The sequence below is a fragment of the Hyperolius riggenbachi genome, chromosome 1, assembly GCF_040937935.1.
Source record: "Hyperolius riggenbachi isolate aHypRig1 chromosome 1, aHypRig1.pri, whole genome shotgun sequence".
NCBI classification, from domain to species: Eukaryota; Metazoa; Chordata; class Amphibia; order Anura; family Hyperoliidae; genus Hyperolius; species Hyperolius riggenbachi.
Genome location: NC_090646.1, coordinates 258,259,433 through 258,547,790, shown reverse-complemented (window position 1 = coordinate 258,547,790; position 288,358 = coordinate 258,259,433). Strand labels below are relative to the sequence as shown.

The window sequence follows — 288,358 nt, the reverse complement described above, 5'->3', positions numbered from 1 at the left end:
TCAGCATGTGCGCTGCCATTGGGAAGAGGCGGGCCACGTCTGCTGGCACATCGACGTCAGTGCTGTCCTCATCCTCCTCCTCTGCCGCCTCATCCTCTCTCCACCCCCGCACCAACTCAGCTGCGCTGTGCTGATCCCCCTCATCAGCAGCCAGGTCAGGGACCTCCACCAAGTCCTCCTCCTCCTCCCCCTCAGAGGTGGACTGCGCAGCTGGTTGCCGCTCCTGCTGGTCCAAGGCTGCCGCTCCCTGTTCCAGCAAAGCATCGAGGGCCCTGTTCAGCAGAGAAACCAGGGGCACCCACTCGCAGACCATAGCATGGTCCCTGCTCACCATGTTTGTGGCCTGCAGGAAGGGAGCCAGCACTAAGCACACCTGCTGCATGTGCCTCCAGTCATCATCGGGGACGATGGACGGGAAGTTGCTGGTCTTGTCCCTTCTCAGAGCTGCGGAAACAGTGGCCAGGGCAAGGTACTGTTTGACAGCGCGCCTCTGTTCAACCAGACGCTCCAACATCGCCAGGGTGGAGTTCCAGCGAGTCGGAACGTCAAGGATCAGCCGATGGCGTGGCAGATCCAGCTCCTTTTGCACGTCTTCCAGGCTCGCACAGGCTGCAGCCGAGCGCCGGAAGTGACGCACAACATTCCTTGCCGTTTCCAGCAGTTCGCCCATCCCCTGGTAGGTGCGCAGGAACTTCTGCACCACCAGGTTCAGCACGTGGGCAAGACAGGGGATGTGGGTCAGGTTTCCCCTGTCTATTGCGGCAACCAGATTGGCCCCATTGTCGGCCACCACCTCTCCGACTCTGAGGCCTCTGGGGGTCAGCCAAATCCTCTCCTGCTCCTGGAGTTTGGCCAACACATGGGTTGCCGTCAGCTTGGTCTTCCCAAGGCTGACCAAGTGCAGCAGCGCTTGGCAGTGGCGGGCCTTCACGCTGCTGCTGAGGCGGGGGGTTTGGCCAGGTGTGCCGGAGGATGGCAGAGGATCGGAGGAACCTGCTGCAGTTCCCCTGAGCCTGCGGGGTGGCACCACCCACTGTGTTGCTGCTGCTGCTGTGCCCGCTGCTGCTCTCCCATCCTCACCCCCTTCCACCAAGCTGACCCAGTGGACAGTGAAGGACAGGTAGCGGCCTGTCCCGAAGCGGCTGCTCCAGGAGTCCATGGTGACGTGGACCCTTTCACCAACCGCGTGCTCCAGCCCTCGCTCCACATTGGCCATCACAAAGCGGTGCAGTGCAGGAATGGCCTTGCGGGAGAAAAAGTGTCTGCTGGGGAGCTGCCAGTCTGGGGCTGCGCAAGCAAGCAGCGCACGAATGTCGCTCCCCTCCTGCACGAGCGTGTACGGCAGGAGTTGGGAGCACATGGCCCGTGCCAGCAAGCCGTTCAGCTGCCGCACGCGACGGCTGCTGGGAGGCAGAGCCCTAACCACCCCCTGGAAGGACTCGCTCAAAAGGCTCTGGCGTGGCCTTTTGCTGACACGGGAATCAGCAGACACAGCAGAGGAGGCCACTGAGGACTGGCTGCCAGAACAGGCCTCAGTGTCGGCGGCAGGAGTTGCAGAGGGGGGAGGAGCAGTGCGTTTCCGCACTCCTGCTGGTGCTGCTGGAGGAGCAGGAGGGCGGGTGGCTGCTGTTGCTGCTGCTGCTGCTGAAGGCTGTGCAGTGATGGGTGTGGTGCCACTGCCAGCACCAGATGCCTTCAGCCTCTGGAACTCCTCATGCTGGTGGAAATGTTTAGCCGCAAGGTGGTTGATGAGCGAGCTGGTGCTGAACTTTAAGGGGTCTGCACCTCTGCTCAACTTCCGCTGACAGTGGTTGCAAGTGGCGTACTTGCTGTACACAGTGGGCATGGTGAAAAAGCGCCAGATTGGTGACAGAAACATCCCCCTACGGCATGGAAGCGCTGCTGCCTGTCTCCCTGTGGTGGTTGGGGGGGGGGGCTTGGGTGCGGCTGGTGGTGGTACTGGCTGATGCTGCTGCTGCTGCTGCTGAGCCTGAGACACCAGCAGGGTGTGGGACGCTGCCAATGCTTGCAATGATGCGCCTCCTTGCAAGGCCCACAAGCGCATCCTCCTCCTCCTCCTCAGAGCTGCTGAGGACGACATCCCCTGGAGGTGGTGGCACCCAGTCTCTGTCTGTCACCGGGTCATCATCATCATGCCCCTCCTGAAACATGTCCTGCTGGGATGATGACCCCCCAAACTCCTCTCCTGATGCATGGATGGGACGCTTGACTGTCGCCACAGTCTTGCTGTCCAATCCCTCCTCCCCCAAAGTGCCCATCAGCATCTCCTCCTCAAAATCGCCAACAACAGCAGACAATACCCTGATGGTGCCTGGGGTAAAAAGACTGCTGAGTGACAGGTCGGCGACTGATGGTGAACTGGCCTCCTCCCCAGGCCCTGCTGGGCGGCTGCTGCGAACAGGGGTGGTGGTGGTGGTGGTGGTGGTGGTGAGGGTGGAGGCCTCGGATGCAGAGCTGATGGCGGGCTGCTCATCCTCCGTCATGAGTTGCACCACAGTGTCTGCATCCTTTTCCTCAATGGGACGTTTCCGACCCGGCTGGAGGAAAATGGGAGCAGGTGCTACACGCTGCTGCTGCTGTGTCTCTGCAGCGTGAGTTGCAGATGCTCCTGCTGGGCGGCGCCCAAGGCGTCCACGGCCAGTGGCTATGGGAGGAATGTTAGCCACTGACGCTGCTGCTGCGGAACTGTGCATGGTGGCGCGCCCGCGGCCGCGGCTTGCCACAATGCTGCTCCCTCTCCTCCTGATTCCCTTGCTGCCCTTCCCCTTGCCCAAACCGCGCTGGCTGCCACTTCCAGACATCTTCAATGTTTTGGGCGTATAGACAAAAGTTTTTTAAAAGGGCGGGTGAAAAGTGGGGTACTTTAATGGAGTGGGTTGGTTGGTGAGGTGACTGAGTGAGTGTCCCCTAGTACAGTAAGTAAGTAGTAACAGTCAGGAAGTACAACTAGCAGTTACAATAATCAGTAGTAATCACAAGTAAATTTAGTGTGTGTACACTCAGACAGTGAGTGCACGCACGCAGGAGCTAGTAGCCTATGAACACAGTGACTGAGTGTCCTAGACTCCTAGTACAGTAAGAGTAAGTAGTAACAGTAAGTAGAACTAACTAATTACAATAATCAATCAGCGATCAGAAGGAAATGGAGTGTGGGTGTGTGTACACTCAGACAGTGAGTGCACGCACGCAGGAGCTAGTAGCCTATGAACACAGTGACTGAGTGTCCTAGACTCCTAGTACAGTAAGAGTAAGTAGTAACAGTAAGTAGAACTAACTAATTACAATAATCAATCAGCGATCAGAAGGAAATGGAGTGTGGGTGTGTGTACACTCAGACAGTGAGTGCACGCACGCAGGAGCTAGTAGCCTATGAACACAGTGACTGAGTGTCCTAGACTCCTAGTACAGTAAGAGTAAGTAGTAACAGTAAGTAGAACTAACTAATTACAATAATCAATCAGCGATCAGAAGGAAATGGAGTGTGGGTGTGTGTACACTCAGACAGTGAGTGCACGCACGCAGGAGCTAGTAGCCTATGAACACAGTGACTGAGTGTCCTAGACTCCTAGTACAGTAAGAGTAAGTAGTAACAGTAAGTACAACTAACTAATTACGATAATCAATCAGCGATCAGAAGGAAATAGAGTGTGGGTGGTGTGTGTACACTCAGACAGTGAGTGACCGCACGCAGGAGCTAGTAGCCTATGGACAGTGACTGAGTGTCCTAGACTCCTAGTACAGTAAGAGTAAGTAGTAACAGTAAGTAGAACTAACTAATTACAATAATCAATCAGCGATCAGAAGGAAATGGAGTGTGGGTGGTGTGTGTACACTCAGACAGTGAGTGACCGCACGCAGGAGCTAGTAGCCTATGGACAGTGACTGAGTGTCCTAGACTCCTAGTACAGTAAGAGTAAGTAGTAACAGTAAGTAGAACTAACTAATTACAATAATCAATCAGCGATCAGAAGGAAATGGAGTGTGGGTGGTGTGTGTACACTCAGACAGTGAGTGACCGCACGCAGGAGCTAGTAGCCTATGGACAGTGACTGAGTGTCCTAGACTCCTAGTACAGTAAGAGTAAGTAGTAACAGTAAGTAGAACTAACTAATTACAATAATCAATCAGCGATCAGAAGGAAATGGGGTGTGGGTGTGTGTACACTCAGACAGTGAGTGCACGCACGCAGGAGCTAGTAGCCTATGGACAGTGACTGAGTGTCCTAGACTCCTAGTACAGTAAGAGTAAGTAGTAACAGTAAGTAGAACTAACTAATTACGATAATCAATCAGCGATCAGAAGGAAATAGAGTGTGTGTTGTGTGTGTACACTCAGACAGTGAGTGCAGTGCGCACACGCAGGAGCTAGTAGCCTATATGAACAGTGACAGTGAGTGTCCCTACGGGTACAGTAAGAGTAAGTAGTAAGTAAGTACAACTAACTAACAATAATCTATCAGTAATCAGAAGGAAATAGAGTGTGTGTACACACAGACAGTGAGTGAGTGCACACACGCAGGAGCTAGCTAGTAGCCTATAAACAGTGACAGTCAGTGAGTGTCCTACTCCTAGTACAGTATAACTACAATACTATTAGTAAAGGACAGCAGAAATACTGGTATAGATGAGAGAAATAAACAGAGGACAGCTGCCCACAGAGGCAAGGCCCCCCTGAGGCCTAAACCTGTAAGCTTGCAGCAGCTGCCTGTCTCTAATGTAACACACAAGCTACTAACTAAAATACAATGTCTATCTAACTAACAACAATATAGGTGTATATGGCAGGTGTAGGTGAGCAAAAACGCTAGGTAAATGATCACAATAGAGCACTTGCTAAGCCAAAGCACAAAGGAGCAACTCTCTCTCTGTACAAGTCTCAGGCAAGCATGGAGAAACGGAACATGGCGGCCGCTATTTATAGGGTAGGGGCTGGCCAGGGTCCCCCTCTGTGATTGGCTGCCGTCAGAGGGCCTGGGAGCCCTCTGATTGGCTCTAAGGACATCAATCTGGGCTATGACGCTATTCGAGCTCGGTACCGAGCTCGAATAGCGCCGGGTTGCTCGAATAGCTCGAATAGTGAATGGGCTATTCGAGTGTACTCGGATAGCCCATTCGAATAGCTACAGCTATTCGGAGCTCGAATACCGAGCTCGAATAGCTGAAAAAGAGCTCGAATATTCGAGCTACTCGAATATTCGAGCTCTGCTGAGCACCACTGCTGAACAGCACACTTCAGCACCATTCAGTGCTGAACTAACGGACAGGGTCAGTTCACTTATGCTTCACTGCGCTCTTCATGTGACTCTGATACTTCCCCCTTCCAAAGCTAGAAGAAGGAAGTATTACAGTCACATGAAGTGCGCCATGAAGTGCAAGCAAGTGAGCTCCCCCTGACCCTGGCAGTACAGAATTAACCACTTAAGCCTATCTGGACGAACATTCTCGTCCAGATGGGCTGCGCGCGCTCCCGCCATCGGCCGTTGGCCCAGCGATCAATGAATGGGATTATAGATCCCATTCATTGATTAAGGCCCCCGCTGAAAAACTGACAGCTTCTTATCAAAGGCTGCAGTTTTTCTGAGTAACAAAAAGTTTCCCGTCCTCCTAATGCTTCCTGGAAGCGTACGATTACGCTTCCAGGAATTTTTGACTGTGGCCATCTTGTGGCCAAATAGTAAAACTACACCAACATCTATTTTTTATTAAATAAACACTTTTTTAAATTTAAAATTAGCTGTTTACCTCCCACACCAAAAATTACCCAAATAAAATTTTTAACAACATTTTTTAAAAAAAAATTACAATAAAAAAACATAAATAGCTACCTAAGGGTCTGGACTTTTTAAATATGCATGTCAAAGGAGTATATTATATTTTTTTACATTATGGGCTTGTAAATAGTGATGGACACAAAATTAAAAAATGCACCTTTATTTCCAAATAAAATATTGGCACCATGCATTGTGATAGGGACATAATTTAAATGGTTAAATAAGTGGGATAAATGGACAAATAGAATACATGGGTTTTAATTACAGTAGCATGTATTCATTTCAAACTATAATGGCCAAAAACTGAGAAAGAATGATTTTTTTTCAATTTCTTTTTTTAATATTCCTGTTGAAATGGATTTAGAATAAATTAATTCTTAGCAAAATGTATCACCCAAAGAAAGTCTAATTGGTGGCGGGAAAAACAAGATATAGATCAATTCATTGTGATGAGTAGTGATAAAGTTATTGGCAAATGAATGGAAGGTGAAAGTTGCTCAGATGCAAAAAAACAGTGCTGGGCCGAAATTACGCATGAGCGTAATTACGCATCGTAATTCAATGTAAATTTACGCATAAGCGCTACGGGTAAATTACGGTCTTACTCGTAATTATTTACGTGTAAGCAGTAATGTGGTATCGTAATTACGCTGTCTACCGTAATTGCTAGGTATGCGTAATTTTACGCGTAATTACTAACGTAAAAACTCCCCTTTTCTAAGAGTAGCCAATCAGTCAACATCCTAAGCAACCAATAGTATCTTCTCCCGCCCTTCAGTATATAAGCGTACGTTTTGACGCATACGAATGATGTGTACGCAATAGCTGTCACATTGACGGCTATTGCGTATACATCATCCGTATGCGTCAAAAAGTACGCATTAATGGGTATTACGGCACTACGCGTAACATCGTAGCGTAAGCGCCTACATTACAGTATCCTTACGCGTAACTGCGTAAGTTAACGCGTAATTACAGTGATGAACCGTAGATAATTTCCTACGCCGTAACCGTAATTGCGTAATGCCCAATACCGTAAAATTACGCGTAATGATCCGTAAGCGTAGATTTTTCCATTACGACCAGCACTGCAAAAAACAACCCTGTGGGCTGAAATGGTTAAAGGAAATATCAGGGAAAAAAAAAAAGAGTTTCACTTACCTGGGGCTTCTACCAGCCCCATGCAGCCATCCTGTGGCCTCGTAGTCACTCACTGTTGCTCTGGTCCCCCGCCTCCAGCTAGTTTTGTTTTTGCCGACCTCGGGGGTCGGCGGGCCGCATTGCGTACATTTGGTGTGGGAACATTAACACATACGTTTTTACGCGTTACTGGTTCAACGCATACGTTTATGTGTTTATGTTCCTGCAACGGCGGGAATGCGTAAAAATGTACGCAATGCGGCGCGCCGACCCAAAAACAAAACAATGATGCAGCGCGCCGACGGCAAAAACCAAATTAGCTGGCAGAGGGGGACTGGAGCAGCAGTGAGTTACTACGAGGGCACAGGATGGCTGCATGGGGCTGGTAGAAACTCCAGGTAAGTGAAACTCACCTTTTTTTTGCCTGACAATTCCTTTAACCTCTTGAGGACTGCAGGGCTAAACCCCCCTAGTGACCAGGCAATTTTTAGTTTAAAAGGCCACTGCAGCTTTAAGGCCAAGCTGCAGGGCCGCACAACATAGCACACGAGTGATTCCCCCCCCCCCTTTTCTCCCCACCAACAGAGCTCTCTGTTGGTGGGGTCTGATCGCTCCCCCCATGTTTATTTATTTTTTTAATAAATATTTGTGTTGCTGTTTTTTTTTAAAAAAAACCTCTTCCTTTAAATCCCTTCCCTCCCTCGCTCCCTCCCTCCCCACAGCCGGCCAATTACGGCGATCGGCTGTCATAGGCTTCTGCCTATGAGAGCCGATCGCTCTCTTGTCCCCCAGGGGGACAGCCGTGTCACACGGCTGTCCCCAGTGCAGCGCTGCTGCTGATCGCAGCGCTGCTGCTGATCGCAGCGCTGCACAGAGTAAATAGACGGCGATCACGCCGTCTAACAGTCTCCCGAGCGGCAATAGCCGCTCGGAGACTGAAGGCGGGGCGGTGCTCCGCCCCCAAGCAGGAGATGCGCGCGCAGCCTGCGCGCGATCTCCTGCAAAACAGAGCCCCAGGACTTTACGCCAATTGGCGTTAGGCGGTCCTGGGGCTGCCGCCGCGGCCACGCCTACTGGCGTGACGCGGTCGGCAAGAGGTTAAAGAGGCTCTGAAGCCAGTATAAATTCTTCTTTTTAACTTGTACTGCTGTCGATATCTCACAGCAAATCGAGGGGTCTATACCCCCCAAATCCCCCTGCAAAATCCATGACTTTCTTGGTCATGGATTTTGCTGCTCATGGAGACAGAGGTATGAGCTGATGCTCTGCCTCTCAGCGCGTCAATTTTCCGGCGGATCTCTGCCTCCCCCCCGCCCCTGTCTGTGAAGGCAGATTGAGAGGGGCGGGGAGAGGCAGTGATCAGCCGGGATTGATGCGCTGAGAGGCAGAGCTACAGCCATTAGCTCTGTCTCATTCAGGAAGCGCTCCCCGGACAAAGGAGATCGGATTTGGGGGGTATAGACCCCTTGTTTTGCCGCGGTATAGCGGCGGTTTAGTAGGGCTGAGGGTCATTGACAGCAATACAAGTTAGGAAGAATTTATACTGGCTTCAGAGTCTCTTTAAGTGTGGTGAAGGTGAGAACTTGAGTGTTCAGAATTCGATATCCTGAATTCTAACACTAATCAGTGGGCTCAAGTCAGAACATGTTAAAGTTTGGGGTAAAGATAGTAAATGATTGGTTGTGCAGTCACACACTCACTAATTTGCTAACATTTCATAAACTCTTAGGGCTCGTCTCCACTTGTGCGGCGCGCGTCTTGCAGACGCACGCCGCACTGAGCGGGTGGCGGGATCGCAGGCGAATCCCATGAGTCGTGCCATGCATGGCTATGGGATTCGCAGCCTCCGCGGCAAATTCTGCGGGGGGTTCTGGCCGAATCGCTCCCGCAAGTGATTCCGCCGCGGCCCCGTCATCCCCTATGGCAGAGTTTCCCTGTGCGACTCATGTGCAGGGAAACTCTGCAGAATCGCCGGCGGAATCGCCGTAGTGGAAACAGGCCCTTACTATGCTTTGATAGAATCCAGGTGGAACTAGCAAAAGTGAGCTACTTATTAGCAAAAGTCCAGGCCAGGTTTGCAAAATCACTTGAAGAGACACCTTAGTAAATTGTGTCCAAAATCACTTTTTTTCTTTTTAGCAATTTTGCTAACACTTTAAAGGGCATTTCCATTGATTGGAAGGTGAGTACTAGAGGTTACCTGCCAATTCTTTTATCTTTGAGAGACTTTCTAAAAAAAACTTTTTATCTCTGCTCCTTCATAGAAGGCCATAACAAAATTAAGGATAGATTTCCCCATAAGTGGTTTGTTTATTCTGCATTATGGAGAACTTGTTAAAGTGTACCTGAGACGAGGGGAAAAAAAATATTATACATACCTAGTACTTCCTCTAGCTCCCTCCACGCAGATCGCCCCCACGCTGCAGTCTAAAGCTGCAGTCTTACATCCTTCCATAGCAGTCCCGTTCTCTGCGGCCAGTCTGGGCTAGTTGGCACAGGCCCAATGCGGCCCAGAACTCTCCCTCGTCTTACTCCCATGGCTGGGAGAGTACTGCACAGATGCAGAATGCTCCTGGGGCGGGAGCGCGGCAGGGCGGCTTAGGGTGGCCATCCGTCCGGATTTAGGCCGGACAGTCCGGTTTTTGGACTGCTTGTCCTCAGTCCGGCGCAAGGTAAAGAAGGACAGACAGATGTCCTCCTTTTTGGGCTGTGTGGAGGGAGAGAGCGCAGAGAAGAGGGAGCGGTGGGCACAGTGGGAAAGGGGGGACATCTCCCCCCCTTTCCTCACCTTTGGGCTCCCCCTTCCTCGCTCTCCCCTCTATAACTAAAGTTTTGGGGTGACTGGCAGCGGGCGGGACTTACCTCTGCCTCGCTCCAAGCGCTGCGTAGTGACATCCGGTTCATGAGTTATTTGAACCTGTTCTTTCCTGTGAGTGTAATGATCCGACTCATCCACTGAGCCGAATCAGTTCAGTGGATGAGACAGGAACTGCAGCTGAACACAGTGTGCAGCTGCAGTTTCTGTCTCATCCACTGAACTGATTCGGTTCAGTGGATGAGTCGAATCACAGTAAAGAACAGGCTCAAATGACTCATGAACCGGACATCACTACTGCTTCGGCGTGGAAGGAGGCAGGTAAGTCCCACCCGCTGCCAGCCACCCCAAAACTTTAGTTCTAGAGGGGAGAGCGAGGAAGGGGGAGCCCAAAGGTGAGGAAAGGGGGGGGAGATGTCCCCCCTTTCACACTGCTGTACCTACCGCTCTCCCTTCACTGAGTTCGCCCCTCTTGCCAGGGGACACCTGGCTAACTATTCTGGGGACACCTACAGACCTGACTACATATACTTGGGACACCCATAGCCCTGGCTAAATATACTGGGGACACCTATAGACCTAGCTATATATACTGAGGACACTATACACCTGGCTATCTGTACTGGAGACGCCTATACACTTGGCTAACTATTCTGGGGGAACCTAAAGACCTGGCTACATACACTGGGGACACCTATAGACCTGCCTAACTATTCTGAGGACACCTAAAAACCTGGCCATCTGTACCGGAGACATCTATAGACCTGGCTAACTACTCTGGGGACACCCAAAGACCTGGACATTATACACCTGGCTACCTATTCTGGGGACAACTATACTGATGACTACTTATACTGGGGACACCTATAGACCTGGCTACCTATGTTGGGGGCACCTATTTTGGGGTAACTGCTGTCAGATTATCTGTATTTATGGGGAACTGCTGCCATATTATGTATGTTAGGGGCACGGCTGCTGCCAGATTTTGCGTATTTTGGGGAACTGCTGCCAGATTGTGTATGTTTGGGGGACCACTGCTGCCAGATTACATGGGTGTTATGTGTATTTTGGGTGATCCGCTGCCAGGTTTCGCGTATTTTGGGGAACTGGTTCTAGATTATGTGTATGTTGGGGGGAACTGCTGCTGCCACATTGTCTATTTTGGGGGAACCACTGCCATATTATTTGTATTTTGGAGGAACTTCTACCAGATTACGCATATTTTTGGTGAAATGCTGTCAGATTACATCTGTTTTTGGGGGCTACACTACGGCAGAGCTCAAACTTCCCCGGCAGACAATTTACACCACTGCTAAGGTCATGTATATTTGGCCCCACCCATGACCACGCCCATGTTATGCTTGACCACACCCACTTTTGGCACGCTCAGTACAATGTCCTCCTTTTCAGGGTGTGATGTCCTCCTTTTTGGGGTTCTGCAAGTGGCCACCCTAGCGGCGCTGCCTGGCAGGCGCAGTGCGCTTGACTGGCTGCTGAAAATGGGGCTGCTACCGGAAGATCTAGGAGGCTTTAGACCGCGGCAGATGTTGTTCAGAAAAACTAGTCATCTTACCCATTAATGAGTGATAAGAAGTAGCAATCAATCAGTGAATTTCCACCTGTCATAGCGATGTTCTGTTTCAAAGTTAGGGAGAGACCCCAGGCATCCATAGAGATAAGTGTGATAAAAGTTAAAAAAGAAAAAGCGTTCCAGTTAGTAGTAAACTGATATTGGAAAAAGCAAACAACAACAAAAATTACAATATTATTATTGTTATTTTTTATTTATATAGCGCCAACATCTTCCGTAGCGCTGTACATAGTACAAACAAATAATGGGGAACAAATATACATAAGAAATACAAGACACTGTACAGTCATGACATTGAATAGAATAATTACAAATACATACATAGTTGATGTGTAGTTGGTACATGTACATATGTTAAAATTACAGCTGTATGAGAAACACTAGGAGGAGGTCCCTGCCCTTGCGAGCTTACAATCTAGATTCTAGACAATACGGAGAACCCCCTTAGGTCTTTAGATCTAAGGGCCCATATGCAATAGCCTTTATCTCCTGAGTTTTCTCTTAGGTGATATTTTCACAACTTGCCAATAAAATTCTATATAATGCAACAGCAAGCAAAAAAATGCTCAGAACAATTTTGACAGTACTTGTTCACCTAATTTTTGGTACTTTTTCTATTGCAAAGTGCTGAAAATTTATTTTAAATGGAAGATGAAAAATTATCTCTTAGTCGAAAACTCAGGAGAAAAAGTTAATTGCATAAGGGCCAGGACCTCAAACAGATTATCTGTGGTAGATGTAGCGCCAGGCAAATCATGTGGACATAGAAACCAGGTTTGAACAACCTCTGATTCCAGTTCCTAAGCTGACCCCTCTTCCTAATTTATGGCTTTATAATTAGCCCTTCATTTGTAGAAAGGACTATAGTATAAACATAAAGCACAAATGTCTTGTAGATCTTGTGGTACAAAAATATCCAAAATCTTTGACACAATTACAAAATTCTTAAAAAAGGAGGTCTCTGCAGGATGCTCCTTATTTGCAGGGGCGCCTCTAGGCACTGGCATTCCAGGCAACTGCCTGGAGCACCCACAATGCACAGGGCGCGCTCTGTCATTAAAATTACCCGCGGCATGGCCCCTTTAAAGCCGCGGGCAAGTTTATCTTTCTGCCGCCACTATGTCAACATAGTGAAACAGCGGCTACACTGGACCTGCTAGGAAGAGAGGGGTGTGTGTCTTGCAGCGGAAGGTGGAGAGGCATGGTGGGAAGCATGCGTAGCTAAAGGTGCCCCGCCCCCCTTGCAGCGTGACGAAGAATGGAAGAAACTGCTGAATCCTCCACCATAGGCTTCCCCCGGGTCATGCTGCGACTCAGAGAGGGAAGGGGAGGAGATATTGGCCTGGTTCCAGGTTCTTCAGTTGCACGCAGATGAAGCCACGGCCGTGGGAAGCTCCGCCCCCACCGAATCGAAGCTCCGCCCCCACCGGATCGAAGCTCCGCACCCACCGGATCGAAGCTCCGCCCCACCCGACTATGACCGTGACAGGAATGCTAGTGGTGGCAGGAATGAAGACTGGGATGCTGTCAGCAGCCGGTAAGATGGTGCCTCCACTCCACCACCAGAACCACCCCAGGCCAGCATCACCCAGTGACCTCTCCTGACTAACACCCCCCAGGCAGCACGTAACTTCTTCCCAACCCCCAGTAGCACCCAGTGACCTCTCCTGACCCCCAAGCAGCACCCACCCAGTTACCTCTCCTGATTCCTGCCCCCCCCAGCAGCACCCAATGATGGCCTCTCCTGATCCCCCCCAGCAGCACCCATTGACCTCTCCTGATCACCCCCCCTTCCCCAGGAGCACCCAGTGACCTCATTTGACCCCCTCAGCAGCATCCAATGACCCCCAGCAGCACTCAGTGACCTCTCCTGACCCCCAATCAACACTCAGTGCCCTCTCCTGACCCCAAATCAACACCCAATGTCCTCTCCTGACCCTAAATCAACACCCAATGTCCTCTCCTGACCCTAAATCAACACCTAGTGTCCTCTCCTGACCCCCCAGCAGCACCCAGTTACTTCTCCTGACCCCCATCCCCAGCAGCACCCACTGTTCTCTTCCCAACCTCCAGCAGCACCCAGTGACCTCTCTTGAGCCCCCCAGCAGCACCCAATAATCTTTCCTGCCCCTTCTCCCCCAAACAGCACCAAGTGACCTCTCCCCAATGTCCTACCATATTATTATTATGTATTTATATAGCACTGACATTTTCTGCAGCACATTACAGAGTACATAGTCATGTCAGTGACTGTGCTCAGAGGAGCTCACAATCTAATCCTATCATAGTCATAGTCTTATGTCCTACCATATTATTATTATGTATTTATATAGCACTGACATTTTCTGCAGCACATTACAGAGTACATAGTCATGTCACTGACTGTCCTCAGAGGAGCTCACAATCTAATCCTACCATAGTCATAGTCTAATGTCCTACCATATTATTATTATGTATTTATATAGCACTGACATTTTCTAAAGCACATTACAGAGTACATAGTCATGTCAGTGACTGTCCTCAGAGGAGCTCACAATCTAATCCTACCATAGTCATAGTGTAATGTCCTACCATATTATTATTATGTATTTATATAGCACTGACATTTTCTGCAGCACATTACAGAGTACATAGTCATGTCAGTGACTGTCCTTAGAGGAGCTCACAATCTAATCCTATCATAGTCATAGTCTTATGTCCTACCATATTATTATGTAATTATAGAGCACTGACATCTTCTGGAGCACTTTACAGAGTACATAGTCATGTCACTGACTGCTGTTAGTGGAGCTCACAATCTAATTTCTACCATAGTCATAGTGTAATGTCCTACCATATTATTATTGTTATTATTACTAGTAGACCTAAGCCCGTTTAAAAACGGGCTCTAGGTCTGTGTCTGAACTCCCTCCCCTCCCCTGTTACCACCGCCGCACAGTCAGCACGCATGCAAGTGGCTGCCCACTGCGCGACCACGCACCATACGCGCACACGCCCGCTGCACGCACACACGCCCCCGCCCAGCCCCCTGGTCCGTCTTGCTATGGAGGACATATCTGGATTTGATCTGTGGGGGACGTGTTATGTGCATTTAATCTATGGGGGACATATCTGGATTTGATCTGTGGGGGATGTGTTATGTGCATTTAATCTATTGGGGACATATCTGGATTTGATCTGTGGGGGACGACGTGTTATGTGCATTTGATCTATGGGGGACATATCTGCATTTGATCTGTGGAGGACGACGTGTTATGTGCATTTGATCCAAGGGGGACATATCTGCATTTGATCTGTGGGGAATGACGTGTTATGTGCATTTGATCTGTGGGGGACGACATGTTATGTGCATTTGATCTATGGGGGACATATCTGCATTTGATCTGTGGGGAATGACGTGTTATGTGCATTTGATCTGTGGGGGACGACATGTTATGTGCATTTGATCTATGGGGGACATATCTGCATTTGATCTGTGGGGAACGACGTGTTATGTGCATTTGATCTGTGGTGGACGACGTGTTATGTGCATTTGATCTATGGGGGACATATCTGCATTTGATCTGTGGTGGACGACGTGTTATGTGCATTTGATCTATGGGGGACATATCTGCATTTGATCTGTGGGGGACGACGTGTTATGTGCATTTAATCTATGGGGGACATATCTGGATTTGATCTGTGGGGGACGACGTGTTATGTGCATTTAATCTATGGGGGACATATCTGGATTTGATCTGTGGGGGGACGACGTGTTATGTGCATTTGATCTATGGGGGACATATCTGCATTTGATCTGTGGGGGACGATTCCCTGCCATTGTCCGCCGGCGGGAATCGAGCGGGCGAGGGTCGAGCGGCATGATCGGGCCAGCTGAATATTATCAGCTGGCCGGATCAGCTGGTCGATACACGGTACAGAAACGTACCGTGTATCCCCAGCATTAAACCAGGGAGGGAGGGGGGTGGGGCGCCACAAGCTTTCTCGCCTGGAGTGACAAAATGGCCAGAGGCGCCCCTGCTTATTTGCATGGATAATCACAGGAATTTCAATAATTTGCAATGAAAAAAGGCTTTCAGTAAGAAATCAATTGGCAACGACATGCTCGTTTCGGGCATATAATGCCCTTCATCAGGCCACTGTATAAGCACTTTCGATATATCCTGTAGGCAATACATGGCAGGAGCGAGAAATACGACAGAAACTAGGTCTGACAAAGCAGACGCATATCACACAATCCTGATGGCAGGTGTCAAGATCACTAAGCAGCTATAAGCAGGAGTGCACGAAGGTCTTGTATCCTATCAGGGCCGGGCCGAGGCAGAGGCGAGAGAGGATCCAGCCTCAGGGTGCAGTGCAGGAGGGGGCGCACAGCTCACTCAGCTATCATTCCCCTATTGTGTTTAAAGCAAAGAGAAATAAGAAAAGGGGATGCATGGCAGTGACTGCATGCCAGATAACTAGAGATTAAGGGGTTAAGGGGGGTTGGGGACCCTGGGGCGCCTCTTAGTCTAATAGCAATCAGTGTGTGGCTGCTGGGGTGGGAGGGATGGAGGGGCGCATTTTGGTGTCTCAGCCTTGGGTGCTGGAGGACCTTGTCCCAGCTCTGTGTCCTATGAACTTACTGTGCTTTACTCCATTTACAAAGATTTATTGCGATCACATATTCTGCAGATATTCACTAAAACGTGGTACAGAGCTCTCGCCCATGGTATGAACCTGTGCTGGTAGCATAATGCAGGCTTCTCAATACAGTCTGTTCTGCAATAATACCGGCTGTATCGGCAAATAAGGTTACTGTAACATTCTGTGTGTGTGGGGGGGGGGGGCACAGTTGTATACGCTGTGCTGTGTACAGCCGGATACAGGAGACTATTATTATTACTGTTTACCATCAATGCATGATAATACATTTGTTTCAAAGATAAAAAATATAAACAGGTTAACACAAACAAATACCATCAATAACAGCCTTCACGGGTTACAATTAGGGAGATTATAGCAGAAAAGGGATATGCTTCAAGTGGACCTAAACTCAGAACTCCTCTCTGATCTAAAAGATACACAACCTTTAAACAAAAAACATTTCTTTGTTACAGCTCATACAAATCCTAAAATAAATCTGCAGTTTCTACTTCCTGATCCATGGAAGCAGACATATTGTTGTTTACAGCCTGTACTTTCAAATGGGCTTATCTGCCATAGGCAGTCATGTGACACAGGGGGGGATCAAATTACAACTAGTGATTAGACACAAATGAGGGGTAATTACACAGGCTAAACTCTCTAAATACATTCAGGGTGCATTTCTGTTATGATTTCTTTGTGTCCTCTGCAAGAGTTCAGGTCCACTTTCACACCAAAATCATAGAAAACTTGAATGTAAAAAACCTAAATGTCATTAAAACAGCGTGGAGAATAAGGCCTATATATATTGTAGTTGACATGTATTTTTTAAACGGGGATTCAAGTAGCAACAGCCAAAGCCACCATTTGCTTCTGCATGACACTGCTGTGACCAGGGCTAACCTTCAGTCTGGGGTGGTATTAGTAATCCTTTAACTGGTCTCTCATGGTCAATTGATAAAAGCAAACAACAGCTGACTAAATGAAATATTACATGTTGTGGCAATGACTGGATGTTATCATTAATCACAGCTTTAGAACTCAGGTGAGAACTGGGTTTCTGGACACACAATTGTGCACTGTTACAGGTCTTGAGTGAGCACTGTGTGTGTACGTATAAATGTTTTAATGGCTCTTATTCAAGTCAGGTACAGAACATGTTTTCTCTATTGTTTCACAAAATGCATATTTGAAATTCATACCAATAGTCATACCTATTGAGAAGTTGTATTGTGACCTGGTTTATCCTTTAGGCCCTGTTTCCACCGCCCAGGGCTAGATTTCTGGAAAGGCCACAAAGGCCTGGGCCTTGGGTGGCTGCAGCCTAAGGGGGCCACTGGAGGATTTTTTCCTCCTGCATATGAAAGGAAGCAGCCTCAATAGTCTGTAGCTTTTGTGTATGTGCAACGGGGCTGAATTCACACTGGGTTTGGAACCAATGGAAACGGCCATATACACTATGTCTTGCAGGGAATATTGCTCTTTTGAATTCAATTTTATTTATTTATGTATTGTACTTATAAAGCGCCAACATATTACGCAGCTCTGGACATTAGTTTAGGTTACAGACTATATTTAGGGGTGACATACAGCAAAATGACAATACATGAATACAAAAAAGACCAGATCATGCAGCACAGTATGAGTACAAGGTAATGCTTAGTCACTGGAGGGGAGCATGGAGATTAGGCAAGTTAGGGTCACTCAGATGCATAGCATGGGTTCACAGTAATGGAGGTGCATGATCAGGTAGAACACAAAAGGAGGAGGACCCTGCCCAAAGGCTTACAATCTAGATGGAGAGGTAAGGACACGAAATGTAGGGGACCAGAGTTCAGCTGCGGGTTTAGAGCACTTGTGAGGGGTAGTAGGCCAGAGTGAAAAGGTGAGTTTTGAGGGCTTTCTTGAAGATGTTGAAGGAGGGGGCTGCCCTAATAGGTGGAGGTAGGGAGTTCCATAGTGTTGGAGCAGCTCTTGAGAAGTCCTGGAGGCGTGCATGGGACTGGGTGATGCGGGGGGGGGGGGGGGGGGGGGGGGGGTTAGGCGAAGTTCATTGGAAGAGCGCAGTGAGCGGCTAGGTGTGTACCTGTGAGCAAGATCGTAATGTAAGTTGGACATGTTTTGTGGACAGATTTGTAGGTCAGACACAGTATCTTGAATCTGATTCTGGACTGGATAGGAAGCCAGTGGAGGGATTCAAGGAGGGGATCTGCCGTGGTGGAGCAATGGGAGCAGTGGATAATTCTGGCTGCCGCATTCATGATGGACTGCAGTGGGGCTGTTCGGGTCATAGGGAGACCAGACAGCAGGGCATTGCAGTAGTCAAAGTGGGAAATTATGAGGGCATGGATGAGGAGTTTGGTGGTGGCAGAGGTCAGGAAAGGGCGAATCTTACAGATGTTACGAAGTGGAAGTTGCAGGACTTTGTGAGGTTTTGGATGTGGGGAGTGAAGGAGAGTGCGGAGTCCAGGGTGACACCCAGACAGTGGGCTTGAGAGGTAGGGCGAATGGTAGTGTGGTTAACAGTGACATGCACATCTGGGAGGTTCATGGATGGCCGGGGTGGGAAGATCATAATTTCCGTTTTGGCTAGATTTAGTTTCAGGAATCTAGAGGACATCCAAGAGGAGATGGCTGATAAGCAGGAGGAGACCTTGTCCATGGTAGTGGTGGATATTTTAGGGGTGTAGAGGTAGATCTGGGTATCATCTGCATACAGATGATAGTTAAAACCCATGGAGGAGATAGCCTTGCCAATGGAGGATGTGTATAGGGTGAACAGTAGGGGGCCAAGGACTGAACCTTGGGGGACTCCCACCGAGAGGTGGTAGGGGGTGGACGAGGACTCATTGAAGGCGGTCGTGAAGGAGCGGTTGGAGAGGTAGGATGAAAGCCAGGACAGGAGAGACCATGAATGCCCATGGACTGGAGGGACTGGAGGAGTAGGGGATGATCTACCGTGTCAAAAGCTGCTGAAAGGTCGAGGAGGAGAAGAATGGAGTATTTACCTTCAGCTTTAGCTAAGGCAAGGTCATTGACCATTTTGGTGAGAGCAGTTTCGGTTGAGTGGGCAGGCCGAAATCCAGATTGCAGCGGGTCTAGCAGTGAGTTGGCATTGAGGTACTGGGTCAGGCGTTTGTGAACCAGATGCTCAAGGAGTTTTGAGGCAAAGGAGAGGAGGGAGATAGGACGGTAGTTGGAGGGTAGCGAGGGGTCGAGGGAGGGTTTCTTGAGCAGGGGTAGTACAGTGGCCTGCTTGAAGTTTGAGAGGAAGGTGCCTGTGGCTAGGGAGAGGTTGAACAGGGTAGTGAGTACTGGGGCCAATTCCGTGAAGTGAGGCTGGAGTAAACCAGAAGGGATGGGGTCGAAGGGGGAAGTAGTGGTATGGGAAGTCTGCAGTAGGTGGTTGTCTTCCTTGGTGGTAGTTGGAGTGAAGGATGTGAGGGGAGGATAGGGTGGAGGAGGAGCTGGTTGGGAGAGGGTGGGAGGGGAAGATTGGAGATTGGATATTTCCTGGCGGATGGAGACAATTTTGTTGGTAAAGTGGGTGGCTAAATCTGCTAAATAAATACAATGGAGACCAATGTTTTGAATACCAATTATGGCATAAGCCGTTTGCATGCATCCACATTTCTGTAGCAAAGATGGCCCAAACCTCCGATTTTTGGTTCGCGAACCGGGTTCACGAACTTCTGCAAACGTTTGGTTCGCGCAAACTTTCGTGAACCGCAATAGACTTCAATAGGGAGGCGAACTTTGAAAACTAGAAACACTTATACTGGCCAGAAAAGTGATGGAAAAGATGTTTCAAGGGGTCTAACACCTGAGTTTTTGCAAGGATGAGTGGGACAGACACCAAAAGTCCCGGGGAAAAATCTGGATTTGACGCAAAGCAGCGTTTTAAGGGCAGAAATCAGATTGCATGCTAAATTGGAGGCCTAAAGTGCTTTAAAACATCTTGCATGTGTATACATAAATCAGGAAGTGTAATTAGAGTACTGCTTCACACTGACAAAACAAACTCACTGTGTAACGCACCGCAAACAGCTGTTTGTGTAGTGTCGGCCGTGCTGGACTGGTGGTGCGCAACATGACGAAAGTGCAGGTGATGGCGGCTTTCCAGCCCATATGGTCGCCGGGCTGAGGTAGCTGAATGACAGAACAGTGACTGTCCAGCTGATCAAATTTAGTCTGTCCACAATGAAGCAACATTCTTATTATCATGGGTGTGGAGGAACTTTAGCTTCCAGTATGGTTTGCATGCAAAGTATAAAGTACTAGACACTTGCGCCACGGTGAGGCAAACCTCCGGGCAAGTGACCTAACCTAAATTTAAAACCTTGGGAGCAGCTAAGCAAAAAAAAATGTGTAACTTACATTTTGTGGGACAGCGAAGAGAACGCCAGTGCATACTACTAAGGCTGCATCTGAAATGACAACCAGCTCATGTGCACAGCACCTAAATAGGCTTTCTGCACACTTCGCATTCAATTCAGATGCAAATCATATGCAAATCTGCTACTACTTATCATGCAAACAGGAAACTCAGGAGGAGGGGCTAGGAGCAGCTAACCTGATAGTTATATGCTTGCAGAGTTAAGAAAAAAGTGGGGGGAAGGCTGCGCATCCCTAAACACATGCTGCAATTGAATGGTTAATCGCATAGGCATACACCGCCTCTATTAGACTGAAAAATGCATGCCCTGCATCCAAAACAATACTAACATTTATTACACTAGGAGGAACTTTAGCTTCCAATATGGTTTGCATGCAAAGTACAAAGTACTAGACTCTTGCGCCACGGTGAGGCAAACCTTCGGGCAAGTGACCTAACCTAAATTTAAAACCTTGGGAGCAGCTAAGCAAAAAAAATGTAACTTACATTTTGTGGGACAGCAAAGAGAACGCCAGCGCATACCACTAAGGCTGCATCTGAAATGACAACCAACTCATGTGCGCAGCACCTAAATAGGCTTTCTGCACACTTCACATTCAATTCAGATGCACATCATATGCAAATCTGCTACTACTTATCATGCAAACAGGAAACTCAGGATGAGGGGCTGGGAGCAGCTAACCTGATAGTTATATACTTGCAGAGTTAAGAAAAAAGTGGGGGGAAGGCTGCGCATCCCTAAACACATGCTGCAATTGAATGGTTAATCGCATAGGCATACACCGCCTCTATTAGACTGAAAAATGCATGCCCTGCATCCAAAACAAGGCTAACATTTATTACACTAGGAGGAACTTTAGCTTCCAATATGGTTTGCATGCAAAGTATAAAGTACTAGACACTTGCGCCACGGTGAGGCAAACCTCCAGGCAAGTGACCTAACCCAAATTTAAAACCTTGGGAGCAGCTAAGCAAAAAAAAAATGTAACTTACATTTTGTGGGACAGCGAAGAGAACGCTGCAAGTATATAACTACCAGGTTAGCTGCTCCTAGTCCCTCCTCCTGAGTTTCCTGTTTGCATGATAAGTAATAGCAGATTTGCATATGATTTGCATCTGAATTGAATGCGAAGTGTGCAGAAAGCCTATTTAGGTGCTGCGCACATGAGCTGGTTGTCATTTCAGATGCAGCCTTAGTGGTATGCGTTGGCATTCTCTTCGCTGTCCCACAAAATGTAAGTTACATATTTTTTTTGCTTAGCTGCTCCCAAGGTTTTAAATTTAGGTTAGGTCACTTGCCCGGAGGTTTGCTTCACCATGGTGCAAGTGTCTAGTACTTTATACTTTGCATGCAAACCATATTGGAAGCTAAAGTTCCTCCTAGTGTAATAAATGTTAGCATTGTTTTGGATGCAGTTCAGATGTGCATCATTCCCATACTTGCCTGGTGCTAGTATGGGAATGAGAAGGCCTGGCTCAACAGACCTACATGTTTTAGAGTGATTTAGAAACTTCCACAGCCAGCGGATCAGTATTACAGCCAGAAAGTTGGTATTTTTTTAGAAAAAGGTCAGGTTTGGCAACCACTGTATTTCTACCATGAAGGTTCACTTCAGTATGTCGGTATTAACATATAGTAGAATGCAGTCAAGTTTTCCGGATGCCCAATTTTACAGAAAATGACCTAATTACAGCATCAGAAAAACGTCCTATATCTATATATTACCCTATATTGAATGTAGCCCCACCTTCTCAGTGATGTTTAGCCTAAGCTGATTAACTATTAGGAATTGTCGTTGTCCCCTCCCCAGCATTCTGGGAGACCAAGTATATTTCATACTGGCTTAAGAACTCTCAGGAAACAAACATTCCGCAGTGATCACCTAACAGCACTAAAGATCTTGCCACCTGTGATAAATTTCATAATATACAGCAGGGAGAGGAAAAGCTTTACAATGGGCAAAAAGTGAGTAAATAATTTATAAATACAGTGGCTTGCAAAAGTATTCGCCCCCTTGAAGTTTTCTACATTTTGTCATATTACTGCCACAAACATGAATCAATTTTATTGGAATTCCACGTGATAGACCAATACAAAGTGGTGTACACGTGAGAAGTGGAACGAAAATCATACATGATTCCAAACATTTTTTACAAATCAATAACTGCAAAGTGGGGTGTGCATTCAGCCCCCTTTGGTCTGAGCGCAGTCAGTTGACCATAGACATTGCCTGATGAGTACTAATGACTAAATAGAGTGCACCTGTGTGTAATCTAATGTCAGTACAAATACAGCTGCTCTGTGACGGCCTCAGAGGTTGTCTAAGAGAATATTGGGAGCAACAACACCATGAAGTCCAAAGAACACACCAGACAGGTCAGGGATAAAGTTATTGAGAAATTTAAAGCAGGCTTAGGCTACAAAAAGATTTCCAAAGCAACATCCCACAGAGCACTGTTCAAGCGATCATTCAGAAATGGGAGTATGGCACAACTGTAAACCTACCAAAACAAGGCCGTCCACCTAAACTCACAGGCTGAACAAGGAGAGCGCTGATCAGAAATGCAGTCAAGAGGCCCATGGTGACTCTGGACAAGCTGCAGAGATCTACAGCTCAGGTGGGGGAATCTGTCCATAGGACAACTATTAGTCGAGCACTGCACAAAGTTGGCCCTTATGGAAGAGAGGCAAGAAGAAAGCCATTGTTAACAGAAAAGCATAAGTCCCATTTGCAGTTTGCCACAAGCCATGTGGGGGACACAGCAAACATGTGGAAGAAGGGGCTTTGGTCAGATGAGACCAAAATGGTCAGATGAGACCAAAATGGAAATTTTTGGCTAAGATGCAAAATGCTATGTGTGGCGGAAAACTAACACTGCACATCACTCTGAACACACCATCCCCACTGTCAAATATGGTGGTGGCAGCGTCATGCTCTGGGGGTGCTTCTCTTCAGCAGGGACAGGGAAGCTGGTCAGAGTTTATGGGAAGCTGGATGGAGCCAAATACAGGGCAAGCTTGGAAGAAAACCTCTTGGAGTCTGCAAAAGACTTGAGACTGGGTTGGAGGTTCACCTTCCAGCAGGACAACGACCCTAAACATAAAGCCAGGGCAACAATGGAATGGTTTAAGACAAAATATATCCAAGTGTTAGAATGGCCCAGCCAAAGTCCAGATCTAAATCCAATCGAGAATCTGTGGCAAAATCTGAAAACTGCTGTTGACAAACACTGTCCATCTAATCTGACTGAGCTGGAGCTGTTTTGCACAGAAGAATGGGCAAGGATTTCAGTCTCTAGATGTGCAAAGCTGGGAGAGACATACCATAAAAGACTGGCAGCTGTAATTGCAGCAAAAGGTGGTTCTACAAAGGATTGACTCAGGGGGCCGAATAATTACGCACACTCCACTTTGCAGTTATTTATTTGTAAAAAAAATGTTTGGAATCATGTATGAGTTTCGTTCCACTTCTCACGTGTACACCACTTTGTATTGGTCTGTCATGTGGAATTCCAATAAAATTGATTCATATTTGTGGCAGTAATGTGACAAAATGTGGAAAACTTCAAGGGGGCCGAATACTTTTGAAAGCCACTGTAAATATTGTCAAAAAATTATCAGATTTATTCATGATGCTATTTTCCCTACAGCTCCTCTTTAGTGGCTGGATAGTGCACTGGTTAAGGACACCGCCTCTGACATGGGAGACCAGGGTTTGAATCCTGGTTAGGGAGTACCTACTCAGTAAGTAGTCCTTGGGCGAGACTCCCTAACACTGCAGGGTGGCCTCCTGAGCGCGTCCCAGTCGCTGCAGCTCTTGCTTGACAATTTGAGTCCAACAGCAGAAAAGCACTATACAAATGTTAGGATTCTTATTAGGATTATTAAAAGTTCCTATACAAGAAATAAAGTTCCTGCATGATCCTGTGATGTGCCAAGCAAAGAGAATAGTCACCTGTTGAGCACCAAGCTAATCAGAGCAGTTACAGTAAAGACTGATTAGAGGAACAACAGCCAAAACGTTCTATTTAGTTTTGATAGAAAGGAGAAGGGTTTAGACCCACAGCCAGCCTTTTACTGTTAGTAGATTTTACCTCACTTCCTGCCCTCGTTACAGCCATTATATGAAGGAGAAGCAGAATGTCATCTTTCCGGATATTGGTAATGACAGTAATAAAAAAGGGTTCTGTTCAGTAGAGAAGGCTAATGCCTCATATACACACACATACTGTATGAGGCATGTCACCCGGGACCTAATCTCTGAGTGACATTGCAGGGCAGAGGCTGCACAGATGCTCTCTTGCTAGGTGGAGGGCCAAGAAGCTGCATGCAACTGACATCACGGGGTCGGTGGGTTGAGTTGGGAGAGCACTGCTCTCAGCCAATTCACTGGCCTATGGGTTTGAAGAGCATTTGGGCCGCTGTACACACACTAGATTCTTGGCAGAGGCGGTCATTATTGACCACCTTCACCAAGTTTTATCTAGTATGTGTATAATTTTGACTTGTATGGTTTTTTTTCTGCTTTCTGTCTCGTTTGAGCTAAGGGTGTTCTCTTCTGATGAAACCATAATTGTACTGACACACTGTTTGGCTCCTGGCTGAGCAGTATGTCCTGTTCTAGAGAGTGGAGAGGGAAAGATGCACAAGCTGCTTCATGCTGCAGGCTTCCTTTCAGGTCCTCGCAGCATTCAGTTAGCATCAGGGGACAGTGGTTAAAACAGACGGATCACCTTGGAGGTTAGTAACACTGGGAGATACCTGTACATTCGATTTTTAGGTGTGTGTTTGGGGGGGGGGGGGTGTGCGTGGGTGTGTGTGGGGGGGTGTGTGTGTGTGTGGGGGGGTGTTTGGGGGTGTGTGTGGGTGGGTGTGGGGTGTGTGTGGGTGTGTGTGTGTGTGTGTGTGTGTGTGTGTGTGTGTGTGTGTGTGTGTGTGTGTGTGTGTGTGTGTGTGTGTGTGTGTGTGTGTGAGTATGTGTGGGTTCGTGTGTGTGTGCGTGCGTGTGTGTGTGTGTGTGTGTGTGTGTGTGTGTGTGTGTGTGTGTGTGTGTGTGTGTGTGTGTGTGTGTGTGAGTATGTGTGGGTTCGTGTGTGTGTGCGTGCGTGTGTGTGTGTGTATAGCTTTAGATTGCTGAATAAATGCATGTGTTGCTGAGGGTGAGAAAACAGGGATCTCTTCCATGTCATTGCATAGATGTGCAGTATTAATGTCTGATGCTATAACATTGATTTTTATTATTATTATTTTTCTTTACTGAAGCACTCTTTCCGCTTGCATTGAAGTTTTGCAAGTTTTCCAACACCACAAAATGGATAACTACACTTTTCCATTGTGCTTAGTGACATGACTTATTAGCCATCACTTACTCCTGTTGTTGAGGCAGTCCAGCAGTTCCTCTGTGTGCCGTCACTGGGGTACAGTGTCCTATCAAATAAGAATGTAGGACTATTCAAAACTGGAGGACATCCATTCTCCCCATCTCAGCTCCAGGCTGTCAGAAGTGGCATTCACAGGAAACGCTACAAGTTGCTGAGCAACCTTTCTGTCAGGACAGCGGTGTAGGAAATGTAATCACATGTGCTACAGAGTGTTCCTTATCCTTACTATACTATTCTGTCAAATGTGTTTTCTGCTTGTGAGCCTGCTAGCAGCACAATTGTATTTGTTGTGCAGTCTCAACTGGGGAAAAAATAAAGTATTTCTCAAAAAAATGTCTACAGGTGATCCCCTACTTACAAACGGTTTCATTCCAGGAGGTTGTAAGTTGAATTAGTTTGCAAGCTGTGTCATGTGATAAACATGGTGAAACATTGATACATGATTTACTTTTGGACAACTGTAGATTTGGACATACTATAGTATAAACTATGTTTTTTGATTGTTTAACTACAATGAGATTGGCTCACTGTGATCACGGGATCAGGAGCCAATGAAATCGACTCCTGACCAGCTCAAAGAACTCTGCTGTCATACCAACGGCAGAGCGAAGGGTCTGCGGCGATGGGTGATCGCCAGTAGTGTTGGGTCTGTGCGAGCACAGTAATTCAAATCTACGCCCTGGCAGGAATAAGCAGCCACAAACAGGGCGTAGATTTCACTTACTGCAGTCCAGAAGCGGTTAAAGTGTGCTTTTAATTTGTTTTTAACTACTTACTGTACAATAGTTCATACAATACTGTAGTCACAACAAAACTACCGTATGTAATAACAAAAACAGTACAGTACATTTTGTACATGAACACAACTTTGTATGCCTAAAGTGTTGTAACTCGGTGATGCTGCTAATGCAACAAAATCTGACAGCAGCAGCTGCGGCTTCAGTTTATGACATCATGCGGCCAGGCGGCCGCGATCTACTCAGGAGGTGGTCGCGATCTACCGGTAGATCGCGATCGACCTATTGGGCACCCCAGTTTTAGAGTAAAGATTGTGGAAACTTGGTTCATCGGCAGTTTCCAGTGATTCAGTCTTGCAGTGGGTACTTAGCTCAAGTCCCCAGGTCCCCTGGTGGGAGGTTTCCACACTACTCTACTGCATCTTACAAGAAACCTGTAAGAAAAAGTGCCCCTGGGGGGTACTTACCTCGGAAGCGGAAAGCCTCCGGATCCTTAAGAGGCCTTCCCCTTCCTCCTCAGTAAAGGGGATCCAGCGCTTGGACCCCGTGGATATCCTTGTCGGCTGCTTGTAGGTGTGCATGTATGTGCAGTAACAGCTCTCCACTCGGGATCTAGCGGAAAAAGCCAAGCCCGAGCGGTTCCACTGTACTGTATAGGTGCCAGCCGCCCGCGCAGTAGAGTGGCCCCAATTGGGCTCAGCTATTTCTGGCGGAGCCCAAGTGGAGAGCAGCTACTGTGCATGCGTGCAGTGGCTCCTGTTATGGTGCGAGGCTACTCAGGGCAACCAGCGCTAGATCCAGATGCCTGAGGACTAAGAAGCCTCATTAGGATCCAGAAGCTTCCCCCTCCTGAGGTAAGTACCCCCCTGGGGCACTTTTTTTTCTTACAGGTTTACATTAAAATAGTGTTTATGCCAACATGTGAGACAGTTGGAAAGCTTTCATAAACCACTTGTTAAAGTTGAGATAATTTATACATGTTTTTCTGCATACACAAAAGTGTAAGCACATAATTAGGTGCTAAATTAACAACAAAAAAATATTATGCCCCCTTGTTCTAAGTGAATGATGAGGTAAAATGAAGTCAGCAAAATCCTTAAAGAGACTCCGTAACAAAAATTACATCCTGTTTTTTATCATCCTACAAGTTCCAAAAGCTATTCTAATGTGTTCTGGCTTACTGCAGCACGTTCTACTATCACCATCTCTGTAATAAATCAACTTATCTCTCTCTTGTCAGACTTGTCAGCCTGTGTCTGGAAGGCTGCCAAGTTCTTCAGTGTTGTGGTTCTGTGATGCATCTCCCCCCTCCTGGCCCCTCTATGCACACTGCCTGTGTATAATGATCTCTTGAGATACAAAAGGAAGGATGTATACAGCCTGCTTGTGTATGGATGTATTTTTTATGTGTGAACATACTGTACATCAACCTACTTCCTGTTTTGGTGGCCATTTTGTTTGTTTATAAACAAACTTTTTAAAACTGTTTTTAACCACTTTTAATGCGGCGAGGAGCGGCGAAATTGTGACAGAGGGTAATAGGAGATGTCCCCTAACGCACTGGTATGTTTACTTTTGTGCGATTTTAACAATACAGATTCTCTTTAACAATTAGCTAAAACAGGCAACATATGCACTAAAGACGTTTTCAGAGCCTAGGAAAGATAACCCATGAAAGAAATGTAGTACTTCGGGGCTGTATTAGCCTTATTATACATTTTGCAGTACATGTCCCTATATAGCATCCTTTGTGGGTGAAGCATCAGGCTAGATCAGTGTGTACAACTCTGTAACCCTTTCGATTTTAGGCCTTTGGCAGGGCCCTCTCTCCTTATGTATCATACGTGATTGTGCACTTTACCCATAGAATAACCTGAAATGTATTATTGAGACTACTACTCCAGGATTCGATCTGGCATTGAGACTGTAAGTTACTGGATAGGTGCTCAGAGCTCCAGATATGCCGCTAAGCACTTATCTTGACCTGAGGAAGTGGCTTTCAGGTCATGAAACACATTGTCTTATATGTGCTATATTTTTTTTAATAAAAATCTGAAATCTATATCAGTTGGGGAGGTAAGTTCACGCTTATCCTCTATTTTCACTATACAAAATCATATAGAATACACATTACTGATTGGGCACCTCCGGTATCTTACAATCTCAGAGTCTTAGCCCATTGGGGTTTTTTGGAATCCTATGCAGCACACATAGGTTCCTCCTTTTTTGGAGCTGCAACCAACAAACTCGGAGACTATAAAGGCTGAATGAGAACGGCACTTCCTCATATGCTGAAAAAAGTGGTTGTCTGATAAGTAGCCCACACTTGTGATTATATTACTATACACACCTACACTTGACCCAGAATGCACTACACCAGCTCAGGCTCTAGGTTTCCTGTGTTTTTGTATCCACTTGACCATGATCTGCCATTGTGTATCTTATTGCCTATTACCTGGATTGTGTTGTCTGTCACCCCTATTATCATTGTCTGTAACCTTATTTACTACATACAGTAGCACTGTACGTAGTGCTACTGTATGTAGTAAATAAAGTTACAGACAATGATAATAGGGGTGTCAGACAACACAATACAGGTAATAAGCAATAAGATACACATATGTAATATGTTGGCGCTATATAAATCCAATAAATACTAATAATAACTCTAATGCTGAGAAGGTTGTAAGGAAAATGTAAACAAACACTGAAGCACAAGCTACAGTGAAAACATATCGTGCTGAAAATAATCTAGACCACTGTATGTCACCTTTACTGGAAGTAAAATATCAGTGTTTAAAAATTAATTTAGCCAGATCTCCACTGAGCAAATATTGCTAACAGGAAAAAGATAAGTTAATGAAAGTAATGTTGCATTAGCAAACATGTAATGTTTCCATTACAAAGGAAATTGGTGAGCTGCCACCTCACACAGCTTTATGGACCTGACTGAACAGGTGTCGTAACAAAAACAAAATGGTGCTTTTAAAGCACAATTCTAGCACCAGAATTTTTCACTTTTAGCAGACGGGAAGGTTTTTCTTTTTTATTGCTGTCTGGGTTCTCGTTGCACAGATCACTGTAACAAGAAATGAGGCATAGCAACAAAAATCTTATATACACTCAGGGCCCGTTTCCACACAAAAAATGAATTTGCATGCAGATGCGAATTTTACAGCGAATTTGCGGGCATTTTTGCATATGTTAGTAAGCATGCGAATTTAGCCATGTCAGTGCCTGTGTGCTTTTACATTGATTTTATGCAAAAATGCCCGCGAATTTGCGGTAAAAATTGCGGTAAAATTTGCAACACGAAAACACATGCAAATTTCCCATTAAATACATTGTATGCGTGCGAATTTTGACGGCTCTGCCATGCAGATTTTACCTGCACACAAAACCGCACAGGATTTCTGACAAGTGGAAAAAGGCCCATCCTCTTGTATTGGTTTTGCGAATCTGCATGCAGAAAACACATGCAGATTTGCACAAGTAGAAACGGGCCCTGATTGTACCACCTGAGACTGCTATTATGGGGCAGAGCTATTTTATCTCGCTCCCTTAAAACTGTTCTATAAACCCCCATACACATGCAAGACTAAACTTGGCCGAGAAGGCCAGACAAGGCTCTCTATGATGAGAATTTAGCAAGTGTAGAGCCTCCCTCAGGGCAGCCATCAGAGGGACAACTGACACTGCAGTGAGGGGCCCAGGGCTTCTGTGGGCCCCGGGCCCCCCAAGTGCTGGGAGGGCCGCCTGTGCTGGCTACGGTCCTGTGGCTCACTAACCAGCACACTGCGTTCCAGCACTGACAAAAGAGGCACAGGAAGAAAAGAGGGGGACAAAAGAGAATGGATAAAGAATAAGAACGGACCTATAAGTCCCTATCTCATTTGTTAACCGGGGACTACCTGTATTTTGCTAGTATTTGACTCCACCCACAACATGCCATGGCCACGCCCACTTTATGCTGCATCTTGCCATGCACATTTGTTTGCCACAGCGCACTTCGTGCACAGGGGTGGGGTGGCTAGTGGGCGGGCACAACAACCAGTGGGTGGGCCCAGGGAGGGTGGCCCCAGGCCTGATGATGTGTGAGGGGTCCCAACATTTCTGATGGTGGCCCTGGCCTCCCTGATGCATTGCTACACAACTGCTGAATCAATGTAAATGTTAAAGGAACTCCGAGCACCTCTCATGGGCATGCCTTTGAGCCAGACGACTTCGAACAAAGTCATGCTATGACCCCTCTGGAGGAGCCTCTTGCAATGGTCATGCGTGTCACTTCCTCTTCCTGCTTCATTCAGTGATGCACTTCTCTAACAGAGAAGACAGGGGTGACCCAGAAGTAATAACATAGCCAAGATGGCAGCCGCGATTTTAAAATTGAAATCAAACGAAAACTATTTGGTGTAGAACGGCGATTCAGGCATCAAATGAAAAAGGAGCGCACAAGCGACAGAAAGCTATACATCTTTAAGTATTTTGCAGTACTTGTCTGAGTTTTAAAGGCATGCCCATGAGAGGTGCTTGGAGTCCCTTTAAGGTGGCCACACACGATACAATAAAATTCAATAAATATGATCGGATCGCCTGAAAAAAATCGAAAGCTTTTATTTTCATTCGACTGAAAAATCCGATTGGATTTCCCATTTTTTTTCGATCTTTATCGATCCAGAATGCTGGAAATTTTTCTTCAGTTTTTCTAAAGATTGTATGGTGTGTGTAAGATTGTCAATGTATTGATATGCACACCCTAGCAATTTTCTCAGAGTTTCCAATCATTTTTATCATAATTGGAGAAAAATTTAACGTATGTGTGTGGTACATTGGTCATATTTTTGAAATGTTACAATCAGTCAGAAAAATTGATTGCAATTCTTGAATTGAACAGATATTTAAAAAAGTGTATGGTGTGTGGCCACCTTGAAGAGAAACTCCGACCAAGAATTTAACTTTATCCCAATCAGTAGCTGATGCCACCTTTTACATGAGAAATCTATTCCTTTTCACAAACAGACCATCAGGGGGCGCTGTATGACTGATATTGTGGTGAAACACCCCCACAAGAAACTCTGAGGACCGTGGTACTCCTGGCAGTTTCCTGCCTGTGAACCTTGTTGCATTGTGGAAAATAGCTGTTTACAGCTGTTTCCAACTGCCAAAAAAGCATTCAGCAGCTACATCACCTGCCAACAGTAAAAATGTCACCATGTAATAAATGTCAGAAAATAAATCAGGGATTTAAAAGATTTTACAATGGGCAAACACTGACTAAATCATTTATACATAATTATTGCAAAAATGAAGCACTTTTTATTACATTATTTTCACTGGAGTTCCTCTTTTAGGCTTGGTTCACATTGAGCAGCACGCATCCGCTCCTGCGCTGCGTTCCACTCCATGAAGCGGAGCGGAAGGATCGTGCAGGTCGGGAATGTCTGCATCCGACGAGCAGAACGCAGCGAGCGGAACGAAGCGGAACGTAGCAATGTGAACTTTCCCATCGGGAAAGCATTGTTTCCGCTGCTTCGTTCCGCTCTTCGGAGTAAGCTATCTTAGGCTCAATGTGAACCGATCCTAAGAGTGTATTATTCCCCAATTCACCCCACACCTAAAAGGTAAGCTATTATGTGCCACATCATAATCCCTGGGCCATACCAACCAAATTGCTTGAACGCCATAAACAGTAAATGCTGAACTAAAGCTAGGTTTCCACTGTAGCAATGCATTTTCACGTCAGGAAAATCATATGTGTTTTTTTTTAAATAAAATTATATTTTACATGCATTTTTATGCAAATGTTCGTATGTGAATTTTTGCAATGGCCCTAATTTGCATGTTCTGCCTAGTAACAGTATGACCAGTTCCTCTTTCTGGTAATAATACGGACACGAAAATGCACATTTTAATGCAATTTTTTGCATTATATACAAAAAATCCAATACGGTATGCCAAAATATACAACAGGCTGTCGTTTTTTTTTCACTCATAGAATTTCATGCGAAAATTTGCATGAAATGAAAACTAGCCTATTCACAATCATTGGTTTTCATACACATGATAGCGTAGTGGTTAGTGCTCTTGCCTTGCAGCACTAGGTTTCCGGTTAAAATCTCAGCCAGGGCAGCATCTGTAAGGAGTTTGTATGTTCTCCCCTTGTCTGTGTGGGTATATAATACAGGATACCTATATGCAGTACTGGGTATTACAATGTGCACCTGTCACACACAGACAGGTAACGGACAGGCACAGTGACACTGCATGTGCTCAACTCACGTAGGTAGGTGGATGCACTGTGAACAACAGGTAGGTAGATAGATAAGTATATGCAGTAATGGATGTTACAATGTGCACCTGTCACACGAAGACAGGTAGTGGACAGGCACAGTGACACTGCGTGCGCTCAGCTCACGTAGGTAAGTGGGTGCACTGTGAACAGGTAGGTAGGTATATGCAGTAATGGGTATTACAATGTGCACCTGTCACACACACACAGGTAGTCACTGAATGTGCTGGGCCTGGCAGTGACACACACAGTATGAATTATCAAGGCTGTCTATGCAACACAAGTGCCAGTGGGACACACAGAAGTGCCTGCCTTTTATAAGGGGGGAGTGGCTCCAGGAGGGAGTGTAGCCTGATTGGATACAATGTGCCTGCTGACTGTGATGTAGAGGGTCAAAGTTGACCCTAATTGTGCACTATGGGGGCGAACCGAACTAACGGTAATGTTCGCGGATCGCCTGGAACCGTTCGCCGGTGAACCATTCGGGCCATCTCTAGTGAAAATGAAACTTACTTACTTGGGTTTGCATACACAAACTAATCCATAGGCAGCCTTCTGGCCAATTGATCCCTCCAATAGATTTCTCAGTCGGAGATCAATTAGTCACATGCAGCTAAACCATGTACAATCATGTATCATGGATATTCCAGCCATTCTTCTGCTCCAAGCATGTTCCAGAAAGGTTCCGTTAACATCATTCAGTCATTTATTTTGACCAACAAAACTCAGTTTATTGAGGTCTCAAAAAGTCAAATACATTAATAGAAGATTAGGGTTTCCATGCAAAAAGTATAAACCGTATATACTCGCAAGCAAGCCGAATTTTTGACCCCCCAAAAGTGGGCCAAATGTTGGGGGATCGGCTTGCTTGCGAGTCACGTTGGTCGTTGGTCGTAGGGCATGTAAATAATTCGCAGCAGCTCGCTCCACGGCGGCTGCTGCGTGATGACAGAGGACGCTGTAGGCAGAGCGGTTTCCATAGTAACGGCGATACACATCGCCGTTACAAGCAGCCGCTCTGCCTACAGCGTCCTCTGTCATCACGCAGCAGCCGTCGTGGAGTGAGCTGCTGTGAATTATTTACATGCCCCGGGAGACGGAGAGGGGACTATTGGAAGCCGCAGGGTAAGCTAATAGCAGCGGCGGCCGCGGGGGGGTTGGGTGAGGCGGGGGGGCACTGTCTAGCTATACTGGGCACTATACTAGCTATACTGGGCACTATACTAGCTATACTTGGGCACTATACTAGCTATACTGGGCACTATACTAGCTATACCGAGCACTATACTAGCTCTACTGGGGCACTATACTAGCTGTACTGGGGCACTATACTAGCTATACTGGGCACTATACTAGCTATACTGGGCACTATACTAGCTATACCGAGCACTATACTAGCTATACTGGGGCACTATACTAGCTATACTGGGGCACTATACTAGCTATACTTGGGCACTATACTTGCTATACTGGGCACTATACTAGCTATACTGGGCACTATACTAGCTATACTTGGGCACTATACTAGCTATACTGGGCACTATACTAGCTATACTGGGCACTATATTAGCTATACTGAGCACTATACTATCTATACTGGGCACTCTACTAGCTGTACTGGGCACTATACTGGGCACTATACTAGCTATACTGGGCACTATACTAGCTATACTGGGCACTTCACTAGCTATACTGGGCACTACCTACCCATACTGGGCACTATACTAACTATACTGGGACAAACTGGGGGGATCACACGGCCAGCATTTCCTACCCCCGGCTTATATGAGGGTCAATCATTTTTTCCTGGTTTTTCAGGAAAAAGTTGGGGGGTCGGCTTATATGGTTGGCTTGCTTGCGAGTATATACGGTAATACAGAATTGTCAGGCAAATACAAACAGTAATCATCTAACATTATCATTAGGATTTCTAGGTAAACCAATATTTGCCAAAATCTGATCCCCGATAAGATCAGGGTCCATTCAGTCATTTTTAAAACCCACACAGCGTGTTTTGTGCAGGACCAATCTAGATATAACAGAACATTTAATCACACAAGAGATGGCAATACTTAGAACTCATGGAGAAGCATGTGATCAGTTTGATCAGCTGATAGATTTGTTAGGTTCTGATTTGCTGTAATGACTTCCTGGTTTAGAACATGATCATGACCAGTAAATTAGAGCCTTACAAATCTATCAGCTGATTAAACTTATCACATGCTTCTCCATGAGTTCTCCTAAGCATTGCCATCCCTACACAATTGTTTATTGGTCATTTCTGATAGGAAATTACACTCCCATTAATTGACTAACCTTTCAAGAACCATTCCTGTGGTCTGAATGATATTATATTAGTGGCTGGATGGTGTACTTGTTAAGGGCACCACCTATGACCTAGGCAGACCAAGGTTCGAACCTTGGCTGTTCTTATTCAGTAATCCAGTACCTATTCAGTAAGGAGTCCCTAACAGTACAAGGCCTATTGGCCTATTGAGTGCATCCTTAGTGGCTGTAGCTCTCAAACACTCTCCAACAGGAGAGTTATGATATCAATCCCCCAGCATCCTTTACATCTATGGTTTTCAAAGGGAAAAAAATTGCCGGGTCCGATTTCAGACAGGTGGAGGGACTTTAAAGACCATATGGGGAATAAAGACCCTGGGGGTGAGAAAATCATTCTTTATTATGTGTGATTTAATTTATCTTGGCAACTTATTAGGTTTAGCAAACTGTAATTCGTAATTTAGGCACCCTTAACCATCTTAGCGGTATGGACGAGCTCAGCTTGTCCATCACCGCCGATGGCTGCCGCTCAGGCCCTGCTGGGCCGATTTTGTTGAAATAAAAAGCAGCACACGCAGCCGGCACTTTGCCAGCCGGGTGTGCTGCCTGATCGCCGCCGCTCTGCGGCGATCCGCCGCTAGCAGCGGCGAAAGAGGGTCCCCCCAGCCGCCTGAGCCCTGCGCAGCCGGAACAAATAGTTCCGGCCAGCGCTAAGGGCTGGATCGGAGGCGGCTGACGTCAGGACGTCGGCTGACGTCCATGACGTCACTCCGCTCGTCGCCATGGCGACGAAGTAAGCAAAACACGGAAGGCCGCTCATTGCGGCCTTCCGTGTTACTTCTGGCCGCCGGAGGCGATCAGAAGAACGCCTCCGGAGCGCCCTCTAGTGGGCTTTCATGCAGCCAACTTTCAGTTGGCTGCATGAAATAGTTTTTTTTTATTTAAAAAAAACCCTCCCGCAGCCGCCCTGGCGATCTTAATAGAACGCCAGGGTGGTTAAATCAAGAGCAAGTCCAAAGTCTTTAGACACTATGGGCTTGATTCACTGACAACCAGTACACTTCACTAGCACGGCCGGTACTACGTTAATTAACATAGTATTGGGCGCCCTAGTGAAGTATCGTGGTTGCAATACTTGCCAGCACCCAGCATTTATAGGAGCGAGCATTACTATGTAAGGCACACTACGTAGCACCACCATGCGTAGTGTGCATACCACTCCTATGTTGTTTTTAACTTGCGTTTAGTGAATCGAGCCCTATAATTTTTCCAGCAAGTTGACTAACTGACAGGAATTAGCACCAATGTACACGGGTCATCAGCCACCTTTAGTGTACAAAGATAAATACTTTATTCATTACAAATGGGATACAATAATCCAATATACCAAATGGTGATGGGACAATACAACAAAATTCATGTATTAAAAATCGCATATGCGAAGCGGATTTATAGCTATAAAGTGCAGCTGCTATATGATATCAAGGCATAGGCTATATTGTGAGGTTACAAGCACTTTCAGAACAACACACGCTCTGCGCAGTCACACAGGTGCCAAAAAATGATAGTAATGCTGTGGGGTCCCCCTTTAAGGAAAATTTCTCTGCATTGCTGTGCATGTTATCAACAAAGTTCTAGAATTCAGTTATTAATCCAAGGATGGATGGCTAAAAATTCTGGAAAAATTTCCCAACATAGGGTATGCACAATGATCCAAGCAAACAGTAGTAAAGGATGGGTCTCACCACACTCAGTAGTCAGCGTCTTGTCCTGGCATTTCCCAGTAAAGATATCTCCGTAGATCAAATGGATAAGGCATCACATCATTCGTGATAGCAGTCCAAGCATATCCTCATCTACAAGTTCCAGCATCTTTCGCTGTGCAACATGCTACACTGCGGTGCTGTAATCAAGAATCCAGCAGAGGTGGCCGGCCGACCATAAGCAGCAGGGGTTAGCGGAGATGACATGGATGGCTGGGAGCAGTGGGATGCCAGACTTGCCGCGCGGACTTGCAGCCCTTCAAACACGCTGCTTAGCTCCGCCCACCTGCGTTTCGCGTCACACTATGACGCTTCCTCAGGGTTTGGCTTCCATACGCACAGGGAATGGATAAAAACTGTTTGACTGCCCACCTCTATACTCTAACAATTAGCGATTCAGCATCTGGTAACTATGGGCGGGCAAAGTAACACAGCTTCAGTGTATTGGAACAGGGCTAACAACATGGTTCACGTGGAGCTGATTGGGAGATATTATCTCTTCGTAGCGTAATTGTTTACATTGCCAGTCATCATCTTTTAAAGTTGTCAACCACATATACCTTATAGTTAGTGGAAACGTGTCTTTCAAATGCTGAAGATACAGGAACAGTTCTTAAAGTTGTAGTGCACCAATTAAGAAGCTGAGGCTAGGGGTATTAAAATAGATTCCCATAGATCGTCATTCACAACCAATGATTTCAACTTTACCACCATCCTCAAGTGTCTATCTTTAAATATGGCACTTAAAGGGAACATGGCACCTACCAATTACTGCGGGTCCACTCACACCCCACTTGATGTTAATTAATTACGAACTTATGTGCTACTTTTGGATATCAAATCAATATTTTTATATACCAGCGCTGTTTTTTATGATCTGTGCTGGGTGGGCTCTGCAGCCCCCAGCACAGATCAGGTTGCAGGCAGAGCGATCAGATGGCCCCCCTTTTTTCCCCCCTATGGGGATGATGTGCAGGGGGGGTCTGATCGCTCCTGCTGGCTGGCATGTTGCGGGGGGGCACCTCAAAGCCCCCCTCCGCGGCGAAATTCCCCCCCCCCCTCTCCTTCCTCTCACCCCTGGTGATCTGGGCTGCACAGGACGCTATCCGTCCTGTGCAGCCTGTGACAGGCTGTCCTCTGTCACATGGCGGTGATCCCCGGCCGCTGATTGGCCGGGGATCGCCGATCTGCCTTACGGCGCTGCTGTAGCAGCAGCGCCGTTCAATGTAAACAAAGGAGACAAACGTCTCCTGCGTTTACATTTAGTCTGCGAGACGCGATCAGCGGCTCGCAGGCTATTCACGGAGACCCGCTCCGTGATCTAACAGCAAAACGGCCGCTCGCGCGAGCGGGCTTTCCTGATTAATTAGGGAGGCACCTGGCGACGCAGATGTGCGTCGCTGGTCCTCCAGCTACCACTTTGCCTCCGCACGGTATGAGTGTGCGGTCGGCAAGTGGTTAAGAATGGGGTCAGATCTAATTCAGTATTTAGACCTGAAGGTGAAACCGTATTTAGCTTGAAAATCCAGGATGCTTCCTTGCAATACAATAATTTGTCAAAGTCACCTCTTTTTACAGAGACCTTTAACTTGTAAATCCCTTTAACTGAAGTACCTGTTGTATCATTATTATGACATTCTCGATAGTGGTCATAGATAACACCTGATGCTTTTCCTCCCTGAATTTTATTTAGGTGCTCAAGCACCCGGTCCTTCATGGCTCTTTTAGTTTTACCAATGTATTTCAATCTACACGGACATTGTATCATGTATATGACTCGAGTAGTTTAACAATTTATGAAGGATCTTATTTCATACTCGGTATCACCTGAACTGTTTTCAAATCTGTTGGTACGTTCAATAAAAGGGCACAGCTTACATGTACTACATTTGAATGTGCCATTAGGTACTCTTCTTTGGAGCCAAGTGCTCTTATCGATAACGTGTTCACTATGAACCAACTTATCCTTAAGATTGGGTGCTCTTTTAGCCGTAAGTAATAGTCGTGGACCCACGACCTCTGCAATTTCATTGGAGGCCATGAGAATTGACCAAAAAGTTGTCAATAATTGACTTAGGTTTTCCCAATGGGCTCCATAGCCGGTCACGAGCCCACTGTCTAAACTCCATGCCCGCTTCAATGTCCGACACAAAACAGAATGAGAGTATCCCCGTTAGCGGAAACGCTGATACATATGTCTGGACTCTCTTCTAAAGTCGCTGTCCTCCGAGCAATTCCGCCGTAAACGGAGGAACCGCCCATAGGGAATGCCTTTCTTCAGTGCAGATGGATGATGGCTGGTGGCATGGAGGAGTGTATTTCTAGCTGTTGGCTTTCAAAAGGAAGTAGAAATCACCCTATTCCCCTCAATTTTGAGCAATAAATCTAGAAATGAAATTTCAGTACCTGAAGTTGACTAACTGAACTAGTTTCTACATAACGACAGAGCAGTCACCCTTCTATATGCTACCCATTACTATGTAGCCCAGTGAAATATCTATAGCTAATATACAATACCTTTTTATAGAATAAAAATAAAAATGTAAGACCTGTTGGACCTATGATATTTCAATTTGCATACACATACAAACATTGCACACATGTTTTATGGAGTAGCTTTGATTATGAAATCTGGGTAATCTCTTTGTGATGCATCGATCGTACATTTTACACAGTAGATTTATTGCCTGTTATAAATAACAAGTTGTTGAGTTAGGTAATAGGAGAGGTACGGTAGGCCATTTAATAACTAACAACTATGATAATAACCTTGATTGCAAACCAAAAGTCCTACGTAAAAGGTGTAACAAATGACTTTAGCCTTCCAACCAATAACCTACACTCAACAAGGGTAAAAGACTGAATGCTTTTTTACAGAGCTGTTAAAGGGATCTTAGAAGCCTGTGGTTTCAAATAGCTGAAAGGGCTGCCATGTTTGAGAAGTTAACCCCCTGCTTCCTTTTCACTTCCCTTGTACAGGGCTGATGTGAAGTCAAGTGTAACCTATCTGTTTGAGGCACAGTATACCCCTCCTCCCCCCTACCTAATGCTCAATGGGGTTTTTTGATCTCAATTTCTGGGCAATTAAGTCTAATTTGAAGAGTCTCTATCTGCCTTCCATTTACTGTGGCTTGCAGACGGCTTGTATTAGCAGAAGGAGAAGAATAGTGCCTGTAATTAACCCTAAAATGTAAAAAGATGAGTAAACATGATGAGCCACATAATTAGCCACATTTTTAGCATGCATTTTTAATGTGCTATGAGCTGCCCTGGAAGTTAAAAATGATGCTCAGTTCCCTTTAATACTGCATGCCTCAGCTGCAGGATATACTATAATTGTTTTTATGACTCCATCCATTGTCCTGAGCATTAGGCTAGCTTCACACATACCTCTAAATCAGTCTATTTCCCACAACAGACTAATCGATATACCGATGGAAGCTATGTTAACTATAGGATCTGTTTGCGCATGTCTGTTGAGTTAACTGCAGTGACGAAACTCAATGTACCAGTGATCCACAGCTTTTTCAGACACCAGATAGAATTGGGATATGTCATAGATAGCAATGCTATCCATATGCCCTCTGCAATAGACACCAATGGATGTGGATGAGCACAATAGACCATCCATGTTGTGAACTCAACCGAGTGTGAACCCAACCTTTCAGACTTGTTTTTATCAGTCATGATAAAAAAAAGGAAAAGGAGGAGTAATCGGTGTAATGTATCACAGTTTTCTTACACGAGTGGTGTATCTACATATTAAAAACTATAGGTGCCCATACATGGTACGATTTTACATTTTTTTTTTCGATTAGATAATTTAGTTTGATTATTCCGTTAGATCAAATATAAAGATTTTTCCAACATGTCCGATCGGATTTTTATAGAAAAAACTGGATAATCGTTCATTTTTCTTGATCGAAAAAAAATGCTTTTCAACTTTCATTCGATTTGATCGTTTTTGTTGTAAAATGGAAAAATCGAACCTTTTTATTGTATCGTGTATGGGTACCATTCCACTTCTGGATAAAGTGGACGAAAAGCTGTGTCACTGCCATCAACCCCGGTATGCTGTAAGTAGAGCTGTGTTAGATCACAGTCTGACGACAGAATAAGATGCACATGTTGGATAACTTGTGTGCTTGAGCTGACCTCACTGTCAAGATTCAGCAATGAAGCACTTCCCTTTTCATCACCCTAGGCTAGATTAAACATCAAGCACTTCCTGTCCAACGTATCTTCAACAGACACTATGAAAATGAAAGCCTTTAACTTACTAAACTTTATCTGTGCAGCAACGGGGCATAGTCTTTCAATTTTGACATTAGATCAACTTGGAAAACCAGACAAATGTTTTATGTTTTAAATGAAGTACCGGTAGGTAAAGAGTAAAAGCTCTCAGAAACTGTTGATAGATGTCCCCCGCTGTTCTTTATTTTTCAGTATAATGTCCTTCACAGTGAAAGTGATGAACATCATATACTTGTATATGGTGGTCAGTGAAGTGGCAATCATTCTAATCTCCATTTCATGAATGATAATTGTTTCCAAAACGGTTAAACAGCAAAGTGGCAATCAAAGAAGAGCAGTGATCTCACATGAAAATCGATGTGACAATCAAAAAGCGCCATTGTTTTCAAGAGATTCAATATGTTTTTCTTGCAAACAGGCAGATTGTCACTTTATAAATAGGCACCCTAGACTACTAAGATGATTGGTACTAACAAAAAAAGGGAAAATTTCCCATGAAATGAAAATGCTAAAAATAGAACAGAACACAGGAAACCACTTCAATCCTCAATTAGCCAGGCAATAGGATATGTTCACTGCTTCATAATACAATAAAAGAAACACCAGTGATGTCCTTATAAAGAGAGCTAAATAAAGACAAGTGTTTTGTCCTTTAGATGTTGAAATTGTACAAGATAAAAAGGAAGGTAAAAACATACAAAGCACTAATTTCAAAAATAGTAACTGATCCTTCTGATCCTTCACAGGTGTTGTCCCACAATCTCACTTTCACAAACATTTTCCAATGGTTTAAGTTTACAATTACATAAATGTTTGCTGGTATTTGTGTGTGTATCTCTCTTAAAATAATTAAAACCCTCAGTGGAAGGCCTAAGGAATAAGGTTTATGCTAGTTCATTGCAGCATAAACCTTAGACCTCCTTCACACGGGGAATCACTAGCTAAGTCACTAGCGTTTTGCAAAGCACATTTCCAGTGATTTTTCTCTGTATATGAAAGCAATTTTGGAGCGATTGCGTACTGCGATTATATAACATCGAAATGCAATCGCTCCAAAATCACAAAAAAATGCTGCATGCTGGGGCTGCTTTAGTGCAACATAATAGTAAGGCTCAGTCATGGTAACGAAAGGATGAAGCAAGCGGTATAGTGGGAGTCATTTGTTAACTGAAGCCTATGCGTTATTATTACAGAGAAATGACACCAAAAGTGATTTATTTTTGGTGTTTTCAGGATTTCCCTGTCATTACCATCCTTGGACATGCTGGAAAAATCTTTATATTCGATCGAACGGAATAATCGAACTAAATTATCTAATCGAAAAAAAGAAAAATTGTACCATGTATGGCCACTTTACCACTAACCCTAAAGCCAACAAGTATACAGATGCTAATTCTCAACTAATTTTCACACAGACAGTAAAATGATCCCCTTTCGAGTAGCTTAGTCCCATGCTGATCCAAAATAGCACAGGCAACATGTGGGGTGCTGGCACCTATTATTATTTGTGGGAATTGCATTGCTTTGTTTATTTATAGGTTTGATATAAGTGATTTGTATTTTTGTAGAGCTGCACTTGTGTACTGTTGTAGATGTCTGTATATGCATGGTTTCTTTTTTGGCAGATGATGGTAATTTTTTTGCCTAATTTTTATGATTAATGGTGTTATTTGTCATCCTAGATCCTTGATCCTTGTTGTGAGGCACAGTTTGTTAAATTGGCGGTGACCCTATCTTTATTGTGATTGTCTGCATTCATCTGCAAAGATTAAGCCTGGCACTTGTGGATGGATGATGGCTGGGATTAGTATTATCCATGCATTTAATATTTTGACAGAGAAAGCAGCTGGTAGTGGTGCCTGGTGCAGACGAAACCATGCCATCCAGCACTGTATTTAATCATATAGGTCTGTGTTTGGAACCTTCCCAAATTCAGCTCATTTTAGAAAGCATTCATTAATCTCTTGATGTATTTACACTGGCAGGAGAAAGCTATAGTAGTGACTGCTTATGTATGTTTTGCATTCCTTGCTTTAGAACATAACATTGCTGTGAGATACTTTTGTGGCTTTCTTTATGACATAAAGACCAACAGTGCCAAGGAGACAAGAATAATGTCTGAATGAAAAACGACTTCACTTGTAAGCAGCAGAGCTGCCAATGCAGATAAGCAAGTAACAAAGCACGGGAAGTACGGTGGTGTAGTGGTTAGCGCTCTTGCCTTGCATCGCTGGGTCCCTGGTTCAAATCCTAGCCGGGTCAACATCTGCAAGGAGTTTGTATGATCTCCCCCTGTCTGCATGTGTTTTCTCTGAGCACTCCAGTTTCCTCCCACATCCAAAAACATACAGATAAGTTCATTGGCTTCCCCCTAAATTGGCCCTAGACTATGATACATACACTACACAATACATACATAGACATATGACTATGGTAGGGATTAGATTGTCAGCTCCTCTGAGGGACAGTTAGTGACAAGACAATATACTCTCTGTACAGGGCTGCGTAATATGTCGTCGCTATATAAATACTTAAAATTAATAATAAAGCTATTGCATTTGAGTACTGTTACCACAGATCACATGGACAAAAGATGTGGACTTCAGCACTCTCCAAGCAAACCTTCTTTATTGAACACGTGGCAAACAGGTACAAACAATTGCCCATGGACTACAGCTGTTTCATGTGTACAACACACCTCTTCAGGACACACAGGGCCTGTGCTGTTACCACTGATGATTGAGTATACTGTTGGTGCTTTTGTTTAGTTAAAAAACAGTTTAATGAAAACTAACTTTCCTATGTTAATAGTCATGACTAGTGGCTATTACAGGTCATTTGGGCATGGCATCTGATATACAATCTGTGGCTACAAATGGCGGGTGATAAGATTAAATGCCAGTCTAAAGGTGGCCATACATTAGGCGTCTTGGCGGCCGATCGACCATCCGATTCGATTATGATTGAATCGGATGAAAATTGGGTGTCGCCAACTGCATGCCCATTCAAGGATTAATCGGTCAGACATGCTGCAAGATATTGGGCCGTCGTGGTTAGTGGAGTATGCGGCGATAAGGGCGAGCAATATCGGGAAGAGTGACGAACGCACTGAAACCCCCAACGCTGTCCCCCCAATGGCCAATGTGCTTCCTCCGGTGCCCAGTGCACCTGGCTCCGAGTGCTGTCCTTCATCCATACCCACGTCACACACGTGCCCCGCGTTACTCCGGCAACCACATGGGGCGTGTGTATGGATGGAGGAGCCCAGGGTGAGCACATTGACCACTAAGGGGAACATCATGGGGCCGGCGAAGTTGCAGATTTGGTATCACACGCCCGATTCCGGATCGATTTCAGCATGAAATTGATCAGGAATCGGCATTGTGGTGTATGGACAGGCAACAGATCTCTTTCCGAATCTATAAATGTGAAGGAGCTCACCTAAAACTTAAGTGCACCACAAATAGATTTTTTTATTGACAATGTTTGTATGTCATCTTAAGTACTAATCAATACATGAACATTGCATTTGCTAAAAATCATTTTTCCTATTTATGCACCTTTTATATCAGTTAGTTCACTTTCTGACAATAAGAGCTGGTGAACACCAGAGCGGTTCTGGAGTGTTTTTAAAAAACGTTAGCTGTTTGAAAACTGCTTGGGTAATGTATTTCAATGGGCTGGTGCACAACAGAGCGGTTCGTTTTTTCCACAAACGCAAACTCGGGGGCTGAAGCATTTTTTAATGCTAAAGTATAGGAAAGTGGAAAACCACTCTGAAAAACTCCAGATCAGAGAAGTTTTCCAGGCTTTTTTGTTACAGAAGCTGTTCAGTAACATATTTACTGTAACAATATATGAAATCTGCTACACAAAAACTCTCCAAAAAACGCTAGGCATGTTTAGAAAACGTCTCTAAACATGCCTAGAATCGCTCTGAAAATCTGCTTCAAAAACCTTTAGTGTTTTGCGGATCTGCCTGGAGGTTTTTGGTGTGCACAGGTCCTTAGACTGTCTATAAATAGATTGTGTGTTATATTTTCACTGCATGTACACATATATGAATATAACAAACACATACTGTACATGCTCATTTACCCAAATGCACACATAAATACATACATTCTTGCTCAGTCATACATACATCTGTCCACATGCAAGTACACACTGAAGCATCGACCTCCTTACAATGCCTATACATAATACAATAATACCTATACATACATAATAACTATACATACAATACCTATGCATAAAAATAAGTGAAATATTGCAGGCAGGGCCTAATTCGCCAGGACAAGTCTGTTTTCACTCCAACACCCTTCCTGGCCCTGCAGTGTCCTAAGCTTACTCCTCACAGCGCAGTCAAAATTGTCATTCCTTATCAGTAGCTTCTATCTCCAGCAGTGAGGGTAGAAAATTGCTGCTCCTTTAGTGTCAAGTAGAAGGAAAAAGAGCTGTCTGATAACTTATTTGTATTGCTGGGCTCCTGCACAGTATGTCAAAAGCAGCAATGCTACAAAAAAACTGCAGCCATATCACAAAAGTCTTTGCAACCACAATTTTGTTACAGAAATCAGACTGATAACAGCTGTGTAATAGGACCTTAGACCAGGGGTCCCCAAACATTTTGGGTCGAGGGCCGGGTCAACATACTTTAAACTGCTGGTGGGCCGTAGTATACATAAAATTATGTAGAAGTCTTTGCGGGCCAGACAGTGAACCATATCCAGGTGACAACCTGCAGTTCAATTGGACAGCAGTGTCACCTGATGTGGAATTGGATTGGAAACCAGCAAATAACTACTTTCTGGCTACCATGTGGATGGGTGGTGCCAGCACTGCTATTCTATATGTGGACCCCCAATATTTGAACATGTAGCTGATCGCATCTATAAGTAATACATTTTGTGCGTGTGGGGCCGGTAAAAAAGCCTCCGGGGGCCGCATTCGGCCCGCAGGCCTTAGTTTGAGGACCACTGCCTTAGACTGACATGGCCACAGTGGAATCTAAGCTATGACACAGAATGCTGTGAGATATTTGCCAAAAAGGATAAGGAGCCTCTGCTGGGATGCAAGCGAATATTAAACTGGTTCATTAGTACTTTGAATATATTAAAAAACACCTTAAAGAGGAACTTTCGCGAAAATCTTAAAATTTAAAACACATACAAATAAGTAAGTTTCTTCCAGAGTAAAATGAGCCACAAATGACTGTTCTCTTATGTTGCTGTCACTTACAGTAGGTAGTAAAAATCTGACATTTCCGACAGATTTTCGGTTAGTCCATCTCTTCATGGGAGATTCTCAGCCTTTATTGTTTATAAAGTTCCCTAAAAAGGATTTATACAATGATGCTGCCTCCCTGCTCACTGTACACTTTTTTGGCAGTTGGACGGAGTGACTGCCATTCACTAAGTGCTTTTCAAAATAAAGAAAACCCTAAGAACCCCCTATGAGAAGATGGGCTAGTCCAAAATCTGTCGGTAATGTCAGATTTCTACTACTTACTGCAACATAGGAGAAAAGTAATTCATGGCTCATTTAACTCCGGAAGGGACATACTTCTTATTTGTATGTGTTAACATGTATTTTAAATTTTAAGATATTCACGACAGAGGTCCTTTGTCTGGCATCCTGCTGATCTGTCATGTGTCATGAAATTGCTGAAGCGGGCAAGCTGGTAAATATACAGAGGCTTGCCTCCTGCAGGGTCTGTGGGAAAAACTCAGCTCTCCCACCATTGTAAAGACTAATGTGGCCAGCTACAAAAGGTATTTTACAGGTTGAAAAGTTTTTGACAGTCCCTAAACTCCAGGAGGGCTGGTGTGAGAGGCTGACCATCCCTTACATCCTCCACACCCCTATGGATGGTATACCTATATCCTTCCCTTATTCCCATATTCCCACAACCCCCCCCCCCCCCCATGTTGTTGATGTTTTGTTTTTGCTTTGGTAATGCTAAATGTATTTGGTCCTGCCAATAAAGCTTTTTTGGATTTGGCTGGCAGGGACAGGAGACACATTACAGGCAAGTAGCCTGTGTGATGTGGGACTGCAATACAGAGAAGCGCTCTGCTCCATCTCAGTCTCTCCACTCCTCTTCTCTCCTTCATTCACCCTTGTTTTCCCCCTTCCCCTAGTGCTGGCTGGAAGGGGGGCAATCTCCCTCCAGGCCGCCTTTCATTCAGTGATTTAGGGCAGGTGTGCATTATGTATTCAGGTTTGTTGTTGTAAGGCAATGTGAAACACTTGGCTAGCTGATAAAAGTGCAATTAGAGGACAGGCAAGCTGGTAAATATACACAGCATGATTCAGAGCTTGTCTGGAGAGTCTGTGGGAAAACATCTTCTGGTCTCTCCCCATTGTTATAAGTCATTATAGCAGTCATGCATGTGTGGATAAGGTGTTAAACAAGTTGAAAAGTTTTTGACAGTCCATAGACTCCAGGAGGGCTGCTTTCTGACTTGTGTGAAAGACTGGCAGGGACAGGAGTCCTATTACAGGCAAGTAGCCTCTGTGTGATGTGGGACTGCAATACAGCTCTGCTCCATCTCAGGCTATTCTCAGTCTCTCTCCACTCCTCCTCTCTCTGGGCTAGTGCACGCCAAAATCGCAATAGCAATCGCTAGCAATTTGTGAGTGCCATTTTGTGAAGTGATTTTCAGAGCGATTTTTGAATGAATCGCTCAAAAACATGCTACATGCAGTATACGTGCGATTTTGAAAAAAATCACAATGCTGCTGTGAGAACACCCACATAGGGTAACATTAGCCAAGCGCTTTTCAAATCACTGTTGATTTGAAAAACGCTCAGAAGCCCTCTTGGTGTGCACCAGCCCTCCCTCATTCACCTTTGTTTCCCTCTTCCCCTAGTGCTGGCTGTGTCTTCTTGTCATACAGGAAAGCTAAATAAAAGTGCAATCCTGGTGAGGCAAATTATTATTATTTAGTATTTATATAGCGCCTCCATTTTCCGCAGATGCATATATCCCTGCATCATATGGGTATCGCTTGCGCTATGTGACATGTGACATATTCCACTGAATTGTCCAAACTAAGTCTATCTCCTGTTCCTCTCTCGGGGAGTTGTTCCAGCGCTGTCCCCCATTCAAATTTGCTGCTACCAGAAGCCCTCAGAAACACTCGTGTCCTTGAGTACTTCCAAAGATAGGCTGCTCCGTAATACGCCAGCGCACTTTTGTGCATGGGCAGTATGGAGCCACCTGTATTCGGAAGCAATCGGGGACATAAGTGCTCCTGGACCTTTCAGGACCCCCCCCCCTTCCTTAAAAATCCTGCGCTTGCCCCTAAAGGATGTAACAACGGTTTGGTAGGACATCGGCAAACAACGATCCAACCAGGATCCACCAATTCAGCAATGATTCATCTCACAAATGGATATCAGTTGCTTGTTTCACATGTGTGATTGCAAACCGTGCACGGCAGATCACGTGATAACTGCTGTGATAGCAGTTATCATGCTTTACTGAATCGAGCCCATGCTCAGTAACCAGTCACATGAGAAGGTAAGTGACTTGCTTTAAAACATAACTGTAATCCAAATAACATCATGAATAAAATTGCTTACTTTTTACAATATTTATTTATAAATTATTTAGTCAGTGTTTGCCCATTGTAAAATATTTCTTCTCCCTGATTTAGTTTCTGAAACATATTTATGTATCACAGGCGGCAACATTTTTTGTACTAACAGGTGATCTCTTCAGAATGTTCGTTTACTGAGAGTTCTAAAGCCAGTAGAGAAGATCTTTGATCTCCCAGAATGCTCGAGGGGGGTGGGGGGAATTGCTGCATAATAAACAGCATAGTCTAAAGGTACGTACACACGTCCAACTTTTTCAAACAACTTGTCGTCTGACTTGTTTGAACGACAAGTTGGACGCGTGTACATGCTGTCGAGCGACTGATAACAGCTAGTTAGCCCGATCCGCTCAGCGAATCCATTGGACCAACCTTCGTTCAAACAACTGTTAGGTCTGTACATGTGTACAAATAACTTTTAGTTGTTTGTCCAACTAATAGACGTTCAAACAACAAGTCATTTGATAAGTCATTTAATCTAGTCCATTCTACATTATCAAGTTGGTTAAACGACAAGTAAATTAGGTAAATTAGCATATCAGCCGTTTTGTTGATCAACGACTTTGCACTTCAAGTCGTTCAGATGACTAGTTTAAACGACAATTGGGCGTAAAGTTGGACATGTGTACGCACCTTAAGCCTCAGTGGTACATACCAATATACAGAAATATATAGCCATAGGAAGTGTTACCGATGCTGAATCGGGATATTTATCGCTAAAGTTGGTATCCTGAATAATTCACTCCATTTTACAATATGCCATTATGGTTTCTCTTTAAAGGTAATAAATATAGTAATAAAAATCATTTTCTACTACCCTTTATATATACTGTTTTTTATTGTTGCTTGTGCTGCTCTTCCAGAAATTCACTAACTTGCTGTTCAACAGTTCATGAGACAGAAAGTAAGATGAGAAACCTTTCCAATTAGAAGCCAATCACAAATAAAACTCTGCTGCACTAGGTCTCTAGGCCTCTTTCACATTAGTCTGAAATGTCAGTTTGTCTAGGACCGCCCCAGGTTGGGAGGTATGGTCCCATGCCCCCCCCCCTCCCCATCCTGTGCTTTCCCCAGCTTTAGTATATGCAGCAGAGTATGGTTGCAAGGGTAGCCATTGTTATCTCACCTCCTTTTGGCTCCAGTGATGTCCATCCATCCTCTATAGCTCACCGCTAGCTCTAGTGCCTGTTTCTCCTCCTATGTGTGATGGATGCCGGGCATATCTTAACATGCTTTGCAGATACCCGGCAACAGGAAACCACAGTGTGGAGTTGAGGAGGATCTATGCAGGAGACAGAAGCCTCCCAACTACCAGCTTCACAGAGGTCAGTGGGTACATGGGTGCTGCTCAGAGGCAGCGAATTCCCCACCTTCAGCCTCCTATGTGAAAGAGGCCTAAATCACACAGTATCCTTGGAAAGACATTTTTTTTGTTATGCAATTAGTGCAATAGAGGCAGCCCAGTGTAACATTTGCACTGGGGTTTATGGTTCTGTAGCTATTCCATTGGGTCCGTGGCATTACCTGCGTTAATATTTATGGCCATAAGCCATTTGTAATGGAAAAGAGACAAACGTGTCAGAGAAATGGCATATTTACCTTTACAGAGGTCACAGTGCTTAGAAAAATCAGATGTCACTGGCTGATACCAGGAGGAGCTAAAGGGAAAAAAGGTACAATGTATGTTGAAATTAATATCTCAGAACTGACTTGGTAATATGTCAGGAAAAGTATGATTCCTTGGCTGGAAAGGATTGGATGAGCAGGTTGGCCTTGCTTTCTCTGCATCCTTCAACATGATCAGCCAATGAAAACAGATATGGTGATTATTTTCATCATCATCACCCTTCTCCTGCACGCGTTATATGGCCTGTGGTGTGTTGTCGGAATGTTGCGGTGCAACGCAATCAGTGGTGGTAGCTAGTAATGAACCCGACAGGAAAACGCCGGCTCCTGACGATTAAAAGCTCCTGTGTGTGTCGAACCGCAATGCACTGAAACGCAGTGTCGGGTGTGAAAGGTGAAATTAAAGTCTATGGACTTTCATTTTACCTTGGTTAGCGTAAAAACGCTGGAAATGAGCTCTAATGTGAAAGAGCCCTAAGTTCTACTCTAACTCTGACGTCTCACCAGAGAGGTTGATATACATATATATGTTTTTCGATCAGAGAGTTTTAATATTGTATTTTAGCTAATAGAGAATTAATGCATCACCTATATAAAGTCCACCTCTTTAGTTATAACCAAACTGAAGTGTAAAATTGGCTTGATCTCTTGGATTTGCAAAAGACCTCAATAAAAACCACAGGGAATATTACTCTGGCTGACCACAAAGGAAATGGGTTAAAGAGGAGGACTTCAGCTTGGGAGATAAAAGAAGAAGCCCAATTTTGGAACAGTTGAGGAATGTTGGTGATTAGGGGCGTAACAATAGACCCTGCAAGGGATGCAGCCACAAGGGGCCCAGAAGCCACAGGGGGCACTGTCCTGACAGACTGAGAACTAAGGGCAAGGAGAGAAAAAAAACTTTCTGCTCTTTGCTCAGTTGTTCTAATGACTGCACCTGCTCAGCCACTGATAATGAATCATACAAAGTTTTGCAGACAAAGATTTGTAGACAGTCCCCATTCAGTGTGCAGCAGGGTCTTCTGTACAGCCTGTTCTACCTCCAGCCTTTCTACCCCTCCTCAAGTGCTGTGTACTGTATTAATGTTTGAAGAGTCTAGGCTCGGAGAGAGAAGGTGGGAGGGGGCCCCATTCAAAGTTTCGCAGGGGGGCCCCGTGATTTCTAGTTACGCCCCTGTTGGTGATGCAGGGCAGCAGAGTTCTTGTAGGACTATAATGCCATAGTAGAACCAGCAGAAGTAGTGATAGTAGACATAGCGGCTAAAAGAGAATTCAGTTAAAGCACAAAGATTAACTAAGGTAGGTTTATTCCTAGTCACCTCAAAGAAAAATCTTCAAGTTTGACTGTAACAATAGTTCAGCTCATACAGAGTTCCTTGTAAACTTAGTTACAAATGCTAGGTTGTTCTTGCTCAAAACAGTAATCATTTTGGGTTACATCTCTGCATAGATACACTACTTAGCTATCTGCTGACCATGCTGTTCTGTTCTATGGAGAAAAGATTGGGGATAAGAAGTGGGATGCTCCCCATTGTAAGGACTACAAAAAAAGAACAATAGTGATCCAATGCACACAGCTGCTGAAGGATGGCAAACAATGTTATGGGACTCCTGTACTCATACTACATTTTCACAAAGAATAATTTGGGTCAAGGAAAATTTAGTGTGTGTTCACAGCTTAAAGCGGACCCAAACCAAACACTTTTTTTTAATTCAAAATATTTAGTTGCACCACTCTGACACATACAAAGATAAATAAACACTCCTTCAAGCCTATGAGCATTTCAGTGCATGCTTTTCACCCTCCTCTTTGCATAACTAGGTTTATACTGGGGGCAGCCATTAGCAATTCTTCCTATGCTGGACACCATCTACTCCACCAGTTTGCCAGATTATTTGCCGGCAATATGAAAGTAAGGGAGGGCTTTCTCCAATACATGTAAAATATTTTATATTTGTCATCATGCAGCTGAAAAAAAGGCTGATATTTATTATTATAATTTAGAAAATAGATTTTATTTCTGAAATCTTGTATTTTTAGTTTGGGTCCACTTTAACAGTACCATGTGTCTCTGGAGACACATTCTAAATACAAGACAAATTAGTTGCCGCACAGTTTAGCGGGCAATATCATAGTAGACCAAACCAAGGACTTGGTGAAACTGTACAAGGAAACTCAAGAAACAGTGCATAGAAAGTCCTTGCAACTGTTACAGGGAGTGCCATGGCACTGATCCGCATTAATTCTATCACTATAAAATCATTTATCACACAGATTACAAAGCTCTCTGTTGACACTTCAGCTAATAGTTTTTAAAGCATTCTTGAATACATCTTATGTCAAAGATCAATATAAACATAATGGTTGCCCGCTATGTTAATAGGAGAGATGTCGCTGCATTTGCGCTCAGTCATAGGTTTAGCTTGTAGCCATTTATTTCAAATTAGTTTAGGTTAAACAAATTGCTTTTGCAGGCAATCTGTTTAGCTTATCAGTATTACTTTGACAAGACAAGCACACTGTTTTAATCCCACAAATTGATAGCTCTCTTGTACTTATTTGGTCTATTGAGAATGAAAAGGTCTTTGAGTGAAAGGTTGGAACATGCTGTTTGCTTCATGTTAGATAGTCGATTTGTTAAACGCGTAATTAAGTTTCAGTTTGAGAAATTTTCCAAATCTCGAAGAGAAAATTAAATTACAGCAGTGGAAAGTAACTTAGTCATGTTGACATGTTTACTTTTTGCAGTAGATGTAAGGAAATTAAGCTGAACACTTCATGATTGCTAAGCAGATTCGGGCAGAAGCATCTTAAAATGGCCATAAACTAGCAAAGCTTGTCCATAATTTACACAAAGCAGCTTTGCTCCATTGCATCCTGTCATACAGTTGCCTCGCAGATATAATTTTACCTCAAGTGATGCTTGCTAAATATATGTACAAGGAGGAAACTGCTTCCTTTCCTAATAGCGGATGTCCCGCAAAAAAAGTACTTCTTATCCATTTCATACAATTGTTAAAACCCTAATGTCTGAGTTTTACTAAGGGTGGAGAACAGAGAACAGCAGTGCAGAACCTGTTTGTTACAGAAAACCGAAACTGGATTTTTACCTCTGTCTGTTATTAGATGCCCAAAAGCTTACAATTCTCAACTAAGTTATATCAGATAACAGTGAAGATTGCCAACTTGTGAGGCCCCTTTTACACTAGTGCGCTGTGCCGCCCATGTTACACTATGCTTCCCCGCTGCACCCCCACCACATGGGCCAAGTAAGTCTATGGAGACTTGCACACTTCACGTGATGCGACGCTGTGCATCGAAAGTATCCAAACCGCTGCAATGCCAACACAAAGTCTGCAACGCGTTGGCGCATGATCTGTGCCTACTGCATGGATTATGCAGCAATGCAAGTCAATGGGCAACGCAGTAAGCATAAACAACAGGAGCATGGAGCGACGTGGCACACATGTGCCGACCGACAGAAATCCAAGTGATGTATTTCCTGCCCAGCAGGGAGTACGTCACTGAGTTGGGGGTGGGCCTATGCATATAGGCCCTGTTGCCGCACCATGGCGCAGGGTCATATAAATACTGAGTTTTTTGGTGCGGTGATGTGGTAGTAGACTCCCCCTGCCACACAACCACAGCACAGCTTAGGTATAAAACCGGCCTGAATGAAATGTGCTGTATATCAGATCACAGGGAGGATTGACAGCTTGTTAATAAAATAGTAGTCACGTGATTGCCATTGCATGCATGCACTTGCAGTGGAATCTTTTTGCAATAAAAACCACAATGTCAAACCAAATCAACGATAGCTTTATTGGCATGACCAAGATTCATACAGGTATTTCCAAAGCAAGGGGAAAAGGGGGACATGGGAGGGGGTGAGGTAGGATGACAATGGCTAAGCAGTCTGTGGACATTTTTACAGTTCCGTTATGCTCCTCTCAGTCTGTGGCATGCTGTGACATAGTGTGCAGCGATTCTCACTGTGGATTCCTCTTCTCCCAGTAAGATATATGTTTTTCTCTCATCTTCTAATGAGAGAAAGTCTGGGAATAGTTCCAACAATTCATTAAAGTAAGTGTCCATGGTTGCAGTATATTTGGGACAGTGCAGCAGGAAGTGGCTTTCATCCTCAATGGTCTTCTGCTCAGTGTCTAGTGTGTCTGCACGAGGCTGCAATTGTGCCACCATTGTTTCATCCACATTTGAGCAATCCTCACCCTCACCTGATTTGTTATGACTCTGGTGGAGGTTGCAAACTTTTGTTCCTCAAGACAAGGGCATAACAATTGCCCTATCGCTAGGGATGGTCCAGAAGTGGGAGCTCTTGTACAATGCAGATTGACAGTGGAGTGGAAAGTTATACGCACCCAGCAGCAATGCAGGTCCCCTTAAAGAGAACCCGAGGCGGGATTCTATGACTGCAATCCACATACAGAGGCTGGGTCTGCCTATACAGCCTATACAGCCCAGCCTCTGTTGCTATTGCAAACCCCCCTAAATTCCCCCTGCGCTCTGTAATCAGACATCAATCACAGCCGCGCTGTGCGGGCTGTGTTTACATCAGTAATGTCACTCTGCTGCTCCCCCCACCTCCTGCATAGCTCCGGTATCCGCCCGCATCCCTTCCCTCCAATCAGCGGCGAAGGAAGGGACACGGGCGGGGACCGGAGCTCTGCAGGAGGCGGGGGGAGCGGCAGAGTGACATTACTGATGTAAACACAGCCCGCTGTGACACGCTGTGTGTCAGCAGCGCGGCTGTAATTTATGTCTGATTACAGAGCGCAAGGAGGGGGCTTAAAGGGGTTTGAAATAGCAACAGAATCTGGGCTGTATAGGCAGACCCAGCCTCTGTATGTGGATTGCAGTCATAGAACCCTACCTCGGGTTCTCTTTAACTTCTTCAGTTTTCAAGCTCCATGCAGCCAGCCAAACATCATGTGGCTTTCATCCCTGTCACATGTCATGGGACTAAACCCGCATGGTGATTGTCTAGCTGCACAACACTTGCAAACTGAAGAGGAAGTGGAGACCTGTATCGCCACCAGGAGCAGGTAATATATAACTTTCCACTTTGCTGCCACTGTGTATTATGTACAGGGTGGGCCATTTATATGGCTACACCTTAATAAAATGGGAATGGTTTATGATATTAACTTCCTGTTTGTGGCACATTAGTATATGTGAGGGGGGAAACTTTTCAAGATGGGTGGTGACCATGGCGGTCATTTTGAAGTTGGCCATTTTGAATCCAAATTGTTTTTTCAATCGAAAGAGGGTCATGTGACATATCAAACCAATTGGGAATTTCACAAGAAAAACAATAGTGTGCTTGGTTTTAACGTAACTATATTTTTTCATGAGTTTTTTTTACAAGTTTCTGACCACTTATAAAACGTGTTCAATGTGCTGCCCATTGTGTTGGATTGTCAATGCAACCCTCTTCTCCCACTCTTCACACACTGATAGCAACACCACAGGAGAAATGCTAGAACAGGCTTCCAGTATCCGTAGTTTCAGGTGCTGCACATCTCGTATCTTCACAGCATATACAATTGCCTTCAGCTGACACCAAAGATAAAAGTCTAAGGGGGTCAGATCGGGAGACCTTGTGGGCCATTCAACTGGGTCATAGTCGTTGAGATGCAGCAGTAGCTGGTGTTTGTAAGGGTGCCATTTGTGAGTAGCTAAAATCAGCCAAAGGGATGTTCGCCTAATGCCACTCTCCAGTGACATGCGGTGAGTGCTACGATGCGGGCTCTTGCTGAATGAAGCTAGGACAGCCACTTATGTTTCTTCATTAGTGACAGATTTCATGGGTTTTGGCAAATCCAACACTGAACCAGTTTTACGAAACTTAGCAAGCAGTTTGCTAACTGTAGCATGGGAGATGGGTGGTCTTGTAGGGTGTCTTGCATTGCAATCTGCAGCAATGACCCGGTTACTGCGTTCACCAGACATTAAGACAATTTCTATCCGCTCCTCACGTGTTAACCTCGGCGACTGTCAATGGATGTAAACAGAGAGAAACTTGTAAATAACTCATGAAAGAATAAAGTTAGGTTAAAACCAAGCACACCATTGTTTTTCTTGGGAAATTCCCAATAAGTTTGATGTGTCACATGACCCTCTTCCCTCCCTCAGAGGGTCACATGACCCTCTTGAAAAAATTTGGATTCAAAATGGCCAACTTCAAAATGGCCACCATGGTCACCACCCATCTTGAAAAGTTTTCCCCCTCACATATACTAATGTGCCACAAACAGGAAGTTAATATCACCAACCATTCCCATTTTATTAAGATGTATTTATATAAATGGCCCACCCTGTATTCCCGCCCCTGCCCCAAGAGCAGGGAATTTTTTTAATAAATTCAGTTCAGGCTTTCTGCATGACACATGTTCTCCAGCATTAGCAAATCAGGGCCTGTGTATTAGAGGCCTGCAGCGGGTCGGGTACCCGCGGGTATCCGCGGGTAACCCGAAATGCGGGTCGGGTTCGGGTACCCGAATTGCTTTAAGCTGTGGGTGCGGGTCAGCTGCGGGTGCGGGTAGCGGGTGCGGGTAGGGTTGCGGGTTGCAGGTAGTGAAAGCAAGCATGTAAACCTTCTTTAGCTCTGGTTTGTGTATAAAAATAGGTTTTATTAACTTTACAGCTCAATGTTACTTTAAATGTGCACTTTAGAAGAAAATGTAAAAAAAAGCGGGTCGCGGGTAGCGGGCCTGCGGGTCGGGTGCGGGTAGCGGTTCTGCAGGTGCGGGTCGGGTTGCGGGTATCAAATTCACCAGAAAGCGGGTCGCGGGTCGGGTAGCGGGTGCGGGTCGGGTGCGGGTATGAAAAAGTGGACCCACGCAGGCCTCTACTGTGTATCATGATTTCAGTTTCAAATAACTTTCATTAAACTCTTTTGGAGGGTAAATTCTGTTCATTGCAAAGAAGTACTTAGGTTTAATATTATTTTATTGTCTGCTTGGGTTATGCTGGGTCACCCAAATACAGTAGCAATATCCATTGAGAATAATGTAATAAACAACATGTTATTTGTGGCTAGAGTACTTATCCCAAGAAACTAGAAAATTAAGACAATACCAACACTTAACTTAACTAAAATATTAGAGAAGTTGGCTCAGATGACAAGAACTTATTTGCACCTCTGCCAGTAGAGAGCTTAAGAAATTTGAGTCTGCATGTCAGGAATGGATTTCCAGTGAAACTCAGGCTGAAGTAATAAATTGTGCCCTTCCCTTCATCCCTCACTAAGCTGCTCCCATTTGCCTGCTGTGTACAATAGATGGAGGCCAAAACAGCCCGAAACAGCTGTCCACAAGTTGGATAATATATCTCTGAAAACTAATACTGGAGTTACTGTCCATGTGTGGTCTGCAAAATTAAAGGGGCACTACAGCAAAAAACTGTAAAATTTAAAATATGTGCTAACAAGAAGTACATTTTTTTCCGGAGTAAAATGAGCCATAAATTACTTTTCTCCTATGTTGCTGTCACTTACAGTAGGTTGTAGAAATCTGACAGAAGTGACAGGTTTTGGACTAGTCCATCTCTTTATAGGGGATTTTCAGGGATTTATTTATTTTCAAAAGCACTTAGTGAATGGCAGTTGCTCTGTCCAACTGCCAAAAAACTGTGTAGGGAGCAGGTGTTAAGCTTGGAGGTGTAATCTCCAAGTCAGCATGCAACACATAAGCTGACGTGAAGGAGGTACACACACCCGCACAAGGGATCAGGATATCCCCAGTTTAGTGGAGGAGAGGACTGACTCCAATAGGAGATTGTGGTGCACAGAGCCGGTGCAGATCCGAACAGCCACAAACAACACTTTCGCAATAACGTCTCAGCGCAAAGTAGCGCTGAGCGCATAAACCAGGACTGAGGAGATCAGGACAGGTAGACAGAATGAACGCTTGCTTAACTAGCCACTACTTAGTGACAACAAGCGTCCACAATAAAACAGACTGGAATGAGGTAGCCAATGCATTCGCAGCAATGGCGTGCCTCACCAAGACAGGACAGGATAGTCAGGAAATAGCAGGATCAAGATAGATGAACGTAACACAGATAAATATACAATAAGTATGATTTCCTAGCGTATTACAATTACAGCTATCAATGAAACTATTTGTAACGTCTGACTAACATATGTATATATCGGCAATGAACCGATATATGACATAAGCAGGAACTCTGACTAAGACTGGAGTAATACAGGGAACAGGACTCAGAAGGATTCGCTATCTCTTCGCAGAGATGAACGCAATCCACAAACAGGACCAGGAACAGGATAACTAGCTCAGCGTGCTGGAACGCTGACTAACGGAACACAGGATATAAACAGTTCGTGTACGTATATATCAGCGACACTGATGTATCAACGTAACACGAATACAAGGAAAAATAATAAACGTGCAAGTATGCGTATATATTGGCGATGAACCAATATATGACACAAGACAAGCAAAGTAACAACTTCTAGAAACAAGAACAGAACTAGGAGGACTCGCTGACCCCTTCGCAGGAGTCAGCGCAGTCCACACGGACTAGGAACGAGGTGGGGCACAAGCAGAGTAACAGACAGAATCTGAGACTATGGTAGCCCATGAGGCATTGCAGTAAGCAGTTCTTTATACTGAGGTCATCCAATGGGAGCAGACCTGCAGATTCCCACACAAGTGAATGGTAATTAATCACAGGCTGATAGCAGGAAAAGGCAGACAATGATATGCAGCCTGCAGGAAAGGGATTGCCCCTCCATTGCAGCAGACAATGTTTGTTTACACAAAAGCATATTAAACTGTCATTAACTTCAGAGCGACTGCAGATGGAATCAGCAACTAGTTTAAGTGCAAACCAAACTATGCAAGTAAATGCGTGTAATGACATTAGAACTGCTTGGTTTGCAATACCACTGCAGTCAGCAGTAAACGCTGCAGAGGCGATCATAACAGTACCCCCCCCCCCTTAAACGCGGCCTCTGGACGCCTATAAAAACTGACATATTTCTCCTGAACCACCCAAACCAAAAAATCAGAAGTGGGAAATCCAGCAAACTGATCTGACTGAAAATTCATGAAGGTCGGATCAGCCCGACAAAACCAAATTCCCGAATCAGTCTCACCAAAACTAGACCAATTGGAACCAGAACCTACCGAACCATGCCCGTCAGCACTACAAGCCTCAGTGTGATACCCATCAGAACCACGACTTCCAGAAAAAAAAACCAAGAAACTCTCTGAGCGATACCCACCGCCTTCCAGGGACCGTCCAAAAACGCCAAAGCCTTTGCAATGCCCACCGGAACTGTCCTTACCAACACAAAACCCACTGTTGAACCAGTCCAAGGTACCAGGACAAGTTTCCTCAGAGATCTCCCAGAACACTTGGAAGCTCCAAAGAGATCCCCACAGGTCAGAACGCCCGTTAGGCTCACATGGAGAACTATCAAGAACCCCTATGGAACCCAGGGCAACTCCAGAGTCAGGGTCACAAGGACAAACATCAAGATCAGGGCTTTTAGGGACCAGAACCATCTCCGGGCATGCAGGCCAACCGGCAACATCAGAACATGTCTCCACTAGGGAAGCACGTGAGCACGCTAACACAGACACACTTGGGCACTCTGGCATGCGAAGCACATCTGGGCACACCGGCACAAGAGAAACCTCTGTGCATGTCAAGGAACTGCGAACCTCAAAGTCAGTCAAGACAGGACCGAAACCAGAACTGGGCAAAAAAAATTCATCATGACTAGACTTCACAGTTACTGGATTCTCACTAAAAACTGCAGGATCAGACTTAGATGTCGCTGATTCCAGCAAGGTTATTAACAAATCATGTTCAGGGGCATTTACAAATCTTCTGATGTATGCACTGAACTAGACAGGGTTCCCATAGCTTCTTCTGGACTAGACAGAGACTCATCAAATACACTGGATTGGAGCTCATGAAGGGCTGCAAAACAAGTCAGCATTGCAGCAATCCCCACTGAACTAGGCAAAACTGAGAAACTCACTGGACAGGAAGGGGACTCTGGAACTACTGCCACACCGGCCTGAAAACCAGAATTTTCCAGGATACAGGGCTGGGTTTCAGAAACACTCATTAACCCGGACTGAAATTCTGAGATTTCTATTATTTTTTCCAGCGAGTCAGAATTATCCATGTTACAGGGCAATAACAGAGGCAGAGGCGATCATAACAGCAGGGAAGCTGGCCAGCATCATTGTTTAAATCCTTTTTCAGGAATATCTTTATAAAGAATAAAAACCTTGCTGAGAATCCCCTATGAAGAGATGGACTAGTCCAAAACCTGTCACTTCTGTCAGATGTCTTCTGCCTACTGTAAGTGACAGCATTATAGGAGAAAAGTAATTTATGGCTCATTTTACTCTGGAAAAAATTTACTTCTTATTTGTATATGTTTGCACATATTTTAAATGTTACAGTTTTTTGCTGTAGTGCCCCTTTAATAATCTAAAGCAGAGTTCCCCAACCCAGTCCTCAAGGCCCACGAACAGTACATGTTTTGCAGGAAACCACACACAATCACAGGTGGGGTAATTAGTGTTGAAGCAGAGATGATTACCTAGCTCTGTGGCTTTATACAAAACATACACACAGTGTTGGTGGGCCTTGAGGACAGGGTTGGGGAACACTGAAAAAGGGGTGCTATAAACCTGAAGATCTAAATGTACACTTGACTTAAAGGGACATGAAAGAATGACTTGTATATTCCAGCTACTATCCTTAAAGGGGCACTACAGTAAAAAAACTGTAAAATTTAAAATATGTGCAAACATCTACAAATAAGAAGTACATTTTTTCCAGAGTAAAATGAGCCATAAATTACTTTTCTCCTATGTCCCTGTCACTTACAGTAGGTAGTAGAAATCTGACAGAAGTGACAGGTTTTGGACCAGTCCATCTCTTTATAGGGGATTCTCAGGGATATATTTATTTTCAAAAGCACTTAGTGAATGGCAGTTGCTCTGTCCAACTGCCAAAAAACTGTTTAGGGAGCAGGGACGCTGGCCGGCATCATTGTTTAAATTTTTTTCGGGAATATCTTTATAAAGAATTAAAGCCTTGCTGAGAATCCCCTATGAAGAGATGGACTAGTCCAAAACCTGTCACTTCTGTCAGATTTCTACTACCTACTGTAAGTGACAGCAACATAGGAGAAAAGTAATTTATGGCTCATTTTACATTTTAAAAATGTACTTCTTATTTGTATATGTTTGTACATATTTTAAATTTTACATTTTTTCACTGTAGTGCCCCTTTAAATGGAGCGTTGTGAGTGTTGCTTATCACTTATGTGAGTGTAAAATTTGTAAATGCTTTCTGTTTGAAGAAGGCAAAATTGTATATGGCATAGCTGTTTCATTTTTCCTTTTTGGATTGCTTTATGCCAACCTGTTTGTTAAAGAGGGCCACAAGTGCTGCCGCTAACATATTCAAAAGGCCACACATTATATTCCACAACTGTAATTACCTTTAAAGTAACCAACAAGTAACCAAGCAGACCTGTTGGAATGGACACATTTTTGAACAATAAATTATTTTTTTTTTCATCTAAGGTGTGCCTAGATCCTGCCAGTCAACGAAAGTATTTTTTTAGTACTAAAAAATACATATTGATAGATATCAAATCTTGTTCATGTTTAATTCTTAATTCGGTTAAGTTTCACCAAATTCACCTTAAGAAGGTTACAATTCCATTATTCCATTTAGTAGATTTACCAGCAAAAAGACACAGCAGAGTCTGTTGTTTATGAGCAAGAAAGATAGTCGTTGTCACTTATCACTGCCTGGACTAAAAACTTGTCAAAGCTATAAAGCTCTGTGATTTGCAGAAAAACACATCTAAATCCCTATCCCCAATAACAAGAAAAAAAGAAAGCTTAATACTTAAATACACAGACATGTAGGGGATTAGATGTACTCTGACTCTGAAAGCACACTCTGCTATGGTGCCTTCACATTTAAATTTTCCTTTGTGCGCATAGTTGACCATAGCAGATTTACTAAGTCTGATGTAGGTGGCAAGAAAGATGCTTGTTTTGACATCTGTTTACATTAAGCAGTTGTTCTAGTCTACAGATAATGCAAGTCTGTGAGTGCCTCTCTTCAGAGCCAGATAAAGGCCAAACCGGGTCCAAGTCAAAGGAGCAGCTTTGGGCCCTCCAGTTTTTATAGCCAATTAGTTTACAGATGTTTTACGGATTCCAGGGCATTAAGGCTCTGATCCCAACTTGGTGCCGGACCTCGTGTGGTCTGTGGGAACGGACAGTGTAGTGCCTGCTCCGATGGTCTGCTGGAGCCCAGGGCGGATGCCTGGCCCGTGGATTATTGCGGACTGCACAGAAGTGTGGTCCGCTTACTGCAATGGATCTCACGGATCCGTTACAGAGTAACAAGTGTGAAAGATACCTGTTTATAAAAAAGGAGCAGTTCGCTGTCCGTTTAGCAGTGAGTGGAGAACAGACAAAGTGTCCATTCTACACTCTAGTGGGAACAGAGCCTTAAAGTGGGCTTTTTAAGACCTCCTAAAAATACTGACATGTTATCACCAAGTATCTGTGACAATTGCTACTTCAATAAGAAAAATACAATGGTGCCTTCTTACACATGGCACTTGAGGACAGTTTAGGAATCACGAGTAAAAGGTACCCTAGTGACAGACAGCAACATGGTAGGCAGATATGTCCCTAGGTTAATATGTCACAGGCAGTAACTGGTGGGCAGGTAAAAGATAGACACAATGTACACATGCTAGTTTAAACTTGGCCAAGGTGGTCACTAAGGCCGTCTCACCTGAGAACCCAGTGTACCCTCCAATGCCAACAAAAACTCCGGCACACCTGATCTTTAGGAGCAGCTGACCGACTCTCAAGCGCTGAAAGCTGCTCCATAGTGCATTGTTCTTTTTTCCCTACCATAGCAACACTTATCAATATTAACCCTTGCACTCACAAACTAAATGTAATCTGACAACCAGGGAAAAAGACAGATATTAAAAAAACCTCTACAGGTGTTAGGGATAGAGGACATTAATTAACAAAGCACCGTAGTATTTTGCATCAACAACGTCAATGTTTCCTCCTTGGAACCCGTTCCTAAACTTGACCAACACCATCCAGCATACAAGCAGATTATACCTCTGTTAGGAGCATACTTGTAGTTGTAGGGAACAAACATCTCACAAAATTGAATATAACTCTCATATTTTTGGTGCTCTTATGACTCCTCTATAATGACCATGGGCATCCGCACTTTGGGCAAAATGGGGCATGCGCCCCCTTCCCCCCCTGCCCAGCTGCTGACACCCCCCCCCTTCCCCAGCCACCTGAACCCGCAGGAGGAGGAAGCAACACAAAAGGAAGGGCAGCGGGGGACAGCGGCTGGGAGACCTCCCACTTCCCTCACCTAGGTCTCCTCCTTCTGGTGCTTCCCCCCTCCAAATTAGCAGTGGCAAACAGAAGCGGGCATCAGCGGGCGGAGAGGAATTACTCACCTTTTTCCTGCGTTCCAGGCGATGATACTGGTCACCGCCTTCTCCACCGCTCTGTGCTTCCTGATTAGCGGAAGCACAGTGAGCGGCGGAGAAGTCGGAGACCAGTGGCACGTGACAATGACGCTGCGCGCCATCGCCTGGAATGCAGGAAGAAGGTGGGCAGTTCCTCTCCACCGCTGATGCTCGATTCTGTTTGCCGCTGCTAATTTGGAGGGAGGAAGTGGCACTGGGGGCAACTATGCTATACTGGGGGGGAGAGTTTACTAATACGGGGCAACAATACTAGCTATACTGGGGGTGACTATACTCCCTACACTGGGGGCAACTAAACTAGTTATACTGGGGGCAACTATACTAATACTGGGGCAACTACACTACCTACACCGGGGGCAACTATACTAGCTATACTGGGGGCAACTATACTAACTATACCTGGGGGCAACTCTCTGCCTTTCTGATGTCCCTTTCTGATGTCACTCTCTCTCTCTGCCTTTCTGCTGTCTCTTTCTTTCTGCTGTCTCTTTCTCTCTGCCTTTCTGCTGTCTCTCTTTCTCTGCCTCAACTCTCTCTCTCTGCTGCCTCTCTCTCTGCCTTTCTGCTCTCTCTCTCTCTCTTTCTGCTCTCTCTCTCTGCCTTTCTGCTGTCTCTCTATCTCTGCCTTTCTGCTGTCTCTCTCTCCACTCTCTCTCTCTGCATCTATGCCGTCTCTCTCTGCCTTTCTGCTCTCTCTCTCTCTCTCTCTGCCTTTCTGCTGTCTTTCTCTCTTCCTTTCTGTGCTCTCTCTCTCTCTCTCTCTCTGCTGCTATGCTGTCTCTCTCTCTGTGCCTTTCTGTTGTCTCTCCATCTACCTTTCTGCTTTCTCTCTCTCCCTTTCTGTGCCATCTCTCCTCTCTCTTTCCCTGCTGTCTTTCTGCATTTCTGCTGTCTCTCTCTCTCTGCCTTTCTGCTCTCTCTCTCTGCCTTTCTGCTCTCTCTCTCTCTCTCTCTCTCTCTGCCTTTCTGCTCTCCAAATAAAAAAAAAATAAAAAAAAAGCTTTATTGGCAGGACCAAATACATTTAGCATTGTCAAAGCAAAACAAAAATTAACATGGGGGTGGGGGGATTGTGGGAATAAGGGAAGGATATAGGTATACAGTCCATAGGAGAGTGGAGGATGTAATGGATGGTATGGGGGGGATGAGATACTGTATATAGTCTATAGGGGAGGGGGGTATAGGTATACAGTCCATAGGGGAGGGGAGTATGGGGTTATACAGTCCATGTGGTATTATGTTCCTCTCAGTTGGTGGCAGGCAGTGATATATCGGGCTGCTATTTGTCATCTGCTATCGTGCTGTCTCTCTCTCTCTGCTGTTCTGCTCTCTCTGCCTTTCTGCTCGCTCTCTCTCTCTGCCTTTCTGCTGTCTCTCTGCCTGTCTTTCTGCTATCTCTCTTTTTCTGCTCTCTCTCTCTCTCTGCCTTTCTGCTCTCTCTCTGCGGCTATGCTGTCTCTCTCTCTCTCTGCCTTTCTGCTCTCTCTCTCTGCATTTCTGCTGTCTCTTTCTCTGCAGTCTCTATCTGCATTTCTGCTGTCTCTCTCTCTCTGCCTTTCTGCGCTCTTTCTCTCTCTGCCTTTCTGCTGTCTCTCTCTCTCTGCCTTTCTTGTCTCTCTCTCTCTCTCTCTCTCTGCCTTTCTGCTCTCTCTTTCTCTGCCTTTCTGCTCACACTCTCTCTCTCTCTCTATCTATCTACCTTTCTGCTGTCTCTCTCTCTATCTTTCTGCTGTCTCTCTCTTTCTGCCTTTCTGCTCTCTCTCTCTCTGCCTTTCTGCTGTCTCTCTCTCTGTCTTTCTGCTGTCTCTCTCTCTTTCTGCGGTCTCTTTCTCTCTCTTGCGCTCTCTCTCTGCCTCCCTGCTGTCCCTCTCTGCTCTCTCTCTCTCTGCCTTTCTGCTGTCTCTCTCTCTCTGTCTTTCTGCTGTCTCTCTCTCTTTCTGCTGTCTCTTTCTCTCTCTTGCGCTCTCTCTGTCTCCCTGCTGTCCCTCTCTGCCTTTCTGCTCTCTCTCTCTTTGCTGTCTCTCTCTCTCTTTGCCTCTCAGCTGTCACTCTCTTTGCCTCTCAGCTGTCACTCTCCCTCTCAGCTGTGTCTCTCTGCAGTCTCTCTCTCTGCCTTTCTACTGCCTTCCCCACACACGGCCACCCTCCCCCCACCCACTGGCACCCATCTGCAAAATCTGGGGTGTGGCTTAATGCCACACAGGGGTCATGGCTTAAGTTTCCCTGTCACTACCTAAACTGGGGGGCACCTGTGTCGGAGGCACTCGCAATCTAATTCCTACCATAGCCCTAGTCTAATGTCCCACCATTGCTAAGTTCATGTAAATTTGGCTCCACCTGTGACCACACCAACATCGTGGTTCATGGCCATGCCCATTTTTCAGCACGGCGCACTGGTTCGAGCCACCCCATTTTTGCCACCCACCACCAGAAATTTTTCTGCGGACGCACCATGATGATGACCACTGCCATGCTAAAGAAACTGGGGATAAAGGTGCTGGACTGGCCAAGCGTGTCTCCAGACCTATTGTGGGTCATCCTCAAACGGAAGATGGAGAAGCGAAAAGTCTATAACATCCACTAGCTTTATCATGGAGGTGTGGAAGAGATTTCCAGGGGCAACCTGTGAAGCTCTAGTGAACTTCATAACGATGTAAGTTAAGGCAATGCTGGAAAATGATGGAGGGCACACAAAATATTGACACTTTGTGCACAATTTTGACATTCTTCACTCATTTAGGGGTGTACTGCCTTTTGTTGTCAGTGGTTTACACATTAATGGTGTTGGGTGTTGAGTTATTTTGATGGGACAGCAAATTTACCCTGCTATACAATCTATACATTGATTACTTTAAATTGTATCAAAGTGTCTTATCTTCAGTGTTGTCCTGTGAAAATATATAAGAAAATATTTATAAAAATGTGAGAGGTGTACCCATTTTTGTGAGATACTGTACATAACATTCATTTTCCAATTCAACAAGGGAGCAACAAACGGACACTCACACCATTTATTACAAATGGGCTGTAATGGCATAGATACAGGAAGGCTATAACGCACAGCCAGACCACATTGGCTAACATACAGATACTTACAAGCAAACAGAGGTGTGGTAGGCAGATAGGTTACTACTAACATATTGAACAAGCATCATGTATCAGCTGTAACAAATACATGTTTTTTTAAAGTGAATGTTTACCATTTAAAAAATAAAAAAGTCAGATACTCACCTAAGGAGAGGGAAGGCTCGGTCCTAATGAGCCTTCCCTCTCCTCTCCCGGTGCCCGGTCCGTGCAGGATCCCCCATGACAGTATTCGACCAGTTCGGTCAAATACTGCCACTTCCGCAGCCGAAGGGAGCTTTCGGAAGCCTTCGGGAGCACTCGGGCTCCCGATGACGCGGCCGCTCCATACTACGCATGCGCAAGCGCCCTCTATGACGCACTCGCGCGTAGTATGTAGTATGGAGCGGCCCGTCTTCGAAAGCCCGAGTGCTCCCAGAAGACCTCCGAAGTCCCTGCGGCGGCGGACGCGAACGGGGGAACCAGCGCAGCACCGAGGGCACCGGGAGAGGAGCCTTCCCTCTTCTTAGGTGAGTATCTGACTTTTTTATTTTTTAAATGGTATCCACTGGCTTTAAAGGTAATAATGCTGTCGTGTATCTTTAATGCTGGGAATACACGGCTCGATTCTAAGGTGATTAGATAGATCATTTCCGACATGTCCGATCACCGTTTCATCGTTTTGCCACTCGATTTGTCATTGAAGTGAATTGAAAAAAGATAAGAAAAACAAGCGGAAGATAAGAGAATCGAGCAGGCAAAACGATCAGGCGCAGAATCGAGCTGTGTATTCCCAGCATTAGAGTAGAGAGGAGTTCTGAGTTCAGGTCCACTTTAACAGAGAGGCCACAACTGCTGCATGGTGAGGCCAGACACCCAACAGGTAGGCAAGAGTAATAGAAGTGCTTACTCTAACAGGATGGGGCCACCTGCTGGTGGACAGCTGAAGTCCAAGGCAGCCAGAGTCAAAACTGCTGGAAAGGAAATGAAAGGGGAAAAAAAAAAAAGAAAAACCTAATGACAGCACCAGACCAGCCAATGATTGGAATGCAAAAAATGTAATAACTTTATTAAACTATACTACATATAATAAAAACATCTAAAATCAATGGGGTAAGGGGCGGAGACGTGAACCATCAATGCAAGTAAGTAATAACAAAGTGTGTATCTATAGTAGTATAGATCTAAATCATCGCTAATGACAACTAGTATTTATCATGAAACAATGTTCCATAAATAAGACCACTGTGCAGATAAATATAACGATTCATAAATCCACAATCCAAAAACATTTATAGAAAAATATTTAATACGAATTACTGTACTGTACTGTATAAAGTAAAAATGTAAAAAAAAAACTTTCACTATAACAGAATAATTGCTATCTGTTGGCTCACACCTACCTTTTTTGTGTGTGTGGCTTTAACAAGGAACTTATCGATTGACAGTTGCTTTTGCCTCCTTTTGAGGATTTCACAAAAAGGTGACATTGTACATCCCCTGTGCTCAGATTACGTACAATCCTGCAGCGCCAAAGGGAAGAGCCATCGGCTCAGTTGTGATGGCGCAACACGTGTATATGTACTTTGCTTGTATATCAAGACGTTGCTTGCTTATCAAGCCAAAATTTCATAAACAGTTTTGCTTGTCTTGCAAAGCGCTCTTAAACCAATTTACTCTCAATCCAAGGTTTTACTGTACAGTATATACAAATTCAACTCATATAATTGCACATACAATCTTGCAAAAAATATTGATAAGGTATGAGTACACCTGTGTACAAAGGGCTATATGCAATCCCGTCGCCGTCACGCTTATGCGCAGTACGAGAAGATTTGATACTGCACATGCGCAGGACGCTCCCAGGCGATGATCGAGGGCACGGCGAGGGCCCTGCAGGCACAGTGGCCACAGACTGGCCAGTTACCAGAAAGAAAACTGGCCCGCTGCAGGGGACCAGAGGATCAGTTTGTCCCGGTGCAGGCACAGGGTGGCTGCAGGGGGCTAGTAAATGCCCCAGGTAAGTGAAACTCTTTTATTTCTGCATCAGTTAAGGTAGGCTGATAGGTGTCTAGGTAAACAAGTCACAGGCAGTAAGTAATAGGCAGGTAAATGATAGGCACATCAAGCTATGTACGCATGCTGGGTTACACTCGGCTGAGACGGCCATTAAGGATCATCTCCTGAGGAAGGACTGAAAGGATTGCAATATGTTGTCTGCTCGCTGTCTTAAATACAGTGTGATACTGCAAGTAGCCCTCGGTCTGCCGCCTCGTTTTTTTGTATTGTAGCTACATTCCCAGCCTTGAAGCTGACCTGGTAAAGGCTAGGCACCACCTGGCCCTGACTTCTGTAGCAGGAGTGGATCTGCAATTTGTTTGCATCACTGTCATCATGTGACCGCAGTGAGCCTAGAGCTCTAGTGGCCAATGCAGAAGTTACCGGGTAGACATGTTGATGTAAGCCAGAGCAAGGACAGATAAATATACATGCTGCAGCATGTTCCAACGCCAGCTCTGCATATGGGAGCCCCCGCACATATCACCAGCTGTATATCACCCACTCATAAGCCAACCACCCATTTTTGAGTACATTTTGGTCCCCAAATGCCAGCTTATCCGTGGTGACACTGTATATGGTATATACTCCTTATATCACTACTTAATAATAATAGCATTATTTGTATAGCGCCTTTCTCCTGTCGGACTCAAACGCTTGCGAGGCAGCCACTAGAGCGCACTCAGTAGGCAGTAGCAGTGTTAGGAAGACTTGCCCAAGAAACTCCTTACTGAAATAGGTGCTGGCTTACTGAACAGGCAGAGCCGAGATTTGAACCCAGGTCTCCTGTGTCAGAGGCAGAGCCCTTAACCAGTACACTATCCAGCCACTTACTATGCTATATTGTGACCAAGGCTTATTTTCTTACTGTATATGGTACAAAAAGAAAGTGTTAAAGCTTGTATCACTTCCTTAGGCTAATTTCACACCAGGACGTTGTGTTAGAGGGGGCGTTAAGGTCGCATAACGTCCCCCTAACTCAACGCCTGGTGGTGCTGAATCTGGACGTCAGAGTGAGCCGCGTTGTGCAGCTCACTCTGGCGTCAGTGATGCCGTGATGCGCACTCTTGTGCGCATGCGGCATCACGTGGTCCCGCCGGCCAATCGCTGCACAGAGCGGCTGCTCCAGGAAGTAAACACTGCACGTCATAACGTGCAGTACATATTAATTAGCCATGTGCCTGGCCGCTCTCCGCTCCTCCCAAACATTACTGAGCATGTGCAAGCAGTCTAACGCGGCTCAGCTGCGTCCAAAGTACTGCATGCAGTACGTTGTCTTGTGACGCAGCGTTACAATGTAACGCAACGTCCGCACTGTGAACAGCCCCATTGATTTTTCATTACTGTGCGGTGGGCTGCGTTACAGGCTGCTCTAACGTGCGCCTGTAACGTCCCACTGTGAAACCAGCCTTAGGCTTTATGGTGCAAGTAAACTGACAGCAACGTACATAGGGCCTGATGCAATTCACTTTTTCGCCAAAGTTTCCTCCTAGGAGAACTTTTTTCAACTTTGTTTAAAATAACTTTTCAAAATTCTGCAATTGAAAAGTTATGAAAAAGTACTGCTAAAATTAGTATTCTCTTGCTTGCTGGTGGTTTAAAAGGTCACTTTATTTTATGACTAAAGTGCGAACATATCACCTTGAAGATAAAAAATGAATTGAATAAGGGAGAGTTGATATGGTTGAGTCTCCTTTTAAATATTACATTGGACTGATAACCTGGCTATAGGAGCCTGGGGACCGGGTTCAGTTGTACACCAAATCCATACAGTGTCATTGCTTAGTTTGAAAGCCAAATTATAATGCTTTTTTATGTACAATCATGAAATAATTCTATCCATATGTATAAATGTCAGAGATTTAAAGGTTGCTGATATAATATTCCAGGGGGAATAGTGACATTCAGTTATTCTTATTTGTACTTATGATGAAGCCCACATGTTCCTAGTCATAACCAAACTATTTCAATGACCAAAACATCAATGTACTTCAGAGCACTCTGCAATTGCACTTAGGTCCATAGTGTGAACCAGACCTTATGAGTCAGACAGAAGGCGAATGGAGAGCTTCCCAGCTGCAACAAAAAAGCCAAAACATTTTTTTTACTATAGTGGAGAAAATGTAGGAACATCTGTCATCCTTTTATTTTTCTCTGTCAGAGAGTGATGTTTGGATGAGCTCCACCCACTTGTTAACCTCACATGAGCAGCTCAGTATGTATTTCTGTGTCTGTTTTAGAAGTACATCTATCTCCAATACTTAAGCAGTTGTTACACTGAAACCCCAATTGTTCATGAAAACAATAGTGCACAATAGTCTGTAAGGTATTTTCTGTTAACATATATCTATCTATGTTACAAAGCATGAACACAAGTTTCTAACTAGAACACCAGGGAATTAAAAATAGTGTTGTAGCGCCATCTTGTGGAAATAAGCAATCTGAGAAGGGAGTTGGAACTCCTACAATGAAGATGTATGTTAACTTCTTTATAACATCAGAAAACATTTCCTATGTTACTGATGGTCTTTGATATAGAACAATTCATAAACTGTACATACTTGGGAATCCCATTTCCAGCAGTTCTTCAGGCTCTGGCTACTGTGTCCCTAAACAAAAGGAGAGCCTCTATAAAAGCTGCTCTGTGGGTACTCTGGGAGCTGGGACAAAGGAGAGTAGGGGGTGAATAGGGATGTACCAGTATGATATCCCTCAAGTCTAAAGCTGGTCATATATTTCCCTGAAAAAGACATTTTCCCTATAAAAAAAATATTTGCTTTTAAGCATAAGATTGGTGGAAGCAAAGGCACCTGTCAAGCCCTGTTATTTGAATTTGATGAAAAAGGGCTTCAAAATATTTTCAGTTGCCCTCCTTACAAATACAGTATGTAGTATTGAGACACTGCAGAGTCCAGGGGAGTAGCAATAGGGGTTGCAGAGGTTGCGACCGCATCGGGGCCCTTGGGCCAGAGGGGCCCTCTCTCAACTACAGTATTAGCTCTCTCCTGTGCTCTTAATAATCACTTCTATAGATACTTTGAATTGTGGTAATCATTAACAAACTGTTCCCCATCCTTCTTGCACCTCTGACACTGTAGTGGCCATTGGCAGGTTTTGGTACGCCGTATCAATTGTTGGGGGGCCCCATTGTACACCTTGCATCGGGGCCCACAGCTCCTTAGCTACGCCACTGGCAGAGTCCCAAAGAAAACAGAAGTCTATGGCCTCAATTCACTAAGCTTTATCAAACACTTTATCAAACGTTTGATAATTTACCTCATGGGTAAAATCTAATTTTGAATTCACTAAGGTGTTATATAATTATTGAATGTTTTATCAATAAAACGTTCAATAAATCTATAACACCTTAGTGAATTCAAAATTAGAATTTACTCATGAGGTAAATTATCAAACGTTTGATAAAGTGTTTGATAAAGCTTAGTGAATTGAGACCTATGTCTGCTCCTAAATTCTAATTGTAATGGAATAGAAGAGAATATGTTTCTACTCAGCTTTCTTGGTGAAGAAACCAAGTGGAAAATATTGTTTAAATCAGATTTTAATGAGCCTGAATCTGTTTATTCTTTACCAAAGTTTCTGCATGAAATCTATTTTTCACTAAAAATGTACTTTTTTCTTTGCTTGCTGTTCTTTCCATAGTCACCTTCGGCCCAGGGCCAAAGATAATATCCCCAGTAAGCAGATCTGAGCAAGAGTTTTTGGAAAGATAAGACTTCCATTTCAAGTTTTGAAAGGCAATCCTGGCTAATAGTTTCTGCCAAGGCAGCCACAACATAAGTGTCATCCTTGAAAATAATAGGGGTTTATTACTACTGGGTCAATTACCACTTGAAGTGACCGTGTAGTGAGAAGGATATGGAGGCAGCCTTATTTCCGTGGTGCCTGACGATCTTTCTGGGTTGAGTAGCATCTGAAACAAGCTTGTGGTTGGTGACGTCAAAGTCAAAGCACCTGATCTGCATGCCGATTCTGTGTCTATGGCTTAAAGTATTAGAGAAAGTTTGGAAATTTTGTTAATTTTTTTTGCAAATTTGTGCATCTAGTTATTGTAACAAACAGTTACAGTAGCTGAATATTTTGATTTATCCAATTTTCCTAAATTTATGTAAAATTAGCACATTCATCTGATATCAATTAAAAATTATTAGCGTCTCAGTAACTATTCCTAGTCAATGAGCAGGATGTCCATGCAACAATAATCAGCAGGATGCCCATGCAGCTGGCATGGTAAAAAAAAAATATATATATACTGTATATGACAGGCTCTATATCCCTCTCACTACAGGGTCACTCAAAGTTGATGTAACGCCCAAAAGTGTGCAGGTCTCACAAGTGGAAATGGCAGATCTATAATTAGTAGCAACAGCTCAATAAAACGTTATTTAAAAGCTTCAAACTTTTTATCTAAAGGGTCACTAAGGGTCTCCAAATCCTTGAAAGACAGCCCATTGTCCTTAGAAACCTGAGAAAAGGTAGCATCAAGGTTGGACACTTATCCCATCAGATCCTCTGAAAAGAGAAACCCCTCTTAAGCCACATAGGATGATTCCATCGCAGATGACCAAAAAACAAACAGGAAGTCTGACCCCACAACAGTCTTCCATAAGTGTGAGACTATAATGCCCATTAAACCCCAGAATTTAAAAGTTAGTCACTTTTATACATTGGTGCTCAATGGTAGAAGCCATGTCTCATACGGCCTTCTGGGAAATATTTTTTTTTCTTCACTTATAACGGCTTACATGCTGCATATCTGTCAACTTTAATCAGAGCAATCTACACAAGTATAAATGAAAATAGAAGGGATACAATTGTGCCTACCCTTTCCTACACTACTAAGCTGCTTCACCTGGTCAACTTTCCCCAGCTCTAGGTATGCAATATTTGTGACAGGATTGGCAGGCACTAGTCTTGAAATAACCTATAACATATTTTCCTGTGAGACAGTCAAGTGGAACGCATTGTAGCTTCTTGCCCATTAGGAATTGTTTCATCTGCAAATCAGAAATTCAATGCTGGGATAGTATACTACATGCCCATACAATTGTATAGGCATTAAATTCACATGTCATGCCAACACAGAGCGGAGCACACTGTGTGAACTCAAGTCCGCATTCTGATCTCAGGTCTGAAAAGTGACATTTATGGAGAACTTTTTGCATTTTAGGTTGTTTCAGATGTAATTATTGAGTAAGACAAGGCTATAGAATTTTCATCTGTCATGGACGACCTGGAAAAACATCAATTAGAAATTCTACTGGCTGCAAATAGAAAAAAAACAGAACAAAACACAGACAGCGGGCAAGTCCTTATTACCATCCATTATATCTGCGTGTATTTAACTATTATGTACATTTTACAGGTTTACTTTAAAGTGTACCCAAGGAGACGTGACGTGATGAGTTAAACATGTGTATGTACAGTGCAAAACATTAATATCCAGGCTGTTTTAGGTTTATTTGTTTTTTATTTTCCTGGCTGAGTTAATTTTAAGGCATGCAAGTGACAGCTTCTGTCTTGTTGGTACCTTGTCAGGAACATAGTAAACTTCACTGATTATTATAGCCATAAAAGTTTTCCTAGCAGAATGCAACTTCTGAGGGCAGGGGAAAGAGAAATATAATACAAAAACACAATCGCACTGACACCTGTGGAAAAATAAAATACTCCCTCAGTATAATATACAATCTTGGTTCACCTCCTCCTCTCTACCACAAAAAATTGCACACTAATGCTACGTACACACATACGACAACGATCGTTCGTATCACACGACAAACGATGGTTTAATAAGACATAATTAAATGGTCGTTGAAAGAAGGTTTACACGGGAACAACGATACAATCGTTTGAAAACGAACGATACGGAAATGACGCACGAATTTACATATTGTGAACAATCTCATCATTATTCAGAACGGAACACACGTTTAAATGAATGGCCTGTAGATTGAAGGAAGTAACGTAATTAAAACGAGCGTTCCATACTGTACACTACAAATTTGCATATTGTACCAACTGGTATGTTTAATGTCATTTTTATTCAGCACTAACTAAACAATTATTGAACAAACGTTCCATCACGGCAAGTACAGTCATACAGATTTGCAGCGATGTGCGCATGTCCAGCCTAGTACGAACGACCGTTTGCTAACGATGTACTATTTTTCAAACGATCGTCGTTTAGAAAAATCCGCCACGGCCGAACTTTCGTTTATAGCGATCTCGCTCGGGCGTCGTTGGAGTTAATTGTCGTTGGCTTCTTTTTTGTAACGATCGTCGTTTGAAATGATCGGGGAACGATCGTTTCAAACGACTATAGTCGCACGTGTGTACGCACCATTAGAGGTAGCGCCACTCAAGACAGTACAAATAGTCCACACAAGTCTCTACGATGTAACTCAAGCAGTTCTCATAGATCTAATATCAGCTATATCCTATGGCAGCTTCTGGAATCTTCATCAACACTTCATAGACTGATCTTCACAATACAGAGAGACACCGCCACCTCACCCTTTGTGCCAGACTCACCATCTGCTTAGACACTCTGGTGGGTCAGATGCAGCCTTGGGACCGTTAACTGGTCGTCCCCCCACCTCTCTGGCAACTCTTGGGCAGCACCTGTTTCACTGTCCAATAGACTATCTTCTTTATATATTGCACTGTTCTTCAATAACCTCAATAAAACAGGCCTCTCATAGTGTAAAACTGTATAACATGTATTCAATATAAAATCCTATTGCACTCACGTTTTCCAATTATATAAAAACAGCAACGGGCTCTCCCCTGCAATGTTGGCCGCAGGCAGGCTTGTTTCTGTAGTCCCTTCGCGTGGTTAGGCTCCGCCCGACATGTTTCGTCACCATGTGACTCATCAGGGACTCCCTGATAGCTGTTATGGCTATCTCTTTGTCTTTTTAAATAATAAAAGAGCTATATATTACTGACGTGGTGCTGTGGACTCTTCGTGTTGAGAGGGGAAAGTGAAATGTTGCAGTGGCGGGAAAGCGCGCGTGCACTGACTGGCGGCGGTGCGTTAATATCACTACCTAGAGCCTGTTTTTAAATGGTCTTAGGTAGAATAGTATGACTATAATGTCTCCACGTATCACTGAAAATAAATGTTCTGTTCCTATTGGAAAGAATCAATTCCTGTCAAAACTAGTCAGAAAACAGGCAACTGTCAACAATTACCACCTAACAAAATTCATCTTTCCTGCAATGTCTCCACCATACAAAATTAAAGCGGATCCAAGATGAAAAACTAACTATAACAAGTAACTTGTCTATATATCTTATCTAAAGTTTAGATGTAAAGATTGGTGTCAGCACGCAGAGAGAATCTGATTATTGGTGATCTGCAGTATCACCAAGAATGCATATATACCTGATTATTGATGATCTGCAGAATCACCGATAATACAGATATATTGCTAACCTCTGGACACCTATAGGTATGTGAGTGTTTTGTGTAACAGTAGTACTTTGAGTAATGCACCTGCTGAGCAGATGATCATAGGCAGTAAAGGAATTCTGCTCTGAGAGCACAGGAACCTTCCAGCAGCCTGAGACTCTCCAAGGGGTGGAGTCAGGCTGGAGAGAGGAAGGACCAGAGAGTGAGTGACACCTGAAGGTGGATGTCACTATCTGATCTGGAGACTATCTCTTAAGAGGAGAGATAGCTCTCGAGGTCGGGCACGCCTGGTCGGTAACACACGGACAGATAAAGTACAAAGACAGAAGACTGATTCGGTATCCAGGACAAGCAGGGTTTGGCAACGGAGAATCAGAAATGCGAGGTACCGAATCAGAGGACAGAGGAGTAGTCAGGAAAGCAATAAGTCATAACAGATATCAAACAATGCCTAGTCTGGGTGTGAGGTCCGTGGTCTCAGCACCCTGGAACTAGTCTGGAGTATAACACAGAAGATAATACAGTTCCCTAGTCTGGGTGTGAGGTCCGTGGTCTCTACACTCTGGAACTAGCCTAAGCATAAACAGAATAAGTAATCTGGCTCAGTGTGAATTCCCAGGTCCACCTGGTTCAAACACACTGTTGGATCTGACTAAGGTCTGAATGCTTCCACGTAGTGTTCACACAGCAAATCTAGCTGCAAACAGCTTCAATGGTTTATGATTATTTATTCCTGTGATACAATGAGGGCAGCCATGTACTGTTTGTCACATTACACACAGGCAAGCTGATAGCATCTCCAGCTTTTAGCCTGTGACAAATTCACACCCCTCTGCCTCTGAAATCTCTGGCTAGCAACCTCCTCCTTCTCCTGCCCAGACTGAGCTCCCATAAGCCCTTGTTAAAGTGCCAAGGCACTCTTGAGAAGCTGTGGGTGCGGCTTGTTTAGTTTATAGCGAATTAGAGTATTAAAACAAAAAAAATATTTGGCTTGAGGAATGCCCTATCAACTGTATGAAAGGAACACAATTATGCAATGAGTAAAAGTTTATCTCGGATCCACTTAAGACAAATTCACAAAGGAGAATATTTTTATTACAAAATTTTATTTCCACAGCACAAAAAAAACCCCACATACAGAAACAGTTTCAAGTCTTTAAGATGATTTGGCTCCAAGTCTTCTGATTCACAGAGCTAGGTTCCACTGATTTTTATTGAAAAAAGGTACTGTATGTGATATTTTTTTTACAGACTAACCAATTGTTTTGGCATTAACTTCTGAGTCACCAAGATCATCAGAATTAGCAATGGAGAATGACACAGGAACAGATCACCGAAAGGTGTGACTCTCAAATACTAACCCAATGACAGTAATTTCTAGCGCAAATAAAGGGCATCACATACAGTACCCCAGTCCCTTTTGATACTGAAACATATATTTTAAAACCATTTACATATTTCTGTGCAGGGTAAAACATCAATATGAATGTTTTAATAAGTAGCTGCCCTAGGAATGCATTTGACTTCAATTTATATTTGCTAATGGCCTGAATGCAGCAGCAGGAAAAAGACTAATCAGGTTCACAGAACAAGAAATGGCAACCATTGCACTGGCTTTCTCTATGCTTCTTGTTTTTCTGTAACTGATATATCTGACATTTCACAGTAAAAATAGTTATATGAAGTTAAGTTTGGTTTTCTTTGCCCAGACTACTAGTTGCTATGGACTACTGCACTCTGACTTACTGATGAAGATCTAAACTCAACAATGAAAAAAAAAATACAGTTAGTATATCTTGCAATGCACCCTGCTTACAAACGAACTACATGCATACAACCTGCATACATTGTATGACAAACATAAGGCTTTTTTTAACCAAACCCTTCACAAACCTTTGGGTGCCCAACTGCTTTTAATCAGGAAGTAAAAACATTCAGAGCCAGATAATTTGGTTGCACTATGGTATAGATTATATGTTGCAAAGTCTGAAATAGTTACAATTTGGAGCATCACCACTGAGCTTGTTAATACTGGACACCTGGGCCCTTTTCCACTAGCAATCGTTAGCGTTTGTGCTAAACGCTAGCGATTGAGATTAGTATTTTTTCCCCAGCGATTGGGATTTTGGTATGCACTGCTCCGTGGCGCGATCGCGCTTTTGTAAAAATCGAATCGCAGTAGTGGAAATTACCTACTGCGATGCCTATGTTATTTAGCAAACCTTAGCGATTTTAAAATCACTAGCGATTTGCGATTCAGCAATCGCCTCTAGTGGAAAAGGGCCCTTTTCCACTAGAGGCGATTGCTGAATCGCAAATCGCTAAGGTTTGCTAAATAACATAGGAATCGCGGTAGGTAATTTCCACTACCGCAATTTGATTTTTAAAAATGCGTGATCGCGCCACAGAGCGATTATTGCCGCGATTTTGCTATGCCATGCAGTGCATAGCAAAATCGCAATCTCCGGGGGAAAAAAAGGACTTTGCTGAATCACAATCGCTAGCTTTTAGCGCAAACGCTAGCGATTGTTAGTGGAAAAGGGCCTTTACATGGACTTTTTGGGTGGCAAACGTATGAAGTTCCACACACAGAACATAGTCTAGTGTTTCCATGCACTGTGTTCCATGTTTTTCAAAAGCATTGCTGGACACCTTGCGGCTGCAATTTACAACATTTCACACTATGGGCCCCGATCCAATTAAAGTTTTCTGCTAGGTGATATTTTTCATCTTCTGTTTAAAACAACTTTTCAGCACTCTACAATTGAAAAAGCACCAAAAAGTACTGTCCACATTATTCAGAGTATTTGGGTGACTTAAAAGTTATTACATTTTGCAATGCAGTGACATCAGCTTCCTCATAGACAGTCCATGTTACTATTTCCATGGTGCAAATACGAAGGTACTATGCTGCATTTGTGTTTTGTTTATGCTTCCCATACAGTGTATGGGATCCCAGAGAATGCAGAGTACTGGGTATAGTGTAAACTGGAGCTGTGCGGCAGTATAATACACAGCCATGCCTGTGAATGTGCCCCAAATGAAAAAAAGATAAAAAAAACATTTTATACTCCAGGCTTTTTTCCCCTACATGACAATTAATAAAGATGAATTAAAAACATATTTTGCCTGTCTTGCATCCTATGTATGACAGATAATAATATGAGGGAGAGCTCATTATATTATTGTTACAGAGACATGAAATACAGAAAACAAAAGCAATGAACATAAAACAAAAATGAGTCAGTTTGATGACATTTTAGTCACATACTTTTCATAAAATCATGATGGTTTGACAGAAATTATAATACATTTGTAGGTTAAGGGCACAAATAAGTTTTAATTGTTCTGATCAAATATCCACATCGCTTTCTCAAGATTGCATTGTGGATGGACACTAAAGGAAGCACTCTGGATAGCATAGAGCCTTCTCGGTCCTCCGTTTAGCCTGCTGTTCCAATACCATTTCCCCAGTGTGGCTATTTGACCCGTTCTTGGGTAACCTCTAGCATAAAGGCTCATACACACATCAAACCATAGTCTTTTGAAAATGAAAGATCACAGACCAAGTTTACCCCCTTCCATGTAGTATGAGAGCCATACCTACACAGTCTATTCTATGGAGCTGAACTCCCCATCAGACAGAAATCTTTGCAAGATGCTGCACACAAAGATGCTGTAGACATTCAAAAGATCAGTATCTGCAAAAGATCCGTTCCTGCAAAATGCATTCATAGTCTATGAGATCTGCAGATCATCATACACACCTTCTTTAACAGACATTCATCTGCAGATCAGATCCACCAGGATGGATTTTCAGATCTGCAGATGAATGTCAGTTAAACAAGGTGTGTATGATGATCTGCAGATCTCATAGACTATGAATGCAATTTGCAGGAACGGATCTTTGGCAGGAACAGATCTTTTGCAGATACTGATCTTTTGTGTCTGTACAGCATCTGTGTGTGCAGCATCTTGCAAAGATTTTTTTCTGATGGGGAGTTCAGCTCCATAGAAAAGACTGTGTAGGTATGGCTCTCATACTACATGGAAGGGGGTAAAATTGGTCAAAATACTATGGTCTGATGTGTGTATGTGGCCTTACTCTCGGAACCTGCGCATGTGCAGTACAGATGCACTCGTACTTGGAACTACTCAGGGATGCAAGTATTTCCTAAGATGACCTGAGTACTTATGAAGAGCTGTTTGGTGGAATAGCTACACCTGGGCCCAGCGCTGGAATGACAGGCCAGACTTCCCTCTACTTAGATAAGTAGCAAAGTAAGTTTCCTTCACTTCAGGTTTACTTTATCCCAAACACAGGAAAAATGTTACATGCACTAAGTTTATGTAAAAATCAAATTGCATCAGTGGAAACACTGATAATCACTGTGTCCTTGCGACTTGCAAAGCACAGGCACATTTTTGTGAGATCTGATTTTTGTACCAAAAGAAAATGTCCCTAAGGGTGTGTTCAGGCTATGCATGTTATAACACAGCCCATTACTGCATATGACCCATACAGCTGTATAGGCGTATTATGGGCATGTTCACAACTTCTTTGCCACAGATAACATTATTCTAACAAACTTCCTACAGTTGGTGTCAGGATAATGTATATGAAGGCATGCACGTTACATAGCATCCATGCTATTAAAGTAACGTGTGCTTTTTAACATGCACAGTTTGCACTGTGTTGTGCACACATTATAATGTGTATTCCGCGACTTCTAAAGTGTGAACTTGGCCTATATACAAACAATAACTAGCAAACATGCACGTACATTGGCTTAAATTAAAATTAGAAAAAACTTGTTAAGCATGTTTTAAATTAAAATAAGTGCATAATCCTTGTTCATTTACCAACATATACTGAACTTTAGGCCCTTACAAAAAACTAATAAAGGGATGAGGCACAACAAGACATTTTCCTAAAGCAAGGTATAAAAACGCAGTGGAACACTTCAGTCTTGTACAGAGGGTAACAGCTTCTTCAAGTTCAGAGAGGATCTTCAAAATGTTATAAAGTGCTTAAAAATTCTTTAACCTGTCAATAAATGGGACATTTTGTTATTTGAGAAGTAGAATTACTTTTACTTTAGCAATTTTTGCCATTACCATCAAGCCTTATGATATTTATACACCAGCTAAAAGGTTACATATTGTACATTAACCTCTCGAGGACCACAGGCACCCCCCAGTGACCAGGCCATTTTTCACAATTCAGCACTCTGCAGCTTTAACAGTTAATTGCTCGGTCAGCCAAATTAATCTTACTTTCTTTTCTTCCCACCAACAGAGCTTTCTGTTGATGGTGGGATCTGATTGCTGCAGCAACGTTTGTTTGTTTTTTAGAAGAAAAAAAGGTTTTCTTTAACTCCCTCCCATTCCCCTAAATTGTCCCTGACTGTGATCCGTATACTACATGCTGCATATAGAGGCATCAGCCTATGTATTGGCAGCCATCGTCAGCCACTCCAGGGGACAGCTAAGTGCCAGAACTTTTCTCTGTACAGCGGATGCGCTAGACCGCAGCGCTGTACACATTTAAATAGCTTTCTTTTGTTTAGCCTGCCAGCCGCGATCAGCCAGATGGCTGTTTACCGATCCCCGCTCTGCGTAATAGCAGGGAACGCCTACGCACGCATTTCTGCTAATCCATGCCTCCAGGACTTGACGCCAATCAGCGTTAGGCGGTCCTGGAGGCGCCACCTTCCCACCGCCCATCGGCGTCAGGCGGTCAGGGAGGGGTTAACTCCTTTGCAATGACCCTTTTAGAATACTGAGCTCTCAGGTAGAGATGGTCATTGAGATGCAAATAATTTTGAATTTATGTATAATTATGCACATTTTGTATGCAAATATATGCAGCTTAAACATGAACCAATCAAATCCTGCAGAGGCAAAATGTGATTTATGCAGCTTGAAAATAGGCAGATTTGCATACAAAATTTGCATAATCCTACATCAACTTGAAATTATTTGCATTTCATTGACCATCCCAACTTCCAGGCATATTAGTCTCAGCATGTTAGAACTTTCTTTTATGAAGCAGGAAAGTGCTAGCTTTGATGTGGATGAAAGCAAAATTATCCACATGCCAATATACATATGCATATATATTCAAACCAATCATTTATAAACAGCGAGCCAAACACACTTAGGATTGGTTTATACGGGCAGTCTACAGGTGTTCCAAATGCTTTACTTTTGCATGAAGCATGAAGATAAGCATTTGGCATCTTTCGGCAGCCTTTACCCACGCAAGAGGACATGGAGACGTAGCGGTAAACAACTATGGAAGTAGCATATTGCTTCCAGGATCGGCTCAAATGACGTGGAAATTCGGGATTGGAATGCGGAATTCGCGCAAATGATGGTAAACTATGGTACCAACCTGCCCATTTACAGAGGGAAACGACCCGCAATCGTACATGTGAACCAGCCCTAAGACTAAGTTCAACAAAGTCTGAATAAGTGACTACAGAAATGAATTCAAAATAGACAAAAACAGCCTTTGGCCTGGAACCCACTACAAAACGCTATCGCTAATCGCTAGCGTTTTGTAAGCGATTTCATGAGCGTTTTTGGCAGCAATTTTAAAAAGTGCAAGGTTTTTGCCAGCGATTGTGTAGCGATTTTAATTCTGATTGGTCCTTTCAATTAACTTTTTTACAGTGTGCAGTAACTTCAAAACGCTAGCAAAATCGCTCTGTGTAGGTTTTGATGAGTGATTTCGCCAGCGTTTATATACTTTACATTGCAGAAATGCTAACGTTAAAAATGCTGCATGTCCTGCGTTTTGGTAATCGCAATCGCTCCAGTGGAATTTGGCCCATCCATTAACATTAGCTGAGCGTTTAGGGAAATCGCTAGCGGTTTGAATCGTTTACAAAAACGCTCTAGTGGGTTCCAGGCCTTTCTCAACCTTTTTAACCTGGAGGGACCCTGCAAATAATAACTTTTGGATTTCAAGGAACCCCTGCGAATATTTTTTGGATCTCAAGGAACCCCTGCATTTATTTTGCAGGAGGCATGGACTTTATTGGTGTGGCTATTTCACTACCACTTATTACAGTGTCCCTCATTATGCTGTCTCCTTATTTTGGTGCTTTTTATTGATGTGCTCATTATTATTTTGACCCCCAATCTAGTGCTTTTTCTTTACAGTATCTTCTATTTAATGTGCTCTATCATACTTTCCCCAAATTGTTTGAAAATCATTTATACACAAATATTGAATTCTAACAAATGTGTTAAGGGGTACTGGAGAAGATGTGATTCACAACATGGCTACTCAGACAGACAACACCATCTTACATAAAGGAGTACATGCTGTAATAATGATGAGAAACACTGATCTAAAGTATAGTTCATGAGCGCCGCGCACGAGAGGACCTGAGCTCCGGGCATGCTCAGTTGGTCCTATCCTGCACTTTTTCTTTTGGGGAGGGTGCTTGCAGCAGGCGGGGAAGAAGCATCTCAGATGCTGGAATGGGCATCCCAGCAAAGGATGCCCCTCCCTGATTAATTTATCTGACAAGCTACTTGTCAGACATTATTGGGGGAACATTGCAGCCAACCAGGGAGACAGAGAGCAGCGCCCAGGGAACACAGAGGTAAGGGAATATTATGGGTACATGCCTCTGTGTTCTGTTTGTACACTTTATTCTGCCTTGGGTACACTTTAAGTAAGGTCATTGTAAATGTCACCCAAGACTATTGCAGTGTAAAGTGGTTCCCCATGTTTAAGCCACAGTTTTACCATAAAGTACTATGAAAGGAGTTCTCAAAAGAGTGGAAAGACTACAAATGATAAAATGCAGTTAATGTACTTTAAAAATGAAGGACTGAATAGAGACATACTGTATATATGCAACAGTATTTTTCTAACTTTGCCACATCGGTAAATACTAGCAGGGACGTGTAAAAATAACACGGGAGGCTCTCCGATAAACTAGAGTTGCAGATTTGAGAAGGAACATTAGTGTACACTAGAGAAGGTCAATGAGATGCTTGGTTAAATTCACCAGGAAGTGCATTCATTGGCCCAATGACGAGCTGTATACATGTTTTCATTCAATTTGCATTCAAGCCAGAATTATTAGCCCATCATTGACCATCTCCACTACAGAATATAACACCAGTAAATTCCATGGATTTTAAATCTGACACAGCACCTGTTAGTGGTGGGAACAAAAAAAGATACATGAAACATTGCAATGATGGCAAAATGAACTGTAATGTTGCACCACACCTTTTCTATCAAACAGTCTTGTTTCTGTTTGTCATGCTTGAAATCATCATCCACATCTAAGGTCAAGATGGGTACATCTTGCAGGTATGCAAAATCCATCCTGAAAGAAAAAGATGCAGATTGATAAAACAACCAACTAATATCTGAAACAACATCAGCTTCACTGTTAAAAGTAGTAAATATGGTATGGCAGGGACTTATAAAACTGTACAAGATGAGGGGGGAAAAGGGGACCTGTTTAAAGGAAATAAACAATTACACTTTCTATATTCCTTTTCATTAAAGGGCACCTGAACCGAGAGGGATAAGGTGGCTGGCATATTTATTTCATTTAAAACCAGTTGTCTGACAGTCCTGCTGATCTCTTTGGCTGCAGTAGTGACTGAATCCAGTCAGACTTCAGCCAGAAACATCTGGTCTGCATGCTTGTTCAGTGTCTATGGCTAGAAGTATTAGAGACAGCGGATCAGCAGGACAGCCACACAACCTGCATAAAAGGAAATAAATATGTCAGCCGCTATATCTCTCTTAGTTCAGGTGTCCTTTCATGTCTCCCTTTAAAACAAAATTAAAATAGAACCAGAAGTTCAATTTCATATACACGATCATGCAATAAACTTTTTCCTCAGGGCTCCTGGGAAAGGGACAGTTCCCACAAATCGAAAGAGGGGTCCGCATACAGCCTTTTCAGGAACAACGTGACTTTTATTGTCCCAATGCACACATACACGACATCTAATCGTCCAAGCCGATGATCCCTTTTGATTGAAGGGACAGGTCCCAGACGATTTTTACAATCAGACAACTGTGATCTGGTCTCTACATGACACGGATGTGGCCACATGACTTTCCATACAAAGTAATATTGATCTTGAGAGACACAACTTGACTCATAGAAGCCACATTGTATTTGGGGTGGGGCTTACATGCAAGTCTGCAGTGTCACATACAACAACTTTTTGGTGTGATGACCACTATAATAGTTTACGAAGCCACCAATAAAACAAGAGGAAGGGAACAAATAGTGTGCGACATGGCTTAAAAAGGAACTGTACCCAAGGATTGAATTTCATCCCAATAAGTAGCTCAGTGTTCTCCCCAGGCTCTTTTAGCCGGGTGCTCCACCCGGCTACATTTGGTGACCACCCGGCTGTCATCGGCTCACCTCCTCACCTTCTCCTATGCTGTAAGCAGAGTTGCCCTGCATTTTCATCTCAACCCACCCGGCTACTTTTTCATGCCACCCGGCTACTATTTCATGCCACCCGGCTGGAAAAAAAATTCTGGGGAGAACACTGTTGATATCGCCTTCCCCACAATAAATCTTTACCTATTATTAAATGGATCATTAAGGGGCTCAGTACGGCTAATATTGTGGTGAGACCCCTCCCACAGTGTGTCAGCACTTAGGTAATGACATCACACTGTGGGAGCCTTGTTTCATTGTGGGGAAATAACAGCTGTTTCCAACTGCCAAAAGAGCAGCATCCCCTTCCACAGACATCACCTGCCAGCAGTAAATATGTCACCATGTGATACATTTCAGAATGTAAATCAGGAAATACTTTACAATGGGCGAACACTGATTAGATAATTTATAAATAATTATTGTAAAAATGAAGCAATTTTTTCTTTACATTATTTTCACTGCAGTTCATCTTTAAGGCTGTCCATTGATAACCGTAAGGTGTAAAGTACTGACTAACAGCTGAAATGTTTGTATAAAGTTTAACCACTTCAGGATTCGGCGTACGCTTAACTACGCCCCTGAATCCTGAAGTGGATTCCATGGAAACGGCCGCTGGAGAGCCCACGCAGAACCGATGAGGCAACCCCCCCCCCCCCTGGTACAGAAGTGGTTAAAGTCACAAAGATAACAGGTATACATAATTTGCATACACCCACATATTATTTACACGATTAGTACAAACGTTCTTAGGCCTTCAGTCAGGGTACTTTGCATGTAAGTGATGACATCACACTTCCACTGTGCTCTTATGAGCCAGACCATGAGATTTTCATCAAGAAAAAGGGTGCACATAGATATCCCCAGGCAAAAAAATGCAGGTGGTGCTGCGGCCCTGACTGGACGTAGACTCTATATCACAGTTAATCGCTCGGCTCCGCTGATCTGCACCTGCCACAATTCGCTTGCTCTGCCCTCTAGCTCTGTGAGCTTCTGGCTTCTGGCCCTGCCATCACTGTAAACCAATCCCATTGGCTTACATTGATTGACAGGGTCAGGAGCCAATGAAATTGGCTCCTGACTGGTGCACAGCGCTCTGCCGTCATAGGGGCCTGCGGCGGGGACAGGACGGCGTGACTGACTGATTATTTCGGCGATTCGTCGGTGAGCGCCGTTGTACAGTACCAGCAGTCTCTGGTCCTTAAAGTGGATCTGAGGTGAAGATTATCTTATAGATACTTTTTAGGGCAATCTTCTCCTCAAAAAGTTTTATTTTTTGTTTTCTTACTTTATTTCCTCATAAATTAATAATGCCACTCCCCCAGCCCTTCCAACGCCTCGGCGTTCAGTCCCATGACCCACATGCTTATGGGAGCTCAGTCTCGGCAGGAGGAGGTTTTCGCTGAAGCAGGAGAAGGGGACATTCCTAGCCAGGAGCAGCTGAACTCACGCGATGCTTGTGTGAGTTCAGCACTTGTCAGCGAGTCAGCCTGGTTTGTTGTTTATTTATATGTTTAATTCAAGTCTGTGAGCCGTGTGTAACAGCTCAATACAAGATCCCCTCCTTCCCTAAACTCCACTGACAGTCAGCACTGTCTTAAGTAACTGGATACCTCCCCCCTGCACTCACATCCACACTTCCTCTGCATTACGTCCCTTATTACATCTCTTCACCTGCTGGGCCCCAGAAACAAAACAGCGAGTAATGAGCTGGAACGTGATGTGCAGTTTCACTTTCTTGTGGTCGCTTTCTCTCTGCACAATGATTTAAGTTTTGTTTATCTGTGCCTGCATTCCATCAGACCAGCTTATGTCTACACGCAGTGCAACACTGTAAGTTACGATGTGTAACTGAGCACAAGATGTACTCCTGTTGTGTAATCTTCCTTATATATGATGAATGAGGATTTGTCAGCTGACTGCAGTGGAGATGGCTGTAGCTGGCTATAAAACTCCTGTGGCACTACAAATGACAGCATGCCCCATCAGTAATTAATAGCAACAAAGGCTTAGTAATGTCTGGTTTCCACAGCTCAGTTCAGCATTCCCTGAATTACAGTTCAGCATTCACTCAAATTACACCCCAGCACACTGAGCATGCACGAGATTTCATGGGCAAGGGGGCGGAGAGGGGTGGAGGAGATGGGACAGGCTGAGGGCTGGAGATGCAAAGCAGATTTGCTTGTGTGTAATGTGAACATGGCCGCTCTCATTGTATCACAGGATGGAATTATAATGTACTTTTAAAGCTGTTTGCTGCTAGATTTGCTGTGTAAACTAACTATCTGAACTTAAGATAAGATATATAGACAAGTTACTTTCTATAGTTAGTTTTTCATCTCGGATCCGCTTTAAGGGGGCAGAGACTGCTGGTAGTGGTTGAGGTCTCACTATAAAAACAATATGGCTCCCATCTTGGAAGTAACAACAAAGACAAACAAACCCCTATTAATACAGTAGAATCCCTTCATAATAAACTCCAAGGAACCAGGAAAAGTAGTTTACCATATCAGATTTGGTCATACATGTGTATTTATACAGACGCATTTGCTGGTACCTGAGGACTGAGTTTACTATATCCAAAGGCTTACTATATCAGAGTTTACTATAATGAGACTATACTGTACTACATAAATTGCATATTTTAGTGTTTAAAGGCTCCATCACAGATTATGGACAGTTAGGTTTCCATTTCCTGTGTTTTTAACAAGTGTGTGTGTGTGTTTTTTTTTTTACACGCAATTTACTTATTCATGAGCAGAAACATTACATTTGTATTTAGTACAATGCGCTAGAATCAGAGTCTTGGATAGTATAAGGGACTAACTTCATGGTCTTATGATGAAGCCAGCTCTCGTGCTTGTGATGGAGCTTCTCCAGGTATTCCATAGGAATTCCTTGTTCTTCATCCCTTCCACGGGTATGAATCCTGCTCAAACATTTCTGAAAAACATAGGCAACAAATCAGTTTGATTTACTTGACATTGTGCAGCTCTTCATAGTAAATGCACAGATTTAAGTTGGCAAGTGAACCCAAAGTGGCCTGAATAAAGAAAAAGTTACATACATTACCTAGGATAGTCCAGAGGCTTCCCATGTCCTTCTCACCCCCACCATTGCCACACATGAACATTTGGAACTTATCCGACAAGAGCTTGCCAGAAATGTTATCGTGCTTGCGCCCCTCTTCATGCACTAGCATGGCCATACTGGGCGAGTACGGCCGCGCCTGCGCAGCAAGTCGAAGCTGCACACCCACAAGCAGCTCCATGCTACTTCACAGCTGCACTTGCACAGCGGCAGTAAGGCCGTACTTCTAAAAGGTCCCTGGTAGCGCCGGTGGTCTGGAGGACTTTGGAATCCTTTGGAGGACCGAGGCTTCCCGTCATCTATTTTTTTTATTTATTCCTAAGCCTGGGGTTCTCTTTAAGAAGCAAGATTAAAAAACAAACAAACACCCCACCACAACCTTAGTGCCGTGAGCAACTGCTTATGTATAATCACTGATATCTGAGCTTCACTGACTACATGTAATCTTTCAAATGGAAAAGGATTTTGGCTACCTCCAACTATGAATGTTTAGGGGAACTCCTTGCTGTATTTCACGCTCTCCAAGCAGGAATAGTATGAACTCCAGTGGAAGCCATTCTGTTGAGTGGCTTTATTCTTTTTTTTTTTTTTTAATCATGTTTGTAATGCATATTGTGGGAACTATATCAAAATCTGCAATGCACATAACATTTGTGTTGTAAGCTGACTGGCTGGGTATTGCTGTGTACCTGTGCCAACGTGAGATGCTGCTTGTCTGAAAAAAAAACAGTATATAAATAAGGCCTCCAAACTTCTTTCCTATCCACTCATTACCCACATAAAAAGTTAGTTGAGGTGGAGCTGGGAGCAAACACTGTTATTCCAGTGCAGGAGACTTGGGCGCAGGTGGCGCCACCATAGACCGTAATAGGAATTACAGCTACAGCAAAGCACAGTAAGTATCTTCGGCGCCGCCAGAAGACAGAGCTGAAGTTACTTTTTAAACACTGTAATTCAGCCTCCAGCAATTGCTGGAACCCAAATTATTTAATGCCCCACTATCCACGTGGACCTGGAAGGGGAATAGTATTTAATGTCCCCGGGAACTTGTGCAGAAGCCTGATAAGCCATATACCGGCTGTATCCCGCGCCCAAGTCTCCCGGCAGCGATTTCTCTCGTATGCGCTGGGAGGGGGCTTCCAGCAGAGGAAGATGGTGATGTCTCTGCACTGAGGAAGCTACTCCAACTCTTTTGGTAGCTCCATACTTTGTATACAGAGTCATATGCCAGTTCAAGAGAATCTTACACCTTAAAACAGGGATATAATTGGTGCTGGACCCAGTAGCAACCAAGTACAATGTTCCAAGGAAGGGTTCACACTCAGACAATTTGTTTATTATATTATAGGTATAGAGTCTGTCCTGTGCCTTGAAAAAGGGGACCCATGGGGCCCTGAAACCATTGTAAGTTAGTATGGTCAGATAGCATGTTGTATGTGTAATAGAATAAATTCTTAGTTCCTGCAAACTGTCTGAGTGCAGACCCTTCCTCGGAACATTGAGTCATATACCAGACTTTTCCAACAGGAATTTATTTGTAACTGCTAAATATTGTGTGAGTAATGTCATAGTCCCCTATTTCCCTTCCAATACAAAATGCATGTAAAGACAACATGCAGGATCGGAGGTGCTCATACCTGGTCTGGATCTTTACAAGCTCCACATATTGCCTGATGAAGCGGGATGTAACCCGTGAAACGCGTTGCTATCATTCTGCAGTCTACTTTAATAAAGATATTTTTCAGTGAATAACTTATTGTGTGTCTACTTGTGGGAGCTAAGTCAACCACTTCCTCTCCCTTTTTAAACGGTTTTTAACTATTTTATCCTTATCTGGCTCCTCCGTTTTGAACAATTGTTTAATCTGAGTGTCCACCCTTAGTGGAGGGGTGTTACCCCCTTTCTTCTACAGAGAGCGACATTTTTAACCAGAGCGGGGTCGAGTTTAATCTCCCCACTGGCCTACTGAGTGGTTACCAGAGGTAACCCACCTTTGTGAGTATATTCCCATATATTTACTCTTATGACCAATTGGTTTGACATACTGCACTATTGGGGCTCTCGATATGCTTTGTTTTTCAAGAACATGCAGCAGCAGTTTAAGAAAAAATAAATATTCCCTTACCAATTCCATAGGAATTGAGATGGTAAGTAGCTGTCAGGCCATGCTAATCAAATGCATTTCTTTAACTACCTCAAGACCGCGTCACGCCAATGGGCGTGATCGCGACAGCAGCCCGCCTAACGCCAATTGGTGTCAAGTCCTGGGGCCGGCTACTGCAGGAGATCGCGCAGGCTGCAAATCTCCTGCTTGGGAGGCGGAGCTCCGCCTTCAGACTCTCAGCGGCGATTGCCGCTCGGAGACTGTTAGATGGTGAAACCACCGTCTTTTTACTAAGTACATCGCTGCGATCTGCAGCAGCGCTGTACTCCTGGGGCACAAGACAGCGATCCGCTCTCATAAGCTGAAGCCTATGACAGCCGATCACCATGATTGGCTGACTGCGGGGAGGGAGGGAAAAAAATAATAATACAGAAATAGTTATATTTATTAAGAAATAAATAAGATAAATATTGAGAAAACAATAAAATAGCTGTGTTGTGCAGCCCTGCAGCTTGGCCTTAAAGCTGCAGTGGCCTATTTTGTAAGAAATAGCTTGGTCTTTAGGGGGGTTTAGCACTGTGGTCCTGAAGTGGTTAATTGATTTTAAAGAGAACCTGTATTGAAAATATAATTAATAATATTGCTTATTTCTTTATAATATTTATTTGTAAATGATTTAGTCAGTGTTTGCCCATTGTAAAATCTTTCCTCACTCTCATTTACATTTTTAAATCTATCCCAGGTGGTGGCAGCTTTATTCGTGGCAGGTGATCTCTGCAGAATGTTCATTTACTGATAGTTCTAAAGCCAGTAGAAAATATACCTGATCTCTCAGAATGCTCTGGGAGAATTTCCTAACAGCCTAGGCTAAGCATCATTGGGAGGGTGACGTTACAGACAAATATACAGCTATACATGGATATAGGAAGTATTTCTGATGCTGAAACAAGGAAAAATACTGTAAAAGTGGATATCCTGAATAATTTCAGTTCTGTGTCAATACAGTGCTTCATTAAGCAAGCATGACCACCTCTAAGGCTAGTAACACACCAGGACGTTGCGTTTAGGGGACGTTATAGGGCACATAACGTGCCCCTAAGGCAACGCCTGGTGCTCTCTGGTGTGGACATCGGAGTGAGCCGCGTTGTGCAGCTCACTCTGGCGTCCGTGATGCGTACTCTTGGACGCATGCGGCATCACGTGGTCCCGCCCGGCCAATCGGTGCACAGAGCGTCCGCTCCAGGAAGTAAACACTGCACATCACTAAGTGCACTGAATATTAATTAGCCATGTGCCTGGCCGCTCTCCCCTCCTCCTCAACATGACTGAGCATGTGCAAACAGTTTAACGCGGCTTAGCCGCGTAGAACGCACGGCATGCAGCACTTTGCTGCGTTACAATGTAACGCAACGTGGACAGTGTGAACAGCCCACTTGTGTTACATTGCTGTGCATTGGGGGAGCGTTACAGGCTGCACTAACCTGCGCCTGTAACGTCCCTATGTGTAAGAAGCCTAAAAGCAGACATTTTTGCAGTTTGCTGGCCTAGAGCATTCAGTTGTGCATTAACTGGAGAACATTTTTTTTTATTATTATTAGTCTGCTCCAATTAACCATTTACATTTGGAATAACTTAGTTGCACTTAAAGCTGATATCCTTACCTCAGGAGTAGCTCGAAGGTAAACAATGCCATCTAGTTCTAGATCAGCACAGAACTGAGAATTCATCCAGTCGTGCCAGTCCTGATACACTGTCCACTCAGTTTCATTCATGCATTCTGCCTCGTACAAATTGGATGCAAAAATGTATCTGAAAGAAACCAGAAATAACCAGATATTATTTCTGAAATATCTACTAGGTACTGCGAGGTAGAAAACACCACTGTGGCAAAATGCACTTATATTTTCAAACCGGTGATCATAAGATTGTAGACATTGTAATACAAAAAAAAGTTATGTACTAAAAGGGAAAACTTAAAGAAAACCAGAGACGAAGCATCCTCATGTATTTTATTACATTTATCAGTGGGAGCATGACAGTAAACACCTACCCTGCTTTTAGTTTCATTCTTATCTGCTTAATTAGTCTATTAGCAGCTGTGATAAGAATCCCAGACTGGCTAAGTCTAGGTTTGACCTGGGATCATTATAGCTGAGTCACTCTTCTATGGAGTCTTTTCAAGCCCAAGCCTGCCACCTCCTGGCTCAAATTTCCTGCTTTGCATACTGAGAGCTGTGATGACATGACATGTGATGAAGCTCTGAACAGACAAGTGTGGCTGCAAGCCTGCAATATGATCTGTGTGCTCTCAGCATAGATACTAATGATGACTGCAGTTTCATTCCTATGAGAGACACTTCCTACAGGCAGCTGCACATCATACCAAAATGAAAGCACATAGCCTAAATAGCAGCCTAGTCTCATATAGCCTAGACAGCACATCCAGAACAACTTATAACCCGGAAGCAGAAGGAATATGAGCCGGCGGCCATATTTGATTTTTCCTGGAGCAATAATGGATAAAAAACACTAAAAAAAGGCACACCAGAGCGGCGAAATTATCAGGTAGAGCATTTATTCTTTACAAGCTATTGACTGATGTTTATTTTGTGTGAAACGTTCATCTCTGGTCCCCTTTAAAGGACAACTGTAGCGAGAAAAACATGGAGGCTGCCATATTTATTTCCTTTCAAACAAAACTAGTAGCCTGGCAGCTCTGTTGATCTATTTGGCTGCAGTAGTGTCTGAATGACACTAGAAACAAGCATGCAACTAATCTTGTCAGATCTGACAATAATGTCAGAAACATTATGAGCATTATTCAGAAACATCTACTAATGGTGCAACAAGCTACACCATGTAGTTACCTGTCACTGTAGACGGAACGCTCAAAGAACAGCACAGGGTTTTCTGCTTCTCTGAGCTTCCCGTTGAAAGCTTTCAGTTGAGCGCGTATGCGGCTGAGGCAAGCATAGGACTGGAAGGTGAAGGACCAGCGTTCTGGCTTTTCATACATCATCTGAAGCAGATTTCCTCCACTTTTCTGAGATGTAGTTAATTCCTGTTTATAAAGATTTAGAAAAAAAAAGTTATCCATGAGAGCCCTCTACTGGTCATTCAGTTAAATTACCAGACTTCAAAAGTCTTCATAATGCAAAAATGTGACTAAAGTTTTGTAAGAGTACTTGCTCAATTTCTGTCATCCTTAATCAATATAAATCAGTTGTTACGCGAACACGTTGTATCCAGCGCAGGAGATTTGGGTGCCACCATAGACTAATAGGAATTACTGCTATAGCGGCACACAGTGAGTAACTTCGGCGCTGTCAGAAGACGGAGCTAAAGTTACTGTTAAAACACTGTAATTCGGCTGCCAGCAATAGCTGGAAGCCGAATTACATAATTCCCTACCATTCACGTGGACCTGGAAGGGGAATAGTAATTAACGCTGCCAGGAATTGTGCAGGAGCAGAGTAAGCCATATATCGTCTGTATCCTGCGCCCAAGTCTTCCGGTGGCGATTTCATACGTACTTGTTTTAGAAACAAGCATTACACAGACATACTATAGGTGAGCAGCATGAGCTCTTCCCTGGAGAGGGGAGGAGACACAACTGGAAGGGAATGAGCTAGCGGGTGACCAATGAAGACAATGCAGTAATTCATCTTACAGTGAACCTGAAGTGGCATTTGAAATAAAAGTTAGTTATACTTCTCCCAGTAGAGGAAAGCCTCTGAATAGTACAGACGCTTCCCCAATCCTCCTCGCCCCCACCAATCCAGCACTAGGTTCCTCTAAGTACGTCCAAAAAGGGCTTGTCTGATATGCTCTCATGGCTGCGCCCTTAGCCATGTACAAGTGACCGAACTGTGCATGCCTGAGTACAGTCTGCGCATGCCCAGTACCAGGAAGTTTGCTTTTTCTCCATGCACAGGTGGTTTCATGCCACTGGGCATGCACAGACCGTATGGGAGTGGGGCCATAAAGAGGAAGAGGGTCTGGGTCAGCAGTTGCGGCTTCGATGAGGATCTGTGAAGCCTCTGGAGTATCCTGAAGCTTTCCGCTATTTAGGTAAGTATCTAGCTTTCATTTTCCCCTCACAGGTTTCCTTGCTTTGGTTTATTGATTTAACACGGTGGATCGCTGGATAAGGTCATGGGGCAGCAACACATACCAGATTCTCGATCATCTCAGCCAAGGTTTTTCCAGCGTGTGTACAGTGCCTTGAGTCTATTTTAGCCAAAAGGCACTTATAAATGAGGTTACACTGACATGAAGAGAACCACAGATTGTTCTGGATCCCTTTCATGATCCCTAAAGTTACTGTTTCAACACCAATGCAATCCTTTGGGTTAATATGATACAGAATTAAAGTCCATCTCCACTCCAGGCATGATTATGAGATACAATACCTATTTCTTTTATATTTATCTGGCATATACCAATCCCTGTAAGTGCCGTACTTTCCATGCTTCATGGTGAAAGAGTACATACAGCCTCATAAACACAAATTATGCATAAAGTAACATATATTTATCAGAGTCAAGTAATGAACTATTTTGCCTTGGAGACATTTCACAACATGGAATGCATATGGAAATTCTTTCATACTAACAGGCCTCAGGAGCTGAGTATTCTATGATTTGTATAATAATGTCATTTGAACATCAGTCTTTTGCTTTGTACATACTTTCAGAACTTTCCCCTTCCCTATTGATTACACGCACAAGCATTATATAAGAATACTAGGTGTATATTTTATACCTCAAATTCATCATGAGAGCTCTGTACATTGCACCATCTTGCTATTGGCTCAGGAACAACCTCCCAGTCCTCGCTGCACTTCTGCAGGATGCTGACAAAAGTAGATTTACCTGCCGCTTTTGCAATAAAAAAAATGAAATGAAAAGGATATACAAATTCTGTACACAAAGACAAAACATTTAACATTTCAGGCCTAAATGTATCAATGTCTCTGAGGGAAGCTCTTTATTAGTCTATGTCGCTCAACAGCAACTGAAATTTCTTTCCTTGTGCGTATTATAAATAAGTTCTGTTATGTACTGTCTTGTGCATCATGTGTACTTCCTGCACACCTGCTAAAGACGTGCAAAGTGCAAATTGGATTTCAATAGGTTGCGTTACTCCATTCAAATTTGCATGCAGGGAACTGCATTGAATTACCACTAGTGGAAACGAGCCTTTAGGCCTTGTTCACATTGCATCGAGCTATCGCCCACGCTGAGCGATTTTTTTTTTTTCCCCTAATCACTCTGTGTGTTATAAGCGCTTTTTTAAGCACTTTAGCAGAGCAATTATTTAAAACACTTCCTGACGTCAGTCAGGAAGTGATTACTTTGACCCTGGAAATGAATAAATACTATGTATTTATTTATTAAAGTGCTAGGGAAATCGCTATACAAAGCGCTTTGCAATTTCCCTATACCTTCCATTTAGGGCAAATCGCCCTGAAAATGGTTCATGTAGCGCTTTTGTCAGCGGCAAGCAAACAGAAAGCACCAATGAGAACTATCTCATTGGAAAGCATAGTGTAAGCTCTTTTAGGTCTGGAACCCACTACAAAACGCTATCGCAATCGCTTGCATTTTGTATGAGCGGTTTGCAAGCGATTTCATGAGCGTTTTTAAAAAGTGTATTCATTTTTTTTTTTTCAACATTGATTTTATTTTATTATTTGTGAAAGTTTTCAGCTGTATACATGGAGCCATAGGTATCGGTTTCAGTTGCAAAAGAGAAAATCTACATAAATAATAAATTATTAAATATTAATAATTAACCCAAAAAAAAAAAAAAAAAAAGGAAAAAAGAGAGACAAAAAAAAAAAAAAATTTCTGCTGCTGCACAGTACCTAATTCGAAGGTGTCATAACAATAGTGCACCTAAGGCTGTTGTATGACTTATCCCTGATATGAATCCAACCACATAACCCATGGGTCCCAAATTTCTAAGAAATTATCTGGTTTCTCCCTTAGGGATGATAGAGTCTTCTAGTACATATATACAATGTGCAACCTGTTGATAATGGCCATTCTAGGTGGTGGCAAGGATTTCCAAGACCCCGCGATCAAAGCTTTACTAATCAGGTTGATATGCCCTAATAATTTATTTTGATACTTGGTCAGTGAGGTTACTGACCTGTGAAAGAGTGCTACCTAAAGAGTACTACTAAAAAGTGTATTCAATTTGCCAGCGGTTGTGTAGCGATTAGCATTTTAATTCTGATCGGTCCTTTCAATGAATTTTAATTTTTTTACAGTGTGCAGTAACTTAAAAATGCTAGCAAAATCGCTCTGTGCAGGTTTTGATGAGTGATTTCCCCAGTGTTTATATACTTTACATTGCAAAAACGCTAATCGCTTATGCTAAAAATGCTGCATGTCCTGCGTTTTGGTAATCGCAATCGCTCCAGTGGAATTTGGCCCATCCATTAAGATTAGCTGAGCGTTTAGGAAAATCACTAGCGGTTTGAATCGCTCCCTAAACGCTCATAAAATCGCTCTATTGGGTTCCAGCCCTCGGGGTGATTTGTACAAATCGCCTGCACTTAAAAATTCCAAAAAACGCCTCCAGTGTGAACGAACCCTTAGTGAGGGTTCACACTTATCATTCCAGAAAACGGAATGTTTTTTTCACATTGAAATTTTAAGGGCGGCTAATGAAAGTCAAGGGGAATTTGCATGCAACAGTCAAATATTTGTTGCAACAAGTTTTCTTTGAAGTGTAAAGGGGGGGGTTGCCCCTAGGAGGTACTTACCTTGGGAGGGGAAGCCCCTGTATCCTGAAGAGGCTTCCCTTGTCCTACTCTGCAGCCCTGTTCCAGATGCCTAAAAGTCTACCAACAAGAGCTTGTCAGTATCTCATGCAGGCGCAGTAGTAATCATACTCAAGAACAATAATAATCCAGTGGCGCGCCGCACAGTAGCGACTTACCACTCGGGCTCCGGCGGATAACCAAGCCTGATCTACAGTGGATCAGGCAAGCCGCCAGTGCACCTGTGTGAGGCGCGTCACTAGATTATTATTGTTGTAGTAGAATGTTCGGGGGCCCCACTGCTGGATCGTGGTGGCTAAGGTGGACGGTGGAAGCCTCAGTAGGATCCAGAGGCTTCCCCCTCCTCAGGTAAGTATTTTTTTTATATTTTTTAAATGTTCCATATATTCTTTAATACATGAGAAAACAAAAATGTTATCAGAAGTGCATTTTCCATTGGCTTTCATTAGATGTGCGGTGAATGTGTTTTTGCACATTTGCAAAACGCATATGAATTTTAAGATGTGCGAACCCTGCCTAAGGTAGAATAGAAAGGGGGTTAGTGTTAGGACCCTTTTTCACTAAGAAACTAGTCTCCACTACTGCGATTTGTCTGGTTTACAGTGAAATTCTGGTGCGTTTTTTGTCGGGAGGAAAAAAAACCTGCAAGTAAAATTATTTCAGTTGCTGAATCCCAAGGGAAAAACATAGCGGCACAATTGCTATGCGATTTTCCTCTGCTACTATATAAAGAATAGGAGCGCAAACGCACAAAAAATGCAACAGGTCGACAATTGTGATGTGGAAAAAAATTGAACCGCACTAGTGGAAAAACAGCACTGGGATTGGCAAAACGGACAAGATCCGATTTTTGGATCGAAACATGCATGGTGGAAGGGGGCCCTTAGATGGAAGAAAGGTAGCAAATGGAAATTCTGATGATGTTCCAATAATTTTCACCACAGCGGTCTGGCCATATTCTGCCTGTATACTCGCACTCACCCTGTATAAGTGGATTTTACTGTACAGTAGAATCCCTTTACAGAAAACTCCAAGGGACCAGGAAACGTAGATTACTATATCAGAATTGGTCATGCATTGTATACTGTATACAGACGCATTAGCTGGGACCTGAATTTACTATCCACTGTCCAGAGGTTTACTAAAACGAGATTCTACTGTATTTGCAACAATAATACACAACTTATTTTGTCAAAACCTGCAACAGCACAACAATCATTCTGCCTATATCATCTCGTACACAGTGGCTGTGTGACACAAGGCCAGGCAGTGTTCTACCATTGGGGACAAAGTCGCCACCTGCCACCCACTCACCGCGGGAAAGGCGATACACGGCGGGAGTAATGACATTCTAGACAATGAAAGCCTCCCAGATACATCATTGCTAACATATTGCAGGCAGTTTGGAGCGGACTATGCGTATAGCTAGGTGCTGAAGAAGAGGGACAATATGGGATGTCACCCCGGCGGCCATCAGAGCGGCTTCTGCCTATTCTTCCCTCCCGTGCAGGCGGCAGGTGTTCTCTTACCGATGTTGCCCTCTATGGAGATCCTCCTGACCTTGCTCTTGCGGCAGGGCGATGAGGTGTCAGAGCTGGGGGAAGGAGGCAGGTCAGGGCATGTCCTCTTTGGTGGGGTGGCCATGGCTGCAGAGCAGATTGCAGGACTAGTAGTCACACAGCGCGCCGCTTCTCTTTCCCGCTCCTTCTAGATTTGACTTTTGGCGCTCACAGAACAGCTGGGTGGCACATAATAGAGAATAACGTCATCGCTCATAATTGCTTTCAAATCCCCCAGTGGCTCTCGATAGATTTGCCGAGCTGACGTCACTTGTGGAAATCGCCAAAAGCCGACAAAAACTAACCAATCAAGAAGGAGTTGGGCGGCTTCTTTGCTTGACGTCTTGAAGAGCTGAGAATCTGAGTGTCGAGTCAGTGACGTGTCACACGGTGGCGGTGCAGAGCCAGAGATGCTACGCCAAGCGTGCTGCGTGCCCATATGTGAAGAATTATACCCAGCTAAGCGGCGGCTGTCCTTATTTGACCACGGCTTATGCACAATTGTGCAGCACACAAAAAAGTGATTCTCGTGAGTACTAGGCATTATGCTGTACAGCTTTGATTGTGACCACTGACCAGGGTGAAATCCAATATCTCATTCCACTAGCCCTCTAGTCTAGGGTAGCCCGTTAACTGTAGAGAAAATAACAATGAATACCATTGCAATATTCATGTACAGATTATTTAGTCATCGTTTGCCCATTGTAAAATCTGTCCCTGATTCACATTCTGAAAAGTATCACTGGTGGCAACATCTTTATTACTGGAAGATGATCTGTACAAATGTTTGTTTACTGAGAATTCTGTGCTCAGAGCAAGAAAACTATTTCCCACAATGCAACAAGGTTTATAGACCGCAAACTGTCAGGATCATGTCAAGACATTACCCAGTGGGAGAGGTTTCACCACCACAATATCAGCCATACAGACCCCGTTGATGATCTATTAGAGGTAAAAGATAAAAAGAAAAGTTTTTAAAAATCCTCTTTAAATACTCTTTTAAAAATTCATCTTTAAAGAGACTGTAACATCAAAAAGATCCACTGGGGGGTACTCACCTCGGGTGGGGGAAGCCTCCGGATCCTAATGAGGCTTCCCACGCCGTCCTCTGTCCCACGGGGTCTCGCTGCAGCCCTCTGAACAGCCGGCGACAGACCCGACTGTAATTTCAATATTTACCTTTGCTGGCTCCAGCGGCGGCGCTGTGGCTGCTTTCGGCTCGGAACTAGACGGAAATACCCGATCTCCGTCGGGTCCGCTCTACTGCGCAGGCGCCGGAGACTTGCGCCTGCACAGTAGAGCAGACCCGACGACGATCGGGTATTTCCGCCTACTTCGGAGCCGACAGCCACCAGAGCGCCTGCGCAGGAGCCGGGAAGGTAAATATTTACGTCGCCGCTGTACGGAGGGCTGCGGCGAGACCCCCGAGGGACGGAGGACGGCGTGGGAAGCCTCATTAGGATCCTGAGGCTTCCCCCACCCGAGGTGAGTACCCCCCAGGGGACAGTTTGATGTTACAGTTCCTCTTTAACCACTTAGCATTCCTGGGTTTTTACCCCCTTCAGATTCCTGACAATTTTGATACTCAGCTGTGTTGCTTTTAATACAGTAATAACTTTTTAATTACTTATGATATCTAATTGAAACGTGTTGTTTTTTTCAGGACAATCTAGGCTTTCTCTCAGTAATATTGTTTCCCAGCAATTATTTTATTTCATATGCATATGACAAGGAAAAACAGATGTAAAAGCAGAAAATATACATTTTTGTCACTTTTCACCCTGCCTAATTTTCACATGACAAGTGATTTTGATATAAAACACTTCAAAAAATGTTCTTTGGCAGTTCCTGGTTAAAATGATGTGTCATAGGCCTTATTTTGTTACTAGCTGACCACGTAGTGGGCCTTTATACCCACGTAGTAGGCCTGCGTACTTGGATTTTTGAAGGGCATTTTTTTCCTTTCCTTTTTATAGCGTCACGCTTCCTTCACAGAGTCCTATGTGCGTCAGAACAGAAAATAAGTACTACAAGTGCCACCATTTTGAAAAGTAGAGATACAGGGCTATACAGAGTGTCCGTTAAATTTTTGTGGTTTTGCTGAAAATTGCACAAGTGTGACCACTTATTTGAAAATAAATATTTTTTTGACTGTTGGCGACAGTTTGTCGCTAAGCATTTTGAAAGTGACAGGTGCCACTGGTTTTAGCCTGATGAAAGAGAGTTGAGCTCTCGGAAACGCGTTGCTGTTTATTAGAATAAATACTTTTAACTACACTACATGGCAGCCGCCTTTTATCCTTTCTACCACGCACTTGCCTGTCAGCTCACAAACTTACCTCCAGGTGCCTGCTGCTTGCTTGTGCAAGACACGCAGAGTGGAGTTTCTCTCAGCCATTACTCCTCACACAAACAGCCAGTTCCTGGCTCCAAGAGCTCCTGCAGCCTGTGGCTTACAAGTGTAAAGCATACAGAGCTGCGTGGAGTATTATAGGCACAAGCCTGATCCCTCCTGCACATCCAAGACACCTCTGTGCAGACACTCCTATGCATAAATGCGGCCGCCTATAGCGGTAGGTAGCATCTGCGAGGAGTGGAAATACATCTGATCCAGGACTGAAGTTCAGTGGACGGAAAAGCATATATGCCAGTACATCTTGTGGAGGAAGATCGCTGGAAAGACCTGGTCCCCGGTTCTAAGTGGGACAAAAGCTCTTCAGCCGACCAACCCATATGGGCTAATCGGCAAGAATCTCAGGTGAGATTATGCCACGGTTAGCTAACCAGTTTTCTCAAATTGTCTATTGAGTGCGCTCTCCCCCTCCTTTTCCCCCCTTGTCCTTTACAGATATCTTCACCACCCAGAGTGGCTTTTAAAGTAGCAGCACCAACTAACTAACATACTTTGTCTAAACTTTACATCGGTATTGCCAAGATCGCTCCCTCTGTCGAGTACAGAGGTTAAACAACCCTTTCTTCCTCAAAAGTAGAGATCCAGTAGAGAAAAGTAGAGATCCAGGGCTATATAAAGATGGGTATATTGTGTCCGTTACATTTTTGTGGTTTTGCTGAAAATTGCACAAGTGTGACCACTTGTTAGTAAATAAATATTTTCTTGACTGTTGGTGACAGTTTCATCAACAAAGAAAAGCCATCCGTATGGCAAAAAGCAAATAATGAATAAAGCAAAAAACTCAAGATAAATATAAATGCTTTTAATAATGAAGAACAACCATAAAAACAATTAAAAACAAAGTACAGCGCATATGGACGTTGTAAGTAGACTATAATAAGTCTAAGGGTTAGCAACAATCTCACAGTAACCAATAAAAAATAATGGTAGTGAATCTGGGGTCTATTGGTAAGACAAGTATAGTTATAACCATCTGCACCACAAAGGCCAAATCTCATACATGACTGGTGTCCATAGGGACCTATTAAAGTATTATCATATAGATATGTATAAAAAGGTACAATTTACCACGTGTGAGCAAGAGGAGTGGATGCGGAGACCTCCATAGAAGGTTAGTGAAGTATAAGCAAATGTCTTACCAAGAGATACCCCAAATACCAAAAGTCTGCCGCGCTGTCCCTCACATGTATCGCAGCCGAACTGCTGCTTCTTCAGAGGATCCTCTGAAGAAGCAGCAGTTCGGCTGCGATACATGTGAGGGACAGCGCGGCAGACGTTTGGTATTTGGGGTATCTCTTGGTAAGACATTTGCTTATACTTCACTAACCTTCTATGGAGGTCTCCGCATCCACTCCTCTTGCTCACACGTGGTAAATTGTACCTTTTTATACATATCTATATGATAATACTTTAATAGGTCCCTATGGACACCAGTCATGTATGAGATTTGGCCTTTGTGGTGCAGATGGTTATAACTATACTTGTCTTACCAATAGACCCCAGATTCACTACTATTATTTTTTATTGGTTACTGTGAGATTGTTGCTAACCCTTAGACTTATTATAGTCTACTTACAACGTCCTTATGCGCTGTACTTTGTTTTTAATTGTTTTTATGGTTGTTCTTCATTATTAAAAGCATTTATATTTATCTTGAGTTTTTTGCTTTATTCATTATTTGCTTTTTGCCATACGGATGGCTTTTCTTTGTTGATGTATCAGTTTATATGCATCCCAGGCAAATGTTATTCAGGTGGCTCGTGTGTTGCGTTATTCTGTTGGTGACAGTTTGTCGCTAAGCATTTTTAAAGTGACAGGTGCCTCTGAAATAAAACACTGGAAAATGTATTCTTCAGCTTTTGACGATGAAAATGATGTGCCATAGGCTTTATTTTGTTACTAGCTGACCACGTAGTGGGCCTTTATAAGAGACCTGCGTACTTGGATTTTTGAAGGGCATTTTTTTTCCTTTCCTTTTTATAGCGTCATACTTCCTTCACAGAGTCCTATGTGTGTCAGAACAGAAAATAAGTACTACAAGTGCCACCATTTTGAAAAGTAGAGATCCAGGGCTAAACAAAGATGGGTATATTGTGTCCGTTACATTTTTGTGGTTTTGCTCAAAATTGCACAAGTGTGACCACTTGTTAGAAAATAAATATTTTCTTGACTGTTGGTGACAGTTTGTCACTAAGCATTTTTAAAGTGACAGGTGCCTCTGAAATAAAACACTGGAAAATGTATTCTTCAGCTTCTCACGATGAAAATGATGTGCCATAAGCCTTATTTTGTTACTAGATGATCATGTAGTTGACCATTATAATCAGCCTGTGCAGGAGCAGCAGAAAGAATTTGTGGCCCCTTCATCTGCCATTGTCAATATAGTATCCTATGCAGGGCAAATGGCAACATCCACCGCAGAGACTGCATAGCCACTATGTGCTGATAAATCAAATATAAAATGAAATGAAATATCCACTGCATTTTGCCAGCTTTCGCTGTTTCCACCAGGCACCACGTGGAGGTAGCAGCAATGCCTAGCCCTTTTTTTTTTTTTTTTCTTTTCACTTTTTTTTTTTTTTACTTTTCTTTTTACACATTTTTATTGTTAGATATTCATTTATGTGTATAACTGCAACATAAAAAAAAAAACATGAACAAAATACAGTCATAAACAATGACCAACTGTAACAATAAGAATATAATGTGGTGGCCCGCTGGGAAGGGTGGCCCTTAAAGTGAACCTAAAGCCAGTTAAAAAAAATGAGATTAACTTACCTGGGGCTTCCCTCAGCCCCCTGCAGCCGATCGGTGCCCTCGCAGCTCCGGTCCGATGCCTCTGGACCCGCCGGCGAACACTTCCGGTTTGGCCGTCACCGGCCGACAGGCATGGGAACGCGAGTGATTGTTCGCGTTCCCAGCCTGTATATCGCCCCCTATGCTGCTATTGCGACCTCCTGGCCGCAATAGCAGCATAGGGGGCGATATACAGGCTGGGAACGCGAACAATCACTCGCGTTCCCATGCCTGTCGGCCGGTGACGGCGAAACCGGAAGTCGTCGCCGGCGGGTCCAAAGGCATCGGAGCGGAGCTGCGAGGGCACCGATCGGCTGCAGGGGGCTGAGGGAAGCCCCAGGTGAGTTAATCTCTTTTTTTTTAACTGGCTTTAGGTTCACTTTAATTAATGGCACATGCCTAAGGCTGCCCCTGGTCTATTTTCTTTATTTTTGGAAAAGGTTTTTTTTTTTTTTTCAAATAGAGCTGGTGGCTACAGAAAGTTTTTGGGAGATAGGCATGGTTCTAATAATTGGTGACCGTATGGTATATTTTATAACATGGAGTAAAGCAGAGGCCTGGGTTGGAGGGACAATCTGGACAGTAATATCTTGTGTCCTTTCTTATTTGATGTTTGACACACACTTTGCACCTCTTCTGAGGATATTTTTCAGGGGATTAGGAGGGAGTGATTCCATAAAGTGCCTGTCGCAGAGTCTGATTATGTCTTCGCACTGGGATTGGTCACTGCGTACTGGTGTTGTGCCAGATCCAAAAAGGAAAGATGCAATGATCTGTTCCTGGAACTGCAGGTATGACCCGGTATTTGCTGCTTTTCTGTATGTCACATGGGCGTTGAACATTGCCATTTGTAGCAAATAAATTCCCTACCTTCTTGTACCAGGATTTAGTTTTTCTAGCTACCAAATATGGGGCCAACATCTGGTCGGACAGATCCACTGCTCCCATATGCTTTTTGTAGTCATCAATCGCAATAGGCTTGACAGTTTTTGATCGGCGAGACGTCACTAACACTGTGCCCTCTGTGTGCATGGTGGACAGCATAAGCACATCTTTTTTGTCTTTGTATTTTAGTGCCAGGACTTCATTGCTGCACAGACTACAAGTCTCCCCCTTTTTCAATTTTTTTTTTCAGGACTCCTTGCTGAAGGCCTTTTCGGTTTGCCCTGATGGTATCACAGGCAATGGTGTCAGCCGGAAAAAAGACATTTAAAAAGTGGCAAGCTGGTGTAGAAGTTATCTACAAATACCGTATATTCCGGCGTATAAGACGACTGGGCGTACAAGATGACCCCCAACTTTTCCAGTTTAAATATGGAGTTTGGGATATACTCACCATATAAGACTACCCCTCTTCCAACGCACACCAAATAACAATTTAAAAAAACTTTATATACTGGTGCTGTATTGTATGTGGTACCCAGTATATAACAGTATATAGGCGATTGACTGCTTGAATTGGTCAACTCTCCCTTTCCCTAAGTGGATTAGTCAGCTCTCCCTGTTTATCAGAGCGGTATGGAAGAATAGATTGCGCTGTGCCCATAAAGCACGCCTCTTTCACCCGTCTGGCCCGCCCTTGTATCCTATTTACCTCCTTCTCTGCCTCTCAGATCTCGCACATGTGCGCCTGCGCCGCTTCACTACAGTCCTCAGCAGCAAGATCTGAGAGGCGGTAACAGGATAGGGCATATTACCCGGCATCAATGACACCCAGCGTATAAGACGACTCCTGACTTTTCAGAAGATTTTTAAGTGTTAAAACTTAGTCTTATACACCAGAATATACAGTAGATGATACCCCTTATTTAGTAAGGGGGTCATGAGGTCCACCACAATTTTTCCATTGGCTCCCATATCTGCTGGGCACCCCTCTGGCTGTAGCATGCTATCTCGCCCCTCATAGCTGCAAAATGCAAAGGTGTACCCTGATCGGCTTTCGCAAAGCTTATAGAGCTTTACCCTATACCTGGCTCGCTTACTGAGGATGAATTGTTTGAATCCAAGCCGGCCATGAAATGGCATTAGAGATTCGTCTATTGCGATTTCTCTTCCAGGCACACAAATTTCACAGAATTTTAAATTCAGGTGATTTATAAGCGGCCTTAATTTAAAAAGCCGGTCTGCATTGTCTGGACTCTTGTTTTGACTATTGTCATTGAAATGCAGAAATCTCATGATCTGATAACGCAACTTTGGCATAGTTGAGGAGTACAGAGGGGTGTGGTGTATGGGATTTGTACTCCAGTACATTGCGAGCTGCAATTTTTTTTTGTTAGCTCCATGTTGAAAGTTAGGCCTAGAAACACTTTCAACTTAGACAAGTTTGTTGGTGTCCATTTCCGGGTATAAGTGGACCTGGAGTGGGACGCAATGAATTGAGAGGCATACAAATTTGTCTGCTCGACAATAAATTGCAAAAAATCGTCATCGACGAATTGCTGGAAAAATTCGATTGGTGACATATTCCCTGTCATGTCAACCATTAAGCCACTGTTTGCAATGAAAGGAGGGATTTGGGGTGCTTGCATGTTTGGCGGTACCCACAGTAGGTGTGAAATGTCCAGGGGTACCTGCTGACTTTGCTGCTGGCTGCTAGCCCCTGGAGCACTAGTGCCATCTGAAATGTCCTTGGGTTCCTGAGGACTTTGCTGCTGGCTGCCTGCCCCTGGAGCACTAGTGCCTGCTGTGCTCTCTCCTCTGCGATCTGATGACGCCTGTGTCTCAGAGTCGCTGCCACTGGGAACTGATGCAGTGACAACAGGATGCACAGTAGCAACACTTGCCTGCTCTGATGGCCCTTCACCTTCATCAGAGCTGGAGTCGCTGTCTGACAGCGGGTCGGAATGTTCAACCGGCAGCCATTCTTCGCCGTCAGATTCTTCGGCGCTGCCGCTGATTTCCATCAAGGCAATGATCTCCTGTTCTGTGTATCGCCTCTTTGCCATTTTTTAAAAATAGGGTACAGAACAAGATAAAGAGATAATAGATAGATTTTTTTTTTTTTTTTTTAATGAATGAAGATGAGGAAAAGAAGTGCTGGGAATGGAAGTAGAAGAGAGGACGGTGATGTGAGGGGGAGAGAGATGAGATCAGATGATGATCAACTGATCAATAAGGGGTCAGCAAACACTAATAGGGGGGGAGGGGGGCAGTATAAAAGGGCCTAGGACAGCTAGATTAGTACAGTGTACTGAATACACAAGGGATAGTTAGGGTGGGAAGGGGTTAAAAACAGCAATCAAATACAATTTATTTTCACAGTGGATCACACAGCTCTGCACACAGGCTGCTCCACCTCAGGTCTCACACTGAGAAAGATCTGAGGCTTCAGCAGCTTTAGGTGGCAACAATGTAATGTTTACATTGTCACAGTGTGAATGAGAGCTGCCATTGGCTATGGCAGCTGTCATTCACAGTCAAAACGATCTCATTGGTTCTGTGAACTTCTGTTCACATGCACCAATGAGAGGATCGCGCGGACTCACGGGCGCGCACAGAGCTGCTGAGACTGCAGGACGTGAGTTTCACGTCTGGGAATGCAGGCAGGGACAGAGCATGACGTGAAACTCATGTACAGGAATGTTAATTGGTTAAATACACTTTTGGTTGAATTTTTTTTTGTGTGATTTCTCACGTTTTTGACCACTTAAAGAGAGTCTGAAGCAAGAATAAATCTCGCTTCAGACCTCATAGATAGCAGGGGCATGTGTGCCCCTGCCAAAACGCCGCTATCCCGCGGCTTAACGGGGGTCCCTTCACCCCCAAATCCCCTCCGTACAGCCGGGGAGCGCTTCCGCATTGGGGCAGGGCTAACCGCCGCAGCCCTGCCTCCCGCGCGTCTATCAGACGTGTACCTCCGCCTCTCCCCCGCCCCTCTCAGTCTTTCTTCACTGGGAGGGGCGGGGGAGAGGCGGACGATGATGCGCGTCTGATAGACGCGACTAGAGGCAGGGCTGCAGCCGTTAGCCCTGCCTCCAGGAAGAGAAAGTCTACGACCAAGTTGACGACCAAGTTTTGCGGGGGTGGGTTTGGGGGTGAAAGGACCCCCGTTTAGCCGCGGGATAGCGGTGTTTTAGCAGGGGCACACATGCCCCTGCTAACTATGAGCTCTGAAGCGAGATTTATTCTCGCTTCAGAGTCTCTTTAACCTAATTTGGTTCCTGGACGTAGAAACTACGTCCAGGAACCATGCGCGCTCCCGCGGCCGATCACGCGCGTGGACGCGTACTCCCGGCCGCGGATTCGGTAGCCACGGAATCAATGTATCGGGCTATGGTGCCCGATCACTGATTCCTCTCCTCCGCTGAAAAAGCGACAGCTTCTCTCGGAAGCTGTGCTTTTTCTGGCCGTTGCCTCCCCTCTGCCTCACTCTAAGCGTGTGTTACGCTTAGAGTGACATCATGTAAACAAACTCATGGCCATCTTGTGGCCAAAAAGTAAAACTACAACTAAAAGTAAAAAAAAAATTTAAAACAACACACAATTACATTATAAAACTATAGTTTACATCCCACCCTTCCAAAAATACCCAAATAAAATGTTTAATATAAAAATACAACATTACAATAAAAAAAAAAACATGCAAATATTTACCTAAGGGTCTAAACTTTTTAACCACTCTACCCCCGCCCGTACGGATTTCTCTGTCCCTTTTTCCATCCTTTAACCCCCAGGGACGGAGAAATCCGTACTTTGCGCACTCCCGCCGCTGCCCGCGCTCCCGCTCGTAAACACGCCGTCGCCCGCTCGCCCAGAGATCAACGAACGGGAAAATCCATTCCCGTTCGTTGATCTAAGCCCCGCAATGATCCGCTGCCACTCGGCTGAGCAGCGCGATCATTGTGAGCAATAACAAACTCCCAGCCTCTTTCTACTTCCTGCAAGCGTCCGGAAGGACGCTTGCAGGTCGCATGAAACAAAAAGTTACTGTTGCCATCTTGTGGCCAAATAGTAAGCCTACACCCTAAGCATTTTTTACACACAAATAAACTAGTTTTACACAAAAAAAATTAACTCCTTACCTCCCACACTCCCCAATTTTTATTTTTTTTTTGTAATTAAAAAAAAATAAAAAATTTACAAATTAAAAAAAATACATAAATAGTTACCTTAGGGACTGAACCTTTTAAATATTTATGTCAAGAGGGTATAACACTGTTACTTTATAAACTATGGGCTTGTAATTAGGGATGGACGCAAAACTGAAAAAAATGCACCTTTATTTCCAATTAAAATATTGGCGGCAAACATTGTGATAGGGACATAATTTAAATGGTTTTTATAACCGGGATAAATAGGCATATACATTTAATGGGTTTTAATTACAGTAGCATGCATTATTTAAAAACTATAAAGGCCGAAAACTGAAAAATAATAAATTTTTTCCCACATTTTTTCCTATTTTCCCATTAAAACACATTTAGAATAAAATTATTCTTGGCATAATGTCCCACCTAAAGAAAGCCTAATTCTATATTTTTTTATTTTAAACTTGTAAATAGTGATAGATGCAAAACGGAAAAAATGCACCTTTATTTCCAAATAAAATATTGTCGCCGTACATTGTGATAGGGACATAATTTTAACGGTGTAATAACCGGGACATATGGGCAAATACTATTATTTTAAAACTATAATGGCTGAAAACTGAGAAATAATGATTTTTTTTCCGTTTTTTTCTTATTCTTCCTGTTAAAATGCATTTACAGTAAAGTGGCTCTTAGCAAAATGTACCCCCCAAAGAAAGCCTAATTGGTTGCGGAAAAAACAAGATATAGATCAGTTCATTGTGATAAGTAGTGATAAAGTTATAGGCTAATGAATGGGAGGTGAACATTTCTCAAGTGAAAACGACGGAATGCGAATGGGTTAAGGACTGCAGTCATAAAACCTGGACCAGACACTTTTTTTCCATTCAGACCACTGCAGCTTTAACGGTTTATTGCTCAGTCATACAACCTACCACCTAAATGAATTTTACCTCCTTTTCTTGTCCCTAATACAGCTTTCTTTTGGTGCTATTTGATTGCTGCTGCGATTTTTTGTTTTTATTATATTCATCAAAAAAGACATGAATTTTGTAAAAAAAAAAAATGTTTTTTTTTACCTTTCTGTGATAAAATTTGTCAGTGCCCGTTTCCACTCTCGCGGAATTGGCCGCGAATCCGCAGAGTTTCCCCGCAGGCAAATCACGCGGGGAAACTCTGCCATAGGGGATAACGGCGTCGCCGGCGAATCGCTTGCAGTAGCGATTCGGCTGGAACCCCCTACAGAATTTGCGGCGGAGGCTGTGATTCCCATAGCTGTGCATGGCACGGCTCATGGAATGCGCATGCGATCCTGCCCACCCGCTCAGTGCTGGCGTGCGTGTACTAGTGGAAACGAGCCCTTAAATAAAGTAAAATTTCTGTATACATTTTTGTCCAAATTTATTGTGCTACATGTCTTTGATAAAAACAAAAAACACATTCAGTGTATATTTATTGGTTTGGGTAAAAGTTATAGCGTTTACAAACTATGGTGCCAAAAGTGAATTTTCCCATTTTGAAGCATCTCTGACTGTTCTGAGCACCTGCCATGTTTCATGAGGTGCTAGAATTCCAGGATAGTATAAATACCCCACAAATGACCCCATTTTGGAAAGAAGACATCCCAAAGTATTCATGGTGAGTTCATAGATTTAATTTTTTGTCACAAGTTAGCGGAAAATGACACTTTGTTTTTTATTTTTTTTGTCAGTTTCCATTTCTGCTAACTTGTGACAAACAAAAAAGAAATCTGCCACGGACTCACCATGCCCCTCTCTGAATACTTTGGGATGTCTACTTTCCAAAATGGGGTCATTGGTGGGGTGTGTTTACTGTCCTGGCATTTTGGGGGGTGCTAAATTGTTAGCACCCCTGTAAAGCCTAAAGGTGCTCATAGGACTTTGGGCCCCATAGCGCACCTAGGCTGCAAAAAAGTGTCACATGTGGTATCGCCGTACTCAGGAGAAATAGTATAATGTGTTTCGGGGTGTATTTTTACACATACCCATGCTAAGTGGGAGAAATATCTCTGTAACTGGACAATTGTGTGTAAAAAAAATTGTCATTTACAGAGATATTTCTCCCACCCAGCATGGGTATGTGTAAAAATACACCCCAAAACACATTATACTACTTCTCCTGAGTACGGTAATGCCACGTGTGTCACTTTTTTTGCAGCCTAGGTCCGCTAAGGGGCCAACGTCCTATTCACAGGTCATTTTGAGGCATTTTGTTTCAAGATTACTCCTCACGGTTTAGGGCCCCTAAAATGCCAGGGCAGTATAGGAACCCCACAAGTGACCCCATTTTAGAAAAGACACCCCAAGGTATTCTGTTAGGAATATGGTGAGTTCATAGAAGATTTTATTTTTTTGTCACAAGTTAGTGGAAAATGACACTTTGTGAATAAAAAAATCAATTTCTGCTAACTTTTGACAAAAAATAAAATCTTCTATGAACTCCTCATACACCTAACGGAATACCTTGGGGAGTCTTCTTTCTAAAATATGGTCATTTGTGGGGTTCCTATACGGCTCTGGCATTTTAGGGGCCCAAAACCGTGAGGAGTAGTCTAGAAACCAAATGCCTCAAAATGACTGTTGAGGTGTATAAGCATCTGCAAATTTTGATGACAGGTGGCCTATGTGGGGCCGAATTTTGTGGAACCAGTCATAAGCAGGGTGGCCTCTTAGATGACAGGTTGTATTGGCACTGAAGTTCAGGAAGCGCAGGATGTTCTCAAATCGTGACCTGGACATGGCAGCAGAGAACATGGGCATGTGATGTATTGGGTGCGTAGACCAATAAGACCGCAATACATTCTTTTTGACTAGACCCATGTTAAGGAGAAGGCCCCCAAAAATGTTACGTTCAAAAACTTAGAGTGGCTTCCACCAAAAAGGCTGGGCATAGTAGCTTCTTGGATTGGCAGTTGCGTATTGTGTGGCATAACGGTTGGTCTCAGCCACAATTAAGTCGTACCAGCAGTGATCAGAAAAAAAAAAAATTCTGTCACTGCGGTGGGGCGGGTGAGGGTTTGGCCGGGTGATCAGAAGCCCACAGAGGGGCACATTAGGGCCTGATCTGATGGATAGGAGAGCTAGGGGGTGACAGGAGGTGATTGATGGGTGTCTCGGTGGGTGATTAGAGGGGAAAATAGATGCAATCAATGCACTAGTAAGGTGATCGGAAGGGGGTCTGAGGGGGATCTGAGTGTTTGGCCGAGTGATCAGGAGCCCACACGGGGCAAATTAGGGCCTGATTTGATGGGTATGTGTGCTAGGGGGTGACAGGAGGTGATTGATGGGTGTGAATAGAGGGGGGAATAGATGCAAGCAATGCACTGGGGAGGTGATCAGGGGTATCTGAGGGCAATCTGAGGTTGTGGGCCGGTCATTGGTTGCCCGCAAGGGGCAGATGAGGGTCTGATCTGATGGGTATGATGGGTAGCAGTGACAGGTGATGACGGGGTGATTGATGGGTGATCAGAGGGGAGAACAGATGTAAATAATGCACTGGGGAGGTGATCAGAGAGGGTCTGGGGGGGCTATCTGAGGGTGTGGACGGGTGATTGGGTGCCCGCAAGGACCAGATTAGGGTCTGATCTGATGGGTAGCAGTGACAGGGGGTGACGGGGTGATTGATAGGTGATCAGTAGGTGATTACAAGGGAGAATCTATACAAGCAATGCACTGGCGAGTTGATCAGAGCGGGTCTGGGGGGCTATCTGTGAGTGTGGGTGGGTGATTGGTTACCCGCAAGGGGCAGATTAGGGTCTGATCTGATGGGTAGCTGTGGGCGATCAGGGGGCAGATCAGTGTGCTTGGGTGCAGACAGGGAGGGCTGCAGCCTGCCCTGGTGGTCCCTCGATTACTGGGACCACCAGGGTAGGAGGCAGCCTGTATAATACACTTTGTATACATTACAAAGTGTATTATACACTTTGTAGCTGCGATTGCAGGGTTACCAACCTGCCGGCCGATCGGATGACGTCGCAGGTGGGCGGAGCCTATTGCCGGCGGATGCGCTCGCATCACAGCGCGCGATCCCCGGCCAGAACAGTCCCAGGACCCGACGCCCATCGGCGTTATGTGGTCCTGGGTATGCCACTTTGCCGACACCCATAGGTAGTGGGCGGTCGACAAGTGGTTAAGCAATTTTGAATTTAAAGCGGAATATAACCCTGCATTTCAACTTTGCTCTAAAACATTATTTACAGCATATTATATGCAACCAGCATATTTTTTTTTTACTAGACCAGCATTGTAAGGGTTACACACAGAGCTCGTTCACATCATTTAGCGCAGATGGCTGTGCGATCGAAACGCAACGCGTCCGATCGCACACCATCTGCGCTACTATGCGCTGCGCTGCAGATCCCATTCATTACAGTGAATGGGATCTGCGCTGCGATTCCCCAAAATGCATGCAGCACGCAATAGCGCTGCCACGCAGCGCATATGATAGGAATGGTAGAAGGGCTGTCTATGCTCTTCTACCGTTCTTGCGCGTCGCACACTATACGCACTACCAAAATGCGCACGGCAGCGTGTATAGTCTGAATGAGGCCTTAAAGCTCCGTGGAGAGAAATGTGGAGGCATCCGAAGTTTAGATAGATACATTTAAGTAAACACAATGTAACAAGTGTGGAATGTGACACACACTGACTGTGCAGGAGCTCCCGGACACAGAGAGAGTGTCACATTCCTCACTTGTTACATTGTGTTTACTTAAATGTATCTATCTAAACTTCGGCTGCTGCAGCATTTCTCTCCACGGAACTTTAAAGCTTTGTGTGTAACCCTTCCAATGCTGGTCTAGTTAAAAAAAAATGCTGGTTGCATATAATATACTGTAAATAATGTTTTAGAGCAAAGTTGAAATGCAGGGTTATATTCCGCTTTAACGATTTATACAGCAATTGGGATTTCCACAGGGATTTGCAATTTCCCAAAATTTTGTAGTAAAAGCACTGTAGAATTGCTTTGTACAATTGAAATAAGATTTTGCAGCAATCCTGCACTTTGTATTAAAATGCAAACACTATTATTGTACTCTGGAGTGCTCTTACATCAAGCTTATTATAAGCCTGAAAGGTATGATTGTACAGTTGCTGGATAGTGCTGGTTAAGGGCTCTGCCTTTGACATGGGAGACCAGGGTTCGAATCCTGGCTAGTGTTAGTACATAATCAGTAAGGCCTCGTTTAGATCATTCAGCGCAGATGGCTGTGCGTTCGGAACGCAATGCGTACGATCGCACGACATCTGCGCTACTATGCAGATCTTATTCACTACAGTGAATGGGATCTGCACTGCAATCCCCGAAAATGCATGCAGCAGTGCAATAGCGCATCACACTGCTGCGCAGCGCATATGATGGGAGCTGTAGAAGGGCTGTCTATGCACTTCCACCGCTCTTGCGTGTCGCAACTATATGCGCTGCCAAAATGTGCACCGCAGCGTGTATAGTCTGAACGAGCCATAAGGGCTCAGCCACACTATAAGCACTTTTCTGAGCGCTTGTGATTGCTGAGCGCTTTTTAAAAATCGCTCCCACTTTCATTAAAATCGCGATAAAAATCGCCACAATTTTCCACATACACGATCGCGCCAATTTTTACTGCGATTTTAATGAAAGGGAGACATTTTTAAAAAGCCCTCAGAAAGCGCTAATCAATCAAAAAGGGCTCAGAAAATCGCTTAATAGCGCGGAATTCCAAGCACCCGCAAGAGAGGAGGGTAAGACCCACGGGTGTGTGAAGTGTAACATTTCAAGTCACGAGTGGACTATTGATACGACCCTATATTGTGCAATATTGTTTGGAATATATCTAAACTGCTGCTTATCTCTACTGCTGCCTGACAAACGCTACCTAACAACGCAGTCTGTCACAACGCTGTCTGTTACAGCGCTTGCTGCCTGCATGAACTTGTGCACTAATCCACTGCTTCAGTTTATTATGGATTTGTTCCATGTAATGCATGCATCTCAAGGATAACTTTTATGTATTCCTACTAAATCAGGATTTTTATTCCAACACTTTATTCAGTGAACTTTTATTTATCAGTGGACCTTTTTGACTTTTTTCCGGGATCCCCTTTTTTTACATATATAATGTGCTCACTGCAGTGAGTTGGAGAGAGTGCTGTGATTGTGGTTGCATGTGTTTTAAGGGGACAGGTGCTATTTCAGTTTAAGGTCATATTGGTACCATTGATTTTTATTGTAATACAATAAAATTGGTTTATATTTTCTCTAGCGCTGTGGACATTTCATATACCGTAATTAATCTTTTGGTATTTAGGGTGTTGGAGGAACATCTAGTCCACTGGAGCAGCTGATATTTAAAGTGGCGCGGTTTCTCCACTACATATTCACACCTTTCCTATATAATATGTAAGTTTTAACTGTACATTGAATGTAATACCATGATCAGTTTCTGAGTGAGGTGTCGAGGACATGCAGATTGTTATTCCTGTATTGTTCAATGTATTTTATTGGATGACGGTTTCATGTTTTCTGTGAACCGCTATGTTCCTAGATATAGCTACAACCCCTGCATGAGTATTCAGGCGTTTTAGCCTTTTTTTCTGAGTTAAATCCCAATAAAGTTTTTGGAAACTGAAATTGCAGTTTTGGTAAATTGCAATTGCTACTCTTGATTTTCATGAACCTAGCATTTTTGGAATGGCTGAGGATTCCAAACCAGGGCTGTGGAGCCGGTACAGAAATCATCCGACTCCTCAGCTTATGAAACTAGTGACTCCGACTCCAGGTACCCAAAATGGCTCAGACTCCTTAGTCTAATACTTACAAGGGCTGTGGATTTGGTACAAAAATCATCCAACTCTTTAGTTTATGAAACCACCGACTGCAACTCCATCTCCAGGTACCCCAAATTGCTCCGACTCCTCAACTCCATCTCCGAATCCACAGCCCTGTTCTAAACGCTGTTGGAAGTACTCCAGTGGCCCCAGGCCTAAGTGAGTAAAAACAAAACATATCTATCTCAGTAGTTGGTAGTCTCTGGCTGGTCCAGCGGCTTCCCGGACTCTCCTACAAACCAATGTTTCAGTTCAGGGTCCCTTTTTATCTTTTGGCCGTGCTCCCACCTGTGGATGAGCATTCCAAATTGGGCATGCACAAGTAAGGTTTGCACATGTCCAGTAGAAATAAGCTGCATGAACTGTCTTCCTTCATGCATACAGTGGAGGAAATAATTATTTGACCCCTCACTGATTTTGTAAGTTTGTCCAATGACAAAGAAATGAAAAGTCTCAGAACAGTATCATTTCAATGGTAGGTTTATTTTAACAGTGGCAGATAGCACATCAAAAGGAAAATCGAAAAAATAACCTTAAATAAAAGATAGCAACTGATTTGCATTTCATTGAGTGAAATAAGTTTTTGAACCCCTACCAACCATTAAGAGTTCTGGCTCCCACAGAGTGGTTAGACACTTCTACTCAATTAGTCACCCTCATTAAGGACACCTGTCTTAAATAGTCACCTGTATAAAAGACACCTGTCCACAGAATCAATCAATCAAGCAGACTCCAAACTCTCCAACATGGGAAAGACCAAAGAGCTGTCCAAGGATGTCAGAGACAAAATTGTAGACCTGCACAAGGCTGGAATGGGCTACAAAACCATTAGCAAGAAGCTGGGAGAGAAGGTGACAACTGTTGGTGCGATTGTTTTCGAAAATGGAAGGAGCACAAAATGACCGTCAATCGACCTCGCTCTGGGGCTCCACGCAAGATCTCACCTCGTGGGGTGTCAATGGTTCTGAGAAAGGTGAAAAAGCATCCTAGAACTACACGGGAGGAGTTAGTGAATGACCTCAAATTAGCAGGGACCACAGTCACCAAGAAAACCATTGGAAACACATTACACCGCAATGGATTAAAATCCTGCAGGGCTCGCAAGGTCCCCCTGCTCAAGAAGGCACATGTGCAGGCCCGTCTGAAGTTTGCCAATGAACACCTGAATGATTCTGTGAGTGACTGGGAGAAGGTGCTGTGGTCTGATGAGACCAAAATAGAGCTCTTTGGCATTAACTCAACTCGCTGTGTTTGGAGGAAGAAAAATGCTGCCTATGACTCCCAAAACACCGTCCCCACTGTCAAGCATGGGGGTGGAAACATTTTGCTTTGGGGGTGTTTTTCTGCTAAGGGCACAGGACAACTTAATCACATTAACGGGAAAATGGACGGAGCCATGTATCGTAAAATCCTGAACGACAACCTCCTTCCCTCTGCCAGGAAACTGAAAATGGGTCGTGGAGGGGTGTTCCAGCATGACAATGACCCAAAACATACAGCAAAGGCAACAAAGGAGTGGCTCAAGAAGAAGCACATTAAGGTCATGGAGTGGCCTAGTCAGTCTCCGGACCTTAATCCAATGGAAAACCTATGGAGGGAGCTCAAGCTCAGAGGTGCACAGAGACAGCCTCGAAACCTTAGGGATTTAGAGATGATCTGCAAAGAGGAGTGGACCAACATTCCTCCTAAAATGTGTGCAAACTTGGTCATCAATTACAAGAAACGTTTGACCTCTGTGCTTGCAAACAAGGGGTTTTCCACTAAGTATTAAGTCTTTTATTGTTAGAGGGTTCAAAAACTGATTTCACTCAATGAAATGCAAATCAGTTGCTAGCTTTTATTTAAGGTTATTTTTTCGATTTTCCTTTTGATGTGCTATCTGCCACTGTTAAAATAAACCTACCATTAAAATGATACTGTTCTGAGACTTTTCATTTCTTTGTCATTGGACAAACTTACAAAATCAGTGAGGGGTCAAATAATTATTTCCTCCACTGTAAGTGCATTATCAGCCAAAAGAATCCTATTCTAGTGGGCTGCAGGATTTGGGAAGCTTCTGGTTATTCCAGAGGTTTTGAATCTGTTTTGTTTTTTACTCATTTGGGAAAATACTTCCCAAAGAAAGACTAGTTTGTCCCCCCCCCCCCCCCCCCAAAAAAAAATTGCATCACTTAGGAGTCTTAAGTGGTGATAAGGTACCGTAATTGCTGATTGAAGTGTACCTAAAGGAAAATTTTGAGAACAAAAGTTAGATTCTTACCTCAGTAGAGGAAAGCCTCCAGCTTGCCATTCCAGTGCTGGGACCCCCTGAACCTAATCATCAGTGGCTTGTTGAATAGATTGACGCAGACGCACTCTCATCTGTGTACAAGCGAGGTTGCATTGTGCAGGTGCAAGATAGCCTGCCCAGTAGCACAAAGCAGCTTGTGGAAATCTTCTTTACTATGTGCATGAGTGGCTCCATGCTACTGCACAGGCCGTCACCGTGGCTGCACTGTGCAGTCACGCTCATTCACGGATGGGGGCACGGCCATAAAGAATAAGAGGGTCACGGCGTCCAGAGGATTCCCTCTGCTGGGGTGTCCAACCGTTTTTTTTTTTTTTTAAATCATAGGTTTGCTTTAAATAGAGATATACCGTAGCTAAAACATCAAAACTGCTCTGCATTGAGAGGTGTATGGACGCGGCCATATTTATTTCCTTCCAAACAATACCCGTTGCCCAGCATTCCTGCTGATCTCTTTAGCTGCAGTAGTGTCTGGATCACCACCTAAAACAAGCACATGCCCCCCAACCGTCCCGTTTTCGTCGGGACTGTCACGGGTTGGGGGGCCCCTCCCGCTCTCCCGCTGCCACCCCCCGAAGTCCCGGTCTAGTCAGCCTCAGAGGTGACTGGAAAAAAACCCGATGCTCCAGCCGCGCAATGCGGGGAGTGGGGCTGCATCATTCCTCCCTCCCTCCTGCTCTCTGAAGCTGCCTGCTATGTGGGCCCCCCCCCCCCCGGGATGCACAGTTTCCGCAGCGGTGGTCACATACCTGTGCATACGCTTGTACGGGAGCCGGCTTCATTCTACTTCCTGTTTCCTATGACGTCATAGGGGGGGGGACCCACACAGCAGGCAGCTTCAGAGAGCAGGAGGGAGGGAGGAATGATGCAGCCCCACTCCCCGCATTGCGCGGCTGGAGCATCGTTTTTTGTTGTTGTTTGCCTCCTCTCTGCCCAGGCACCCTCCTCCCCACCATACCCACGTGCTCCCCCACACCCACAGGCACCCACATACTCCCCCACACCCACAGGCACCCACATGCTCCCCCACACCCACATGCTCACCCACACCCACGGGCACCCACATGCTCCCCCACACCCACAGGCACCCACATGCTCCCCCACACCCACAGGCACCCACATGCTCCCCCACAACCACGGGCACCCACATGGTCCCCCACACCCACGGGCACCCACATGCTCCCCCACACCCCTTTCAGGAGTCATAATAATATGAATTAAAATATAAATATAAAAAAAATGGCGGGCGTGTCTAGGGGTATTGGGGGCGTGGTTAGGGGTGTGGCCTAAATGTCCCGTTTTCTGTGCTTACAATGTTGGGAGGTATGCAAGCATGTGGCTAATCCAGTCAGGCACATCTGGCCTGCATGCTTGTTCAGGGACTATGGCCAGAAGTAGAGCAGAGTCAGGCAATTGGTATTGTTTAAAAAGGAAATAAATATATAAACCTTCATATCCCTCTCAGTTCAAGTGCAATAAGGGGGACTTATATGTGAGGGAGTTGGGTAACAAAATATTGCGGCATTGTAAACATTACCAATTTTCAAGAATTGAAAGAAGAGAAGAATATGGATTCACACTGTATCAGATGAAAAGCCGATCCTGTAAAAACTGTTGCATTTTCCTTTAAAATAGATCAGTTTCTTACAGCAGCATTCATTTATCGTTCGGGTTCAGTCCGCTCCGTTTTCACATCACCACCCACTTTGTAACCATTGCCGTCACATTCTCCTGCCACCAGCGTTTCAAGTCCTCCACATGCTGGCAACACCACTATACCAATTCGAGAGCCCATCAGAAGCATCATGCTCCCATTGGCTTGCAAAAGACCAATGGGAATCCGCCAAGAGGAGGATTTTCATTGATCCACTATTCAGTGAACCAGTGTGAATCTTTCATTTCCCATTGGTCTATTGCAAATTAAAGGGAGCCTGATGGGGCTCAGATCAGTATACATTTCTCCTTTGCAAGGACCCAAATGGATGGCAGCAGCAGTTGCTTAGGATCCGAATGGATGGCAGAAGGTAAGCATTTGGCAGAACATACATGCCAAGCAAACTAGTAAGAAAATACACTATCTGTTCTCACAGGCTAGCATTGATTCAGTTTGCCTCCGTCGCCATCAACTTCATTCGGTCCATCCAAAATAATTGTACAGGACCCAAACTTGCTTTCTGCTTGTTGGAAAGGGAATAATTAATGGAGACACTAAGATGAAGGGCACACTATGGAGGCAGAGGAGCAATAAAATATAGTTCTATTTAGGGGCTTCTATAGTGGAACAAGCACTATGGCAGGCATAATATCAAAGAGAGCACTATTATGGGAGAAACATGTAATGGGGGGGGGGGGGGCAGAAAACAGACCACAAAACCTGAGGCACTCTGGGGGGTTACTAGATGATAGTGGGGTAGACTTTAAAAGCATCAAAGATACAGGGAAAGGGTTGGGGTAGCACCAGTATGATGCATAGTTATGCATGGCACACCACAGGGTACTGTGAAAAGTATACTGTGAACTGGAACAATTCTGGAGCCACTATTACCCAATATATAACAGAGAGTTCTGAAACTTACGTTTTCACAGTCATGAGGTATTACTTAATTAACTTTTTTTTTTAAAGAAAAACACAATATTTCGTCAAACAAGATATTTATTTAATTTTCATAAAAACAGCAATTTTCACTAAAAGAAAAAAAAATGTTTTAAATATTTTAAGCCATCAAATACATTATGTACATCTGTCTACATGTGTAGAGTCTGGACACTCTGTTTCAGTCTTTAGAATCTTGTTCTTTAATTTTAGGCCAGACTAAAAACCAATTCCAAAAATAGCTTTCATGGACATTAAGGGAGGTTAATTAATGTAATTGTTTTCCACCAAATTACACAAGAAATTGGCACAAACATGGCCAGAGCCCTTCCTGACAGCCATTTTGACTTCGGTAGAGGAAGGAACCTGTCAATTCAGAGGACCCCACTTCCATCCACTGCATTCGTCAGGAGTAGTGAGAGTACGATCTAGGAGAACTCACAGAGAAGCAGGCGATGTGTTTTGTCATCGTATAGACCTGCAAAGCTCTGACTTGATCACATCCTGCTTTAGCACATGATCATGACTAGCAAATCAGAGACTTACATATCTACCACCTGACCAAACGAATCACATGCTTCTCCATGGGTTTTAGACATGACCATCACTAATCCAGAGTCACTAGTGAAACACAGAGAGAATGAACATGAACTAATCATACCTCTCTTAATCCCACCAATAAAACAGTTGGAACCAGCATTTATCAACCTAAAGCACTATTGGCACACACAGGTTATGTGATACATCACTATAAGAATTCTATCAAGCGTTCAGCAAAATAAGGAAGAATGCATTATTTCTAAATATATAAAAGAAGCAAAGTATGTATGTGTCTTTCTACTTCCAGGACCAACACATATCCCTAAGTTTTTATAGTTGTGACAAAGCAGGACATCTCTGCTAAATGTTAATGCCGTATAAATCGGATACTTTGAATTTGGGCATATCTGTGCTATGAATTCAGGCAAATACAGATCTGTAAGAATATAGAAAGCACACTTAATGGGATAATCTGCAAGGTGCCCGCTAAGCTATTTTTCAGCATGTTTTATAGTAGACACCTATGTTCTATGTGTCTCGATTCTATGCACTATTTGTGTACATCCACACTCTCCTATGATCTATTTTTAAAAAATGTTCTTTTAGCAAATCTGAGGTCTTCTAGCCTATGGAATAAACTTATACCCAAGAAAAATGACAAATTACACAGCTTAGATACAAATTAATACTGCTTTACCAGGCAAAGGGAAGTGTAATTCTCTTAAATTCCCGAGGTGACACGTGGCATGATGAGGTAGACGTGTATTTACTGTACTAAGCAGACAAATAACTAGGCTGTGTTCCTTTTTCTGCCTGAAAGAGTTAACATTTAGGTATGCAAGAGACAGTTTCTCTTAAGTGGGAACTTAGTTGGACTACTGTATAGCGTAAACTTCACTGATAAGGATTACAGCCATAAAACTCTTTCCTTGCTGAGATCATATGAGACAGTACATCATTAACATTCTTTTCTTAGCTGATACACAGAAAATAAAACTGCAGGTTTATAAAAAAAATAATAATTTAGGAGTAGGAGGATAGATACGATTGCTTATCTCATCAGTTTATTTTCACCTCGGGTTTCCCTTCAACGACTCTTGTGATATCTTTGCCAGTTTTCTCAGCCAGGCAGGGAGAGCACAACCCTGTTTCCAGACTCAACTGTGCAGCTTCCAGTTTTGGTTGTTTGCTCATTGGCCAGTGAATCAGCAGCACAATGATGCAGTTTACCTGTTCATAAAGCAGCCCATTGTAATGGGAAGCTGCAATAAGTTTGTCTTACTATCTGAAATCTGAATATAAAGACCAGCTGGAGAGAATTACAGTTTTTGGAAAGTAGTTGGATTGTTCCTTTGTCAACACTACAAGTTTTGCAAGGTTAAGACTGCAGCACACCTATAATTTAGAACATGGCCTCCGTCTAATTATAGAAGCAAGTCTATTCCAAGTTTCTGAAATAATGCAAGTGTGACACATCATGGGAAGTGCTATATAATAGTTACAAGGGAGCGCTTTGTCTAGTAGCAAGACCTCAACAACTAAAACTTTCTCAGGTGACTAGGGACATTCTGCATAGTATCATTAAATTGCATACATTCCACCAAGAACATGGCCTTGTATAGAACTAAAATGGGTTTGTGGTGACTGCTATATAGTCTCCTCTACATCACTGAGATACATAGATATTTATTTTTAATAATTTGTAACAATTCCAATTAATTCGAATAGTTAAAAAAATGAGAATAAAAATGCACTTCACTTTTTAGAATTCATTTTAACAATAGTAAACAAATGTAATGGCCTCGATTCATAAAACATTACCTCATGCGGTAATGCTGAAAATAGACTTTCCCGACTGCTTAGCGAAGTGTCAATTCATAAAGGCTGTACCGCACGAGAAGCTGACATTACCGACCAGGGAGATAAATTACCGACTTGGCTGTAGTTACCGCCAACACGTCAGTAAATTGTCAGCAAATGCCAATTCATAAAGCCTTCAACAAGCGGTAAGTCTGGCGGTAGTTACCGACACCTCTAGTGAGGCGCTAACAAGTTACCGACAGCTCTGATGAATGCAAAGTGCAAAGAGCCGAAGTCTGTTTGAGTCATCAGTGGAGAGAGCCAGAGAGCCGTATGTGTGAGTCATTTGAGCAGGCAGGGAAAGACTGTGCGACTCATCTGTCTTGAGTCATCAGTGGAGAGAGCCAGAGAGCCGTCTGTGTGAGTCATTTCTGCAGGGCAAAGAGAGAATCGAGACACTGCTCTACTCTACCGCTCAATGGGCTGTGGTAATTTACCGACCTCCAAGGGCAGCTGGGGAAATCTTTATGAATTAGCACACAGACCAGGAAAATACCGAGTGCGGTATTTTCCCGACAAGATTTTTTTATCGCACTGCTTTTTATGAATCAAGGCCTATATGTCCTTGCAGTGGCTGCTAGAAATTAATAATCAAAGCTCAAATAAAAAGGTCACAACAAAAGGAGTCAAAAAGCTTTTTTTGAATGTCAGTAAATTACAATAAGGGGCTATGTTCCCTGTACAAGGGTGTCAAACCTGTGCCGTGTTGACCTATTATAGCCTTATGGGGCCAGAAAAATACTGCTATGTACAGATACTGTTAGTCAGCACTAGATTACAGCTGGGAGTAAGTTGTGTCAGTTACAGGAGGTCATCATGCAGTGTCTTTGGATTGTGCATTGAACAGGAATAACATTCCTCACACATACCTAAATTAAACATTTTTAAGCGGACAAGCTTTAAAAATGTACCTGAGACGAGTGAGTGTAAAGTATTTACACTTACCTGGGGCTTCTTCCAGACTCCCCCTTTACCCCCACCCATGACAGGTTTACTTATTCATACATAAAAATAGAGACATTTGGCTAGAATTTGAGGAATGCTAGAGTCTGATAAGTAGACAAAGATCAAGATACATCTTTTCCATTAAAGTTAACAAAAGGAGTAGGTTTTGCCAGGAAGAAGCAAGTTATCATTGCTAACACAGCAGATGTAAAACACACTCTGAAAGTTTGGTTAAGGTGGACCTGAACTATTGCCCAGGGCAGGAGGAAAATGTATAGAAATGCACCCTGTATGTATTTAGAGAGTTTAGCATGTACATATTGAAAAAGCATGTGTCCTTTGTTTTTTTGCATGCTTGTGGGGGAAGGTTTTGTGGGAAATCTCCTTAATTGTGGGAGCAGTTGTCGATGGTCCCCCAAGTGTTGAAAGCATTTTTTGGGAAGGAGGTGTCTGCACTATTTCTGCCCCCCCCCCCTCAAGGTATAGCTTGCAGAGCGTGGTCCTGGGCGGTGGGAGCACCCAGGGTCACGCCTGTTTTGCACACCTCGGTGTTTGTATTTTTTTATTTTAATCTCACAGTAAGAGGTTGCCGGCCCTTATCTGTGTGGCTGGAGGAAGAGTGCTTTGGAACGCACACAAGATCGAATGGTGACATAACCAGTATCCAGGAAGCACTGTCCCCACGTGTATGAGTGGCTGATCGAATGGATTGACAAGATTACAGGAAGCATACAGTACCGCCAGAGAAACATGGAGTCTCCGCACTAGGTGATAGTGGTTTGTATAAGGTACTATACTTTTATGCCACTTTCTGCTGCTGTTGTTGTTACACTGGGCGACTTTCTGCTTGATTTAAATTATAAATTGAATCAGAGGACTAAGTTGAGATAAAGTTGCAAAGTTAAAGCAACTGTACACAACCAGTAGAGGGAGCGTTCCTGAAATGACATCAAATACCTATACTACACTTTCATGGCGTTATTCAGTATTTTTTAGGTTATTTTAGCACCTTTACAGATAGCTTCACCCATTCTGTTAGCATACATGTGGCTGTGACACGCACCACTCTAGCATACATGTGGCTGTGACACGCACCACTCTATTATAAATATTAAACTATGGCACAAAATAGGTGAACTAAGTAAATCTACTCAGCACCACTTTATACTGGACTGAATGTTAACTCGCACCCAGTTTTGCAATGACTATCAATGTACATCCAGGAAAATTCTGCAGATAATTGTAAAAGCTAGGAATTGCTTTATTTATTTTAGGAACATAGATATTTACAGATGAGTTGTCTGCCATGTCTAAACATCTCTGACCAATCAGTTTCCACCTGCTTAGCAATCAGTGCCTACATTCTGAGGTAGAAATTTCTTCCCTTCCCCCTAAAGGGTCACTTAAGCCAACCTAAAAAAATTAGTTTTACTCACCTGGGGCTTCTACCAGCCCCCTGCAGCTGTCCGGTGCCCACGCAGACTTGCTCCAATGCTCCTTGCTCCGCCGGCAGCCACTTCCGGTTTCGGCGACAGGAGCTGACAGACCTGGAAACGCGAGTGATTCTTCGCATTCCTGGCCGCAATAGCAGTATAGAGGGCACTATTGTGGCCAGGAACGCGAAGAATCACTCGCGTTCCCGGCCTGTCGGTTCCTGTCGCCGAAACCGGAAGTGGCTGCCGGCAGGGCCAGGAGCATTGGAGCGAGTCTACGTGGGCACCGGACAGCTGCAGGGGGCTGGTAGAAGCCCCAGGTGAGTAGAACTCATTTTTTTAGGTTGGCTTAAGTGACCCTTTAGGGGGAAGGGAAGAAATTTGTACCTCAGAATGTAGGAACTGATTGCTAAGCAGGTGGAAACTGATTCGTCAAAGATGTTTAGACTTGGCAGACAACTCATCTGTCATTTTTGTAGGTTGGTTTAAGTGTTCCTCTAACTTTACCAGTGACATCTCGGCTACAGCAGTCAGCAAATCTTTCTTGTTACAGAGTCTGCTTTTTAAGGAAATAAAATAATAATAATACAGTAACAAAAAAAATCATATTGTTACTAGTTTAGTCAATATAACCTTCTGCTTGTCAGTTCGCCTACCGTATATTATTTACCCCACCTGGTTTGCAGCGTAAACAAAGAAAGCATGCATCCTTTACATTGTGTTAATTTAAAATGTCAGTGCACAATTAAAAGGAAATAACTTTCCAAACTTGCTTCTAAAAACAGACTTGCTGGGAGGAGAAAGATTAAACTGACCTTTTGGCTGCCTACTCATAATAGTTCAATGCAGTGATAGTTTCAAAACAACTTCAGTGTGCCCATGTATTTCCTTGTAAATCTATGCAAATACTCTCTGAAAGGTTGGTAACTGCACTGACATTAAGCACAAGCCACAGATGATCATTGTGCAATGACTGGATCATTAGCTCTGTGATGTGGGCAATGGACCACCCGTTTCTCAAATGCCCAGGAATGGGTAAATCATACCTGCCTTAAGGCCCAGTTTTAACACCTCCACTGCACATCCTGAACTCAAAGTAGCTTAAAATGTCCTACTCCATTCAGGTTCACTTAAAGCGGTTTAAAACCCTGACATAATATTGAATAAAAACATGTTTTCCTACTTTTATATGCCATACGGTTATCATATTTGCATTTGTGCATAAGTAGTATTCATTTAGAAATTATAGGTTTCCAAAAGTACAGTTTTTTGCTTTGTGAGCTGACTTTGCATTTTATTAATTTGTTGCTGTTTTGCAGGCAGACATGCTTTCAGTGTCTCTCTGTCTCCAGCAACTCCTGCAGTCAGAGAATGTGTCACATTCCTCACTTGATACATTTAAGTAAACACAAGATAACAGTATCTTAAGTTCCGGTCTGCAATTCACTGCACTCAACTTTCAAGCTCTGTGTGTAACCCTTTGAATGCTGGTCTAGTAAAAAAAAAAAATGATGGTTGCATATAATATGCTGTAAATAATGTTTTAGAGCAAAGATGAAATGCAGGGTTATATTCCACTTTAAAGTGATGACTCTAAAGTTCACAGTCTATACGCCATATTAGTTTAGTTCTTTTAAGAAGGTCCCTTAGTAAGAAAATTACAAAAGTTCTTTATGTACCTAGATGTAAATAAATTATTTGTATTCACTGCTTAATCAATATTGACAACCTAGGAGTCATTTAAATGGTCTCATAAGGGACCTAACTACTGATCATATTTCCCATGTGTTTAGTAGCCACAACATTTTATCAGGTCACATATAAAATAGTAATTCAATTTCTTTCTGCAGAGTGAAGTGTAAAACACTTCTATGAATACTGACAAATGCTGTACAGTAGATGCTACCCTATGTGCTACCCTATGTATTTTTGAAATATGCCCATAACTTCATAATTGATGACTGGAAGGGTTTTGGTGTTTGCCAACCATGTAAACTATGTTATTTGTAGAAGTATCCAGGATAAATAAATAACAGTAGGATAGATCCACAGTTACTGACTGTAGTGATGAATACAAGCAGCGGTAGACGCACTGTCTGAGTAGACTGCACAACTGCGTAAGGGAGCCAAGAAGAAAAAGAGATCCTATAAGGCAATACACATGGAGGCTACAATGAACCATGCAAGAAGAAAAAGCAGATACTTTTATGACTGTGACATAGATACCAGTGATGCAGCCTTTGGGGCATAACTACTACAGAATATGTAGACTGCTGAGAGATATAATGTAACAACAAGCAGAAGGTTAAGAGGTGAGTCAAGTAGTACTGACATTATTCAGCATTCTTGGCATCTGCTAATGCACATTGATGAGTGTTTACGGGTGTGTATATAGGCAATACGCTTTAAATAGGCATCTCATTTGAATCTGAGAAGTGTTTCTTTTGGGTTTGAACAACATTTGATCACAGCCACCACATTAAAGTCAATGGGAATTGTAATAAAACAAAACAAAACACATACTTACCTAAGAGAGGGAAGGCTCTGGGTCCTATAGAGCCTTCCCGCTCCTCTTCCGGTCCCCTCCGTTAATTGCCAGCTCCACAGTTTGAATCGCCCGCTAGGGGGAGTTTGAAAGTTTTTGGGAGCCGAGTCCTCTCGGAGACATTCATTTCTATACTGCACACGCGCTCGTGAGTGCGCAGTATGAAGCGGCCCATCTTTGGGAGCACTTGGGCTCCCAAAGACTTCCAAAGCATCCTTCAGCGGCAGAGAGAGAGCAGTATTTGACCAAATTGGGGAGCAAGCGCTGGAACGGGGACCAAGAGAGGAGCGGGAAGACTTTATAGGACCCGGAACCTTCCCTCTCCTAAGGTAAAGTTCTGGCTTTTTTTTTTTTATATGAATTCCCATTCACTCTAATTCAGTAAAGTAAACGTTTAGGAAAGCACTTAAAATACAAGATATAAAGACTGTTCAGAAAAACAAAATGCAAACCATGTCAAATGCAACTAAAATTCGTGTTACATTGCCCCTATGGAAGGCCCAGACATTTTTTTCTGCATAAGGACCCTTGTCTTTCATGTTTGCAACTGTTAGTATACACTTCTTTACATAGTCACTTATGTTTAGCAAAGACATAACTTTCATGGGAGGCCTTTGACATTACTACAAGGTCCAAGGCATAACATCGTTTTTAGTTTAATGAACCTTTAAAAAAAAAACAATTCTCTCCGATTCTCATTCCATATGTAAAAAAAGATGACTATAAAGTCAATCATTCATGCCACTCAGAGGTAAAGTAATGCAAAAGATTTGTCTGAAATGGGGCGTTCTGGTCTCTATGAAATATACACACAGATATGTAGTGTATTAGAGATTGCACCGCAAAGTGCAAGCATGGAGCGTATTAGTGCAAGCAGTAGCCATACCCCATCCTCTGCACAACAAGCCATAAGGTAACCTGGTTTAATAACTTGGCCAAGAAAGTATCGTACAGGGCAAAACTCTAAACTAAGCTCTTCGTACAAAACCATCCAAAATATTGCTTTTGTATGTAAGCTGTTTGTGCAATCATTTTATAACTCATTACATTCCGATCACGTTACCTGGCAACGACAAATTATATCTGACCCACTCTCTCACCTGTTTTAAATAAATGACCATAAGGCAAAATATCATTATTAAAAACCTGCTTATGCAAAAATGTCCACATGAAACAATGACATTCTCAGTTATGCCCTCATTGACATCTGGGTAAGTAATTTCCTTGGAGTTCAATTGATAGGAATACCGTAAGGGACAAACATACCATCTACCAAGCTAGAGAGCATGAAAACTAGCAACTGCTTTTGGTTCATAACTTAACCTAGTTAGCCTAATGTCTCACCTGTTTGGGCAAATAATGCTCTGGGAATCAGAGCCTCTGCTCTCATATTCTGTGCTCTAATTCGTTGCACTGCCACACTAGATAGTAATTGATCAAGCATTCAAACGTACAGTATGTTTAGTGGTTGAGTAAAAATTGAGGCATATTTAAGTTAGGCACGTTATACTCTTCATCCTCTTCAGTGCAGTAAAGGGTGTGCAAATTATTACAGGGGTTTCACACGTCTCATCCCTCTGCAAACTGGTTATGTAAAAATACAATCACCTGTAACCACTAGAAGGTAAGAAAATAGATACATCACATTCCCTCTGTAAGCACACACGCAAAAAAATAAAATCAAACAGGTTTTGGCTGTTATATGAATGGGCCAGAAATAAGACAAAGCTTGCTTGAATGAAAGGCATCTGTGCTCGTGTCATTGTGGTCTTATCTGTCTTTAGACGTCAGCTTTTCAATAAGTTCCTGCAGCGGCGCTTGTTCTCTTCTGTCAATTAAGTTGAATTCCTGAAAGATGTGAATACAAGTTAAAAAAATGCTTCATTATTGCAACATTTTTCTTTTTGACGGTCTCTATAAAAGTTACATAGTTACATAGTTATTTTGGTTGAAAAAAGACATACTGTACGTCCATCGAGTTCAACCAGAGAATAAAGTACAACACTAGCCTGCTCCCTCACATATCCCTGTTGATCCAGAGGAAGGCGAAAAACCCTATACAAGGCATGGTCCAATTATCCTCAAAAAGGAAAAAAAAAAGGATTCCCGACTCCAGATGAAAATCAGATAAAATCCCTGGATCAGCACCACTGGGAATTACCCTGTAATTACAGCCTAAGATGTTTTTCAGCGCAAGGAAAGCATCTAATTCCCCCTTAAACGCGGTCTCTCCTCTGAAAAGTGGGGTGACGCTCGCAGAACTAGTGGGACTGTCTTAAAGAGAGTCTGAAGCGAGAATAAATCTCGCTTCAGACCTCATAGATAGCAGGGGCACGTGTGCCCCTGCTAATCCGCCTCTATCCCGCGGCTTAACGGGGGTCCCTGATCCCCTAAATCCCCTCGTTTCAGCGGGGGAGCGCTTCCTGGTTGGGGCAGGGCTAACCGCCGCAGCCCTGCCCCACGCGCGTCTGTCAGCGCGCATCTCCGCCTCTCCCCTGCCCCTCTCAGTCTTCCTTCACTGAGAGGGGCGGGGGAGAGGCGGCGATGCGCCGCTCATAGACACGACTGGAGGCAGGGCTGCAGCCGTTAGCCCTGCCTCCAGGAGCGACCAAGTCTGCGACCAAGTGTCGCAGTGGGGGGTTTGGGGGTGAAGGGACCCCCGTTTAGTGGCGCTATTGCGGCAGTTTAGCAGGGGCACACGTGCCCCTGCTAACTATGAGCTCTGAAGCGAGATTTATTCTCGATTCAGAGTCTCTTTAAGGGGATCCCAGTCAATCCTTTGCTGCACTGCCCGTTCTGCACACCTTTCCTGGGCTAAGTATCTCCCATTCAGCAAGCGCTCTATTCCTCTGATGCACTTTGCCTGTATAGGCTGCTCCTAGGCTGTTTTGTTCATTGCAGTTTATTCACATATTGACTGTTTCACAATTGCTTTGCACTTTATATATGTGGTTTTCACTTATGTACATGTCTTTTTGAGCTACTTATATTCAACGGTATATATCACATTTATTATCTCTTGCTGAACCCGGGTTCATCCACCTGTGGGTTCTAATTTTGAACCCATCAGCTTGGGTGGGGGTATAATATTATAATATTTATATATCATTGTATTACCATTCATCTTGCTATCAATGGGTGTGCCTCTGATATAACAATTGATATAGATATAATATATATATATATATATATATATATATATATGTATGTATATATATATGTATATATATATGTATATATATATATGTATATATATATGTATATATATATATATATATATATATATATATATATATATATATATATATATATATATATATAAAAATTTATTTTTGCAAGGGCATGATTGTCAGCAGCATAGTGATTTAGGACAATATGGTCTGTTTTAATTGCTTTTAATATTGAGCTATCACAAGTGTCATGTATGCACTATTTTTATAGTAAAGATGATATAAAAAAGTGTTTAATACCACATCCGTGAGTGGTGATGTTTTGATGGGTCTCCTTTCCTAGTTCTGCCCATACATCGCTAGATATATGGCTACCTTAAGTATAGTCACCATTTCAGGCATTTTTTTAAACAAATGTTTGTTCTGAGGAGTTACTGTACAATGGTGTGGGCAAAACTGTTCGATTAGATGGAACATTTTTACTGAAAGTTCAAATTAATAGCTGGATACTGATTGGTTGCCCAGGATAACTGCCCCACTTTTGCTAAAGATTTTGTTGCAGTTCCCTTGATAAATTAACTCTAATTTTTTTCCAAAGTAAATTTCAATTCTGTGTTAGGCTAGAAAAACTACCACAAGGACTCTCTCTTTGACTGTCTGACTGCAGAGCTTCTCATTTATTCCTTTGCTGACAAATGCAACATAGCAGTTGAAAGTCTCAACCTGCATGTTTTTGACCAGGTCAGTGACTCACTGAACAATGAACTAATCATGTCAGTAATGCCAGTATCCATGTTTCTACCATGCCAGATATCCTACCCCATACTGACCATCTACAGCTCTCATGCTCAGCATGCTTGCTGTGAAATCCACTGCAGTGTGATCATAAATAGATATTACAGTCACCTGGACAAAAAATATAAAGTGCTTGAATGATGTGTTGAGATGTGCCTCTTCCTGCAGGTGGATCACTGAGTCAAAGTGCTGGTGGTAGATGTGAGCGTAGACCCGGAAAAGTCGCTTAAGAATTATTTTCGCTACAGACATAAAGTTCTTTGGAAAAGGAACCCCTGAAATAAGAGTAAACCAAAAAGAAAATGATAACATCAAACACTGCTGCTATAACAAAGATAAATAGGGCTAACACTACATATACATCAACCAACCCGATAAATAGGGCTAAAGGTGGCCACACACACCATACAATTAAAAGATCCCATTTTTCACAAATTCGATAATTTCGATCGGTTGTCCCAAAAAATCGAGAGCTTTTCTTTGTTTTTGATCAATAAATCCAATCGAATTTCCCATTTTATTTTTTTAATTTTTGGAGATTGGACGAGTTGGAAATTTCAGACCAACTTTATTAAGAATTGTATGGTGTGTGATGGATTGTCAGTTACTTGATGTACAGTTCAGAAAATCAATTTTTTCTAAAGTTTCAATTATTTTATTCATGATTGGAGAAAAAAAAATTGAACATAGGTGTGTGGTACATTGGTCAGATTTTTTAATTGTTACAATTCAATCAGAAAAATTGATTGCTATTCTTGAATTGAACAGATATTTAAAAAATGGTATGGTGTGTGGCCAGCTTAACGCTACATATACAACAACCAACCAGAGCATTTAAAGGGGAACTTCATCCTAAACAAACATAATGTCATTAAGTTACATTAGTTATGTTAATTAGAATAGATAGGTAATATAATTTTTTTTACCCACCCTGTTTTAAAACAACAGGCAAATGTTTGTGATTCATGGGGGCTGCTATCTTTGTCATGGGGGCAGCCATCTTTTTGGTTGAAAGGAGGTGACAGGGAGCATAAGACAATTCCAACAGTCCTGTGTCCTGATAACCCCTCCCAGCTGCATACGCTAGGCTTCAAATGTCAAATTCAAAATGTAAAAAAAAAATAATTGCACCAAAACAGCAGAACGAGAACAACAACATCAGAAATCCCATCATGCTTTGCACAGTTTCAGGGGAAAAATGCCTGGGCAGTTTTCTTCTGTGCAGCTAAAAATGAGGCTTGTATAAGAGAAACAAAGTTCTGATGCTGTGAAACTGTTAAAGAAACACCAGGCCTTTTCAGTGCTGCTGAGTCGATTTTTAGTCTGGAGGTTCACTTTAAGCTGCCCATACATCTAGCGATTTTGCAGTACGATCAACCATTCAATCATTTTATTGAATCGAGAAGGAATCGACAGAGAATCGAGTGTGTTCCAGAATTCCCAATCAATGAAATATGGCTGATATCATGTGGAATCCACCAGCTTACTCGATCTAGCAGGATGCAAGATATCGGTTGATCGCACAGGAATCGGTTACTGTTCACATATCATTCAATTGATTTTTGCATTCAGAGCATGGAGACACAACACTGCTCAGATCGATTAGTGAAGGTGAATCGCTTGTAGTGTGTGGGTCACTAGTCGGTCGACTTTCGATCAACTATACTGAAGTCGATTCTCTAATAAAGTTGATCGCTTTGTTGATTGAATCAGAAGCACTAGATGTATGGCTACCTTAAAACTAATAACAGATGGGGTAAGAAAATCTCCAAATTGTACGGAGCATCTGTGGGATGTGTGGAAAAATATGTCCATTCAATGGAGACTTCACATCTTTCTGGAATTATAGAATCTGCTGAGAAAATCATGGTGCCAGATACGGCAGGATCTCTTAAGAGGTTTTTGGGAGATCATGCCTTAAAGGATACCCGAGGTGACATGTGACATGATGAGATAGACATGTGTATGTACAGTGCCAAGCACACAAATAACTATGCTGTGTTCCTTTTGCCCTTTATCTTCCTAAAAGAGTTAAACATCAGGCATGAAAGTGGCAGTAAGTCTAAATATACAATAAGGAGCGCAGGATATAAAGTTAAAAAGTTTCCTCTTTTTATTGTAAAAATCTTACTATATATGCTTTCATAGAGCTAAAAAGCAAACATATATTGCATATAAATCTTTCAGCCATACACCCACTTACTCCCACACATGCTCACTACAATCCTGCTGGTGACCCTCTGGGGGAAAAAAATAGGTATGAACGAATGGGGGCTGAAATTCACATCAGAGTATAGCTATCAACAAGTGAACTTTTTGGACCTGAATATATATATTGAGAACAACAGTATTTTGACTCGCACATATGTGAAGCCTACGGATGTCAATGGTTACATCCTAGCTACAAGTTGCCATTTGCCATCTTGGCTAAATAATGTCCCAAAAGGGCAGTTCATACGCCTAAAGAGGAATTGTACGGAAGATGTGGAATACAAGAAGGAGGTAGAGGCTATAACTGGGAAATTTAAGGCCAAGGGATATAGGGATGAAATTATAGAAAAAGCAAAACGAGAAGTAGAATTGATACAACGACAAGATCTCTTGACTAAAGGAACTAAGAGGGATTTAGAAGATCACTCCCTGAAACTAAATCTAAAGTTTTGCTCTCAGAGCAATGCTGTTAGAAGAATTATTAATAGGCATTGGTCTATATTAAAGGAGGACAAGATCTTGAATGAACTGTTACCTGATTGTCCCTCTTTTGTGTATAGGAGACCAGGCAATGTAGGCCTGAAGGTGGCAATGGCGGCAGGTAGCTTGATTACAGGGAAGAAAACCAAAGATGGGGGTTTTGCCAGATGTGGGAGATGTGTGGTTTGTAGAAGCACGAGAGGGTATAAGAGAATCACAGAAATAGAGGGGACGCACGGGGTATATACAATAGGTGATCTAATCACCTGTGACACCAAGGGAGTTATATACTGTTTAGTGTGTCCATGTGGAAAGAAGTATATTGGGAGGACTAAAAAGGAACTTTTTAAGAGAATTGGGGAACATAGTAACAATATAAAGAAGGGGTGGGAGGAGCATCCTTTATCAAAACATTTCAAGACCGTGCATAATCGTGAAGTAAAGGATATTGTTTTCTTTGGACTAGAAGTAGTTCATAAGGACCCAAGGGGAGGTGATTATATCGCCAAAATGTCAAGGCGGGAAAGCAACTGGATGTTTAATTTAGACACATTGGCCCCTAAAGGCCTAAATGAAGAGATGGAACGGTTTGGTTTTTTTTAAATGAGTGGTATTGATGTTATGGATGTAGGAGGTAGAACAGTGGTGAGAGGACTGGTGACCCTGAGGGGACTGGTGACCCTGGGGGTATGAAAAGCTGCTGGCTTGACTTGGGAGGGAAATATACAAATAATTGAGGAATACTACTTTAAGAGAGATGGATGAGGAGGAGCTGTGGAATAAAAAGGAAGAGGAGTTGCTGGATAGCTTCATTCCAAATATCTTGAGGAAGACATCCGTAGATGTCGAAACATGTCGATGTATTGATTGAGAGGGGCGCCCCTTAGATCAATTGGAATCTTGCTATTGAAACTTGTATGTAACAATCTGTGGCATAGCAGCGCGTGGAAGACTGAACGCATTACACGTATTGGAATACAGCGTAGCTAGCTGGAGCGCAGAGTTACAGGAAGTGGAAGCAGCTGGAACGCACGGAAGTGACGTCTAACTCCCAACCAGCCGGCATACGGAGTTTGCAGCACCGCCGTAGGCAACAGCGGGCGGCGTGTGTGAGTGAGGAGTAATCACAGAAGTGCACGAGTTCCCTCCACGAACGGTCTGGACTGTATGGATGCATAAAAACTCGGGGGCTACGTGAGCAATTGTGTGAGCAGATCCACTGCCCCTAAATTGCATGACCCAAGAGTTCCTTAGACCTGAGGTTGAGTTGTAGTATTCATCCTTATGAAGGACCTTTTCTCTGATTGCAGCGTGTTATTACATATATTGAACATCTAAATGGTGGTACTATAGAAGAAAGGGCACTGTATCTATGTGGAAACAGTCTGAGCACTCTTAGAAGAAGTAAAAAGCCTTATTATCCTGATAATACAGCTTTATATTTTTACTTTTTTATTTTTATTTTTATATACCTTTTTTTCCCCCCAGAGGGTCACCAGCAGGCTTGTAGTGAGCATGTGTGGGAGTAAGTGAGTGTATGGCTGAAAGATTTATATGCAATATATGTTTGCTTTTTAGCTCTATGAGAGCATATATAGTAAGATTTTTACAATAAAAAGAGGAAACTTTTTAACTTTATATCCTGCGCTCCTTATTGTATATTTAGACTTGTTTACTTTTGGTGGGGGGAGGAGGTACCCCCACAGTGTTAGGTAGCAGCAGGAGGAAATCTGTATCCCTTTTCCCTGTCATTAGGGGATTTATATTATATTCAATTAATAAAAAAAATTAATATAGCGCCCCTCAATTTGTTTATTAAATGTAAGTGGCAGTACCTGTGCGAGTCAGGACTGAGTCAGACTACAGTGTGACCCTCACTGATAAATTACAACTATAAAACACTTTCCTAGCAGAAAATGGGAAGTGAAGGCTAGCATCTTGCCTTGGGCCTCATTTCATCTTAATCCTTTTCTGCCAAAGCAGCACTTGGACAGGTAAATATTAAACTGCTCCACTTCACTACTCTGCAAAAGGGGGAGGAGCTGCCCCATGTTCACTATGGTTACGCCACTTAGTTTCTTAGTTTGAGACTGCTCAATGAATGCCAAATCTTAATAAATAAATTGGCAGGTGGTTTTAAAGCAGTGCCAGAGTTTCTTTGTTAAACAATACCCACCTTAGGGCTCTGTCACGGACGGTTGCGGGGCCGCAGGCGCGTCCTGTAACCGCCCGTGAAGAAAAGCGATCGCACTCGATTCTCTGCATCGATTGCGCTTCAAATCGATACAATCTGTGTTGAGTGTGTAGGGGCAGCTGAAGTCTTTTTTTCAGCAGAGAGATAGCACCAGCCCAACTGCTGGATGGCTCTTTTGATATGCTAATGAGCCTGGGCCCAGAGAGTCCCTGGCTTCAAGCTGTGCTGATGGCCCATCCATCAGGTATAGACCATGACAGAAGCAATCTAGTTGGGAGAAAAGCCAGACCCTCCGGCTCCCTCCCAGCAGGGGAGCTGACACCTAGCTAGCTGCCCCAAACTTCAAAGAGCCTTTGCCTGGGAATGACCTGCTATCAATCCCAGGGGTATCTCATATTCCATAAACTGCTATGTGTATCATATTTTCTGTGTTGCCAGGCTGGCAGACCCTCCAAACTAACAGAGCATGCTTGGCCCTATCTGGCGCTGGTTCTGAAGAAATTTCAGACCATTCTGAGGGAAAGACTGCCAGTTAGGCAGTTCGAAAGTGCCCTGCTGATACCACAAGGGTCCCACCCCTCATGTTTGGTATCAGGCTGCTGGGTACATCGAGGCAGACCTGAAAATATTAGTAAATCTGCCCTGACCTGTACGGTTCTGTGAGATAGAGCCCATATATGGTTAAGGCATGATTTCTGGTCCCCCAGGACAAGGGGAGGACTCATCTCATGTTCTAAGGGGGTGTGTGGGCCCGCCCTCACTCCCTCCTACTGAATCAGGGGCATAAGAATGGCAGAGGAGCCAAACTCAGTGTCCTCCACCCTGAAAACATCTTGAACTCATCGGTGCCAGCTTGAGGATATGCTGGCATCCACCTGGTCTGAACTCTGAACTTTGATTGAAACCCAGAACTCTGATTTTTCCCACAAAAAGGACATCTTTCCAGGAACTAAGTATTTTTCTCCCTTCTTTTATTTTTTATACTGGCTATTACTGTTTTAATAATTGTTGATTTTAATAATTGTCTGTATATATTAATTATTTATATTGCGTGAATAAACGACTTTCTCCAAGTCATTCACTGTCCGCTACCCTGCTTATCAGCACACACAGAACTGATCCCGGGTCTCTGAAGATACGCTACTGTTTGTTTGGTTGTTGGCTAGACAGAATACCGTGTGTTTAACCGTTTTATTCGCAGGACTAGTCAGTCAGTAAATCGGGTCCACTGGCCCATACCAGTGGTGGTGGCAGATACCGTGGAATCGTGTGTACGTTGTAATTACCCCTGTCTCACAGGCCCCCTTCTGGGTTGTCTGCGGCTAATTCTTAACGGTTCCTGCGCATTGACTGCGACCAGAGTTCGCACGATCTGTGCGCTGGCACCGTTTAGAAGGCTAAGTGCGGTCAGACCACTAGGGCTCCTGTGACAGGCTCGTTCACACTGGAGGCGCTTTTGGAGTTTTTTTACACGCTGGCGATTTTTCCAAATCGCCCTGAAAGTGCATGTGCAATAATTCTCCATGAGAGAGTACACATCTGAGTGGTTCGTTTCCGATCCGCTCAGAGAAACGCTGCACGGACCATTTCTGAGGCGATTCCGCCTCAATGGAAGGTATAGGAAAAAACGCAAAACGATCACAAAATCGCTTTGTGCAGCAATTGCGTTCGCGTTTTTAAGAATAAATACATTTTATTTATTTTTCGGATCAAAGAGCTCACTTCCTGAATGACGTTAAGAAGTGGAAAAAAAACAACAGAATTTCTCTGTAAAAGCGCCTACAAAAATGCTTACCAAAACCGCCCAAATCACAGAAATCGCCAGGAAGGGGGAAAACGCATTAAAAAAACGCCCAACGCAACAGCGACCGGAACGCAATGTGAATAAGGCCTTAACAAGTAACCTAGTGCTGCACCCCAAAGCTCCACCTATATTGACCTGTCCAGGTCTGTATGTAATGGGTCCTGTGACCCAGTAGAGCAACTTGGCTCTGTGTTGACTCCCTCCTCTCATTCCTAAGAACTGCAGCATCGCTGCGCATTGCCAGGCTCCTCACCAACTCACATCACTGAAGCTCAACCTGCTGCTCCTCAATATTCATGCCTACTTTCCTATCAACAGTGAAGGGTGGCAAGAGTGCCACACACTCCTATCAGTTATCAGGAAGGGAGTCCAGGTCTCTGCAATTAAATGATGCTGTGACCTGCTTCCAAAAGCAGACCTGGACCCGGTTGGGCGCCCCAGTGTTATATCATTAGTGGATGGAGTTCCTGACAAAGTATTACAAGTGATTTATTTTAGTTTCTATCCAAGTAAAAACAACCTCTGCCCTAAAAACAAGAAAACTTGAGCCTAGACCTGGCATTCAACAATAAAAAAATTATGACATATTACAAAGTACACATCATAAAATGCACAGCAAATGTGCAGCGATTGCAGACGTCAAAGCTAGAAAATAACGGAAAATATAAAGTGGCCTGAGGTTTGTGATTTCTAGCACTGATTTGAAGTGCACACAACATTTGCAGCAGTCACATATTCCCTTCTGGTTATAAATGTTCTACAAATGATGAAAATAAACCAGTGAACAAAGTAGGTTTTCCTTTCCCCCATTAAACACCACAGGCAATGATAATAAAAAAAAATTCTGTTAGCTCTAACCTATCTTTGAAGGAAAGAGTGTTTCGTCATCCAGCTGGTCTTGCACCCAAGTCATGAGATAATCAATATATTTGGGGGCTGAACACTTAATTGGTTTCTTTATGTTGGTCCCATCAGCCCAATGATATTCATATCTAGAGAGAGGAGGGGGAAAAAAATCACATTATTCTTTGGACACAACAAGATATATGCCTACTTAGTGATATCAGAGGTAGCCCACTTCATTCACCGTATGCATTCACCATATACATTTTTCATTCATTCAGAAAAAGAGATACATCATGTAAATTAGTTTGCTTAAATTCTCAAATTTGAAAAAGTATACCATGGAGATACTTATATTTTTGCAATTTTAGAAACACAAAATTTAGACACAAAAATAGAAATTAGGAGTAGATGTAGGTAGTCATCAACCAAAGTCATTTTCTTGTACAGCCACCTTTTGTTTCAATAGCAGCTGCATATGTCTTGAGGTACCGTATGTCTCTATTAGCTTAGCATATCTAGCCACTGGGATATTCACCCATTCCTCAAGGCAAAACTGCTCCATTTCCTTCAAGATAAGTGGGTTCAATCTTAAAGTCTAGGCTTCAACTAGGCCATTCCAAGACATTTAAAGGACATCTGTAGTGAGAAGATTGTAGAGGCTGACACATTTATTTCATTTTAAGCAATATCAGTTGCCTGGCAGCCCTGCTGATCTATTTGTCTGCAGTAGTGTCTGAATAACACCAGAAGCAAGCATGCAGCCAATCTAGTCAGATGTGACAATAATGTCAGAAACAACTGATCTATATAGGCTTCTTCAGGGTCTATGACTAAAAGTATTACAGGCAGAGGATCAGCAGGACTGCCAGATAACTGGTGTTGCTTAAAAGGAAATTAATATGGCAGCCTCCCTGTCCCTCTCACTTCAGTTGTCCTTTAAAGGCCCCTTTTACACTTTCCACGTTGACTCACCTCCTCCTACCGCAATGGCCATTAAAGTCAATGGAACATGACACACTACAAAGTAATGGAAGTGCTACGGCTGACGCAGAGGCTGCAGTGCGTTATCATGCAGCACCCAACGAAGGTCACTTGCAAATTTTGAAGTTTTTGTGCGATGCGCATATGCAGATTTTTAGGTGACATACTGTATTTCCTGTCCGGCAGTATGCACATGACTGAGGGTGCAGCTTTTTGGGGGGTGGGTTGACTCTGGTTTCCCTGTCACCGCAGTCTGTCACATGTACTAAATGGTGTAATGGTGCAGTACAGTAGCCATTTTGCCATGTGCACAACGTGCCTCATTAAGTGTAAAAGGACCCTAGCTTAACAAAAATTGAAAAATGAACCAATCAAATCCTACCAGGGTGGAATTCAATTGGTCCATTTTTAAAGTGGATACATAAATGCATAAGTCTACATCAACTTTGGATTATTTGCATCTCAGTGACCATCCAGTTTTGCTACCACTGTCAATTAAAAACATACCCACAGCATGATGGTTCTACAACCATGCTTTATTTTGAGAATGGTGAACATAGGTGATGGGAACTGTTGGGTTTGTGCCAGACAAGGTGTCCTCCATGAAGTTCAGTCCAACCAGAGAACTCAGGAAGTCCCCAGCATTGGTGTTGTGCGCGCACACACACACACACACACACACACACACACACACACACACACACACACACACACACACACACTCTGCCTCATAAAAACAAAAGCAGTGATTAGCAGTAGCTCATTTACATTTGCTTGGACAAGCCAAACCTGAAATAACAGTGTAAGGCTCCCTGCAAATCCGTTTTGCGATTCCGTTTCCCATTTTCCCTGAATACAATCAACAGAAAAACGAAATAAAAAACACAGCATGCAGTAACGATTAAAAATCGGAATCGGATGTAAAAACAGATTAAACATCGGAATCAAAATCACACATGCAGTGTGCAGGGAGCCTAAGGACACACTCACGTCTTTGATGCTAAATTCATACATTGGGCAACAACAGGATATGTAGAAATAATCAGCACATCAAAACAGTTGTTTATAGCCAGATGGCTGTGAGCTTGATCTCAGAATATTTATAGCGTTATTACTGGTAGAGGGGCAGACTGAGAATCTGACATGTCACTAATGCATTCATTCAGACAACTGTTCTCTGTACACGACTATATATAGATTGCAATGGGTTTGATTAATAGGATTTATATCCCTGTTGAGGTCTTAAGAGAGAGTGCATGATTACTCAGTCTTAATTACAATTTGTTCTTTCACCGCATCATTTTAAAGCAAAGGTAGGGGGTGACTTGGAACAAAGCAAGCCTTGCAATTTAAGATCCTTTTCTTTATGATGCTGATGCAAGTGCATTGCTGAGCACTGTGCAAATTGCACAGCAGGAGAATTTGCCTTCACACAGTCAGATTGAAGCAAACACAGATATATTTGTAGAGGTGTAAAGGTAAAACCTTGCGCTTTCATCCTTCCATAAGTTTTGCAAATCTTTGTTCCTCAAGGGCCTGTCTTTACTCGTCAGTTTTTCTGTGCATTTTTTGCACAGGAAAACTGAGAACCAATGTTAATCAATGAGCTACTTCCCACTTAACCTCCTTGGCATTCAGTTTTTACTGGATTTCTGTGCAAAAAGTGTTTTCTAATTTTCATAACCTTTTCTCCTGTAACTTACCAAAACGTGTCAAGCAAGGGTCTAGTGTACATTTTGAGTAGAATAAAAGCTTGAAACATAAAATCAAATCAAAACTAAATTTCAAACTTACCCCCCAAAATAGCTATGATGGGCAGATTCGACCAAGAGACAAATCTCTCTCTAATCAAATCTAATTAGAGAAACAACTATCGGCTGCACATACACCAAAGACTGATCCTCGATCGATTTCAGCATGAAATCTCTTGGGAATCGGCAGAGCCCGCCGCCTTGCCACTGCCCCCTAGCGTATAAATGTACCCCCTTGTGTGCATTTATATATTACCTGTCCCGTGTCACCCACCGTGCAGTGCCCATCCGTCTTTGCAACCCCCCGCAGATTATTGTATTGGATTCAATAAAAAAAAAAATTAAAAAAAAGTTTGCCGCCAGATGTTGATGTTGAACCCTGGCATCATCAACACTGATCGCCAGGGAACATGTCACTATCACAGGTACAAGACGAGGGATCAGCACGCCAATGGTGAGTATAAGCCAACTCAATTATAAGACACCCCTCCCCATGTCTCCACATGTGCGTGATGCAGAGTGCACCAATCAGCTTCCAATCAGGGCAGTTTCAAAGCTAAATTGCACCCAGTGCACCCCACTCGAGAACATAATTTTTGATGGTGTATAGGTGCTCCAATAAAGGTAGCCAGGTTTAGGTGTTTTCTAGTATAGGAATCCATGCATAGGTGTGGCCAGTATAGGTAACCAGGTTTAGGTGTTCCCCAGTATAGGAATCCAGGTACAGTGTGCCCAGTGCAACAAGTCAGGTACAGTATAGGTAGGTAGTATAGGTGTGCCCAGTATAGGTAGCCAGGTTTAGGGGTTTCCCAGTATAGGTTAGCTTACGTGACCCCCACCCGATCGTAGCGCTTTTACTTACCATGCGATTGCACCACCCCATCACACAGCTCGGGTCTTCTCCTGTGAATGATCAGGACCCGGCATCATGCAGAGTCTCACAGTGATCACGTGATCACTGTGAGCCAATCCGATTGGCTTACATTGATGGACAGGGTCAGGAGCCAATAAAAGCGGCTCCTGACTGGCGCACAGAGCTCTGCCGTCATAGCGATGGCAGCAAGAGGGGCCTGAGGGGATTGAAGAGTGTCGTGACCAGCGGGTATGTGCGACGATTTGTCGGTAAGCGCTATTTTGTGGTACCAGCAGTCTCTGAGACAAAACGCTGGTAGGTTTGTAGAACTCCGTGCAGAACTGTCTCAGGCACCTTAAGAAGCCACTAGATGGTGCTGTTTCCTTCCTAAACTGTTCTAAGTGAGGATGAGCTAGAACGGTGTCTCAGACAAAGGAATACAACAGTGTATGACTTGTTTGTTTATCCACCTGGGACACGAGCAGCCCAGGCTGTAATCAATCTCCTAAACGTTCATTCTCAAATAATCCCGATGTCTGCTCGGTCTTTTATACACATTTTTAACATGCTCTAAACAGTCAATTCTCCACACAATCGTCCACAATTCCCCTCCTTCTCAAACAAATAAACATCACCAGGGTGAAGGGGAGTTCACCTCAGTAACAAATGAGTGTCAGTAGATGGCAGTAAATTAAAAAGGAACCTATGAGGTGTCAGTGTAAACCTGCTCTGCTAGGTTAAGAAGTGGTATTAGCCATTTCTTATTTAGGGACAGTTCTGCGCTGTTCTTAATCTAAGGAAAACTCTCAAAACTGCCGCTATCTCCCTTCACTTAACCACTTGAGGACCCACCCTTTACCCCCCCTTAAGGACCAGCGCTGTTTTAGCTTATCTGTGCTGGGTGGGCTGTGCAGCCCCCAGCACAGATCAGGGTGCAGGCAGAGCGACCAGATCGCCCCCCTTTTTTCCCCACTAGGGGGATGATGTGCTGGAGGGGTCTGATCGCTCCTGCCTGATGGGTGTTGCGGGGGCAGGGGGGGGCACCTCAAAGCCCCCCTCCGCGGCGAGATTCCCCCCCTCCCTCTCCTCCCTGTCCCCCCTGGCGATCTGGGCTGCACAGGACGCTATCCGTCCTGTGCAGCCAGTGACAGGCTGTCCCCTGTCACATGGCGGCGATCCCCGGCCGCTGATTGGCCGGGGATCGCCGATCTGCCTTACGGCGCTGCTGCACAGCAGCGCCGTACAATGTAAACAAAGCGGATTATTTCTGCTTGTGTTTACATTTAGCCTGCGAGCCGCGATCGGCGGCCCGCAGGCTATTCAGCCCCCCGCCGTGAATTGACAGGAAGCTCGCGCGAGCGGCTGCTTCCTGATTAATTAGCCTGCAGCCGGCGTCGCTGGTCCTGCAGCTGCCACTTTGCCGACGCGCGGTATGAGTGCGCGGTCGGTAAGTGGTTAAGAAAGCATTGGGAAGCTTCTTACAAACGTGCAGAACACTCCCCCCTGCTGGTAAGGACAGTTTAAAAAGAAAAAACTGTCGGTAATGCTTTGAAAAATCTGGCCCAGAGAGCTGTATACTGCTATCCAAGTGACGGAACCATCTACTGCTATCCAAGTGACAGAGCCGTCTACTGCTATCCAAATGACAGAAAGCAGTCTACTACTATCTAACTGACTGAGAGCCGTCTACTTATATCAAACTGAGAGAGAGCAGTCTACTATCCAACTTACATAGCTATCTACCATACAACTGACATAGAGCTGTCTAGTACTATCCAACTGACAGAGATTAAGTTTTTGCCACTTTAAAACATTTAGGAATCATCTGTAAAAAAGAAAAAAAAAGCCAGATACTTACCTAAAGAGAAGACAGGCTCTGGGTCCTAATGAGCCTTCCCTCTCCTCTCCCGATGCCCGTTCCAGCACAGGATCCCCCATAGCAGCATTCGACCATTGCATATGAACTGTGCCAACAACGGGAGAACCCCTTGGAGCATCTGGAATTGGATGGTGGATAGTGGAGGACGCACTAAAGAGAACTGTTTGTATCATTGAACAGTGGGAAGGGGCAGCGCACTCCATAAGCATTGTTTTAATTGATGAGGTGTACATGTGGCATCTATTTTGAGTTGCAGCAAGCCTTGATATAGAGGGGAGGGTGAGAAGAGGGGAGCGCAATTGATAAGACTATACATTGATTCGACCAATCGCTGCCGTCGACGGGAGGCTTCCATACTGCGCCATCTCTCGCACATTTGCGCATGCGCCGTATGGAGCTGCCTGTCTTCGGGAGGACTTGGAATTATTGGCAGCTCATTGATGATCTCTACCAAGAACCGGTTTCTCAGGGCATTAAATCAGAGATATATAGAAGCATGCAAGTCTAAAGAGATTGAAAAGATGCTGAATTTCTGATAGCTATTCTCAGTGGATACTGTATAGGCCCTCTGACTTAGGACCGTTTCCTCTTGGGATTCCCAACAAATTAATTTTCATGAGGCATTGCAGCAAATTGCAATCAACAGGCTGCTTCCAAACTTGGGTGTGGTGAAAAAAATTGATGGCATACAGCATAATTTTGCATCACGAATGTGATTCCCCATAGCTGTGCATGGCATAGCTAAAGGGAAACGGATGCAAATTTGCATCAGCACGGGTGGCAAGTGTGATTCTGATATGGACTCGGCACCCTAGTGGCAACAAGCACTTTTACGCTTTCTGCATTGTATTGAAGTTCAAACATCTGTTAATATCTGAGGACAGAGTGAGAAACAGAAAGGGGAGGTTGTTAAGTAAAGTTTTGCTAAATCATTGCAATGTATAAAATTGCCCTGAAGTCCATTGCTTTTCTTATCCATAAATGTGGCATAACAATTTAAATAGCACCTATGGTAGGTTTTTTTTTTACTACACATCCTAAACAATGCAAATACTGTATACCACATTATTAGTTTTGCCCGTTTTTTGAAAAATCCCTGCACAAGGGTAGGAGCTACTTTATGTGAAATGTGCATCTGACAAAGGCCATCTCCATCTATAGTCAGCTGCTCCTATGCAGTGACAGCTCTCTGCTGCTAAATGCTTTTAACTTGCTTGCAAATGAGCAACACCTCTTGGCACTGTAGTGTGCCAGACGTGGAAGTATGACATGGCTATTTCTGTCCCCTGGGAACTGCAATTGTATCCATTAAGGCAGACCTGAATTTCCTCTCTGTTCTAAAAGATAAGCAACAGAATAATAACCTTTAAAGAAGAACATTTCTTTATTACAGCTGATACAAATTCCTGTCATAAATCTGCAGTGTCTACTTCCTGCTTTCATGGAAGCAGGCACAAGGTTAACAACATCCTGTGTTTACCAATTAGCTGCTCTGCTGAGGCTGTCGCGATTCCTGCGCTGACACAGTTGAGAGATCTAATTACACTTGTGGTTAGTCACATATGGAGGGAAATTAGACAGGCTAAACTCTCTAAATACATACAGAGAGGAATTTTCTATATTTTCCTTCTATCTCATGCAAGAGTTTAGGTCCACTATAAAGTGGTCTGAAACTCAGCATTTCTTCTTTGCTCTAAAAGATTATTTACAGCTATAAAGCTACTAACACAAAAAAGAAATTGTAACAGAACAGCATTCAAACACTTAAGTGAACCCGAGGTGAAAATAAACTGATGAGATAAACAATTACCGTAGATTTATCCTCCTACTCCTAAAAATTACTTTTTTAGACATCCCAGGATTTTATTTTATATGTAAACATTTAGAAGGTAGATTGAATGTTTAGTCTCTGCTCAGTTGCAGTCTATTAAGTGTCCCTAAGGGCTCTTTCACATCAGAGCTTGCGTTGGAGAACGCTCAAAGCATACGTTTTGTTGTATGCCATTTAATGCGTTTTGATATGCGTTGCACTGCAGTGAGTGTGCGTTTTTAATCCGTTTTCAATGCGTTACAGGACATAGGAAAACGCAGGTAATTTTTTTTTCTTTTAGTTTTCAACTTTCTACATTGTTCCTCTGTTGCATTCTGGGACTGATTGCCTGCATTAACGGATTAAAAACGCGCATAGTGTGCGTTTTACATTGACTAACATTGTAACGCATAAAGCTAGCGTTGGCCGAAAAACTGCGCCTGGGTGCAGTGTAACGCAACGCACAAAAAGGCCGCGTTATATGTGAAAGCTAAAATGAAAGTCTATGGACTTTCATTTCACCTTGGGTAACGCAAACTTTATCCTTTGCGTTGAAACGCAGAAAATCTGCCCTAATGTGAAAGAGCCCTAAATGAAAATGAAAATACATGAACTATATTGACCCTTGCTTTCTCCCTCTGCTCTCAGAATTATGTAGAGAAATGTATTCTGCCAGAAAAACTTTTATGGCTATAATTTGCTTATCGGTGATGTTTACTGTATTCCTGACAAGGTACTGTCAAGACAAAAGCTGCCACTTCCATCCTTAACCATTTCAGCCCGCGGGTATTTTTCACCTTATGTATCAGAGCAATTTCCACCTCCCATTCATTCGCCAATAACTTTATCACTAATTATAATTAATTGATCTATATCTTGTTTTCTCCCCCACCAATTAGGCTTTCTTTTGGTGGTACATTTTGCTAAGAATTATTTTTTTCTAAATACATTTTCACAGGAATATTAAGAAGAAAATGGAAAAAATTCATTATTTTTCAGTTTTTGGCCATTATAGCTTTAAAATAATACATGCTACTATAATTAAAACCTATGTATTTTATTTGCCCATTTGTCCCGGTTATTACACTATTTAAATTATGTCCCTATCACAATGTATGGCGCCAATATTTTATTTGGAAATACATGTGCATTTTTTCAGTTTTGCGTTCATCGCTATTTACAAGCTTATGAATTAAAAAATTGTTAATATACCCTCTTCACATGCATATTAAAAAAAGTTCAGACCCCCTGGGTAACGATTTATGTTTTGTTTGTTTTTTTAATTGTCTTTTTTTTTTTCATTAAAATTTTTATTTGGGCAATTTTTGGTGTGGGAGGTAAACAGTTAATTTTGAATGTAATGTGTGTTTATTTCATTGAAAAATGTATGTAGATGTAGTTTTACCATTTGGCCACAAGATGGCCACAGTTAAAACAATTTTTTTTTAGTCCTGGAAGTGAACGATCTCGCTTCCAGGAAGCATAAGGAGGACTGGAATTTTTTTATCAGAAAGATGGCGGTTTCTGATAAGATTGGTCAATTATTGATCTCCAGGCTAACGGGGACAACACGTGTGCGCGTGGGAGCGTGCAGCAGCGCCTGGACGGAACAATCACATCCAGGTGCCATAAATAGTTAAAAATTAACTCTTTCAGGCAGCAAAGTAAAGCAAGTAAAACAGCCTGGTTATTAATATATTTGGCACTGTACATACACATGTTTATCTCATGTCACATGTCGCCTCGGGTACACTTTAAACACAGCACTTTGTTCTGCAGTGGAAAGATCCTTCAGCTTATGATCCGCATCCGAAGAGGTGATAATATCTTTTGTACATTCCTCTGTTACATTCCTAGCTGTGCTGACAACAAACTCTCTCTGCTTCAATCATGTGCACAGTTCAGAAGAGCTCACTAGAAGATTTTAAAATATAATAAAATCAGCAATTAATAAAATGCAATGGCAGATTTCAGAGCACATAAGCTGTACTTTTGGAACTTATAATTTGTAAATGGACAATATTACTTGTGCACAAAAAGCCAATATGATAACGGAATGGGTAATAAAAAGTAGGAAAACACATTTTTAATAAATGTTATGTCAGAGTTTTATCCCACTTGAAGTCCCTATGAACTCAACAGATTTGAGAGCATTGACCTGCTATTTGTAGAATTGCCCAGCAGTGGGCATTAAGGAGGGTAATGAATAGAGCAGCACTGACGTTCATAATAATCGAAACATTTGTATAGCGCTTTTCTCCTGTCTGACCCAAAGCTCTCAAGAGCTGCAGCCACTGGGACGCGCTCAAGTGGCCACTCTGCAGTGTTAGGAAGTCTTGCCCAAGGACTTCTTATTGAATAGGTACTGACCATAACCAGGATTTGAACCCTGGTCTCCCATGTCAAAGGCAGTGCCCTTAACCAGTACACTATCCAGCCACTAGTACACTTTCCAGCCACTAGATCAGAACTATGTATTATGCTTTGCCATTATATTATACAGTACTCATTAAATGTCATAAGCCATGTACAGAAATTATTATTATTGATTTATAAAGCGCCATCATATTCCGTGGCACTGTACAAACAAACATGGGGTACAAATAATACAGGCAATGATATACAACAATATAAAAATACACAGTTGGTACAGAATCAGTGCAAAATACAGAGTTAGTAATTACAGTGACAAAATTAATATGAATAAATGTGTAAGAAATTCCAAGACAAAAGGATGAGCTAGCCCTACCCTTGTGAGCTTACAATCTAAAGAAATAGATGTGCTGTCAAAGCATTAGCGTGGCCTTCTACTGTTTAGATCTTTGGTGTCCTTTAAAATATCACTAAATGTCACAGGATGTAGTGACAATGACAGAGCGTACAATTCTGTCTACAGTATTTTGAAACCTGTTTCTTTTCAGGTCTGATTTGCTGCAACAAACTTGGCAGACTTTCCAGTAACAATAACATTATTGCTTAGAGAACTAATCTATAATGGCTTAATCTGATTTACTTCAAGGCCAATTTGTAACATATGGTATAAACATGGTTTACAGCTCATCACTGTGTATAGTCCCAGATGTTCTTACAATGTGTGAAGCTCCCTTCAGTAGCTAAACCAAATGTTTGTGGGAGGACTTGTTTAACCTCCTTAGCGGTAACCCCATGTGTGACACGGGGTAAGCCGCCGGAGGGTGCCGCTCAGGCTCTGCTGGGCCGATTTACATAATTTTTTTTTTTTGCTGGACGCAGCTAGCACTTTGCCCGATCGCCGCCCCACGCCCGATCGCCGCTATCCGGTGCGGCGTGCGCCCCCCCCCAGACCCCGTGCGCTGCCTGGCCAATCAGTGCCAGGCAGTGCTGAGGGGTGGATCGGGACTCCCAATGACGTCCCGACGTCGCTGAAGTCATCCCGCCCCGTCGCCATGGCGATGGGGAAGCCCTCCAGGCAATCCCGTTCTTTGAACGGGATTTCCTGATCGGAGATTGCCGAAGCCCTGGGCTCACTACATGATTATTTAAACAAAAAAAAAAAAATAAAAAAAAACTGTTGTGCTTCCCCCTGGCGGAATGTTTCATACCGCCAAGGGGGTTAAAAGGATAAATGAGGGGACCTTAAAAAGAAAAGTTTTACTCACCTGGGGCTTCTTCCAGCCCCTAAAAGTCTATCAGGTCCCAGGCTGAATTTCAGCTCTGTTCCAATCCACCAATGTCCCCTCCATAAGACCGGGACCTGCGGCCAGGTAGTGGCCTTCTGCCCAATTGGGCCTCTCATGACAGTGCTCTTATGGCCAGGAGCGCTCTGCACTTCTGCAGTTCACAGAGACAAACTGTGGGAGTACAATCTCAAGAGACACCCCCCCCCCCCCCCCCCCCGAACACCAAGACCTGGCCGAAATCTTACGGACAGGACAGCGGCAGCATGGAGCAGAGAGGAACTTTGGTGTGGGACCTAGTAGACTTCTAGGGTCTGGAAGAAGCCCCAAGTGAGTAAAAGTTTTGTTTTTTAGGTCGCCTCATGTATGCTTTAAGCCTGAACAAAGATGTGAAATGATTGTTCAAAAAAGAATGAAGGGTAAAGAGACTCTTTCTGGGGGATACTTACCTAGGGAGTGGGAAACCTCAAGGTCCCAATGAGGCTTCCCCGACCGAAGCTTGTCGGAATCCAGCGCTGGCTCCCTGAAACCTCCTCTGACAAGAGATCCTGCGCAGGCGCACTAGCAGCTCTTCGTTCAGGCGAGGCAAAAATAGCCAAGCCCGATTGTATCCGATCTACTGCACAGTAGAGTGGATACAATCGGGTTTGGCTATTTCCGCCTTACCTGAACAAAGAGCCACTAGTTCTCCTGCGCAAGATCGCGGTAGGTAAATATTCACCTCGACGCACTTCAGAGGGGGTCCCAGAACTCTAACGGAGGGACAGAGGCGGAAGCTTTGTTAGGGTCCAGAGGCATCCCCTCTTGAGGCAAGTATCCCCCGGAGGTTTTTTTTTAAATATACATATTCTTATTAACATGTATAATGATTGTTTACATATTCTGAAGACCGTAAACCTTAAAGGGACTCCGAGCAGTGCAGAAACTATGGAAAGATGCACATCATTTTAAAGCTCTCTTTCTCCTCTTTCCAATGATATATAAACCACCACCCTACGCCTTTTAGTTTTCGCTATTTTCGCGATTAAAATTGCCGCAGCCGCGATTTCGATCGCGAAAATAGAGAAAACTAAAAGGCGTAGGGCAACGATTTAGGTGTCGTCAGAAAGAGGAGAAAGAGAGCTTTAAAATGATATCCATCTTTCCATAGTTATATTGTATTACACAGGGCGACTTTTTGTCAAAGTCAGCAGCTGCATTCAGCAGAATGGAGCTGCTGACACTGGGGAAAGTGTCGTCCTGTGTAATACAATATAACTATGGCTTGATGGATATCATTTTAAAGCTCTCTTTCTCCTCTTTCTGACGACACCTAAATCGTTGCCCTACACCTTTTAGTTTTCTCTATTTTCGCGATCGAAATCGCGGCCGCGGCAATTTCAATCACGAAAATAACGAAAACTAAAAGACGTAGGGTGGTGGTTTATATATCATTGGAAAGAGGAGAAAGAGAGCTTTAAAATGATATGCATCTTTCCATAGTTTCTGCACTGCTCGGAGTCCCTTTAAGAAGGTGTTCCTAAAAGGAAGGAAGGGCACAGTGCACAGCAGAAACCTAACAGCAAATCTCAACTGACCAAGAAAGAGAAAAACAATGGCCTATCAAAGCCAAAGGATGTTGATCAATTAGCTGGCAGTCGTTTAATAAACCAGAAGTTGGAGCTTTTATTGGAGAGAATCATACAGTAGATCGCTTTGGGCCAGTGAAAATTGGTATGTTAGCAGGATTTTTGCTTATCATTAAATTTTATATGCACATTTGGACTGCAGATGCTGGATTTATCACTTTAAATCCATGGAGCCACATGATAGAGAGCAGCGGCTAATGCTTAAAGCTCACAAGATGATAACTCAAAATATCCCACTTTCATTCCAATAAGTGTGTCCAGTGTAGTGAACAATATTTTCTCCAGCTAGCAACCACATACAAAATAGAACTGCTAGCTTAAAGTCCAAGCCAATGTTTCGTGCATTAGTTGGCACTTTCTCAAGATCAAACTTGACTAACGATTCACCAAGGTTTAAAATCCATTCTTATTACAATTAATACAAGTTAGTTATCAAGAGCACTCATCTCAACTGATAACTTGGCCCCACACATAAAACCTATGGAAACGGACATTTCAGACCAAAAATCTATACCTGTTCACTCATATAAAACAGAAAGGACCGGCACCGCTGTCTTGTATCAAAGCTCTTTTAATAGCACCAAAGTGGCAGCAGTGACAGACTGCTGTTTCGGTTTACACCTTTATCAAACTGCTCAAAGCCATAAAAATTGTGACAAGACAAACACCTTTAAATACCCCCTTCCTGTATGGGAGGGGCCCCAGAGCGGACCTGAGAGGGAACTTCAATGGTAATATGCAAATATGCTCATGTTTCATGCACACTGAAAAAAAGTGTAATACCTGAATTAGCTTGTACACCACACCCCCAAGCTGGGATAGATCGATGATCACTTCCAAAAAAGGGAAACACTTTCTCCTCCTGTCCCTCCTCCAGCCAGCCACTCACAGCTGTGCAGGCAGTGCTCTGACAACTTCCAGGTCAACCCGGAAGTAGTCAACACATTATGGTCATTGGAGTGATCAGGTTGCAGTATTACCAAAAGTGGCCACAAGATGGCTCACTAAAGGTCGGTGCGACATTAAAGTTGCACCCTGCAGTAAAAAATGAAAAGTTCAAGATTAAGCCACAAGATGTCAGTGTGTGCAAAAATTCTAATGCAGTCAATAATTCGCATAGACAATGAGTTTAAGTATATTTTAAGTGCGACAAAAACGTCGCATCAAGAATACAAAAAGCAGTGTTGTTCTCCTACCTGGTTCGCTGAGGGTGGACATTAAAAGCAAGATCTGGAAGAAGAGCATAAAATAAACATATGAAAACGTGATTTACTCAGGAGGTTCTGATGTCACTAGATACAAAAACTAAGATCATATTCGCGGTTTAAACCACCCACTCCAAAAGTATTCAGTTTCCTGATCCAAAAGGCCTCCTTTTTAAGTAAGGCCTTGTCCCTATCCAAGCCCCTCCAAGTATCCGGGACCCCATCGATTGCCATTATGCGCAATTGTGACACTGCGTGTTTATGCAAATGAAAATGTTGCGCTACCGCCAAAGTGCAATTCGGGTCGCGTATATTCGATTTATGCGACGAGAAACGCTCCTTAAGTCGCTGAGTGGTTTTGCCTACATAGCCAAAACCACATGGGCATTTAATCATATATACGACGTACCGAGAGTTACAATCGTATCGGCCACGTATTTTAAAGGGGACACCCGTTGAGGGATGGCAGAAAGTGTCCCCCCTGATAACATGTCCACACATGTGGCATGATAAACAAGGGTACATGCCCCTTCTGCCCGTGTCCCCAACAGGGCCCCCACTCCTAGTAATTTTGTCCCGAACTGTTGGTGCCCTTTTAAAGGACATCAACGGGGGATATCGTAGTTCTGGAATCGATGGGAATCCTTCACTCAAAATGTGCCAATGTTTGCGAATTGTACGTGCAATCATGTTACTGCAGGTATTATATGTGGATACGAAAGGTAACCTAAGGCTTCTCCTTCTACCTATTCTATCACGTTTCTCAGTTTGGAACGTATTTTCAGGGTAACCCCGGGCCCTAAACTTACTCCTCATTTCTTCCTGTCTCCTCTCCCTGACCTCAGTATCTGTGACAATGTCCGCCACTCTCTTAAGCTGCCCTAGTGGTATACTATCTCTGGTGCCGTCGGGGTGGAAACTCCTATAGTGCAACAGGGAGTTCCTATCAGTCTCTTTGACAAATAAATCCGTCTCGAAGTGACCATCTTGCAAAATGACTCGAGTGTCCAAAAAGGAGACACTACTGGGGTCACTATGCGTCGTAAACCGAATATAGGGGCAGGCACTGTGCAGTTGCGATACGAACTCATCCAGGCTCGAACGCGGGCCCCTCCACACGCAAAATATGTCGTCTATAAATCTCCACCAGCACAAAGCGTGCTGGCGGAAAAGACGATTATCATAGACAAATGCCTCCTCATGGAGGGCCATGTATAGATTTGCGTAGGAGGGGGCCACGTTCGAGCCCATTGCCGTGCCCCGCCTCTGCACAAAATACCTGCCCCCAAACGTAAAATAGTTGCACTTGAGTACCACCTCCAACAGTCGCACCAGAAATTTCCTCTGCTCGTGTGAATAGTCAGTGCGGGTCATGATGAACCAGTCAATCGCCTCCACACCCCCATCATGCGGGATGGAGGTGTAGAGGCTCTCAACATCTAGTGTAACAAGTAGCACTCCCTCATCGACTTGACCAAGACCTCGTAATTTATCCAAAAACATCCTTGTATCACGAAGATACGATGGTACTTCATGTACAAGAGGCTGGAGCAGGCCATCCAGGAATTTAGCTATTGGTACAAATATTGACCCAATGCCCGAAACAATGGGTCTACCTGGAGGCCTGTCCAGCCTCTTGTGGATTTTAGGAAGGATATAAAGCGTAGGGGTCTTGGGATGTTCTTCCCTGAGGAATTTAAAAAGACCATTATCGATAATGCCTTTTCTCAATGCTTCATTTAATAAATCATCAATTTTTGCCCGAACAATCAACACAGGATCACAATCTATGCTTTCATAAACATCAGAGTCAGATAATTGTCTCAAAACCTCCTCATTGTACATACTGGTATCCATCACCACCACTGCCCCACCCTTATCTGCGGGGCGGATGGTGATGGACACATTATCCCGTAGGGAAGAAATAGCTCTACGTTGTATTGGTGACAAATTGGTGACAAATTGGTGACAAATTACAATTGACCCCAATTGTAATTTGTCACCAATACAACGTAGAGCTATTTCTTCCCTACGGGATAATGTGTCCATCACCATCCGCCCCGCAGATAAGGGTGGGGCAGTGGTGGTGATGGATACCAGTATGTACAATGAGGAGGTTTTGAGACAATTATCTGACTCTGATGTTTATGAAAGCATAGATTGTGATCCTGTGTTGATTGTTCGGGCAAAAATTGATGATTTATTAAATGAAGCATTGAGAAAAGGCATTATCGATAATGGTCTTTTTAAATTCCTCAGGGAAGAACATCCCAAGACCCCTACGCTTTATATCCTTCCTAAAATCCACAAGAGGCTGGACAGGCCTCCAGGTAGACCCATTGTTTCGGGCATTGGGTCAATATTTGTACCAATAGCTAAATTCCTGGATGGCCTGCTCCAGCCTCTTGTACATGAAGTACCATCGTATCTTCGTGATACAAGGATGTTTTTGGATAAATTACGAGGTCTTGGTCAAGTCGATGAGGGAGTGCTACTTGTTACACTAGATGTTGAGAGCCTCTACACCTCCATCCCGCATGATGGTGGTGTGGAGGCGATTGACTGGTTCATCATGACCCGCACTGACTATTCACACGAGCAGAGGAAATTTCTGGTGCGACTGTTGGAGGTGGTACTCAAGTGCAACTATTTTACGTTTGGGGGCAGGTATTTTGTGCAGAGGCGGGGCACGGCAATGGGCTCGAACGTGGCCCCCTCCTACGCAAATCTATACATGGCCCTCCATGAGGAGGCATTTGTCTATGATAATCGTCTTTTCCGCCAGCACGCTTTGTGCTGGTGGAGATTTATAGACGACATATTTTGCGTGTGGAGGGGCCCGCGTTCGAGCCTGGATGAGTTCGTATCGCAACTGCACAGTGCCTGCCCCTATATTCGGTTTACGACGCATAGTGACCCCAGTAGTGTCTCCTTTTTGGACACTCGAGTCATTTTGCAAGATGGTCACTTCGAGACGGATTTATTTGTCAAAGAGACTGATAGGAACTCCCTGTTGCACTATAGGAGTTTCCACCCCGACGGCACCAGAGATAGTATACCACTAGGGCAGCTTAAGAGAGTGGCGGACATTGTCACAGATACTGAGGTCAGGGAGAGGAGACAGGAAGAAATGAGGAGTAAGTTTAGGGCCCGGGGTTACCCTGAAAATACGTTCCAAACTGAGAAACGTGATAGAATAGGTAGAAGGAGAAGCCTTAGGTTACCTTTCGTATCCACATATAATACCTGCAGTAACATGATTGCACGTACAATTCGCAAACATTGGCACATTTTGAGTGAAGGATTCCCATCGATTCCAGAACTACGATATCCCCCGTTGATGTCCTTTAAAAGGGCACCAACAGTTCGGGACAAAATTACTAGGAGTGGGGGCCCTGTTGGGGACACGGGCAGAAGGGGCATGTACCCTTGTTTATCATGCCACATGTGTGGACATGTTATCAGGGGGGACACTTTCTGCCATCCCTCAACGGGTGTCCCCTTTAAAATACGTGGCCGATACGATTGTAACTCTCGGTACGTCGTATATATGATTAAATGCCCATGTGGTTTTGGCTATGTAGGCAAAACCACTCAGCGACTAAAGGAGCGTTTCTCGTCGCATAAATCGAATATACGCGACCCGAATTGCACTTTGGCGGTAGCGCAACATTTTCATTTGCATAAACACGCAGTGTCACAATTGCGCATAATGGCAATCGATGGGGTCCCGGATACTTGGAGGGGCTCGGATAGGGACAAGGCCTTACTTAAAAAGGAGGCCTTTTGGATCAGGAAACTGAATACTTTTGGAGTGGGTGGTTTAAACCGCGAATATGATCTTAGTTTTTGTATCTAGTGACATCAGAACCTCCTGAGTAAATCACGTTTTCATATGTTTATTTTATGCTCTTCTTCCAGATCTTGCTTTTAATGTCCACCCTCAGCGAACCAGGTAGGAGAACAACACTGCTTTTTGTATTCTTGATGCGACGTTTTTGTCGCACTTAAAATATACTTAAACTCATTGTCTATGCGAATTATTGACTGCATTAGAATTTTTGCACACACTGACATCTTGTGGCTTAATCTTGAACTTTTCATTTTTTACTGCAGGGTGCAACTTTAATGTCGCACCGACCTTTAGTGAGCCATCTTGTGGCCACTTTTGGTAATACTGCAACCTGATCACTCCAATGACCATAATGTGTTGACTACTTCCGGGTTGACCTGGAAGTTGTCAGAGCACTGCCTGCACAGCTGTGAGTGGCTGGCTGGAGGAGGGACAGGAGGAGAAAGTGTTCCCTTTTTTGGAAGTGATCATCGATCTATCCCAGCTTGGGGGTGTGGTGTACAAGCTAATTCAGGTATTACACTTTTTTTCAGTGTGCATGAAACATGAGCATATTTGCATATTACCATTGAAGTTCCCTCTCAGGTCCGCTCTGGGGCCCCTCCCATACAGGAAGGGGGTATTTAAAGGTGTTTGTCTTGTCACAATTTTTATGGCTTTGAGCAGTTTGATAAAGGTGTAAACCGAAACAGCAGTCTGTCACTGCTGCCACTTTGGTGCTATTAAAAGAGCTTTGATACAAGACAGCGGTGCCGGTCCTTTCTGTTTTATCTGGACTGCACTTCCCAGGAGGCACTGGGGAGAGACCTTGGGCACGCTGCATACTCTTTTTTGGAAACGGTGCTCCCTCTCTTTTGTTTATGTATATACCTGTTCACTCAGATTTTCAAAGGACCAAACAGACTATTTTAAATTCAAGTATATAAAAACTGGCTATATAACAGGGTGCAAAATTCAAATGCACTCATCAAAAGGCAATTTAAAAAAAGGAGTTGATGCATCAGTAGAATGCTAAGTGTTGTTGAAAACTAACTTTAATTGTAATAATCCGAAACAGTCTGTATGCATATTAATTTTGTGGCTCTGAACAGTTAACAAGCTGACACATCATTACAATCCAACGGTTCTGGAGGTGTGGTTAGCTTCCAGGGACAACAAAGGATGATTTGCATATTCAGCAGTGATGCATTGTGGGAGACATCATATGCTCACTCCAAACTGAGTAATACCTTCTGTTTTAGGAAGGCAAACATTTGTTTTGCATAATGTTTTAGTAAGAGGGCTTTTTGGTCCTTTGTAGACCCCTACAAACCCTAGGAGTTCTGGTTTACCATGAGCTTTCTGGGTAATCTGTAACTCTAATTGTAATTAGGATGACTATTTCAGTTTGGGCACATGAAGAGGGAAGTTTGGTCTTCAGGAAGTACGAACTGGGGCACAAACTATAAACTTTGCACCTTTTTATCCTCCTAGGATGTAAGCAAACAATTATCTTTCAGTGTAGTTGTAACTGGAGAGTGTTTACTAAATTGGACTTTAAAAAATATTGGAATAAAGGTGAAGCTTTACCCTTCCACTTTTTTATTTCATGTACCCAAATATACCAATGAATACCTGTGGTTGCAACAAATCATAGATTTTGCTGCCAGAATCCTGGAAAATGGCATGACCTGTCAAAAAAAAAAAAAAATCTATCTTTTTTTCCCCAAATCTTCTTGGGTCTTCTTGGATCCCTGTCAGCCAGCCAGCCTATGTAGAGCATTTCCACACAGCTTCTGCTATGTAGACCTGGTGGACCAAGTGGACCCAAGTACATTGGGCAGTGGAGGAGGTTACAAAGGAAGCAGACATGGTGATCTCCACTTAAAGTAACTTTTGATTATCTGTGACTATATGTAGATAGTTTTCTACTTTTAAACACTTGAGTTACAAAGGTCTCATGCACACACACTACTTATGTACAAAATATACTGTACTGCCTTTGCTATTATATACCTATTATACCTCCTGGCACCTATTATATACAGGATCTTCTCAAAAAATTAGCATATTGTGATAAAGTTCATTATTTTCTGTAATGTACTGATAAACATTAGACTTTCATATATTTTAGATTCATTACACACAACTGAAGTAGTTCAAGCCTTTTATTGTTTTTCTTTTTGATGATTTTGGCATACAGCTCATGAAAACCCAAATTTCCTATCTCAAAAAATTAGCATATTTCATCCGACCAATAAAAGAAAAGTGTTTTTAAAACAAAAAAAGTCATCCTTCAAATAATTATGTTCAGTTATGCACTCAATACTTGGTCGGGAATCCTTTTTCAGAAATGACTTCTTCAATGCGGCGTGGCATGGAGGCTCAGGTCAGGACAGTTGGCAGGCCAATTGAGCACAGTAATACCATGGTCAGTAAACCATTTACCAGTGGTTTTGGCACTGTGAGTAGGTGCCAGGTCATGCTGAAAAATTAAATCTTCATCTCCATAAAGCTTTTCAGCAGATGGAAGCATTAAGTGCTCCAAAATATGCTGATAGCTAGCTGCATTGACCCTGCCCTTGGACCAACACCAGCAGCTGACATGGCACCCCAGACTATCACTGACTGTGGGTACTTGACACTGGACTTCAGGCATTTTGGCATTTCCCTCTCCCCAGTCTTCCTCCAGACTCTGGCACCTTGATTTCCGAATGACATGTAAAAGTTGCTTTCATCCAAAAAAAGTACTTTGGACCACTGAGCAACAGTCCAGTGCTGCTTCTCTGTAGCCCAGGTCAGGCGCTTCTGCCACTGTTTCTGGTTCAAAAGTGGGTTCATGCTTCCATCTGCTGAAAAGCTTTATGTAGATGAAGATTTCATTTTTCAGCATGACCTGGCACCTGCTCACAGTGCCAAAACCACTGGTAAATGGTTTACTGACCATGGTATTACTGTGCTCAATTGGCCTGCCAACTCTCCTGACCTGAACCCCATAGAGAATCTGTGGGATATTGTGAAGAGAAAGTTGAGAGACGCAAGACCCAACACCCTGGATGAGCTTAAGGCCGCTATTGAAGCATCCTGGGCCTCCATAACACCTGAGCAGTGCCACAGGCTGATTGCCTCCATGCCATGCCGCATTGAAGCAGTCATTTCTGAAAAAGGATTCCCGACCAAGTATTGAGTGCATAACTGAACATAATTATTTGAAGGTTGACTTTTTTTGTTTTAAAAACACTTTTCTTTTATTGGTCGGATGAAATATGCTAATTTTTTGAGATAGGAAATTTGGGTTTTCATGAGCTGTATGCCAAAATCATCAATAAGAAAAACAATAAAAGGCTTGGAACTACTTCAGTTGTGTGTAATGAATCTAAAATATATGAAAGTCTAATGTTTATCCGTACATTACAGAAAATAATGAACTTTATCACAATATGCTAATTTTTTGAGAAGATCCTGTATTTTTATTACAATGTTACAGTATTGTATGAACTGTTGTAAGTTGTTAAATACTCATTGAAAAGAAACAAACTGTTTAGACTGCATGTCCAAAAGTAAATCATTCATGCACTTAAACCAGTATGTTCAATGCATCGCTCAACTTACAAACAAAATTTGACTTACAATCTCCCGGAACAAAAACTGAGTGGTTGTAGGGAATTGCTGGAATAACATTCCAGGACAAGAGGAAACTGGGCAGTTCTGGGTAAATGCTTGCAGCTGCATTGACTATTTGAAAATACCCCTGAATCGGGGAAAACCTATTGACTGAAGTCCGTGGTGGGCCTTATTATCTCCCAGAGTGTGCTTTCACTGCTCGCTGTCCTTGGGCTCCATCCCGTTCCCCGTATTCGATCCTCTTACCTCTGCGGCTGCCTGGAAGTTACTCCGCGCAGGGTAGAGCAATTATGAACTGTGAACGCACAAGTTTGTGGGTGCTTGTGGATGAGCTTGCTTGAGCTGTACTCCTGCAATTCGGAGCTGCGCCTCCGTGCACTGAAGCTTGAGGAAAAAGGTATTCGATTGGAGGATCCCGTTGAATATGAAGAGGAACAGAAACGGGAAAGGACAACGAGCAGGTAGAGGTAATCTAGCTCACCATGGGCTTCATTCAATAATTTTGGTCTTGGTTCAGGCGTACTTGAAGAAAGAAGGTAACTAATAAAGACCATCAGTGTACCAAATAAGCACAAACACAATGACTTACTTTGGGCCAGCAGACATTACTGGACAGCTCTCCTCTGTACAGAAATCTGTAATGGTTCCATATAACATATTGATCTGGTTGAAAAAGTCCACAGCTGGTAAGTGAGAGTAACAGTCTGTTAGATGGTTACATTTATACAAGAAATATTATACAGAAATCCAGAAAAGTAATCAGGAAATTCAATCATTGCAAATTCTTACGTACAAAACTAAAGGAATGAAACAATTACATCTTATTGGATGTACTTTGTGTTTTGCTTTTTGTATTCAAAGGAATGCTGGAAGCAGGCTAGACAGACAACTAAACAATTTAAAAGAGAACTGTAGTGAGGTATGTGGAGGCTGCCATATTGATTTCCTTTTGAATAATACTAGTTGCCTGGCTAGCCTGCAAATCCTCTGCCTCTAATACTTTTAGCCCTAGACCCTCAACAAGCATGCAGCAGATCAGATCTGACAAGAGTAGCTGCATGCTTGTTTCTGGTGTGATTCACACTACTGCAGGCAAATAGCTCAGCAGGACTGCCAGGCAACTGGTATTGCTTAAAAAGAAATCAATATGGCAGCCTCCATATACCTCTCACTACAGTTCTCCTTTAAAAAGGGAAGCAAAACACTTATGTGTGTTGACTCAAACAGAATTTGCCAAACCTTGACTCTGGCTGTACATACTAGTTTCACAGTAGTTCCTAAATGAATGGGTCTGTCTTCACTGCCTTCAGCCTAATTTGAATCATGAGTCAGGGAATGGCTGTGTCAGTTAAGCCTCATTCGTTTCGCTCTGGCACAAATTATATTTTAATGTTGGACGGTTACAAAGAACATGCAGTATTATATAATAATGATAGATTTGAGAACGTACATTAAGTACAGTACAATGAGCTGTTGCAGAGAAAGAAACATGAATGAAATACCCTGCATGATGATGAACCACCTATTCATTGGGTACCACAAGAGATAAATGTATCTGCAACTGTTCCAGAGTGCTGAGCAAATGGGATAAAGTGAAGAGGAACTGACAGTTGAGCCCCTAACTTATAGTCAGTTAAGCCATACATCACATTAAAGGGATACCAGAAGCGAAAAATATAGTTCTGCCCCTCCGATGCTGCTAATTGCCCTCCGGCACCCTCTTCCGGGTCGCCGAAGTCAGGTAACACTGTGCCTGCGTTGGCCCAGCTGCACGCATTCCACATCGCAGGAGCACTTTGTGCATGCGCGTGACAGCACAATTATGTCATGCACAGGCGTAGATCGCTACTGGGCGTGGTCACGTGATGTGGGACGCGTGCAGCCGGGCCAGTGCAGGCACAGCGTTACCTGTCTTTGGCAACCCAGAAGAGGGTGCCGGAGGGTGATTAGCAGCATCGAAGGGGCAGTAAGTAGAACGGATGGAGCGGTGGGCCTAAGGACGGCTCACCACACATGCCAGCTCCCCCCGTTTCTTCTATATTTTTCCCCTCTGGTATACTTTAAAGGACCAATAGGAAGGCTTGAAAAGTCAGAAGTGATGGCCTATACATTATTTGATTTTCCTGTTCGATCAACCAATGGATTCCATAATTTTATCGGATCTAGGGAGAATTATGTTCCATTCTGTTCGGGCAGCACGGTGGTGTAGTGGTTAGTGCTCTCGCCTTGCAGCGCTGGGTCCCCAGTTCGTATCCCAGCCAGCTCAACATCTGCAAGGAGTTTGTATATTCTCTCCATGTCTGAGTGGGTTTCTTCCGGGCACTCCGGTTTCCCCCCACATCCCAAAAACATACAGATAAGTTGGCTGGCTTCCCCTAAATTGGCCCCAGACTACAACAAAATACACTACATTATATAGACAAAGCACTCTGGTAGGGATTAGAATGTGAGCTCCTCTGAGGGACAGTTAGTGACAAGACTATATACTCTGTACAGCGCTGTGAAAGATGTCGGCGCTATATAAATACTAACTAATAATAATAATTCTGTTTGCCCAATGGAAAATTGGCCGATATCTGGTCAAATCAACCAATTTTCTTGATTGGGCAGGATGGAAAATATCGGTCGATTATAAAGAAATCAGCTACAGTAGAATACCTTTATAGTAATCTCCAACAGACCAGTAAAAGTAGTAGTTACTATATCAGAAGTTTACAAGATCAGAATTGGTCATACATTGTATATTTATACTGATGCATTTGCTGGCAACTGAGGACTGAGTTTACTATATGTAGAGGTATATATATTAGAGTTTACTATATCAATATTCTACAGTACTGTCCACATGATTTTGATCGACACATATTTTGATTTTTGGTCTCAGTGCATGGAGGCACATCATCATTCAGCTCAATTAGTGAAGGAGAATAGCATAGGATCTCGCGTGTAGTGAGTGGGCCACTACTTGATCAACATTTGATCAAGCACACTGCTGTTGATCACCCAATAAAGTCAATTGCTTAATCATTTGATATAAAAATGGAGTTATGTATGGGCACCTTTACGCTTGACATTGGGAGACTTTCTCCTAAGGCCCGGTTCACATTAACATTCCAGGTCCGGCTTCCCCGGACCCGGAACGCTCCGTACACAGCAGATGGTGAATGGATACATTGTTAATCAATGTATCCATTCACACTCGTGCGACCGTCCGGATCCGATCCGGGACGATCCGGCTTTTTTCCAACATGCTCCATTTTTGCCGTCCGTCCCGATGCGGCTGCGGACCCGGGCCGGATCCTGACCCGAACATGCGGCCATGCTGTGCAATGAGAAACGGATGTTTCTCATCACACTGGCAATAGGACCGGATGCTTCCAGCACCGGTCCTATGCCACTTGGGGGGCCTGGACTACACGCCGGTATCCCCCAGGCTTGCGGTGCCTTTCTGGCACTGCAATGTATCTACGGTAGTTACGGCTACTTTATTGTAGCCGGAACTGATACATTCCGGATCCGCAACTGGTGGCAACTTGTGGCCACCGCAGAGCCTTGTACGGTCTCTTTGCGGGACCCGGACCCCCGGACACTTGCGGACTCGAACCGCAAGTGTGAACGGGGCCTAACACTGTAAGCAACAAAGCTAATTTGCAGATCATTCTCCAGTTCATATTTATGAAACAAATTATCTTTTCGTATCGTTTTCACTGTACAGAGCCTCTCATTCTGATCGATTATGATTATCAACATATGATTACCGTATATACTCGCATATAAGCCGACCCCCCAACTTTTACCTGAAAAAACAGGGGAAAATGATTGACCCCCATATAAACCAGGGGTAGGAAATGCTGGCCGCCTTATTCCCCTAGTGTGTCCCAGTATAGCTAGTAAAGTGCCCAGTATGGGTAGGTAGTGCCCCAGTATAGCTAGTATAGTGCCCAGTATAGCTAGTATAGTGCTCAGTATAGCTAGTATAGTGCCCCAGTTTAGCTAGTATAGTGCTCAGTATAGCTAGTATAGTGCTCAGTATAGCTAGTATAGTGCCCCAGTTTAACTAGTATAGTGCTCAGTATAGCTAGTATAGTGTCCCAGTTTAGCTAGTATAGTGCTCAGTATAGCTAGTATAGTGCCTCAGTATAGCTAGTATAGTGCTCAGTATAGCTAGTATAGTGCCCCAGTTTAGCTAGTATAGTGCCCCAGTTTAGCTAGTATAGTGCCCCAGTTTAGCTAGTATAGTGCCCCAGTTTAGCTAGTATAGTGCCCCAGTTTAGCTAGTATAGTGCCCCAGTTTAGCTAGTATAGTGCCCCAGTTTAGCTAGTATAGTGCTCAGTATAGCTAGTATAGTGCCCCAGTTTAGCTAGTATAGTGCTCAGTATAGCTAGTATAGTGCTCAGTATAGCTAGTATAGTGCTCAGTATAGCTAGTATAGTGCTCAGTATAGCTAGTATAGTGCTCAGTATAGCTAGTATAGTGCTCAGTATAGCTAGTATAGTGCCCAGTATAGCTAGTATAGTGCCCCAGTTTAGCTAGTATAGTGCTCAGTATAGCTAGTATAGTGCTCAGTATAGCTAGTATAGTGCCCCAGTTTAGCTAGTATAGTGCTCAGTATAGCTAGTATAGTGCCCAGTGTAGTGCCCTGCCCCGCACGCTCCCTCCCTCCCTCTGCGGCCGCTGCTGCTGCTATTACCTGCTTTAGGCAGCGGCCGCTTCCTAATCCGGGTTCCCCTCTTCATCCTGCGGACTCCGTAAGTGTATCACAGCAGCGCGCCCGGCGCTGCTGCTGTGACGATGCAGGGGGCAGGAAAGAGCGGTTCCCCTGGTAACGGCGATGCGCCGTTACCAGGGGAACCGCTCTTTCCTGGCCCATGCATCGTCACAGCAGCAGCGCCGGGCGCGCTGCTGTGATACAGTTACGGAGTCCGCAGGATGAAGAGGGGAACCAGGATTAGGAAGCGGCCGCTGAAGCAGGTAATTTAGCAGCAGCGGCGGCCGCGGAGGGAGGGAGGGGGCGAGCGAGCGGGCGGGCGGGGGGCGCAGACCACCACCCACGACTCGCATACAAGCCGAGCCCCCAACTTTTGGCCCCCTTTTTGGGGGTCAAAAATTCGGCTTGTATGCGAGTATATACGGTAGTTAAAATTTCTGAGGTTTACAGTAAAGAAAGCCTGATGCGAAAATACTTCTTTTTACCTTCTATTTATCTTAAAGAGAATCTGTACTCTAAAATTCTTACAATAAAAAGCATACCATTCTATTAATTATGTTCTCCTGGGCCCCTATGTGCTGTTTCTGCCTCTACCTGCTGCAATCCAGGCTTGTAATTGCCATTTTTATGCAGTGTTAACAAACAAAAGACATAGCAAGTGATTCGCTGAAAGTAGGTCAGTGTGTGAGTCATACAGAGTGTGCAGGGGGCCTGGAGAGGGTGTGTATAGCTTCTGCCAATGACAAGCAGTGCAGCACATTCCACACATTCCAGCCTCAGCCGACAGAGGAGAGAAGATTAGATCATATAACAGAGATAATACAGCCACTGTGCAATTAGGAAAGGCTGCAGTAAGCCAGACCACATTAGAACAGGCATAGGAACTTATAGAAGAAATAAGGATGAAAATTTTGTTACAGAGTCTATTTAAGCAATATGAGCAGAGGTGAAACGCCGCATTCCCACGGCAGAACAAGGTCTTTATACCCCCCAGATCCCAGGCCAAAATGCGGGGCTTGCTTCCTGGTAGAGGCAGAGCTTTGCGCTGTAGAGCAGAGCGCTGGAGTCAATCTCCACCGATAGCCACCTCTCCCCGCCCCTCTCATTCTTCTTTCACTGAGAGGGGCAGGGAGGGGTGGAGATTGACTCCAGTAGAGGCAGAGGTACAGCGCAAAGCTCTTCCTCCCCAGGCAGCAAAATCCACAACCTGGGAAGTTGTGGAATTTTGCACTGGAATATGGGGGTATAAAGACCTTGTTCTGCTGCGGGAATGCATTGTTTCACCTCTGCTCATATTGCTTAACATAAATAGCAGGTAAAAAGAGGTATTTTTAATGGCTTCAGACTCTCTTTAATGTAAACCTGAGCAATTTTAACTAATCATATGCTGATAATCATAATCAATCAGAATGAGATACTCTCTTTAAGTTCACATTAATGCTGTGCAGTAACTTGAAGGTATTAATAAGACCTCAAATTTACTACAAATAGTCAATCTTGACTGTATAATCAAAATAACATATGCCAACTCAATTCAGAAAAGTTACATGTTTAATTAAATAAGATAATAAATCCGTATACTTAGGTAAGCCATGGGAATAGATGAAGCCTCATACTGACACTCTTAAATTATTCAGTATCTTTAAAGTTTTGCATTTAATTTTCAGCTATGAACGAACCCATCATGGTCTAGCTGTCTGATAATAGTCATATTCCAAGAGTCTGCTTTCTCGGGCAACACAAAATAATGACTGACTGCTATAAAAAAGACTTACCGGTATTTTGCTTCCATTTGTTAATGACATCATTTATCAGTGCGTTTGAGGAAGAAAAAAAAAAAAAAAGCTACGGGTCTATTGGCCATGGCTATCTTTTCTGGTTTCTATATTGTATGTAAGCTGACTATAATACTACTGCTAGGCAATAGTCACAGTCGTCCTTTTACATATTCTTTCAATGTATTCTGTGGTGTTTGATATGTATATTCCTCATTAATACTTAATTTTTTCTTTCATAAATCTGAGTTATATTTTGAGTTATCAGTACTTACTATTCACTGCTACCCATTCATTGAGGTCTTCACCCTCCGGCAGCATGACAGCCATACGGAGGTTTCCACTACCCAGAGTGGCTTCTGCATGCTTCAGCAGCTCGTACTGGTGGGAGCCTTCAGGAATACTCTTCTTTGGCTTGAAAGTCTTTGAAGAGCGATTGCCACTAAACAATATCAAACAGAACTCATGTTAACATTTTATCACCAATTAAAAAAGAGTAAGAGAACTTTCCCCCACCCCTAGATGATATCTATATGGAATTTCCATAGTTCTGCCTCTTGTACACTCTTAGGAGCCAATTATGAAACCAAGGAATTGCAACTTGTAACTACGTGGAACTGCGATTATCAGCCGAAAACAAATGCTCAACATGTTTCGCCATCACCTGATGAGTCAGTAATGACAAAATATGATGGGCGGAGCTAGGAAACACAAGTGAGAGTCTGTGGCCAACATGCAGACATCTGGTGAAATCGGAGTAGCAAAAGTGTTCATGAGCAGGGTTGAGAGTGTGCTGGCAACAGTGATGCATGCAAATAGCCAGCCAGTGGCCAGCATATGGGGGAGAGCCCATTCTAAATTTCTCCAAGTGGATTTTAAAGTCTTCAAATTGTGAATGTGACTTTTTATACATTATTAAATTTAAACAATTTTACGATTTGGGACATATTCTTATTTGAGGTAATCTAGTGAAATAGATCTTGCACTTGACTGCTGAAGCAAAGGGTGTTCATAGCGAGGAGGAGAGTGTGTCTGGAATTCTTGCCCGAGATACGGAGAGGTGGGGATGGCCCTTCAGTGTCCCAACATGCATCTGGTGGGTCTATCCGTTTGGCAAGTCCCAAACTACCAGGTGTGGGGGAGGTTAAGCTATATTCTCCAGTCAACATTTATGCAAGAGGAGTGTGAGGGATTGTACCCTAAGAGCTGGATGCTCATTGTCTGTATTTTGGAACTTTGCTCTGATTTAAAGCTGTGAACACCAGCTTCTAACACATTATAAGGATCCTGATTGCTTGCTCTGGACAACTGTACCACTTTTGCTCTAGTTTTCTGTGCACCTGTCTTGATAAATTGATCCCTAGTTGTTTTCTTCTGCTCATACTGTATGTTTTACTCTCTACTGTAAAGAATTATTATTGCACCATCTTACCTATTGAGAGCACTGAGTATAAGAATATTGATGTTTTACAGTCATCTGTATGGATGTATTATTGGGATCTGCATTTAAACAGTAGTGTAGTGTAGATTATTATGTATATTACTTAACAGTGATCCACCGCATTTACTGTGCTCGCCATCCACTATGAGGCATTACCTACAACAGATTCCATTCCCATTTTACACAACAAAGGCACAGTTTTCTTTAGACACAAAAGCTCATGGAGATTCAGCAACTTGGCAACTGTGTGTGGCATTAGGCAGAGAAACCCTAAAATAGCTATAATTTAGCAGATCTCCTTTGACAATATCATATTAAGTTCTTCAGTACTATTTTGGCACACTAAGCCTTGAGTATTTTCAGCTGCGTAAATAGACAAAAGACTGCTATTACTTGAGGAATTGGCACTAGGGGCCTTTCTCAGTGCATAACTGATGTTTAACATGGCACAGCACACATCACAGCCTCTGATCCTATACTGCATCCTTGGAGATAGAAGATTTGTAAAAGTTTTTCATAAGTTTTATAAATTTTGATTTTTTCTTTTTAAAATCGGAAGAGCTTCATTAAGAGCAGCACATTTACAGCCACTCATTTATTAAGGCAAAACTGGAAATGGCACACTTTGCAAACAAAACAATGGCAGTTTAAAACTATGGTAGGTATTACATTGTGAGCGGAAGGACAGTTAGTGACAAGACTATGTATTCTGTGAAGTGATGCTGAAGATTTTAGTACCATATAAAAACATAGTAATTATAGGATGCACTTAATTTAGACACAGCCTCTTGGTTTGGACTCCCCTTCCCTTTGGATACACTGGTAGAAATATCTGATCCATAGTTAATTGGCATGAACATGAACAGACAACCAAGCCAAAACAAATCTTGGAATTAACTAATGCAAGTAATCCTTTGAGGAAACAAAGATGGATATTACAGTATCATATTTACATTTCTGTATATTTTAAGTAACATTGATTATCTAAAATGGATGTCCACACATTCTTATTGCATAAATTAGAGAAGAAAACATGTGGATCAATAGGACTTTATAAGGAACTCATTAGTAATTTCACAAAGGTCTGAGAAATAGGTCATTCATTTTCCATAAAATCATACATTTATTAGGTTCAAAAACATTAACAAATTAAGAATAAAAGTTGCAAATTATTGCTCACATAGCAGTATTATATACACATATATCTCCCTTCTCCCCTAAACATGGAGAAGAATACAGGACAGTGCTATAAAATCTCACCACACTATACTGTTTAGTAGGAGAAGTAGTCCCATATAAAAAGCAAAGAAAACTCAACATAGTTCGTGAATCTTATGATTTGTCCACTTTATCAGAGGAAAAGGTCCAGGCTAGGTGGTATTCGATGGAGCAAAAAAAAAAAAAAAATTTAATGGCATAAAAATATGGGATCTGTATCAGCATAGGTCCAGGTCCATATCAGGATTATTGTACAAAATTTCTGTACACAGTGTCATTCAGAAGTAAATGTAAGATGACATCTGGAGTGCCGAGCAGGTTTGTAGTGAAAAAAATGTGAATTTCTACAATATAGCGTTGAATACAGACATGTACACTTGGTTGAAAGGCCTTTATTGGATTTTTGTATTTACCCTTTCAAAAGTCAAGAAAAACTATTAATCTGTAAAAGTTTAACAAGGATTCCCATAGAGGAGCATTTCTCTGTAACCACTGAATAATTCCAAAAGAAGAAAACTGTATGCCTCACTGATCATATTTACATAGGGTGGCTTAACATAGTCTTGCTACTGTTTATAAATAGAAAGAGGGTTACTGAACAAGAAGAGGGATATTCTTGTGAATGCACACCATATTGGCTTCTTTAACATTTAAAAATGAGAGACATTTGAAGTTTATCTGAAGATCATAGTTCAGTTAAATTAAAATAGTAAGACAAGATAATGGACATTGAAGTTAACACGTGCTCAAGACTAGAGCTCATTCACCACTATAGTGCAACCAGGCTCCATCCATCAGAAGCTCCTCTTATGGTTTTGCAAGTTACTTTTCATGAAAAGCCATACAATAAAGCTTTATTAGAAACACCAGAAGCTGCAGTGCCTGACAATCGTCTCTCATATCGTTGCATATTCATCTTAACTTCACAGTCCAGAGAACGTACACAAGGTGCATAACACCCGACCCAAATATTGTATGCCCTCCATATAAGGACCTTAAAGATACAACACACTTCACAGCATCTACTGTAGTTTTATTTGTTATATTACACTACCATAATATAAAATGGGGGATTAGCGTACATAAAGAATATGCCTCCCCTGCAGGCTCCCTATCTGCATGACATCTCCTCCAGTCTATTCTTGGCTTTATAAGCCCAGGAAACATTTTGTGTGTGTGTGTGTGTGTGTGTGTGTGTGTGTGTGTGTGTAGTGTGTGTGGTGTGTAGTGTGTAGTGTGTGTGTGTGTGTGTGGGGGGGGGGTTGTGTGTGTGTGTGTGGGGGGGGGGGGGGGTGTTGTGTGTGTGTATGTGGTGTGTGTGTGTATTATGTGGTGTGTGGTGTGTGGGTGGGTGTGTGTGGTGTGTGTGTGGTGTGGGGTGTGTGTGTGGTGTGGGGTGTGTGTGTGGTGTGGGGTGTGTGTGTGGTGTGGGGTGTGTGTGGGGGTGTGTGTGTGTGTGTGTGTGTGTGTGTGTGGTGTGTGTTGTGTGTGTGGGGTGTGTGTGGTGTGTTGTGTGTGTGTGTGTGTGTGTGTGTGTGTGTGTGTGTGTGTGTGTGTGTGTGTGTGTGTGTATCCAGCAAAGAATATGCACAAATAATGTAATTGTTGCACAATACCAAATGATTGCTATAGTAGGCAATCAAGGGCTTTTTGCAATCACTCCAAGAATCAAGGATAATGTTGCGTTACTTCTACGATTCGTGGCTTTAGTGGGCGCACTGCTTAGGTCTACCTTTACACGATTATAATATCGGTATACTCCTAAAGTAATCATGGTATTAAATACTGTATATAGTCTTTACAATACAATGAGAAGAGCATGTAGTTTCACGTAACTGAAATAAAAAGAGGAAAAAGCTGGGGTCATTTCTGGTATAGTACCTGTTATACTATACATTATCATAACCGATCCACACATCCAATGTAAGAAAATGGATTAAAGCACTTAGATATCAACATAACAACCTTCACATATATATATGAACAGCCATCTTCATCACACAGATAAGGTTTTTAGCAGAAGTATCGTAACCTTGAAAGCAAACAGCAAGCCAACATAGCGCAACACTAAAGTACCCTAGTGGGTACGTGTACCATATGTTGAGACCCTAGGCTATAGGGCACAATTCAGGACAATTCCCCTTGTATAAACTGTGCATATTACTATACACACTAACAAAACAGCTCCCTAGGGCTAGTTGACTGGAAAATCTTAGTTTAGCGAACGGAAACAGATATTTATAGAAGTTATCTACTGATAGGAAGTTTGACTTGTCTCTCAAATTCAAATGGATAGCATACAGTAAAAAAAATATTGCTGAAGCTGATGTAACACTAAAAAGGAAGCTTGCTCCGGTTCTGGAATGATTACAAATATGGGATCCTTCCTCTTGGAAAATGTTATCCATGAATTCTGCTATTCTGAGGTTTTTCTGAAGAACATGAGTACCTCCTTTAAAACCAATAAATAGACATTCCTACACAGAATTCATGATCCATATAGTCTTGACTGTCCATTATCTGGAGGTACAGTCCCTATTTTGGAACCAAATCCCTCCGTCTCACATAGTCTTACATAGTTATTTTGGTTGAAAAAAGACATACGTCCATTGAGTTCAACCAGTACAAAGTACAACACCAGCCTGCTCTCTCAGATATCCCTGTTGATCCAGAGGAAGGCGAAAACCCCCCCACAAGGCATGGTCCAATTAGCCCCAAAAGGGAAAAATTCCTTCCCGACTCCAGATGGCAATCAGATAAAATCCCTGGATCAACATCATTAGGCATAACCTAGTAATTCTAGCCATGAATGTCTTTCAATGCAAGGAAAGCATCTAAGCCCCCTTTAAATGCAGGTATAGAGTTTGCCATAACGACTTCCTGTGGCAATACATTCCACATCTTAATCACTCTTACTGTAAAGAACCCTTTCCTAAATAAATGGCTAAAACATTTTTCCTCCATGCGCAGATCATGTCCTCTAGTCCTTTGAGAAGGCCTAGGGACAAAAAGCTCATCCGCCAAGCTATTATATTGCCCTCTGATGTATTTATACATGTTAATTAGATCTCCTCTAAGGCGTCTTTTCTCTAGACTAAATAAACCCAGTTTATGTAACCTTTCTTGGTAAGCGAGACCTTCCATCCCACGTATCAATTTTGTTTTTGTGTGTGTCCTTTGATCCCTAGCTGTTCTTTCAGATGTATAGAATATTTTTTTGTGTGTTTGTGCATAGCATGCAACTACTAATTACATAGTTACATAGTTATTTGGGTTGAAAAAAGACATACGTCCATCGAGTTTAAGCAGAGAACAAAGTACAACACCAGCCTGCTCTCTCACATATCCAGAGAAAGGCGAAAAGCCCTTAAAAAGGCATGGTCCAATTAGACCCAAAAGGGAAAAAATTCTTCCCGACTCCAGATGGCAATCAGATAAAATCCCTGAATCAACATAATTACGGCTTTGTTTATTTTATTGTACAATGCGTTTCTTAAGAATTCTTTTGTGACCATTGCAGCTTGTAAGTAGGAAAAATGGACACATACATACTACATTTTAATTGACCTTAAAACTAGAGGCGTCTAAGGACAGGCATGGTCTTTGGGTAAAAGATATAGCACTGTCCCTCAGTGGAGCTCACAATTAGTATTGGTCAATGAGATGCAAACACTTTTGAGCTGATGCAGGATTATGCAATCAAATCTCGCCTAGGCAGAATTCTATCAAGTGATTTTGAAGCCGCATAAATTTACATACAGGGAGTGCAGAATTATTAGGCAAGTTGTATTTCTGAGGAATAATTGTATTATTGAACAACAACCATGTTCTTAATGAACCCAAAAAACTCATTAATATCAAAGCTTTTGAAATTAGTTTTTAGTTTGTTTTTAGTTTTAGCTATTTTAGGGGGATATCTGTGTGTGCAGGTGACTATTACTGTGCATAATTATTAGGCAACTTAACAAAAAACAAATATATACCCATTTCATTTATTTTTACCAGTGAAATCAATAAAACATCTCAACATTCACAAATGTACATTTCTGACATTCAAAAACAAATCAGTGACCAATATAGCCACCTTTCTTTGCAAGGACACTCAAAAGCCTGCCATCCATGGATTCTGTCAGTGTTTTGATCTGTTCACCATCAACATTGCGTGCAGCAGCAACCACAGCCTCCCAGACACTGTTCAGAGAGGTGTACTGTTTTCCCTCCTTGTAAATCTCAAATTTTATGATGGATCACAGGTTCTCAATGGGGTTCAGATCAGATGAACAAGGAGGCCATGTCATTAGTTTTTCTTCTTTTATACCCTTTCTTGCCAGCCACACTGTGGAGTACTTGGACGCGTGTGATGGAGCATTGCCCTGCATGAAAATCATGTTTTTCTTGAAGAATGCAAACTTCTTCCTGTACCACTGTTTGAAGAAGGTGTCTTCCAGAAACTGGCAGTAGGGCTGGGAGTTGAGTTTGACTCCATCCTCAACCCGAAAAGGCCCCACAAGCTCATCTTTGATGATACCAGCCCAAACCAGTACTCCACCTCCACCTTGCTGGCGTCTGAGTCGGACTGGAGCTCTCTGCCCTTTACCAATCCAGCCACGGGCCCATCAATCTGGCCCATCAAGACTCACTCTCATTTCATCAGTCCATAAAACCTTAGAAAAATCAGTCTTGAGATATTTCTTGGCCCAGTCTTGACGTTTCAGCTTGTGTGTCTTGTTCAGTGGTGGTCGTCTTTCAGCCTTTCTTACCTTGGCCATGTCTCTGAGTATTGCACACCTTGTGCTTTTGGGCACTCCAGTGATGTTGCAGCTCTGAAATATGGCCAAACTGGTGGCAAGTGGCATCTTGGCAGCTGCACGCTTGACTTTTCTCAGTTCATGGGCAGTTATTTTGCGCCTTGGTTTTTCCACACGCTTCTTGCGACCCTGTTGACTATTTTGAATGAAACGCTTGATTGTTTGATGATCACGCTTCAGAAGCTTTGCAATTTTAAGAGTGCTGCATCCCTCTGCAAGATATCTCACCATTTTTTACTTTTCTGAGCCTGTCAAGTCCTTCTTTTGACCCATTTTGCAAAAGGAAAGGAAGTTGCCTAATAATTTTGCACACCTGATATAGGGTGTTGATGTCATTAGACCACACCCCTTCTCATTACAGAGATGCACATCACCTAATATGCTTAATTGGTAGTAGGCTTTCGAGCCTATACAGCTTGGAATAAGACAACATGCATAAAGAGGATGATGTGGTCAAAATACTCATTTGCCTAATAATTCTGCACTCCCTGTATATGAAACTTGTATAATGCATCAATTGAGAATTATTTGCATATATTTGACCATCCCGATTCGCTAATCAAGTCTTACCAAAGTCATATGTCCATATATTCTAATGCCAATTTGGGGGAAGCCTTTTTACTTATCTGCACGGTGGCGCAGTGGATAGCGCTCTCAGCACTGAGTTGCTGGTTTGTATCACAGCCAAGTCCACATCTGTAAGGAGTTTGTATGTTCTTCCCATGTCTGCGTGGGTTTCCTCTGGGCACTCCAGTTTCCTCCCACATCCCAAAAAAATACAGGTAAGTTAATTGGCTTCCCCCTAAATTGGTCCTAGACTACGATACATACACTACACGATACATACGTAGACATGACTATGGTAGGGACTAGATTGTGAGCTCCTCTGAGGGACAGTTAGTGACAAGTTACATAAGAAGAAAAAATACAAGTGTATGGCACATCCCATCAAAATAGAACCTGAGCAAAAAAGTGCGTTTATGACACTTGGCAAAACAATATTGCAATTCCCTGCACCTTAAAGAGAATCTGTATTGTTAAAATCGCACAAAAGTAAACATACCAGTGCGTTAGGGGACATCTCCTATTACCCTCTGTCACAATTTCGCCGCTCCTCGCCGCATTAAAAGTGGTTAAAAACAGTTTTAAAAAGTTTGTTTATAAACAAACAAAATGGCCACCAAAACAGGAAGTAGGTTGATGTACAGTATGTCCACACATAGAAAATACATTCATACACAAGCAGGCTGTGTACACCCTTCCTTTTGAATCTCAAGAGATCATTTGTGTGTTTCTTTCCCCCTGCAGCTATCTTCCACTGAAGTGTCAGGCTGTTTCTTCCTGCAGAGTGCAGACAGCTCTGCCTGTATGTAATTCCTCAGTATGTGAAAGCCCAGCCAGCTCAGATGAGGATTTATCCAGCTTGTAAAAGATAAGCGAGAAGAGAGAAGCTGCCCTAATCTAAATAATACACAGGCAGTGTGCAGAGAGGGGCCTGGAGGGGGGAGATGCATCACAGAACCACAACACTGAAGAACTTGGCAGCCTTCTAGACACAGACAAGTCTGACAAGAGAGAGATACGTTGATTTATTACAGAGATGGTGATAGTAGAACGCGCTGCAGTAAGCAAGAACACATTAGAATAGCTTTTGGAACTTGTAGGATGATAAAAAACAGGATGCAATTTTTGTTACGGAGTCTCTTTAAGCTTGTTTTCTGTCAAATTGCACTTCAGACGTGTGCACTGCTGATACACAGTAGAAAAGCACATCAATGTCCAGTATTCAAGAAAAAAGCAGATTTCGTGCACCTTCCGTCTTAAATAAGTGATTTAATGGCAAAAAGATGTCAGTCTATTCCAATGTGCAAGCATAATAACATTTCCGTCAAACAATGACATCCCCTAATAGGGCAAATGTTGCCAGGCAAATCTTACGTGACCAGCGGTGGCGGGGTAGTTGGTGCTGGAGGTGGGTGGAGGCTGTAGGTGGTGGAGCGACGGCCGTTTCGCGTCTATATGACGCTTGGTCACGCGAACCACTGTGATTCACCTGGCAACATTTGCCCTATTAGGGGATGTCATTGTTTGACGGAAATGTTATTATGCTTGCACATTGGAATAGACTGTCATCTTTTTGCCATTAAATCACTTATTTAAGATGGAAGGTGCACACAATCTGCTTTTTTCTTTAATACTGGACAGTTAGTGACAAGATCATATACTCTGTACAGCGCTACATAATAGGTCGGCGCTATATAAATAAATCTACGTTTTTGGAATGTGGGATGAAACCAGAGTGCCCAGAGGAAATCCATGCAAACACGGAGAAGAACATACAAACTCTCTGCAGAGAGTGCCTTGACCCAGATTTGAATTGGGGACCCTAGCACAGCAAGGCAAGTGTTCTATCCACAATACCACTGTGCCACTATAGTGTTTAAATCTATCGCCCGTGGCCATAGGCAAGGAAACAAATGTAGAAAGACACTGAAACCCTAACCCTTACGCAAAAACTCACCACAATGGAACAGTACACCATCTTCACATCTGGCAGCACTATTGCATAGTGACTAGCACTGTCATCTTGCAGCATTAGAGACTTGGTTTCAATCCCCAGCCTGGGCACTAACTGCATAAAGTTTGATGGGTTAGTGACTTTAAAGTGTAGCTCTGATTTTAAAAAAAATATAGATTTGTACAAACTGTATTGCACAGACATGACTACTGTGCTCTGCATGTGGTCATGAAATGCGCTGGTAACTTCCTGATAGCAAGTGATCAGTGTGTACAAATATGTAGGGCATGCCAATCAATATGTCCCCAACAGTCCTAAGGATGCACACTCTCCTTCCCCAAGTAATAAATGAGGCAGTTCAGTAAACTTAGAGGCACAGAGATGCTGGAAGTTGTTTTCTGATTTGTGAAAACTTGAAACAGCCCTTAGCAACATAGTGGCACAGTGGACAGCACTTTTGTCTTACAAGTCTAGGGTCTCAGGTTCAGGTCTGGGCCAGCACACTAACTGCATGCAATTAGATATATGTTCTCCCAGTGTTTGCATTGGTTTCCTCTGGGCACTCTGGTTTCCTCCCACATTGTAAAAACACACTGAAAATTAAGTGGGCTTTCCATGAAAAATGGCTTTAGACTATAGTTAGGGACCTCAGACAGTTACTATAAATGTGGGAGATCTATATGGTGTAGAATGTCCCTTTAAGTGCAGAACACATGCTAGAGTGTCCTCAACCAAAGCGGCAGATCGGGGCCAGCTTTGTCGAGAATCTAGCATGTGTACAGCTGCCCTGATAGGTAATAATTCAGAGTGCTGGATCATCTTGGCCGAGAGCATTGTGTCAAAGGCTTCCTCCATCCTGCACATACTCCGTCCTGGACTCCCGACACCCGAGGGTTCGAGTCCTCATCACAGTGGGCGATAATCTTAATGTAGGTGTACACAGCTTTATTCTGCACTTGCCAAGAGTGCCTGCAACTTGGTTTTCTATGACTCACCAGCAAGTGACAGTCAGATACTGACTGTAGATTGAAAACATTTAAAATATTTCTACAATTGTGCTGTGCATAAAATGTGTATGTTTTCGACTATTTTACTGATGTTAATACCGTAATTGATTATTTGCCCCATTATCCAGTCATCTTGAGTACAAGAACACTAGAGCAATTCCCAAATACTCCTGTGTCCCAAGAAAGGAAATAACAACACTCCAGAAGAAACTATATAGGAAGTAGTAGTTGGCTTCTATAAACAAGGTCACATTGTTCATCTCCAATAAGGAAACGAAAGATACTGGTTAGACTAGAAAACAGGAAAATATGACATGAGAATGTGCATCTGCCCAGCTGTACTGAACCCTGCTTCCCATAAACCACAATATTCAAAAAGGTTATTTCAGTTTCAGTATAAGTTTCCATTAAAATGCATCTGTTTGAGAATGCAGTACAGAGTTTGCAGTGTTTCAAGTATTGTAATTTTAATGGATTATTTTACTATGTGTTGCATTTGCATTGCATTTTGCTACTCCTATGGATACCTCAGGTCAGTTTTCCCAGGCAGAAAAATGTTCATATTGCCCATATTCAAAAGCTTCTTATTACACAGATTTTCACGAGTCCATATATATGATGCAGTAAACTCCGGTAAAGGTCCATAGACACATGAAAATTAGCACCACTACAACCAGGGTCTATTATATGTTGTCATTTCTCAGAAAGTACTGATGCATATACTGTACAGCCTTGTAAAAAAAAAAAAAAAAACAGGTATACACCATGGACAGGTACACACTATGGACATTTCTGACTTATCTAACAGTTGTCATAATGACAATAACAGGATTGAAAGATAAGAGTTTTGCTGCATAATTTGAAGAGCATCAATACTCTTTGCAAAAATAAAATCCATATCCAGCCATTTCTATACATTTCAAGTACTTTTACAAGCTGCATTTAACTGACATACCTGTAGTAACAGGAGGTTTTTTGTAAACTCTCCTCTGCACGTCTTCATATGCTTTATTGGGAAAGCGGTTGTGCACTGAGAGTTACTGAGAAGAGAGCACTTACTCCCAACTGCTGAGTGCACATTCAGCATCCTCAAAAGATGTGAGGATCTCTACTCCAAGTTAAAGAGACTCTGTAACGAAAAAATTTTCTACTATCCTACAAGTTCCTAAACCTATTCTATAGTGCTCTGGCTTTAACTACAGCACTTTCTACTATCACCGTCTCTGTAATAAATCAACTTATCTTTCCCCTGTCGGATTTGTCGTCCTGTGTCTGGAAGGCTGCCAACTCTTCAGTGTTTTTCTGTTATGCACACCCCCCTCCAGGCCCCATCTATGCACACTCCAGTTTGTGTTCTTTACTTTAGGCAGCCTCTCTGCTCTCGTCAGTGAGAGAAGAGAGCTTCCTTTTACAAGCTGGATAAATCATCCTCTGTTAGGCTTTAAAAGGAGCTGGCTGTCACATACTGAGGAATTACAGACACTTCCAGAGCAGTCTGCAGGAAGAAATAATCAGCCTGTCACTCTTCAGTGGATGAGAGCTGCAGGGGAAAGAAGTTAAACACACAAATGATCTCTTGAGATTCAAAAGGAAGGCTGTATACAGCCTGCTTGTGTATGGATGTATTTTCTATGTGTGGACATACTGTACATCAACCTACTTCCGGTTTTGGTGGCCATTTTGTTTGTTTATAAACAAACTTTTTAAAACTGTTTTTGACTACTTTTAATGCGGCGGGGAGCAGCGAAATTGTGACAAAGGGGAATAGGAGATGTCCCCTAACACACTGGTGTGTTTACTTTTGTGCGATTTTAACCATACAGATTCTCTTTAAATGGCTGTGACATATCCATAAACACAGCAAAGTTGCAGGAGTACAAAAGGGAAATAGTTTTATTTATCCCTGTTTGTGCAGAATGAACAATTGAGACAGACTTGAGTCTAGTTATCTTTAAAGTGTACCAGAGCTGAGTTTAACAAAGTTTTATACATACCTGGGGCTTCCTCCAGCTCCATGTGCATGGATTGCTCCCGTGTCGCCGTCCTCAGTGGCTGCCGGAGAGATACATAGGGCGCACTTTTGTGCAGACTGGCTGCAACTGGTTGAGTTACGGGACCCGGTATCGAACAGGGAGAACACTGAGGACGGCGGCGTGGGAGCAATCCGTGCAGATGGGGCTGTAGGAAGCCCCAGGCATGTATAAAAAAGTTAAACTCAGCTCTGCTTTTTTTTTAAAGTGACAAAAAGTGCTCATAGGAAGTACTTACCTTGGGAGGTAAAAGCCCCTGGAAACTAAAGAGGTTTCCCTCGTCCTCCCCTTCAGCCCCGTTCAAGCAGTGGGGTCCCAAAAGTCTTATGACAAGAGCCAGTGCTGTGGGCAGGCACACTAGACGCTTTCCGCTCGGGCTCTGCCGGAAATAGCGAAACCAGATTGAGTCCTCTCTACTGCACGCAGCTATTTCCTCTACGGTGAGAATACCCATGCGCAGTAGAAGAAACTCACAGATTCTCTTTAAGCCGTATACTGTTGCCATGGTTTAAAGCAAGTTTCCTAAAAAATGTGCTAAGCTGAAGTTATAAGATAATATTTAATGGCATTCAGTTACAAAGTGGCTTGTGTAGTGAGGATATTTGTGGTATATAGATTATTGTACTGAAGTAGAGCTGCCTTTTATATAAAACACAAATTTCCCTTGTGTCAGATGTTCATCCCTAAAAACCACCAGTAGAATTAAGCATCAAAGTACACTTGTTAATGGAGATCTCTGGATACTGCCATCTTGATTTCCTTTAAATCAAACCTGTGGGGAGACATCTTCTTTTTTTAAATTAGATACTTTCCCAAGTAGTTGGAAGCTTCTGGATGCTCAATAGGCTTCCTGGATCCTGTGTGGGTCCACCACTGCTGGCCGGGACCCTCATCTCCATGGTCCCACTCCTGTTCATGTTCCAGCACGATCGTACTACACATGCACGAATACATGCTAAGTAGCACAACATTTCTCATGCACTAAAGAAAAAAAGTCATGCACGAGCGGCATCATGCTTCATGGCATGCGCAGAGCATACTGAGGTTGTGCTCGTACATTGAGCACGCAACCAAGAAAGCATGTTTGAAAAGCTTTTGTCCAATCAAATATGATTAGACTGGAATAGTAGGGCCATTGGAGGATCGGGGGAAGTCTCTGGACTAGCCAGAAGCTTCACTCTACTAAGGCAAGTACCTAATTCAATTTTCTATTTCCACTTCTGGTACGCATTAAAGAAAAGGTTCTCGGTCAGCTATGAAAATGGTCAAACTACAATTCTTAGCGCAGTATGGCTAGTGACCCAGGCTGGGAATATTAACCATCCGCTGTCTGTTGTCAAGCTGCAATTACAGGAGGGAGAGATCATTAAGAATGTCATAACCCTGTTCGGTCCAATCAAGTGCTGGCATCTCAAGCAACACAATCTAGAAATAAAGTTCTGCCTCTATATAGTTAATGCAAGAAACCTGAACACAAGAAATACCAAGCATTGCCAGGCATATACAGTATGTGTAGTTCTAATATTCTAGTGGTTTTAGGGAACACATAGCAGTAGACACTCATGTAGGAAGACAAAACTGTATTGCAACATCGCTGACTCATTTAACCTCCTTCCACCTAATTTGCTCCATTCATATGATCCTTTACTTCAATCACTAAAATGATCAGTTAAAAGTATACAGTAGGAGTTGTTGCTAAGTGACTAACACATGACCTATTTCAGACTTAGCAAAACAAAAATGCCAATCTCTAGCCTAAATACCAGTCACTATTCAGTCAGAAAAATACTTATTACAAGTGACTGAACGTTGTCACCTTTCTAATCTCCATATATGATGATGGACTTCAGATAATGTTCAGTAAAATATAACTGTATTTCATCCTAGATAATGAGAAGGCCTTTAGTTGCCTAGAATGATGCTTTCTGTTCTTGATCTTTTAGCATAAAGGTCTACATTCTTAGACAAGATTAAAATGCATTAGGCCCATTTCACACTTTGGGCCTGATTCACAAAGCGGTGCTAACAGTTAGCACCCTGGTGAAAAGCCCTTTATCACGCCTAAACTCAGTTTAGGCATGATAAGTTTAGGTGTGATAAGTTTAGGTGTGATAAGTTTAGGTGTGATAAGTTTAGGCATGATAAGTTTAGGTGTGATAAGTTTAGGTATGATAAGTTTAAGCACCAACTGCGTTAGCACCGCAGTGCACAGCTGATCAAAAGTTTTGCGCTAGCAAAGTCTGGTGCACTTCGCATAGAGTTTAATGGCGCTGCTTTGCGTGCGGGACTTTGCACGCTATCTACACTTATCTAAACTTAGCATGCCTAAACTTATCACACCTAAACTTATCACGCCTAAACTTATCACGCCTAAACTGGCTTTTCACCAGTGTGGTGCAAAGGTTATCACGCCTAAAGTCTTTTAGGCGTGATAACTGAGTTATCACCGCTTTGTGAATCAGGCCCTTTGCGTTAAAAAAAAAAAAAAGTCTGTTTGCGGAATGGAACGTGAATGTACAAATGGAACAAATGGAACGATGCGAGCGGATCCAATATTAACCTATGGAACAGTTCACATCCGTCCATCCGAACAGATCCATTCAGTGCATTCCGCTGAACGGACCGCACGTTTCTCGCAGCACCAAATTTTCCAGACACCGCAGCCCAACGGACCTAAAACAAAAGTTTAAGCAGGCCATACTTTTTGGCTACAATCAGGTTTATAGGTAGAAATAAGGTGACAGTCTGTTTGCGAATCAAATGATCCTGTCATTTTCCCCCTACGCAATGAGAATAAAGCTTGCCATACACTGATTTTTTTTGTGGAAATCTATTAAAAAAATCAATTACCGCTGCTCCCCCATGTGTCCTCCCTGCTAATACTGCTCTCCCTGGGGCCTCAGCAGAGTATTAGCGCAGTAAAGTCACATGTGCCACTCCTGCAGGTGCGCTCCTTCCTGCATGCTTCAGTCATCTCTTAGTGCCCTCATACGCTATGTATGATCTAGCGGCATGTAGGTGCTCACGCCGGGTGACGAAATGTCAGTCGATTTTGGTCAGAAATCAATTGAAATTACAATCGGGTGGCATGCTAGGGGGATCAATCCTTGGCAAAAATCAAAGTGATCAAATCTGCCGAGGAATAGCGCATAATGTATTCACGTTATCAAAGGATACATGACAGAAAAATTTGAAAAAAAATGCTGCGACAAGGGAAACAGAGATTTCCAGGGGCTGGAGCCTGGAGGACACCTCAGGAAAGTAGATCAACATTTTTTATTTTTTTCTTATGTATCCTTTAAGTATGAGAAAGGATACAATCACTTCAATCACTGATTCACTGTTGCATAAATATATTTCTCAGGTCAGCAGGGAAAAGGACAGTAAAAAAATGACTTTACAATAATGTACCAACCCAGGCTATAAAGATTACTTATTATTATTATTATTATTATTATGCATTTCTATAGCACTGACAGTTTGTGCAGCACTATATAGACTACATTGCACTAACTGTCCCTCAGAATTTCATATCTATGCCAAAGTCTAGGGCCAGTTTTGAGGGGAACCACTTGGGATTCTAGAACTGCATGGAAAGAGTGCTAGCTATTTACACTTATTTTAGACATCAGTTAAAAATAGTTGGATAGGGTTAGAGCTTCAACCCTAAAAACATTTTAATTACAGAAAGAAGAATAATCCACAATGCATACTGTATATACACAAGATGACATGAAGTAGACTTTTGCAGATTTTAAAGTCATGTACAAGATACGTCCACTTAATAGAAATGGGAGATTACTTGGGATATGCTTAGCAGGGGAAATCTGATCCCTCACTGTAAACACTTTTCTGAAGTCAGTAAAAACCATCAACCACACCTATCCACTGCCAGCCCTGACCGCAGCCTGAATCACCCAGCAAACCAGTTATCTATTGGCAGCACAGTGGCGTAGCGGATAGCAGTTGCAGTGCTCGGTCCATAGTTTGAAAACCCTGCCAGGGCACTATCTGCACAGAATTTGTACGTTTTCCCTGTATCTGGGTGGGTTTCCTCTGCGCACTCGTTTCCTCCCACATTCCAAAAAAATAAAGCCAAATGAATTGGTTTCCCCCTAAATTGGCCCTATAATATACTATGTACAGTACTGTGGAAGATTTCAGCGCTATATAAATATTTAATAGTAATGTACAAGTAGGGGTTCAGTGAGATGCAAATAATTCTGAGTCTGTCAACCGTCATCCCTGACATCATCCAAATCTCTGACCAAGCCTCTCTGCCATTGGTTCTAACCCTAGACTGTATCACCCACCTAGCCCATCTAAGCCTGCCATGCCAGCCCTAACCACAGCCACTACTTGGAACTATGTCTCACCTGCCCTGCCAGTTGCTCAGTGAGGCAACTTCTGTATCACAGGAAACTGCAGAAGATATATTTATATGTTGAAAATTAGAGCTATTAAATATATGCAACAGCTAGGCCCTGACACAGTCAGTTTTAGAACTCATTCAGACAAACATCAAATTAAAAGGTGCCTGACAAATGTTTCTGACCTACAAGGTGCCCTCCATACGTTATAATGAAATAGCAAAAGGAGGAAGACAGGTCTGCTAACAATCCTGCCTTCAGCTTGCATCAGGTTTATTTTCCATCTCATGAACATTGATTGTACAATTCATGCTACAGACATGATAATTGTGAATTGCACTAAATGCTACTTGAAAACTAACCATGGCTGCAGGATGTGCTTGTGTGTCCAATGCACAAGACATCAGTCCAAGTGTTCGTTTTTATGTGAGAGACTGTTGCTTGCAAAAAGGTACAGCTGTAAAATTTCAAATGAAATGCCATGTAAGATGTTTGGAATTCCTAACATATTTTCTAACACAATACAAACTTGATAACTGATATTGTTTCCTTACTGTGAATTTGATCCAACAATTTTTGTTTACATTACCACCCATATGTTTTTCTCTTTGGTTGGTTAGTCGGGTCTCAGACCTTGGGAACTCATGTGTATAAGCACACCAGGCCTGTCTGTTGACCACTGCTTGTTAGAGAACTTGCATGGGCAGCCTCCTAGCAATAATGTTTTCTGTTCGTCTAATCATGTGTTGCCCTTTCTTTTCCTTTATATTTATTACATTTTTTAAGCAAGCACAAAAATCAATGGACATATAAGGTATAGGTTAGTTCATAGCACATTATTTGTATAATCCTTGCCTCCATTGTTCTCCAATATAAACATCTCAATGTATGCTTTTTGGCTTGACAGTGTATTAAGCTCAGATAATACCAGAGGTCAGGAAATTCTTTACTTTTTGTCAGTCCAAAAATATGTTTTCCTTCCTTATCCTCATTCATAGAGATGCCAACATTCCTGCTTACAGACATAACCCATACACCATACCTTATCTTGAGTTGGAAATGTTTTTCTCACTCAGATACTCTCAGCCCAATGGAGTGAATGTAAGAGGTAAAAAAAAAAAAAAAAAAGTATCCCTTTTCTTTGATAGTGTAGTCATGTGGCTGATAGACAAGCTCTACTTTCTCTTGTATTCTCTGAGATTCTGCAGGTTTGTTCCAAGTCTCATCTGTTTGTTTCATCATCCTCTGTAGAGTTCAGTGGGAGGGCAGGTGAGTGACAGCATGGTGTAGGTAAAACAACTGAGGGGTAGAATGGCAGCTTATAATATGCACCCCTAAACTACTCTGTCGACCACAAAAGAAGGGAGGGCCAGTGGCACTAAAGCCACTTAGTATAAGGCAATGCAAGAGGGAGAAAGAGTGGCAGCTTGAGTCATTACCTCTGTAGACCACAATAGGAGTAGATATAAGCGGCAGCTAGGCCACACACACTTTTTAAAAGACTATCAGTTATGAAGCAATGACATAATGACAAGCTCAAGAGGAAGATGTCTCTATAAAAAACAAAAATATTCAGGTATTAGAAAAAAACATTCACTTTTACTAAGGAAAACATTTCTGATTGTAGAGTGTCCTGAAGGTGTAACTCTTCTTTCACTAACAATACATTGCAAATATTTAATCTTGTTGCAGCCAAGCCAAGCAGTCCCAAGGAATACTTCTTCGGCCCTCCTTGGGAAGCCTTCAGAAGTACTTGTGTCCCAGAGTACTTTTGAAGACGAGTGGATCCGTAGTGCATACATGTGAGTCACTGGAATGCGCACCCGTCTTCGGAGGTACTGGGGACATACGTACTTCCAAGGATTGCAAAGGAGTGCCAGAGGCGCAGAACTTCACTATTGTACAATGTTGGACTTAGAGGACAGTTTCTCATTTTTTTGTGCCGCTTTAGATTGTTTAAGCGCTGAGCCAACAGCAGAACATTGGGTAGTGGATACCCCTTTGCCTTGAAAAACGTGAGTCCCCGGTTCAAATCTCAGCCAACACACTAACTGAATGAAAGCTTTACTTGTTGCCCTTATTGTGTTGTAACATACGTGACAATAAAAAAAATTCTAAAAAGCATATGGATGGTGCCGGTCTATGTTGATTCTTATACAGTTCATCTGGAGTGCTGCCACACAGACTGAGGCACATCAGAACTGATGCAGTGGTGAGCTCCTCTACTTCTTGAAAAGAATACATAATAATAATGACACAAACAGAAATGAGAAGTCTGGGCAGCCCCGGAGTATATATCGTATCTGTATACTGTTACTATGGTTTCCAGAAAATCTATTTGTATTTTATACTTGTATTAGAAATGTATAGCTGCTATAGCCCTAACTCAGTCCCCCAGATATTTCATTGCTGGTGGAGGAGAATTGAGGACTATACCATTACTCAATGTAATTACTAATAAATGCTCAAACACTGGTGCACATGACAGGAGGGGGCCCGAGCTCTGCCACCATGCGGGACCCCCAAACCTGGATGGAACACCAAAGGGGAAGCGCAGGCGAGCCTCGGAGCTGCCACCACCAGGGAATTCACCTACACTACACCTTCAAGCTGATTGCCAAAAACAAGAGGAACAAATGCTCACTGCCAGACAGCACTCTGCCATTTATATAGTCTGCAGACTGCCAGTCAGCCAACAGGTGCAAAGAACTCACACCTATGTCTGCAATACCAAATCAAGCAGGAGCTTCTGCTTCTGTCCTGTGCAAGAGTTCAGGTCCACTTTAAAGCAAATCTGTAATAAAGAAAAAAAAAAAAAACACTTGGGGGATACTTACCTGGGGAGGGAGAAGCCTCTGGATCCGAATGAGGCTTCCCCCGTCCTCCTCTGTCCCTCCATTTCAGCACCAGGACCCCCCAAAAAGCAGCGATGTAAAATATTTACCTACTGTGATCCAGCGCAGGCTCAGTAGCCGCTTTCCATTTGGGCTTTGACGGAAACAGCCGCGCCCGATCGGGTCCACTCTACTGCGCAGGCGACTAGAAATAATGGCAGCTTATAAACATGCTACAATTATGACAAACACTGTCCTTACATGTATAATTACAGCACACTGCATAGCTGCCTGACATTAGACAACATAAAGATTTAACTATGTAAAACTGATCTGTAGACAACAGCTGCATCACAGGAATAAACCTTCTGCAATACAATACAAGAACATTGCTTATACAATACAAGAACATTTTTAAAGCGCTTTTCACCCATAGGACTCAAAGCGCACATTTACTTGGATTATTTCCAAATCAAAATATTCTGAAGTAACTATTTAGTATCCCTCTGCAATTTGCAAGACATTACATGCAAACATTAAAGTACTGGATTTATAAATACAATAAATATAATCTCTTTGGTATAGTAAGTAATTCACAAATAATTTCACTTATAATTTCAATTTCATTCATTGGGCAGCACGGTGGCATAGTGGTTAGCGCTCTTGCCTTGCAAGCGCTGGGTCCCCGGTTCAAATCCCAGCCAGGTCAACATCTGCAAAGTGTTTGTAATTTCTACCCGTGTCTGCGTGGGTTTTCTCCGGGTACTCCGGTTTCCTCCCACATTCTCATAAGACATACAGATAGGTTAATTGGCTTCCCCCATAATTGGCCCTACACTACGATACACACACTGCACTAGACATATGACTATGGTAGGGATTAGAATGTGAGCCCCTCAGAGGGACAGTTAGTGATAAGACAATATACTCTGTACAGCGGTGCGGAAGATTTCGGCGCTATATAAATACTAAATAATAATAATAATAATGTTTCCAGTGTGAAGTTTACACTGCAGTGAACTTCCAGCACCACTGTTTTCTAAAATAGGACAGGTCAGGGGCTCACCCAATACCCACTTTGTGCTGAACATATCTAAAGTAAACAGACATCATGTGATTTCCAGAGACCAATGAAAGGGAAGTAAGAGCTCTTCCTACAAACCCACAACTTCCTCTTCTATGAGGCTGTGTTGTGAAGCTGGAAGAAGCAATATGGGAGTTTGCATCAGATATATGAAGTGTAAATTCAAAGCTTCAAAAGTTAATGTGCAGGATGAGTGCTAAAGGCGCAACATTTGCACATTTATAAATATGCCCCAAGGCCTTGTTAATTACACAGTCTACACAAATCACAGGGGATGATTTAATAGACAAGATGTGCAGTGAACTGAATCTTTGCTCACTTCAAGTATCCAGTTCTGAAGATCAGGTCTTGTATTTTTCCAAATCTCTAATGATGAGCAAGATGATGCAGTACCAAACAAAGGCCTTCAGAATGCCCTAAGGCAATTTGGCAGATTGAAAATACATCAAATCTAACCAAACTAAACTCTTAAAGAAAACGTGAACTGAAAATTAAAAGTCAAAATAAACATACACAAAAGTCATACTTACCTTCCATGTAGTCTACTCCTCAGTGCCTTTCTCCTGTCCCACGTCCTGTTTGTTCACTGTGATCAAGGGAATTTTCTGTCCTCCATTTTGAAAAAGGCCATTACCCATAACAGCTTCCTGGTCAACACACAGTTAAACTAACATCGCCCACTTGAGCCATAGGGAAACTCTTTAACTTTCTTCAGTGCGCTGTGCTACTGCTTCCTGGAGTTATTAAAGGACTACTGAAGTCAGAGGGCTATTTTAAACAATACAAATTGCCTGGCTGTCCTGCTGAGCCTCTTACAAGTTTAGCCATGTGCTGAATTGTGCTGCTCGAAAGAATTATTATACCTAGGAGCACCCTTTAATTGTGAAAAAACAGTAATATAAATCACAGTCTCTCTGGATTCAATGGGATTGCAGATCAATTCTCCCCGATAATGGATCATAGAACTTGCGTGTGGCTCTAGCAAACATCCTTGTGGCCAGAGAGGAGAAAAGTTCAATAGGTCTCTTTTTTCACCTAGAGCCCACTTGAGATCACAAATTACCTTCAAAAACTGCTAGCGTATGCTGCTAAAAACAGCGATTTCCTGGAATGGTGTTTAGGTCCCTGTATTACCTGAAGAAACCGCACTGAAAATGCTGCAGGCACCATGACCGCAATATTGGCAAAAATCGCAACGGCTCCTGTGGAATTAAGAGACGTTTTCAGCGCACTCATCAATACAGAATGCTCGATCGATTTTGCCACTCGATGCTCCACTCAATTCTCTTATCTTCCGCTCGTTTTTTTCTTATCTTTTTCCATTCACCTCTATCAGGAATCGAGCGGCAGAAACGATCGAAAGGGAGATCGGACATGTCAGAAATGATCTATCTGACCATCTATCTGCTGCAAAAACGACCCGTGTATTCCCAGCATCAGATGACCAAATGCTTATCATAAATGATTTATCATTCATTAATATTGCCTCTGGTCCAGAATCATGTATGCTAATAACTACTACTCTACTCTCAATCCTGTGCAATAGAGTGTAAGTGAGCCCAGGTTCAAGATATGCAAATAATATGCTAATCACAGTGAAACTATTGTAAGAATCTAATATTTAGTCTCTGTGTGTGACTACCTGTCAGCTCCAGCACTTGTCCTTATCACCTTCGGAAAGCATACAGCCGTTAGCAGATTTCCACAGAAACGCCAGAGCAGTTAAGAGTTTTTATTGTATCCAACTGGAATACTCGGTGCAATCTTGGTTACAAAACCTATCTTGAAAATGGCATTACGTTAGCCCAAACCACATGAAGCAAAGCAAACACCAGCATGTAATAATACGGATATTGAGCAAAGCGAAGATTACCGTAGTATGAGCGCGCTAGCGCAGACATTTAGGGATCAACCTTATATATGGAAAAACCTCCAGATCCACAAGTGTTAACTAACCACACGCCCCCGAAGGTGGGATATGGGTGGGTTCCAGATGTCACCCTCATTAAACACTTGCTATTGGCTTATATAAAACTCTGTGATTGACAGACGGTTCTGCGCAAGCGCAAAACCTCGGTCCATATTAGGAAAATCTTATGACCTGTACTCTAAATACATAGAAATACATGTTTAGGAACAACAGGCCGTTGTTTATAATTCACAACTCTAAGCTGAGACAGTCAGTCTGTACATATGCTAGATAACGATACATTTTGACTTTACTCTATGAGCAAACTGTTCACTGTTCTCCTTCAGAATTATACTCTAAATATATATATATTAAAACAGACCTCGCATCTCAGTCTTTTCAGGAAACAATGGTTCATTTAGAATACCGGCAATACCTGGCAAGAACCTCTCAGGATCTTACAACTATAATCATGCATGAACAACTAAATCGGTGGAGTAATCAAAGTTACACCGTGAAAATAAATTCATGTGCAAAACAAAACCACTTATAACATATGCATCAGCAATAACAATTCCATTAGCAAAGTGCTAGTGCAGTGAATTATGCTGGTACTAGACGGTAATAGTGTGCAAGACGAGTATATACAGCTAGTCCCCGACTTACAAACGATCCGCCGATACGAACGGCATGGATTCTGTGTTTCCATGGGAACAAGTCAAAAAATTATTTTCCAAATTGGACTTTTAGTTTTTGAGAAAATCGATTTTAAAAAATTCTAAGAAAAAAACTTGTATAAACAGGTACAAAGGGCAGATGTAACACAGATGGGGGACACTGGAGGCAAAGGGGGCACAGAGGAGGTACAGGGGGCAGAGATGGCACAGTGTTCCGACTTAAGAACAGATTCAGTTTAAGACCGAACTTACAGTCCCTATCTCGTTCGTTAACTGGGGGCTACCTGTACACATCAACCAGGTTGAACTGAATAAGCTGGTAAGGGACAGTATGATACACCTGACTCCAGGTACCTTTTACAGGCAGGTCATGCTGTGACATGGATGCAGTCCCTCCGCTTTAGAGAGGTGGTGATAGAGATGGATTGCTCCTCCAGAAAGAAGCAAAGTGGATCTGGAAATTTGATTGTATTTCACCTACAGGCCTCAATGAGTATAACTATGCTCGTTTCCTCTGATTTTTCTTTTAGGGCGGAAGACTCAACTGATGAATAATGGACTCTTCAGACTGCTAAGTGTTTCTTATTTAGGTAGTGTTATTAGACTAGTAGATTTATATAGTGTGTTGATCTTGTCAAATGAATTAAAAGATTACAGATGTTGGAGGTTGTCATTTCAGATTAATGTAACATTTCTTTGTTAGGCTACACAAAAGGTATTTTTTCCTGTTTTTTTCAGGGTAGACATTGGTGTGTAGTTCCCTGACTGATCATGTATAACTATATACATGTCACTTCCTGGGGCTGCAGGGGTGGATATATATATATATATATATATATATATATATATATATATATATATATATATATATATATATATATATATATAGCCTGTTTGGACAATGGGTGGCACACCTAAGGAAGGGCTCTGCCCGAAAAATGTAGTGTAGCGTGTGTATCCATTTGCTCCAATACAGCTTATTTCTGCATACAGCCCTCTGAGTGCCGGGTCCTTTTGTTTGTTTTGCCTATTGGATTAACAAGAATGGTGTACTCACAGGTTATTACCGCAGGTTGGGAGTTTCTATTTTACTTGTAACCCAAGTTGAACTGAGTAAGGAAAGGGCCAGGCTCCGTCACCATTAAATTTATCAGGGATTCAGGTGGTTAAGTAGCAGACGGATCCACTGGTATTGCGGGTATCACTCCGCTTTTTCAAGATCGGCAACCCCTGTGTCAAAATGTACCACCACTCCAGCATTTATCCTCTAAAACCCGTGTCCCTGCGTGTGCTCTCTCTGTGTAGCCGAGTCTGTGCTTTTTGCTACTGCGCATGTGCGCAGCACGGACCTAGCCTCACAGAGACAAGAGGACAGGGATGGGGCCAGGGAGCCAGGCGGGCGTGTGAGGGGGCGGCCGGGTGTGCGGCGGGTGCGCGCAGTACATGCGGCGGCGAGAAACACAGACCCTAGAGCCCGTTTTTTAAACAGGTTGGGTCTGCTAGTAATAATAAGTGGTTTTGTTTTGCACAGGAATTTATTTGCACTGTTTGATTTTTTTTTACTTCACTGATTTAGTAATTTATTTATAAAATAAACTACAAGGTGTTTGAGAATTTTTTTTTTTACTTGTTCCCACAGAAATTTTGCATTTTCTGGGTGTTTGTAACAGCAGATCGTTCTTAAGTTGGGGACTTCCTGTAAATGTGTAAAACATATGACAAAGCAGAGCAAAACGGACTGCCCCTTCTCACTTTTTCCAGACTACATACAGTACCACCCCTCTTGAATATGTGCTGTATATTTAATTCTAAAAATCAAGTCTAGTCTGAATTTGAGTATACACGACAAACGGGAGAGGCACTCAAACCCACAAGGCACCTGGGTGTGTTTATGTCCTCTGGCTAATGTACAATAAACAACATGCATTGTGTTGGTGGTGCACATAATTTGATCCTGATCACTAATTTGGAAATTTAAAGCTGGTTGCAAATTGAAGCAGATCATTTTCTAAAACATTAATTAGAAGAAGAACTGCACACCACTGATCTTTATTAATAGCAATTTCTTAATGAAATGAGAATACAGTTTAATAAATATATCAAAGGCAACTGAGTGACTAGCTATTATGTATTCCTTTTGGGCAAATATATTCATCCATGGAAAAATATACGAAACAGTGTAATACATTAGTATGCCGTGTTTTAAATATTAATGAACGTCAACTGCCAAAGCAAGTCATACCTTGGAGAGCACGTTTAAAATGGATGTAAACAGTACAGCGATATATTAGATTCAATCATTGATACTGTGATGTATTCAGCTCAGTTCCCATTCAGCTTGCGTCTGTTCGGCACATAACGGGGCAGGCCAGTTCAGTAACCGCTTCATTGTAACGTCACATTTGCGTTAAGGGTGGATGCATAGTAACATAGGTGGCTATGGGCAAAGCATCAGCGAGTCTGGAAAAATGTTGGCGGTCAGGACTCTGCATTTCTTTTTTAGCAATTGAAGCCAAATATTTCTTTTGGTTCTGAATAGAAAGAGGAAGGATTAGAACCTCTTTTAGAATGGTTTGATGTCTGGGACCTTTTAACAAAGACTTCTTTCCCCTCCTGCAACTAGTGACAAAACAGGAAGTGAAAGGGAAAATTCTTTAGTATGCGTTAAACAATAAATTGCAAAAACTTTTAAAGAATTCATGAAGTGTTATATGATCAATTCATCAGGTGATGCCATGCTAGATGCTGTGATGCAGGGAGCTGTGGTTCTTCTATGGAAGCCTGCAGGGGGAGTTGTAGTGCCTCAATGGGAGGCCCGTGGGAGCATGGTAAGGGGGTCCACTAGAAGGTCAGGGAATGCTATGGGTGGACTGGCAGCAGGCCAGCTCGCCCAGCAGAAAGCCAGACCAGCCAGCACAGAAGGCAGGTAACTATGTATGTGATATGTTGCATTTTTGTTTTGTATTAATGGGGAGGGGGGCTTCATCCAACATTTTGCTGGATAGGCCACCTTAGAACGCTGTTAGTTCATGTAAATTTGCCCCCCCCAATGACCACACCCACATTCCAGTGCATGGCCACCCCCATCCTTCGGCTGAAGTGCCCAAAAGTGCCCCCGGATCCCTTAGGATCCTAGGAACGCCCCTGGCTGTAAATGATCAGCCTACACAGGAAGTAAGAGAAGCATGAGAAAGAGAAGCATGAACATTTGGTCATATTTATCTCTATGGCACTTCCTTGCAGGAGATATTCTCCCAGCAGAAATAATCATGTCAATCATTATAAACAAAGAAACACTCTGTAACAAGCTCACCCTCTGCAAGAATTTTTGCAGGGAAAAGCGCTTCTATGTAAAATGAAACCACAGATTCCATGTATTTGGGTTATTTGCATCCTCCTCTGACCAATTCACAAATCTTCTTGGTCAGGCTTGATATATATGCCACTACTAGCTTGCCTTTGTAGCATGCATGACAAGCATGAATAATGGAAACACATGGCCTTTGCCTAGCACAGATACAATGCACGTGGGAAGGGAAATAAAGGAAGGGCAAGAGCCCAGCTGTTCTCCCCTACAGCATAGATCCAAGTATGATTAAGCAGCAATCCGTATCATAACGTCAGGCAACACTCAGCACGAGCACAACAAGGAGCAGGCATCTGCAGCTGGGGGTATATTTACAGCTCTCGGTGATACATGGTGTGGCCTGTGCTCAAGGGAGACCAATCTGCAATACAGCTGCTGCTCAGCCAGGGGTGACACTGATTCTATCACACAAAGGCACACAGCAATACAGTATTAAAACAGATGGACACATTAAATAGATGTATCCAGCACTGCCCTTTTAGCACATTTTTCTCCTAAACAGTATAATGTAGCTTGACTTCTGGGTTATACTGCATTATATGCAATGACTAATTTGTATGCATAGAATAATGACAAATAACTTAACTGACCTAATTTAATGCTATAGACCCCAATGTTTCTTTAGCTCAGAGTGTATCAATCAATTTCCTTCAAAAATAGGACAATTATGTTAACTTAAATGCATTAGGCCTATGATAACTGGTGTTTTTTTTTTTTACTTTATCTCCTCTGTGCATCTCCATATGCTTTGCAGTAAGTCACCCAGTAGGCTCCTTTTCATGACAGAGTCTCCCAAATCACATGCATGCACAGAAACATCTCCACATCAACGAAGACCCCTTACCCTTGTGAAAAAAAAATGTGTCATTGATGTAAACCAGCTTAACTGTAGAGATGTGGAGGGAGCAGTAAGTTTTACTTTCAGCTTTGTGCAGACTTATGAACCAATGAGACTGAGAATTTTGGGTATCTTTAACGCCACACCATATAATATTGCTATGGTTTCCAACAAATTTCCTAACATAGCAGTGGCAAACATAAGTTAATATTTAATGGCTCAAGTTAAAATATGGTTGTATAGTGATGATATACAGTATGTTGCACTGAATTGTCTACTAAGCCTGAGTCACTTTTAATTACATTTTTTAACAGAGGGCATACAAAAGCAAATGACTAAAATAGACATGTAGCTATAAACAGTTACCGTTACATAATTACGGTAAGTAGTAGAAATGTGATTAAGGGGGAGGGATATTGAGGCTACTTGTCCTACTAAAAGTGACAAATTTTTATCTATGCTACAAGACAATTACTTGACTCAAATGCAGGGCTGTGGAGTCGAGGCAATTTTGGGTACCTGGAGTCGGAGGCTTCAATAAAACTGAGGAGTCGGATGATTTTTGAACCAAATCCATAGCCTTTGTAAAAATTAGACTAAGGAGTCAGAGCAATTTCGGGTTCCTGGAGTCGGAGGTTTCATAAACTGAGGAGTCGGATGATTTTTGTACCGACACCACAGCCCTGCTCAAATGGTAACTGAAACAATCAGGGGAAAGGCTTTGCTTGAAATTTCAAACAGACCCAAAAACATGTAAACTTTATTATTTCAACATGTATCTAGATGTCTCACAAATTAAATCTCTATCAAAAGGTTTACCTTTTTATTTGCACATGCATCTTAGGGCTGGTTCAGACGGGCGTTTTTGTGGCGTTTAACGCAGCGTTTCAGACGCAGCGTTTTTTGGGATCTACTGCCATCCCATGCAAGTGAATGGGAGCGTTTAGAGCTGGCTTTCATGAAAGCCTGGCAGTAGATCCCAGCGTTGCGTCTAGTCTCAAAAGCAACATGCTGCTTTCAGAGGCGGTAAACGCGAGGAAACAATAGCAGAGACCAGAACTGCTAGCCTTGAACGCTTTTCAAAAGCCTTCAAAAGCTAGCTTTTAAACGCTGGCGTTTGAATGCAATGCCAAGCAAAAGCTCAGCAGACGCCCGTGTGAACCAGCCCTTACAGAGATGTCAACACTTCCGTATCCTGTGCAATAAATAAATACCTTACATTCCTGTATCCTCAATCACAAGTCTATCATCAATATAATACAGCTGGTAATGCCACAACAGTGTAAGCAAAGAAACCTCCTGAGTTCACTGTACAACATAGCGGATTTGCAGTGTGGTAAGGAAGACTATCAAATATCACTGGGGGAATCAAAAGGTAGTGTACAAGTGGCTGCTATGAGCAATTTAAACCTTATGATCCACTATTCACACCTGTATAGCAAACTGCTTTGTATTCTGCAGTAGGGAAGAAAGGACCACTATTGCAAAAAATCGTAAAATTTAAAGTACATGTAAACATATAGAAATAAGAAGTACCGTATTTTTCAGACTATAAGACACTCCTGACCATAAGACTCACCTAGGTTTAGAGGACAAAAACCAGAGGAGAAATATATACAAGACATGGTGCATCCATGGTGAAGGGGAATCTTGTGGACTATTCCCCCTTTGTACCTTATGCCCCCTTGTACTTCCCTGTGTCCTCCTCTGTCCTTGTGTCCCCCATGTGTCCCCGTGTCCTCCTCTGCATGGACACAGAATATGGTGTCCCCAACATTACGGCGAGTTGGAGGTTTGTATTGGCAGGAGTTCACAAGTCAGGAAAGCCCTGCATTTGGACTATAAGACGCAGTGACTCCTCCCCCCCCCCCACACACACAAACTTTTGGGGGAGAAAAAGTGAGTTTTATAGTCCAAAAAATACAGTACATTTCTCCAAGAGTAAAATGTGCTATAAATTACTGACAGAAGCGACAGGTTTTGCACCACCTCATCTCCTCATGGGGGATTTTCAGCATTTTCTTTATTTTCAAAAGCACTTAGTGAATGGCAGTTGCTCCATCCAACTACCCAAAAAAAGTGTGCAGCGAGCAGGGTTGCTGGCCAGCGTATTTGTATAAATACTTTTCAGAGAGTGTCTTTATAAAGAATAACGGCCATGCTGAGAATCCATGACTCCCCCACGGTCCAAAACGTTTTTTCTACCAACTTTTTTTTCCATTTTCCAGATTCCATTCGCTAACGGATCACCAAACTGTAGGTATGCACTAAACTAGGGGAAACTGTGTGGTGATATTTTCATTAGTGTGAAGCATTTGCAAAGCAATTTTCCACAATCTCAGTTAACCTACATGTTACATATGCTTGGGGTCCTATACAAAGTATAGAAGTGCAGGAAAGCCACATAGCAATTGTGCCACTGTGCAACTTTTTTTTGCAACCATGCAATTCAAATTATTTTTCCACCATTTTTTTCCCTTTCTCCTGTCTCAAATCACACTGCGCGCCCGTCAGATCGTGGCACAATCACTATAGTGAAAAATAGGAGTAAATGTGTTTGAATCGCAGTGCAATCGTGATTGTTTCACAGTGGAAAACAGCTCTTAAGGTGCCCATTGACGGTACAATTTTTTCATTAGCCACAATTTGTATGATTGAATTGTACATAAAACTGCACAGTGTAAGGCAAAAATTGATGTAAAGCAATTCTGTGGTTGAATGGAACAGAAAATGTAATCGATCTGAACGTTGGATTTTACGATGGTATGTAAAGAGAGAAAATGCCCCTAAATCCACCCGTTTATGGGAACAATCGATAATTTCCTCTGATTACTTACGATCGTGAAAATTGTATTTAAAGATCCCATCTGATTAAAAAAATTGTACCATTAATGGGCACCTTTAGTGAGACACTATGTTGCCAAATAACCAGTACATTTGGGAGATTTCCTGTAAACAGCTGTGTCACTAGCTCATGTACAGCCCATGTCACTAACCCACAATCATAAGACTGCCAACCACACATCTGACCCATTCCTCAGATGATCTCTTCATAAATAAGAACATATTTCTACATTGGTATGAAATTGTACAACATTAATATGCCGCCAGTTAGAGGAATCACTCATGCACCTGCTGTATATTTGTACAGTCTCTTGGTGAAAGTATGAACAATCTTTCTCAGGGCACAGAACAGCTGTGACTAACATAACACATACACATTTCTGTAGTCACAAGGCCCGAAAGAAACATGGACGTGTTCTGCCCGTTCGTCTGCATCAGTTGTCCACTGCTTAAATCCAGGCCTGTGGAGTCAGTACAGAAATCATCCGACTCCAACTCCTCAGCTTATGAAACCACAGGCTCCGACTCCAGGTACCCAAAATGGCTCTGACTCCTCGACTCCGACTCCTTAAGGTGCATACACACATCAGACCATAGTCTTTGGAAAATGAAAGATCACAGACCAATCTTACCACCCTTCATGTAGTATGAGAGCCATACTCTACACAGTCTTTTCTATGGAGCTGAACTCCCCATCAGAAAACAAATCCTTGCAAGATCCTACACACAAAAGATCAGTATCTGCAAAAGATCTGTTCCTGCCAAAGATCCGTTTCTGCAAATTGCATTCAAAGGGCCTGATTCACAAAGCGGTGCAAACACTTTGCACGCCTGTGAAAAGCCCTTTATCACGCCTAAATTTAGTTTAGTATGAGATCTGCAGATCTCAGTATGAGATCTGCAGATTTAGTATGAGATCTGCAGATTTAGTATGAGATCTGCAGATCCTCATACACACCTTGTTTAACTGACATTCATCTGCAGATCAGACAATCTTCTGCAGATCTGAAAATCCATCCTGGTGGATCTGATCTGCAGATGAATGTCTGTTAAACAAGGTGTGTATGATGATCTGCAGATATCATAGACTATGAATGCATTTTGCAGGAACGGATCTTTTGCAGGAACAGATCCTTTGTAGATACTGATCTTTTGAATGTCTACAGCATCTTTGTGTGCAGCATCTTGCAAAGATTTCTGTCTGATGGGGAGTTCAGCTCTATAGAATAGACTGTGTAGGTATGGCTCTCATACTACATGGAAGGGGGTAAAATTGGTCTGTGATCTTTCATTTTCCAAAGACTATGGTCTGATGTGTGTATGAGCCTTAAGTCTAATACTTCTCACGGCTGTGGATTTGGTATAAAAAAAAAAAAATTATCTGACTCAGACTCCTAAGGGTCCTTTTACACTTAAAGTGGACCCAAATTAAAAATACAAGTTTCAGAAATAAAACCTATTTTCTAAATTATAATAATAAATAGCAGCCTTTTTTCAGCTGCATGATGACAAATCTAAAATATTTTACATTTATTGGAGGAACCCCTCCCTTCTTTTCAAATTGCCGGGATTTTTCCGGCAAACTGGTGGAGTAGATGGTGTCCAGCAATGGAGGAATTGCTAATGGCTGCCCCCAGTATAACCCTAGATATAAAAAGAGAACGGGTGAAAAGCATGCACTGAAATGATCATAGGTTTTCAAGGAGTGTTTACTTATCTTTGTATGTGTCAGAGTGGTGCAACTAAATATTTTTAATAAAAAAAAAAATGTTTGGTTTGGGTCCGCTTTAACGCGTTGCTATGCGTTGGTGCATGCATTAAGAAAAAGCTTTCAGTTAAAATGCGTGTAGTGTAAAAGAGGCAATAGGGAAACATGGACATTACTTTGAAAAGCAGTTTTCTTTATTTATAACTGAGACCAACTGATTACGTGTAAAAGGGCCCTTAATTTATGAAATTACCAACTCCGACTCCAGGTACCCACAATTGCTCCAACTCCTCAACTCCGACTTCAACTCCGATTCCATAGCCCTGGACAACACGCCAGACAAAGCCTGAAAGGGCACTAAGACAACAAGTTTAGGTGTCTGTGTACCCCAAATCCTATTCTTGTTTTAGGAGTTTAAATGAGGCAGTCTTTGAGTCTTATTGCACACCAAAGCTAGATAACTTCAACTTCACTGACAATAGAATACTATGCTGGTGCTACCGGTAATTAGACTGTCAGATACAGAATTCAAGCAGCCCAGTGATTTGTGTGTGACAGCTCTGCATTGTTTTGATGCAAATTTACATCAGAGTACAGTGCAGTTCCCTCCGCTTTACAGCATGCTTACATAGGCATTCACAAATCACAACTGAAATGTGTCTCAAATGTGCTTCTGACACAACCAAAAAGCTCTGTCCATGGAATCCGACAATACAGGCTATACTCACTAGTCATTATTGGTTTACTTTGAATTTGCTTTTGTTTTACTAAAAAAACATTCAAGCATGTTTAAAACCCCAGTCATGCTCCAGTTGTTACTTGCCTACTCCCCCTCCCTCTAGTCATGTAAATGCAGTTGTGAGATTCTCCAGAGGCTCTCCCCGTCCTCCTCCACTGAGACCACCAAAAGGTGTCCGCACTGCGCAGACGGCTTGCACAGTAGCAGGGAACCGATTGGGCTTGGCCTTAACCACCAAAGCATGAGCAGGTCCATGCTATTGCGCATGTGTGAGCCATTGTGGACAAGACAGTGCTGGAAAGGGCTGGTGGAGAAGGACCAGGGAAGTCTGGAAGGTTCAGAGGCTTCCCTCTTCTCAAAGTGGCCACCCATTTGGGGAACTTTTTTTTTGTTTGTTTTTTGCGGGCTTCCTTTAACCACTTAACGACCGCCTAACGGCGATAGGCGTCGGCAGGTCGAAGTGGTGTCTCCATGGAAACGGCCGCTCCATGACCGTTCACGGAGGGTGTCTCCGTGAACAGCCGGCGAGCCTCCGATCGCGGCTCGCAGGCTAAATGTAAACACGCGGGGAAGAAATCCCCTGTGTTTACATCGCAGCATCCCCTGTGTTTACGGCGCAGCAGCGCCGTAAAGGAGATAGACGATCCCCGGCCTCTGATTGGCCGGGGATCACCGGCATCTGATAGGCTAAAGCCTATTAGAGGCGTGCAGGATGGATTTCCGTCCTGTGCTGCCCATAGCCAAAGGGAGAGGGAGGGAAAGAGAGGGAGTCGGAAAACCGCTGTGGAGGGGGGCTTTGAGGAGCCTCCCCCCCCCCGCTCGGCCACACAGAGCGGCGGCGATCAGACCCCCCAAGCAGGACATCCCCCTAGTGAGGAAAAAAAGGGGTGAAGTCTGGTTGCCCTGCAGCAAACCTGATCTGTGCTGCGGGCTGGAGAGCCCACGCAGCACAGATCAGGGAAAAAGAGCCTGGTCCTTAAGTGGTTAAATGTGGCGCTAAATTTCTTTATTTTGAAGGGAAAAAAAGTCACATAACCTCTGCGGTTCCATGGGTCCCTCATTTCCGAGCGGAGCTCAGCAAACACAGCTTTGTAGAAGAGGCTTGTCCAAGCTACTGATCACTTCATCATTTCTGAACACAGCATTCTTGAAGTGACACTATAATGATTAAAGTACACATGACAATGTGTGTAGTATGGGGTCATTTCAGGTCCCCCGATTTTGATAGGCTGCAGACCTCAGTGTCACTCTGCCCCCCGTTGATAGCTCCTTCCACTTTGCGCTTCCTGTAGGTTTATGCTCCTGCCTGGCTGTGCACAGCAGCCATGGCTGGGAGTGTGCTAGGCATGCATACTTGAGAAGTGCTGCTTGTGCACAGGTCCTCTTCAATTTTTCAGAGCCATCGCCATCTGGACTATTGTAAGGCATTTGGTGATGGTCTGCTTGATCTTCATTCAGACTGTAGAAGGAGGGTAGTAGTCATGCCAGAAAAAGACACTCCTCTACCACGGTAACAAATACTGGAAAAGGCAGCATGTGGTTTAGCCATTTAGCTCTACCAAATTGGCAGTGGGGGAAAGACATCTATGGAGGGAAGGCTGGGAACCAGTGAGAGCATTGCTGGGGAACTAGGTAGTCGGTTTTCTCCCTAAAGCCTGGTACACACTTTCAGATATGATTGTAATTCAGGCACCAGCCCAAATAGTCACTGAGCACGGCTATAGACGTAATTCCCATTACGGCCTATGATGGCGCCCAAATCATCCGCGCAGTCTCGTAGTTGCCCCTTGTACTGCATGGAGGTAGTAAAATTGATCAGTGATTAGCCAATCAAAATTGTATACGTGTATCAGACTTTAAACCCTTTCAATTATAATTATTTCAACACTTTCAAGCTTTTTACACATTTTCAATTGTAGTTGGCCATTCACTGACCAATTATACCACCTCCATGTAGTATGAGGGTTCGCCTACACAATCTGCTCAGAGTATTTAATATCTGTTGAACCTCATACTACATGGAGGTGGTAACATTGGATAGTGATTGGCTTATTATAAACGGAGAGTGTGTACCAGGCTTAAGGCTCGGGTCACATCAGAATGCAAAGTAGACCCTTTTTTTACCCATCGTATTGGAACCGACACAAAAATGTTAATGTCAGTGGAACGCAACGGCTCAACCTGTGCGATTTTTCCAGACAAGCAAGAGACATTTCCCATAGAAGCCTATGGTGGAAATCCATGTGCCTTCAGACTCCAACGGGCCGGATACTGCACTGTCCGCTCCGGCTGACTATTGGAGATCCACCTCAAGTGTGCACCAAACCTAAAGTGGATTTTATGTATTGCAAGCCCAGAGTACTGATTTGCTGAAACTGACCAGGCAGACTATACTGATGGATATCTTCAGCAAGCATGTCGGAGGCACATGTTATGTAACCAGGATACTGGAATCCTGCAGATCTAGACTTTTACAAGAGTATAACAAATTGAGGTATGTAATTGTGGTTTTCAGGTCAGTGGAATGCAGGTACACTGATGTATGCATAGGCTCTTTACTAAGTAAAACTATACTTAACAAACATAATGCTTGCAAACATATCCTCTTTCAATGCATCTCAGACACATTTTTGAATGCTGCTTGAATGCCCGTTTTGCTTTACCAAAATGTTTATCATTAACCCACGGCGGGTAACATTTGCTTGTGGTAACATAGCATTTGTGTACATAGCTTGTTCTGTGTAGCAATCAGCCATTTCTATGTAACACAAATAGAAGTAAAAACTAGGTAAATCAAGTGACCTTCACAATGTAATCATTGTTTGTATCTTCAAGCTACCTACACACAGCCAGATAATGGAACAAGCCTCCTCATCCATTATCCTTTATAAAAACATTGACTGGAAAGTTGTAAATGAGATACCATGTTACAGCCACAATACTGAATGAGTTAAAGAAAAATATTACATGTCAGGCAGATTTGATCAAAGTGATCTAATGTACTTAGATCATTTTGAACGTTGGTTCTCTTTAGGGTGGCTTTACAGGAGACATACTCCAGTGCAAGCTGCTACTTAGGAAGTATATTCATTGTAGCAGCACACAGAGATATAGCACAGGATAGAGACTACCCTCCCCTGCAGTTCCCTACTGTACTTACTTCCTGTGAAAAACTTACCATGTGGGGTCAAGAAGGATTTTACACCTGCTAAGCATCACTGGCCTTCGTTACCAAACCGGGATTGGTTTGATTTCACCTGGGAATCTAAAGGGGTCACGTAAGTATGGATGCGAGTCACCCATAATACATATTGTGGCTATAAATAGCAGGTGCTCCCAGTGGCCTCTATGTTATCGGGTGACTTTGGCGCCCCAATTTAATGTCATGGCCGCTATTAGCAGCATTTTAGATACGGGCCTAATAGCGGAAAATCAGAAGATAGTGTTAGATGGGGTGGTCTTTAAGGGTAGGCGTGTGTGTGGGTGTGGGGGGGGGGGGGGTGGAGAGATAGGTTAGTGTTGGGCATCAGGTGGGAGGGTTCTGTGTGAGAACAGGGTTGGGTAGGGGCATAGTAAAATACGAATAATAGAATATCAGGAAAATTACCGATATTCCATTACCATTATTACACTCTAATTTTCTTCATGGCACTATGATAGGTATGCATCTACAGAACTGGATCATAATCAACAGTTAAAAAAAAAAAAAATCTGTCAGGGGTTGTAACTATTGTTCTCACCCTTTTTTTTTTTTTTTTTTTTTTTTTTTTTTTTTTAAAGTTAAACTTAACTTAAAAAAAGGAAGTATTGGATGAAGTTCCACTAACCACATGACTAGAACATTAAGCCATAATACGCCTAGTGTCCAAATGTCAGTTTAGCCCTAACATCAGTGTGTGGTAATCACTAGCACATATCTCCAAGCACAAAGAACATGCAGAGGCTACAGCAACAGAGGATCCAATAAATTATATTTTATTAGCCCTACCCTTAATAAGTGTTCAAGAGTCTGCTGTGCTTGCTGACAACAGCTTTCTTACCATTCAGGAGAAATCAATAGGATGTCATTGGGGAGAGGGGAACCATCTGGTTAAACTCACAATATAGCTCAATTTATTTAGAATTACTTGGTAACATAAATACATAAACATAACATAAAAACATATAATACTTGGTAGCAAAAATACATATCACAATGACTCTTCAAAGAGTTACAGTAAGCACGTGGGCTTTCTCAGCAAAACACCAAAATACAAAGAGACTGCTTGGCTCGTTACATTGTCTGTATACAATAACAACAGCCCGAATGGTAAGACGTATGAATGAAGACCCAGTGGTGGTTATTACTTGTAGCCCAGTGTCTAGGATCCCTGGGAATTGTGGAAAGAACTGATATTACATAATGAAGCCATCGGCTTCAAAGCAACTCAACTATAAAAATATGAAGAAGCAAAAGTTGCAGTGTCCTGGTGCATGAAACTCACCTTTCTATGGTGCCAATATGCACTTACAGGACATCATTCATTAGAGAGGCATTGTGATTGAAATATGCCTAATGGTTCTGATATGAAAGCAAAGACATCAAACAGCATATCCTCTCCACAGGAGACAACAAGACTCTCAGGCACATCTGTACAGCAATCATAACTAAACTGTTACCAAAAATAATAATGACAAAAGAGCATTTCAGGCAACAGTTATGAAGCATGTTTAGAAGAATAATTTCTGAGAAGCAAATGATGCCAGTGAGGAACACGCAAAAACATAAAAGAGAAAGGTTACATTGCATTGACATGTGTCATTAAGGCCCCATTCACACTAGCTGAAGAACCATTTCCACATCAGAAAAGTGGTCATGTTCAGGGATCTTATGCTATTTACAGGATCTGTGCACACTTGTAGGTCTGCAATGGATCTGTTGCCGTAAGCGGAATGCAAAATTGGAATCTGTGCGTTAATTCCTGGATCGCAGATAAAGCGGATGCCGATAGAATCAACGGAAAGCTATTAGAACAGGCATTGTCTGTTCCTGCTCTACTCTCCTGTCTTCTGTGTCTTCAGTCATCTTTAGTCCTCCTTTGCTTTTGTCACCATGGCTTGACTCCACTGCACAAGCTATACTATACCACAGATCAGAAGCATCACAATCCCACTGTATTGCAAAAGTTCAATGGAAATCCTCCCTCCCCAATGAGAATTTTCATTGGTTCAATGATGAGTGGTGGACCAATAAACATCATAGGATTCCCATTGGTCTTTTTGCAATCCAATGGGAGTCTGATGCTTCTGCAGGGGCTCCAATTTGTATCCTGGTGCTTGTCCTGTGCAGTAGAGCCAAGTGGCAGTGGAACAGTGAGTAGTGGGAATATAAACACACAACAGGGCACAGCTTATCTGCTCCGGATACATTGTGAAAGCACTGTTGTGCATCTGATGTAGAGGGAACCCAGCCTTACACGTGTCAGAACATTATCCTTGCAGTTCAGCTTATGAACATTATTGTGCACCTTGGTTGTATATTAATGCAAGTGCATCTCTTCTTCAACTCTATTAGCGATGTTTTATATAGGCACCTATGGCAGTGCCAATTAGTATTAGAAAAACAAAAGTTTGCTTTCCTAAAACAGAAAGAATTTGCGATAATTCAGGTTGGAGTGAGCTTGAGATGTCTCCCAGAGCAACACTGCTGAATATATGCAAATTAACCATTGTAACCAATTAGTATTAGGTATAGATTGTGGAGGATTAGTATTAAGAGTCTGTGTAGGGTGGTTAGGGTTAGGCATAGATAGGGTAGAGTTAGGCCGGTTTCACACTGCAAACCAGCGTCAGTGGTGCCGTGCATCCCTGCCTGGCCACTAGTCAAGCAGGAAGTGACATGCGGTTGCGGTCACTTCCTGCTTCGGGGTATGTGTAAGTGCACAGAAGCGTATTGTAAAAATACGTTTCCGCGTGTGCACGGCCCGACCACAACTTTTTAAAAACACCACGTCGCCACAGGGACTTCCGCCACAGCGTACCACAACGTGAGAAGTATGAACTTCCCCATAGGGTTTAATTAGGCTGCGGTAGCAGTGCAACAATTTGCCGCACCACGCCGGTGTGAAAGGGCCCTTAGTGTAAGGCATAGATAGGGAATCTTCCACAGCATAAAGTCTAATCACTAACTGTGCCTCAGCGACTCATATCCTAATCCCTACTATAGTAATATCAATTTTTGGGGAGCCTAACACATCTTTATGTTTTTGGAATGTGGGAGGAAACTAGTGGGAGTTCCTTGAGGAAACCCCCGGAAACATAGAGATAAACTCCATACAGATATGGAGTCCTGGTCCACATTCATACTGGGAACTAAGTGCTGCAAGGCAAGAGTACTATCCACTACACCACCATGTTGCCCCATTATGTAAGTCAATTGCCACATTTACCTGCAGCATGGTCAAGGGTCAGCACTCTTGCCTGACCACTGTAGAAGCCTAGCTTTGGATCCACTGGGAACAATTTATATATACATGGAGTTATGTTCTCCTTGTGTGAGAGGACTTCCTCTGGTAATTGATTTCCTCCTATGACCCATAAACATAATTATTTAGTTGACCCCAGAACCTCCATTGGTCCTACACTATGCTAAGAACATTTTGCAAGCAAGTAAAAGGTAGTGCTATATAAAGACTGATGGAGAATTTAGGACCACTGACTGGGTTGTACAACAGTCAGACAACAAAGTAGGAGTCATTTTCACATACACTAGTCGTCCTGTAAAGGTAGCCACAAACAATAAAATACAATACAATTTTTTTAGTTCATTGAGTACATTTCCAAAAGAAAATTGAGAGTGGTGGATTTTTCTGATCAATTTTATGAAAATTGAATGTTGTAGGGTAGATTGGCAATATCTTCATTTATAAACACAAGCAATTTTTTGTCAAAGCATTCAATTTTTTTTTTATAGCCAGGGAAAAAATGAACACAGGTGTGTGACACATAGCTCAGATTTTTGATGTCACAATCAGTCAGAAAAAATAGATTTTAATTCTTGAATTGAAAAGAAATTTAAAAATTATATCATGTGTGGCCACCTTAAAAAGTACCTATAGGGAAAAAAAGTGCCCCTACGGGATACTCACCTTGGGTTGGGGCAGCCTCTGGATCCTAAAGAGGCTAACCCTGACCTCCTCTGGAAGACCGGTCCAGTGCTGCAATTTACTTGTCAACAGCTCTCGCATGCACACTAGCACAGACCCGCTTGGGCAACTGCTGAAAAAGCTGAGCCCAATCGGGTCCGTACTACTGTGCAGGTGCCGTGCGTCTCAGCTCTGACTCAAGCCGTTGGAGGAGGACAAGGGAAGCCTCTGGATCCTAAAGGTAAGGGAAGTATCCAAAATAGCCCACAGCAAACCTCACAGGTTCTGGGCAAACAATTTGCAAATCCCCATGATACTCAAGGTCACATTTTGTGAAATAAAATAAAAAAAAAAAATCACAGGACTAACTGTAACACCACCATGAGAACTGGAAAAATAATGGAACATTTTGCACTATAAATCATAGCGCTTTAATGGAACAAAATCCCTCTGCATGTGTAAGCGACAAGATGATACACACGAATTTGCATGGGTAATGTTTTTCATTTTTGCATGTTATATAAACTCCTGCCATCCCACATTTTATTAAGCACAGTATGTTTCTATGACATTCCTACATCTTGCTATCTCTCTGGAACATCTGCATGAAGCAGGCAATCCCAGATTGCAATTAGGTGTAAGAATGTATGCCAGGCTAGGCCTAGGTCCCTTTAAAACTTTATCGAGGTGACCAAAGTGATCCTTACACCCAACTTAACAGCCAAGGTTAAATTAAAAAATAAAGAGAAAAAAAGGAAATAAAGAGACAGTGGCAGTCACTGCTCATCAGACAGCATAGGAGAAATGAGGAACACTGTACAAAGGCTGTGGACTGATAACTGCCCTTGTGCCCCAGCAGCACACAGAGGATGTAAACCACAGTGCTACAGTGCCTGAATTCAGGGTGACAATAGACAAATCACCCTGCGACAACAGATAATGACAGATTGGTAAAGCACAGGGAGACACTGTGCACAGCACACAAGTGTAATGGAAGATGAGAGGGTGAGAGGCCAGTGACAAGAATGGCAGTGACACTCACAACAAGAAGCTCATCTCCTCGCTGAGGGGACAGCAGCAGCAGCAGGGCGCAGGAGGTGACAGCAGTCCACTCTACACAGCAGCTGAAATCCTTCTGCCAGGGAGATAGATGGGGGTGTGAACCATACGATGCAGGCTGCTTTTTTTTTCTCAACAACTTTATTTAGACTGAAACTGGAAGACAAGCACAAAAGAGCTAAACGAACTAGCGTTTACCTCGCCCGTGTGTTGTAATATGGTGGTTCTCAACGTTATTACAGTAAGTAGCCACATTTTCAAGTCATGGTTGCCATTAATGATTCAATCTTACCTTTTCTTTATAATATAAGTGAATGCCTATAATTATCCATTCAATATATTCACTCAATTTACCTTTAATACATAGATTTGGTGAAATTGAATAAAAAAGATTGGATCATCGGTGGCCGCCGTATGCTGGGCATACACGGGTCGATCCGGGGGCCGATTAGCCGCCAGATCGACTCCCGCCGCGTCCCCGCTTGTCCGCATGTGCATCCGGATCGATTCCCGCTCGTCCCCACCGGCACTTCTTATCTTCCGCTCGATTCGCCGCTATTGTCCGGCCGCAGGTATCGAGCGCGGAATCGATCCCCGCGGTCATCGGACACATCGGATATTATGAATCGAGCCATGAGGCTCGATTGATAAGCCTCCCTCGACGCCGTGTATACCCAGCATTAAAGACTGAGCAAACAATCGATATTTCCCTACATAAAAATTGATTGGCAAATATCAAGTCTGAAAGTAGCCCCACACCATACATGTGTCATATATTGCTTTTAGTTCCAGAATTACAATCAGTTTTTTTCTGATAGATTATTTCTGATGTTTCTGAAAAATCTGCTCAATGTATCACACACGCACCTGTGTTCAGGTGCAAAAAAGTCTATAAATTAAGAAATTGACAATCTGTCCTAGTCTTTCAGTTTCCATATAAATAGACCAGAAAAAATCAGCCACTCCTGGGCTAGTGCACTGCACACCAAAATCGCAACTGCAATCGCTAGTGCTTAGCGATTTATTTTGTAAAGTGATTTTCATAGCGATTCAAACTGAATTGTTCCAACGAATGCTACATGTAGCACATTTGCAAGTTTAAAGAAATCACAACACTGCTGTGGGAACACCCACATAGCGCTACAGTAGCCAAGCGCTTTTCAAAGCGATGGCGATTTAAAAAGCGCTCAGAAGCGTTCTTGGTGTGCACCAGCCCTTATATAGATAAAAACAGGAAATTTAAACAGAATTCTAAAAAAAAAAAAAAAAGATGTTTCTGTACATCAGCAGAGCACATTATCATCATATTGCAATACAAGACAAGACAGGTAGTTGTACATTTCACATAAATGCATGGCATTTGCTTTGTTCTTCATTGCAGTGCTGACCCCATTCAGCTATACAGAATCCATACAGAATTGGCGGTTTCTGTGTTGTGTGCAAAATGCATGCAGCACTGCATCAAAAGACAATGCTTTACTGTGCATAAGTGTACCCATTAGTCAGGGTTCGCATAGCTCCCAACTGTCCTTCTTTTGGAGGGACAGTCCCTCTTTGGGAGCCCTGTCCCCAGGGTCGGACTGGGACCCCACCAAAGAAATTTCAACCTGGGGCCCACACATTCCATGATTGTGGTGAAAAAAGGTGGGCGTGGTCATGATGTATTATGGACAGGGCCAAATGTACATGATCTTAGCAGCATTGTAATTCAGAAACACTGCTGCCCAGCAAAACTTTGCATAGAGTCCCCTCCTTCAATATAAAGTAATGTCCTACTTTGCAGAGGTTGCGACCGCAGAGGTTGCGACCGCATCGGGGCCCTCGGGCCAAAGGGGCCCCGAAGGGCTCTCCCTCAACTACAGTATTACCTCTCTATTGGTCCTTTGCTCATAATAATCACTTCTATAGATACTTTGAACAGTGGTAATCATTAACATGATATTTCCCATCCCCTTCTTGCACCTCTGACACTGTAGTTGCCATTGGCAGGTTTTGGTGCGCCGTGTCAATTGTTACGTATAGAGTGCTTGGGGGCCCCATTGTAACATTTGCATCGAGGCCTACAGCTCCTTAGCTACACCACTGCTCTCAGCATGAGTGATTACAGCACTGAGAAGAGAATTTTTGTGCTGCAGGCAGCAATTGGAGCTCTGTCAGACAAGGAGGGGGGGGGCCCACCAGAGACCTGGAGGGGGGCCCACCGAGGGAAAAAACTGTACTACTGTGGCCCAGTCCGACCCTGCCTGTCCCTCTGTCCTCCTCATTTGTCCCTCTTTCAGGACTTTGTCCCTCTTTCTATATAAATATATATATATATTTCTCTACTAAAAAATGTGTTTGATAAACCCACTTTATTCCTACCCTTTAAACTGATATATTACTAATTTTAAAATGTTAATATGAAGGAAAATGAACCAGGATAGAAAAGACCAGTGTGGTTTGAATTATAAAACAACATATTTTTCTAATGAAATCTGTATGGGATGCGTGACTAGGGGTGTGACGAAGGCGTGATCAGGGGTGTGGCGGGGCATGGCTTAAGCGTCCCTCTTTCTCATCTCAAAAAGTTGGGAGTTATGGGTCCGTACAAACGCCAGATGAAACCCAAGGTAAACGTTAACGAACACCTCTTCTGAGAATCCAGCTGCTGCTCGGCCAGCAATCCGTCCTAGGGGATCACTTCGGCCAAGCGACGGGAGATAGCATTGTTCTCCCCATTTATCCTACCCATCGTGTCACATCATCCCTGAGCCGCTCCCCCCGCATACAGTAGAACATGTTGCTCACTTGCAAGTGAGCAATGCGTCTGCACAGCCTCTTCTCTGCAATGCCGTTTGAGGGAACAGGTCCTGGCGGGCAACATTGACTGTGTGTGTATGGGCATTTAGTGACGTCTGTGCCCTGTCTGATGTCCCTGCATATCTTTCAATGATATGCATTGCTGAAATCTTCTCAGCAACATGACAGTGTGCCCCATCCCTTCCATTTTAACACTAGTATCATTGAGATCAGGAAAAGGCTTGTGACCAGAAAATGACTTTAAAGGGGAACTGAAGAGAGAGGTATATGGAGGCTGTCATGTTTTTTCCTTTTAGACAATACCAGTTGCCTGGCAGCCCTGCTGATCCTCTGCCTCTAATACTATTAGCCATAGCCCCTGAACAAGCATGCAGCAGATCAAGTGTTTCAGTGGTTCAGACTTATAAGTCTGATCTGACAAGACTAGCTGCATGCTTGTTTCTGGTTTTAATCAGATACTACTGCAGAGAAATAGACCAGCAGGGCTGCCAGGCAACTGGTATTGATTAAAACGAAATAAACAGAACAGCCTCCATATACCTCTCTCTTCAGTTCCCCTTTAAGTGCACCTAGTGGAAACAAGCCCTTAGGTCCTGAGCACAATAGCACGCTTCTGTCTATTTTAGTGATACACAATGCTTAAAAATTCACAGAGACGCACATGTGTGCTCAGGCTACATTCACAATATGTGTTGTGATGTGCAGGTGTAATGCTGCATGCACACTGCTACATGCGTAATGCATGAGTTACAGCATACATGCTAAAAAAATAAAGGTTTCCACTTTAATAGTACACATAGGTTTGTCTGTGCGGTGTAGGTGAGGCCTTGGAACTATAAATAAGTGTCTCACCCAAAATTAAGAACACTGATCATGCCAACTATTCATACTGAACTATTAAATATTGATCAATGAACCCTGACAACTAAAAGTCAAAAATTGCATTGCTGCTGACTTAACGCCTCTCATGGAAAGATCAGCACTAAATCTGACATTAACCCTTCCTGTTTATATTTCTCTAAGTCAGAGATCACACTTGAGTCCATGGAAAAATGGAATGTGTATGAATCCGCACTGTTGGCTGAAAGCCGCCTGAGAGCAGCTGACTGTCAGCTGTAGGAAATCACACGCAATGGGCATCATGCAGATGTCAGACTCGCCAACATTAAACGCTGGTGAGTCTGATAATCAGGCGACAATAAGGTTGCCTGATCCAATTGCATTTAACCCTAGGCAGGATGTTTAAAAACTTGCTTGGGCAATATTATTACCCAGCGAGTTCTTTATAGAGATGGCCCAAACAGTTTGGTGGTGAACGGTTCCCAGTGCATTTCCACTGTTCGCGTTCTCGACGAACTGTGAACATATGTCGTGTTCAACCCACCCCATATACATCATCATGGATCCAAACTTTGACCCCTTACCTCACGGTCAGCAGACACATGGCAACCAATCAGCTAGCACCCCCTCCTGGACCATCCAACCCCCTATCAAAAAGCAGTTGCAGTGGCCATATTGGATTCATTCTCTGCTGGCTGCTGACTGTTAGTGAGAGCAGGGTCAGACTTGCTGCAGATAGGTAGGGAAAGCATTAGCTAGGCCTGTGTTCTTGTTCCTCACTTGCTGTGAAAGCACCCCAAACAGCCCTTTTGAGGTCTAGCACATCGGTCTCCTGTGTTTTTTTTTTTTTGTGTGTGTGTGACACTCCACAGCCCTCGAACACCCAGAGGACTGCTGTTGCTACATTAAGTTGCACGCACAGTACCACTCCAGTGCATTATTATTTCACTGTATTCTGATAGTACTATTGCATTTCTCTGTGTGTGACACTCCACAGCCCACTGACACCCAGAGCTGACATAATATGATTTCTGGTTTTTAGGATTTAAAACCCGACTTTGTGTCAACTCTATAATTTTTGGTGGAAATTTTGGTATGGAACCCCACTGGCATGCCACAGTCCAGGTGTTAGACCCCTTGAAACAACTTTTCTATCACTTTTGTGGCCAGAAACAGTCTTTGTAGGTTTTAAAATCTGCCTGCTCATTGAAGTCTATGTCGGTTTACCAGGTTCGCATGTTCGCAAACATTTGCAAAAGTTTGCGTTCGCTGTTCACGAACAGAAATTTCTATGTTCACTACATCTTTAGTTCTTTACACTTTATCCTATTACATTTTGTATGCTGCCGAGAAACGATGCTTCCTGTCAGACGTTAATTTAGACCTGCAAAAAGCAGGTCTAAACACATTAAACCACGTCTTCCGCTGCTGCATCTTTGAACTGTCTGGACCAATGAGGATTTGCACTGGCCCAGACAGTGAACCAATAGGGAGCCCCGGAGCTTCAAACATGCTTTGCTGGGACTCAGAGACTATTACATTGACAGGAGTTGCGGCGAGTGGCAACAAATGTTTGGTGGCGCTGCAGTAAAAATTGCACATGGCTGGGGAGGGGGGGAGGGAGGAGGGGATCTCTGGGTGAGCTATGGGGGGGGTGGCGGCGCTGCACGGATGGACCGACAGGGAGCTCTGGGAGTCTTCTTTTCAAAGGAGACCCCAGATGCAGTGGCAGAGGACAGCAGTGGACATTCTGCAAGTTGGGCACATATCCTGGGGGACCGAGGCAGCAGTGCTGTGGTGCTGAAGAACAGCGCAAAATCACTCAGGCTTTTGCCTAAATCAGTGGTCCTCAAACTAAGTCCTGCGGCCCCCTGAGACTTTTTCACCGGCCCCCCACTCACAAAATACTTATAGATGTGGTCCGCAGCATCTTTATATATCAGAGGCCCACATTTAGAGTAGCAGTGCAGGCATCACCCATTCAGAGGGAAGCCAGCGAGCAGTTATTCGCTGGTTTCCAATCCAATTCTGCATCAGGTGACACTGCTGTCCAATTGGACAGCGGGTTGTTACGTGGGTATGCTTCCCTGTCTGGCGCAAAGATGTTCTTTGGGTGCCGTGTGAATGAATGGCTGCTGCTAGGAGTTCTCAAGGCATGATCGGGGAAAGGGGGGGGGGGGTAAGGTAATGTGAAGGCAGCGTGTGCATGTGTGTAGGGGTAAATAATTTGCAGTTTATTATGCAGTTATTGAGGAAAGGGGGTAGTTTTGAGGTGTGGGGGACTTTTGAAAATATGTATTTTGAACACAGATTGCTTTGCATGTGGGGGATTGTGTTTCAGGCTTCTGGGAAAAGTGGTTACCAAGTAGAGGGGATGATTTGTAATCACATATATTTTGGTCAGTGCTGTGAAGAAATGTTATGCTTACTTTGTGAAGGGGAAATGGAGGGTTGTGCTGTATATGTTGCTACAGTGATCGTGTGTGTATATGGGTGAGATTGTGCTGCAGGCTTTTGCAGGCCATTGGGTGGCATTATGGCTCAGATATGACTTGCGTGAGAGTCCTGCGCATTCAGTCAGTTCAGTCTTAGAGAACCCTGTATGCGCAGATTTCTCACGACAGCCAGCATGAGCACACGTAGCGTGCACGGTGGGGGAGCGCACGGCCGACTTCAGGCCAAAGTCAACGATTAACAGAGCCACCAGTGGAACCAGGAGAGGAGTCAGGAGGAGGCTGAGGGACCTCATGGGCTACGGGGGCTGTAGGAAGCCTAAGGTAAGTCCAAAAGTATTTAGGCTGAGCTCAGGGTCCCTTTAAATGTGAGACATATGGGCTGAACATGTTAATAGTTTACACTACTTACATTATTTTATTAATGTATTTTATTTATTTACCCTGCCCCCTCCCCCCCCCAGCAGTTGGAAGTATTCTGTGCCAGCCCTGGACTGCAAAAGTTTGGGGACCTGTAACGATTGGTGTCAGCACACAGAGAGAATCTGATTATTGGTGATCTGCAGTATCACCAAGAATACAGATGTATACCTGATTATTGATGATCTGCAGAATCACCAATAATACAAGTATGACTAACCTCTGGACACCTAATAATGTGTAAATGTTTGGGTGCAACAGTAGAAGGCTATCTCCCGTGGAGCGGGAGATACAGACACCACTGCAGCCAGTGGACACCTGAGGAACAGGTGACCTATGGCCGAGCAGGAGCTATCTATAGAGATGAGATAGAGCAGCAGCCAGTGATTCCCTGATGGAATGGAATCAGACTGTACTGCAGCCAATGGACTCCTGAAGGGAAGAGACCACTGACTGCACTGCAGGAAGGCCTCTATCTGCACGGCCAAAGAAAATTGCCTCGTCTACATATTTGGGTTCAGGATGGCCTATCATCACATCATGGATTGCATCCGACAATCCTGCCAAAAAACAGTCTAATAAAGCATTTGCTCCCCATCTAGCCGAGACAGCCCACTTCCTAAACTCAGCGGCGTAAGCCTCAACCGATTTACGACCCTGCCTGAGCATCTTGAGCTTCCTTTCAGCAGTGGAAGATATATCCAGGTCATCGTATATAATGGCCATGGCCTTAAAAAATTCCTGAACTGATGATAACGCCTCATGCTCTGCATGTAGGCTATATGCCCATGTTTGGGAATCACCCGACAGCAGGGTTTTTATAAATGTTACCCTCTGGGACTCAGTTCCTGACAAGGTAGGCCTCAACGCAAAATAAGACAGTACCCGATTTCTGAAATTCTGAAAGTCAGATCTATGGCCAGAAAACTTTTAAGGTATGGACATACAAATGTCCGTGACTGGAGGGGATCGCACTGAATTTATAGCTAATTGAAGTTCCTGAATAGCCCCAAATAACTGATTGATCTGAGTCTGTTGGTACATAATCACCCCGGAAAGATTGTTCACCGCGGTGGTCAGGACTTCAACATGACTATGCAGTGCATCCATCATGTTTTTGGTCTGCCGTTCTGTAACGATTGGTGTCAGCACACAGAGAGAATCTGATTATTAGTGATCTGCAGTATCACCAATAATACAGATGTATACCTGATTATTGATGATCTGCAGAATCACCAATAATACAAGTATGACTAACCTCTGGACACCTAATAATGTGTAAATGTTTGGGTGCAACAGTAGAAGGCTATCTTCCGTGGAGCAGGAGATACAGACACCACTGCAGCCAGTGGACACCTGAGGAGCAGGTGACCTATGGCCGAGCAGGAGCTATCTCTAGAGATGAGATAGAGCAGCAGCCAGTGATTCCCTGATGGAATGAAATCAGACTGTACTGCAGCCAATGGACTCCTAATGGGAAGAGACCACTGACTGCACTGCAGGAAGGCCTCTCTGAGGTACAGGAGGTGTTTGCAGCTAACTGGCACCTGGTGGATTAGTGCCAAGGAAGTACAGACAGACTAATCACTCGGGGAACGAGTGACAGCCAGGAAGGTCAGACAAGCCAGGTCGGCAACACACGAGCATATAAGGTACAAAGACAGAAGACTGATTCGGTAACCGGATACAAGCAGGGTCAGTAACTGGTAGACAGATGGGCTGAGGTACCGAATCAGAAAGCAAGAGAGAGGTCAGCAAAGCAGAAGGTCATAACAGATATAAATAAGCACAATTCTAATCTGAGGTGTGAGGTCCTTGGTCTCGACACCCGGGAACTGGTCTAAAGTATAACAGAATAATGACACAGCAATCCTAAGTTTGGGTGTGAGGTCCTTGGTCTCAACACCCTGGAACTGGTCTAGAGTATAACAGAGTAATGACACAGCAATCCTAAGCTTAGGTGTGAGGTCCTTGGTCTCAACACCCTGGAACTGGTCTAGAGTATAACAGAGTAAAAAACAAAGGTAATCTGGCTAAGTGTGAATTCCCAGCTCCTGCTGGTCCTAACACACTGTAAGATCTGACTGTGGTCTGAGTGCTCACACGTAAGTATTCGCAACGGCAGACAACCAGCAACTGACAAGCAAGATCTATATATACTTGCAGTGCTGTGCAGCTCCGCCCGAGCCACTCAGCCAATCTAGAGTCCAGCTGGGGTCAGCTGATCGGCCTGATCAGCTGATTCCCCTTCTGCTGGTATAAATGTCCTGTCGCCTGGCGCGCGCACGCGTAGCTCTCCATCTGTGTGCACGAGAAGGTCCAGACAAGGCAGACATGTGGCGTTGTGCGGAAACCGCCGCTCTGAACGCGGAGACAGCCGCCCCGTCACTAGACCGCGCGGCGGCATCTCCTCTGTTCATTGCAGGACCCCTGGTTTAGGGGAAGTATACAGAAAGCTGTCTCAGAGATTTCAGCTATCTGTTTCCACAGTTAGGAACATACAGTATTGAGGAAATGGAAGACCACAGGCTCAGTTCAAGTTAAAGAGACTCCGTAACAAAAATCGCATCCTGTTTTTTATCATCCTACAAGTTCCAAAAGCTATTCTAATGTGTTCTGGCTTACTGCCGCACTTTATACTATCACTGTCTCTGTAATAAATCAATGTATCTTTCCCCTGTCAGACTTGTCGGCCTGTGTCTGGAAGGCTGCCAAGTTCTTCAGTGTTGTGGTTCTGCTATGAACTCCCCCTTACTGGCCCCTCTATGCACACTGCCTGTATTATTTAGATTAGGGCAGCTTCTCTCTTCTCTCTTATCTTTTACAAGCTGGATAAATCCTCCTCTGAGCTGGCTGGGCTTTCACATACTGAGGAAATTCAGACAAGGGCAAAGCTGTTTGCAGGAAGAAAAGAGCAGCCTGAAACTTCAGTGCATGAGAGATGCAGGGGGAAAGAAACACCCAAATGATCTCTTGAGATTTAAAAGGAAGGCTGTATACAGCCTGCTTGTGTATGGATGTATTTTCTATGTGTGGACATACTGTACATCAACCTACTTCCTGTTTTGGTGGCCATTTTGTTTGTTTATAAACAAACTTTTCAAAACTGTTTTTAACCACTTTTAATGTGGCGGGGAGCGGCGAAATTGTGACAGAGGGTAATAGGAGATGTCCCCTAACGCACTGGTATGTTTACTTTTGTGTGATTTTAACAATACAGATTCTCTTTAAGGCTTGAAGTGGCAGACCAAGAAAAATCTTGGATAAATAGAAGCGACAAATGGTGAGAACAGTCAGAGTCAACCCACAGACCAGCACCAAAAACCTACAACATAATCTTGCTGCAGATGGAGTCACTGTGCATCATTCAACTATTCGGCACACTTAACACAAGGAGATGATGTATGCGAGAGTGATGCAGAGGAAGCCTTTTCTCTGCCCACAGCACAAACAGAGCCGCTTGAGGTATGCTAAAGCCCCTTTTGACAAGCCAGCTTCATTTTGGGCTAAGGTGCTGTGGACTGATAAAACTAAAATTAAGTTATTTGGGCATAACAAGGGGTATTATGCATGGAGGAAAAACAACACAGCATGCCAAGAAAAACACCTGCTACCTACAGTAAAATATGGTAGTGGTTCTATCATGCTGTGGGGCCAGTGCAGGGACTGGGAATCTTGTCAAAGTTGAGGGACGCATGGATTACACTCAGTATCAGCAGATTCTGGAGACCAATGTCCAGGAATCAGTGACAAAGCTGAAGCTGCGGGGGCTGGATCTTTCAACAAGACAACGACCCTAAACACTGCTCAAAATCCACTAAGGCATTTATGCAGAGGAACAAGTACAACGTTCTGGAATGGCCATCTCAGTCCCCAGACCTGAATATAATTGAAAATCTGTGGTGTGAATCAAAGAGAGCTGTCCATGCTCGGAAGCCATCAAACCTGAATGAACTAGAGATGTTTTGTAAAGAGGAATGGCCCAAGATACCTTCAACCAGAATCCAGGCTCTCATTGGAACCTACAGGAAGCATTTAGAGGCTGTAATTTCTGCAAAAGGAGGATCTACTAAATATTGATTTAATTTCTTTTTTTTGGTGCCGAAATTTATGCCCTTGCCTAATTTTATTTAAACAATTATTGCGCACTTTCTGTAAAGCCAATAAACTTCATTTCACTTCTCAAATATAATTGTGTGTGTCTCTATCACGCTTGGTATAAGGCGTATATACTGAGGCTCAGATTAGTCTTAGTCAAAAATGTAAGCTAGGGTCATACACGTGAGATCAGATAACTACGGTACAGAAGGCTGAGACAAAGGCTAGGTCGTTTAACAGGCTAGGGTCATTCACGAGATATCAGATGGCTGCGATACAATAGGCTGAGACAAAGGCTAGGTCGATTAACAGGATAGGGTCATACACGGGAGATCAGATAGTTGAGGTACAATAGGAGTAGGCAAGAGAATGGTCAGTAAGGCTGTGGTCAATAACTAAAGTCAGTCAGGCAGTCGCATAAATATACAATAATAATAATATCACAGTGTGACAGAGTGCCCAGCACCAGCGTACTGATTGCTATCACAGGCAGTGAGCAAGTGAACCAGCACTGCTAATATACAGTCAGTCCCCCACTCAGAGGCTGGCCCAACACCCAACAAGCAATCACTAGGCAGAATCCCTGCCTGAGCATCAGCTGATGTAAACTATCAGCTCACACCATGATCGCCGGCGTCTCTGAGCATAAGTTTGGCTCTGAGATGCGCGCGCCCGCCTAGAGGGATGGACGGGACGCGCACGCTCACTCACCGCCACGGGTGCTGGGGATGCCGCCGGGGAAGTCGTCGGCTGAACTTCGCCTCACGAGCCGCCCCAGCCAACGCTGGAACCGATGACAGGTGAGTCCCTTACATCCCCCCTCTCTGGACACTCCAAATGACATTTATCAGGATGTTCAAGAAATTATTTTTTAACCAGATCATCAGCATTTACCTGATGAGCAGGCACCCAAGACCTCTCCTCAGGTCCATAACCTCTCCAATCGATAAGAAACTGCAAAGAATAACGAATCTTGCGACAGTCTAAGATCTTTTCAATTTCATACTCTGGCTCACCGTCCACTTCCACAGGGGGAGCAGAGGACTGAATGACATTGACCGCTGGCTTTAACAAAGAGACATGAAAAGAATTAACTCCTCATATAGACTGAGGTAAAGTCACTCGTTAAGAGTGGAGACCCAGACTAGGTCCCCTGGAAGAAACTCAAATTCCGGAGAAAGATGCTGATCAGCATAATTCTTTTGCTGCGATACTGCCTTTTTCAAATTTAACTGAACCTGCGTCCAAATAGACTCCATATGAGAGAGCCAATCCTCTAATGCTGGGAGAGGAGAAGGAGAAGTTGACAAGGAGGAACACTTGGGATTCTGACCCGTAACTACCTGAAAGGGTGAGAACTTAGTGAAAGAGCTGCAAAGGTTGTTGAAAGAGAATTCTGCAAATGGCAGAAACTTCGCCCAAGATTCTTGACAATCAGACACAAAACAGCGCAGATACTGCTCAAGCGTCTGATTGGTTCTCTCAGTCTGCCCATTGGTCTCAGGGTGAAATCCCGAGGAGAAAGAGAGAGAAATGCCAAGTCTGGTGCAGAAAGCACGCCAGAACTGTGAAACAAATTGGACTCCTCTGTCTGAGACAATATTTTCGGGGATTCCATGTAGACGAAAAAGATGTTTGATGAACAAGTCTGCTAAGACTTTAGCGGAAGGTAATCTACACAACGGAACAAAATGCGCCATTTTACTGAATCTATCCACAATCACCCAAATCACAGTGTTACCTTCCGAGGGGGGCAGATCAACAATACAATCCATAGACAGATGAGTCCATGGCTTTTGAGGGATGGGTAGTGGCGAAAGATTACCCACGGGGCAGAACAGGACACTTTACTCCGGGCACAGATCGCACAGGCAGCGACAAAGGCCCTGCAGTCCTTCCTTAAGGACGGCCAACAAACTGGACGTGACAGCAATTCATACGTCTTGGTTTCACCTGGATGCCCTGATAGTTTTGAGTCATGAAATTGTTCTAGAACCTTCAACCGAAGATGAATAGGAACAAACAACAGAGCAGGTGGTTTTTCCAGAGGACAATCCTCCTGAAACGGCAGTAAAGATTGAGAGAGGTCTGGAGAAAGATGGATGCTAGTCACAGCAACCACACAATGTTTGGGTAAAATAGATTCCGGAGAAATTGCTTGAAATGTGTCAGATTCAAAACATCGGGACAAAGCATCAGCTTTCACACCTTTGGCACCGGGCTTATACGTTATAATAAAATTAAAATGAGAGAAGAACAGCGCCCACCGTGCCTGTCTGGGGTTGAGTCTCTTAGCTTTCTTAATATATTCCAGATTATTGTGGTCAGTATAGACCGTAACAGGATGCTCAGCACCCTCCAACCAGTGTCTCCATTCCTCAAATGCCATCTTAACTGCCAACAGTTCCCTATTACCTATATCATAATTCTTTTCTGCAGGTGAAAACTTCCTAGAAAAGAAAGCACAGGGATGCAAACGTTCAGGTTGGCCAAAGTATTGGGAGAGAACGGCTCCCACACCAATCTCCGAGGCATCTCCCTCAACGAAAAAAGGTAACAGGACATTAGGATGTACCAAGACTGGTGCGGAGCAAAAGGCATCCTTGAGTGCCAAAAAGGCTTCACAAGCCTCAGGAGACCAATTGGTCGGATCCGCATCCTTCTTGGTTAGATCTGTCAGGGGAGCCACCAGTGTGGAGAAATTCTTAATTAACTTTTGATAAAAATTTGCAAAACCCAGGAATCGCTGGAGCAATTTCAATCCCCTGGGCTGTGGCCAATCCAAAACTGTCAGTTTTGTATGATCCATAGAGACCAGTATCTGAGATTATGTATAGCAATAGAAGAAAAAGACTGGGTCTCCACCTGGATAAATGCAATTGTAACACTATTTTATTGCACCATAGTGACAAAACAACACAACGTTTCGGCCCGCAGGCCTTTATCAAGTGTTACATAGCCGGCTATGTAACACTTAATAAAGGCCTGCTGGCCGAAACGTCGTGTTGTTTTGTCACTATGGTGCAATAAAATAGTGCTACAATTGCATTTATCCAGGTGGAGACCCAGTCTTTTTCTTCTATTGCTGTGGATTGTTGCACCTTGAAGGATCCGGGTGTGGACCGGTTGACTCCCTGGCTCAATTATATTATATTATTGCAGTTGAGCTTCTAGGACTGCTTCTTTTTTCCTCTGAGATTATGTATCCCAGGAATGGAACCTGGGTGACCTCAAAAATACATTTCTCAATCTTAGCATACAATGAATTTTCTCTCAATTTCTGCAAAACTGACTTTACATGATCTCGGTGCTCGGACAATGAAACAGAGTAAATTAGAATATCATCAAAATATACCACGACAAATTTGCCTAAAAAAATCTCTAAAAATATTGTTAACTAGATCTTGGAAGACAGCTGGGGCATTACAGAGGCCAATAGGCATGACCAGATACTCATAGTGACCGTCATGAGTATTGAAAGCTGTCTTCCACTCATCTCCCTGTCTGATTCTGACTAAATTATAAGCTCTTCTCAAATCCAGATTGGTGAAAATCCGTGCCCCAGAAACTTGAGCGAATAAATCTTCAATGAGTGGTAAGGGATATTTTTTTTTTTTTGGTGATCTTGTTCAGACCCCTATAATCTATACAGGGGCGGAACCCTCCAGCCTTCTTTTGCACAAAAAAGAAGCCAGCTCCGGCAGGAGAAGAAGCGGGACGGATAAACCCTTTGTCTAAATTTTCTTTAATGTAATCTTTCATAGCCAAAGTTTCAGGGCCAGAAAGATTGTACAAATGCCCTCGTGGAGGCATCGTACCAGACAACAGATCTATAGGACAATCATAAGACCTGTGAGGGGGAAGTTTATCAGCAGCCTGGGGAGAAAATACGTCAGAGTATTCTTGATAACAAGGGGGCAATTTTTCAATCTTTATTTCGGTGGTGTGCACAGGAAGTGTTTTCAGACAGTTTTTTATACATAATGAAGACCACTTAGTCAATTGACCAGTACACCAATTTGTGGATTGTGTTTTTGCAGCCAAGGAAGACCCAGAACCAACTGGCTAGAAGGCATTCTAAGCAGGTAGAGCTGCAGATTTTCAATATGCAGTGCTCCTACCTGCAGAGAAACTTCGGGTGGGATTGAAACAGGTTGATTTGCCTGAAGAGGGGAGTCGTCAATAGCGGTAACAAAGATCTTGTCCTGCATAGATAAAGCGGGAATACCAAGCTTGGAAACAAAGGGGGAGTGAAGGAAATTTCCCGCTGCTCCAGAATCAATAAAAGCCTGACAATGGTATTTTTCATTGTAATGTATAGTTACCGGTAACAATAATTTTAAAATTTTCAGGGGAAAAATCAATCACCCAAGTGAGGTTCCCCAACCTCACTTAGGCGCTGGAGTTTTCCGGCTTTCTCTTAGCAGGACAGTATTTAGCTATGTGCCCCTTGACCCCACAATAAAGACACAAGCCTTCATTACGTCTCCTAAGTTTTTCCGAAGGAGTCAGTTTGGAGAGCCCTATCTGCATTGGCTCTTCTCCTGAAGGAGAAACAGAACTGCCAGCAGGGGGAGTCACCCCTGGGATCGACTGAACTTTACCCTGACGTCGCTGTCTGACCTGTATGTCAACTCGTATGGCCAATGTTATGGCGTCTTCTAGGGTTTTAGGGTGAGGGTGACTGACCAAAATGTCATTTATGGAGTCAAAGAGACTGAATAAAAATTAATCCAATAAGGCTGCCTGACCCCAATTGGTGGAAACTGACCACCGTCTGAACTCGGCAGCATACTCCTCAGCTGTACGCCGACCCTGTCATAAATTCTTAATTTACGAACTGTCGCAGCAGTTATATCGGGATCCAAGTAAATCACAGACATAGCTTTAAAAAAGTTATCTACTGAAGATAATGTTTCATCTTCAGGGAACAGGCCATACGCCCAAGTCTGTGGATCTCCCTGTAACAGGGACTTAATCAAGGAGACTTTTTGAGACTCTGACACTGAGGACCTAGGTCAAACATCAAAATACGTCAAGCAACTATTCATGAAGTTTCTAAAGGTTGACCGAGAGCCTGAAAACTTCTCAGGAAGTGGCATTCTTGGCTCCATAGGTGTATAAGGAGCAGGAGGAGGTGCAGGTTGCTCGTTATGAGCTGCAGAAGCCTCAGCACGTGGAGGTGCATTAGCCAACTGATTCAGCTGTTCCTGCTGAGCGGCTACTGTCTGAGTGAGTTGGTTCACAGCCCCTGTGAGGAGCATAACCTGGCGTTGCATACGAACGGTCCTGTGAAGTATCGCGACCACGATACTTCACTAGCGGGCACTACTATGCCATAGTTATCTATGTTAATTGACAAAGTAGCAGCCGCTAGTAAAGTATTGTGGTTGCGATGCTTCACCTGACCGCCACGAGTGAAGCCGGTTTCACTCGTGTGATGGCCGATTGTTAGGGAGTATTTATACCATCATACCAGTGTCCACCCTCATAAAGTGTCACAGCATCCTCCCTTATAGTATGTCCTACCATTCCAAGGTATCATTTATAGTGTTACCCCAGATCACAGTGTCCTAGTAGTTGCCAACCTTTGAGTTCCTTCTATATGCCAGTTGTTACAGCTTCACTGTCATTCTTCCTATTCTCAGGGGTCATTATGGCCTCTCCTATATTCCTGTACTGTCCTGCTATTGGAAAAACTAGAGGTGCACTAATGGGGACACTGTTATGGGGGGAGGCAATAATGGGGGTACTACAGTATAATTAAGAAGGCACTGTAATGAAGGAGAATTAATACAGATTATATAGAGGTTCCACAGGAATTAAATATTTTACTATGGCAGGTTGGGAAATATATGAAATTTTTGCTTCTGTATATATTACTGTATATACAGTATATATCACCAATTATCTATTAGCCACATCCTTTCAACTGCACTTATCTAGCCACATCCACGTTTTGCTGCCACTTGTTAGACGCGTGACTCTGTGCTTCCCGGTGTGTCCTCTTACTTATTTCCAAATGTCGGACCGCATGATTTAGTGGCTGCAGATTTCAAGTGCACTGGGTTCCATAGAAAAAGACTAACCAGCAAACTCATGGTGAACCAGAACTCATTGGAGTGTGTGAGGGGCTACAATGGTCCTAAAAGCCCCCAAAGTAAAATACTAAGGAAAACAAGAGTTTGCTTTCTTAAAACAGAAAGAATTTGCGACAATTCAGGTTGGAGTTAGATGTCTCCCAGTGCATCACTGCTGAATATATGCAAATGAACCTGAAGTATCGCAAATTCTTTCTCTTTTAAGAAAGCAAACTCTTGTTTTCCTTAGTATTTTAGTAAGGAGGCTTTTAGGACCATTGTAGCCCCTCACACACTCCAATGAGTTCTGGTTCACCATGAGCTTGCTGTATGAGCTTGACTGTACCTCTCGGTTTTACAAGCCCTACTCCATAAAGCCAAATTAATCCATGCCATGCACTGATGAGGATCAAACTATCCGAAACAGTCTGTATGCATGTTGGATTATTATGGCTCTGTACAAATTAACAAGCTGACACATCATTGCATTCCAGTGGTTCTGGAGGTGTGTTTAGCTTCTAAGGGCAACAATGGTTAATTTGCATATATTCAGCAGTGATGCACTGGGAGACATCTCAAGCTCACTCCAACCTGAATTATCGCAAATTCTTTCTGTTTTAAGAAAGCAAACTCTTGTTTTCCATAGTAGAAAAGTACTGTTTAAGTTTTGCACACACTGCTCATGTCTGTGCATTTAAACATGCATGTTATTCCCAAGTAGCTGAAGAATTGATGTGCGAAACTTTGAAACAAAAAGCACGTTTTTTACCCGCTTGCGAAAATCGGATTCAACTGTGAACCATCCCATTGACTAACTTTAGTTTTCAGTTGAAATGTGATTTTGCATGTGAAAAAAGCATGCGATTTTGACATGCGCTCCCAGCTTTAATGTTTCCGCTTAGAACCAACTTTATTTAAATCAGACAATAACACACAGAGACTTCCCAACATACTGCTCAATTTCTCACTTTTATTTACAGTTAATGTTTCATATTCCACACACACAAGTTATCCTGAGCCCACTATCACCTTAGTCTGCAATGCAGATAGCTGTGGGTTTCACCAAAACACATAGGGCTCTATTCATAAACCATTACCGCAAGTTTTCCGCTCAAAACAGCGGGTTTTCTCGTCCATTTAGCAAAGTGGGCATTCATAAAAGCTGTTCCCGCATGAAAATCTACAATCCCCCAGCAGAGCGAGAAATTTCCGCCTTCTCCAGTGTATTTCTAGATTTATCTAGAAAAAAGTAACAAAATGGCCATTCATAAAGATTAGAGGAAGCGGTATGTGGACGGGAAATACCGCTTCCTCTGATTTTGCGGATTACATACAAGTGAATGGGACAGACCTCCCAGAGAGAGCAGTGCACGGAGGGACTCTGCCGGCTGAAGTGTTTCCGCATGCCTTTCCGACAGCTTACCGCCAGCTTTCAGCGGGAGATCTCCGCTCTTGCATCGCAGCTTTCAAGATTTCTTTGAATGACCACCCAGAAGTGTAAAATACCGCTGCGGTATTTTCCCTCCAGGAGTTTTCTCGCAACAACTTTTTTATGAATAGAGCCCATAATGGGGCTACATGACTACACAGCGGAGATGCTATGGAAACGCTCTGTGGAGTTGCTTACAGAATGCACAGGGAATTATTTCAGCTGCCAAAAAAAGAGGTAATAGGAATAGTAGGAATAGGGGTTACATCAGTTGAGATCAAAACTGGTCCTTTTCAAAGGAACCACTCTTTGGGTAATAATGGGACTAGAAACCTGAGGCAGGAAAGGCTGGTAAATTTACCAAGCCCAAGCAGTGCACGGCAATTTTACTGGCAACAACACAAGGGGAGCTGTGCTACTTACAGGGGGCTTCCTCCAGCCCCAAGCTCCCAGCACGTCCTTCGCCGCAGCTCTCCCTTCAGCCGTTCGCCACAGCTCCGTCCCTGTCCCCGGCGATGACGTCAGGGCGACCTCCAGGTCAGCCTGTACTGTGCCTGTCAATCACCGCCGCGTGGGCCGGAGCGGACTGCACCGGTGCAGTAGTTCTGCGCCTGTGCAGTCCACTCTGGCCCACGTGGCGGTGATTGACAGCGCCGCTCGCGCAGGCGCAGTACAGGCTGACCTCCAGGTCGGCCTGACGTCATCGCCTGGGACCGGAGCGGAGCTGCGGCGAACAGCTGAAGTGAGAGCTGCGTCGAGGGACGTGCTGGGGGCTGGAGGAAGCCCCCTGTAAGTAGCACTTATTCTCTTTAGGATTGCCTGATGACTCCTTTAAGCGTGGTGTGACATGGCACGCATGCATGGGCTGACGGAAATCCCAGTGAAGTACTTCCTGCCCAGCAGGGAGTAGATTAGCCAGGGGGCAGCAATATGCATGTGACCCTGTAGCCAAAATCACAAATCGGAATCGCATGTGAGGCCTCTTGCACACTACTTGCGATTCCGATTTCTAATCGGTTTTAGGCCTCTTGCACACTACATACGATTCCAATTTTTAATAGATTTTCACATGCGATTCAGATTTTTGATCGCTAATGCATGCTGTGTTATTCTTTTGATAGCATCCAGGAAAAATCGGAATTGCAAATCGGATCTGCAGTGTGCAGGGAGCCTTAACATGAGGTTCCGATTTCTAATAGTTCCTGCATGCTGCCTTTTTTCTGCGGGTTTTTTTTATAGCATCCAGGGAAAATTAGAATCGCAAATCGGAATCACAAATCAGATTTGCAGTATGCAGGGGGACTGAATTGTTACTGCATGCTGTGGTTTTTCTGGGTTTTTCTTTTGATAGCATGCAGGGAAAATTGGAATCGCAAATCAGATTTGCAATGTGCAGGGAGCCCATGTAGATAAAAAAAACCTGAAATGTCAATCAGAGAGGGATCCATCTTTTGTGAGGGGTTAAGACAATTATGCATTATTAATTCCATACCCCTACAGGTTTGAAACTTAGCAAGTAAGCAGGTTTTTTATAAGTACGGTGGAAACACCCACTACCCGGTGATTACAGCTACTTTATTTGATTAGCTCAGTCTCCATCTCTAATCATCGGAGTAAATGTCCCTGCCCTGTTCTCTATAACACGTATGGAATGTAGGTGAACGCTTCCTGAAGCTTACAAAAGGTCAGCTGGAGCAATGTCACCCTGACTTCACCCCTCCATGTGCTGATGACGCTATATAACAGGGCATCACAGACGCTAGAAAGATCGCAGCGCGATGGGAGAAGAAATGTTGCGTGACCTCGTCTACGTCTCATTGGCTGAGGGTTGGCTGGCGGATACTGGGAATTGTAGTCCTTACGTACGTTGTGTAGCTGGTTGCCATTGGTGTGATTCTCACGGCGTTTAGTGGGAGTTGTAGTTTTCGCAGCTTGTGCTGTTTGGGGATTGGCTGTAGAGGCGAGAGGTGGCTGCTGGGAGCGGGTTGGGGCCGGTGCCTGCCTATGGTTTGGTGCTGGTAGTGGATGCCCTCTTCCTCTGCATGGCCGGGAGCTGCAGGATCATCGGTGCCTCGATAGCTCAGCTGCTGCTGAGGGGCCGGGGAGCCACGCTGCTGGTTAGCAAGAGAGGGAGGCCACATAGCTGTCTGCTGGAGCGGCCTGCGACTCTAGCTGCGGGGCTGGGGAGGCTGCGCAGCGCTGCCCACTATTACACCGACAGCAACACACAGCAGGTATGCGGGGGAGGCTGTGCTGTAGTGCTACCCTGTCTTTTTATCCTGAATGTCGGTGTTATTCTGGGAGAAATCAGATTGCTGGCGCAGTGGTCACATTACATTATAGCATAAGGCCTGGCTGTATACCCCAGACCATATTTACTACTGATCTAGAAATGATCACATCAAGAAGAAAAATGTAGTTAGAATCCCTTGTAATGAAAAATATTGCAACCTGTAATATTTTGCAACTTGAATGGACTGTGCTGAACTGCGCATTTGCGCCTTCTTTCAAATTTTGCGGCTCATTATTTGCAACTGCTGGTGTTTAGTTCCTTCGGAGGTAGAGGATAAGGTTAGGTTGGGTTGCATTTTCTGATACAAAGACATTGAAATCAATGGTTAGGTTGCACTTTATACATATACATATTTGCAGCGGGTTGCAAAATATAAAGTAGCAAAAATTTTCACCATGCCCTCTTATACATTAAAGAGAACCTAAAGTCAAAAAAAAAAATGAGATGAACTCACCTGGGGCTTCCCTCAGCCCCCTGCAGACGATCGGTGCCCTCGCAGCTCCGCTCCGATGTCCCAGGACCAGCCGGCGAGCACTTCCGGTTTGGCCGTCACCGGCCGACAGGCATGGGAACGCGAGTGATTGTTCGCGTTCCCAGCCTGTATATCGCCCCCTATGCTGCTATTGCGGCCAGGAGGTCGCAATAGCAGCATAGGGGGCAATATACAGGCTGGGAACGCGAACAATCACTCGCGTTCCCATGCCTGTCGGCCGGTGACGGCCAAACCGGAAGTGCTCGCCGGCGGGTCCTGGGACATCAGAGCGGAGCTGCGAGGGCACCGATCGTCTGCAGGGGGCTGAGGGAAGCCCCAGGTGAGTTCATCTCATTTTTTCTTTGTGACTTTAGGTTCACTTTAAGGCTGCTTACACACTAAGACGCTACAGGTGCACGTTAGTGCAACCTGTAACGCTCCCCCAACGCACAGCAATGTAACACGAGTGGGCTGTTCACACAGCCCGCGTTGCGTTACATGTAACGCTGCACATTCTCCCGAAAGTGCAGCATGCTACGGCGTTACAGCCGCTTAAAGGGAATGTCCAAGCAAAATAAAAAAATGAGTTTCACTTACCTGGGGCTTCTACCAGCCCCATGCAGCTATCCTGTGCCCTCGTAGTCACTCACTGCTGCTCCAGTCCCCCGCTGGCAGCTTGCCGACCTCGGAGGTCGGCGGGAGGCATTGCGTACATTTTTACGCATTCCCGCTAGTGCAGGAACATTAACACATACATTTTTACGCATTACTGGTTTAATGCGTAAAAATTTACGCATTGAACCAGTAACGCGTAAAAATGTATGTGTTAATGTTCCTGGACTAGCGGGAATGCGTAAAAATTTACGCAATGCGTCCCGCCGACCTCCGATGTCGGCAAGCTGCCAGTGGGGGACTGGAGCAGCAGTGAGTGACTACGTGGGCACAGGATGGCTGCATGGGGCTGGTAGAAGCCCCAGGTAAGTGAAACTCATTTTTTTATTTTGCTTGAACCTTCCCTTTAAGCCGCGTTATACTGTTTGCACATGCTCAGTCAGGTTGGGGAGGAGCGGAGAGCGGCCAGGCACATGGCTAATTAATATTCACTGCACGTTGTGACGTACAGTGTTTACTTCCTGGTGCGGCCGCTCTGTGCGGCGATTGGCCGGCGGGACCACGTGATGCCGCATGCGTCCAAGAGTACGCATCACGGATGCCAGAGTGAGCTGCACAACGCGGCTCACTCTGATGTCCACATCGAAGTGCACCAGGCCTTGCGTTAGGTGCACGTTATGCGACCTTAACGTAGCACCTAACGCAACGTCTTGGTGTGCAAGTAGCTTAAAAAACAGGCCTGTGGAGTTGAAGCAATTTGCGGGTGGAGAGAATACTCTGACTCCTAATAAATTTAAGCTGTACATTTCTATTTTGTTTTATTTCTAAGTAATTGAACCCCATTCGCCCAATGATTGATTATACCAGGTTCAAGGCCTTTGCCATTACCAGTGTAAGAATGGCAGCAGATTAAATATCACCCTTCAAAATGGGTAAATTTTGATTGGCTGTTGAAGTTCCACCCACTTTCCTGAATATTAATCCCAGTCACCCTGTGACCATCTGTGCGCAAGAGGGCTTTGAAGTTGGAGCAATTTTGGGTACTTGGAGTCGGTGGTTTCTATAAACTGAGGAATCGTAGTCAGATTTTTTTTTTTATTTTTTTTTTGTATAAAATCCATAGCCCTGGTTCTGTCATTCTGTGTGAAGAATCCTGCCACTAACAGTGGTAGGGCTTTTTAATTTTATTTTTAGCGCTGACAATTTTGCAGATCGCTCCAAAAGCGCTTGTGTAATGATTTCCTATGACAGTGTTCACATGAGCATTTCGGCTTTATTAAAATTGCAAACTTGCTACACGTACCATTTTTCTGAGCGTTTTGGCTCAATGAAAGGTATAGGGAAATCGCAATGCGCTTTAAAAAGCACTTTGTATATTGATTTTCGGAACACTTTGATGAATAAATACATTGGCTATCATTCATAAAGCATTTCCGCATGTGGAAATGCTGAAAACCGCTGACTTTACTGACCATTAAGCAAAATCTCCATTCATAAAGGCTCTTTCCGCATGAAAAGCTGACATTCCCGTGCAGAGCGATAAATTTCCGCCTTGTGCGCTGATTTTCTAGATTTATCTAGAAAAAGTAATAAAATGTCCATTCATAAAGATTACAGCACAGCGGTATGCGAACGGGGATTACCGCTCCCTCGGCAGTAACGATAAGCATGCGGAATACATGTAACTGAATGGGACAGACCTCCCAAGCAACAGCAGAGAGAGCAGCGCACCGAGGGACTCAGGCAGCTTCTATGTTTCTGCAAGCCTACCGACAGCCTTTTCCAGAAAATCTCCGCACTTGTATCGCAACAGGCAAACTTTTTATGAATGACCACCCAGAAGTCTAAAATACCGACAGCGGTGTTTTGCGGCACTGATTCTCCTTACCGACAGCACTTTTATGAATGATAGCCATTGTATTTATTCACTTCCAGGTTAAAGAGTTCACTTCCTGTTTGACGTCAGGAAGTGAAAAATTGCTCTTTAAAAGCGCTTAGAAAAGCACTTTTCTAATCTGAAATCTTCCAAAATACAGGATCTTCTCAAAAAATTAGCATATTGTGATAAAGTTCATTTTCTGTAATGTACTGATAAACATTAGACTTTCATATATTTTAGATTCAAATACACACAACTGAAGTAGTTCAAGCCTTTTATTGTTTTAATATTGATGATTTCGGCATACAGCTCATGAAAACCCCAAATTCCTATCTCAAAAAATTAGCATATTTCATCCGACCAATAAAAGAAAATATTTTTAAAACAAAAAAAGTCAACCTTCAAATAATTATGTTCAGTTATGCACTCAATACTTGGTCAGGAATCCTTTTGCAGAAATGACTGCTTCAATGCGGTGTGGCATGGGGGCAATCAGCCTGTGGCACTGCTCAGGTGTTATGGAGGCCCAGGATGCTTCTATAGCGGCCTTAAGCTCATCCAGAGTGTTGGGTCTTGCGTCTCTCAACTTTCTCTTAACAATATCCCACAGATTATCTATGGGTTCAGGTCAGGAGAGTTGGCGGGCTAATTGAGCACAGTAATACCATGGTCAGTAAACCATTTACCAGTGGTTTTGGCACTGTGAGCAGGTGCCAGGTCGTGCTGAAAAATGAAATATTCATCTCCATAAAGCTTTTCAGCAGATGGAAGCATGAACCCACTTTTGAACAAGAAACAGCGGCAGAAGCGCCTGACGTGGGCTACAGAGAAGCAGCACTGAACTGTTGCTCAGTGGTCCAAAGTACTTTTTTTTGGATGAAAGCAACTTTTACATGTCATTCGGAAATCAAGGTGCCAGAGCCTGGAGGAAGACTGGGGAGAGGGAAATGCCAAAATTCCTGAAGTCCAGTGTCAAGTACCCACAGTCAGTGATGGTCTGGGGTGCCATGTCAGCTGCTGGTGTTGGTCCACTGTATTTTATCAAGGGCAGGGTCAATGCAGCTAGCTATCAAGGGATTTTGGATAACTTCATGCTTCCATCTGCTGAAAAGCTTTATGGAGATGAAGATTTCATTTTTCAGCACGACCTGGCACCTGCTCACAGTGCCAAAACCACTGGTAAATGGTTTACTGACCATGGTATTACTGTGCTCAATTAGCCCGCCAACTCTCCTGACCTGAACCCATAGATAATCTGTGGGATATTGTTAAGAGAAAGTTGAGAGACGCAAGACCCAACACTCTGGATGAGCTTAAGGCCGCTATAGAAGCATCCTGGGCCTCCATAACACCTGAGCAGTGCCACAGGCTGATTGCCCCCATGCCACACCGCATTGAAGCAGTCATTTCTGCAAAAGGATTCCCGACCAAGTATTGAGTGCATAGCTGAACATAATTATTTGAAGGTTGACTTTTTTTGTTTTAAAAACATTTTCTTTTATTGGTCGGATGAAATATGCTAATTTTTTGAGATAGGAATTTTGGGTTTTCATGAGCTGTATGCCGAAATCATCAATATTAAAAGAATAATAGGCTTGAACTACTTCAGTTGTGCGTATTTGAATCTAAAATATATGAAAGTCTAATGTTTATCAGTACATTACAGAAAATAATGAACTTTATCACAATATGCTAATTTTTGAGAAGATCCTGTATATAATGTGAACAAGGCCTAAGAATGGCTGTAGTTTTCATTTTCCAGTTGAAAATGAATTGCTCAAATCTGGCTGTTTTATGCTCCACCCACTTTCCCTGTATTTTTTTCACCTCGGTCACCAAGTGACCAACTGTACCAAGTTGGGAACTCTGGCTTTATTGCTGTGAGAATGTCAGCCTTTTTACACTCACTCACTTACTCACTCACTTACTCACTCACTCACTCACTCACTCACTCACTCACTCACTCACTCACTTTTATATATACAGAGGGAGTGCAGAATTATTAGGCAAGTGGTATTTTTGAGGAATAATTTTATTGAACAACCATATTCTCAATGAACCCAAAAAACTCATTAATATCAAAGCTGAATATTTTTGAAAGTAGTTTTTAGTTTGTTTTTAGTTTTAGCTATTTTAGGGGGATATCTGTGTGTGCAGGTGACTATTACTGTGCATAATTATTAGGCAACTTAACAAAAAACAAATATACCCATTTCAATTATTTATTTTTACCAGTGAAACCAATAACATCTCAGCATTCACAAATATACATTTCTGACATTCAAAAACAAAACAAAACAAAAACAAATCAGTGACCAATATAGCCACCTTTCTTTGCAAGGACACTCAAAAGCCTGCCATCCATGGATTCTGTCAGTGTTTTGATCTGTTCACCATCAACATTGCGTGCAGCAGCAACCACAGCCTCCCAGACACTGTTCAGAGAGGTTTACTGTTTTACCTCCTTGTAAATCTCACATTTTATGATGGACCACAGGTTCTCAATGGGGTTCAGATCAGGTGAACAAGGAGGCCATGTCATTAGTTTTTCTTCTTTTATACCCTTTCTTGCCAGCCACGCTGTGTAGTACTTGGACGTGTGTGATGGAGCATTGTCCTGCATGAAAATCATGTTTTTCTTGAAGGATGCAGACTTCTTTCTGTACCACTGCTTGAAGAAGGTGTCTTCCAGAAACTGGCAGCTTGACTCCATCTTCAACCCAAAAAGGCCCCACAAGCTCATCTTTGATGATACCAGCCCAAACCAGTACTCCACCTTCACCTTGCTGGTGTCTGAGTCGGACTGGAGCTCTCTGCCCTTTACCAATCCAGCCACGGGCCCATCCATCTGGCCCATCAAGACTCCCTCTCATTTCATCAGTCCATAAAACCTTAGAAAAATCAGTCTTCAGATATTTCTTGGCCCAGTCTGACGTTTCAGCTTGTTTGTCTTGTTTAGTGGTGGTCATCTTTCAGCCTTTCTTACCTTGGCCATGTCTCTGAGTATTGCACACCTTGTGCTTTTGGGCACTCCAGTGATGTTGCAGCTCTGAAATATGGCCAAACTGGTGGCAAGTGGCATCTTGGCAGCTGCACGCTTGACTTTTCTTAGTTCATGGGCAGTTATTTTGCGCCTTGGTTTTTCCACACGCTTCTTGCGACCCTGTTGACTATTTTGAATAAAAAGCTTTATTGTTCGATGATCACGCTTCAGAAGCTTTGCAATTTTAAAAGTGCTGCATCCCTTTGCAAGATATCTCACTATTTTTGACTTTTCTGAGCCTGTCAAGTCCTTCTTTTGACCCATTTTGCCAAAGTAAATAAAGTTGCCTAATAATTATGCACACCTGATATAGGGTGATGTCATTAGACCACACCCCTTCTCATTACAGAGATGCACATCACCTAATATGCTTAATTGGTAGTAGGCTTTCGAGCCTATACAGCTTGGAGTAAGACAACATGCATAAAGAGGATTAGGTGGTCAAAATACTCATTTGCCTAATAATTCTGCACTCCCTGTACAGTATATAGATAACCTCTGTTGTAAAGCTTGAATACTCATCTCACGATGAAGGAAGATCGATCACAGCGACGTCCCACGATGACAACTGCTCCTTTATCCTGCTCCTTTATCCATCTTCCTGACAGTGGGTTTGTGCGACAGCCATAAACAAGCCTTCCAGAGATCAGTGCTTTGTGTGGGAGTCTTCGGGGATCTTAAAAAATCCGATCTGCCCTACAACATTCGCGTGATCGTGTGCCTGTAATCACGTCGCGAGATTGAACCCAGGCATGATGGGTCTCGGGTGAATCTTGGTATGCAGACGACATGCTGGAGCATTCATGTTAGCAATGACAGGCCAGGATGGCTGACAAGGTACAGCTTCCTGGCCAGGAGCTTTTGTTTCCAAAAGCAGATGCTTGAAAATGCCTAAGCTTTGGTAGTGATGAAATGCCTTTTTATGTTACATACTTTCAATCAACAAGATTGTTATATGCAAATTAGAGGAGTTGGAGTCGGTGGAATCCTAAACTGAGGAGTTGAAGGACTTTTGTACCAACTCCACATCCCTGGTAAAAACACTAAGGCCTCGTTCACATTAGGCAATGCATATGGCCGTGCATTCGGGACGCAAGTGCACTCAATCGCACGCCATACGCGTTTCCGTGCATTGCGCTGCTGATCCCATTCATTACGGTGAATGGGATCAGCGATGTGCTTTGCCAAAAAAATGCGTGCAGCAGTGCGACAGCGCATCGAACTGCTGCGCAGCACACATAGTATGAACGTCAGAAGTGCTCTCTATGCACTTCTGATGTTCTTGCTGATCGTATGCCATACTCGCTGCTGAAATGCGCACGTCAGCGCATATAGTGTGAACGAGCCCAAAAGGATGTTTCAGACGAGTCCTGCCATGCTCATGGTTTAAGAGCTGTCTATTCAAGTGAATGAACAGCGGCGGTATGAACATTTGCACAAATGCCATGTTTTGATCACTATTTTTCTTGTTTCAGGCGATTCTAGGATCGCTGAATGCCGTGCCTCTGTGTCCCCCTGTGGGGGTTAAAAACCATGTACACTGGGAAGCCACTGAAAGCTGCTAAATGCTTTCCTGCAGGCTTGCAGGAAAGCATTTGGATTACTCTGCCGCGCACCAGTGTGAACTGAGCCTTAAAGTGATATCAATAGAGGGTGCTTTAAGTTTTCCCCTCTGAGGAAGTGACACCAAATTAAGAAACCGCATTAAATATATTGCATCCACAGCATTATAAAAATAAAATACTACAATAATCTCTAGGAAAACCTTACCACTGTTGAATATTTCTGATAAATGGATTGCTGTATCAAGTTTAGGCTACCACCATCTTGAAAATCTAAAAGGCTTGCAATTTTTCTGCGGTTTGCGATTCTGGGAGTCTCCGGTAGCACTTGCGATATTGTAAGGGCTGGTGCACACCAAGAGCGCCTCTGAGCGCTTTTTTAAAACGCTAGTGCTTTGAAAAGTGGTTGGCTAATGTGTTTGTATGGGCTGGATCAATACAGAATGATGTGATTGCAAATGCGTGCCATTTCTGAGGCGATTCAGTGTTAGGTATAGTAAAATGGAAAAGTGCTATAACAGATCGTAATTTTTTTTTTTTTTTTTTTTTCCTAAACTCTACACCTAAAGCTTCAAAAATCGTTAGGCATAGCTAAATAATCGCCAGTAAGTAGTTAAAATCTGTCCAGTAGCATTTTTTGAGTGATTGCGCTCCGATGCAACAGATAAGAGCACTGCAAGATCGCTTTAAACTTGCTTTTCAAAATCAATTTTGCAATGACCTGTCCCCCTTGTAAATAAAGTTTAATATACTTAGTGGGTCTCCTGGTGACTGGCTTCTGGTGTGTAGCCCTGCTTTCTAGACGTCGTCTGCCATTCTCCTATTGGACATAGTGAAGGGCCTATGACCTCTTGTGCTTGATTGGGGGGCTCCTACGCTTCAGAAACCAGACAATAGGAGGCCGGGTAAGTATAATAAACTTCATACAGATTAAAAAAAACAAACTGCTAATCAGAAGCACTGTACAATATTGTACATTGCTTCCAAACCCCCAGCAAATCGGCCAGGGGATCGCTGCTGCACTTGCAATTGCTCAAGCACCTTGTGCAGCGATCCCCTGTATAGTAAGTGGGGTACATCCCTCAGATGTGAACTCCTCTCATAAGGAGTTCTGGTTAACCTTCTGCGCTAACCAGAGCTAAAATAAACAGATTAAAAATAAAGATTTAGTAAAAAGCTATAAAGTAATCAAAGCTGTATGTAGAAAGGAAGTATTGCAGGTAGGTTTGGGCTTTCGAGTAGCGTACAACTCGAATTAGGAATTCAAATGAAGTCTAATGACTTCACGTGCGACCACAGGCAATGGGGGGAGGGGTTTATCTTACCCAAAATTCTTCGGTGACGTCTGCATTCCATTAAGCGTCGCAAGCATAATGAAAGCCGCGGTCCATGACTCACTTCCTCCTTCCGTCTTGAAAAGGGAAGCGCGGTAGTGAGTCATGCCACGTGGTTTGCATTAAGCCTATGATACACTACTCAAAAGCCCATCCCTGATTGCAGGCACTGAGGCATTGTGCATATTAAGCAGACCTAAACTGAATTGTATAGCATATTGATTTGTTGCCTCTCGGATATAAAGACAAATAAGTTTTCTTTTCCATTGTTTCTGATTCCTGAGATACGATGCTTGAACTACCCCGGGAACTTAGGGGGTGAAAAAGGTTGCCCCAACAGGCAGTCTCTGAGGCCCTGTTCACATCTAAAAACAAAATCGCTGACAGCAGCAATGTTCTTTTATTTTTTTGTATTCCCCAAAATTCCCCCCCCCCCTGGGCGGACGTCTGTCAGGAAGTGAACTCTTTGACCACGGGAAAAGAATAAATACAGTGTTCTCCCCAGATTTATTTTTTTTTCCCCAGCCGGGGTGGCATGGAAAAGTAGCCGGGTGGCGCCCGACAGCGCAATGCAGGACTGATGCATTTCTGCTTGCAACATATGAGTATGAAGAGGCGAGCCGATGGCTGCTCACCAAAATTGCTAAAAGTTTGGGGAGAACTCTGAAATACAATGTATTTATTCCTAAAAACGCGAACCTAATCGCCGGAAATACAAAACCCGATTTGTGAGTGTTTTGCATATATTCCTATACCTTCTATTGTAGCAAAATCACCCCGAAAATGGACGTGGTACATGCTTTGTGAATGGAAAGCAGATGAATGCGCTGATATGAACTATCTCATAAGGATTCATTGCACAATGTATTTTAGGGCATTTTTCAAGTTGCCGGCGCTCAAAAAAATGTGCAAAACGCCCTATGTGTGTACAAGCCCTGAAGGGTATTTAAACACGGCCACCAATTTTTATTTTATTTAATTTTTTTTTTTTTTTTTTTTTTTTGCAGGAGAGGGTAGGCACTGCCAAAGTCTTAGGAATACTGCCAAGGCAGCATGTCGGGGGTGGCTTATGAGAAACTTCAAAATGCAGCAGGGCCCTAACTACAAATCATGGAGGCGCCCCCCCCCCCCCAGAAAAACTTTGGGGCCCCCTATGGTCACACCCTTTCCTACACCTGGTGACCTTCACAGTCTGGAAGCCCATCTCATACGGGTCATAAAACAAGTGTGGCCATCATACTCTTCACACCCATAACACGTGTAGCCACAAAAACGCCTGATCTGAGAGATGGACCCCTTATCAGAGAGTGAAGTAGTAGTTTGGGCCCCCTTACAGCTCTGAGCTTCCCTGCGGCCATAGGGGTTGCTTCCCTGTAGTTGCGCACCTGAAATGCAGGTAATTGCATTGCACTTCTATTTAGGTCTTCTGTAACCCTCCTGGCGGTTGTTTTTTTTTTTTTTTTTCTTTTTCTGCAAAATATGCAGAAATCTAGAATTTTTTGTTTCATGTAAAGCTACCAGTGGTAGCTACATGAAACACCACTAGAGGGCGCATGTGTCCCTCTAGTGCGATCGTCGCCGGCATCAATAGCAAAAAGGGGAACGCGTATATAACGCGTTCCCCTGTTTGGCTTCTCCTGTCCCATGGCGACGATCGGAATGACGTCATGGATGTCAGCCGACGTCCTGACGTCAGACAGCTCAGATCCAGCCCATAGCACTGCCTGGAACTCACTGGTCCAGGCAGGGCTCTGGCGGGGGGGGGGGGCCCCTCTTCCGCCGCTGCGTGCGGGCGATCGCCGCAGAGTGGCGGCGATCAAGCTATACGCGCGGCTAGCAAAGAGCTAGCTGCGCGTACAGCACTTTAAATGGCGCAAATCCTCCCACCAGGGGCCGAGATATCTTCCTGCGTGGCATAGTCCGAGCTCAGCTCGGGCTTACCGCCAGAAAGGTTAATGTATTCTTGCAAGTCATTTGACATGCTCTTACGTGGCGGTAGCTCCTTTTGGGGGAGCCTATTAAACGCCAGTACCGAGCGCTATCAAGCGCACAGGGACACGTGGTGAATTTACTGCCTTCATCCTCCCTTGTGAGATACTTTACCTGCATTACTGAAGTGGTAATCAACAATTTGTCACCCCACTGATTCCTCTAATGTGCACAGTGAAATAGTTTGTTCCCTTTAGATGTTTCTAGCATTTTGTAGATGTTTATGGAAACGCAAGCTACCATTTCAGCCTGGGTTTTGCTTTTGTTTGAACTGTTGAAGCAAAAGTCTGCTCAGTAGCACTCTGTATAAGATGAGTGCAATGTAGTTCTCTGTTCTGGATGGAACACACTAGTTAGAACTTCACCCTAAAGGGAACTTGGCATCTGGCTCTATTTGTGTCCTGTTTTGTATTCTCGGTTGCTGTTTTCAGTGTCTCGAGTTGTTACAAAACATGCTTATTTACTGCAGAAATGGGCTATGGGTGAGAGTGGATGCAAATGTGGGTACGTAACTCTGTCTTTATGCCAGTTGCTTGGGAGAACTTACCATCAGGTGAACTAACATAATGAACCTATTTAGAATCATTTTTATTCGCCAGGCACGACAGGGTCGTGCTTGGAATTGGGTTTGGCACGTACAATTTCACTGATAAAGATAGGACTATAGATAACAGAGGGCATGCAGTAAACAGCGAGTCATAGATAACACAAAAGAAAAAGCACATAACCAAAAACTGCTAAAAACAGAAGACCCGATTCATGATTAGTTCATGAACAGGGTGCAGTTCTGGAACACAATGTTGCTCCGGTGCTGGGCTCAGGGCGAGTTAATGAGTTCAGGAGGGTGACAGCTGAGGGAAAGAAAGTTCCTGTGCCTAGAGGTTTTGGTGGCGATGGCCCGAAACCTATGGCCTAACGGAAGTCTGCTGAAAAACCGCTGGCCAGGGTGAGAGGGGTCGCCAGCAATCCTCCGTGCTCTTGAGCGTAGCCTGGAGTTGTGGAGGAGGTCAAGCGAAGGTAGAGGTCTGCCGATGATTCTCTCTGCCGATCTAATGACCCTCTGAAGTTTGTATCTATCTCTGGTGGAGGAGCCAGCATACCATACTAGGATGGAAGAGCAGAGGACGGACTCTATGGTGGTGGTGTAAAAGCACATCAGTAGCTCTTGAGCCATGCCGAACTTCTTCAGCTGGCGGAGGAAGAAAAGCCGCTGCTGGGCTTTTTTCTGGGTCAAGGCTGTGTTCTCCTTCCAGCTCAGGTCTTTGGAGATGGTGGTGCCCAGAAGGCGAACGCTGGCTACTCTCACAACCTCGGTGCCATCGATAAAGATTGGTGGGGGGGGGAGGGAGGGGCATGCTTCCTGAAATCCACAATCAGCTCTACAGTTTTGGATGAGTTGAGGACCAGCCTGTTCTCCCTACACCACTGGCAAACTCTGTTAACCTCCTGGCGGTAGGCATGCTCATCATTGTTTGTTACTAGCCCAACGATGGTGGTGTCATCTGCAAATTTGATGACCTTGACAGAGTTTTCCTTGGATCTGCAGTTGTTCGTGTAGAGAGAGAACAGGATCGGTGCCAGGACGCAGCCTTGTGGGGCCCGCGTGTTCGTTGTCCTCGGCTGAGAGGTGACCTCCCCAAGCTTGATGACTTGAGTTCTGTTAGTCAGGAAGTCAGTGATCCACCCACGGAGTGTGGGAGGGACATTCAGCTCTGTAAGATTTTCCTTCAGTATGCGGGGGGCAGATAGTGTTGAAGGCAGAGCTGAAGTCCAGTAGTAGACTCCTGGCGTATGTGTTAGGTTTGTCCAGGTGGTCGGATGTTGAGCTCAAGGCAGATGTTGACAGCATCATCAGTGGATCTGTTCGCCCTGTATGCAAACTGGTATGGATCCATTTGGGGGGAGGTAATGAGCTTGATGTGTGACAAGACATCTCTCAAGGGTTTTCATGATGTTGGATGTCAGGGCCACTGGTCTGTAGTTATTGAGGTCAGAGTTGCCCTGCTTTTTGGGGACAGGGATTATGGTAGACTTTTTGAAGCATGCAGGGACTTTGCCGACCTGGAGGGATTTGGAGAATATAGAAGTGAGGATGGGTGCCAGCTGGTGAGCAGGTTTTCAGACAGGCTGGTGACACGCCGTCCGGGCCAGTGGCTTTCCTGGGGTTTAGTGAGGACAGGTGGAAGACATCGGCCTCGCTCACAGCTGGAGGTGGGGGGCTCGTGACTGAGAGATAATCTGCGCTAGGAGAGGGGTGAGCCGGTGCTGTTACTGGCTCCCCCAGTGCCTCCAGGTCCTCAAACCTGCATTAAAAGTTGCTGAGGTCCTTGGCTAGCTCAGTACTGGGTGTTGCGTGTTGTGGGGGAGGCTTATAGTTTGTGGAGGCTTTAAGCCCCTTCCTTCCCGCGTACTCCCCTCTTTGCGGCTCCCAGTTCTCGCTTCAGGTTGTTCCTTGCCGTCTTGTATTCCTCTTGGTTGCCGGACTTGTGCGCCACCTCATTGCTCCTCCGCAGTTTCCGTAGTTTGTTGGAGAACCACGGTTTATTGTTCGGATAGACTTTGACGGTCTTGGTTGGTACGCAAGAGTCTTCACAAAAGCTGATGTATGAGGAGATGTTGTCCGCCCACTCGTCAAGGTTTGGAGATTCTATGGCCTTCCAGTCAGTGCAGTCGAAGCATGCCTGAAGTTGGAGTTTGGCCTCGCTTGACCACACTTTGGTGGATTTGAGAACAGGTTTTGCTGACTCCAGGCGCCTCCTGTAGTTGGGGATCAGATGAATGAGAGAGTTGTCCGAGGAGCCCAGCGCTGCCCTTGGTATGGCTTTGTAGGCATCCTTCAGCCCTGTGTAGCAGTGATCGAGAGTGTTCTGATTTCTGATGGGGCAGGTCACATGCTGGTAAAAGCGAGGAAGCTCCTGGCGGAGGTTAGCCCTGTTGAAGTCACCTAATACGATGAACAGCGAGTCAGGAAGGGTTGATTCCCATTTTGTAATGGTGTCACTGAGGTCCCGCAGGGCATGTCTGACTTTGGCGTCAGGTGGTACACGCCAACAAGAACGTAGGAGGGAAAACTCCCTGGGCGAATATATTGGCCTGCAGCTAATAATAATTAGAAGTTCAATCTCAGGGGAGCACTTCCTGGCTAGTACTGATGAGTTGGGGCACCATGACTGGCCGATGTAAAAGCAGATGCCACCACCCTTCTTTTTACCCGAGAGGGTGGGGTCACGGTCGGCCCGGATGAGGCTGAAGTCCGGAAGGTGAAGGGCATTGTCTGGGATGTCATCATGCAGTCACGTTTCTGTGAAACAGAGGATAGGGGTGCTGCTGCTGAACTCCTTCTTTTCACTGAGGAGACGGGAGTTCATCTAGTTTGTTAGGGAGGGAGCAGACATTTGACCGCAGGACCGATTGGATGGCTGACCTGAGGCCTTTTCTCTTGAGTCTCACCTGGGCACCTGCCCGGCAGCCCCTTTTCCGCCGACCCGCGGGGATGACCGAGCAGGGCCTGCAAGCTCCTGTGCATGGCTCCAGACGATGTTGTATAAAAGCCTGCCCTCGGGGAGCGTGCTGCGTGATTCCCATCTCAGAAGCTGCGATCTGGTGTAGGTGATGCGCTGGGGTGGCATATATAGAGCAGCTCGTGTGACTGGTGGGGGTGGGAGTAGAGGGGTGGTGGTGCCAGCGAAAGTACGTGGGCAGGTCGGGAGCAAACTGGCGTACCCTGACAGTCCTTAGCATAACAGCGTGGTGTTTTAGTCTAGCAGTAACAGACCCGCAGCTCGTAACAGTCCATTAGTTAGATGCCAGCTGTTGCCTACTCACGGACACTTAAGGTCCATTCACCAGCAGACGCAGGGTGCTACTGTAAACAGTGCAGACCAGGCTCACCAGAGGCAGGGGCGCACATATAGCAGTTGTGGTGCCCAGAACACAGGCAGTATACAGCCCCAGAGCATGAGCAGTAGTAGTCTATATGCAGCCAGGAACCCCAAAATTGCAAAATTAAAATCAATAGTGAAAAAAGAAAAAAAACTACCTGAACTTCTAATTGCGTACGAAATAAGTGGCCGCCAGGAGACTTGGGAGCAGGATACAGCCGGTATATGGCTGATCCTGCTGCTGCACAAGTCTCGGCCGTGTTAAAGGGGGGGTTCACGGAGAAATAAAAATACTAATCCACCTACCTGGGGCTTCCTCCAGCCTGTGGCAGGCAGGACGTACCCTCGACACCGCTCCGGAGGCTCCCGGTCTTCTCCAGTGGCTCACCCGAGCTGGCCAGTCCGGCTTCCTGGTCGGGCTTCTCCTTGCGCTCCAACGTGCGTCTCATGCGGTCGCGCTGACGTCATCGGACGTCCTCCAGGCTGTACTGCGCAGGCGCAGTAGTTCTGCACCTGTGCAGTACAGTCCGTAGGACATCCGATGACGTCAGCAACTCCTTGGATCTGTCCTTTAAATACTATTCCCCCTGTAGGTCCATGGTGGGGAATTATGTAATTCGGCTTCCAGCTATTGCTAGAAGCCAAATTAGTGTTTTAAAAGCAACTTCAGCTCCGTCTTCTGATAGCGCCGAAGTTGCACTCTGTGCGCCGCAAAAGCCGTAATTACTATTATGGTCTATGCTGGAGGCCGAATTATTGTGTTTTTTAAGCAACCTCTGCTCCGTCTTCTGACGGACCCGACGTTACTCACTGAGCGCTGCAATAGGAGTGATTCCTATTGTAGTCTATGGAGGCGCCGGCTGCGGCCAAATCTAGCAGCGCTGAAAAGCACTGCTTCGGCCTCTGGATCCTAATGAGGCTTCCCCATACTCATGTGTAGCCCCGATTCAGCACTGACACCTCCCAAAGATGCACACAGAGGGGGAGCCTGGTAATGTGCCTGCGCTGGATCTCTGAGGTGAATATTGCCTGCGGGGCCCGTTTCCACTAGCCACGAATTTGCATCGCATCAAACCTGAAGCCAATGCATGGAAATATAGTTCCATTGCATGCAAATTTGGAATGCGAATTTTGGATGGCATGCTGCAGATATCTACAGCATGCATCCGATTCCCTTAGGCAGAAGCGGACAGCTGCATACAGACTTCTGGAAGTCACTTGTGGCTCGATGCGATTGATCGCATCCAGGCAGTGGTACCAGGCCCATCTGCAGATGTTGGTCCTTCTCCAGCGCTGGATCGGTGCTGCACATGAGGAAGGGGAGAGCCTCATTAGGAGATCCAGAGGCTTTCTCCTCTCGAGGTAAATACCCCCCCCCCCTCCCCCCACGAAGAAAATTGCGATGTATGTACTGTATATTCTGGCGTATAAGACTTACACTTTTAAACCCTTGAAAATCTTCTGAAAAGTCAGGGGTCGTCTTGTACGCCGGGTGTCATTGATGCCGGGTGATACGCCCTATCCTGTTACTGCCTCTCAGATCTCCCTGCTGAGGACTGTAGTGAAGCAGCGCAGGTGCACATGTGCAAGATCTGAGAGGCAGAGGAGGAGGTAAATAGGATACAAGGGTGGAAGAGGTGTGTTTTATGGGCACAGCATGATCTATTCTTCCATACCGCTTTGATAAACAGGTAGACAGAAAGCTGACCAATCCACTTAAGGAGAGGGAGAGTTGACCAATCCAACCAGACATTCACCTATATACTGGGCACCACATACAGTACAGCAACAGTATCTGTTCATACATAGCACCAGTATATGTTTTTGTTTTTTATATTTGGTGTGCATTGGAAGAATGGTAGTCTTGTACGGCGAGTATATCCCAAACTCTATATTTTGACTGGAAAAGTTGGGGGGGGTCGTCTTATATGCCGGAATATATGGTATTTAGAAAGTTTAGTCTAATTCCCCCTCATTTGTGCCTAATCACAAATTGTAATTTGATCTCTCTCATGTCAGCTGACTGCCACAACAGATGGGTTCATTTGAAAGCACAAAATGTTAATATGTCTGCTTCCATAAAAGCAGGAAGTAAAAACACTGGAGATTTATTTTAGGATTTGTATCAGCTGTAACAAATGTTTTTCTTTAAAGGTTATTATGCTGTTGCGTATCTTTTAAAGCAGAGAGGAAGTTCTGAGTTCAGGTCCACTTTAAGCAATACTAATTGCCTGGCTATCCTACTGAACCTCTGCCTCTAATACTTTTACTCCTGCCATAGACACTGAACAATCATGCAGCAGATCAGGTGTTTCTGACAGTGTCAGATCTGACCAGATTAGTTGCATGCTTGTTTCTGGTGTAATTCAGACACTACTGCAGCCAAATAGACCAGCAGGGCTGCCAGGCAACTGGTATTGTTTAGAAGGAAATAAATATGGCAGCCTCCACACGCCTCTCACTTCAGTTTTCCTTGAATGTGGTTTTATCGCTGCTTGTGTTGTGTGCAGGGCTGTGGAGTTGGAGTCTGAGCAATTTTGGGAACCTGGAGTTGGAGGTTTCAATAAACTGAAGTCTGATGATTTTTTAACCAAATCCATAGCCTTTATAAAAATTTGACTAAGGAGTCAGTCAGAGCAATTTTGGGTAACCTGAGTCGGTAGTTTCATATATACGTGAACGTCGAGTGTTATTTTTTTTGTTTTTTGTACCGACTCCACAGCCCTGATTGTGTCAACACTGAAGAGCTGCTTTTCTCAAGCAACCCTTTTGTCTTTGTTATAATGCAAGTATTCAGCTTCTGGTATTTCCAGACTCATTGAAAAGGTTGAGCCAGTCGGATGGCTAGAGAGTGTTAAAAAGTTCTGCAGCTAATGTTTTAAAGACAAACACAATTCCAATATTATAATTATATATCCAGGGAATTATGCAGTCGGCGGAGCAGGATGGGATATTAATAACCCTTCTGCCTGCTGGAGTTGTCTCCTTTGCTGTGTCCACTTGCTGGAGGGTCTACAGCAGACATGAAATGCCAGGGTGTGTGTGTGTTTTCTGCCTGCATAGTGTCATTTCACCCGCAGGTGCAGTTCCTTTGGGCGGGGTTCTTCTCTTCCTGGGTTATATTTTTGTAATTGTTCATCCCAGATTGCTAAGCCACCCTTCCCTCTGTTTAATTTATGGCATTGCAGTGTTCTCCCCAGGACTAATTAGGTGGGCAGGCCGCCCTGCTGTTTTATATCACCGCCTGGGTGCTATCATTGGCCTGGCTGGGTTGCCCCATATGTCCTCTGGGGTGCCCTGCAGGAGTGCACCAAATATTAGTGAAGCGCGGCTGGTGGGTGCTCGATATGGCGCCGCCATCTTGTGGGAGGCGCTTCACGCCAGTAATCCTCAGCCTTGCTCAGCCTGAATCTGTGGACTGAAGCTGAGCTGTCAGCACAACACTGCCCCCTGTCCAAAATTGTGTCCTCGGCCTGGTTAGCTGGTGCTGCTTGACATGTTTGCCACATTTCATGCTGCTGCATTACATATGTTGGAAGTAACACTTGACACATTTAATGTATGGGATGTATCGTTAGCCACCTTTCATGTACGGGATGTACAGTTTGCCGTGTTTCATGTATTGGATGTACAGTTTGTCCCTTTTTTTTTCTTTTTTTTTTTTTTTTTACGGGGAGGTAGCATTTGCCACATGTGAAATGCAAAACACCCCCACCCCCCCCCCTTTTATGAAATCCAGCTTCACCCGGCTGGGAAAAAATTCTGGGAAGAATACTACATTGTATAAAACTTGGGTGCTTCATCAATAAGATATATATTTCCTAATATTAATACCTCTGTATAGAAAGTAAACCACCTGCAGTATCGTTACCCTGAATGTATGTATCAGGCACTGTAATGCTCGCTACAATACAGAAAAATGGCAAATACTGTATTGGTGTGTACTTGTTATGCTTAAAGGGGTTCTTCTGCGAATGAGGAAAAAAATAAAGTGGTTTATGCATAAACTATTAAACCTCCTTCTAAAATAGTGTAAAGTATTTTTTTTGTTTTTTTTTTTTTTTTTTTTTTAAAAAATGGTTTCATCAATCTAAGTTGTATTGTAAATAGTGACCTATGAAGGACTGGGAGGCTAATCCATTTGCTAGGGGTGTTTTTTGTTTTTTACTTTCTTTTACAACCATAACTGCTGCCTACATAGTTTTCAGTGGTATAACCCAGTTCTAGCAGGAATAGCCATTATAACCCTAACTGCTGAGCGCTGCTGAATGTTTACATTGTTGCTAGGCAACCAGACCTGTGCAGAGACTCCTTTTGTGAAAAGAGTCATAAGCAGCTGGGAGAATCAGTTCCACACCATATGATTCTTTGTCTGATTCGATTCACTTTGATTCGATTCATTGATATTTGATTCAATCGGACATGTCAGATTGAATCAAATATCAATGAATCAAATTGAATCGAATCTGACAAAGAATCATATGGTGTAGATGGGACTGATTCTCCCAGCTGCTTATGACTCTTTTTACAAAACAAGTCTGCACCAGGGTCTGGTTGCCTAGCAACAATGTAAACACCTATTCAGCAGCTTAGCGCAGCTCAGCTATTAGCGTTATAACGACGATTCCTGCTAGAAGTGGGTTATACCACTGAAAACTATGTAGGCAGCAGTTATGGTTGTGAAAAGAAAGTAAAAAAAAAAACACCCCTAACAAATGGATTAGCCTCCCAGCCCTCATCCGTCACTATTTACAATACATGTTATATTGATGAAACCATTCTTTTTTTTCTTTTTTTTTTTTTTTTTTTTTTTTTATTTACACAATTTTAGAAGGATGTTTAACCCATTCGCGTTCCGTCATTTTCACTTGAGAAATGTTCACCTCCCATTCATTAGCCTATAACTTTATCACTACTTATCACAATGAACTGATCTATATCTTGTTTTTTCCGCCACCAATTAGGCTTTCTTTGGGGGGTACTTTTTGCTAAGAGCCACTTTACTGTAAATGCATTTTAACAGGAAGAATAAGAAAAAAACGGAAAAAATTCATTATTTCTCAGTTTTCAGCCATTATAGTTTTAAAATAATACATGCCTCCATAATTAAAACTCACGTATTGTATTTGCCCATATGTCCCGGTTATTACACCATTAAAATTATGTCCCTATCACAATGTATGGCGACAATATTTTATTTGGAAATGTGCATTTTTTCCGTTTTGCATCTATCACTATTTACAAGTTTAAAATAAAAAAAAATATAGAAATATTTCATCTTTACATTGATCTAAAAAGTTTAGACCCTTAGGTAAATATTTACATGTTTTTTATTGTAATGGTGTGGTGTTTTTTTTTGTTTTTTTTTTTATACTCAACATTTTATTTGGGTAGTTTTGGGAGGGTGGGATGTAAACAATAGGTTTATAATGTAAATGTGTGTTGATTTTTTTTTTTTTTTTTTTTTTTTTTTTTTTTTTTTTTTACTTTTAGTTGTAGCATTACTTTTTGGCCACAAGATGGCGGCCATGAGTTTGTTTACATGACGTCACTCTAAGTGTAACATACGCTTAGAGAGACACATGGGGGAGGTAACCGCCAGAAAAGGCGCAGCTTCCGAGAGAAGCTGTCGCTTTTTCAGCGGGGGATAGGAATCAGTGATCGGGCACCATAGCCCGATTCACTGATTGCCTGGCTAACGAACCGCGGGCCGGGAGCGCGCAGTAGCGTGGATGGTTCCTGGACGTAGTTTCTACATCCAGGAACTAAAATAGGTTAATAGTTTATGCATAAACCACTTTTTTTTTTCCTCATTCGCGGAAGAACCCCTTTAAGCATCAAACAATAAAATTGCTTTAGTTCTAGCCTGTATCTTCTTTCTTGCAGTGAGTGTTGGCTAGAGTTAATTTTTGGCCTCTTGCACATTGCATGCGTTTCCGATTCTGCTTTTTAATCTGTTTTTATATCCGATTCCGAATTTTAATCTTTACTGCATGCTGCATTTTTTTTATCCGTTTTTCTGTTGAATATATTCAATCGGAATCACAAAATTGATTTGCAGTGTGCAGGGAGCCTTTGAGTGGCGCATTTTCATATTTATTGAATTTTCCTGAACATGCACAATGGACTGCCTCCTGTGCTCTCAGAGTAGTACCAGAGGTAATATTACTGATGAAGTATTTTTTCCATTTTAGGTTTCATGTTCTATTGGTATTGTGTTCAAGGGTAATAGAGTAATATGCCACGCTGCTCCTCTAGTTGTACATTTTTGCTAAAACTAACTAGACTGCTTCACTTGTATAAACTCTTAAAGGATTCCCTAGATGACTTGTGACATGACATAGACCTGGGTATGTACAGAGCCTAGCACACAAATAACTATGCTGTGTTCCTTTTTTTTTTTTTTTTTTTTTTTTTTTTTCCCCTCTGCCTGAAAGAGTTAGGGCTGGTTCAGACGGACGTTTGGAGGCGTCGCGTTCGTTGGCGTTGCGTTCGTGATGCGTTCAGGCTTTCAGCAGCGTTCGCATCGCGTTCGGATGCGGTCGCGTTTTTTCTTCCCCTATTAACCGCCCCTGGAAGCAACATGTAGCTTCCAGGGGCTCCTTGAACGCCAGTAAAAATCGGAACCCGAACGCCGCGTTTGTGCAAACGCGCATAAAAGCTTGGTACAAACGCTCCCATTCACTTGAATGGGAGCATTTAACGCCAAGCCCCGAACGCTGGCAGTAAACGCTCTGCAAACGTCCGTCTGAACCAGCCCTTAAATATCAGGTATGTAAGTGGCTGACTCAGTCCTGACTCAGATAGGAAGTGACTACAGTGTAACCCTCGCTGATAAGAAATTACAACTATGAAACACTTTCCTAGCAGAAAATGGCTTCTGAGAGCAGGAGAGAAATAAAAAGGTTCAATAATTCATATATTTTTAGCTCTGGCATACTTCAATGAATGTGTCATTGAACAAAAACAATAAAATACTGTAGTAAAAACTTAAAAAGTAGATTTAAACATAAAATAAAACTGTGGAATATCTTAGTAATTTTTAGTGGAAGGAAGATGGATACAATCGTTTATTTCATTAGCTTATTTTCGCCCCGGGTGTCCTTTAATAATTGTTGCCCAAATAATAATTTTGGGTGGCTGTTTATCACTGTAGGAAGGGGGACCAAACATCATCTGGATCACCTGTACTAGCACGAGATTATTGCCTGAAATAATCATGCATGAAGGTCTTGGAACAATGGAAATCTGTAGTGTGTACAGTACATAGTTTTGTCTTGCAAGTGATCTAGGACTTTCCTGGAAGCATACAGACATAGAAACCCTTTGTGTGCACGCTCATTTGGAAATATGAATATTTAGTAGTACTAGTGATTCCAAGGACCCCATGAGAGAGGGAACAATGAAAGCTGATGAAAGCAGAATTTTTTTGCTTTATTTTGATATGCTGCAGTAGGTTTATTAATAAGCCCACATCATGCACAAATCAGAACATACCGTAAGTGTGTGGAACCACTTCACTTTTACATTTCTGCCTGGCGGAACAGTAAAGCTAGATTCACACATATATCTGTACAGTTCCATTCCTGTCAGTTTTGCATCAGTTTTAGTCCAATTAAACATTCAGTTAGACAAAAGATCTAATTGGGCAAAAATTGTGTTTTCTGTTGGCACCGCTATCGATTTTTTTTTTTTTTTTTTTTTTTTTTTTTTTTTAAATCAACATCACAAGAACCGCAATGGCGAGAATCAAAATGTCAAATGGTGGTGCAGTTTTCTAGTGTATGGCTGGCTTAACATGGGGATTTGTGAGTCTGTTACCCAGAACAAGTGTGCGGGCTGGTTGTTGGTGTCACGCATGTGACTTCAAGCCAGGCAACTAAAATAAATGGAACAGGTTTCTTTTGAATTCCATTCTCTGTAATGTTCCAGTGTGCATAAGTATATCTTTTCTATTTCTCACCACCAACTTTGCATATGTTATCTGGGAAAAATGACTTTCTATACACAGTATCCTTGTTATATGGATAATCAAAGTCTCTTTCTTACCACAGGTTTTGGGCCAGTCTAATACAACTGATGAGTACCCTCCTTTACCAGAGTATGAGCCATTTGCTGTGAGCAGAAACACAAAGATGTTCATTGTGCGCGCCAGAGGGCTGCCATGGTCTTGCACCGCAGAAGATGTGCTGAACTTTTTTGCTGGTATGTTATGGTTCGTTAACAATAAGTCTACTTTTAACTAGTCTACTTGAGGTGACCCAGCGGGAAACCTTATAGGGAACAGTTCTCCAATCAAAGTAGATTTTTGTTACTATACCAAAAACAGAATGTATTTGTGATTATTCAGGTTTGAGTGAGCTCTGAGGTGTACCACTGTGCATGACTGCTGAATATTCAAATCATCGCTTTGTTGTCCCTGGTGGCTAAACACAACTCCAGATTTGCTAGAATGCAATAAAAGCCACTTTGTTAACTTGAGGACCTAGGGCTTTCTACCCCTTAAGGACCTGCCACTTTTTTTCCATTCAGACCACTGCAGCTTTCACGGTTTATTGCTCGCTCATACAACCTACCACCTAAATGAATTTTGGCTCCTTTTCTTGTCACTAATAAAGCTTTCTTTTGGTGCTATTTGATTGCTCCTGCGATTTTTACTTTTTATTATATTCATCAAAAAAGACATGAATTTTGGCAAAAAGATTTTTTTACCTTTCTGTGCTGACATTTTTCAAATAAAGTAAAATTTCTGTATACATGCAGCGTGAAAAATGTGGACAAACATGTTTTTGATTAAAAAAAACCCATTCAGTGTATATTTATTGGTTTGGGTAAAAGTTATAGCGTTTACAAACTATGGTGCAAAAAGTGAATTTTCCCATTTTCAAGCATCTCTGACTTTTCTGACCCCCTGTCATGTTTCATGAGGGGCTAGAATTCCAGGATAGTATAAATACCCCCCAAATGACCCCATTTTGGAAAGAAGACATCCCAAAGTATTCACTGAGAGGCATAGTGAGTTCATAGAAGATATTATTTTTTGTCACAAGTAAGCGGAAAATGACACTTTGTGAGAAAAAAAAAAAAAAGTTTCCATTTCTTCTAACTTGCGACAAAAAAAAATGAAATCTGCCACGGACTCACCATGCCCCTCTCTGAATACCTTGAAGGGTCTACTTTCCAAAATGGGGTCATTTGTGGGGTGTGTTTACTGTCCTGACATTTTGGGGGGTGCTAAATTGTAAGCACCCCTGTAAAGCCTAAAGGTGCTCATTGGACTTTGGACCCCTTAGCGCAGTTAGGCTGCAAAAAAGTGCCACACATGTGGTATTGCCGTACTCAGGAGAAGTAGTATAATGTGTTTTGGGGTGTATTTTTACACATACCCATGCTGGGTGGGAGAAATATCTCTGTAAATGACAATTTGTTAATTTTTATAACACACAATTGTCCATTTACAGAGATCTTTCTCCCACTCAGCATGGGTATGTGTAAAAATACACCACAAAACACATTATACTACTTCTCCTGAGTACGGCGATACCACATGTGTGGCACTTTTTTGCACCCTAACTGCGCTAAAGGGCCCAAAGTCCAATGAGTACCTTTAGGATTTCACAGGTCATTTTGAGAAATTTCGTTTCAAGACTACTCCTCACGGTTTAGGGCCCCTAAAATGCCAGGGCAGTATAGGAACCCCACAAATGACCCCATTTTAGAAAGAAGACACCCCAAGGTATTCCGTTAGGAGTATGGTGAGTTCATAGAAGATTTTATTTTTTGTCAAAAGTTAGCGGAAAATGACACTTTGTGAAAAAACACAATTAAAATCAATTTCCGCTAACTTGTGACAAAAAATAAAATCTTCTATGAACTCACCATACACCTAACGGAATACCTTGGGGTGTCTTCTTTCTAAAATGGGGTCATTTGTGGGGTTTCTATACTGCCCTGGCATTTTAGGGGCCCTAAACCGTGAGGAGTAGTCTTGAAACGAAATTTCTCAATGACCTGTGAAATCCTAAAGGTACTCATTGGACTTTGGGCCCTTTAGCGCAGTTAGGGTGCAAAAAAGTGCCACACATGTGGTATCGCCATACTCGGGAGAAGTAGTACAATGTGTTTTGGGGTGTATTTTTACACATACCCATGCTGGGTGGGAGAAATACCTCTGTAAATGGACAATTGTGTGTAAAAAAAATCAAAAGATTGTCATTTACAGAGGTATTTCTCCCACCCAGCATGGGTATGTGTAAAAATACACCCCAAAACACATTATACTACTTCTCCCGAGTACGGCGATACCACATGTGTGGCACTTTTTTGCACCCTAACTGCACTAAGGGGCCCAAAGTCCAATGAGTACCTTTAGGATTTCACAGGTCATTTTTGTTTCAAGACTACTCCTCGCGGTTTAGGGCCCCTAAAATGCCAGGGCAGTATAGGAACCCCACTAATGACCCCATTTTAGGAAGACACCCCAAGGTATTCCGTTAGGAGTATGGTGAGTTCATAGAAGTTTTTATTTTTTTGTCACAAGTTAGCGGAAATTGATTTTAATAGTTTTTTTTCACAAAGTGTCATTTTCCGCTAACTTGTGACAAAAAATAAAATCTTCTATGAACTCACCATACTCCGTACGGAATACCTTTGGGTGTCTTCTTTCTAGAATGGGGTCATTTGTGGGGTTCCTATACTGCCCTGGCATTTTAGGGGCCCTAAACCGTGAGGAGTAGTCTTGAAACCAAATGTCGCAAAATGACCTGTGAAATCCTAAAGGTACTCATTGGATTTTGGGCCCCTTAGCGTACTTAGGGTGTAAAAAAGTGCCACACATGTGGTACCGCCGTACTCAGGAGAAGTAGTATAATGCGTTTTGGGGTGTATTTTTACACATACCCATGCTAAGTGGGAGAAATATCTCTGTAAATGACAATTGTTTTTTTTTTTTTTTTACACACAATTGTCCATTTACATAGAAATTTCTCCCACCCAGCATGGGTATGTGTAAAAATACACCCCAAAACACATTATACTACTTTTCCTGAGTACGGCGGTACCACATGTGTGACACTTTTTTGCAGCCTAGGTGCGCTAAGGGGCCCAACGTCCTATTCACAGATCATTTTGAAGCATTTGTTTTCTAGACTACTCCTCGCGGTTTAGGGCCCCTAAAATGCCAGGGCAGTATAGGAACCCCACAAGTGACCCCATTTTAGAAAGAAGACACCCCAAGGTATTCCGTTAGGTGTATGGCGAGTTCATAGAAGATTTTATTTTTTGTCACAAGTTAGTGAAAATTGACACTTTGTGAAAAAAAACCAATAAAAATTAATTTCCGCTAACTTTTGACAAAAAATAAAATCTTCTATGAACTCGACATACACCTAACAAAATACCTTGGGGTGTCTTTTTTTCTAAAATGGGGTCACTTGTGGGGTTCCTATACCGCCCTGGCATTTTACAGGCCCAAAACCGTGAGTAGTCTGGAAACCAAATGTCTCAAAATGACTGTTCAGGGGTATAAGCATCTGCAAATTTTGATGACAGGTGGTCTATGAGGGGGCGAATTTTGTGGAACCGGTCATAAGCAGGGTGGCCTTTTAGATGACAGGTTGTATTGGGCCTGATCTGATGGATAGGAGTGCTAGGGGGGTGACAGGAGGTGATTGATGGGTGTCTCAGGGGGTGGTTAGAGGGGAAAATAGATGCAATCAATGCACTGGGGAGGTGATCGGAAGGGGGTCTGAGGGGGATCTGAGGGTTTGGCCGAGTGATCAGGAGCCCACACGGGGCAAATTGGGGCCTGATCTGATGGGTAGGTGTGCTAGGGGGTGACAGGAGGTGATTGATGGGTGTCTCAAGGTGTGATTAGAGGGGGGAATAGATGCAAACAATGCACTGGCGAGGTGATCAGGGTTGGGGTCTGAGGGCATTCTGAGGGTGTGGGCGGGTGATTGAGTGCCCTAGGGGCAGATAGGGGTCTAATCTGATAGGTAGCAGTGACAGGGGGTGATTGATGGGTAATTAGTGGGTGTTTAGGGTAGAGAATAGATGGAAACACTGCGCTTGGGTGGTGATCTGATGTCGGATCTGCGGGCGATCTATTGGTGTGGGTGATCAGTTTGCCCGCAAGGGGCAGGTTAGGGGCTGATTGATGGGTGGCAGTGACAGCGGGTGATTGATGGGTGGCAGTGACAGGGGGTGATTGATGGGTGATAGGTGATTGACAGGTAATCAGTGGGTTATTACAGGGAAGGACAGATGTAAATATTGCACTGGCGAATTGATAAGGGGGGGGTCTGAGGGCAATCTGAGCGTGTAGGCGGGTGATTGGGTGCCCGCAAGGGGCAGATTAGGGTCTGATCTGATGGGTAACAGTGACAGGTGGTGATAGGGGGTGATTGATGGGTAATTAGTGGGTGTTTAGAGGAGAGAATAGATGTAAACGCTGCGCTTGGGTGGTGATCTGATGTCTGATCTGCGGGCGATCTATTGGTGTGGGTGGGTGATCAGATTGCCCGCAAGGGGCAGGTTAGGGGCTGATTGTTGGGTGGCAGTGACAGGGGGTGATTGATGGGTGATAGGTGATTGACAGGTGATCAGTGGGTTATTACAGGGAAGAACAGATGTAATTAATGCACTGGTGAATTGATAAGGGGGGGTCAGAGGGCAATCTGAGCGTGTGGGCGGGTGATTGGGTGCCCGCAAGGGGCAGATTAGGGTCTGATCTGATAGGTAAAAGTGACAGGTGGTGATAGGGGGTGATTGATGGGTGATTGATGGGTAATTAGTGGGTGTTTAGAGGAGAGAATAGATGTAAACAATGGATTTGGGAGGTGATCTGATGTCGGATCTGTGGGCGATCTATTGGTGTGGGGGGGTGATCAGATTGCCCGCAAGGGGCAGGTTAGGGGCTGATTGATGGGTGGCAGTGACAGGGGGTGATTGACGGGTGATTGACAGGTGATCAGGGGGATAGATGCATACAGTAAACAGGGGGGGTAGTCTGGGGGGGGGGGGGGGGGGGTCTGGGGAGAATCTGAGGGGTGGGGGGTGATCAGGAGGGGGCAAGGAGCAGTGGGGGGGGGGTATAAAAAAAAATAGCGTTGCCAGATAGTGACAGGGAGTGATTGATGGGTGATTAGGGGGGTGATTGGGTGCAAACAGGGGTCTGGGGGGTGGGCAGGGGGGGGGGGTCTGATGGGTGCTGTTGGCGATCTGGGGCAGGGGGGGGGAGAAATCAGTGTGCTTGGTGCAGACTAGGGTGGCTGCAGCCTGCCCTGGTGGTCCCTTGGACACTGGGACCACCAGGGCAGGAGGCAGCCTGTATAATACACTTTGTAAACATTACAAAGTGTATTATACACTTTGTATGCGGTGATTGCGGGGTTAACATCCCGCCGGCGCTTCCGTATAGCCGGCGGGATGTTGCGGCGGGCGAGCGGTGACAGGCGCCGGCGGAGGATCGCGTCACGGATGACGCGATCGCTCCGCCCATGCCCTTAGAAGGACCGCCGCCTCTGTGGGTGAGCCGGTCCTTCAGGGCTCCACTTCCCGGCCGCCGCTGTGCGTTAGGCGGTCGGGAAGTGGTTAAAGAGGAGCTGTCAGCCATACTATCTTAGGAAAAAAAAAATATATAAGTAGATAAATACTTGTTCTACTTACATAGCATATGTATTGCACTGTCCAGGTTATGATTCATGTGAATTTTATAAAGGAAAAGTAGAGAATCCTATTCTAGACAGTTCCCATATTTACTGTGGCTGTTTTGAAGCCAGTCGTGATGTAATATCTGCCCTTAGTCTCCTGCCTGATTTGCCCGCCCTTCACTATAGAAAGTGCATTGTTTCAGCCTGAGAAATTTTGGCCAATCAGAGAGGAACAGAGGTGTGGGAGGGGAAAACAGGAGGGAAAGAGGCTTCAGCCATTTAGGCTGCATTAGTTAAGTCTGAGGGGAAGTAGAGAAGCAAAAAAAGCCTTCTCTTTTGTGTACCAAATTTTCTGTGTACCAAATAAGAGCCATGTAAACTGGGGAATAATGTATCAACAAGAAAAGTAATAGTGATTTTAACTTTTGTATTACCTGATTAGCATCCTTATTACTTGTTTACCAGATAAAAATAAAGAATTGATTTTATGCCCGACAGTTACTCTTTAATTGTACAGAACCACAATAATCCAACATGCATAGACTGTTTCAGAATGGTTGATCCTCATCAGTGTATGGCATGGATTAATAAGGCTCTATGGGGTACGACAGCTAGAGTTAGAGTACCCAGCAAGCTCATGGTAAACCAGAACGCCTAGGAGTGTGTAAGGGAATGAAATATCCATCAATCGGACAGGACTAGGCAGGTCAGGAAAGGCGGTAGATTGACAACCCATAGCGTTGCAATGCATTGAGCAGTGTAATCTTGCAGCTCAATTGATTTTCACTAGATTTCAGCAGGAAATCAATGTGCTCTGTATGATGGGAACCGATTCCAGCCAGAGATGGATCAAAAATGTTGCCACAAGTATCTTTAGCAAACATCTTTGTTTTACTACTCACAAGTTTCATGATGTATTATGCAGTAGGGATTGCCAATGAGATGCTAGTAATTTCAGTTTGTATGCAAATTTATTGTGAATTGTATGAAGCTCTGAACTGAACCAATCCAAACCAACATGAAGTGGATTTGATGCTTCCAGTTGCAGTGTCCATATAGTTTGTTTCAAATATGTATGAACAATGGAAATATTTGCATCTCACTGACATCTATATTCTGCTAGTAACACAATGCAATTTCCCACCCCAATGGCGGGAATCGTTTATTTCCGACATGTCCGATCTATTTTCCGATCGAGAAAGGGATCGAGAGGTTGTTGTTGGAAAATCGATCCCTTTATCAATTGTGAACAGTTTGGACGTGCACACACGGTACATCTTCCTGTCCAATCACCCATCGTTCGGATGGGGAATTGTTTTGTGTTCCCAGCATTAGGCAGTGACGGCTGCTGTTTTTGTGTTTGTTCTTTTTTGTTTTGTTTTGGTTTTTTTGCAGTATATTTGCGCTAAATCACGGTGTCTTTTTTTTCCTCCCCTCCACCAGAATGCAACGTATGTAATGGTGTAGATGGGGTCCACTTTATCTTTAATAAAGATGGCAAGCCTCGGGGAGATGCAATCATTGAATTTGAGACCTCAGAAGACTTGACAAAAGCATTAGAGCAGCACAAGAAGTACATGGGACAACGCTATGTGGAAGGTAAGCATTCCTTTTCCAAGCACTGCTTCCCTCAATGAACATCTCCTACTGCCCGTTCCCGGGATGGAACTGGATGATGGAAAATGAACCTCTGGTGGCCAAATGGTCAGCAGTGTTACCTTGCAGCGGTATGTGTGTACACACGTGTGTTATGGGTTAGGGTCTTTAGATTGTGAGCCCCTCTGAGGACAGGGATAGACCTGTATGTCAAACCAACCAACAGAAATTCTGTTTTGGAATTCTCTAGTTTCCACCCCAGGTCGACTAGGGAACATATTCCTGGTGGACAGTTGCAGAGGGTCTCCAGGATTGTATCAGATCCTAACCAGTGCGAGATCCGGCTCAATGAAATGAGGGACAGATGTAGGTTAAGGGGGTACCCTGAACATACCCTGGCACCCAATAGATCCCCCAGAAGACGCCATGGAGGAGTGAGACTCCCCTTTGTTTCCAGGTACAATGCCTGCAGCCATAAGATGGGGTCCATTGTACGGCCCAAACGCTAGAGGTTTCAAAAGCTCTTCCCAATGTAATGCTATGGGTTTTTTTTTTTTGTTTTTTTTTTTTTACAAAACCTCATTGCTCCAGTGTGCACAGACACATAGGATAACATTAGCAGTAGATTTAAAAACTCAAACCGTTTAGAAACTCCTCTGGTGTGCACCAGGCCATTCAAAGTGCTTTTCCCCTAGGTTCCTGAATTTAAATATCCACCCTTATCATTCAAGCGAGCCCCTACAGTGAGGGACAAGATCCGAGCTTGTGCTTCATGGGCTGTGGGGCAGAGTGGTCAGAAAGGTACTTTTCCTTGTTTAGGATGTCATGTGTGGCTTGATTTTTTTTTAAGGGAGAAGTTTAGGCATCCGTCTAAAGGTACGGAGCATACGTGGTCTATACACATGTGATTCATCATATGTAGTTTATCTACTAAAATGTCCATGTGGGCTATTATATGTGGGAGAGACCACCCAGCGACTGCGTGAACGTATCTTATCACATAAATCGGCCATCGGGACCAAGAATGTCTCAATCGGTCTCGACCCACTTTACCCAATTCCGCCACTCTGTGCCACAGCTCCGTGTGCAGGTTATAGATGTGGTTCCCATTCATTTCAGAGGAGATAGGGAAAGAGAATTACTGAGGCGGGTTGGATCAGGAGGTTGGGTTCCCTGGGAGGGGGCGGTCTTAACCATGATTATGACCTATCCTTTTGTATTTAAATTTAGAGCTAGATTTATGTATGTAGTATGCCTCTACATGTGTTTGTGCGGTCCGTTATTCCGCGTTGGCAGTGTGCTGGCTGCCGAGTCCAGTTATGTGTGTTTCCCTTTTGGGTTACACTTTTAGTATAATGGGAGTTGCTGTTTTTGATGTACGATTCTCTTTATTGCTATTGTATTTTTTTACATCTTATACAATGTTTAACTATTTTGTGGGTTAGTCATCCACTATGGACCCTCAGCCATACCATAGCTTCAGGATCTTTTACTGATTTTTGACTTGATCAGCACATTTTATGTTGCTGACATTGTATGCGTGTTTTACGCGTCGTTTGCGGATTTATGCGTTCTGTTTCTGCAGCTTTATTTTGCGGTTCCACGTTGTCTTTAAGCGTACATTTTTTTTTTTTTTTAAATCAGCCTTTATTAAACAATGTATATCAAATACAGACTTTGATTTGAAAGATCATAACAGTGACTGCAGCAAGAAGACACCCCAAACATATAACGTATATTACATTTAAATTGTTCTTTAAGCATGTGGACAGCCCACCCTCCCCCATCTCCATAACCAAATCCCATAATATTAATACTCGAATACGGAATATCTATATGAGAGAGACCACACAGTACCATAACTGAATATCTACAATTGAATAGGCTAAACTTACATTATATAAGGCCTCCAAACAACCTGTCTTGAATTAGGGAGAAGTCTGGTAACCCTGGAGTATCTAACCAGCCTATCCAAATCTTATCAAATTTATGTGCTACATTTCGGTGGGCATATATAAGCTTTTCCATTTTTAAATATGCATTCACCTGCCCAATCCACATATCTACCGTCGGGGGGCTTGAGTCCTTCCATTTCATTAAAATCAGCTTCCTAGCTTGAAATAGCAGGCGATGTACCATAATTTGAGTGTGCTCCTGTAGTTTTGGCTCAGAGGATAAGCCCAAAATGCAAGCTTGCACTGATCTTTTGGAGCGTTGTTTAGAAACCACATCAATTAAATCCAGAACCTCCCCCCAGTATCTATGCAACTTGGGACAGCGCCATAGCATATGTAATAAGTCACCGTGGTCTCTACTACACCTAGAACAGATTGGGTCCTGTCTAAATTTCATAGAGAAGAGACGTTTAGGGGTTAATAGATTTCTGTGAAGAATATTCAATTGTGACAGTTTCTGAGAGGCATTAGTAGAGACCAGGGGGACATTCTGAAGAATCTCTGTCCAGTCTTCCTCTGGTAACTCACCCAGGTCTTGTGACCATTTCTCATAACAACTAAGAGGGAACCTCCTCAAGAATAGTCCAAGGATCAAAGAGTAGCAGGTTGAAATAAAACCACTACGCCCATCATACTGACTAATTAAATTGAAAACAGGGGATGGTTGTAATCGTAGAGAGTGCAAAGAGCGCTGTTTTTTAACTGCATGTTTTAATTGCATATATTGGAACTGTAGTAGCAATGAGCTGGGTTTCTGGAGCACTTGTGCAATTTCTGGGAAGGGTTTCACTTCCTCTACATTCAATACCTGGACCAATGAGGAGATCCCTCCCCTGACCCAGTCTGACAAGAACGTCAGATGTGCAAGTTCCTCTAACCGGGCTATAGCATTCAATGGAGTGTAATTCGTGATCCCTACAATATCCTGCATAAGACGCACCCTGTTCCAAATCTTCTGCATTAGTGTGAAGCAAGGTACCTTTCCCCCTGACATTCCACATACTCCAGCTTCTAATACTGCATATATTGAACTAGATTTAAAAACATAGTTTAATAGCTTTCTACAGGGATCGGATAGCTCGTCATTTCCCCACCCCACCAAGTGTTGTAACTGAGAGGCTAGATAGTAAACCCAAGGATTAGGTACCGCCAAGCCTCCCTCCTCTTTAGAATACTGAAGATGTTGCAACTTAATTTTAACTCTTCCTTGTCCCCAAATAAAATCCCTAAACATTCTATCTAGAGTTTTAAATAGTTTAAGACGGAGCCATGTTGGAGCATTGTGCAAAGGATAAAGCAGCTGCGGCATAGTTACCATCTTAATTAGGTTTATACGGGCTACCGGTGAAAGTGGCAGCTTAGCCCATGTTTTTAATTTTTGTCGAATTTTAGTAAGCAGGGGAGTTATATTTAGGGTCTCATAAGATTCGATGTCGGATGATATCACTATACCTAGGTATTTAAAGGAACTCACCTTCTGTAATTGCATACATGAGCTTGGCAATATAGTGTCTATCTTGTCAAGAAGCAATAATGACGATTTGTCCCAATTGACAACTAGGCCAGAGAATTTACCAAATGTAAAAAGGGTATGCATTACATTTTCTAATGAACTAGTGGAGTCTTGCAGAAACAACAATGTATCGTCAGCGTATAAAGCGACTTTTTCCTCTATCTCCCCGTATCTAAACCCCTTTATCAATTCATTTGATCTTATCAGTTCGGCTAGGGGTTCTATGGCTACTGCAAACAGCAGGGGCGACAGGGGACAACCCTGCCTTGTGCCCCTGCCTAAACTAAAGGTCGAGGATTGAGTACCGTTCACTCGTAGACTTGCTACAGGTGCGTTATATAAGAGCTTAACCCATCTACGGAAGGATGGACCAAACCGCATTGTCTCCAACACCCTAATCAGATACTGCCACTCGACACTGTCGAAGGCCTTGGCGATATCCAAGGACAATAATGCCCTCTCACCCCTATTATCTGCTTGAAGCTGCATATTTATAAAGGTTCTTCTAATATTAATTGCTGTGGATTTCGCAGGAATAAACCCTGATTGATCTGACTTAACTATGGTAGTGACCACTCTAGCCAGCCTGTTCGCCAAGACCTTCGACAGTATCTTGATGTCAGCATTCAAAAGGGATATAGGCCTATAGGAATCTGCTTTCAAAGGATCTTTTCCTGGCTTTGGGAGGAGTATGATAGTCGCTTCAGCCATGGATTTAGGAAGCCTGCCAGTTTCATACGCCTCATTGAACACCTTAAGTAGACGGGGCAAAAGGGGATCAGAATAGCGCTTATAAAGCTCAATTGGGAGGCCGTCACTGCCCGGGGCCTTATTGCATGGAAATGCCGCCACCGCTATCTCCAACTCCTCCAGCGTTATAGGAGCATCCAACATGGCTCCGTCATTCTCAGACAGCCCAAGTAAGGGTATCTTGTTCAAGTATGATGTCAATTCACACTCTGTATATTCTATTCTAGATTTATATAGGTCCTTGTAGAAACCAAGCAGCTCCTTAGCTATATTATCAGTATCTGAAACTATACTGCCCCCTGGAGTCATTAATGCAGCAATATGACCCAGGGGGGATTGTGCTTTTGTAATAACCGAGAGTAAATGCCCTGTTTGGTCCCCTTGTTCAAAAAATGTTTGCTTAAGAAAAAACCTCTTATGCTTAGCTTTCTCCAATAAATGATCATTCAAAAATTCCTGCGCTTGAACCCATGTTACTCTATTTGTCTCAGTAGGATCCGAAATGAAGGCAGCTTCTGCATCCATTACCTTTTTAGTCAAACTCACATGTCTTTCCCTGGTTCTAGATCTAACCTTATTTATTTCTCTTATGAAAATTCCCCTCAGAAATGCCTTAAAGGCCTCCCATGAGGTTCCATATATACGTGAATCATTATTGTAGTCGAAAAATAAGTTAATTTCTTGAAGAATCTGCGTATGGGAATCCACAAGATTAAGCCAGAATGGGTTCAGTTTCCATGGCAATCGGTGTTTTTGTAGCCTCAGGGGGTTAATCAAAGTGACCTTGATGGGAGAGTGATCTGACAGAGATCGTACTAAATATTCTACCGAGCCCACTAGGGGCAGAAGTGCCTGATTTCCGATTGCCATGTCTATCCTAGAGAGAGACATGTGAGTTTTGTTAAAGCATGAATATACGTATTCCTTAGGATGTGTAAGCCGCCATATATCGAATAGTGCCAGCTCGTCAAATAATTTTGCTAATGGTGAAGGCTGACTAGCTGCTGCCTTAGACCTAAATCTATCTAGTTGCTGATTTAAATACATGTTATAATCTCCAATCCATAACATGGGGATATGCATCTTTTCTTGTAGTTGTTCAATAATAGGTTGTAAGCTGGAAGGTGAGAAGGGAGGTGGGATATATATAGCTACAACAATATATTCTATTGAATTAAAATACCCATGAACTATAGCAAATCTGCCCTCAGCATCCACCTGGGATTGAATCAATTGAAATTGAAGTTTCGCGTGGATAAGTATAGAAACTCCCCTGGAATATGAGGTATGTGTTGAGTGGAAGGCTGTGGAAATCCATTTTTTGGAAAGCCATTTCAAGGTCTGGTTAGTTAGATGTGTCTCCTGTAGGCAATAAATTGCTGGGCCTTGTTTTTGTAGAAAAGACAATACTGAGTGTCTTTTATCGTGGTCAGCCAGGCCTCTCACATTCCAGCTTACAATAGAAATATCTGCCATTTATTCCGTTTAGTGTACCACAAATGGGAAAAGTGGACTGCCCCCCCACATTCGAATTAGGTGTCCGCTGCTGCATGCACAGAAAATAACTGTATACCATAACATATAACAAAACCAGAACAAAATATAGTAATTTCCCCCTTTTAGACAGCAAATGGCAGATATTGTGGAAAGCTCCAACAACCAACGAAGCTTTTCCAACTGTATGATCTTATTAGCATTTCTGCCCTGCTGTGGGGATAAGCTGTTGTTCTTGCATAACATCTGTCTCTTGAAGTAAACGTATTAACCTGGTGCAAGTTGGTGTGCAGAAACAGAAATAATTAACATCTCTGCTCCTGCTCCTTTTGCTGAAACGGATAGCACAGTACCATAAATCGTGATCCTGCAATCACGGCAAAGATCAGCTAAACTGATAACAAGATATAACTTATTAAGAAGAGATTGTTCCTTGAAGTCGACTTACATCTCTGCGTTATCCTCATAAAGTATGGATGGCAGAATACCAATTAGATAGAAATTCAAGCGGATTGCACAGAGTAAGACAAGAGAATAAGACTTTTATATAGGAGATAGGCCCCGCTGTTTGCTTAATAGATATGGATCATAGTACCTTAGTCATTGTCCGCAGGTAAGTTTTGTTTGAGGTGTTGCTCATTTTCATCAAGCCACTGCGTGGCTTCTTTGGGAGATAGAAAGAAATGGGCCTCATTCAAAGCGATAATTTTCAGCTTGGAAGGATACAGCATAGCATATTGTAGGTTTAATTTCTGTAGACGTTTTTTCACCTCGTAGAACTTTGCTCTCTGTTTTTGAACTTCCGCTGAGAAATCAGGATAAAATGATATTTTATGCTCCCCAAATTGTATGTTGCCTTTCAGTCTTGCCTGCCTTAAGATTGTTTCTCTATCTTGATAGTGGAGTAGTTTAGCCAATACCGGTCTGGGCGCTGCACCTGGCTTAGGTGGGCGTGAGGGAACCCGGTGTGCCCTTTCTATAGCGTATATCTTGGAAAACGATTCCGCTCCAAACACTTCCAACAGCCACTTTTCAATAAATTCAGTAGGGTTTAGCTTTTCCACCTTTTCCGGAAGGCCCACAATGCGGACATTGTTCCTGCGTAATCGATTTTCCATGTCGTCTGATTTGTCCGTATTAGCTATAGCATGTTTAATAACTTTACGGAGATCTCTTACTACGGGGGCAATGGTGTCTTCAATGTCACTGACACGTTTTTCTAGGGCAGTGGTTCTCTCCCTGACTTTTGCCATGTCCTGCCTTAAAAGTCCCAGCTCCTCTTTTATGCCCCCAGTTTGCTGTGAAAGGGAAATAATGGCTGCATTACAAGTTTGCACAGCCGACAGAATCTCACTTAGAGAGGGCTCTTTATTATCTCCGGATTCATTGGGGGTATCAGCAGGCATATTGTCTTCCATTGCGGCAGGTACTTCTGCTTCAGAAGCAGTTTCCCACACCCCATCCGCCGTGCCTGTGCTTTGTTCCTCCCGCTCTGCCCGCCTGTCTTCCTCCATTCCCCCGTCCACCTTCTGCTGCTCTGCATTTAAGTGTTCGGCCCCCCTCACCGTTTTGAAGTCCTTATGGGCAAACTTTTCCAGGCGAGCTGCAACCTCCTCCGGCTGTGGCCCATGTTTGCGTGAGCGCGTCTGCCGCGGGTCAGCGGCGGCGCCATCTTGCTTTTTCGCCTCTGCCTGGGCCTTCTCCTCCTTGCCCTCCGCCTTCGGCATAGCTGTCCGAGAGAGTTCGGAATACCACCACCCGGATCAGGGAGTCTTCTCCTATGTCTCACACCACGATGGGCGTCTAAGAAGGTATGGATTGCCGCCTTACAGGATCAAATGTAACGGATCAGCGCGGGAGCTCTGTGAGATGCGTGTACTCACATCGCCTGCAGGCCACGCCCCAAGCGTACATTTTTACGCATTACTAGGACTCACGAATGCATGGATGCAGATGACGTCATTTTTTTTTTCCGGTTTTCGTCGAAACGCTCCACCATTGCCCTCTGGGAGAGTGGGAGGCGTGTTATGACTGTGCTGTGGTTCCCCATTAGGTCCTCCTGAGTTGGTAAGAGCTGATTGGTCATTGGGGGTATGACACTTTTTAAATTATGCTGTGGTAACGGCTACTGATTTGCATATCTGTTCCCCATTAGGTCCTCTCATTATGTTCTGCCCTGTGATTGGACATTCATGTTCATTTGTATTTTGATGTATCTGGTCCATGTGACCCTATTGTGATTGTATATAAGTGCCATTGTGGTTGTTATCTCTTTTGAGCAAGCCTATACAGCTTGAGGAAGGAGTTTACCACCGAAACAGCGTCTGTCGCTGTCTCTGGGCTTTACTTTCATGCAATAAAGAGCTAAAATACATCTTCGTGGTGCTGCTGATTTCTACTCTTTATGCTTTTGGGAGCTGCTGGACTACAGCGCCATATCAGCCTAGCACACGTATACCCTCACTAGGGTGCCTATCGAGTGTGGTGCAGTAAGGACAGGGATAGACACGGATGAAAGTCTCTCTAAAGTACTATGTTATATGTCTGCACTATATAAATGCAGAATGTGAAATAAACTATTGTTTGGACAACTCCTTGTCACGGTTAATACCACATGTTAGCAACTGTATGGTTCTGAGGATCTGAGAAAGGGAGTGATTTCTGAAAACTAATCCTATTACAATTTGTGTCACTGCAAATAAAGTTACAGAAACTGTATGCCACCTTTAGGGCTGGTTTCCACTATCGCGAATCTGCATGCGTCCAACGCATGCAGATCCGCACATGTAATACAAGTGGATGGGCCTGTTTCCACTGTAGCGTTGTTGAGGTGTGTTTTTTTCAGCGTGAAAAAAACGCACAAAAGAGCCAACGATTTCGCCTGCGTCGGGAATCCGTGCGAATCGCCGCTAATGTATTTAATAGTAAAAACGCATGCGTTTGTTACATGCGTTTTTACCCGCGATTTCGCGTGCGATTTCGCACCTTTTTCAATTTTATTTAGCCCTGGCAGTGTCATGGTTAATTTCGCATGGCACCCTGCCATGCGAAATCGCAGGCGAAATCGCGGGTAAAAACGCATGTGGAAACGCATCCGCATGCGTTTTTACAAGCGTCGGAATGCGGCCGAAATCGCGTCGCAACAGTGGAAACAAGCCCTTAGTCAGGTCGATTGAATTATTCTGTGCGATTCATTGATTAATTCCTGTTAGATCAGCTCCCACTGATGGCTGAACTGGAGAAACTGTGACTTCTTCCTTTCAGTGTCTGTTTTCTCTTTTTTTTCTTTTTTTTTTCCAGTGTTTGAAATGAGCCACAAAGATGCAGAGATGCTTTTGCAGAGACTTCAGACTTCTATGTCTCCAACTCAAGTGTCCTCGGGCCAGATAATTCAGTCAATGTCAACTAGCCCAAATGAGGGCACAGTAAGGCTGCGTGGTCTGCCCTATAGCTGTACTGAGCAGGATATCATCAATTTCTTTTCAGGTGACTAATCGCTGCCACTGATCTTTAACATGAACCTTCTGTTTACTGACACAATCCATGCATTTGAGGAGGAAGTCACCACTATAAACTTTACTACTGCTAAAGGCTTATAAATGGAAGGGTTTACTTTAATGAAATTGGTTTTCACCTAAATGTTATCATGTTAAGTCTTGTAATATTAACTGTTCTGGGTACATGCCAGCTGTCAGCATAAACAAAGTCTGCTCTTGAGACTGGATGTACTTTCCTTTCCATATGTAAACACAGTGCAAATACAGTCTCCTCTTGAATTTGCGCTTGGTAGCGAAGTGGTCATTTGAGAGCTATCCCAATCAGCTATTAGCAGTGCAGAAGAAAAGCCAATAGTGTTTTATAACTACTTCTTCTCCAGCTCTTAAAGGACAACTGAAATGAGAGCTATATGGAAGCTGCCATATTTGCTTTAAAGCAATACCAGTTGCTTGGCTATTCCGCTGACCTTCTGCCTCTATTACTTTTAGCCATAGACCCTGAACAAGTATGCAGTAAATTGGGGGTTTCTGACATTATTGTCAGATCTGACAAGTATAGCTCCATGCTTGTTTCTGGTGTGATTCAGACACTTCTGCAGCCAAATAGATCAGTAGGGCTGCCAGACAACTGGTATTTTTTAAAACCAAGCCATCCCCTAGTGTATCTACAAGGCTTTATGGTTAGGGGCTAATAGACCCAAATTACACTAATGGCACATGAACAGATTTTCTTTTGCACTACAAAATGAGGATTTTGCAGTTCGTTCTTTCTTTTTGCCTTCAGTTGTTACATCTGCAAAATCAATACTTGTGGTATGAATTTCTTGTCAAATCCATTCGATATAATATTGTGTGATCATTACAGGTCTGAGCATAGCAGATGAAGGTATAACTTTCGTCTTGGACCAGAGAGGACGTAAATCCGGGGAGGCGTTTATACAGTTTGTGTCACAGGAACATGCTGAGCAGGCGCTTCAGAAACACAAGCAGGAAATAGGGAGCAGGTAACACTGGAGAACTGCTATTTTATGCTTTTATTTCATTCAGATTTATCAATGAAGGTATATTCGATTCCTTGTAATTGAGCAATACTGTGTTCATGTTGGGGAATACAGGTTCAGTGATAATTATCTTCTTGTAATTTTATTATTTTTTACAAGTCGTCTGGATTTTTTTTTTTTTTTTTTACTTTGTTTGGATAACTGAATTTACTAGATACATGTTGTTTATAAAGGCTCGTACACACGTGCAACTTTTCCACCCCACTATTGTCCAAACTTGTTGTGTTGGATGATAGGTTAGGCGTGTGTACGTGAGGCAAAATAGACGAGCGACTAAAAAGCGGTTCACCCATTGCAACCAGTGCATCAACTGACCAACTATTGTGCAGGTTAGCCACGTGTGTATAAGTCGCTTGAACTCCTTTTTTTTTGTTTTGTTTTATGCAGATATGGTGCGCACGCAGTATTTGAATAAGTTAGTTGTTTGTTTGGTCAACACGTGTGTATGTACTTGTCGTGCAAACAAGCTGTGCGGTTCGTTATGTTGGTTGGCTGGTCGTCCATTAAGTTGCACACGTGTATGTACCTTAAGGGTTGTTTCACACTGTGGTGGTGCATCGGGGCGATTTACCACACTGCTACTGCAGGGCAATAAAAGCCTATGGGTGCTTACATAGTGCCAGAAGTCCTCAATCTGGCACGCTTCCATAACTACGTTGAAGTGCGTCGGACCAGAAGACATGCAAGTCTATGGTGACGCAAGTATTTTAAAAATGTTGGCGGCGGTACGTAATGTAATTTTACATTACGCTTCCGTGGACTTCTACGTACCCAAAACAGGAAGTAACCACGAGTGCGTCAGTTCCTGTTGGGGCCGGATGCCAGAAGGGGAATACCGCATAGCGGTATTCCCTGAAGGCCTTGTGGCTGACGCCAAAATACAGTGTGAAACTGGCCTCAGTCACTGAAGAGAGGTGCCCGTACTTTAGAAGATAAGACGTTCAGCTCACTAACATCACAAAATCTGTTTAAAATGCCATCTCTCAATATTTACCGTATTTCAATCCCGGAGAGAGGTCAATGGATTTATCACGCAGTAGTGGCCACATTCCAACCCAACATTCAATCATATGGCGTCTGAATCAGATTATCTGGTGGTAAAAAGTTGTTAAACAAGTAAACATTATATGGGAGATATTTGTTTGTGATCTAACATTCCAAGATGGTGTAGGACTCCATATGCTGAACATAATACAAAGACAGAGGGGTAACCGCTTGACTTATTCAGTAATTGTTCCTGCACAGCCTTTGGGGCTTTTCTGGCTCATGCACTTCTCAGCTGCTTATTAAAGAAGTAATTAAAATTAAAAACTAAACAAATATGTATTTTAAATAAACCTAGCCACTAACATAATGTGACAGTGACCAAAGTGTTGCTCTGTTATGCCTTCCCACTGCCAGGTACATTGAGATTTTTCCCTGCAGAAGAAATGAGATTCAGAACGCTCGTCTGAATTTCAGGAGGAGGAAAGGTGTTACATTTGCACCCGACATGAAGGACTTTTATGAGCCTGATATCTCTATTAATAATGTCATTAAGCATGAACCTGCTGATGCTGATTGTGAAGATGATCACATAGACGGTAAGTTGAACTCTTTTTTTTTTTTTTCTTCCTTTGGTGTTGTGCTCTGTCTCTCGTGCTAGGATATGTGTACTGTATCATCCAGCATAGTAATCTACTTTGCACCTGTCATGCCACTTAGAGCACTGAACTGCATAACTGATGGTTCACATCATGCTATACAGACCTGTCGCCTGGCTATAGCCGAATGGTGTGTACGGTTTAATGGAGGGATGAGGAGAGACGAAAGGGAGTTGGGTGAGCACAAGAGCAGTGCTCTCATCTGTCACTCCTTTGTTGGTGTCACTTTAGACGTGCGGCATGCCTGATCTCTAAGCCATGTTGTAGGACTCCTGAACACACTTGGCCAAGAGTGCACCGAATGGTTGTCTTGGCTGAGTTCCATCAAGTATTGGGGTAAGCAAAAGAGCGGTGCTCTCATCCAACTGTGGCTGGATAGTATATTGCACCGGTGTCAAACTCAAGGCCCGAGGTCCAAATCCAGCCCTCCTCACCATTTTATGGGGCCCTTTAGAGCTGCAAATGTGCATGATTGAAAGGAGGAAATGGAGAGCAAAAACCTGCGCTGTATGCATGGTCACAGCTACGAATCAGCTGACTTTGGCGCGCGGCTCTGAGAGCCGAGCGCCGAAACTGGGCGCCCCATAGCAGCAATACTATGCTGCGCGGGGCGCGTAGCGGTAATTTGGGGGCTCTGGCGGCAGCCAGACCCCGAATTACATCTCCCTCCGAGTTGCGACAACTCAGAGGGGGAATAGTATTTAACGCCGCCTCGGAGTTTAGCGGCAGTGGTGAGAGCCGTCATTCGGCTCTAAACGAGCTGAACTGAGCGGCGGCGAATTAATATGCATCCGTCACAGCTAACTGGGAGTTTCGACACAGTAGGGTGCCCCAGCACTTGTACAGTATACAGTACTTGTGAATCAGTGTTTAGATTGTGATTCACTTTTAGTAATATAGTCCTTATTGGGAACATACCATTCCTTGTCTCTTGTGCCATGCTTTGCTTCACTATCCAACTATTGCCTAGACATGGCCAATATTACATCATAATCTTGGACTTTTTTTTTTTTCAGAATATGTGAAAGACATGTCTGGAAACTCAGTGGATTCTCAGAACTTCACAGGAGGGTCCCTAGTCCATGATATCCACATTAGAGGACTCCCATTTAATGTGTCTGGGCAGGACATTGCCAATGTAAGTTACTGCTGACCTGAAGGTAATCCTAGATGGTAGGAAGTAACAGAACATGTCTGTACAATAGTACATACTGACTTATCTTCATTTTCATAGTTTTTCCATCCAGTGATGCCTTTGAAGATTAATATTGAGTTCAGTGCAGATGCAGGAGGTACTTCTGGGGAAGCCGTTGTAAGATTCTTGACTCATGAAGATGCCATAGCTGCCATGGCCAAAAACAGAGGTCATATGGGTAAGTAGATTTGCCATCCACAACATTGTTTATGTGGTGCTTGGGTATTTGCAATGGTTGCATGGTTTATGCTCTCTTCACCTTTTTTTATGCATTTGTGTACTTTCATTGCTTTTATTGCTCTTTGGTACAGCGTGTTGTGCCTGTGCGATACATCTCTATTATGAGTTCCTGCATTTTCTCCTGATATCTGCAGTGTTGTGGTGAACCTATTCCTAACGTTCACTTTGCAGTAGTTGGTACTGAACTTTGACTGAAGGAGAAACCGTAACCAAGAATTGAACTTCATATCAAACAGCAGCTGATACCCCCTTTCCCATGAGAATTCCTTTTCATAAATGGATCATCAGGGTGCTGGCGAAACTCCTTCCACAGTGTGATGTCAGGACCATAGTGCTGAAATCACATTGTGGAAGCCTTGTGGCATTGTGGGAAATAACAGCTGTTTCCAACTGCCAAAAAAAAGCAAGAAGCATCTCCTTCCACTGACATCACCTGCCAGCAGTAAAAATGTCACCATGTGATAAATGTCAGAATGTAAATCAGGGAGAGGAAATATTTTGCAACAGGCAAATCATTTATACATAATTATTGTAAAAATGAAGCACTTTTTTATTACATTTTCACTGGAGTTCCTCTTGAAGCGGTGTCCAAAAGAATGGTTTTATTTTTTTGAATTAGCTGTCTATTTAGCTCTGTCTGGAGCAAAATCCCCCCAAGTATATCAAGTTGATATACTTAACCACTTCTATACCATGAAATTTTGTGCTGATCTGTGCTGCGTGGGCTCTCCAGCCCACAGCACAGATCAGGTTGCAGCCAGGCCGATCAGACTCCCCCCCCCCCCCCCCCCCCCCCCTTTTTTTCCCCACTAGGGGGATGTCCTGCTGGGGGGGTCTGATCGCCGGCTGCTTGCGGGGGGGCTCTTCAAAGCCCCCCTCCGCAGCGCTTCCTGGCCTCCTTCCCCTTCCCTCTCTCTCTCCCTCTGTGAGCGTCGCAGGACGGATTTCCGTCCTGTGCCTGATGGGATAGGCTTTAGCCTATCAGATGCCGGCGATCCCCGGCCAATCAGAGGCGGGGATCACCGATCTCTACGGCGCTGCTGCGCAGCAGCGCCGTATACGTAAACACCGGGGAAGATCTTCCCCGTGTGTTTACATTTACCCTGCGAGCCGCAGATCGGCTCGCAGGGTGTTCACGGAGACACCCTCCGTAAACTGACATGGAACGTTTCCATGGAATACACTTCAGGATTCAGGGGTGTACATATACGCACCGAGAATCCGGAAGTGGTTAATATATGGGAGTGATCCCCTTATGTGTCCCCTATTTATGGAATCTTAAAGTGGATGGACTATAAACCAACACCTTGTCCTCAATAGGTAAATATTGATTTGAATCATTCAATAACCAATTAAAACCTCAGTTCATTATAAATCTTTTTTAAAAGTTTTTTTTTTTTTTCACATAAATACAAATACACAGTATCCAGATAGCCATTAGAGCGAAGTCATAATTAACCATTTGGGGACCGGCTGTCTAACCCCCCTTAAGGACCAGGCGGGACTTGCCACTTATTTCAGAGCAAGCGGGAGTGCCGGCCAGAGCAGAGGGGAGCGCCGAAGGTGAGTGGATGGATGAGTGGGAAGGCAGGAAGGTGAGTGGATCCTCTTCTCCTCAATTCCCCCCCCCCCCCCACTTCCGCATACGTGATGGCTCCTGGTCATTGAGGGGAGATGTCAGCTGTCATGACAGCTTAACCACTTGCCGACCGCGCACTCATAGCGCGCGTCGGCAAAGTGGCAGCTGCAGGACCAGCGACGCAGTTCTGCGTCGCCGGCTGCAAGCTAATTAATCAGGAAGCAGCCGCTCGCGCGAGCGGCTGCTTCCTGTCAATTCACGGCGGGGGGGGGGCCTCAGTGAATAGCCTGCGGGCCGCCGATCGCGGCTCGCAGGCTAAATGTAAACACAAGCGGAAATCCGCTTTGTTTACATCCGTACAACGCTGCTAACAGTAGCAGCGTTGTACCAGATCAGCGATCAGCGGCCGGGGATCGCTGTCACATGACAGGCAGGAGCCTGTTAGAGGCTGCACAGGACAGATCCGTTCCTGTGCAGCCCCTAGTCTCCGGGGGAGGGAGGGGGGGAATTTTGCCGCGGAGGGGGGCTTTGAGGTGCCCCCCCGCAACACACACACAGGCAGGCAGGATCGATCAGACCCCCCAGCACATCATCCCCCTAGTGGGGAAAAAAGGGGGGCGATCTGGTCGCTCTGCCTGCACCCTGATCTGTGCTGGGGGCTGTAGAGCCCACCCAGCACAGATCAGCTAAAACAGCGCTGGTCCTTAAGGGGGGGGGGGGGGTAAAGGGTGGGTCCTCAAGTGGTTAATCTCCCCTCTCTGGTGCGCTTGATCGCGTCGGGAGTGGAAATGGCGGGTGATGTAAATCCTATGCCACATCAGCCTAAAGTAGCCACAAGTGTGGTGTAGGATCTACTTGCATCGGTCCTCAAAAGGTTACACAGTTTACAAACATTATGCATAGTTCCCAGTAAAGGGTGCCATGAAATAGGAAATTGTCCCTTATATTATGTCCACCATTTATATAAATATCATGGAAATCCCTCTTTGGGAAAAATATATCCATAAATTTAGCATTTAATTATGTGCAGCCGAGGTACATAATTTTCTCGACGCGTTTCGTGAAATATCGGACCATATAACATTCACTTCTTCAGGATTAATACATTTCCCGGCTAAATTCTATCACGTAATTGGCTGGAATCATTCAGAATCTCAGAAAAAAGTTAACTTCATAGCAGGATTCAAAAAATCGCAGTTATGTCAAATTACATGTACATGAAGAACCCACAGTACTCGAGTAACTTCCATACAATTGATGATTCAGGTAAGCCAATGTTTGCTGTTGGCTGTCTGCGTGAAAGCATGGCGTCTGAAGGTATGGCTTAGCGTGTGTTCTGTCTGACAGGAAATTTATACCTACTTGTGTGAAATTCCATTATTTCGGAGCAATATCTCAGGCTTGTGATTTGTTAGTTCTTTGCAGCCCTTGGCCGGCGCAAGAATGTAACAGTAAGGGCTGTTTCACAGCTAAAATTGCCAAAATATTGCAATCACCATTACATGCATCTTTTTTTTTTTAGAGCCTTTTACAGACAGTAAACTTTCACTACACAGAATGATTGTTCACTAGCATTGTGAGCAGCATTTGATGTCTGCAGGTGCATCTTCTGAAATTCTCCAATCACTTTTACTTTAGCGATAGAAATCAGCTGGTCTAATCTCTGTCAGAAAAGGTGGGCATGGTTACTCTGCCTTTGTGAATTGTGTAATTACTGAATGTTAGACCAGGTCTAAAACATTACACCAAACCATCAGACTACAAACCATCTGTAGACTAGTCTAAACTGCTTAGTGAATTGAGGCCATTGTGAGGCTTTCTGCTGCTGTAATAGAAGACATGCTCGTGGGTGGAGTCAAGTAATAATGTACAGGCATCTGTGGCACACATGCACAATCATTTGAATGAATGAAGCTGCATGCTGCTGGCCTCAAATTGTTCTTTTAACAGAAAAAAGAATTGGGCAAATGCTCTTTATTTTACTGATTGCTGAATAGTCATTTTAGCGTTTTTGCTTTCCAGAACCTCAGGGTACAAGACACCGGGCCGAGCCGAAGCTCAAGTTCAAAAAAAATATATTTACCTAAACAGAGGGAAGCCTCAGGACTCTATTGAGGCTTCCCTCCATGCTCTGAGGTCCTCCCTTTGTCAGCGGGGCCTCCCTCCACATCAGTGCAGAGCTCCTCTCTTGATAGGAGCGCAGCTGGTGCATGTGCTTTGTCACAGAGCTGTCTCCAGCTTAATGCACATGCGCAGGCATGCTTGTGCAGCTACTGTACATATGCGGACATGCTCCCACAGCTACTTCAAAGCCACACTGATCAAAGTGGAGATGCCCGGCCCTGATATGATTGGTGACAATGCTAACCACTGATTGTAGACTTGATCCATAGGCTGCCCTATACCTCCCTATACACCCTACCTCCCTATGGATGCAGCTTATAGTTAGGCACCAGCTATATTTACACCGTGGCACAAGTGAACACAAAACTCGAGTTTGCAAAATCAGTTTTTAACTTTTTAGAGGCACAAATCGATATTAAGTAGGCCTATTTGTCTTGCTGCATATGTCCAATATAAAGAGACTGCAGGGAGAGATTGCAGGTTTCCTATCTGCTGCAGCTATAGGGCTAATCATTTTAATTGCGGTAGGTTCAGGAATGTGTTTTTGCTGACGACATAAGATTATTCTGGGGCTTTTTGTTTTTTAACATTACAATTTCCCCTCCCATTGTGTTTAAACAGATTAAGGTTAGACTGCTTTAATCTTAATGTACCCCTGAATTGAGAGGGGGTTTGCATTTTGTTTATTTCATTGTATATGTGGTGCTGTGACATGTTACAGCACCTTCCCTTTTATTTTCTAATGCCTCCTGTGGTCCACATTCTACTCAGTCGAAATCTTTGACTGGTAGAGAACCTTGAATATGGGTAGGGAGGAAGGGCAGTTCTCCCAAAAAAAACAACCCTCCTGCTTTAATTAAAAACCTGTTAGATAAGGCACCACATACCTCCTCTACCCCGAGTCCCCATCGCCACCTCTTCCGCCCTGTCATCTCTCCTGTTCGCCCGCAGTGTCCTCTCGTATACGCTAGCATCTTCACAGCAATGGCGCTGACCCGGAAGTACTTCTGCCGTACTACTCCTTCAGGCCCCATTGCTATGAATTTGCTAGAATTTACATAAGGATACTGCGGCGGAACGGGACAGCTGATGGGAACTCTGGATAGGCGAGTTATATGGTGGTTTTTTTTTTTTTTTTTTTAACAGGCTATTAAAATACAGATCAGAAGTACTTTAAAGCTAGCCATAATCTTATAGATTTCCATCCAATGTTACTAAACAATAGGTTCAAAAGGAATTGAGTACTACCATACACTGCACATCAATTTCTAATAGATTCCAGCAAGGGAATCTATTGCAAATCAATTGAACTGCTGTGTTGCACTGTTCAATGCAGTGTAAAGCTATAGGTCATTATCGATCTGCCAATGCTCTTGCCCCGGCCCCAAGATTGTTTTAAATTTTCCATCATGTTCAATTGATCCTTTCAATCTATTTTTGCTTAAAATGGTTCAAAAATTGATCTGTTATTTTGAGGAATAGATTCCCAGCAAATGAATTGAATCTGCAAGGAATCAAATAAGAAAATCATTGTGTATGGCCACCTTTAGCCTTGTACACGCACACAAGACCTGCATGCTTATTCAGGGTTTTTGGCTAAAGGCATTAGAGGCAGAGGATCAGCAGGACGGCCAAGCAACTGGTATTTAAATGGAAATAAATGCCACATTCCATATCTCTCACGTCATATTCCCTTTAAAGCGTTCCCAAACTAAATTTTTTTTTTTTTTTTTAATTCAAAATATTTAGTTGCACCACTCTGACACATACAAAAAAATAAACACTCCTTCAAGCCTATGAGCATTTCAGTGCATGCTTTTCACCCGTCTCTTTCCATAACTAGGGTTATACAGGTGGCAGCCATTAGCAATTCCTCCTTTGCCAGAAACCTGCTACTCCACCAGTTTACCAGTTTCTGTCCCTGCAATATGAAAGGAAGGGAGGGGCTCCTCCAATAAATTTAAAATATTTTATATTTGTCATGCAGCTGAAAAAAGGCTGCTATTTATTATAATTTAGAAAATAGATTTTATTTCTGAAATCTTGTATTTTTAATTTGGGTCCACTTTAAGCTACAACCAGTTTGTGGCGTAGCCCATTGTTCCTCTCCTTAGCTCACCTGCATAAGCCACTCAGCCACTCCTTATCTGGCACTGTCATCCTTCCTCCCTTCTTCATAGACACAGAACACACAACACATCTGTTTCCTAGTGACACGTAAAGCATTGGAGCTGCGCAGTATCACACGGAGCATGAAGTTCTATACCAGCTGATGACAGCTAAAGGGAACCTAAACTGAGAAGGATGTGGATTTTTCCTTTCAAAATAATACCAGTTGCCTGGCAGCCCTGCTGATCCTCTGACTCTAATACTTTAGCCACAGATCCTGAACAAGCATGCAGATCCGGTGCTCTGACTGTCAGACTGGACTAACTGCATGCTTGTTTCAGGGGTGTGATTTAGCCACTACTGCAGCTAAAGACATCAGCAAGAGAGTCAGGCAACTGGTATTGTTTAAAAGGAAACCTCCATATCCCTCTCAGTTTAGGTTCCCTTTAAGGAAAAGCTGTGCATTTATACGCACCTTTAGTCACACTTGCAGAAAGTTGTGTTCTCGTTCTGGGTCCGCCATGGCAGCCAGGAAAGCCAGTGTTTTTGCTAACAAGTTCAGCACTGGCACCCTTTCATAAGTGAAGTGTAGTGCCTCATCAGTTTGCTGCCACCGAATTCTCTATTTACAGATGAGACACACTTAAGTGAACCAGAGACTAAGTACCCTCATGTATGTTACCATATAGATCAGTGGGAACATTAGAGAAAACACCTACCATGCTTTCTGTTTCATTCTGCACTGCACAGCTTGTTTTTTATCAGACCTGATAAAATTCCCGACTGAGCATTCAGTCTGGCTTTGCTATAATGACTCAGCTATAATTATTCCTGAGCAGAGCCAGCAGGGGGCAGGCTTGGACTTGAAAAGACATGAGAGAACACAGACTGAGCTATAAATATTCCTGAGCAAAGCCAGACTGATGCTCAGTTGGGGATTTTATCAGGGCTGATTAGAAGCAAGCTGTGCAGTGCAGAATGAAACCGAAAGCAAGGTAGGTGTTTTCTATATGGTAAAATACATGAGGGTGCTTTTTCTCTGGTTCCTTTTTAAACAGGAATATGTCATTATTTGCTTTTCTAGTTGCATTTCATACATAAAATACATAAATTTGGTGACTTGTTTTTTCATTTAAAAACAAGAATATGATTTAGCACTTTTTTCACCAGGCTTTTGTAGAGCTCTGATGACCTTCATATTTACCTTGAGCTTTTTTTCCCTTTTCTCCCCAGATCAAGGATACTTAGAGCTTTTTCTGAATTCATCGCCAGATGGTAAATGAGGCGCTTGTTACATGTTGCTGCTGCATATGCAAAAGGTAAGAGTCACGTAAAGTAAACCCAAGGTGAAAATAAACTGAAGATAAACAATTAAATTTATCCTCCTACTCCCAAAAATGACTTTTAGATATAATTATTATTTTTTTTTTATTTAACCACTTCGCATCCAGACCTTTTATGGACCAGAGCGGTTTTGACGCTTTAGCTACGTCCCTGTTTAATCAGCAATAACGTTATCCCTACTCACTACATCTAAATGATCTATATATCATTTTTTTCAAGACAAACTAGGCTTTCAATTACGGGGTATTTAGTCCAACAAAATTTTGTTTTCTAGGCATTTTCATGGGAAAAATAGTAAAAAAAATGCATTATTTCTCAGTCTTTCAAAAATCGTTAGTAGCGCTGAATGTCCCAGGATTCAATAGGTTTCCTCACAGATCAGCCGACATGTTAGAGAAAGAAAAATAAAAAAAAAAAAGCACATAGCGTAATCCAGTAACACAAGTGTTGCCCGTCACCTACAGTGAACAACCACCTTGTGCTGGGACACACTCCCCCTATGTGCCCGCACTCACCCGATCAGCCTCCAACAAATCCGGAGGTATGGATGTATAGCGTAGTCGGGGGATAGGATTCAAATCACCACGATCAGAGTCTAAAACTCAAGAAAGCGCTGTATAGTGTAAAATTATTTAATGCTATAAAATTTAAAAAGTATCAAACTAACAGGCATGTAATCACATAAGTGGATGCAGTCCCGGGTAGCCGCTCACATGCACACTGCCTCAGACCCTCACGTCCTGGACTTCCTGGTGCTCTCAATCACGTGACGTGGCTCTGCCCGGGGCCTCCGATTCCCCGCCACGTATTGCCGGTTACCCAGGTCCCGGCTTGATGACGTCATCAAGCCGTGATCGGATATTCGGCATTAGGTGGCTGAGTTCAGAGCGGGGAACAGAGGCTCGGGCTGTAGGCTCTTCTAGACTCTTCGCTGGAACGAGGTAAGGTGAGAGGCTGCTTGCTGCTCAATTTATTCAACTGATCTGTGCACCGCGGGGAGAGATGAAGGATCACTGCTGTTGATGATCGTTCATCCGCGGGGGGGGGGGGGGGGGGGGTGCTAATTGGCTACAAGGGAACATGTTCCCTTTCACCAATTAGTATTGCAGCTGATCGTGCACAGCAGGCCTGAAAGCTGCATCAGTATATCTACGTTATGGTGGCTTGGAGGATGCCACAGGGTGACGTAGATGTACTGAGCCGTGGAGTAAGTAGTTAATCGTTTACAAAGTAGGTCTTACTGTCTCTAATCAATTGCTGCCTATTAAGTGTCAGAGTTAGAAAATAATGAATAGGTCAACCCTTTTCCTGAAAACATGCAAAACGAATTCTACTGATTATAACCAGTGTTAAAAATATATAACTTGCATAATAAAAAGGGGAAGTTGGGTAGGCAGGCCACAGTTATAGGACAGTTATAGGATCCCACTTGTTTAATTACCTCAAGAACGCGTCGCGCCAATGGACGTGGCGGCAGCCCCAGGACCGCATAACGCTAATTGGCGTCAAGTCCTGGGGCCGGCTACTGCAGGATGCGCGCGCATCTCCTGCTTGGTAGGCAGAGCTCAGCCTTTAGTCTCCCAGCGGTGATCGCCGTTCAGAGACTGTTAGACGGCGAAACCGCCATCTTTTAACATGGTGCAGCGCTGCGATCTACACCCCTGGGGCACAAGAGAGCGATCACCAGTGTTAAGCTGAAGCCTATCTCATTATCACAAAAGATGAGAGCTGTGCTCTCTAGCAATGTCAGCAGCCACTGCGGACATTGATATTGAGCACAGCTCTTTTTCTTTTATTTTTCTTGATAGGAACGCAGCAAATTTACAAATTCATCTTCTACTATGCACTTAGCACCTTAAGCACTTTATAGTTTGCCCTGACAGCTCCATTTTTAGGGAGCTGAAACATGTCGGTTTTGGTGGGGGGTTCTCTTTATTGTATATAGATTTACAGGTATGTCAAACCTGTCCTACGAGGGTCGAGATCCTCACACATTTTTTTTTATACAGCTCAAATTAATTGATGGGTCTGAACAGGGCCGGCCCTAGCCTTTTTGCCGCCTGAGGCAAAATTAGAAAAAATCGCCGCCGCCCCCCCCAGCCGTGTGGGGGGGGGCTGTGCCGAGCTGGAGGGGTAGCTGGCAGAAAGGGGGTATTGGGCCTAGTGGTGGGGAGGGGGGTCGGACCCCCCCTCCCTCACCTGGGTCCCCCGATCTGCGCTCCTCCTCCAGCGTTAAGTACCAGCGTGCATATGATGAAGAGGCAACGGGCGGGGGAATCGCTCACCTCTTCCGCGTTCCATCATGCGCTCCACTGACGTCACTTCCTGCAAGGCCGTCCACTTACAATACAGTGGGCGGCGTTGTCGGAAGTGACGTCAGTGGAGCACACGATGGAACGCGGAAGAGGTGAGTGATTCCCCCGCCCGTTGCCTCTTAATCATATGCACGCTGGTACATAAGGCTAGAGGAGGAGCACAGATCGGGGGACCCAGGCGAGGGAAAGGTGGGGGGGGGGTCGGGGGTCGGACCCAATACCCCCTTTCTGCCAGCTACCACTCCAGCTCGGCGGGCGGCCCCCAGCATCCATGGACAGGCGGGTGCCGTCCCCCCCCCCCCAGATCTGCCGCCTGAGGCAAATGTTTCACCCCGCCTCATGAGCGGGCCGTCCCTGGGTCTGAACCAGGAAAGGTGTGGTCCATCAGGTAGAACACATTCCTCTTTCTCAGTCCATCCTAAACACTGGCATGGATCTGGCCTTCCAGGCCTGGAGTTCGACACGTGATTTAGAAGTAACTCAGCATGTATTTAATCATGGTGTAGGGTAGTAACCACAGATGATCTCAAGCTCTAGATAAATTGGGCTCCTGTAGTTATACACCCACTAATCCACACAACCATGTTAAATTTTTTTAAACAAAAAATATTTTTTGTTGTAATGAAGTAAGTTATGTTTTAAAAGGTCTCAGATAGGATTCTAAATTGTGTTTATTGTTCTGCAGCTAGCCAAGATTGTGTAGTGGTGTCCCTAATGGTGCCCATACATGGTACAATTTTTTTCATCCAATATTACCATTTCTTTGTAGTATAAGGGTAAATTAAGTGAATATACTGAGGATAATTTAGGCAGTTGCCTTAAATTACATAGAAATGGTAAGATTGGATGAAAAAAAATTGTACCATATATGGGCACAGTTATGTAGAGCGCAATGTGCAGGCTGCTAACTTGCTAGATCATGGTGGTAAAACAGTCTGTATAGGTATAGTGAGAAATGTGGTGATTGACATTTTCCATTGTTTTTGTCTAGCTAAATGCCACATACAGGATGAAGGAAGTTACTTATTGACACTTTACTGAATATTCTAATTTTTGGCCAAATATATTGTCCCTTTTACATTTCAAATAAATATATTTTTTTTAATTGCAGGGTAAAGAATATATTTTCCAGATGTTGTACCTTGAAAACAATTGCAGCTTTCTATTGGAGAAGGTTTTACCAGCAAGAACTTTGTAAAAGGTGGTAACCTGCTGAACTAAAATACCTGGCACTAATTGAACAGAAAAAATACCTGACGTTATGGCTAAAACGGAAGAATCTGAATCCATTCCTGGCATGATGGATGAAATACTGTAAACCAACTTATTTGCTGCTGCTTCAAAATGCCTAAGTTACTACAGAGACCATGACTTGCAGCCTAAGGTGTCCTGCTGGAACACCAAGAATGTAAATTGGAATAAAACATTTCTACTGTATTTCTGAGTTCTGACTTTAGCTGTAAAGAAATGGGTATCAGCAAGAAGGGAGTAAATGGTCAATGGCCCGGTTCATTTATTTCTTGCGGATTAAGAGCACCATGTGGGTTTTTTGTTCTGGTTTTTTTTTTTGCTTATGTAATATGCATTGAATTGTAAGTTGATTAAAAGTCCTCCAAGATGTCAGTAGTGTCTTTCAAGAACTGCACCCATTGCCATTTGACAGTGTGGTAGTGCGTGAAGGCTGGGATGTGGTCGCTCCTGGGTCCACTTGCTTGAAGGCACGTTATTCCAGCAGTTGGGCGTGGACATGTCACACTTTCCATTCCTGCTGGCGTTTTGAATCTATTAAGTTGTTTTACTTTGAACTCCTGTAAGAAGCTGTAGTGGCTTTTTCAGATGGACCACTTGTAATTTCATTGATTGCTGTTTGCCAAATATGTATGTTTTACATACTTTCACCCAAATACAATCATAGTGGTGGGTGGAGTTCTTTAAGTGTGAGAAATGATGAAAATGTTTGTTGTGTATTTTTTTTTTTTTTTTTTTGTGTGTCAGCAGTGCTTGTATGACTGCAGTCCTGGTAAGGTAGTGTTCTGTATTTTCATAGTTGGAAGAAATAAACTCTCCAGTCATATTTGGTACATGGGCTGATTTTCAAAGGCCTTTCCCAAGTAAGGAGGGTCAATGACTTGCAGTTAATTTAGCGTTGAAACAAGAGTATAAAACTTGAAAATTGACCAATCATTTTCCAACTTGGTTTTATTCAATTTATCCATTTTTCAAACTGCGATGAATTTGCATAATCCTGCATGTATTTAGAATTGTGTAATCCATTTGTCATCCATCCTACCAACCTGTCAATCATTATCGCACACAGATAATTCTACATGCCTGGATTTGTAAACTACCGTATTTAAGTAGGTGACAGAGGTTTGTAACCCTCACTTTCATACTAGTCTCGGCCAAGACTCAAGCATCTGTACAGGTGCTTCCCAAGCTCATTTAATGATCCAGCTTTTCAGATAACCATTTCCTTGTGCATTGTCCTCCTCCCCATAGCAGCAGCCACGTTGCTCTGCCATAGCAGAGAGAATTTACTGAAAGAAAAACACAAGTCCGTAACTGACTATAGACTTGTAACAACTCGTTTGTTCAAGGTTTTAGTAAACCTTCCTGTGGTTTGCTATAACGCAGGGTCCATGTTTTTCCATGTAATAACTAAATCAAGACCAAACATGAATGATCACTTTGTTCTTGGCTGTGCTCTCCAGCCCAGGAGCACCTTAGTAAATTGTACACACTATGCACCCAGCCCACAGCTTTTATTGCCTCCTGACAACTGTGGGGTACCATGCCAGTTTCTTCTACTTACTAGTCTTGGAAAGCTTAATCCTGAGATTGCAAGAACCCTGATACTTTGATGGGTGCAGAGCATTGGTGCTCTTCACCCTAATAATACCTTTCTGTTAAAAACTGATCTAAAATTCACCTGTTAGACTATTTTAGTAGAAAACAATTTGGGAAACAATCAAAAAAACCAGCAGTGAGGAATATCGAGATCACCGTAATATTTTCACAGAAGACTATTTTATCGCATTTCTGGAGTAGTGGCAGATGGGAGCTGTGAAACTACATGTATACAGCCCCAACCCTCTGCGTTCATTCTTCTGTGGCCTGACCTGGTTCTAACTTATGGTGAGACTTTTTTTTTTATAAAATAATTCCTCTTTATATTGCAAATATTTTATGGCAAACCTTATTTCTTCTTACACTTTTTTTTTTGTGTGCATTCAATTTTGTTCACTATTTTGTCAAATGGAGTATCCAAATCCTTGTTTCAGTTAGGTTAGATGTTGAATGCGGGTAACAAGGGTTTCACTTCCGTGCATCTGATTACTCACCAGTCAGATGCTAATTTTTCTGACTTGTGTGTGATGTTTGTGGTGTTTAACAGATGTCTGTATTGGGCCAGTCTAAATCTGCAGAACAGGCATAGGATTTTCCTGATTCTAAGCGCCACATGAAAGTCAGTGCAGTTAGTATCTTGTTGATCATCTATACTAGGCAGTCCCAACATGAGAATATGGATTCTGCACTTGCAAAAAAAAAAAAACTGCTGTATGAACTTGAGTCACTTGTGAAATAGCTGGTTGTAAATTTGAAATGGAAAGAATTGTTAGAAACATTAAAATACAAAAAGAGTTGTTTAGTACTGATGTTTGTGGTGTTTTTAACAGATGTCTAAAAAAAAAAAGGGGGGGGGGTTAAAACCCCAGTTCAAGGGGTTGAACGTGCCTCCTCCCATGTCTATGCTGAGATACCCTATGTCATCACAAGACTGACAGTGATCTCGCCATAGTAATGACTGAGAAGAAGAGCTACTGCAGATGGATCACGGGGAGGTGAGTGATCAGAGAACACTGCTCCAATCTCTTCATGCAGCCCTCTAATTGTTCTCCACGAGGGGTTGCTGCTACTTGCAGCTAAAAGTAACTCCACTTATGCTGGGTACACACTGAGATTTTCTGGCCGATTTACTGTCACATCGATTATTTCCAACATGTTCGATTTGCTTTCTAATCGATTTCTGAGCATTTTCCGATCGATTTCCTATTAAAGTGAATGGAAATCTATCAGAAAGCAAATCGAACATGTTGGAAATCGATCCGACAGTAAATCGTCCAGAAAATCTCAGTGTGTACCCAGCATTAGGAATAACGTGTTGCAAGCCTCGCCACCGTGCACTTCCGGCTTGGAGGAAGTGCGCATAGTGAGGCTTGCAACACGTCCAATAAGCTGTGCAAGCTGTTTCAAGAGCAGGGAGGACAACAAATTTATGGGTAACTAACCCCTTGTCATCCAGCCTCATTTAAATCACAAATTCAAGTCCTTTTCTACAATTCAGTCCACTACAGCTTTGAGGGCTTGCTGCAGGGCTGTACAACTCTGCACCCAAGGGATTCCCCTACACCCTTTTCTGATTTGCTACCACAATTTTTTTTTTTACCCTTTTCCACTTAAAGGCAGTAGAAATGCACTCTCCCCCAGTGTAACACACAACGTTTAAATTAATACCTTATTTGGACAGTTTGGTATTTTTATTGGCTGGTAGTAGAGAAGTTGGTTAAGGTATGGTAAAAAAAAATTTAAAGCAATTTCCTGGGTGTAATCCTGGCTTGTGTCAGCAAGTTTCACAATAGGTGGTTTTACGCCTGCCACCTGGTGTCTTCCTGTCACTGCAAAATCTTTAATATTTCAATTGGGCATTAACCACTTCCCGACCGCCGTATGTACAATTGGCGGCCGGGAAGTGCACCCCGCAAGGACCGCCGTATTGACAATTGGCGGCGGTCCTTGTAGGGGCATGGGCGGAGCGATCGCGTCATCAGTGACGCGATCCTCCGCCTCCGCCTGGCGCCGCTCACCCGCCGCAACATCCCGCCGGCCATACGGAAGCGCCGGCGGGATGTTAACCCCGCGATCGCCGCATACAAAGTGTATAATACACTTTGTAATGTTTACAAAGTGTATTATACAGGCTGCCTCCTGCCCTGGTGGTCCCAGTGTCCGAGGGACCACCAGGGCAGGCTGCAGCCACCCTAGTCTGCACCAAGCACACTGATTTCCCCCCCCCCCCCTGCCCCAGATCGCCCACAGCACCCATCAGACCCCCCCCTGCCCACCCCCCAGACCCCTGTTTGCACCCAATCACCCCCCTAATCACCCATCAATCACTCCCTGTCACTATCTGTCAACGCTATTTTTTTTTTTATCCCCCACCCTGCTCCCTGCCCCCTCCTGATCACCCCCCACCCCTCAGATTCTCCCCAGACCCCCCCCCCAGACCACCCCCCCTGTTTACTGTATGCATCTATCCCCCTGATCACCTGTCAATCACCTGTCAATCACCTGTCAATCACCTGTCAATCACCCATCAATCACCCCCTGTCACTGCCACCCATCAGCCAGCCCCTAACCTGCCCCTTGCGGGCAATCTGATCACCCCCCCACACCAATAGATCGCCCGCAGATCCGACATCAGATCACCTCCCAAATCCATTGTTTACATCTATTCTCTCCTCTAAACACACACTAATTACCCATCAATCACCCCCTATCACCACCTGTCACTTTTACCTATCAGATCAGACCCTAATCTGCCCCTTGCGGGCACCCAATCACCCGCCCACACGCTCAGATTGC

The 288,358-nt window shown here is 43.6% G+C and overlaps 3 protein-coding genes across 5 annotated transcripts; 1 reads left to right on the top strand and 2 right to left on the bottom strand.

The window, feature by feature from the left end:
• Positions 1-80,435: 80,435 nt before the first annotated feature.
• On the bottom strand, positions 80,436-99,745 carry DCK (deoxycytidine kinase). The gene is made up of 7 exons (XM_068271120.1): positions 99,388-99,745; positions 95,830-95,945; positions 93,933-94,126; positions 92,727-92,874; positions 88,699-88,814; positions 84,686-84,785; positions 80,436-81,475 (listed from the first exon to the last, which is right to left on the bottom strand). Exons 1-7 carry the CDS (start codon positions 99,500-99,502, stop codon positions 81,449-81,451), a joined length of 816 nt encoding a protein of 271 aa, XP_068127221.1. The 5' UTR covers positions 99,503-99,745; the 3' UTR covers positions 80,436-81,448.
• Positions 99,746-130,371: 30,626 nt separating this feature from the next.
• MOB1B (MOB kinase activator 1B) lies at positions 130,372-209,556 on the bottom strand. 2 transcript variants are annotated; one of them, XM_068233350.1, is made up of 6 exons: positions 209,448-209,556; positions 168,165-168,331; positions 161,995-162,088; positions 140,199-140,332; positions 132,763-132,926; positions 130,372-130,534 (listed from the first exon to the last, which is right to left on the bottom strand). In XM_068233350.1, exons 1-6 carry the CDS (start codon positions 209,459-209,461, stop codon positions 130,457-130,459), a joined length of 651 nt encoding a protein of 216 aa, XP_068089451.1. In that variant the 5' UTR covers positions 209,462-209,556; the 3' UTR covers positions 130,372-130,456. The 2 variants fall into 2 exon arrangements, with proteins under 2 accessions (XP_068089451.1, XP_068089453.1); XM_068233352.1 differs by lacking the exon at positions 132,763-132,926.
• Positions 209,557-209,626: 70 nt separating this feature from the next.
• Positions 209,627-285,866, top strand: GRSF1 (G-rich RNA sequence binding factor 1). Of its 2 annotated transcripts, none has more exons than XM_068233341.1 (10): positions 209,627-209,705; positions 252,703-252,853; positions 259,744-259,899; positions 268,909-269,094; positions 269,971-270,109; positions 271,568-271,749; positions 272,826-272,947; positions 273,044-273,182; positions 280,290-280,375; positions 283,827-285,866. In XM_068233341.1, exons 1-9 carry the CDS (start codon positions 209,682-209,684, stop codon positions 280,337-280,339), a joined length of 1,149 nt encoding a protein of 382 aa, XP_068089442.1. In that variant the 5' UTR covers positions 209,627-209,681; the 3' UTR covers positions 280,340-280,375; positions 283,827-285,866. The 2 variants fall into 2 exon arrangements, with proteins under 2 accessions (XP_068089442.1, XP_068089439.1); XM_068233338.1 differs by lacking the exon at positions 209,627-209,705 and adding an exon at positions 229,542-229,817.
• Positions 285,867-288,358: the final 2,492 nt, after the last annotated feature.

What these genes read in the sequence shown, in the direction of transcription:
- MOB1B (XM_068233350.1), bottom strand. An exon ending in GTAATGTCTGCTGGCCCAAA is followed by an intron (nt 140,333 to 161,994) that starts GTAAGTCATTGT and finishes TCCTCTCTCTAG; the next exon opens with ATATGAATATCATTGGGCTG. An exon ending in ACTTTATATTTTTTGTCCAG is followed by an intron (nt 130,535 to 132,762) that starts GTGACTGTAATA and finishes CACATCTTTCAG; the next exon opens with GAATTCAACTTAATTGACAG.
- GRSF1 (XM_068233338.1), top strand. Translation starts at nt 229,626, where the DNA reads ATGGCCGGGAGCTGCAGGATCATCGGTGCCTCGATAGCTCAGCTGCTG. An exon ending in AAGCAGGAAATAGGGAGCAG is followed by an intron (nt 270,110 to 271,567) that starts GTAACACTGGAG and finishes TCCCACTGCCAG; the next exon opens with GTACATTGAGATTTTTCCCT. An exon ending in CAAAAACAGAGGTCATATGG is followed by an intron (nt 273,183 to 280,289) that starts GTAAGTAGATTT and finishes TTTTCTCCCCAG; the next exon opens with ATCAAGGATACTTAGAGCTT.
- DCK (XM_068271120.1), bottom strand. Translation starts at nt 99,502, where the DNA reads ATGGCCACCCCACCAAAGAGGACATGCCCTGACCTGCCTCCTTCCCCC. An exon ending in ACCTTCGAGCTACTCCTGAG is followed by an intron (nt 88,815 to 92,726) that starts GTAAGGATATCA and finishes TATGTTTTTCAG; the next exon opens with AAATGTTTGAGCAGGATTCA. An exon ending in AAGACTGTTTGATAGAAAAG is followed by an intron (nt 81,476 to 84,685) that starts GTGTGGTGCAAC and finishes ATTTATTGACAG; the next exon opens with GTTAAAGAATTTTTAAGCAC.